At 37.6% G+C, this 272886-nt stretch overlaps 4 protein-coding genes across 11 annotated transcripts; 2 read left to right on the top strand and 2 right to left on the bottom strand.

Moving 5' to 3' along the window:
• Positions 1-30318: 30318 nt before the first annotated feature.
• nampt2 (nicotinamide phosphoribosyltransferase 2) lies at positions 30319-70157 on the bottom strand. The gene is made up of 11 exons (XM_088917671.1): positions 69921-70157; positions 56468-56603; positions 54873-54976; positions 54384-54512; positions 53072-53230; positions 42039-42169; positions 37133-37358; positions 35586-35705; positions 35307-35447; positions 34018-34143; positions 30319-33415 (listed from the first exon to the last, which is right to left on the bottom strand). Exons 1-11 carry the CDS (start codon positions 69966-69968, stop codon positions 33242-33244), a joined length of 1494 nt encoding a protein of 497 aa, XP_088773797.1. The 5' UTR covers positions 69969-70157; the 3' UTR covers positions 30319-33241.
• A 17985-nt stretch (positions 70158-88142) lies between these two features.
• Positions 88143-233308, top strand: cadpsa (calcium dependent secretion activator a). Of its 8 annotated transcripts, XM_088915248.1 has the most exons (32): positions 88143-88983; positions 109942-110055; positions 113964-114296; positions 145969-146049; positions 147856-148092; positions 149161-149282; positions 161440-161551; positions 163202-163341; positions 166492-166558; positions 169309-169417; positions 171516-171728; positions 177755-177891; positions 178269-178456; positions 182489-182590; positions 183466-183529; positions 184098-184221; positions 186242-186310; positions 187119-187136; positions 191540-191641; positions 192405-192511; positions 193610-193642; positions 196254-196410; positions 198929-199070; positions 201016-201150; positions 203606-203761; positions 204111-204258; positions 205166-205240; positions 205564-205647; positions 206035-206067; positions 207450-207557; positions 230205-230309; positions 232093-233308. In XM_088915248.1, exons 1-32 carry the CDS (start codon positions 88648-88650, stop codon positions 232270-232272), a joined length of 4131 nt encoding a protein of 1376 aa, XP_088771374.1. In that variant the 5' UTR covers positions 88143-88647; the 3' UTR covers positions 232273-233308. The 8 variants fall into 8 exon arrangements, with proteins under 8 accessions (XP_088771374.1, XP_088771367.1, XP_088771368.1 ...); XM_088915241.1 differs by lacking the exons at positions 186242-186310; positions 191540-191641; XM_088915242.1 differs by lacking the exons at positions 186242-186310; positions 187119-187136; positions 191540-191641.
• On the bottom strand, positions 213679-272159 carry cep15 (centrosomal protein 15). The gene is made up of 7 exons (XM_088915249.1): positions 272094-272159; positions 271919-271990; positions 271320-271418; positions 270962-271085; positions 269960-270028; positions 269272-269390; positions 213679-213913 (listed from the first exon to the last, which is right to left on the bottom strand). The coding sequence occupies exons 3-7, from the start codon at positions 271376-271378 to the stop codon at positions 213679-213681; spliced, it is 606 nt and encodes a 201-aa protein (XP_088771375.1). The 5' UTR covers positions 271379-271418; positions 271919-271990; positions 272094-272159.
• fezf2 (FEZ family zinc finger 2) lies at positions 248309-250738 on the top strand. Its single transcript, XM_088915250.1, has 4 exons — positions 248309-249155; positions 249418-249552; positions 249643-249775; positions 250479-250738. Exons 1-4 carry the CDS (start codon positions 248367-248369, stop codon positions 250736-250738), a joined length of 1317 nt encoding a protein of 438 aa, XP_088771376.1. The 5' UTR covers positions 248309-248366.
• Positions 272160-272886: the final 727 nt, after the last annotated feature.

Raw genomic sequence — 272886 nt, 5'->3', positions numbered from 1 at the left:
CCACACAGACGTGCTACACCTGCATGGAAAGAGTCTGACAAGCCAAGCTCTGTCTGTTTGTTCTGCTCAGGAGCCAGACTCAGAGCTGGAGGTACAGCCCGGGATGTTTACAAAAGTGCGTACTTGTGACAGGAGATCCCAACTCAAAGTTATCCAGAAGGAGGAGCTGGGCATAAGTGGAACTAGCAAAGAGAACCATGTGCACTTTCTCTATTGGGAAGACCTCAAGTGCTCTACTGTTTACCCACTTTATTGTTCCTTGTTTTTAAATACTGATGTGAAAATGTGTTCTGGACGTTCCATATTAAACAGTGACTTGCACAAGTGACTTTTTTGCTTGCTGTTTTGTTTGCACACGAATAACTCCAGCTGGGACTCAGCCTGCAACACTGCCTCTTTTTTTCTTTTCTTCTTAGAATGACTACAGTCTTTTCCGATATTCAAGAGAGACTTAATACCTAGACACCATTAGATTTTATGATTTACTATTTTATTAACTGTGTTTTTATTTTTAATCTGTTGCATTGAAGTAAATATAATCTGCATGGTTCACAGATGTTTACACAACCCATTTCTTGTAAGGTCTGTTTCATTGTTAATTATTTTTCAAGGGGAGAAGCTGGGGTTAGTAATGTACAGGTACAGTAAGAGGCACCCAGACTGTGCTGGGAACCCCAGTGGTCTGTTTGGGCTGGCTGACTCGGCAGCCTCCAGGGCATGAAAACATAAACACCCCTGACTCACTGAGAGTTGCTTGAGAGGCAATATCTTACGACTGGGAGCTGGGCCCTCAGGGGCAGAGAAGGAAGAGGAAGACTCCCCTGACTCGCTGAGAGTCGCTTTGAGAGGCACTGCCTCACGACTGGGCTGGGCCCTCAGGAAATAGAAAGGAGGAGATAGACCCCTTGACTCTCTGAGAGTTGTTTCAGTTGCTGCCTCACAACTGAGAACAAATCCCTTGAGAGGAAAAAGAAAAAAAAAACCTTGACTGGAGGAATCACTTTGAGAGGTGCTGCCCCAGGGGAGGAGAATGAAGAGAAAGCTGCTTGAGTAGGAAGTGAAACAAGTCCCCTGACTTGCTGAGAGTCAGTTTGGAGGTGTTTCCTTGCGACTGGGCTAGGCCCTCAGGGGACGGAGAGGAAGAGAATAAGCAGGTTACAGCTCTCACTCTGTGCGAGCCATCCTGAGGTCGGGTAAGTGAGCTTCACTGACCCCCCAGAGGGAACCTGGGTGCAAAGGCAACATGACAGAAAGAGGAGGGGGGAGGTGGAGGGAACCCAAAACTTTAGACGTGTGTGTTAGCGTGGTTAGGGTTTAAATAGAAAAGAGAAAACTGAATTATAGAGAAAGGGGATGAGTGCCCCCAGCTTCTCCCCCTGAACCTTCTCCTGTTAGTTTCCATTACAATTTGATACGAGCAGTATGAGCCAAGGGTTCTTTTGTGGGGCTGTTTGATGGTTCATTCCTTGCAACTATTGAATTAGTAGAATTATTTATCCTTCTAATAACACTAAAGTCATTGTTTTATTGAAACTGCCATATAATTATTTCTCTGTTGCCATACTTTTACCATTTGCTTATTTGTCACGGACGTCCAAAAGGACTAACCGTGGAGAGCAGAAAAAGACCCATATGCGTAGCAGCGAGACGGGAAAAAGGCCCGGGCTCGTTAGTGCAAAGAGTTCAGGAGTGCCATATAGAAACCTATGCCCTCAGGTAGCGGACGTGGGGCGACCTGGTGCTAGGCGGGTCTCAGGACATCCGAACGTCAATGCTGAGCGAGGGCAGAGTGCAAGACCCGGAAATATATAGCCCAAGGGAAAGAGAGGGACCGGAAGGACAGCAGGCAGGAAACTAAGGACAGGACAGAGAAGGAGCGCCCTCTGGCTGCAGAGGGCGTGACATACAGTATTAAGCTAGTAGAGTGGAAGCACAACCATGTTTGATTAACTGTGCAACACATTTTTGTGCACTGAGCTTAACTCCCTGCAATGCACAACCTTTAACCTCTAATAGGTTAACCTCTAATAGCCATTATATTACAAATCTAGACCACAAAGCTCAAATCCACTGGGATGGAGGAGCCATCCAGCCTATGAGGCAGAGCAGTTTACTTAAGATGCTTTGAGTCTCCATCATTTGAACCAAAGGAAAATTACATGTGCACACCAAGCCATACAGACATTTGAAGTGGCACAGGCTGAAAGTGTGTTATTTCAGCAGACATGTTTTAACTCAGCACTGATTGCATACCTACAGCATGCTCAGTATATGAAAGAATGCATCAAGGTCAAATGACCAATTCAGTAGCAATTCAGTATGGAATTTTTATATTGAGCTGGCATCAGATTGAAGCATCAGATGATCTCATGTTTCAACATTAGCCTTTAAAAAAATCTAAAAAATACTAAGTCTTCCCAGTGTCCCTGTGATTCTGTGTGGGTTACTAGAATAGAAAATAATTCTTCTATGTGTTTTAAATCAGTATTGTGCACAACTATGCTGCATATAGGTTTGTGAGATGCGATTTGTGTTTGTCGAGCTGAAAAGCAAGCAGCAAGAAAAACCAACATTTTGTATTATGTGTGACATAATACTACCAACCCTGCATGGTCTGTGCAATCTGTTTACACTGAGGGAAGACCTGACAGAGATAGCAAATGAGTCCTTTCAGATGTAATAGCTTCCTGTTCCAATGTATCTGGCTGCATTTTTTATCTTTGGCCTGAAGCATGGCCATTGGTCAGTGTAAGAGCCATATAAATTAATTTATTTGAAGTCTTCTTTCTGTGAGAAAGAAGAGAATATTTTTTCCTCAAGTCTTTCTTATGAAGATGTAATGATGTGCAGGGAACAATCATAGAAATAAACATTGTACTTTTTGTACTTCAGAGCCAATTATCAAGTTGTACAGATTGTGGATCGTTATTCATTTCAGACCACAGGTTTTTATCTGCATAACGTCCTGCAGACAAAATGAGAGAGAACTGATCTCCGGATTACTGACTCCTGGAAGGAACTTCCCATTGTGTCATTAGCATGGTGTCATGCAGAGATTTTTCAACAACTTTCTTAAAACTTGAAGACTCTAGATCGCAACATCCTGGATAATTTAACCCTGTGTCAAAAATAAAATGTCCTTTACTCTCTATATAATACATATCTATATTAACAAAACCTAAATCCAAATAATGGTTCCATTATATTTTCATTTTGGTATTGTGTACTGTGTATTTAAATACCTGTAGTCAAAACAAACGAGATTTCTTCTGCTTTCTTCCTGCTTAGAGCAACATGCTTACTTGTCGGTTTCTCTCCACCTGGTGGTGAATTCGTGTAACTCGGAAGAGAGAAATTGGGGTTCGTCAGTGTGGTGTAGCCTTTCACTGTGTTTTTGAAGCTATGTATGTTAACAAATAACGTGGAGCACAGCCTATTAATATAGCCTGTCATGATGCTCACTTAAAATCTTGTAAGTATCTGTCCTTTGTAATGACAGGTGCTGTCTGTTGAAATGGATGACATTACAGCAATAAGAGTACAGTCACAACATGGTCACACTGCGCTGATGAGCCCCTGCCACGTTAAAACTGGTCTGTTTGTGCTAAATATTTGATACCATGTTAATTAAGGTGCCAGAAAGATAATAACCTTTGGTGATACAATTTTGTAATACTACCTCAATAATTATTTATATACAGTATGCAGTACTCTATGCAGCTGATGATACACTGTATACTTTGTCTTAGTCCCTGTAAGTTTTTATCTAAAATCAAGCATGTCTTATTATGAAAAATGCATTAACAGAATGTTTGCGATTGTAAAAAAGCATGCGTATTTCCATGCAGAGTATAAAATTGTTCTAGGCAAAGTCACTAAAGATAACAGTCATTTCCTAATCCCCTGATGCAAATGTCTCAGCTGCAGAACACAACCCCCCCATCACTACCCCCATTTTGAGTGTTAAATGCAGGGAAAATCTGAACATGGCTTCTAACATCCCAGCTGTAAACAAATACAGTACTTAGCCATTAAAAAAATGTGAGTCAGTGAGCACATAATGTTATGTAATTTAAGGGCAAGCCATTCACAAACTCCTTTTCAGCATGCTTAATACCATCTACCTATACATTTTAAAGAAAGTTAAATTTATTAGCCATGTTATAGTGAGTTCAGGATTTAAAGGTGAAAAGGGGCTTTTTAATTTATCTTACAAAATGCAATGATCACTCTTTTAATTATTATGCTTCCTTGTTAGGCTATTGCCATTCCTAGCTATCCCAGTGGAATTTGAGCAATTTGTCATCTAATTAGCCAGATGAAGCACAACAAAGGGAGTTGGACTGTAAATTCTCTTCAGGCAAAGTAATTGCAAACGAGGAAAGCTCCTTGTGTCTGCTAAAGTGATGGCCATTGGAATACAAATAAGCAAAAGGCTGGGCTAAAAGCAGAGTAAATTTTCATCATTTGGCTCCACCCCACACCCCCCTCACATCCTAATTAATCCAGCTAATATATCTGCTGAACAAATCATCTCTTCCCGATGAAGACTTTGAAAATAAAAAAGAGCACAGTTAGCGTACTAGGCTGTGTTTTGTAAGGGCTGAATGTCTTTGACAAAATCTTAGGATAAGACTCCCAGCCAGGCGCCACATTGTTTAATTTGTCTTCGCTGCATTTTTCCTGTCTGTCCCAACACGTGCAGTGCAGCATGACCCAGTTCTGCTGCTGTGTGCGGATTTGGTTACACACAGTACAAAGAGAGAGGCAAGACATTCCAGTCAATGATTTTTTTCCCCACAATGAATAACTGGAACAAAGACCACAGGCCAGGTATACAGTACATTAATGAAGGAAACGTTGGTGCATCTACAGTATCAACACGGAGTGGTTGAAGGAGGGGTGGGAGAGATGTGATATATGCTTTTAACTTTTTAGAATGCTTTGGAAAATAAAATAATGATAATGAAGCAAGACTGATGGACAGCATATATCTTTGATTCTGACCCATGCTTGTAAAAAAAAAACCCTTCATGATTTTTTACAGATGAATGGCTGCCTCGTAAAATACATCTGAAACTTGAATGCCACAACATATTTGCGATATTCTGTTTTTACAGCATAACAATAAAATGTATTAATATTCTAAAAACAAGAGATGGCACTATAGACAAGTGATATCCTAAATAATTAGAAAATTAGCTGCTAGGATCCAAATGAGACAAAGGAGCTTAAATGACTTCCTCTCATTTGTAAACTTCTTTTTGTTTCTTGTAGGCAGTAAATCCAAAATATGTTTGGTTTGCTTGTAGATGTTACTAACTATATTGCATGCATATCATTGTATTGTTAGTCCAGAACCTTATCACATAGAGTTTTGTGCAAAACACAAAGTGCTTTACTCAGGGTATTTCCAAGTTGTCTTAGTTGTGCACACATGACACTGCTTCTTGAGGGTGAGGGACTCTGTAGGCAGTGCAGGCACACCAACATCTCTTAGGACTTATTTATTACAGGAGTTACTTAACTTATTGACAAGCAATATAAATGTAATAGTATTATGTCATATACTGTATATTCAAAGTCTTGTGTTTTGTTTCACTTCATGCATGTATAAACTGGAATTTGCATTATAACCCACACTATAAGTCATTTTGTGATTGCGCTATGTACAGTATTAGGTATTTAGAATATATGTTATATGGATCAACATATGGACATATGGTGGCCTCACAGTGCTGGTGCCATGGGTTTAATTCTGGACCTGGGGGTGCTATCAGTGAAGTTTGTATTCTCTCCCTGTGTTAGTGTGGGTTTCTTCTGGGTGCTTCAGTTTCCTCCTACAGTCCCAAAATATACTCTACTGGTATGTTACTGTAATTAGCTTTTGGGAAAATTGGCCTTAGGCATATTTGTGTTTGTGTCTGTCTGCTCTGTGATGGACTGGTGTTCTGTCTAGGGTGTGTCCCACTTTGTATCTGTTGCTTCAGCTCCAGCTCCCCTCAGACCTAGAATTGGAAGAAGCAGTTAGAAAATGGATTAATGTTATCAACATATAACATTTAATTCGCTGAGGACTCCTTTACACAGCTAGAATAATTTAGTTTCTACCATTTCTTTGGTACCACTTTAAAATAACTAGGTGTACTATTTATTTAACTCTAACAATTGAAATGTCTTAAATAATGAGATCTGTCATGAATATTATGCTGGGTGTTGGGTAACAGTTGAGGAATCAAACTAACCAAATTATATTTAATCAACTATATTTAAAGCCAGTCCAGACAGCAGAAGGCGAGAACTGTTTTATGAACCCCAGGCTTCGTAAATTCAAACTAAGTTGTATAAAACCACACACAGAAAATCAAGCAAAAAACATTAATGAACATCAGTCAGTTCTTGTTAGAGTTTAGGTGGTAGTTTTGAACAAAAGCTGTTCATTCAGAGCAACAATAGCTGCTGCAGAGCTGTTCCCTCCAGGACTTACTGTTCACATGAAGCAGGAGCAAGGTCAGCCCTCCCCTTGGTCTTCAAACAGACAATCACCTGCAGCCAAGCCCTCTGCTGTTCATCAGCACTCTTCCCCCTTCCAACCCCCATCTCCAGCTCTGGTGCTTCAAGTGCGCCAGCAAAATCCACAGTCAGAAATCAAATAAACTGCGAAACGATTCTTTGACCGGATCCATTTAAAAAAAACCTTCGACCAATCGATATTTTCTGGCATTTATGTTTCTGGCCTCCTGATTACATTGGCCATTTTTCAGTGAAAAAAAAAGCGTTCTTTTTTAAATTCTACAAAAATATGAAGCAAAAAAATAAACAAGATTCCAACAAAGAATGTAATGCATCCTGTTTATTTTGTTAATAAAAAAAATATTTCCTCTATTATATGCTTTGTAGATGCCCTTATGTAGGGTGACTTACTTACAGTATTTGTTTCATGAATTAATAATCATTGGTAATTATATATTTTTTACTTCTTTATTATTATTATTGATAGTAGTTGTCACGATCGCAAACCTCTCCTCTTAAGGGCGCTCCAGCCCTTCCTTGTTTGTTATTTATCTCCCGCACCTGGTCCCTGTTCCAGCCCCTTTTCAGTTCTCCCTTAAAAGCCAGACGCTGATGCTATTCCGGGCTCTGCATTGGTTCCCGCATCAAGAGAGCCCGGGACCTGGATGCGCCTGGCCCTGTTAAGCTTTTAGTTCCTGTTCCTGTTCTCCCTGCCGGTCCCGACCTGGTTCTGTTTTTTTTTAATCCTTTGTCTCGGATGGATCGCCTGGCCTTGGACTTTTGCTCTGTTTTGGATTTCCCTTTTGACTCATCCCTGGATTGTTTGCCTCGGCCACACCTCCCCCGACCACCAGCACTCCATGGACACGACCCCCCTGTTTTCATTCCCGTATCCTGCATGCCTTTTTCCCATTGTTTCCACACTCTACCCTGGATTGTGTCGTCTGCATAGGGTCCGGAAAGAACTCTCCTTGACAGTAGTGTCAATACAACAAGCTAACAAGTCCTACATAAGCTTAAAATCTGAGTGACAAATTCTGTTTGTTGATAGGTAGAACTAAACTTTCCAAATTTACCTTTACAGAAAAAAGTCCTGAAAACAAACCTGCTAATGGGACACCACCATGGGATAGCCTACAGAATCTTGGGGTGAACAACATAATTAAACAGTCACTTTGGTGATTGAGATATCGTTGAAAGCTTTTACTATAGCATACAGTAGCATGTTCTTCCAGATCTCACTGACTTGTCCCCATATAATCCATATATCCCAGAACCTTTTGTTTAGTATACCTCCCATGAATTAATATTATTGAAAACTCACAACTCATTTTAACAAAAAGAAATGCAGATTAAGAATTCATTTCTTGTTAGAAGTGAAAGAATGAAAGCATTGACCTTTCATATTTGACTGAGCAGAAACAGTAAGGACTGAGGCTTCTGTCTAGCCCACAGACCTGACACTGCATCTCCATCATTCTGCATATGTGTGTATATATATATGTTTCTTCTTAACTGAGGGGGATCTGAATTAAAATCACTACCACTCAATGCCCTCAGGAGATGGTTGTTCCATCTAAAATGCAGTAATTTCTTTTCAGGAGATCCCCAGTGTTGTTTATCAGCGCTACTTACTGACAGGTTTTCCTCCACTGTCAGTATCTTTCTGAGGTCACTGCAGAACTCAACTTCTCACTTGAATTATCACTAATTTTCTAAGAACCACGTAACTATCTCACTCTTAAACAGTTCCTGGGGTGAGTGACTAGAATGAGATCATTTTTTAGTTTAATATTCAATTCTTAAGGCATTTTGTAAAAATACGTGCAATTGCAGATTTGTGTTAAAGTCAGCTTTCTAGACATTTATGTAGGGTATTAAGAAGTTGTTCTTCTAGGATTGTTAATACTTGTGCATCTTCCCATAAAAAATATATTTAGATATTTTTGGTGGTACAATATACACAAAATTCATATAAAGCTTTGTCTCTAATTTGCTGACCAATGCAGTAAATATGGACAATACAAAATTTTAATGCTTCAAGACAATAAATTAACATAAAACCATAGGTCTGAGAATAACCTCTGACATAGATGTGTAGTATTTTGTACACATTGTACAGTGACACTTTAAAAAATATTTTAAAGAACTTTAAAAAAGAGGACTAAACATAATCTTTGAACTATGACATTTGAGAGGAGGTCATAATTTCATAGCATTAGAAAAGGTCTCTCCAGCTGGCACAATCACTGTGGCAACTTTGTATCACCCTGTAGAAAATGCATGTCAGCATTTAAAGAACCTTAAAGCCATATTAAAGAATATACAGTACATTATAATTTTCTAAAGTCAACGGGCACTATAAAGACTTGGCATTATTTGTAAAGGGAAATCTTTAAACAGCATACAGATTGTTCTAGGTTCCCAGAGAGATAGTAAATCACTGGTAACTAAATGTCAGCGTGAATTGTGTTCTGTTTTGTGATATTTGTTTCTTATTCATAATATGAGTCATCTGTAAACATGTCATTTTCTTTCTTTTCCTTCCCAATCTCTCTGTCGGTGACTATTTTGTAAAGACAAATTTCTACCAGTGTAGCTTTTCTAGTGACTGTGAATAATCTAGTGATTAGCAAGCGTTGCAGACATCAAGGTCCCAGAATTTTTCTGTTCTGGACCTGATTGCCTCTAAGTCAGGAGACAAGGTTTGCTGAGGCCAGTGGTTTCCTCCTTCCATTTCAGAAAGTGCTGCTGGGTATTGGCATACTATATCTGTCATGTCTAGTGGCAGGTGTCCAAATAGATCATTGTGAGAAATTTCAGATGTGCAGATAGTAAGGCAAACTAAAAACGCACCTGTGCTCAACAGAAGGAGTTGAAATTTAAAAAAAAGGGTGATTTACACTTGAGCAGTAAATGAAGAGAGGTGCGCTCCCCTCTGCTCCACTGGGAAATAATATACAGGAAGACAGGTGAATGGGGTTGTAATTGCTCATTATTCAGATATTTAAATAATAATTAACTAAGAACTCTCCAACTACATTGCTGTATAGAGAAACTATCTCACCTGATTCTCATTCTATTTAAAAAACAACAATCTTGTTTCTTGATAAATATGTACAGACTGTTTGTTATCATGATTCGCTGATGTTTGTAAAAATATTATATACTCCCTGGCCAAAATATTAGGAGCCCTCAATCACATGAAAGGACAGGCAATAATTGATTGGCTTGAGGGGCAAGAGACAAACATCTGAAACCTGGTGGAACCAGTATAATGTGCTGTTCATGCCCACAGGCCTTTTATAACTTCTGCTGTCTCACTTGAAAGCCATGGTGCTAAAATAATGAGATAGGTTCTGGCTGTTCCACATCCTTTTTGAGCTGTTGTTCATAAAGCCCCAAAAGTTATTTAGTGAAAATAAATAATATTGTAATGCTCTCGGGTTCACGTGGGTATGTGCCCTCGCCGCTGCCGCCTCAGGTTGGCCCCCCACCGTTGGGGACTCAAACCCGGGCCTGCGGCGTCACTCAACAGGGACCCAGCCAGTTGAGCTAAAGGGAAATCTCCTGTCAGCCCGCTGGCTGTGGTCCCTGCTATTCACAGGGAAGGGGTGTTGTCACCGCTCTGGTAAGCCGGCTCAAACAACCTGCAATGGCGGCCGTATGCGTTACAGTATTATAGGATCAGTATTATCAAAGAATATCCATCCATTTTCTAACTACTTCGTCCAATTCAGGGATGCAGGGGAGCAAGAAATGGTGCAAGGCAGGGTATTTTCTGGATGGGACACCAGTCCATCGCAGGGCAGACAGAAACAAACACAGACAAGCACAAACTAACACCAGGGCCAGTTTTCCCAGAAGCCAGTTAACCTACTGTACCAGTATGTTTTTGGACTGTGGGAGGAAACTGGAGCACCTAGAGGATATCCACACAAACAAAGGAAGAACATACAAACTCCACACTGATAGCACCCCAGAAACTGAACCCAGAGCCCTAGCACTACAAGCCAGCAAAACTAACCAATGCGCTAATGTGGCATTTGTATATGTGGTAATTGGTGGTGTATATGTGTTAACTGTATATATAATATTCTACATTACAGTGAATGTACTAACATGTTTAAAATGTATTAATAATGAGGTGTCACAATAGCAGCAACACCACACGTGAAGGAAACTGTGGTATAGTAAACATTTTCCCATCCATCCTATTGGGATTTAAGCAGGATGAATGTCAGCTAAGCCAATAAGGGTTAATTACACCGATATGAAGAATACAAATGAACAATAATACATTTGAAAAAATGATGCTCAAAATTGAATTTCCCTACCCTATGGCATAGAATAGAAATGCCTTGGAGAAGAAATCTGTTAGCTTTCCTGCTCTTTAGTATCTTTAGTATCAGTGTTGTAGATAACCTACTTCACAGCTAGAGTCACGCCACCTACATCTGACACAATGAGTGGTGCAGTGAGTGTGTTCAGCCATGAGTGCTGTAATAATGTAATCTGCCATGCACACATGAGTTTTCCTTGTGGATTTCTCTCATTTGGTGGGGAGTTTTAAAAGAATAATGATTATTGATTTATTCCTTCCCCTTGTACTTTTATTTTGTGGAGAAAATCTAGCAGCTTCCATTTTATGAAAAAAAAACCCTGTTACATTGTACCTAACCTTCCTGACAAATAAGCCAAAGATTGAATTCAACATCTAGTCTTCAGGTAATTCGTGAATGTGTCTCACAAATGAACAGCTTGGTGTCACACCATGTCACAAATGCTATTGAGGCATTTCCATTTCTTGTCAGCAGTTTTTCTGGGTCAATCTAACCCTGTTTTGAAAGAGCAACAAATTTGTTATATAAGAAAAATGAACCTATTACCTTAAATTCAGGATTCAGTGCTACGAAATTAGAATTACCTTCATAGTTTAAATCACTTGTACAGCAAAGTAATATTATAACCAGATAATATGAAATAAGTGCATGCATTTAAAAAGGAATACCTATGATTTAACTGAGCAAAGACCATATGTTATATTATTTTAGTAATATTCTTTTGTTTCCTCAAATTCAGACCCACCAGTTATTTTTTGTCCCACCCAAATTGGAATAATAAAGTTGTGTTTCTTCACATCTTAGCTCTTGGGTACTGTACAAACCCTGCACACAGAGGTGAATAAAGAAGTGTGAGCAGGCTCTTCCAGCCCACCCACATCGATCCCATGAGCTGGTCAGGCACCACAGTGACTGGAGGCCCAGTGCTGATTGTTACTGTCCCTCACTGAAACCATGAAATCATGCACCATAGGGGTCGCTGGGAGCTGTGAGAGCCCTAGTCAACTAGCCCTGCTGTAGTGTGGATGAAGCTCAGATAAGTGTGTGCTACTCCTTAGGGAATCCTGGTCGCACACAGCTATCAACATGGCCTGGGCTCAAACCCATGACCATAGAGCTCAACCTGCATTCTGCTGAGCACCTTTAACAGTTGAGCCATGTTAATTTTCAATGAACAGATGCTCTTTTGTATATGAAATGTACATAACTTGGGAAGATATTATGTGTATTTTTTCCAGTTGATACAATAAGCAGGTAATTATCAAAGAGGAAGGCTAAACTAAGTGACTTCATATTTATTTCAGTGTAAAACTCATAAAAACAGCAATTTCAGTCTCAGACGGCACAAATAATCTTGGGGTAATTTCGTTACACGGTACTTTAGGCTTTTGTTACCATAGTAACTGCATTTCCTGATTGAATTAGCTAATCTGCTAGGGCAAATAAGAGATGTTCTGCACTGAAACAGTCCGTACACTATAAATATGGTTTTGGAAAAAAAAGGAACAGGATAACTGTTGACAAATACCTCATTTCCACTTTCAGTGTCCTGTTATCAAAGCATACCATCCAGACTTTAAACAGATTATCTTCTGTTTGTTGAGCTTTTCCAAAATTTCCATTTGGAAATATATTCCACTGGCCTGCCTAATTGATTTTTGTCAAACCATTCAATATTCTTTGAGCTATCCTTAATTTTAGGAGCGAAGCAAAGAGTACAGATGTTGTAAAGACTTTGTGCTTGCAAATTCACTGCTGACATTAAGAATGTCAGGTCACATAAAGAATAATATCTGATAAACAGTGACTAACATACTAGAAGAATCTAAATCTAGATTTTGTTTGTCAGCTGTTTACCAGTAATGATGCTTAAACCTTCTCATTTTTAGTTAAAACCTCACCATCTTTCCATTTTAAAGAACTAGCATAGAACAACATTACCATGAACAATTCTATCCAATTGGTCATTTGCAGAAAAATGCATTCTGCAAAAGGCTTGGTAAACATTACATTTTATAAAAAAAATCATTTAATGTTACAAATTGCACTTCAGTTTCTGCTGTGTATTTTTAAACGATGCAAAGACTCTGTAATTATCAAAAGATAAAACAGTCTAGCTGTGCAGCCTGAACATTTTGGATAAGCAGCATTTTTAATAACAGTTGATGGCAGTGCTCTGCCATTTTTTCCACAGCTAACCTTAAGAGTGTTATATAAGACTTGTGTTCTTCCTGTTACAGCAATTTTATTATAAAAAAAGAATGAGACAATAACAATAATAATTGCACTGTCATGTAAAGTGATTCATAAAAGGTGCAGATGTGTGTTTACATATAAAGGAACATTCTGTGTCAATTCTTCTACTATATGCTTGTACACACTGGTTAAAAACCAGTTGTACTTGAAATGTCTGCCTTACAGGATAAATAAGAAATACGGTGATGTACAGTACAGTAGTACACCTTTTCTGATTAAAAAAACACGTCAACAGCCGTTCGTCATCTCAGCCACAAGGTGGAGCCCTGTTGTAAGACAGTGTTTCCATACTTTTTTGATAACGGGACATGTCGGCGGATTTCTTCGTACTTTTCAATACTTTTCGTCCAAGTTATTTCGCTTGTTGTTACGGAATATCTATGCTTACAGCTTTTTATGTACAAGGACTACATACATGAAATCAACGTGCGCACAGTAGGGTTCCAATGGAGAAGGTGAGATAGTACTTTTTTGTTACATTGTTTTGTATTGTTTTCCCCAACCAAAAAAAAGAAGTGATCATCATAGTATCAGCTCTCTACATGTGACAGATATTTTAACTAATCAAACAACCAAAACAGAGCTCTATCTACCAAACTGACTAGAGAAAATCAAAGCACTGGTAAACACATTTAAAATATTGTTTAGTTTTGTCTCCTTACCACAAAAATTATGCTATATACTTAAAAATAGTTCAAAGAAAAGCAAAGATTCCTGGTCTCAAGGGATTGCCATATACAGTATAGACACACAGAAAAAATTATTGCATTTATATGAGATAGTATTGTATTTAAACGCAATAGTTAATTTGTGAACAATATTGCCTACTATATTAATTACATATGAAATAATATTGTCCAAAGCAAAGTTGCATTGACTTTAAAACAAAAGGATATCGCCATACCTCTCTTTTTAGAAAAAAATAATAATCTAAAGGTGCTTTTGTATACATGAAGTACAACACTGTGTCACTGAGCATGTCGATAACATGGCCTTCCAACATACTGTATGTTATCTCTGATGTGAAACTGCATATCTATGCATTAAGTTCTGTACTTGAATGATTTGAAAACAATTTTCTCCTCAGATCAATGTCACTGATTGATAATTTGGAAAACAATTGAGAATAAAAATAGTCTCATTGTATACATTTCCACTATTCTACAATAACATCTGTAGAACAAATACTATTATAAGCTTTTGCATTTAGTCAGAATTGCAGAAAAACATATTGAAATGTATTGCTTATTTCCCAGACTAATGTCCAGTATACTGTAACAGAAGCTGTAAATACGCAACCACTGCAATTCCTTTTGAGAGGAGACATACTTCAGAAAGGTGGCTGTTTGTGTGTGCAAAATAAGAAAATATGATTGTTTTTGTGTTTGTCTTGTTATATTTTTAAGCCTTGAATGTTGGCCAGAGACTCTGAGCATTAATACGATTATAGGAAACTCTATAGCTTCCAGCCACCACTGGTTAACCCAGCACTGTGTTGCTGATTAAACCTGTTGAAGATAAGAACTAATGCTTTAATGTGTTTATATGCAAATCACATGAGCCAGATCATAATTCTCCACATCTGGTAGTGCATATATTTTGTAATTTTGTCTGTTTCATCTTTAAAATGACATTTTTACAACTCTTTACAGATGTGTTCAAATCAATATTTGTTCAAAGTTTAAACCTGATACATTATCTTGTCCCCTGTCCTACAGACAGATTGTAACAGTTTAAAACAACTGTTACACTGCGGCTGTACACAAAAGACAAGTGTGGTGGTGCTCAGGTCCGTTTCCAAACACTAGGGTGCAGGTAGTTTCAGAGGCTTCCAGAGTCGTCCCAATGTGGAGAGTAATAAGTTCACTGGAGCTGCCCAAAGGTGAGGGTCAGAGCTCGCTGGAGATACCTGGAGGCCGATGGGTCAGAGCTCACTGGAGATATTCGGGGGCCAAGGGGTCAGAGCTCGCTGGAAATACTCAGGGGCTGAGGCGTCAGAGCTCGCTGGAGATGGAAGGCTAAGGGGTTAGAGCTCGCTGGAGATGGAAGGCTAAGGGGTTAGAGCTCGCTGGAGATGGAAGGCTGAGGGGTCAGAGCTCACTGGTGATGGAAGGCTGAGGGGTCAGAGCTCGCTGGAGGTGGAAGGCTGAGGGGTCAGAGCTCGCTGGAGATGGAAGGTTGAGGGGTCAGAGCTAGCTGGAGATACTTGGATGCTGAGGGGTCAGAGCTAGCTGGAGATACTCGGAGGCTGAGGGGTCAGAGCTAGCTGGAGATACTTGGAGGCTGAGGGGTTGGAGCCGGCCCGAGACAGCTGAGGGTGTCTGGTGGAGTGGTTGACGAAGCCGCCGCAGAGGCTGGCAGTGGACAAGCAGTGACCTTGTCGAAGAACTCAAACTGGCTGAGCTAAAGCAGCCATAGCAGAGATGCTGACTTGGCGGAGCTGAAGAAGTCTCTGCAGGGCTGATGTGGGGACTGGCTGCTGGTGTGTTGCGGAGCACGTGGCTGCAGTGGTGACAGGCTGGAGTGGTAGTAGACATTGCAGCAGAGATTGTTTCTAATTGACTGAACTGTAGAAACCACTGTGGGTAACACGAGAACTGGCTGGGCTGGGGTGACAATAGAAGTTGCAGCGGACTTGACAACTCCTAGCAGACCAGTGAAGATGTAAAAGCCGAAGCAGGCCGAAGCAAGCTAGTCTGGGAATTGGCTACCAGGTCGAGATGGACCACACTGACCATAGCTGTCGCAGCTGAAGCAGACCACCAACTGAGGCAGTGGCTGAAGCAGTCAGTCCAGGGGTTTGGCTGCCAACTGTGGTTGAAGCTAGTGCAGTAGCAGCAATGGCTAGGGGCTGACTAGGGAAGATGGCACTGGACAAGTGCTTATTGTCTGGGGTGTAGACTGGTCCTGAGATCTGTGATACTTGAGGAATATTCTAGCACATCTAGTGGGGATTGTGCTAATAGTGGTACTGTCACTGGTAGCTCAGTTAGCTCAAAGACTATGCACGCCCATTCATTGGTGCTTCAGGATTAAATAGGAGATGAACTGATTGAGTGACTGGGTGCCTGAATAGTAGGGGGAAGGGCCACCTGAAAGTGACTTGACCGAGGCCTTAGAGTCATGGGATGACCATTGTGATTCCCATGGGTATATTCCAGTCTCCCAGGGCAACTGCGGGTTGCGTGCTGCCCATGACCAGGGGAGTAACAACAACAAAATACAGCCATAATAAGCAAAAAATTAATAAAACAACATAGTGTATAGGCCGAAACGTGTTTTCTTTCTTCTCTTTTCAGCACGGAACAAATCTATTAGTTGTTCCTTTGCAGCCTACACATGCTGACACAGCTATCCACCTGAACTGTTCTCCTTAATATACTTGTTTAGCCTCATGAATATAAAAGAGGCACCCTGCCTGCTAACATCCCCTCATGACACTTTCCACAGACACAGGGCTTGTATATAACACTTCAAACAAGTTTCTTGCTGTTTGTACAGTGGTATTCTCACTCTTCACTCTGCAGTCCTCACTTTTCTCAACAAATTTACATAAGATGATGGTCTAAAACACTTAACAGAGAGCCTTGCCAAAAAAAACACTCTTCCTACTGAGACTTCCTAAGTTCATCCTTACCAAACACCCAGTGATGGACTGCTGTCCGATACAGGGTGTATCCTGCCTTGCATCTGTTGCTTGACAGGATAGATTCCAGCTCTCCTGTGACCCTGTATTGGATAAAGCGTTTAGGAAATCGATGGATGAAGTGAATCATGTGCAAATCCTCCACCACTGTACCTCTTTATAATTTGTTAAAAAAATGTTTTTCATAATCTCCATGGCCACTGGAGCCCTTAGCAGCCCTCTTTCAGTTCTTCCTGAGCCAATGTGTCAGAGGTCTGAAGATTCACTTTGAAGAAGATCACAGGGGAGAATTATGATCACATTTTCTTTTTTAGTTAAAAGCAAACCAATTAAAAAGATAAGGGAAATGTTATGCTTCACATCTTTCAGCATGAGTCTGGCCTAAGGCTTTTGGTGCTTGAAGTGACAAAGGCACCAGACTGATCAATTATCACATGTCCACTAAGACCACCTCAGTAATGGAACTCTGTCATACAAGGGCTGGAATTTGCATTCAAAAGTCTGTTTCTGATCCTGAAGTCTCACAACCCCCTGCAGAATACTGTGAATCAAGATAAATGCTGTGTTCTCTTATATATATATACAAAATAATTAGAAAAATGATAAGGGAAAAACTAATTCAGAAGAACCCACTCCCTTAAAAGTAGTTCAGTGACTGCAATACATTTGTCATTACTGTACAACCCATGTTCCACGAGACTCTGTTTTAAGTGGTAAGAAAAGCAGTTCCCCTTGCCAAATTAGTACAAAGAGTGGAGTAAGACTGCAATAGTTATATACAGGATCAAATGATTCATCAAATCTGAAGCTTTTACACATTAAATCTAAATGTATATTTCTTATGTTTCTGGACAGGTACTAACATTTAAACATCACGTACAAAAAACATAAATGTTTTCTTGAAGTTAAGACAAGGTAACAGGTAGAAAGTGGTGAAATTCTTGTTTTTCTTGTTGACCCCACAAAACCCAACACTTTTGTTTGCATGATCGTAACAATAATTCCTTACACTTATATACTGTAGCACTTTTCAGGAAACTCCACTTAAAGAGCTTTTCAGGTACAGTAATGGTGACTCCCCTCCACCACTACCAATGTGCAGCATCCACTTGGATGATGTGACGGCAGCCATAGTGCCCCAGAATGCTCACCAGACACCAGCTTTCAGTGGGGAGGAGAACAGAGTGAATTCATAGATGAGGATTATTAGGAGGCTATGACTGGTAAAGACCAATGGGAAATTTGGCCAGGACACCAGGGTTACAACCCATCTCTTTTCATGAAACACCCTGGGATTTTTAATGACCACAGAGAGAGAGAGAGAGAGAGAGAGAGAGAGAGAGAGAGAGAGAGAGAGATAGATAGATACTTTATTGATCCCGTGAGGGAAATTGCAGTGCAACAGCAGCTTAACACACACAACACAGCCACAGTGTAACGAATTATATAATTATAGTACAATACATACAATATAATACAAGAGTTAGTCACAGTCCGGATGCACAAGAACAAACTAGAACAGAACAGTACACAGAAAATCGTATCACACTCATATCACACATATGAATATAAATATACATGTAACTATAGATATAAATATAAATGTATTGCACAGGTCCCTGGCATATATTGCACAAAAAGTGGTTGTAAACGGGAAAAAGAAAAAGAAAAAGAAAGAGAACAGATGTAGCAGTAGATGTGTAGATGCGTTTAGTCCAGAAACAGGTCACTGTCGATGTTGCCTCTGCCAAGACGCAAGGTGGATGCGTTGTACAGTCTTATGGCAGACGGCAAGAATGACCTCCTGTAGCGCTCCCTGTCGCACCGTGGATGAATCAGTCTATTGCTGAACGTGCTCTTCATTCCTGCAAGCCTGTCATAGAGGGGATGGGAGAAGTTGTCCATGATGGCCTCTAGTTTGGACATCATTCTCCTCTCAGCCACTACCTCCAAGGAGTCCAGGTCAAACCCAATGACAGAACTTGCTCTCCTGATGAGCTTGTTCAGCCTTTTGGAATCTACTGCTCTAATCCCAGAGCCCCAGCACACCACTGCGTAGAAAATGGCACTCGCTACCACCGACTGATAGAACATGTGTAGCATCTTACTACACACATTGAAGGACCTGAGCCTCCTCAAGAAGTAGAGTCGGCTCTGTCCCTTCTTATAGATGGCCTCGATGTTCTTAGACCATTCCAGTCTATCGTCGATGTGCACTCCCAGGTACTTGTACGAGTCCACCATCTCCACGCCACTCCCATGGATGTAGACAGGAGTAGGTTTGACCTTTTTCCTCCTGAAATCTACCACCAGTTCCTTTGTCTTTGTAACATTCAGTTCCAAGTGGTTCACCCCACACCACTCCACAAAGCTGCTGACCAGTCCTCTGTACTCCTCCTCCTGCTCACCCTTGATACATCCCACAATTGCAGAGTCATCTGAGAACTTCTGCAGGTGGCATGACTTTGAGTTGTACTTAAAGTCCGAAGTATAGAGGGTGAAGAGGAATGGAGAAAGAACTGTCCCTTGAGGTGCCCCTGTGTTACTCACTACCTGTTCAGACACACAGTTCTGAAGTCTCACAGACTGTGGTCTGCCTGTCAGGTAGTCAGTGATCCACGAGGTCGTGGAGGCATCGACTTGCATCTCCTCCAGCTTCCTCCTTAGAAGTAAGGGCTGGATGGTATTGAAGGCACTGGAGAAGTCGAAAAACATGATCCTTACAGTGTTGCCAGCCCTGTCCAGGTGTGAGTAGGCCCTTTGCAGCATGTAGATGATCGCATCCTCCACACCAACACTGGGCTGGTAGGCAAACTGTAGGGTGTCCAGTGATGAGCTGACCAGGGGTCTCAGGTGGGATAAGACCAGCCTCTCCAGTGTCTTCATGATGTGAGAAGTCAGTGCAACTGGTCTGTAGTCGTTGAGGACAGAGGGGCGCCCTTTCTTTGGTACCGGGACCAGGCATGATGTCTTCCAGAGCACCGGGACTCTTTCCAAGCGCAGGCTCAGGTTGAACAGTCGCTGGAGCACTCCGCTCAGCTGATCAGCACAGGCCCTCAGAACTCTGGGGCAGATGTTATCTGGTCCTGTGGCCTTACCCTCGTGCAGCCTCTTCAGCTCCTTCTTCACCTGGTCAGCTGTGATGGTCAGCCTGGCCTGGGGGATGGTGCTAATAGTGCTTTCAGTGCTGCAGGTGTTAATGGTGGAGGTGTTGGAGAGTGGCAGCTGTGGGGGATGGGTGGGTGAGTAGCCGTCGGGGGTTGTGGCTGTAGGCGGCCATGTTTGTGGGGGGATGGAGGAGGTATTGGGCAGTCGCAGCTGTGAAGGGTTAGGGAGCGTGTGGCTGTGGGGGGATGGGTGTTGCGCCACAGAGGACCCAGAATCAAACCTGTTAAAGAACTGGTTCAACTCGTTGGCCATCTCCAGGTTCCCTTCTGTTGCACCCCCAGCCTGTTTGAAGCCAGTGATCTCTCTCATGCTGCTCCATACATCTCTCACCCTATTCCTTTGCAGCTTGTCCTCTATCTTCTTCCTGTATGCGTCCTTGCTCTCTCTTAACTTCTGCTTTAGCTCCCTCTTTACACGCTTGACCTCTTCCTTATCTCCCCTCCTAAAGGCTCTCTTCTTGTCATTCAGAAGAGCCTTCAGGTCGCTGGTGATCCAGGGTTTGTTATTGGAAAAGCAGTGTACGTCTTTGGTGGGGATGGTGTTATCTACTGTACGCAGAAGTTAATATAGTCAGTGACACAGTCCACCATGCTGTCTATGTCGTCCCCATGTGGTTCGCACAGCACATCCCAGTCGGTGGCCTCCAAAGCACCACGTAGATCCTCCATAGCCTCCTGAGACCATCTCCTCACAGTCCTCATGGTCACAGGTTGGCGCTGGACAATAGGCGTGTACAGTGGTGTAAGCAAGACAAGGTTGTGATCTGATCTGCCAAGGGGGGGAAGGGCTGTGGAACTATATGCATCCTTAGCATTGGCATATAATAAGTCCAGTGTTTTGTTTTCTCTGGTCGGGCACTTAACAAACTGGTGGAAAGTAGGCAGAGTGGTGGAAATAGATACGTGGTTAAAGTCCCCTGAAATAGCTATAAAAGCGCTTGGGTGCTTTGTTTGTAGCCTGGCTGTGACTGTGTTTATGATGTCACACGCTACCTCTGCATTTGCCGTAGGTGGAATGTAAACAACAACAAAGATGGCGCATGTAAACTCCCGCGGCAGATAGTACGGACGCAGTCCTACGGCTACCAGTTCGATGTCCGGGTTGCAGAGAGTCAGGACCTCGGTTTTACATCTCATCTAAAGGACAGCGCCTTTTTACAGTATAGTGCCCCCTAATGCTGGGGCACTAGGACCCACATGGACCACAGGGTGAGCAGTCCAGGTTCTAACCAGGGTTACACCTGCTTAGCTTCAGTGTGATTTGCTGAGTGATATGGCTGCTGACATCTTTATTGAACTTATTCTTCTAAAGTGCTACTTTTTTTACAAAAAAATATTGATGTAAATATTTTGCTTTCATACTAAATACTAGCACAGTAATTATGTTTTCATCCTACAAGACTAGATGGATTAATAAAGAAGAGATCCTAGCCTTTAAAATGTAAGAATAATGTTTACAGATCCTTTTCTGCCCTTAAAAATCACTGGTTTTCCCGTGACAATTTTTTTAAGTGCAAGTAGTTATAAGTTTCTTAGCTGCAAACATTGATCAAACTATTCTTAGGTCATGATGCTCATACAGTACATAATGTACAGTTCTGTACCATGGAATATGTATTCTTCTGAATGTGTATATTTCACTGAAGTGAATGTTTGACACATGAAGCTGTGCTATATTTTGCTTAGATCCAAGTTTTCTATCTTACAACTGGTGAGTAAGCACTGCTTTTGACAAGTACTGCATGAAATGATTTCATTTTCACAGTAAAATGTCATGACCACATAAAGCACAGAAACTAACAGCAGCTCTGATAATATCAGACATAGCAGGACTTCATCTCACTGTTTCTTAGTAAAAGGAATCACCAGGACCTTGTGCAGACAATTAACTACAAATACATTAAATTAACATAACAAATATATTTAAAAATGCAGTGCTAAAGAGCTGCATTTTAAAAAAAATGCCTGAGAAGTGCTCAGCTGTGCATTTCTTCCCAGAAAAAAAAATCAGGATTAAAGTTATGATACAGTATTTGCCACAGTGTAATTTGTTGAGGCTCATTTGCCTCAAGTAAGAGCAAGTATGAAGCACGTTAGAAAAAAAGTGTCAACACAAAACTTTACACATGAACTACAAGAAACAGATGTTAATTGTAAGCGCTGAGTATCCACTGATCCCTGTTAATGAGGGGTTGATGTACCTATTAAGTTAAAAAAAAATAGTATGAAACATCTGTGAACCAGGAAATTTTCAAACTCTCAAGTTCACATGCAATTCTTTTAAAATTATTTAATTTCTGTGTTAAACCTTACAGCACACAAACCCTCACCTTGTTTTCAACAGTCAGCAGTTCATTTTTAAAGGCATCAAATAATGACTCCATGACAACTAGATTAGCCCGTGGGTTGCTAGGATACAAATCCTATCCACAGAGACCTGGCTACTGTGCTGTGAAAATGTGGGCCATTAACAGTCACTTTTTTTTTCTGGAATACATTTGTAAGAAAAAAATGTTTACTTATGTTTACAAATGTGAACTATAATGTTGTCACATAAAAAAAACATACAACTATATTAATATATATATATACTGCTTTGTATGAATGGTAGTGTAGCAGGAAGTGCACAAGGATGGCTTTGTGCTTCCTTGGGTGATAGACGATGGAAAGAGAGGGAAAGTCACACAACGTCACTTTGTGATAAACCATATCCCCACACAGGAAGAGATTTTAGCATTACAGTTAGGACATACTTGCCATGGCTTTCCCCCAGAATGTGTAAAAACAGGACATCAACAACAAAAATAAGTAAAACAAACAAATACCTTAACTTTGTACTTCAAAACAGAAGCAGTCATAATCACTGACTAGATTTGACTCATTCACAAGCAATGAATCTTCAGTCCTGCGAAAAAAGGGGGATTCTTCTAAATTTTTTCTACTATTTACAAAACAAAAGTCAGTTTCACACATAATTGAATTCTAACATGTATCTGGAAGAAAAACTCCATGAGATCTACAGTAGTCAAAGAATAAGGTACAGCAAAATCTCACTACCATAATGGAGACATACAGTAGATCAAACCTGTTTGTTTTGTGTTCAGCCACTTTCGATACTGTAGGTCTCCTCTCTGTGTATATAATGTTTCAGTGAATTCAGTGTTTAGTGAAATCAAACCACACATTACAGGAGATCTTGTTAGTAAGTTAAATTTACATACCTGAAGAAGTTCATCTGCAGGTCCCTATCAAGAACTCATTGGCCAAGACTTTCCTAAGATGCTCTGAAGGACAAATGATCTTATAATGAATTGCCTCACTGATGGACAAAACCCTTTTAGATTAATGGAGAGGTCACTAAGAGACTTGTGCTCCGACATCTCACAGTGAGAGCCAAACAAAAATAAACAGTACCATTTGACTTCTAGATCGTCACACCTGATCACCCTTGGTTATGTAAAAAAAGAAACTGTCAGAAAGTCAAACAGGAATATGCTATAGGTCAATATACTGATTTGGAGATCATCAAGGTGCAGCCAGATCAATTAATCCCAGAAGTATAAGAAATCAATATGCCAATATATCGTGAGAACACTATTAATTAGGTGAAACTAGAAAACCAATACAATGAATGATGTTTTGGGTTAGTGATTGTTATGCTGATTTAGGCATTACATTTTTGACATAATTCTGTTTTTCACTTAATATTATCTTTGAGCATGAGAAGTACAATATCACAAAACAAAATAGTTAATCAAGTGGAAGGACATTTTGAAACTGATAAGTGCAAGGGCTGTGCAATCTGTTATCATTTAGTCTTTGCAGTATTTTCTCCTAAATCCCAGGTGGTAAAACAAGCTCTTTTAATAGTTTAATCTGTTCATTATTAATTCAATTACATCATTAATTAGTAAGGTTGACTGGAAACATCAACCTGCACTCAAAACCCCAGACCTCAGGAAGATAAAGCTGTCTTAACCATTTTCCTTCTTTTTGTAATTAATTATAACAGTTCAACATCTACATTACAGTATACTGTATGCATACAGTACATGTGTTCTACAGGTTCATCTTGAAGCAGCTGATAAAAGATAAATGATGAAGGGCTTTATTGCTGGTTTAACTTATCCAATATAGAGGCAGTGCAGTCTGACAGAATGCTCAACAGATGGGCAATAAAATATAAAAATGGCATGTTCTGATATTTAAAGAGAAAGGAGTGTGAAGTCACGTAACCTTTGTGGTCTATCATAAACTTTATTTTCACTTGCTCACCTGTTGTCCTTATCTTTGGAACAAAGTCACTTTTATTGTACCTTTTCATGGTGTAAATGGTTGCAATAAGTTCATGAATGTAATGGTTGTTTTTATCTGCCTTGCCTGTTGTGGGTTGACAATCTTGTCCTTATCTGTTAGTTTCACCATGTTGTATCAGGGTTACAGTGTATGTCTCAACCCTGGGTTAAATAGAGGCACACAGTACATCAGGAGGAGCTGGGGGGCAGAGCTTACAGTATTTAACATTGCACTTAGCCAGTTAGTCTTTATCTACTCTGGCCTGTGAGTGATTGTGTTGTAACTACAGCCTAGCGTTTGCTACTACTACTTGAAACTGCAAGTAGGAACTTCCTTGAAAGACTACAATTTATTGTTTTTGAAAGTTTTTCTCCTTTTGTAAATATTTTTTTTCTACACAGAGCACTTAGTAAATAGGTTTTGAACAATTTGCTTTTTATCTGTTTTTAGGACTTCTGTGACCTCCCCTGAATCTTGTCTCAGGTGGATTCCTCACAGTAACCTTATGAATATCAAAAGATTTACTTATGACTGTTTACTTATGTCCTAGTCAACACTACACCAATAATTCAATAATAATTCAATGGAGTTTACCTCACTAGTTACTGTGGAAATGAAGCAAAACACAATGGGAACATTGACATAGCAATAATCTTCATTTCATATAGTGCCTTTAAGAGCAATCGTATCTTAGCCTAAGAACAGTAATATTACAGGCAATGCCTCAGAGAGGCCAAAATATATATTTTTGATAGTCTTGAAGGCATAAGCCTTATGCCCGTGAGACAGTGTGCAAAGGCACTTCTCAGAAAAACGACATTGGAGTGCCCTCTGCTGTATCATTTCATTCTAAAACTGCCACCTTCACTCCGCTTCAGAATCCTGATTCTCTATTAAAGCACTATTAAAGCACTCTCTGTGAAAGCATTCCTACAAAGGAATAGGGCTTTTAATCCCTGCCTCTTCAAAAACACTTTTTTTTTTAAAGAAAGAGCAATCATTATTGAAACCTGTAACTGTACCAATCAAACTTTAAAAAAGGAACAGGCAGTATGATCATTAATGCCTTGACAGGTAATCAGTTTTTTGATAGAGGTCATAGTTTAATAATGAATGGAAGACAGTGCTGGCAAAATTGAAAGTAAAATGAAGGTTTTAAGAGGATTAAACAGGGAGTACTAATCCTGTCCTCACATCCCAGGGCTTGTAGATAGGGTGAAAGGTCGACACACTGTGTCTTAGGAAGTTTGCTCACAGGTTTCACTTGCTGTGCTGCTAAATTGAGGAATTCCATTCACAAATAGGGGATGCTGTGTTTCTAGAGCAACCTTTAATAGGGTTCTTAAACTATCTTTGTTCAGAAGAAGCAGTTGTATGTAACTGCTTTAAAAATATGTATTTGTGTGTGCATGTCAGAATGCAGTTACCCTTGTAGGACCTGCTTTTTATGCTTTGCTTTAAAATATCCTCAGTAAATAACCTGGTAACGACAAAAGGCTGTGGGCAATGCAAGCAAAAGATTGAAGTGGAAAAGATCTGATCAGTACCACTATCGACTTGACCATATATTACCAGAGAGTGCCAACAGACTTCTCTTAACTCTTTAAAATTCAGTTTAGTTCTCCAGTGTGTGCAATGGTTAGCACTTTGCAGTAAAAGCAAATTTCATACAGACCCTGTATTCTGAGGATCTAGCAGCCCTTCATAACCATACTCACCTTTGCAAGCAGTGCTCTCTGTGCTGGGGATGCAATAATTTTACACCAACATGAAGGAAAGCACCTGGTATATGGGAATGACTTAAAAATGGAACGGGGCATGACCTAGCCTTCAAGTAAACTCTGAACATTGGTGTTCAATCTTGAGAAAAAAGATTGTTTTTTTTTCCCACAGATCAAATCACTGGTTTCCCTCTGCTATCTGTCTCTGCAGATGTCTTACACACAAGCTTTGCCAGGAACCTTGAAAAGTTCATTTCAATGTGGAATCTGAATACTACCCCAGTTTACAAAGACGACTGCAGACGACCATAAACGTGGCAAAAATGGGGAAATAATATTTTAATTTATATGGGTTGATACTCCACATAATTTAAAAATAAAAGCAGTAAAAAAAATCTCATAGCCTTTTTTGCTTCCTTTTGCTTTAAGTAAATGCTAAAACAACCATCAAGCTGAAATGCATTTCATGAATTATTTTCAAAATTAATTCCGGAATTTGTGCCAGAGAATGCAATGCGCTCTGAAGAACATATGGGGGCTCTCTGTCACAACATTACACAGTGACCTTCCGCAGCATTGTGACTCAGTAACGGGGGTCGGTGACTGGTGTTTATTCCCTGTATTAGCCGAGACGTGTGATGCATAGAACATAAGGCGTCCCATTACGAAAGTGTAACAGGACTGCCTTTTTTTAAACAGGAGTTCATTCAGTTTTGGTCCAGATGAATGCAATAGTTTGATTTATCACTGTGCTCTAACATTTTATGATACAAAGTAACTATTCTCCACAAAATGTTCGTGATCGAAAAGGTATTTGCTCAGCAGATGTAATTCAATGATTGACAGTACTCTAACAGCAGAAAGGCCAAAGATTTTTTCATCTGTTTTGGAGAGCCAGCGCATCACATGTACTGTATAAACGCAGTGTTTTAGATAATCCCCCAGTTGAGAATGAATGAGAATTCTTTCATTACAATTCATTACAATGAAACGTACAGCTAAGGTTAACTAAATAAGGCAGACAGTATTACCGTACAGGCCACACAATGCAAAACGTAAAATATCTGAGTCAGTGTGCTTAACAACCAAATAATGCTAGCCGGGAGTCATCGGAAATTATGTAAGTAAATTAACAGTAAAGTCATACATGGCTAACATTGTCCGAAGGCAAAGTCACTAAGGACAGCTTTATTAAAAAAGTTCTGCAAAAAATGAAGTAAAATGTTACTGGCACTTATATCTTATTTCAGTGAAATATTTTCTTCTCATATACTTTTGCTTCACTTTTGGACAATAAATGTGTTTAAGTAATAACAATCATGTACTGTAAGCAAAATTAAGTCTTTTTTCATTTTTAAAACCAGCATGTGATTATTAAAATATAAAATACCCACAGACATTCTTTGATCATCAGGTTTTGTTTATAATAACTGCACATGTGATGCTGTTTTTCATCCCCTTCACAAAAGCGATTGCGTTTGGGATAACGATTTTTTCCTTCCTGTCAGTAAAATGATTGGACTGGGGATCGCGAATGTTTCCTTACCTTCAAGAAAGCGGTTGCGCAGGGGATCAAATAGTCTCCCTGCACTATTTTATAAACGTAAACGAAACCAGGCGATACAAAGGAGAATACACTTCCTGGAAAAAAAAAGTGCAGAACATAACCTTGTGACTTCAATCGCAAATACAACCAATTACACAGCCGTTAAAGCAAATAAGCTGTCTGGATGTGCAAGTGAGAGTCGAGTTGTGCTTTGTACATATACAGTAGAACTAGACGGCCCGCTCAATGGACGATCAAGTCAAGATGACATCCTATGATCCAGTTTGGTCTTTCAGGATGAACAAGAGTAATTTGCCTCCGAATTGACGGGTTCGAGATTACGTTTCTAAATTGCATAAAATTGCCCATCAGAATCACATGTTTTGCTAAGTGATCGAATGGTATTCAATTACTTGGAAATGGCGACAACCAAGTAAATGCATTATATATTATTCGGAGAGGTGTATAAAGTAGAACAGGACACGACCTACTGTAATCTCTATGACAAAGATATGCTATACAGTACATTTCTCCCCCACAAATTCCAGACTACACACGTGTTTACAGAGACTGTACAAATCATACAGTATAGCTCTAGGCATTGTTTTATTTTTGCAGAGCTTTTGATGTTTTGTGGTTTCTTATGGTCATGAGAAAAAAGAAAAGAAGTGCATACTTCTTCAGGGTATGTTCTTCAGGCAAGAACAGCAGAATAAAGGGTTGACAAAGAGGACCTGCGATGGAAAGCATGACCCCCTTAATTCACTTCTCTGACCCACTAACACAAACATCGCAGAACAGCAGAAAACATTTGCTGCATTTACACTATTCTTCACTGAATTGTGATCCCTCAACCTCCCAAGTGTAGGGAATATAGCAAAATACACTGTTTTCAAAAGGAAAACACTAAAAATAAAATACTTTTTGTTCTCTCCTATTACAAGTCAAAATTAGGTTAAGATGGTTAAGATCGAGAAATAGAAAAGATTTAAATTTAGAATAGTTTTCTTGTGGAAATAAAACAGATTATAGAGTATTCTACAGAGACAGATTAGCAATCTGAATTTGAACTTTTACAGAGGTACGGTTTTCCAGATAACTTAAAAGTCCACTGTGGACTTCTATTAAATTGCATCACATTAGACCCATGACTTTAATCCTTTCCAGAATTTGATTATTTCTTCCTCTTTATTAAAAGGTGTACAGCCTTCCGATCAATGTTTTCATTGAAAGACAGCTATATGTGTATGATACATTTCTAGTTGCAATAAAAAAAAAGTTTATTTTCTGTATGGAGAGGAAAATAAAAAAGGACATTTTAAATTTCAGAACAGATCAACTTAAGAGAAGGAAAAACAAAATTCTGAACTGACAGTTATACTGTGTGTTTAGATTTAGGCTGTCCAATTATTTTTTTTTGCGTCAAGATATACAGAACAAGGAAAAACAAGGGAATGTGTTTTAAACGCTCATTTAAAAAATAATAAAAAAAGTAAAAACATGTCTGCCCCAGGCAAATCTCTCTTGGAAACAAGGCATTCTATCAAAAAGCACATTTTAAATCTCAGGTTTCAAGAATTGAAGCAGAACCTTCAAGTGTGACTAAACCAGCTTGCTGCCCAGCTGAAAGAACACCTGCTCACAGCTATGACAGTTATGTACCCTTGAAACAACCCAAAGGGCAATTTGCTATTTATACCAATTTAAGGCCTGAGGCTACACCTCAGGTTTATTTCCAGCCATGTTAAATGAGAATTGAAGTTTATTTATATTCATTTGCACATGGATCTTCGGGACTAAATTAAAAGCTTTTGATTTAGCGCAGTGTATTAGGTCTGATTTCATGGTCATTCTGTCTACGTCTAACATGTCACTGGGCTGTAAGCCTCTTAGTAAAATAAAATCTATTGGTTAGGTGCTGTTACAGCTACTACATACTGTACAATACATGCAGATACATCTTAGCCCAGACACTGCATGAACAACAGAAAAGGAGTAAAAATGACACTGCAGTTGAACTTCCAGGAGGTACTTATTCAACCAATTATGGGTCTGTTTTATTTTTTTTCTTGGACCCATTTGCCCTCTGACCTTTGAAAGTATGCACATTTTAGATACACAAATTACTCAAATCTCAAATAAAGTTTGCTTTTGTTATAAAACTCATACTTATGAGAAATTTAAATTTTGTTAAAAAGGTTAAACTTCCTTATGTTCTTACCCTTTCAACTTGTTCCCACCACCAGCAACAGCAATAGCTTTGTGTTAAACTGCATTATTTCAGGATATATTTTATATATGTGGCTTGTTATAATTTAAAAAGCAAGCAAAACAAACACCATTCAAAAGCTTTCAATATAATAATTTAAACATCTTATCTGAAAATAGTTTTTCTGGTGGAGATATGCGTTTCATGTGTGAGAAATATAAATAAATTTGACCTTTAAGCTGAACTTACAATTTTACCTCTACAATGATACAAGTAAGGTTCTGTGATACATCCATTAAAAACAAAATTCTGCTATGCAGACATTTCATCAAGAGTAATAAAGTTAAAGAAATAAGAATTCAACTTTATTTTGACATAAATTTTCTATTTTTTCCAATACACAAAAATACTGCCTTCAACAATGGCAGGCTAAAATATAATCATGCTATAGTTATAAAGAAATATTTACACGGTAGAATAGTAGATATCATTTTAGTACAATAATGTTTATATGTTAAATCTGCATAAATGATTATAAAGTACAAAAAGAGGTAGGGACAACTGCATTCTTGTAATATAGCTGTTCTCATTTTCTATGTCAAAATGAATTGAAATAAGATAGAAAAGGAATTAAACTTTTATTGACATAGATTAATTTAACTGAGGACAACTGTCCCCATAGACTCAGTCCTGCAGTCAAATACCATTTAATTGTAAAACAAATGATCTCAAGACTCAGTCGTTCTATTCAGAAGAAAGAAAAGGCTGATTTACATTTAAGAGAATACAATAAGTGAAAACCGAAGGCCCAAAACAGAAACGAGAGATGTATCGTTCTTATGCTAGTGATACCTGCCACAGAAAGGCTTCTCTCAGTCACTCCTACAATTGGAATCAATCACTCGTGCCCGAGACTAAAGCATAAAAAAAATCAAATTTACAACTACAGCTGAAAAAAGAACATCTTCATTCCTTGTGCAATTAAACGAGTTCAGTCCTCCATTTTCTCTAGGTCAGGGTGTTTTTACTAAAGCAGCATGTCATGGTATTCATAAGTAATTAATATGGGAAAAACACATCACTGGTATTACAGCTGTCTGGAGTCTTATGCAATCTGAGTGAAAGATGAACAGACTCACAAAGTGAACGTGCAGTGGCTAGGCCAGCCTGGTCCTCTGCCTTCAATTTCAATTGTCTGTCAATTTAAAACAAAGTAGAGGTGGACAAGGGATTTACTAAATGTTTTATTTTAACAAAACCTACCAAATCGTGAGTTGATTGCCATAAACTGAATAGAGAAAATAATATACTGTAAGGGCCTGGATGATTTGCTATTTGGAATGACTGAAGGGAAGTACTCCACTAATCAAATTTGCTCAGATTATTCTCCTGGATTACTATTGTGCCATCTTCTCCACACTCCTGTAATTACATTTTGCAGCAGGAGATTTTCCAAAGGTCAAATCTCAAAGATTTTAAAGCTCTGATGAATTTAAAACCAAACTTGCAACCTACACCCCAGAACACTTTTCTGTATGGGGCAAGACCATTTTAGTTTTACTTTAAAATGCCTTCCTTAATGCACTTTTATATTTATAGCTGTTTATATAATATTTTTTATTTTTTTTAATATAACCAAAGTGTTCTAACCCCCTCGTGAAACTTCATACTGTAGAGACTGTGGAGACTACAGTATGCTGTAGGGCATTATTTTCCAAAGGACAATATAAGATTTTAGGTTTATTCCATGCTGAAAAAAGAAGAAAAGAAACAACGTTTCGGCTGTGGAACCTTCTTCTGGTGTCACACCCGAAACTTTCTGTTTCTTTTCTTCTCTTTTTAGCATGAAATAAATCTTTACTTGTTTCTTTGCAGCCTACACATGCCGACAGCCACCTACTTGAACTACTTTAATATAAGATTTTTCCACATTCTCCCATTTCCATCCCCTGACATCAACCCCTTGCCTCCAGATCACAACAATTATTTTAGGAACTGAATTCAGAAGAGTAAAGTTTTGACTAACACTTTTTCTAGCAGTTCTCATATACAGTACAGCAAAAACCCTGTACCTGTTGCTCAGATTTCAGGGTATGCTGTACATTTATAGCATAGTGCTATACAACTACACCCCTGTAATTTAGGTGAGGATCATAATAGATTAAATTCTGCATTCAATTTGCAACTTAGCCTTTTTCAAATGTACAAAAATATGAACACTGAAAACTTCAAATCAAAATCGCTCTCTGCGACTTTGTAACCAACAGCAAAGCTACCATTTTTAGCATAATCTCATCAGATATAGGAAGCCAAGCAAGTCTGGGGAAAAGCTGGAAGACCTCTAAGAAAAGCCTGGTTTTCTGCTGTAAGAGCAGATGGTGCTTTTCCCCCTGGACCAGACCGAACACTGCCCCAATATGGTGATTGGGGTCACTGTACTGTTGACTGTGCCATCCCTTAGATGTGGACTTAAACCAGGATTCTGACTACTTGGTCATTAAAGAGCCAATGGCTGTTTGTAAAAGCACTGGCGCTAGCTACTTTATCCTGTTTAGATTTCACTCTCAGGAGTCTGGTCTACTAAAAACTGCTTCCTAATACAGTTTGTTACTTCTCAATCTCATCAGCTGTATAGTAGGTCTGTGAGGGTATAATGGTTGTCACATGTTATACAAGGTACTACACTTCAGTAGTTGTTGAAGTAGGTCCACTCCTGTACATAAAGCACTTTAGGTTCATTCAAGAAGGAAAGTGCTAAAGGAATGCAGTTATTAACTTATTATAAAACCGGTGCTAAATAAATTCATGAAATAAAATTAGAAAACCATTTAAAAATAGTTCAGAGCACCAATTAAAACACCCTCACTGTAATGTAACAACAGAATATCCAAGTTAAAAACATTCATTTAAACAAATTATGAAATAACATGAATATACAGCAAAGTTCTTCAAACTGATTTTTGATTTTTAAATGTAGCAGTCACCAACAGTTAAATACAGAAGATTAAATAAAAACATTCATAATAAACCAGATCTTTATAAAATGTCATGAAATGACATGTTGCCTTGAAACCAAAAGGGTAAATTCAATATAAAATGTTATCAAATGATGCTAAAAGAGTTACTTCAATGATAATGAAGTGCAGCTGACAAGCTAATGGTGTATTTATAAGAATGAATATACTTTTTTGTGAAACAGGACAGGCTGTGGATACACCACAGACCTTTGGAAAAACTCAGTGTTTTGAGAATAAACAACTTCAAACCTAACAGGAAAAAGCAGGAAGAAATGTTCAATTTTTCTCATGGATAAACTCTTAAATCTGAAAATTGCTTGGAAAATATTTCTTCTTTTTAGAAAAATCACAAACCTTTTTCTAAGAATTAGAATACATTGGTTACATGTAAAGTGTCTAGCTTCAACATTAAATTAAAAAAAAATAATATTTAAAGAAAACAATTAAATGCACCTAAAGTGTACGCTATAAAAAGGCAGATCCATTGGTCCATTATAAGGAACTGTGGCAGCTGCAGCACAAGTTGTTTAATGTACTCCATTCATGACATTTTTCTGATTCTGTTCGGTTTCTTGCAAGGCGTCGTCATTATGTTGCAATATGTCTAGGTTTTCCTCCCACAGCTGGGCGTGTTTTCTGATCTCTTCCAGCGTGTACTCTTTCACAATGGTCCCATTCTCAAAAACAGTGACTAGCATGTCCTTAATTGAAAGAGAAATAAAATGGCTTTTGTAAGAACGTAATATTTTCAAAAAAAGATAAATGTTTTGTTTTCTCAGTGGTGAACTGCTTTGTGTTTCATTGTAAGCAATCAGAGAAGAAAGAATGGGAGTGTGCTTTTCAAAAATACTGAATACTCTGAAAGACAGGAATGGAGCTCTAGCTTTCTCGTCTAGAATGTGACAGTTTATCCTAGAGCATGTACACAAACCCAGATGAAAAAGGGACAATTTACAGATTCCAGTTAACCTAGCCATCACGTCTTTGGAAGCTATGAGAAATCCAGACACATGATTGCAGAAAGAACATGCAAACTCCACACAGAAGAAATCCCATTCCAGAATCAAACTCAAGACGCAAGAGCTGCGAGAAAGAAGAGCTCGCAGCCATGACACCATATCACTTGATGAGGTGATTGAAATAATTCATTCTTTTTTTAAAAGGTCCAATTTAATTAATTTAATTAGAATTGTTCTGCTGAGCATCTTAGGTGTTTCATGATGCTTTGTACCTGACTTGACTATCAGGGACACTGACCCTTCTCAAAGAATCATACTGAAATTATTATATTTAGAGAGATTACCTCCTCAGGCTTCCCATTCCCTTCTTCTATGGTCTCTACCAATCCATCAGAGTTCCTTCTTAAAGACAGTCGACCTCTCTTTGACCCTTTGGATGGGTCTGTTACTGGCTGTTTATACACATCCATCTGAGGAAGAAACAAACAAACAAAAAGAACAATTCCGTTCACATGCAGCCAGTTGATCAAAAGCAAGTGAGGATCTTCCAGGCTTTACGGCAGATTACTAAATTCAGTCATACCCGATGGAGAGCACCATTAGTCCAGGGTTACATGTATTTATTTTCTCATCCTTCCACATTAAGGCAGGCATGAAAACAAAATGTAGATACTGGTAACTGGTTCACATAAACCCGCAAATTCTTGCATTATTACATCTGCTTTTCTCTTTTTAATACTATAGTTATTTCAGAAGCCAGAAAAGCCCTGTGCTATGCAAATGTGACTAGAACATGTTTAACATGAACATGAGCTGAACTAAGGAGCTGCTAGAATGGTGGTAGAGGGTGGGAGGCTGCTGGGTAGCAATTACAGGGGAGGAATGTCTGACTATTTATAGGGTTGAGAGGTAATCCACAGGACAGAACTGAACCAGGATCCTATAAACTTATCAGTTTAACTTTAGCTACTACTAACTTTAGCTAAACATAGGCATTTTAAGAGAAAGCCAACATGGGTTTAGAAAGGGAAGATCTGGTCTAACTTGCTCTGCCTTCTCACAACCCGATAAAACTAAAGAATATGACAAATTTAAATTTCCATAAAGCTTATCAGAACCCCTCAAATGCTTAAAAGATTCATTCTCAAATTAAAAGCCAAATCAATACAAGGTAATGAACGCACATGGTGCTACAGGCTCATTGCCCTTCCTGATTTAGAGCAATGATCTGGATTCCGGTAAAGTTAGAAAAGTACTCAAAATTGCTGACAGTAGTAATTGGGGGAGTGGCAAACAGGTAAAAGACAAAATCATGGATTGGGGTGACATTTTCCAGATAAAAGTAAACATTTTAAGTGCAAAGTGATCCAACAGGTATTAGGAACACACAAAATACATATCATATGGGTACTACCACTCTACAGGATGTTAAACATTGAAGGGATCTGATTCTAAGTCCTATAACATACCCCTTGAAAAAACGAAACGGAGAAAAAAAGATCTACAGAACTCTTAGTCAAAAGATCAAAATAATTCTATATAAAGTGTTTTGTATATTGTAGAATAAGGAATATGGCAACTGCTATAGAAGATTGGCAACATATGAAAAAATTAAATGACAATAAAAAATTACCCCTTTTCCATCTGTTTCAACGTAACTGCATTTAAAGGCACAGTTTAACGTGTCTCGGTTGATCTTCTGTAGAAGAGAACTGCCACAGCCAAAGAAAACGTTTTCTGCACTCCATCCTTCATCATCCAGCTTTTTCAGAATCTGCAGAGACAAATGTCTTTTACTACTAAACCTTTTCATGGGTGAAGGTACTCACAATGTGACAGTCATTCCTTAATCCTGGTGAAAGCTACTAACTACAGCTAATTCCCTCCAAAAGCCCTGAAAGGCATGGCCTACCTCTTCAATGGAGTTGATATCGATTCCATCTCCCTGGATGATCCGGATGTAGGGTGGAAGCAGTTTGTATCCCACTGAATTCAAAGTGCTTCCAAAACAATCTTCCAAAATCTTCAGAACCTTAGAGGGAAATATTTTCGTCATGTGACAGTAGACACACAGACAGAAACTGAGCTCTGCAAAACCCAATTAGTTTTCACAGATGGGTACACATACAGTAAAGTCACATAATGATGTGCACATAACTTTAAAATGCAACATTGCAACCTTCAGATTTTGTTCTGATCTGTATGATTCAGCTCAGAATTCTTAATTACAGGGAAGCACATTTAACTTCAATTATAATAATAACATCACTTTATTAACCCTTTACAATTTCTTGCATTAGGAATTTGTCTTTTCGCATACCCCAGCTTGCTCTCCATGAGACACACAGACACACAGACAGGGAGAGAGCCTGGGGTCAGAGCGCAGGGTCAGCCATTGTACAGCGTCCCTGGAGAAGTTGGGGTTAAGGGCCTTGCTCAGGGGCCCAACGAAGTAGGATTCCTCTGCCGGCTGCGGGATTTGAACCGGCAACCTTCCAGCCACAGGCGCAGATCCTTAGCCACAGAGCCACCGCTCCACCCCCAAATGAACCCCTATGAACCCCTCACTAGAAAAAAGACCATGACATGACGTCACAAACAGTTATGTACAATATCTAGTTAATTTTGTTAACAAAAAGTAGCTCAGAAATCCATCCACCAGAAAGATCAGAAAATCACTTGTTCCTGATAAAGGCTATGGCATTCCAGCATCTATCCTGCAGGCACACACGAAGAAGGACTAAGGGGCAAGAGATGCCAATCAACCTGACCAGCATGTTTTTGAAAGGTGGTAGGAATCCACACAACCTAGAGAAAACCTACTTAAACATGAAAGAACATGCACACTCCACACAGATGGTTCTCTAGGCCAAATGTGAACACAGGACCAAAAACAGTGAAGTAGCAGTTTCTAGGGCACAATTATTTAAATTATTGGACACAAGGCAACTTTTCAATTATTATTGATCAAATTAATGCAGGGCTACTCAACACATGGCACTTCCGTTCCAATCTATTACAAGACAGAACCTTAGTTGTTGTTAATCAAATAATTTCAGAGCTGGATGGAGAAACACAAGTTCAGCAGTACTGATCTAAAGAGATTTATTGTGTAATTAACAAATTGTTTTAAACATGCAGAATGCTGAGGAACAGTTAAGGAAGAGAAAGTGCTGATAAAATAGTCAAGTCTATTCTTCTCACTACTGCAAAAAGCTCAACTCTTTTTTAGACAAGATCAATTAGAAGTTTGCTTCGCTTGGAAGGAAAATACTGTTTCAGCAAAAAAAACAAGACAAGATAATAAATCCTTTCACATGAAGGACTGACATCAGACTGACTCACAGTAAGGGATCACATGCACATCTGCATCATCTCTTACTGTTCTGCTAAGAGACAGCTCCCCCCTGCAGCAGCCATAAAGGGAAAGGTAAAAAATATATTTTTTGCATTACATACTTCGATAATGGTCTCTGTTGGGTCCCCCGAGTCTGGTCGGATCACCAGTGTAGAGCCCTCGCCGCGCTCTATGACTCGATCTTTCAGCTTCTCCCCCCAGATGTGCCTGCAGGCCTTGAATATGTCATAGCTGTCGCTGACCACAGAGATGGGCCCTGAGGGGAACTGGTTGAGCAGGCTCTCGAACGCCTCCTCCTCCCGGTTTCTCCCCCATGAGATGATGGTACTGTAGCAACCAACAGATGGATCATAAACGCTGTTCTGAGCATCAAGTCCCACTGAGCGCTTCATTTCTCTCAGGAGGAAAACAAAGTATGTGAAGGAAAACTAAAACCTGTATTTGTCAATCAAATAAGGGAAAACTCAAATAGAGAACTTTTTAATGAATTTCTCTTTTCGTAGATACAGTACACTTTACCATAACAAATCCCTCCTGGTTGTGGCAGGCTCGTCTTGTAAGAGATGGCAATAGCAGTCGACCTGCCACTAGAGACTGTTAAAGGCCTTTATTACTGTATTTGTAAATAGACACAGCAGGTGGGAATTATTTGATGGATTAGATTATTGGATGACGGGTTGAGGATTGGGGACTGTGCATTGTGCACACTCACTAGGGTGTGATGAGTGGATCGTCTAGGTATATAAAGTATTCTCCCAGTGTTAATGGGGGTTGGTACAGTAGTTTGATAGCAGTGGGGGGAGGCTGATTTGGTGTCTTCTGGATATACACGCATGCAGAAACTCTGAAATAAAGCCTCTTAAACTGTTCAGTATTGCCAGTGTGGATATTTTTTTGTTCACATCCCTGGATCCACCTTGTTTAAGGCTGGGGTCTGTCACACTGGTATATTCATTTTCAAAGAAGACCATACAGCAAAATGTTTAGGAGGATATATAAAAAAGTGTAATATCCAGCCCCAAGCCTAGATTTATAGGAGGAGGGCTTGTCAGAAGCGTAACTTCTCACCACTTTAAAAAAAGCCCTTAACTACTGAATCGCTCACATAAACCAAATGCCATGACTTGCAGAAGATGGAGAACACGTAAAGGCAATTATGATGTTCACTGACGAAAGTCATATGGAAGTCATTCAGCTGATGTTCCAACCTCCTACGGCTAAAAACTATACATCCATCACCAACTGGAATGTATGCACTCTGAGCAACACAGGAAAATCATCCCAGGTAATAAGTGAAACAGACAATTTTGAATTAAACATCATAAGAGTATGATGTAATATGGAAAGAATAAAGATCATAACATCATTCGAAAAAACAATAACATATTATATATACAATATTGAGGTGGAGACACATGATATTTGAAGCATAGGGATCATTATGAGCAAAGCTGCCAAGATGTCAATGACTGAATTGCCAACCAGTTTCAGACAGAATACTTGTACCCAGATTCCAGCCTCGACGCACATAGTGTGCATTACACAAAGAAATTGATGTTGGCAAAATGACAATTTCTTTCAAGAAGGAAACCATCACCAAAGAAATATCAAACCACCATTTTGTCTTGGTCATGAGGGACTTCAACACTCAGATTGGAAAAGACAGCAGGGAATGGGAAAAATGGTATTGGCCCACATACAAAGTAAAAATTAACGGATAATAGCACAAGATGCATTGAATTATGTGCCGACAAGAATTTCAGCATATGCAACTCTTTCTTCCAGCACAGAAACATTCACAAGAAGAGTGTGCGGATGGGAGAGAACAAAATGATTAAATTTTTAATAGTCAGTGATGGAAAACATCAGCGGTAGACATTGTTTGGAGAAGCATATAAGTGGAGCAATCATCGTCAAGTATAAAAATAAAATTCAGAAAGCCAGAAAAGGGAGATGACAGGATCAAACCTTTTGATATCAGAAAGTTCCATGAAGCCAAGATACAAAACAACCAATAGATACAGTACAACTTATCAATAGCTTTAAGCTTCTGAAAAACCTTTAAGAAAATGAACCGGAGAATAACTGGGAAAACCACAAAACGGCTGTAATTTAAACAGCAGGAAAAAAAACAACTGTCAGTATGAAAGAGCAGGGGGATCAGAAAAGAAACAAACAAGGTTATTGACAAAAGAGGAAAAGACACACTAATGCTGCAGAATGGAAGAGAACAATCCAAACAAACTCACAGAAACCTTAACAAAGAAGTAAATACAGTATACAAATGCAAAAGTGACAAGCAAACTTCGATAAACTAAAAATCTGCATAATGTGAAAGGATAAAAGGGAGAAATGCTTTAAACAGTTCTGAGGCAATTAGCTGGTTATGGTTAAGTCCAGCACAATGCCAGTGAAAGAAAAAAGAAGAGATTCTGAAAACTCAGGAAGGACAAAAAAAACCATCTTAATGTAAGACTTCAAAAACACTTCAACTATATCCAATATCATCAACACTTGAAATCCATCTATTTTCTAGCCATTTTACCCAATAGAAGAACAGGGTGGAGCAAGTCCCAGCAAGGAGGATACACCTGCAGGATACAGGACAGGATCAAGGCAGGATACACCCTGGAGGAGACTCCAGTCCATTGCAGGGCACACACGGACACACAGCACTCACAGCCAGGACAATTCTCCCAGATGCCAATTAACCTACCAACATGTTTTTGGACAGTGGGAGGAAACTGGAGCGCCCAGAGGAAACCCATGCGGACACGAGGTGAGCATACAAACTCCACGCAGATAGCACCCCAGCTCCCCAGAGCTGCTAGGCAACAATGTTAACTGCTGCACCACTGTGCTGCCCGCACCTGAAATCACCAACAATAAAATACTAGATTTGAATACAGATGTGTCTGGATTAGATGTCGCTGAGGCACTGCGAAAGCATACAATTCACAAGGCGCAAGGCTTAAATGACACTTTTCCAGAAATCTTTCAGGATGGTGGTAAAGATATAGTATTTTGGCAAAAGGCAGAATACCTGAAGAATGGACCTCGGTGACATTCTCAAATAGCGTAAGAAAAGAAATGCAAGCAACTTCTCAAACTGAAGAGGGGTTCTATCTGTTCTTACATTTCTATCTGTTACCAGTAAAATATTAGTAGCCTTTGTTCAAATGAAATGAGGACAGCATGTTTCATGTACAACAATCGGGTTTCGAACAAGTGAGGACACACAGATGTGATTTTCACATTGAGACAAATGTGTACAATCGATTTTCAAGGAAGCCAAGAAACAAAGCTTAGTTACGTTTAAATGGCACTAGAAAGTGTGAATCGAGAGGAAATGTGGGACGTTGTCAAACAATATGGAATCCCAACTAAACTGATCAACATCTTGAAAGCTTTTTACAGCAACACAGGATGCCACATTACCCAAAATGAATAATGAATGTGCTCAAGCCATTTGAAATTAAGACAGGTGTGTGATAGGGGCAGTCATCAGTTATGAGCTCAAGCATTAGTGTGAAAACACAAAATACTGCCTGAAATCGGACTGAATCTAGACAAACTGACCTTGATTTCACTAATGATACTTTTAATAGAGTGTGCACAGATAAGACAGAGGAAGTAATGGTCAAGAAGAAAATTTAAGACTCAATGTAAGATCATGGCAGTCAGAGAAGGAGATCTTGATACTGATGATCAGAGGACAGAGACGTTTACATACCTTGGCAGTACAATCAGCTAAGATGGTTCCAGTGAGGTAAGAATAATTGGAAAGGCAAAAGCTGGTTTTAGAAAGCCTAAAAATATTTGGAGACGGAAAAACACCTCCCTTAAGTTGAAAGCGTTATGTTAACAAGGCAATCAGTGTTGCCATAGCTACAGAGGGCAATGTAAAAACGGCACAGTATGAAAAAAGATGCTCAGAAACAAGATGTGTTTCACCATAAATGCCTTAGATAAACATTGGAAATCACTTATAAGGATAGAGAGACTAACAATGAAGGTAGAAAAGACAGAACAAAATACACATCATTAACCTGGAAGAGAAGACTCCAGGGCTTGAGGCAGGCAGTGTGAATGGACCTCCTATTGAATCTGTTCTAACATTCAGTATTGTAGCCTGGTTTGGTAACCTAAATACATGCAATAAAAACAAACTAAACGGGGTGATGAAGGTAACCAGCAACATTATCGATGCACAATAGCAGTGGCCAGCAGACATCTACAGTGTGCTAAACAAATAGTGCAGAAGGCCAATATAATCACTGATATCATGACCACCCCTTGATTTAGGCTACCCAGGTTTAAGTGCAAGAAAACTAATTTGTCCTCCCCCCCCCCATGGCTATTAACCTTTCAATACAATTTTATTATATTTTTTCATAATGCATTTGTCTTATGTATCTATCTCACAATCCAATGACCCTTTTTATGTGTTTTTTTTTCTACATTGTGAAAGTGCTAGCCTTTTCTCATCTTATGCATGCAGGTTTGTTATTTTTATTGGGTTCATGTTGTGTTAAATATATTGTTTTAAGTGTTTTGCCTGCCTGCAAAGCAAATTTACTATCTGGGACAATAAAGGAGGCAAGTAAAAAAATTACTGATTAGGAATGTTTCAAATAGAGTGGAAAGACATGAAGACTGTGGAGAACAATGGACAATATGGTAAATACTGTCCTGCAGGCACAGGCAGGAAGGACTAAGGCTAAAGACCAGCTGGAATGAGAAGACTGACTCTAAAAATGTGTGTTTTGACATCTTATAAATATGATTATAAATATTTTAAAAAACACATATTTCGCAATTTTTTCTAAAAATCTTAAACCAATTGATTCAATTCATCTAAATCCACTGGCCACCACATTCTTAAAAAGATATGCCCATATAATAAGATAAAGTGTACTTATGCTACTATCAAAGGACACTTGATCCATTTCCCAGCATGTATCCTCTTGAGCAGAACAGGGACAGCAGCAAAGGTCAGGACCTCACCTGTGCTCTGCAGCTGGGATGGAGAACCCTGCCATGGGGCAGCTGTAGTACTGCTGAGTCATGAGAAGCCCAGGGACTGTGTCGGTGCTGCAGAAATTAACGAGGTGGGCGGCACCCCCCAGGGCAGCTGACTGGAAGAAAGAGACTCTGCATTAGTCTAGAGCACACAGTGAGGGGGGGGGGGGGTAACTTGACAACGAGCAGTTGCAGAGCAACACTTTCCCGAGAGCTTCAATATTAAAATGAATGATTGAAAAGGGGTGCTGCAATCAAGAACACTCCAAAACTCAAGTTTAGCAAGGCCTTCCATCTTTGAAAAATGCCCAAAATAGGAGAACAGCTTCTATGCACTAGACATGTCACATAGTTCATAAAGAAGCATCTAATTGCATCCCACATAAACTGCTGCAGAACAAGGTTTAGAGCACCAAGGATTAAGACTTAACTAAACACAAAATGCAAAGAATAGACATTACAAAATGGTATTCTCAGCCATTTGTTTAGTGTTCACTTTTGCTTAAATTAAAACAAGGTTCTATCAGTCCAGACTTTTGAAAAATGCTTTCTAACAACTCTTGGTTATATCTGGTAAAAGCAATGCTACATTACCACACATATATACATTAATATGTTAAGTACTGTATATACATTAGTATTACATAAACTGCAAAATGGGCAGGGTGAAGTGGTGGGTCTACACAAGACCCATCTCTGACTGTTTACCAGTGACTGTCAAGCAGCTCTCAAAGCTCAAAGTCTTTGAGGTGTGTAAACATATCTCCTTTATTGGCTACCTGCCACTTTGAATCCTGAAAATGTGAATGCTAGACACACATTAACTTTATAAAAACAGAAAACAACATGTAGCCATATCAGACAAATGGACTTTCCCCATGGCTAAATGCAAAGTGCTGGAATGTGCATTCAATTTTTTTTTGCATTATCAATGTACAGTATGTTCTATTGTTACAGTCAATATACAAGATTGCCTGCTGAGTTAAATTAAAGCTCGACTCAGTTTCATCATCTTAATAATACATTTGAAACAGAATATAGGTTTTTCAGTTTCATACATGAGGGGTAATTAGACATATAGAGAAGGTCCTAGTTCTAGAAGGTCTCAACTTTTGCCATACAATGAAAAAGCAGCTGATCTACAGTATTTGCATACTCATTGCATATTGTTCAGTACTGCTTAGACTATTTTTAAGAGGTTATTTTATGTTACAGAAAACCACAAGACTGTGCAGTCTTTTCAGCTGGAAAACAGATGATTTGTGCTGTACCTTTCCAAGCCTTTAACCTACTCGGGAATGGCTTCAAGTCAAAATGAGATTTTGTGTGTAAGATATCTTTAAAAATTAGAAGTCACTTACAGTCTCAGTAAGCAAAAGGAATGCAGTTATGATGGACATGAATATCTGAAGTGAAATTAAAGACACAAATCCCTAGAAACCTGCTGGCCATAATTTTGCACAACTTTGAGAAAAATGCATTACCAGTTTTATAAACTGAAAATCTGTTTCAGTCAGCAAAGGACAAATCTCTCAACCGTATGAACTTGAATGTAAGACTATTTTTAATTCAAATCTATTTTTTTCTAAATAGTGAGTACAAAACGTGTACTGAAACTGATCCATTGCACCCTTCTCCTTGAATAAAAGACAGACCCCATGCTTTACATAGCTTTGACATTTTGAGTCAAGAAAAAAGTAAAAGGATATGGCCTTGACTAGAAACATAGTTCATTCTTTCACAAGATAAAGAAGCTTTAGAAATCTATGACTAAGACATAAAATATCACATTCACACAAACCATCCTGTTAAAACCATTTAGCCAGCAAGCTTCAAGTGATGTATTTTAGTACAGCATAAAATATAAAACATCACACAACAGCACCTGACTGTAAATGGGACTCAGTTTCAGAAGAATACTGAAGTGGCTAATTACCCTTATTTTCTGGAAGCTGAACAAGAGTTATTACCTTACCCCCTGACTGTACAGTGCTGTACTCAACATGTTACAGGCTCGAACTGCCATGCAGAAAACTTTCAAGTTGTTTTGAGAAAGGTGTACATTTTAATTAAAAACAAAAATAAAATTACAATTGAAGTATATTAACAATTTTGGAACACTTTATGCTTCTGACATTCATAAAGAAAGTGCCACAAATACTGTTAAATGATCCTTCTTCTCAAGATTAATTTAGTAATTTAATATTTTTTTCTAAAATTCCATTACTGATGCAACAGACACCTTGAACCAGCTCTGGACTGAAGATGTTCATTTGCATTGAAGAAAAGAAAGTTGGAACTTCCACTGATATGATTTAGGGTTCTAGGATATCTTTCAATTAAAAAAGACATGGATTTGGTTTTATAAATAACATTGCCCATTCAGTATTAGTTACCTGCGTCTTTAAAGGAAAACACTTTCGCAATCAACGTGAAGTGTATAAAGTACATGTACAGTAAATATAATCACTGGTGAAAATTTATAAAGCCCTCATAAGTTTCCACCTCTCCAACATACAATACGATGTCCATTCCATGCACAACGATTATTACAAAAAAACCTCTTTGCATATTACCGTATACCCCTTGTTAATATAATCTTCTGTTCCAATCATCTCTAAATGTAACCAGACACAGACACTGATGAGTGTCATGGGATCTACAGAAGTTAGCAGACATTGTTTAATCAGATGACAGGTATGCTCCTTACAGCAGATATAAAATATCCTGGTGGGGCTGTGCGTTAATGAGTAAAATCACACAGGAACTACAGATTCTATTCTACTGCAGACAGTTTTTCCTATAAAACATCATTTTTAACCACCATCTATTGTGTGATAAAGGCAATTTCTACTTAAGAAATTATATGTATTTTTATCCTTTCACACCAGTTTCAGTTCAAAGGCTTTTATGCCTTTCATACTCAAATTTTCCAATTGATAAATTTATTAACTGAAATTAGCATTATATTTCTTTTGTTTGAAAGCTATTTGGGTGAATTTGAATAGACAATTTTACATTTTGGATAATTTGTGAATATAATTAAACCACCAAGGCTGTTTTTCAAGTTTAGTTTTTCCTCTGTAGACTTGTCAATTGCTGCATTTACGGTCTAAGTCAAATAAGAGAAATTACTCAGAAGCCACAGATGCAACCTCAGATTTGCAGAGTAATTATTCCTGATATTGTTCCAAGAACATAAAATGAAAAAAAACCAGCACTATCTCAAGATCTCATAAAAGAAACCAAAATGTAACAAAGAACAAACTGATGGTGCAGATAGCTTCTGCAGATTCCCTGTATACTGTAGTTCTACTTCAGGATTATGAAACCATGTTTACAGTTCATACACAGGCAAATACAAAACGATCATGGTTGCAGATATTTTTTTTTTTACATTGGGTCCAGTTTTGCTCTGCTGTTTCCTTGCTGGGCTATAGAACTAAGCTAATCAGATTATATGTGCACCATAGGAAGTATAGGTAAATTATTAATCAAAGACAACCTCTTTTCCCACTAGCAGAAGTACTTCAAAATGATTCAGTGCCAAGAGGGTTAAACATACACTTGGAGGAATATTGCCTATAAAGCTCCAGAAAGCAGTACTACCTGCTGAGAATTTGCTGGGCAAAGAGGAAGAGGAACATCTGGTGGACTGGGCAGCTCTGACTCGCTGTCAGCTTCAATGTCATCATCTTTATGATAGAACTTGGCATGGCGTTCAGTTTCTCAAAGTGCCCACAGCACTGCAACTGACAGCAAGATATTTTGATTAATCCCAGCCAGTACAGGGACCAATTAGATTACTATTAGGTTTCAGTCATTTGTTCTTCAAAAATGCCAGCTTCCAGCTTTCCTTTGAAAAACCCGTATTGCCTTAGACTACAAAACTCCACATCTTATTTACAGATTGGATTAATTCAAAAGACCCAGGATATGCAGAATCCTTGGTGTTCAGCTACATTCTTTCTTGTTTTTTCCTTTTACATTTTTTTACCTCAATATACTCTTTCTACATTAATCTCCTTAATTTTTTTAAGAGGCAATGACATTTATAATGTGGTTAATTGAAGTGGGATAAGAAAGAAAATAGATCTTTCTCAAATGCATTTTAAGTTATGATGGCATGCTGAATATACAGCTGTCCAAGTACAGGGGATCTAACAAGCTCCACAGGGTGTTTGTAACCACCTGTGACTAGTTAAATGGTACCCAGGACCATTTAACAAATCACAGGTAAATCACACTGCAGATCTGCAACCAGAGATTGTCTGTGGTCTTTCTAGGAAAACATTAATGCTTACTAGTCCTGGATATTTGCGATTTAAAAGTAGGTATTGATGGACAACAGTGTTCATACTAATCCTAGTGGTAACTTTAACCTACTGAATACAAATGGATGCCTTTTAAAAATGCAGAATGACCTCAATTTGTAGTAAATTGATGATGCCTCAGTCCCGGTGAGCACCAGTCCATTCAGTTTCTTATTATAGGTCATCTGTTGCAAAAGACTGGGAACACCTCTACATTATTGGTGAATTCAATTATCAATTCATTAATAAAATTGTTTACTTAAGAGAAAGTTTGTCATTGAGGGCTAAAGGCAGATATATGTACCAAATGATCTTGAAATTAATTTAATGAGTTGCCTGACTAACTGCACTTCAGATAAAAAACTTTAGATATTAGTGACTTACAGTATAAAATTCAAAAGACTGGTTCAAACTTTATTTCACTCAGACCAGCTATTTAATATTTTAAATTATTTCTATTTAATAGCAACATAAATTATCCTAAGGTTTATTTTGTAATAACCTTAGATAATTACAAACAGGAAATTACAATTAACTAAAAAAAACAAATTGCAAAGTAATCTTACAGGAAAGAAAAAAAAATATCCACAGATTGCAAGTATCAAAACTGAAAAAATAATTAAAAGATAATTAAAATGAACCAAATCCCTGGATCAGCACTACTGTTGCCTCTCCTTCACAAACTTCAGACTGAGCTCTGCATTACGCGACACAAAGGTAGCTGAGCCTTTCAGTGAGTCATTGATGGAAAGAAAGGTCATCTGTGCTCCAGTCTGCTGCATGTTGTATCTAAACCCATTGATCAAAGGAAGGACATCGGACGTCACATAAACAGCAACCAATGACTGCGGCAGCCAGAATCTCCCCCCGCATCACCAAGGACTCTGCAGAAATCAATTACTCAGACTACAAAAGGCTCAGGCAGGTGTGTACAGTCTTTTGCAGCCTCCTCATGTGCAGTGATAAAAATAGGATTGTTTTTCATCTGGGCATTTAAAGCATTCCTTGTTGATAAATCAATGTTTATCCAGAATTCTTCATTGTCTGACCAGTTGGTACGCACATTGAAAAAAACTAAAGTGAGGAACAGAAAGTATTCAAGTGGATGAACTGTGTTCAATAAAAATGCTAATTCCACTATATAATCAGATGCTATAAACTGCAACCCAACACCATATATGGTGTATCTTTCTCATAATACAAAAATAAGGCTCAACATGGCTTTAGTGTGTTACAGGATAAATTTACTACATTGCTGTTAAAAAAATATTAAATACACAATATTATTACTCAAAAAGTAGCTAAACTTTACAATTTTGGTACATTAATATTTTTAACAGCTCTAAACTTAAATATATTTAATACACATCATGTTTAATAACAGTAGTCTGCTAAAAATACATATCAATGTCCTTCATCCATTTGATTTTTATCCCTAATTGTTGCTTTTCATTGATTTCTCTTCTATCTATAAATCACTAAATGAGTGGCAAAATTTCTTCTGTTCTACCCATGCTAAAGCATCTCCTTTTCTACTAAGATCCAGTTAGTAAAGAGGTCAACTGACATGCAAAATGCTTCTTTTTCAGATCTTTTTCACATCACTTACAATTCATAATATAATTTACAGCTCACAGAATGCTTACAATTTCCAGTACTACTCGGACCAAGACGGCAAAGCGTTTTACAAATGTTCTTGATCATGATGCTTGATGCACAGGCTGATCACATCCAGTCTTGGTTTCTATTTAATATGGGCTGCCACTCTCCCTTAATTACTGCAGATGTACACACAGCCTTTGGGGAAAACCACTAATTATTACTGCATCACAAGGCTGCACTCTTGTGACACTCAGTTGATGCTGTCAAATCTTGGACATTTTTCTCATTTATTACATTTTTAAAAATAAGCAAAGAGTATTCTTAAATGGGTGTCCTGTTCACAAACGTTTACATTGTTCAGAAAAACATCAGAAAGATACATTTCCACTTTTTGACAGAGACAGTTTTTTAATCATTTAAATTTAAAGTTTAGGAGGTACACTTCATTCATTATGAAATAACTATAGTTATCATGCCTTTAGATCATCCAACCATTGCAAGAATGCTGCTTGTGCAAGAAAGGATTGTGACCTGTCCTGGAAGGTAACTGCTCTCTCACCTGGGGTAGGACACCAGTCAATTACAGTCCAAGATCATGACTGCTTTCATGCGGAGTAGGACACCAGTTAATTACAGGACCACTGAATATTGGACAGTTTAGAATAGCCGATCAAACCTAGCATGCATGTCTTCGAGAGAACACATAGAAGATATGGTGCACTATTAGGTATAACATATATAAAAAATCAGTTACATGTTGGATTACGCAATTCACAGATGAACACCGAAGAAACGGCAATAAATCAGAAACCAACAGAAATTAGACTGCCTTCTAAAAAGCACTAAACAGCCAAGTCAGTAAATTTTGAGCTAGCAGTATGACATTACATTAAATCTGTGGATTTAATATAAGACCTGCTCAGGACAGGAGTGTCACAGCTTGTCATGGCCTGCAAGCTGGTTGTTATGAATTGCGTTTGCACAGTTAGAGATTGTCAGTGCAGCCATTTGCTGGTCTAGTCAAAGCTAAAAAAGGCTTTAAAATACTGTTAGCTCAGCAGTGCCATGACCACAACAGAAAAAAAAAACTGACCTTTGAAGACATGTACGTACATGGCTATGCTGACATTACTGAATAAATAACAAGGATGATGCCACAAGTACAATCTGGTGTCGCTGGCAGTCAAAACCCTAAAGTAGGTTCTTTAAATCCTGACAAAGCCTTTGAAACTCTTGACCAGCTTTCATTACACAACTGACTTACATTATATCAGGCACAATGTTTAATAAATCATGATCAAATTTCTCTGTCTCTCTTGACAGGGATGGGTGTGCGGTAGGGGAATGGGAATATATTTCATAACTGATTGTGCCATGAACCCTGATAATGAGTAAAGACTGCTTTTCTTTAAGACAATAATGGTACAGTAAAGTATAAAACATGACAAAAAAATAAATCACATTTCTTCTTTTGAAAGTGCAAGACATCTCAGATCTACAGGTAAAATGATACAAAGGAAAACTGTTTTCTGAAGAGTGTACTATAGTAGCACATTGCTCTATTCATAATACTGAGGCAACAAGCACAACCTGATATTGCTTCAGTACATGCTTGAAGTGACTAAAATGGCTACTAAAATTCTCTTAAGTCTTTTCTTTTGAGGTGATGGTCAGATCAAATTAGGAAATCTGTCCATAACAGCTACACTGTTTATCAATATGCTGCATGAACTGCAGTTTCACAATCAATCTTTAAAATTTCAGTGACTGAAACATAAGGTTTTAAGAAAATTAGGATTTATGATGCTACCTAAACTTTCAGATATATCTATCAATGAAATGAACAAAAGAGGTTCTAGGTGAAAGAAACAAATGTTCTTGTCTTGGACTGAAAAGGCAGCCTGTATTTGTGGGGGAAAAAGTATTTAAAATCCTCAAGGACACTGACAATGTCAAACCACTAGACTTCTTCAGAATCAACAATGAAACATGAACCACAAGAGGAATCTAAGTGGAAGTGTATTTAGAACTGAGAATAGGAGGTACTTCTATCATAGCTAGAGGTACTACCAAGCCATGCTGTTGAAGCTGATACCTTTAAAAGGGAGTCCCAGTTTCTCAGACTGGTTATTAAATCTCAGTAACAAAATAAATTAATTGAAATGTATCACAAAATTTTACACATTTCAAATTCAGCACAAAAACGAAGTTTGTGAAAGTACTGTACTGTATATGCGCCAAGTTATACAAACCCCACAGACCCCTGATCTCGCCACGGGTGAGAGTGAGAGTTCCCGCAAACTGCAATGTGAAGCAGCCCTTCCTGTTCACTAGTCACTGTAATGACAAATGTAATCTATGAGCGAATAAATACGGGCTGTGCAGCAGACATTTCACCATAGAAATGTTCCAACGTGATCTCCATGCAGAGTTACCAAGGAATTTGTATTTGTCGGCAAAACCATCGCCAAGTCGAGCGCAATATTTCTACTGGGTTAAAAGAGATGTATTGACGAGCCCGTTTGTTTACAATGTAAATTGGGCCACTTCACATCACCAGTCATTTGGTTGCCTTGTTCTGAATCACAGAATATAGCTCTGCACATAACTAGACATGTAGTCTACTATGTGATGTAAATTGGAGGCTTTACAGGTTACTGTTTTCATTTTACTATTTTACCCATCAATGTGCCAGAGGGTGCCTGTCTGGCTGCTGGCACTCTGGCAGTGAGTGGTGCCCGGCCTGGCTCCACTACAGGGAAAGAGAAGAAACCTGGCAGTGGTGAGTATACTCCAGACTGGGAGATCGTATGCGTTGTGTTATCCAGAATCGGATGATAGGGTGGATGGTGTGTGCGAGTACAGTGGGGACAAGGCTGAAAAAGACACCCACCTGAAAGAGGAAGCTGCAGCTTTTGGACAGGAGAGCATGACCCCCCAACAATCTCACCCAGGGAGATGAGGCCTTGCTATATTCCCTTCTCTTACATTCTGATGTTCTTAAATGGTGCCTACAGTTCCATTTTAAAGTTCTGTTTCGCAGTTTTGTCTAACCATTCAGCTATCCATTGTCAGAAAGTACAGGGCGCAGGGTAGAACAAGAGACCAGACAGGACACCACACCACAGCGGCGTACACAAAAACACAAGGAAATTAGAGACACTAAATGACCTAGCCAGTTGAATGTGAGTGGAAACTACAGAACCCAAACAAACCTATGAAAACAGGGAGAACATGCACATGTCTGGAATCAAACCCAGGACCCAAGACCTGTGGAGCAGCAGCAATGTAAATGCCACTATGACACCCAGTCTTGTCTGGAATTCAAATTTACACCCATTTTAAAGGAAAAAACTCTCAAGCCATAAGTATACATAGCCTGAGAAAAAAAGTAACATCAGTTTGAAAGAACAAATTCACTCATGAGGTTTTACTAGGTACTGTATTTCGTGTAACAAAAAACTTGTGAAAACTAGCAGATGAAAGCCCTAAAAGAGCAGCAGCTATGACTGAGAGATGAAACCGGCTGACTTCTTCAGCTCATCTGAAACATCACCTAGCCTACAGACATCACCCATGTGAAGTACAATGGTGCTTACAGAATTTGCTCACATCAACCTGCAGCTAATTAAAATGACCAGAGTTACGGTACTGATGAAATGCAAGGATATTTATATGCTTTTAAAAAAGGTACTAATATTGCCTCATATTAATTAGTTGTCAATCAATAAAATGGGGCAGCAAAAGAACAGCCGAGATCTTATACTAATTCAGGGCTATCCCTACCCCACCAGTCCTTAATTCACCAGGCATTGTAGAAAAAGTAGATTTAAAAACCCCTCTTGAATACTCCTTCAAAAACACTTTCTAAATCAGGAACAAGGTTACAATCAAAACCATCAACAGAATTTAAAGCACAGCACATGACTCTAGAGGTCAAAAGCAAGGATACTTCAGTGCTAATGAAGCCATATGTTTAGTTACAGTTGCAAACTAAGGTACTACACTGGAGAATGACAAAACTGCACTCTAAGACACACTTGGCTGACATCCAGAGTAAGCAGTAAGCACAGCATGGCTTGATAATGTGGCCTTATTTCTCCCAGGGTGGTTCATATGATGTTTGAAAACTGAAAACACTTTAATTTCAATGACTGTAGAGAGCCTGTTAAAGTCACAGATAAACAAGAGTTTTCCATCACAGACTATTAAAACGTATTTAAAACAATGCTAATGTAAGTGATTTTGGTTTAAAATACTGCTGCAGTTGGTCTTTGGTTTTAAAATAATTCTTCCTATAATGAAAATGTTAATACATATTAAAAATAACCAGTTGTACTAGAGGAAGGTGTTAATTGCAAGGCTGTTCCTTATGGAAGGAAGATCAAATTACAATTTCAAAAATACATATCTGGAGAAGGCTGCTACACAATCACATACAGTATATTGATGTCTACTCAACTATGGCAAGTACAGCAGTCTTAACAAATGCATACTAAATTTAAAACATTTGAAAAAGAAAAAAAGCCAGGGATTAGGACCATCAAGCATACACAAAGTTAACTAAGAACCTTAAACCACTATCCATTTCATTTATGGCCAATTTGCACAAAAACTAAAATATTGATTAACCTTTAGCTTTGTCTATTATTAGAAAGTAATCAATACTTCATCTTATAAAATCCAGTCATGCAAAAAATGAATTATTCGTTTTACTCAAGCATGGATTAATAAATGTCAAAAATAGTTTTCTACAATATAAAGAAATATACTTAAATTGATTACTTTAAGATCTTCTAAAAGATCCACTGCTGTTTAACATATATCAAAAGTCCTAAACATCCAAAAGTCTTTATTACTTTATTACTGTAAATGCATGAAATATAACTTCCTCAATTAGAAAGGAAGAGAACTGAGAACAGGAGGCAATTCTTTACACAAAGGGTTGTGGGAGTGTGGAATAAGCTACCCGGCCATGATCTTGAACCTCATACCCTGGCTTCTTTTCTGGATGAGATTCTTAGAGCTATGTTTTGTTTGTAGACTCTTATGTTCTTAAAAAGGTACTTTTCGAAGCTAAAGAGAATCAAAGAGCATTCATACCTCTTGGGAAGACACTCCTCTGTAACCAAAATCATGCAGTTTAAATTCCAGCCCTTCAAGACTTCCAGATGTGGCTTTGAGGTACTTTGCCAATATCTTCTTAAACTCACGGGACATTGTGGCCACAGTGATAGGGTACCACATCTGAACCAGCATGGTCTATGGAAGAAAAGAAAAATGAGACATGCTAAACTACTGGTGTTAACACATATACATTCCAGCACAGTCAACTTTTGTCCTTAATATTTAAAAATGAATTGAATGCCTAAAATACTGAAAATCTATGACACTTTGTAGCTTTGCTATGATAGATACTCTTTCTAATTTAAGCAATTTTCCATCTATGCAGCCATATCACTCTGCAACTCACAATTGGAAACCCACTGTGAGCCTGGTCAGTACCTGGATGGGAGACCTGGGAGAAACTAAGGTTGCTGCTGGAAGAGGTGTTAGTGGGGCCAGCAGGGGACCCTGCGATCTGTGTGGGTCCTAATGCCCCAGTATAGTGACGGGGACACTATACTGTAAACAGGCGCCATCCTTCGGATGAGACGTAAAACCGAGGTCCTGACTTTCTATGGTCATTAAAAATCCCAGGGTGTTTCTTGAAAAGAGTAGGGGTTTAACCCCGGTGTCCTGGCCAAAATTCCCATTAATTGGCTTCATTACTCTGCTCTCCTCCCCAATGAAAGCTGATGTGTGGTGAGTGTTCTGGCGCACTATGGCTGCCGTCGCATCATCCAGGTGGATACTGCACATTGGTGGTGGTGGAGGGGAGTCCCCATTACCTGTAAAGTGCTTTGAGTGGAGTGTCCAGAAAAGCGCTACATAAGTGTAAGCAATTATAATTATAATTATTATAATCTCTTCTGTTACTGCACCATGGCATGCAAATTGATGCAACTTTAGTAGAAGAAACTGTCATCATCTTTATAATACAAATAAAGCAGACATGTTACTCATAATTATGATCATCATTCTATCTATAACATACATTTTTTTTACATCACACAAAAACACTTTTATTCTATGCATGCCACTTTCAAATTACATGAAGTGATCACACAAAACTTCTTAGTAGAAACATCAATTTTTTACTTCAATTATTTCCCTTAAAAATACCTTAAGTAATAACTTTTTTGCATGTGGATTAAGCCACGTTGAGCAAAGGGCACATTTCAAGTTGAAAATTAATTATTTGTAAGGTTGAAAGGTTGATTTTTTTAATTTAACTGATTCACTCAGATACCAAATTTCATTCAAATCCATTATATAAATGTGGTTCAGGGCATATCAATACAAAATGAGGAACCTCAATGTAGTTGGTGAGCCAGTAGAAGTCAGAGTCCGTGTTCTCCACTGTGAAGAGCACGTTGCCACGAGGTATAATCTTTCCTTCAGGGACAGCTTTGATACGGATGGGAAGACGACCATCGTATTTCTGACGCACAAGAAATGGTTCAGTTACTGTATGCAGTTCCAGAATACTTCAAACATATTAAAATAACCTTCTTGTAATACCCATACTCACTTTATTAGACAGACTAAGAACACAAGAATGTTGGTTTCTGTTCTTAAAGTATTTTTAAAAATGTATTTACAATATACAACATTAAAGGGTTAAGTAATGGCTGTTCATAAAGCCATTAATAACCCTCTGTGGAGTATTAACAATGGAAATGCATAATTCAATTCAGGAAAACTACCATTTACAGAACAGATCTTTCATTTCTAGTCATGAAATACTCAAAGTCTGTTTTCTCTTGCAAGGTGTACGAGTTTAAAAAAGCAACAAAATTACCTCTAAAATTTTTCTCCAGCCTTCCTCATCAAACACAGATTGTTTAAAATGCTGCTGGTACATCTGTTTTGCCTGCTGAATTTTTTCTTCAGTTACCACAGGACCTGAAAATGGAGGGGTTGGGGGGAGGGATGACAGAAATAATAAAAATCACTGGTTATTCGGGGGGGGCTGAACTGCATTCTGGGCTGCATCTGCAGCGCAACGCTGAGTAACTATGCACAGGTACAAGGGAAAGGACATCTGGGAATAGACACAAGAATAAGCCCCCGTCAGAGGCAAAGGTAATCTGAACAGAAGAAGGGCAATGAAGGCAAAAATCCAGGCATATAGGCATCTTCTCTACACTCCATCACAATACACAAAGGTATAATGTCACAGCAGGAAAATGCACTTATAAAAAGCCTCTTTCTTCTTTTATATAACACACATTAACCTTGTGGTTTATACTTTACGCAGGCTTGCTCAGTTTTGACCTGATGTCTTTTATGGACTGGAAAATCCATTATTATAAAACACTAAGCTTTTCAAAAAGTGTTAATCTTTTTGCTTAACCTGACCTTGACACTTGATTAGTGCATAGTCAGGCTGTCTAAAGTGTTTGAAGCTTGGGCAAGGACCTCATCTGTGACATGATAATGTAATAATTATATTTCTATAAAACGTGCATATAAAATAGCACATATAAAATGCAGCACTAGAATTAACATAAACCAGCTTTTACTTAGTCAAATTCAGAAAGAGAAGCACTTTTACAGTTTTTCTGATGCGGTCAATTACAGTATATCAGTTAAATGGATATTCTTGATTATTAAAACGACAAATAGCTGCTGGAGTCTTTATCCCTTGAGAATGTTTTGCAATATTAGGTTTAAGCAGGTAGAAAACAAATTGGAAATGTGTTAAGTAATCAGGTGAGGAAAATGTTGCAGATCCTAAGGAAAACACCTTAGAGTAAACAGTGCTATGTGATAGTAATTTCCGTTCAGCTAAAATGCAGACGCCAAAATAGATGGAGACAATTATGAGTTTCAGAAGGAATGGAGACCCAACAGCAGCCAGTATCCCTACAACAAGGGCAAAGGTCAACCGCTGAGGGAGGAACAATTTCAAATGTGGTGGAAGGGTGCAGGCAGGAAAAACTGCCTTTTCTGCAGTTGCTATTGTTCCACAATCTACAGTAGCAGTGCGCTAAAAAAAAGTTTTTCCTATATGGATAAACATCCCATTTGATTCCCTTCAGTGCCATGCATTTTTTTTAAATTACAAGTCAAAAACACCACTTTTTGGAATGCATAAACAGTGCACTCGCTCCAGTTTTCTTCCACAGTCATGTGGACATGTTGGTGGGTTAACTGGCCCTGGCGCGAGTGTGTGTGTCCTGCAATGGATATCCAGGGTGTATCTTGCCTTGCGCCCGGTGCGCGCCGGGTTAGGCTCTGGTGTCCCTTGTAACTCTGTATTGGATAAAGCAGTTTAGGAAATGGATAAATAGTGAAGTACCATCCCACAAAGTGGCATACTGACATACTCCTCAAGGCACTGTAACATACTGTACTTCTTTCATGAGGAGAGTGTAAACAGCACTCAAATACCTGAAAGATACTTCTTCAACAGGTACTGCAGGCCAAAGAACACAACCTCGTTAAAGCGGTCTCCTTTTTTTCGACGGCACTCAAAGTAGGAATACACCTTGCCGACGTCTGGGGGGTACTGCTTGTAATGAGTAATCTGAAAGCACACAAGCAGTGGTGACAATCTGAGTTATCGGAGCGAAAATCAGTAGTGTTGTACACTTTGACAGACAAATTACTCATAAGGCAACATTTGACCTTTTTACCTGTACTACTCCGGGCAGTTTCTTCATCTTCACAGAACACTATTAAGTAGTTTTTTTTATTTCAATAAGGTGATTTTGATTGTTAATGGTTAATTCATAAGGTACACCTTTGAAATCACCCTATAATAATAATAATAATAATAAAAAACTATTTTATATAGCGTCTTTAAAGGTGGCTTCTCAAAGCGCTTTACAGGATGACAACAACAATAAATAAAAAGAATACACAAGATAAAACACAATTATAATAAACAGAGGAGACATGGATGGTGGTACTAAGAAAAGTAGAGGGGTGAAGAATGGAACCAGTTAAGTAAAGGCTTTTCTGAAGAAGAGGGTTTTGAGTCTGGATTTGAAGGAGTTTAGAAAAGGTGACTCTGATATCCTTGGGAGAGAGTTCCAGAGCTTGGGAGCATAACAGGAGAAGGCCTTGTCACCCATACAGTGTAGACGGGCTTGGGGGACAGTAAGGAGACCAGAATTAGAAGAGTGAAGGTTGCGAGGTGGGGAGTAGGGCGATAATAGTTCAGACAGGTACTGAGGTGCCAAGCCATGCAGAGCCTTATAGGTGAGCATGAGGATTTTAAAGTCCACACAGAATTTGATCGGAAGCCAGTGCAAGGACTCCAGGATAGGAGTAATGTGAACACTTGCACTAGACCTGGTCAGGATTCTGGCTGCTGAATTTTGGACATACTGCAGTTTGTTCAGAGTAGATTCAGATACCCCGGCGAGTAGAGCATTACAGTAGTCAATTCGAGAGCACACAAATGTGTTGATCAGCTTTTCAGCCACAGTTAGTGATAGCATAGGGCGTAGTCTAGCGATATTTTTGAGGTGAAAAAAAGATGTTTTGACAGTATGCTGCACATGTGGGTCAAATGTTAAGCCAGAATCGAATATAACCCCAAGGTTTTTCAATTTCAATTTTCAATTTCACCCTAGTTGCTGGTAGCTGAAATAACTGTATATTTATGTTCTTGCCCTGATTTACATTTTATCAGTTGCAAATGGATTTATTGATTTACACATTGAACACTGTATTTATTTAATTATATTACTTTAATTTATACTGTATATAAATATTTATATAATAATGTGTTTATATTTATTTAAATATATCTTAAATATTATGCTGTATTTAATTACTGTATTTATTTGTTCGGGTCCCAGTAAAGTAGCCCACTATTATTTTTTCTTGTTCTGAAAATGTTCAATAACTTTGGTGTTGTTCATACAATGATTCAGGCAGAAAAAAGTAACAGCACTAGTAAATGTGCGGGAAAATATTCCAAATCACCACACTACACAGCTCTTGCGTGAGTTCTCATGCTAAATTCAATAAACCTCCAAATATGTTCCACTGGGAACATCATAAAATGCCAGTTGCAGAAGGCAGTAACATAAAAGTTTCTTTATTGTCCCCAAGATACAATTATAGTAAATTTAATACAGCATGGATTTGACCTTTTTTCTTAAAAACAGACACTAATAGGTTTTGCATGAAACGAACTGTACACAAATAGGTTTCTGCAGAGCACCGTTCCTCCCTCCACATCCTGGGTTCAGCACTGAATCAGCACATACTGCATTAATAAATACTTGTCTTTTGTAGGCACATAATTCATAGTTCATATAAGATTTTTTGGGTAGTTTATATCAGGGCTATGACTAGAGCCTTCTCTGTCTTTCCTGCCAAATTAGAGATCAAGATGGTCTTGCCTCCAATTCTGGATACTCTTGTAACACCAGGCCACCTAGAATATATCCTGTTTTGCTTTTACACCTCATCTCCTTCTTGTCCTCTTTGCTCATGTCTGCTGGTTACTTAGCAGTTGTCACTCTCCTGCCACTTGTTCTGCTCACTCCCCAGATACTTGGAGGCATCAGGACTTCTGCACCCCCACAACTCATAACTCTATCTATCTGCTGCAACTGTAGTGGTGTTTTGCTTAATGCATCCATCCTATTTCATAGTTCAGGTGGGTAGCTGCGTCAGCATGCGTAGGCTGCAAAGGAACAAGTAATAGGTTTATTCCATGCTGGAAAAAAAAGAAGAAAGAGAACAACGTTTCGGCCGTGGAGCCTTCTTCAGGTGTGAGAGAGACAAGGCAGTAGGCAAAGCGGGAGAACAAAGGCTGGGAGGGAGGAGGAGTGAGAGGTGGGAGCAGGGGACAGAAAGAGAGGCCAATCAAGAGGTGTGAAGTCAGACATTACTTGTTCCTTTGCATCCTATTTCATGCCACTTCATCCAATTCAGGGTCGCCGACCAGCTGGAGCCTATCTCAGTGAGCAACTGTCACAGAGCAGGGTACATTGTGGATGGGATGCCAGTCCATTGCAGGACACACGCAGACACAAACAATCACACACTAAGACCTGGGTCAGTTTCGCTAGAGGCCAATTAACCTATCAGGATGTCTTTGGTCTATGGGAGGAAACCCATACAAACACAGGGGGAACATACAAATTCCACACAGATAGCACCCCAGGAATTGAACCCAGGGCCCCAGCACTGAGAGGAAGAGACGCTAACCACTGGGACACCATGCCAGCCCTTAATACATTATGACAGAAAATTATACTTTTGTCATGGTTTATTTTTACAGTTCACTGTTAGTTTTGCACTGCAGGACTGCTTGAAAGAAGGTGTCAACTAATTAAACTGACATGAAAAAAAATATTCATCCCCTACCCTAGTCCTAGAAAAATAGGACAAAGTGTGATGTTGTCTTACAAAAAAAACACATCACCCGCTACCTCACAGTTACGACACAAGGCTGTAATTATATAAACAGATGCACGATGAGAGGAAACAGTCTGTGCCCTCAAGGTTTTGGACATTCTGCAATGTATATCCAGGTTTCTTCTGCTGATGTGCCAACAAAAAGGAAGAACAGAAGGTACAGGGTATGTCTAAAAAGACACAACACAACATCATTCCTTTCTTCACTGTCATACAACAACCTGATGGAGACAAATTGTGCTTCAGGGGTTAGTTTCTTTAACATTACATTGACTGTAATGAAAACCAAAACTACTCAAATGGAAAAAATGTAGCTCATCTGGCTTGTTTTCTAGCTAAGAGTTAATTAATCACAGGATCTCATCCAGACATTTCTTGAAAGACGCCAGGGTATCAACTTGAACAATATGGCTGGGTAGCTTGTTCCATACTCCCATATTGACAGTCATGCACTGAACAAAATAAAATTATTGAGCACACTTACACCTAAGACATGTCTGCGATTTGCAAGGTAAGCATATTACTCCAGGTTCACCTGGAGACGCTATGTCTGGGCAGGGTTTTAAGATTGCCCTTAAATTGGAGGATGATAATTTGTAAATTCAGCACTACGCCTCTGCTGTTTTGAAAATCAGCGTTTTAACACCTGTGCGCTGGAAACACATAATACTGATCATCTGTTCTCTGTAAAGCCAGATTTGAAATGATGCTTTTGAACACATCAGTAAGATTGTTCAGCTGTTCACAAGATTCGAGTGTTGGCAGGAATAGTGAACTGCTGATCAGTATTACACTTTTACTGCACAGAAGCATTCGTTTATATTAATCTCTGCAAAAAGAAGTCATGCTGAACTTAGAAATCAACTTCTTTCAGTTTAGAGCCACCTTAAACTCCTGTAGTGTCTCCAACAGTCCTGATTAGCAGCAAGTCATCTGGTCAACCTGGATTTAACCCCACCCCGGGAGAGAGACGTTTCACTGGAATCCTGCTTCCTGGAAGAGCAAGCACAAATGATGAAACCTGTATATGTTTCAAATCTGCAAATCCAAATCTCAACCTTTAATTTGAATTTCATGTATTTGTTTCCATTTCCTGTTAAAATTTAATATTGGAAGGGAAAGCTGCCCATTTGGATTCTTGAGCCGCTAGGAGGATCCTTTCCAGACACCTGTATTACAGTCTTTCACGTACAGTAGTTTACACCTGTATCCTCTGGACTCTGATGTTATGGCCTGCTGTAATATGGTTGCATGGACTGATCAATGCAGGGCTACAGAAGGGTAAGCCCCATCATAAATTACTTTCTCCAGGGCCGGAAAGCAGAAAAACAGATCCTACACTGGTAAAAAATGTATTTTATTTAGGGCAAGCACTTGGTGTCATTTTGGGTTAAAAAAGAAAGCACAACTCCCTGCATGCTATTCAGAGCATTGAGCTAACAGGAGTGTGGGTGAAATCTGGACCGCAGCCGCTGCTACCCAAATGGGCCCAAGACGGCATTAAAAGCCATAATGTCCTTTACCTGACAGTTCTAACTAATAGTTGAAGACTTACAGTAAGTCCTAGTGGAAGGGTACTTAAAGAAAGAAATAGGCAATTATGTCACATAAGACAAACCATTGGAAAACAAATATTACACACCCATCTTTCAATTTACAGAAACATAATTCTTTCCTCAAAAACTGCTGGTAAGGTAACAATTTGTAAACTGAAAACCATATTCCTATTACTTTACATGTTAAACATTCTGATTCTTTCCTGAAGTTTAGAAAATAATTAGAATCACTATTTTTACCCTACAAATGCATTGAATCATCAACGTAAAAACAATATTGTATATAATAATTTACTATCCTATATAGACCAATCCAGAAGGAAAAAAGTAAATATTCTAAGAATACAGACACAATTAGGACCTATGATGTGGGAGGTCACACTATGACGATGGCGTCTTCTGCTTAGCTACAAAAGACATACCTTCACTCTAATGCAAATATCTATTTTGTTACAGCGAAAATCTGGAAACCAGGTGTAAGTTAATCAAGGGACAGGTGAATAGGTTTTATTATATTATATATCTGACAGGTACAAGATAAGAAATTAATCAGATATATTAGCTCATATGGAACAGGAATTTTATGGCTTCACAGTTTGACATCAGTTCACATCTGATTAACGGATTCGAGAAATCCAAAGTATGCATTCCCTTAGCACCATGCCCTGACTTGACCTGTTCCCTTCAGTAGTTTAACACTGAAAAAGGCTAAAATAAAATGAAAATCTGCCTTAAGAGCTTAATGCAGTTCACGTCAAAATGCCCCTATTACAGTATGTTTCTTTGCAGAAGGCTTTACTAAATCAAAGCATAACCTGTAAACACAGGCCACAAATAAGTCCTTGCCTAGTCCACCTTATCTGCTTGTTATGTTCTCCCTGTTCTGTATCAAAAATTCCACGTACACTCCACGACAGGCAGCACATTCACAATGAGATTATGTGGCCCAACAATCACAAGGGCAATTTAAGATTGCGTAGAGGCTATTTGGTGTAGCGCTTAAACAGAAAGAAAATGATATGTACATGAAGTAATACGTCCTTTGTTAAACTGATGTACTGATAACTCTTTATGTGCAGTAAATACTGATCACACTATTCATGTCACTGATTCAGCTTAAGTGAACATCTTGGTCAGCATTACTGTTTGATCTGAGTGAGGCAGGGCAAATGAGATTTTACACAGTTAGTAACACACTGCAACACTGAAACACGGGTACCTGATAAAATATATATAAATCAAACAATTACAATCAAAATTAAATGACTGTTGCACAGAGAGAAAGAAGCAATCAACAAACAATAATCAATTTAGTAAACTTAACCTTACAAAATAACACACTAATACAGTTTTAAGAACAGCTTTGAATTTGTGTTAAGTAGTGTGCAGAGATGTAGGTGCCAGATGGTAGGACTCAAAGCTATATACTGTACAAACACCCAAAGTAACAGGCTAAGTGCCACACAATTTAAATCATCTTAATCTCTCACGAGATTATAATGTAATGTCAAGGAAATGGAAACTAAATCTATTTCTTCTTTGCGTCATAAAATCCAGATGGGCAGATCTGGTTTTACTTTCGTTTACACAAAACTAAAACTTATGCTTCAAGTCGGACTGAATGTTTTCTCTATAAGATCACTGAATGAAACCAAAAGCCACAACAGTTTGCAAGAATCAGAGATGTGATGAAGTTACACGATGTAAAACCTGTTTGATATTATTAACATAAGGCCAGAATAACAAAAAAAAGTTCTATACTGTGGCTCTGATAAATTGTGAAGTAATTTAATGCATAAAATAAGCCTTACAGTATGTTGCTTAATGGTACCACTTTAAAGTTAGAACTTCTGCTATAATTATCCCAGGCACAGCTACTTATCACAATTTGTGGGAATACGGTGATAGCAGTTCCAGTGAACATGACATATTAAAACAACTGTTTTTCATATGCTATTTCTAAAGACTTACTGTATAAACAATTTTGTCAAGACCCCCAAAAAAGGCAATTGTATTGCAGAGTCTTAATAAAATAAGCTTTTGAGTTTCTATTTGGGATACACAGTTACTTGAAAAGCCTGTATTACACAGTTTGCATAATTAAACTGTGAAAAGAGACTTTACGACAACAATGTGCTCTATTTCTGAACGACAAAGTTCAGAAAAATACTTTTCACAGTAACATTTAAATGAAAGTGTAAAGACATTGCAGCACAAACAGATAATTTAACACAAAATACATTTAAAAACATATTTAAAAGTCTCTTTTACATGGAGTTCCAAATACCTTAATCATATTACTGAGCTTGCTGTTTCATTACTGTCAATAACTTTATTCTCTCCAAAAAGGTTAGATGTATTTTGAAAGTAAAAAAGGGCAAAAGTCCACAGCAGATCCTCAGCGGCTCATTGGGTCAGCAGCAGGGACTCAAACCCACAAACTGTCACTTACGCTGTATGAGTCCACTATGCAGTGTTGCCCACAATTTTACATGTACTGTACAAATTGCAAAACTGTCTGCAATTGGCAGGCATACCAGAAGCCATCACTATCACCAAAACTCTTTAATGTTGTCAGGTTATCTCAGTGCCATCTGTCCCACCTCTGCAACTTTACAGTAACGTACACAACACTAATAAGGTTATAACACATACTGTATAATATATATACTGTATACTGTTAGTATATAAAGAATATTATAACCCACCATTTCATTGCAGCCCAAATCTGACACACAACAGTTCGAAACACAACAGAACAGGTGGAGCAGTGAGAAATGGTTTAATCAAATAAATAAAGAGGAAACTTGAGAGGCCATATAATAAGTCCAGAGTGGAGACTATCCAGAAACAGTACTATTTAAGTTAATATTATACAGAAACAGGGTTTTAACATCCCTACGTTGCATGGCAAAGCCTGTAAAAATGCATTTCACATCAACACACACCCTGACATAAACAAACATTGATTAATTTACGATTAAGAGGGCACTAGAGGTGAGAATGTAGCTTAACATACAATATGAACACAAAGAAATCAAGCTATTTCACAGCTTGATGCAAGAAGCATGTACTTAGCAAGAACCATGTCCATGACTTAATCTGCATTTTTTTTTTAATCCTGACATGAAGATATAGTGATGTGTTTTTGGCTTGAGTACCAAAACCCAAGTGTCTTTACAAGCTACTACATTATATATATGCAGGGACCAAGAGATCAAAAGCGGGATTGCAAACAATACGAAAAAAAGCATAATTACAAAGGGACAAGTAAAGGTTAATTTCACATTGAAAAATAGAAAGGAGAAACAACGTTTCAACCATACAGCCTTCTTCACGTTGTGACGCAGCTCCCCACTTGAACGTAATTAACTGTAGGTACAGAGAGGTTTTTTTTTCACTCAAAGTATCTCAAAGCTCTACATATAGAAGCAGGCTCACTTTATCCAGAAGTGCAGCCCCACCTGAGTGACACACACAGCCATTTTGCAGCAACAATCCCACTGCATTGGTGATCAGGCAGAGAACTGACAAACTCACAAATTCAATTAAGATGGGACTTTAGGGAGTCTGTATACAAGCCCACAGTGGAGATTATTAGGAGAAAGGGGTTAACACCATTAGCTGTTATGACACAGCATTTACAGGGTATAATAATATAGAACTGTTACAGCAGTCTAGATTTTAGATTTTGCAATAGCATATGAAAATCTCATTTAAGGTTAATAAATTATTCATATGTATCACACAAAAAAGCTGGTACACCAGTAATCCTAACCATAAACTGTAAAAGTAAAAGAGATAATATGAAAAAAATAAAATCAGCACCTTTGAAACATGAATGTGTTCAAATTAAATTTGGAAAAAATCATGAAAATATTACAATAGGATTTTTTGCAAAACATTTGTAAAGACAATTTGAAAAAGTAAAAAAAATACTGCATACTATATTTATATCATATTAAAATATGTACATTTCTTCATACTAGAAGTATTTATATAATATTCTATAAAATATATAATATAACACTCATAGTAAAAGAATATAAGATAAAAAAATAATGCATGATGCAAAAGTCTGGCCCATTAATTAATGTGGTAGTAGAAGTATTCTCATGTTGTCAAAACACTAAAGGTTGTTATGAGCTAGATACAACTAAAAGAAATTACCCTACAACTTTTAAACATCAATAAGGGAACATCAAGGAGAAGCTCTGTAGGACACTGATGAAGTAGGCTATTTATTAGTTGCACAATATAATATTCATCTAAGGAATCATAGAGTTCCAGAATTGGGCAACTATAACTTTCAACAAGGAACAACGGACATGCATATTTCTGATTTCTACACTGTAACTCACAGTTTCTGTGCATTACACCTCAACTTAATCATGTGTTTTAAATGTCATGTTATTCTAAATAGTGGATCATAAATATTCCCCAGAATAAGAGCCCAGATTGTGCTATTTACACTGCATGATACATCATTAGAAAATAATAAGAAAAACTCAAAATGACACTTTAGAGACACCTTTAAGGACCTTTCTGTTGCATTATTTAAGGATTAGGAAAACTTAACATCACTTTCTTAAAAACACCAATAGAAACCAATACATTTAAATTAAACAAGAAGCAACTTTTTAAGGAACTCATTGCTGGAGCACAGCATATTTCACAAAAATGCTTGTGAAACAAAGACCAGGCATTACATCTTTAGATACACCCAGCTAAGAATGTACTATTTAAGTTCATATTATACCAGACAGAATGCATGGGTGCACTGCTACTACACTGAAAGAGCACAGTTGCAAGGTGAGGGTGCATGTGCTTCAGGCTGTTTTCATTGTGATATACAGTATACTGCTGAAGTAAAGGAATAATTAACACCTGTTAGCAGTAAAGTGATGATCGAACTAAAAAATGATGAGAACATTTTTTCCACCGGGAACGCATTAAGAATTTTTCAAGATGACAAGTTCGCATGTGATAATAACAAGGCCACAGAACAGGCAAAACCCATTTGTAGGATTCAGAAGGTCTCAAAGAGACAAATAAGGAAGTATATTTTGCAGATCAAAAAACAGCTACTAAACAATACATCTCTATAGAAAAGGAAATGAGCCAATAAGAACAAAATGAGTGTGTTGTACAAGGTAAGAGACTGCAAGGTGACAAGATAAAGCAATAAAAAATTAAGACGACCAGAAAACATGCAGTTAAACAAATAGAAATAAATAAACTTGTGCGATACAAAATCTCATCCCATCACCTTCTGACCCAGCCCACATCTTCAACAATTCCACACATCCTAAAGACTGAAAAAAAGGTCTAGCAAAGTCAAAGAAGAAAATGATGCCTTGAGAAACAGAAAGGCCTCTGGAGATGCTTAAATAATCAACAATCCTCTTTAAGATTCCTTTATGAGCAACATAATAGCAGTAATATGACATAGAAGATCAACAAGAGAAATAGAAAACAGACCACATCATAAATCCAGAAAGAAGACATGAGTTTAAGTAATGTGATCCCCTATTGCTGTAGATACAGTTTTCCCTTGTCTATTTTAAGCAGGCTGGATTAAGAAGTGGTGCTTTAAATGCGTTATGCATCTAAATATACAATATATACTAAATACGCAACATTTTTATGCATTTTGAGAAACAGTTTATGGCCAGACACTTTATGAAAGATTTTACATGAATCATTTCTACACTGGATTATTTTAATATTATCGAAATTATGTATTCGTGTCTGTGTGTGCCCAGTAATGGACTGGTGTACCGTGCAGAGTATACTCCACCTTGCACCCACTGCTGGCCGGGATAGACTCCAGCTCCCCTGTGACTCTGGATTGGATTATGCAGTTAGAAAATGGATGGATGGATGAAATCATGTAGAAGAAATTTTAGCAAATGGCAGCTTGCAATATATTCACTGGCGGTTAAAATGAGGGTAAAAGAGACGCATCTTGTCATGCTTCCTGCGTTACAAGATGATGTAATGAATGATAAGTAGAACCACAGAAGTGCAGGGAAAAAGATGGGACCTGACTTCTGAAAGACATTAATTATGCAGATAATGCGTCTGATCACAGGACCATGCCAAGGCATTCATTAGATATGTGGGTGGCAGTAACATAAAATAAATCCATTCAAATTTAGGGTTAACACAGCCATCAATACAATGCTAGTTAATCTTTAAGAAAACATTCTAAATACAATGTAAAATGAAGATACTGAAGGAGTTGAGGAACGGAAGAACCAATCTTAATCCCAAGAAATGGCAAGGCAACTGTAAAAGATCCAACCAAAGGACGAAAGCTAATGAAAAGGAAGTGTAGAGCTCAAGTGACAGAGATTCAGAGAACATTTTCTGTGCGGCCATGCTCAGGAAATCTGGAAGCCAAGTAAATCAGGTCTGAAAGCAGAACTGCAGAGGATCTGCTGGCTGAACAGAACTGCCACGGATACAATCAGGAAGAGACCTCAATGAGAAGTGACAGCTCTGGAAGTCAGAACAAGAAGATGGAGGTGTGAGACTTCAGTGGAGACTCCTCACAGAAGCCCTGTGGCTCCTCAATCCAGGCAGTCAAGGTGAGGAGGGTCACCCTAGCGAAACGAGGAGAAGAACGACGGAAAGACAGATGAAGGTGTGCACTCTAATTTAGAGCACTGTCCAAGCCTTAAAACTGGGTGTCACCTCTGAGCAGTGTTCCTAAGGAGCCTACATTCTATTCTAGATCTAAACTTCCAGACAGAGTCAATTGTGTCATTATTACAGCAAGAGAACCGGTTACTTTTATATACTTCACAATAAAAAATAGTTGATTAAAACATCACAAATTATGAAGTTCATATGCTAAATTGATGGGCATTTGCTCATTGGCACACATGTTATAAAATCATGAGTCTGTTCTTCCACACTGACCTTTTGTACCATGCATACCCAGATCGCTCTGTGGAGAAAAGTCTGAATGTAGCTACTAAATTTACAGCTTGAAAGTAATCTACTCTACTGTGTTCATTAACTGAATTTACTGCAGACAGCACTTTGGGGTAATAAAATCTTCTAAATCAATGTCAGGCACACAGATGCACACTGATATTTTCAACAACAATAAATATTCTGTTTGTAGATTTGTATCTATAAAAAGTGCTTAAAAACGTTAATTGTAAAATTTAAAATGCTTTTAACTCCAAAGGATCCCAACACACTTTACACATAGGAGGGCATCTACTTCATCTACCACTGAAAAGCAACAACCACCCGGGTAAAATACTGCAGCTATTCTGGATCAGAAGACCCAGCAAATCAGATGGAGACAAGACAGATTGTCTCACCATTCTAATTCAGGGAGAAATTCAGGGAGACTAGATTGTGCTAATCCAAAGTGGAATTCTGTAGCCAGTACACCTGGATTAATACCCCTACACTTTTGAACAACTAGGATGTGATCTTTGATGACCAGGTAATTAAGACCTTAATTGAATATCTATTACAGCACATTGTCCCCTCGTCCCTATACTGGGACAAAGGTTTGGAAATTCTGGTTCAGAGGTAAGAGTGCTCCCTACCAGTCCACAAACACATTGCTGCTATAAGAGTTTCCTAGAGGCCTCAAAACCCCAGATCTGACCAGACCCAGCTTTGCTTAGCTGTTTGACTCAAATATCATTGCTGATCCTTCCTGCTAAGGCAAATCCTCATTAATCTATGATTTTCATTTGCAATACAGCTGTGGTGTTCTCCACTGAAGTATAACCCCTGGGTTTTATCTTTAAAAAAATACAACAAATTGCCTGAAATAAAGGGATTATAATTTATTTAACATTAAATTAAAAATAAATCCCTATTCTTTTTTGGGGACCTTCCAATAACCACGATTAAAAAAAAACTGTTAAAACTGACCTAGAGAGACCTTTCTGGAAGACAGAAAACGATATTTAGTTTTGATCCCTTCATCCCATTCAGATCACAAGCAGTTTAAGTAGGATGACTTAAAATAATCAAAACCAAAAAAAAAACAAGGATAACCGACAGTTTGATACTGATTCTACATCCGTCGTACAATTATTCATTACAAGCAAAAACAAAACGAACTGGTATACAAGCAGTTCACATACTGTAACAAGCTTCCACTTAAAATCTAAGTTAAAACTTTTTGGAAAAGTAAATACAATTCAAATATGTTTTACATACACTTACTCCTGTGGATGATTCTTTTCCAAGTCACGGCTGACATTAAGATTTTTAGGTTGAAAATCGTCTGATGATTGTAATTAAGGATCTTTGTGCAATATGTTGCGCGCAACACTAACCGGTTCATAGTATAGGATCACATCCACGCAGCTCTGTCGCGTTTGGTCTGAGTAGCACTAAAGAAAATGCGATGTTTACAGGATGTGTCAACGTGCGTTTAAATAAAGTTAAAGTACCATTGAAAGGATGACAGCAATTACAAACATTTTCTCTCTCGTGTCTAGCTGATTCGAGTTTTAAAAGAAAAAAAGTGACTTTTTTTGCTGTGTCAATCGATGGATAGGCTAAGCGATAAATATCGTGTCGAAAATAGTCACGTAAGTTTAGAACTACAGTACAGTATTCATGGCTACCCGTTCACCGCTCGCAACTGTAACAAAATCGATCCATTCGGTATCACATTGATCAAAGTCCCTCCCACTCAGAACTCTGACTTGTGAGGCAGCTGCACACCAGCACTTGATTCTGTGGCGACCTCCGAAGACCGACTGCAATTTTAAATACAACTTTGTTCTTACATTTGTAAAACACAGTGAAAAGGGCAGAATTTCTACCGTTTGGATTTTTATTGGATTTTAAACACATATAAACAGCTTGAATACAAACTAATAGAGTAGATTATATAATGAAATTATACTGTAACGTACCTTGTACGAGTCTGTCGCCAGCAAGATGTTAAACTCCTGTGCAGCCATTTATTGGGAACTGAAGTCAGGCAGGAATGTCCGCCTTTCTGGCTCTTACTTTCTTTCGTGTAAAAGCGTGACTTTTAAGGCGGAGAAATACTGCTACTCCCCGAATGTCAAGGTTTGAGTGTGGCAATGCAATGCTGTTACTACAGCGTCCGGGGTACAGAAGGGGAGGGCCTGAAGCCTCCGCCAGCCTGATTGCGTGCTGCGTGAGACCGATTTCTCGCAGACACTACCTACTGGAGTGACGTCACGGCCTGAGGGAAGGAGATCCTGAAACAAAGTTTCGATTTCTCCTAATCAGATGAGTGACGAGGTTCAGTTTCCTGGCACTAAGATCAGACTAAGTTTCGGTTTCTGTCATATTTTCTGCCAGAATAGCGGTGTTGTTTCTTAAATTATTCCTATATCCAGGGAACAATTATATATACATATATTATTAGATTCTTAGGGTTACAATACAGTAAAACCATTGGGCAGTTATCTTTCCCTTAAGTGCCTGGATAGTTTATACAGGTAATGTACAGTATTTGTTGTCTGTCAGTTGACTGCTACTGTAGTAGTGCGGCTGTACTAAATTCACATTGTTTTGCGTTTTTCATTCATTTTGAACATTCATATGTACATTTTCAAACCAGGCTGTCCGTTTTAATAACTTTCTTTGGTGTTGATCTCTTAAGAAGAACCTGGCCTTTTTTAACCTTTGTGGCAGAAAAACAAATGACAATTTAGTGACGTTAAAGTACAACTGGTGTCTTGACTGATGTCATGACGGAGATTTCTAGTGTTAAAGAAGGAACATCTAATTTAATAGGTATAATTATAATTACGTATAATTTAATACGTTTAGTTTATTTTGCGTTTCAATTCAAATGCCACAACACCTTTTTTAGTTAAACATTACTGTTCTTGAGTGTTCAAAGAACTCCGAGACGTAAATTAAGCAAGTCCCGCCGTTTCAAAATCTATAGTGACTATCCCCTAGGAGCATACTTTCATATTAACGACCGCCCAGCTCAGTTGTAATTATTGATTCTATAAACGTACGTGTAATAGAAGTAAGACACTGTTCTATAATTTTTAGGTTCAGGTTTGTTGACTTTATTACTCAAAATTAGAAATTTTCCAGTCACTGCTAATTAACCCTGTCTTGAATGGTTGTTGGAAGAGTTAAAATAGCATCCTGTTCCTGGATTGGAAGAATTGGTAGAATACCACCTGGTCTTAAATATGTATCTATGCTGAACTGTTCTGTGTGTAACAGTTCTGCATCTTTTGTACTAATTCTGTTGAATATGAAATTTTACTCAGCCTGAGGCATGCTGCTGATTTCTTAAATGAATATTTCATTCAGGTGCTCATCAAGAATGTGCGTAGTTAGGACCCTATGCAGACAGTAAAATGCGGAAGTAACTGGAGAAGGACAACAGGGAAAACAAGATGAGGATCAGGAGCAGATGACAGACAGGAGGGCATGACGACGGTGATCCGGTGCTTGGGAGGCATGGCACAAGTAAACAAGTCCAAACAGTCCAAGGGGGAAATCCGGGGAAATCTTACTTTTGAAAATTGTTGTAACAAGGCTGGGTTGCGATGAAAAAAAGGATCCGATGCAGATGCCGGATTCCTGGGGCGGTGAGTAGGCGGACAGAGCTATCCAGGAGCTGGGTCGTTATCTGAAGGCGAAAGGTAGGTCGAGATCCGTAAAAGGCACTGGTGGCGAACAATCCAGAACGAGAGACAGATTCGAGGTCGGAACAAGAGCAACAGGGTCGATACCAGGAAATAGTTACGGGTAGTAAACAATCCACGGGGCGAGACGAGAAGCAAAGTCCGAAGGCAAAACGAAGAGGTCAGAAAATCCAATAAAGCAAAGGGAAAGTAACGCTAGGTAGAGCCACAGGTGGAGAACTCAATACCGAGCAGTGTTATGCGGGTAAGGGCGGCTTAAATAATGCAGCGTGCCGCACGGTAAGACGTCTGAAGAGAATTAACACGTGCGGCGGCGTTTGTAATTATCCCCCAGCTGCTGGGACTGATTAGACCTCTTCGGAGTTGGTCTGGGCCAGTAAGTGGTCATGACAGTACCCCCCCCTTCACGGGCGGCTCCCGACGCCCGAGATGGTCGCTGGGGAAAATTGCGATGAAAGTTGGTGATGAGAGCTGGGTCGAGAACATCCCCCTCCGGAACCCAAGATCTGTCCTCCGGTCCATACCCTTCCCAATCCACAAGATACTGCATGGTATTACGGTGCCATCTTGAATCCAGGATCTTATTAACTGTATACGCCGGACGCCCCTGAATAGTACGAGGAGGTGGTGGACGAGCAGGAGGGGCCACCAGGGGTGAACGGTGAAATGGTTTCAACAGAGAGACGTGGAAGGCAGAATGGATTCTGAAAGTGGGGGGGAGCGCTAGTCGGTAGGTGACCGGTGTAATTCGAGAGAGGATCCGGAAAGGACCTATATACTTGGGACCTAGCTTCTTGGAGGATAGGCGCAAGGGTAAATTCTTGGTGGCCAGCCAGACGAACTGACCCTTCCTGAACCGAGGGGCAGGTCTACGACGTCTGTTGGCAAAAGCGGCCTGGCGCTGAGTTGACTTGAGAAGAGATGTTCTAGCCACCTTCCAGAGCCTCCTTAACTTCGAGAAGTACTGCCTCAGAGAAGGAATTGTCGTAACCAGAGGGGCGTCAGAGATGAGGGAAGGTTGGTAGCCTAAGGAGCAAAGGAAGGGAGAGAGGCCTGTGGAGGAGGATGTAAGGGAGTTATGAGCGTACTCTGCCCAAGGAAGTAAAGATGACCAATCATCTTGGGAAGATGAAGTGAAGGCTCTAAGGAAAGCCAGGAGCGTTTGATTAGTTCTCTCCACCTGCCCGTTGGCTTCAGGGTGATATCCCGACGTTAAGGACACATGAGTGCCCAGGGCTTGACAAAAAGCTTTCCAAAAGGCCGAGACAAACTGGGGACCTCTGTCAGAGACCACATCCTTGGGCAAACCATGTAGACGAAATATGTGCTGGACGAACAACATTGCCATCTCCTGGGCTGTGGGTAAGGCTGGAAGCGGAACAAAATGGGCTGATTTGGAAAATCGATCAGAGACCACCATGATAACCGTATTACCTTGACTGCTGGGGAGATCCGTGATGAAATCCACCCCTACGTGAGACCAAGGGCGGTAGGGGACCGGGAGGGGGTGCAAGAGACCCATCTTCCTGGCACGCGGGGTCTTGGTTCTGGCACAGGTAGGACATGCTCGAATATATTCTGCTACATCCGCCCTCATGGTAGGCCACCAGAAGTCCTTACTCAGGAGATCCAAAGTACGTTTGACCCCAGGGTGGCCTGCGAACCGTGAGTCATGACTCCACTGTAAAACCGCCGAACGTAAATTATCCACCACAAATAATTTGTCCACGGGGCAACGGAGAGGGATGGTAGTCTTGTCCAGGGCCCGCCTGACTTGATCCTCAATCGAGCAACGAACTGCTGCCACGACACGGTCAGTTGAAATTATTGGTTCGGGTGCATAATCCAGATCCGGGGGGTCGTGAAGCCGGGAAAGTGCATCCGCCCTACCATTCTTAGATCCAGGGGTATAGGTGATCATGAAGTTGAAGCGCGAGAAGAACAAAGACCAGCGAGCTTGACGAGAATTGAGGCGTTTAGCCGATTGAATGTAGGCCAAGTTCTTGTGGTCCGTGATTATAACGAAAGGATGCTGAGCCCCCTCCAGCCAGTGCCTCCATTCCTCAAGGGCCAGCTTGATTGCAAGGAGCTCGCGATTACCCACGTCATAATTCACTTCGGCAGGAGAGAGCTTCTTGGAGAAGAAGGCACATGGATGTAGAACCTGTCCTTCTTCCTGACGCTGGGAGAGGACTGCCCCAACCCCATAGGCAGAGGCATCCACTTCCACTACAAAGGGCCGGGAGGGATCCGGGTGACGGAGAAGAGGAGCAGTGCTGAAGAGGTGTTTTAAGCGTAGGAATGCCTTGTCCGCCTCTGGGTTCCACTTACCTCGGCCAGGTCGGTTGCAAGTTAGAGTAGAGATGGGTGCAACAACTGAACTAAAATTCCTAATGAACCGCCTATAAAAGTTAGCAAAACCCAGAAAACGCTGGATCTGCTTTAGATTGCGCGGGACTGGCCAGTCATTAATGGCTGCTACCTTAGATGAGTCCATTGCCACACGCAGAGGAGAGATACTGTAACCGAGGAAATGGATCTTGGAGACATGGAACACACATTTTTCCAGCTTAGCATAGAGCCTATTGTCAATCAATCTTGACAAGACCTCCTGTACATGGCGGACATGATCCTGAGGGTCGGCAGAAAAAATCAAAATGTCATCGAGATATACCAGGACAAAGCTACCAATAATGTCCCTAAAAATATCATTCATAAAAGACTGGAAGACAGCCGGAGCATTGACAAGGCCAAAGGGCATGACTTGGTATTCATAGTGCCCATGCGTAGTCATAAAGGCCGTCTTCCATTCATCCCCCTCCCGAATCCTGATAAGATTATAAGCCCCACGTAAATCCAGTTTTGAAAAGATGGTGGCTCCACGTAAGGACTCCAAAGCCGCTGGAATTAGAGGCAGAGGGTAGCGATGTTTAATTGTGATGGAGTTCAACCCTCTGTAGTCAATGCATGGGCGCAACGAACCATCCTTCTTTTCAATAAAAAAGAAACCAGCACAGGCAGGAGAAGAGGAGGGGCGAATAAAACCTGAGTCCAGGGCTTCCTTAATGTAGTCTTGTAAGGCCTGATTCTCCTTCTGGGTTAAAGGGTAAATGCGACCCTTGGGGGGGAGTGATCCTGGCAATAGATCGATGGCACAGTCGTAAGTTCGATGAGGGGGAAGCAAGAGAGCCTGTTGTTTATCGAATGCCTGTTTCAGGTGAACGTATTGAGGTGGAATGGAAGGTGGAGCATCCACAGGGAGGATAGCGGCGGAGACCTTAACAGGGAGACGACAACAATTGGCATGGCAAGCGTGACTCCAGGCAATGATCTCATTCTTGGCCCAGGAGATGTGAGGGTCGTGTTTCCTGAGCCAGGGAAGGCCCAGGATCAGCGGGTAGGCAGGCGAGTCCAGGAGAAGAAATGAAATATCTTCAGTATGAGTGGCCCCAACCCCGAGAGAGAGCGGGATGGTTTGCAGAGAAACCTGAGCAGGGGTGAGTGGAGAACCATCTAAGGCTAGAATGCTGACAGGGGGTGACACAGAGACCACGGGAATATTCCATCGGTGGACGAAGGAAGCGTCTATGAATGATCCTTCTGCACCTGAATCAACAAAAATCGACAGGGGAAGATGAGTATCAGACCAAGACAATTCCGCCGGAAACAGAGTGCCCGAAGAGGCAGGGGAAAAAACAGCACTGCTGACCTTAGCTGAAAGCTGCGGTAGAGCACGAGGTGCAGACGGTGGTCTTGACGGACAAGTGGCAAGCCGATGGTTAGGAGAAGCACAGTACAAACATCGTCCCTCTCGGCGGCGCCTTTCCTTTACTTGAAGGGAAAGAGGAGCATGTGGCAGAGCTGGCAAAGCAGGAAGCGATGCCTCGGGAGGGCCATGTCTGCTTCCAGTGGGTCTGTCTGCTTTCCGGATTCTGATGCGGGTGTCCAATTCCAGGACCTGGGAGATTGCTGCTTCCAGGGAATGAGAGTTGATTGGCATGAACACCAAGTGATCCTTCAACTCCTCTGACAAACCCTTACAGAAAAGGCAAACAAGCGCCTCTGGGTTCCAGGCGGACTCTGTGGCAAGAGACTGAAATTCCTCCACATAATCCTGTAGAGGTCTATCACCCTGTTGAATAGCCGAGAGCCGAAGGTGAACCAAGTCCAGACTGTTCTGCGAAAAACGTGCCTGAAGACGCTCCGCAAAGCCGTTGAAATCCATAGGTTGTGAATCGGCTCTGGTAAAAAAAACGGAAGCCCAGTCTAAAGCCTTGCCTGTCAACAGGGAGAACGCAAAACCAATCTGTTCATGTGATGTAGGAAAACGCTCCGGATGCAGATGAAAAGAGAGGTAACATTGAGTAATGAAGCCTCTGCAACCAGAAGGATTACCGTCATATTTTTCAGGAAGAACAAACGGTAAGGTTGGAGGGGGGGTGGGCGGGGCCGCGGCTTGTGCGGAAGAAACTGCAGGAGGAGCTGTTGAAGGTGCCGGGGGCACCGGGGGGGACGAAAGCCAGGCAACGTGATTGGTAAGAAGTTGAACAGACTGCTGTAACTGAGATAGAGCTTGGGAGTGCTGATGGAGGAGGGAGCGAAGAGCTTGCGCATCCGCGGGATCCATACTGCGGCTCGGTATTCTGTAACAAGGCTGGGTTGCGATGAAAAAAAGGATCCGATGCAGATGCCGGATTCCTGGGGCGGTGAGTAGGCGGACAGAGCTATCCAGGAGCTGGGTCGTTATCTGAAGGCGAAAGGTAGGTCGAGATCCGTAAAAGGCACTGGTGGCGAACAATCCAGAACGAGAGACAGATTCGAGGTCGGAACAAGAGCAACAGGGTCGATACCAGGAAATAGTTACGGGTAGTAAACAATCCACGGGGCGAGACGAGAAGCAAAGTCCGAAGGCAAAACGAAGAGGTCAGAAAATCCGATAATGCAAAGGGAAAGTAACGCTAGGTAGAGCCACAGGTGGAGAACTCAATACCGAGCAGTGTTATGCGGGTAAGGGCGGCTTAAATAATGCAGCGTGCCGCACGGTAAGACGTCTGAAGAGAATTAACACGTGCGGCGGCATTTGTAATTATCCCCCAGCTGCTGGGACTGATTAGACCTCTTCGGAGTTGGTCTGGGCCAGTTAGTGGTCATGACAATTGTGGCGCCCTCGCCTGGCGTTGCAGCCAAAGAGCTGAGATACGTGCCAAAGGGCAGGGTTGGAGGAGGAGCCATACGGGGGACTGAGGGCTACTGTCCAGCGCGGGTTCACCATCTAGTGCGGTTGTACTGTACATTGTTGTTGGCTGTTGGGCTGCCATGTAGTTATCCCCGGTTTATACCCTTTTATACCTGTACCCACTTAACCACACTATACCTATGTACCTGTACCCCAAGTGACGTGGGTGTGTTATAGCCTGCTGATGCTGTATTTGTATTATACTGGCAATAAAGAGCACTTTCCTCTCTAAAGAAGCTTGAATTCCTCTTGGGTGCTGGTGGCGGGGAGTCCCCATTACCTGTAAAGTGCTTTGAGTGGAGTGTATGGAAAAGTGCTATATAAGTGTAAGCAATTATTAATTTTTATCATAATATCTTTGAGTTTGAACGTTCAAAGTGTAATTTAAAGAAGCAGTAGAAGCCCAAGGGTTATTATGGATCACTGGCTCAAATCTGGGACTCTGAAATGCAAATATAGTGAGGATAGTGACAGCGCAAGTGTGAGTAAGATGCCGCATAGAAGTGAATATGCGAGTGAGGTCATTTGTGAACCATACCAGCAGTGCTGTAATTCTAATTCCAACAGCATGATACATGTGATGTGGAAGGAAGTAGAAGGTGTGCTCGATGGGATGTCTTCGCCTGCGTCTGGACATGAGTCTAAAGTTGTCCAGCTTGGATCCAGATATCACTTCTCTGATTGCCCAACAAATGTAGCTCCATTCTTCACATTAACTTTTTAAGTAATACAAACATTTGCAAAATATACAGCTTTGTTTGTAAAAATATTAGTACTTTCATAAAATTTAATTAAATATTAGTTATTTTTAGTACATTAATAGGTGATGATTTTTACCGGGTAAGAAGTACCGTAGGCATACAGTAGGTGGTTCACCGGATCTGTGACTTAGTGTAAGTGGTCCGCGGACCATAGAACTTTGAGAACCACTGATCTAGATGTTCCCCATTATTATTCTGGAGAGATTTTACTACATCCTCCACAATTCTGTTGCTGTCGTTATCCTGAAAACCTTTTATTTTCACTTTTGCTTCTATTTTAATATTCCTTTCTCTCACTAGGTCTTTTCATTATACTTTTTGCCTGTGCTTGCAATTCATTGAACTACTTTTCTTTAATTATATCCTGTTCTCAAATAATCATTTAAAGTACTTCCTTTATCCTTAGATTTTTCCTAATTGATTTATTAAACCTTTTGGGCCACTGCTTTCTATTTAATTTACTTTGGCTTGGGATATTTCCATTGTGTGTTTATCGCAGGATCTCATTAACTGGTTCCTTTCATTCTCTACTGATTCCACCTCTATCCCAACCCACTCTGCTTCCATTAGGTTTTGTCTCATTTCTTAATAGATTCTGAAACTGACAACTTTAATTTAAGATTCTACTTGTATTATTTCAAAATACACTTCAAAGCATGGATTGACATAGATGAGACAGTCTCATAGATGAGACATAGATGAGACAGATGGCAGTTGAGATACAATTACAGAATCGAAGAGATTCAGGTTCGTAAATTGCACACAATTATAAATATGGCAGTACATGTACAATAGGGATGATAGTGTGTAGTAAGACAACACTCACTAATTTTTACCGTAATACGATTGAGACTGTCCTGACCGGTGGTATTAGGATGTGGTATGGTGGAGCCATAGTACAGGACAGAAAAGCCATACAGAGGGTTGTGAGGTCCATGAAGAAAATCATTAGGACCAAGCTACCCTCCATCGACCAGATATATCTCAACTGCTGCCACAACCGGGCTCGAGCTATACTTCGGACCCAATTCACCCTGGCCACGATCTGTTTTCACCACTGGATTCTGGTAGGAGGTATCGCTGTATCAGAATACTGACAAATAGATTCAAAAACAGTTTCTTCCCCCAAGCATTCCGCATCTTAAACAGCTCAAATAAGCACCAGCACATAAAAGCACCTGCACTTTATGGTACTGCACTGTTTGTACTACAGTATGTCCTGTCTTGGCTGTATTATAACGTCTATTGTCTAAATTTATTGTCCATGTCTGTTTGTCATTTGTGCCCATTTTTTTCTCTAATGTTACTGGGTACAGCTGAACGAGTAAGCATTCCAATACACTTGTTGTATATGTCAAATAAAGAAATCTTGAATCTTGAATCTAGTGGGTAAGGCTTGGACTTATAACTAACAAATGTTTGAGTCGCCACTGCTGATACTGGTGTTGCATCTTGAGCAAGGTGCTTGACCCCAATTCCTCCATCCACTGGACTCTATACAGGAGGGGAGGGAGCATTGCTAGGTGGTTTTCCTTGTGATGGAGGTTTCTCATCCCTGAGGAGTTACAGTATGTATTCTCTAGTCCATCTAATGGGACAGAAACCAGGATGAGGTCTGGCCTGATGTCCTGGTGTGCCTCTAAAAGATGTATGGGCCATTTTGTACTTCATATGTTCATATGTACATCCTATGTTGATCACACTTTTCTAATGGTTTCCTCACCTCTGACTTCCTCACTATACAGTCATGTTCATTAAAAATGTTTATATCACTATAGGCATTCTGTCTTGTAGGTGCTATGACATAATGGGTAAGGAAGTGGACATTAGAAGTGTCATATGTCAGTATCTAGCCGTCTTTCCTTTTGGTTTTTCCCTAGTATTTGAGATGAAAGTTGAAATCAACATAATTTACATTTATAAAACAAATTACAACAGACAGAATAAAACATGTTTTAAAAAGTGTAGGCTTGAAACTAGTCATAAAATAGGAATGAGATGTCAAGTCTCGAAGTCTGTGATACACTGACATATACATTGTTCCCACTAGTAATTAAAAAAGAACTCTCAGATGTTACATTAACCTACAACCTTTTAAGGTATTCTATAAATCTATATGTATCTTTTAAGAAAGTAGGTTTTTTTTGCCTAAAATATATTTTTTAACCATAGTCATTTTAAAGATCATTAATGGATTTCGCTCTATAGTATTCCTCAACTGAACTTGAAGAGACAATGCTCTGTATAAGACTTTATGTTGATGCAGTCGAATTCAAATATCCACATTGGATTTAAGAAAGGTAACAGATAAGAGGAAATCATTTGATCCATCTAGCTTTTTTGTAGCCAAGTGATCTGAGTATCTCATGCAGGTGATTCTAACAACTAAAACTCCCACAGCAACAATATGAATAATAATAACAATTGCTTACACTTATATAGCACTTTTCTGGACACTCCACTCAAAGTAATGAAGTAATGAACTGTTCTCCAGTTCTCCAGAATTTCTCGCCTATGTCCAATGGGTTGCCTTTGCCCATGTTTGAGGATTTTGAATTGTTAAATCAGGTTCCTTCATAATTTTCTCTGTTCAAGACTAAAACGATTAAATTATTTCAGCCTGTCAGAGAATAGCTTTACTTTAATATCAGAAGAAGGCTTAACTGTAGTTATTCTTCTTTGAAATGAATGATTTGAAATGAGCAGAAACAAATGTAATTTGGGGAGCAGAGTATGCACAATTTTCTAAATCAGGGCCCACTTTTGGATTGTACAATTTAATCTTAATATTCCTGGATTTAGGGTGGCACAGTGGTTAGTGCTATCAATGTGGAGTTTTTAACTGTGTTCACCCACAGTTCAAAGATATACTGTGAATTGGCTTCTAGAAAAAATGGCCCCGGTATGAGTGTGTGTGGGTGTTTGTGTATTTGTGTGCCCTGTGATGGACTGGAATATTGTCCATGGTGTATCCTGACTCGTGCCCGTAGCTTGGTAGGATAGGCTCTGGTATCCCTGCAATCCTGTATTGGAATTAAGAGGGAAAAAAAATGGATGAATTCCTGTATTTAAATGTTACCCTTTTAATAACATTTCCCAATGTTCTGGTTGCCTTTATTGCTTCACCACCTAACATAGAAAATGAAAATGTGTCACAGGACACTTTGTTCTATTTTTTCAGTTACAAAGTGTAACCTGAAACCATTGCAATGCATGCACTGGGACTTATTTTGTCTCAGTTCCCCAATAACTGGGATTTTTATTAAAGTAATAATAATTAGTAATAATTGCTTACACTTATATAGCGCTTTTCTGGGCAATCCATCTTTACAGGTAATGGGGACTCCCCTCCACCACCACCAATGTGCAGTATCCACCTGGATGATGTGACGGAAGCCATAATGCGCCAGAACGCTCACCACACATCAGCTATCAGTGGGGAGGAGAGCAGAGTAATGAAGCCAATTCATAGATGGGGATGATTAAGGGGCCAGATTTGTAAGGGCCAATGGGAAATTTGGCCAGGACGCCGGGGTTATACCCCTACTCTTTTTGAGAAACGTCCTGGGATTTTTAATGACCACAGAGAGTCAGGACCTTGGTTTTACGTCTCATCCGAAGGACGGCGCCTGTTTACAGTATAGTGTCCCCGTCACTGGGACTGACCAGGCTCACACCTGCATAGCTTCAGTGGGTTGCCAGTTGTGAGTTGCAGAGTGATATGGCTGCTGGCTGGAATTAGGAAGTAAAGAGTCTTGCCGTATTCAAAGTGATCTGTCACGGACGTCCAAAGGGACTAACCGTGGGGAGCAGGAGAGCGGAAAAAGACCCATATGCGTGGCGGCGAGACGGGAAAAAGGCCCGGGCTCATAGTGCAAAGAGTTTAGGAATGCCATATAGAAACCTATGCCCTCAAGGAGCGGACGTGGGGCGCCCTGGTGCTAGGCGGGTCTCAGGACATCCGAACGTCAATGCTGAGCGAGGACAGAGTGCAAGACCCGGAAATATATAGCCCAAGGGAAAGAGAGGGACAGGAAGGACATCAGACCGGAAACTAGGGACAGGACAGAGAAGGAGCGCCCTCTGGCTGCAGAGGGCGTGACAGTACCCCCCCCTTCATGGGCGGCTCCCGACGCCCATACAAATAAATGAGCTGCCCAGCACTGAGGGGAGGAAAAACCTCATTTAACTGAAAGGAAACCTCCGGGAATCCACGGCTGAGAGCTACCCCTTCCTCCGGGATATAAACCTTTATTGGGTGGAGGAAGGGGGGGTAGAGAAGAGCTCCAGAGACTAAAACAAAAAAGTATACAAGCACAAACACAACAGACAAAAACCTGGGAAAGACCAGGGAGACAAACCACACAAAACAGATAGGACCCAAAAACAGGTAGGAACCAAAGTTCCGAGACACAGAGAGCAGGGGGGGAACAAAAAGGAGGGGAAACCAGGAAGAAAAAAATCAAAACAAAAGGCAAAAAACAAGAAAAAACAGCAAAAAACCCCGGGGAAAAATACCGCAGACTGGGCAATGGGCACGTTCACATTCTAATGCTGATATCGGAGAGGACAACCTGAGGAAAGCCAGACCGAGGTCCGCTCACAGACACAGATGCCCGGAGTGATATCCAGCGAAAAGAATGGAGGAACGGCAGAAAGCTTACCATTCTATCACTGATATCGGAGAGAGCAAGACCAGGAAGAGCCAGGCACGAAAACCCGCTCCAGACACAGAAGCTCGGAGTGATATCCAGTAATAAGAATAGGAAAGCCAGCTCAACATTCAATCACTGATATCGGAGTGATCAACCCGAGGAAAGCCAGGTGCAGGACCCGCTCACAGGCACGGAAGATCGGAGTGATATCCAGTGATTAGAATAGAGGAACTGAAAAAAAAAACAGCCCAGAGAACAAGAAAAAACTGCGGCAAGACAAAAAGCGCCGCACGCGGGGTCAGACAGTGGCTCAGCATTCTGTCACGGACGTCCAAAGGGACTAACCGTGGGGAGCAGGAGAGCGGAAAAAGACCCATATGCGTGACGGCGAGATGGGAAAAAGGCCCGGGCTCATAGTGCAAAGAGTTCAGGAATGCCGTATAGAAACCTATGCCCTCAAGGAGCGGACGTGGGGCGCCCTGGTGCTAGGCGGGTCTCAGGACATCCGAACGTCAATGCTGAGCGAGGACAGAGTGCAAGACCCGGAAATATATAGCCCAAGGGAAAGAGAGGGACAGGAAGGACATCAGACCGGAAACTAGGGACAGGACAGAGAAGGAGCGCCCTCTGGCTGCAGAGGGCGTGACATGATCTAAACGTAGCAGAATTCTCTGCACACAGCTTGCACCATCAGCATCTCTGTCACATCCTCCATGACACACCACAGTAAGCCACTAAATGCAAGTGTTTATATCAGTTCTCTTTGACACATAAGCATGGTCACATGTGACCCATATCTGGTGTTTCTATAGCTAATTAATCACAATGATCAACATTGTTGGGTAGCTGATTCCAGAATTCCACCTGACCCTTTTTATAAAATGCTTTCTCTTTATAATTTTAATTGCACTTCACATAGTTTATTATGCTCCCTGCTTAATTTTTTACTGTTGATTCTTAAGATGTTTATTGGGTTGATTTTAAGAACTTTGAGTACTTGAATCAGGTCTTCTGTTTTAAAGACCAAATATTTTCAATCATTTTAGCCTGTCAGTATAGGACATACCACTGAGCCCTGGAATGTGCAGTATCTGCTCTTCTCTAGACTGAATCACAAGCAGCAAGATCTTTTTTGTATCTTGATGTTGCAAATTGTCCACAATATATTACAATTGAGTGTATGAGGTCTACTAGTGCATTGAGCAATTTTAACATTACATTCCTTGTGCTTAGTGTTATGGTGCACAGTTCTTGCTTATTTGTTACATTTTAATCTACAAAACAAGAAAGTCAGTGGGGTCAGAGTGGAAAGTTTTCATTAGATTTAATTTAGTCCATGGCTGTCCAAAATTGGTCCTGTAATTTTAATTATTTTACTGTTTTATGTTCAAATTGCACGAGGTACTGTATATAAAAGGAAATACCTCATATTTTATCTCACATTTTTATAACTTGTAAAGCTGTAAGAGAATATCTGTACTTTAAGTATTACTTTATCATTTGAAAGTAATCATACCATACCTTTGTAAATGTGATACTGTAGGAAAATATCTGCAGTGTTGCATAGGACTGCAATACAGGTCTAATTTAAATATGTATTTTATCTGAAAAGGTTAAATATAAATATGCATTATATGTTAAAGAGTTTTATATGTGTGTTTTATTAATCAAATGTTAGTGACCATTCAATGGAAAACTATGTTTACTTTTCTTGCTTTTCAATTTAAGGTTATTGTAATTACTCTAAAATACAATTGAGAACAAAATTCTTACATTTCTTTCAAGTCATTAAGATCAACTGACTTGCACTAATTCAGTATTAATATAAGAAAAGTGTAGACCACTGTAGGTGATTTAGAATAACCTGACTAATCTACACATAATTCCTGTCTAATTGTTAAAAATAGATCAGACCCCTTAGATCATTGTATTGACAGAATATATACAATTGAATTTGATGTTTTTTGTAAGGCATATTTATTTATATTTAACTGACTGTATACAGTACACGTATAGAATCCACTGAATGTTTTACTGTATGTACTCTGCATTACACTGTTTTTATATTGTCTCAGTGAAAATTTCCACCATATGTGGACAATAAATTTGATTAGAAATAGAAATAGAAATTAGAATAAGATTTTGGTTCTGAAATAAAATACTTTGTCTAACGTGGAGACTTAAATAAGATATGTTGACTGGATGATTAAATTGCAGAAAAATGCAAAAATCAAGGCTCCAGTCATACTTTTCATTTACTGATATACAGTACATTGTTTTAAGCCATATGTTATTATATACAGGTGGTTACATGTTTCAGCTTCATGTACTGTAGTTCTTTGTATTTACAGTACAGTACCTGCTTGAAGACCATGGATTTCAAAATTACAACATAAACAAAACATACTGATTTTATGTGCATTTTTTCTTTCTGATACAGAAGCAAAACACAAAGGTTCCTAAATGATCAAATTACTTTTCCATATGGACAAATACTTCTATTTGAAGAAACTTGCTTCACCACTATTAAAATTCTTTAAAGTCAGTGATATCCTGGATTGGTATCATGGTAGCACAGTGGTTAGAATTGCTGCATCACAGCCCTGGGGCCTGAATTCAATTCCTGGGGTGGTATCTGTATGCATTATGTATATTCACTCCATGTTCACTTGAGTTTCCTCTGTGTGCTCTGTTTTCCTCCCACAGTCCAACAGGAAAATTGGCTCAGGTGTGAGTGTGTGTGTTTGAGTCTGTGTGTGCACTGAAATGGACTGGCATCTCATTTAGGATGTATCCTGCCTTGCACCTCTTGCTTACAGTACCTGGGAAGGCCCCAGCTCTTTTGTGACCCTGTATGGAATAAAGTGGTTAGAAATTGGAAGGATGAATGAATGGATATCCTGGATCCACATTCCACATGAGAGGAGCATGAATATCCAATTTCAGATAAAGACTCCAACAAAGGTAAAGGTTGAACAGCAATTCAATTCAGTTAATATTTTTCTCTAAACATCTGTAACATTATTTATGAATTCACTCTTCCAACTAATAAAAAGAATAGAGATTTGTAATCATCATTTTTTTAAGAACAACCCTTTCATGTGTTATCTATATTAATTCAATTATGGAAACAAAAAAGTTGAAAGCGCTGGAACAGCATTTAAAAATGTTTCCTTTATAAATTAATAAAATCCTCGGCATACTGTAGGTATGCTGTCATTAATATGCATATAAACCATGCTATATAGCTAAATTGCAGAAGTAGAAGAGCTTGTATCTTAAAGCACTTATTAAAATGCATCATCCCTATATTACAATAATTTGTATGATTGATAACCTATGTTGTTCCTGTCATATGCATAAGCATATAAGCATGAAATAATGTTGTGTTTCAGTGTAATTCCTTGATATTTTATCTATGTAAAGTCAGTTTAATAACCAACAACATAGATTTTCTGATTATTTTCAGATTAAAATACGTCACAAGAGTCTAGAAGGTTTCTGTGTGTACTGAAATATGTTATTTTTAGAGGAAATCATTTAACTGATTGCTTTTTTATAATATTATATATAATCAATGATGTTTGGTAGATGTGGAGGTACCTTACATGAGATATAAGTATGTATTTGATTATGTGAACAAATTTTAGGATTTATTCACAGATGATTATTAATTCTCAGTAAATCTGCAGGTCAGACATAATCCAGTAGTTGTGAAATGCATTCTGTTTTATTATTAAAATGTTTGGTGTTGCTAGTGACAAATTTAGAAGAGTTGTGTTCCCTGCAAATGTACTGTTTGTAAACTGAGGAACTAATCTCTGTAGATTTTCTTTTTCAGAATAAAGGAGATCCCAAAACTTTTTTGTTTCAATCAAAATATTAGGTTAACATGGTTTTGCTGAATGTTGTCTAGTTAAAGGAGATGACATCAAAGTATCTGTCGGAACCTCAGTGTGAATAATGGATGTAATATGGTAAATGAGATTCTCTCAGCTTTAGTTATGTCTCTGAACAACATGTTCCAATAATATTTAGATTAAATTAAAATAGCAAAGGTTTTGTTATAGTTACAGTATGAGACTGCCTTTCAAAAGAACATAAACCAAAAACATTTACATTGATGCATGATTTTTTATGATTTAGGGGCTAGATGGTGGTGCAGTGCTTAGCATTACTGCCTTGCTCAATTATGGACCTAGTGTGCAATCTGGTTGGAGTTTGCATGTTCTCTCAGTTTTCACATGGGTTTCCTCCAAGTGCTCTGGTTCCCTCCTTCAGTCCAAAATACAGTTAGGTTAATTGGCCCAAGGTGTCTGTGCTTGTGTCTGTCTGTCTGCTCCATGAAGGACTGGTGTCCTGCCCAGGGTGGTCCCTGTTGTTTGCCAGGATAGGCTTCAGCTCACAATACTGAACTGGAAGAAGTGGTTAGAAAATGTATGGATGTATACTGTATATAAATAATGGTTTTGGTTACATAAGTCACTGCTCCATCAAATAAAAGATGGATCAAATAATAGAGTGCAACTCAAAACAATTTAACAGATTGACTCTGTGAGAACGGTGCCTTGTTCATACTCTACTCATAATGACAAAAAGTTAACTACTGTAATGCAGATTTTTATCAAATGTTGTTTATGAACCGTTAGCTTTTGTTAAGCTACAGTACATCACCCTCTTAAATATTATAATATTCATTAAATATTCATAATGATGAAAAAGGTGCTGACATTAGATGTAAAAAGTATTGAAGATTACGGAATTAGGATCTTACAATAAGAAAGCAATTGAAGGGTATTATAAAGAAGGCAAATGGCATAAATCAGTATCAAAGTTTGTGGTTTACTAAAGGCTTACATTATTTCTTAAGTAATTACAAAATATAAAAGAGACTGTATAATACAATCCAAAATTTACATACAAAAGCAAGGCCAAGGCATACTACCTCTAAGGCCAGAAAGATTATTTCAGAAATCCAAAGTCCTAATGACAGCTGAGGACAGGAAGATAAAGCAGACTCTGGAATTAATATATGTGATAAAATACTGGGAAACTAATTGAAAATGAGCAGTCTATGTAACTGCAGACCTCACGAAATCTTTGCCTTAGAAAATGTAAAATAAATTAATAATTCTATCTGAATCATAATCCATTTTACTTATGTTCTGGTTGGTGTATTTTATTATATATTCTATGTGAAAAATGTTTACCATGTCTATATACAGTGTATATACATTATACATATTTATAGCGTGTGTTCATGTGCAGTGCATACAAATACGATTTCCTATAGCCTGATAGTATTGCTATCAAACAACCCGACACAAATAAAGCAGACTGTGACTCAGAATGTAGTCCAGTGCCTAACACAAAATTCCAGCCTACTGGAATAAACCACAAAATTTGGTCTGATTAATTGAAACGTATGGAAGAAGAAACGTGAACACTGCACGCATGATTTTCTGTTAAGGAGGTTGGGTACGGAGAAGAGCCTAGGTGTGGGACAAAAACTCGCATAAACTGTCTATGTGTCTTATGAAAATATCGGATGGGAATAAGGCAATCAAAAGCAAAACTTTGATCCAAGACGACATCGGACAGGTCAAGCCCAGGCTTAATATTGTACATACAATTGGGATGAGAGCGGCGAATCTTGCGGGTCTGCAACTTGAATAGGCAATTGTTTTAGTATTATTATGTGAGAGCCATATGCCACGCCAAGTCTGCTTACTGTCAATGCGAGTGACAGCACAAGCCTTCTGCAGCCTACAATACGGTCAACATTTCTATTCAGCACCCTGGACAGCTCCCTGTGCCCCTGCATTTCAGACACCGCATAGCAGGATGTGGCTATCGATCGGTTACCATTGACAGATTCCCGCAGGAAGCAGAGGCAGTCAATGGATGAGCCTCGATCCTGAAATTTTTCACTCTTTCTACATCCCTCCCCTTTTCCTTAATACCTTATCCCTTTCAGAGATCCCTGGCGGTGACTGGAGAGTTAAAATACAGAAAACACGTAAGCAGCAACAGCCGCGTTCGGTAGGGGGAGATTGCCTTGCCAATACAAACAGCTATACAGGGCGCTTTCAACGTCAGGCGTCCGACTACATCGCATCCTTGTATCTCTGTAACTAACAGGAGCAGGTTGGATTTCTTATTAATACCAGGATTTTTTATTTCCTTCCTATTAGCTTTTAAGCAAGGGTGCTGGACTTCATACAGTCTGTTCAACGCTGTCTTTTTCATCTGCATTTTCTTCCACTACATACCCTTCGGGTCCTGCATCTTTCATCTTAGCTAGGTAGCTACCACTGTAGAAAACAACTGCAAAACCGAAAATGTTGGATCCGTCGTCCAGCGAAGAGGAATCAGACGAGATAGTGGAAGAGGAGAGCAAAGAGGTAATGGCACCTCCGGCCGGAGCTCGGCTTTCCCCAAGCCGGACCAGCGAGAGCTCCGGCGGGCTACAGCCCAGCAGTCGGAGCAGTAGCGTCCGCCCATCCAGCCCGAGTCCTTCGGTGGTAAGCGAGAAGGAGAAGGAGGAGATGGAAAAAATGCAGAAGGAGGAGGAGGAAAGAAAGAAGAAGCTGCAGCTGTATGTCTTTGTGATGAGGTGCATTGCCTACCCGTTCAATGCAAAACAGCCAACAGACATGGCGAGACGACAGCAAAAGGTAAGTGTATAAAAAAGGAAACCCATCTCAGCAAGCAGAAGCGGGAGCGAAAAAAAGCTCTCCTTGGGGTGTATTTTGGTGGCTTCCAAACACTAAAAATAAAAATCCATTAATATCCGTAAACCCCTTGTCCTCTTAAACATATCACCTATAAATTCTGAAAACTCACTGTGTTTTTCATTTCTTTAAAATGCACCTAAGGTTGTAACATAGTCCACGGGTATCATAGCTACTGTACATAAAGCGCTATAGTGGACTATATAGTCGAAGAACTGGGACTGCAACACCATGCATATTTGAGAGATTGTAAACTGGATCTGCTCCGTGAAAAGGGCTTAGTGTTTCCTCTCACTTAAGGAACATACCACATAAATGCTCGGATGTCATGCAGTTACAAAACATAAAATACGTGTATTAATCTGTACAATATTATGTCTACAATGTTTTGGCGTGACTGAAAAATATTACATATCGGGTTCCTGTTAGGTTTAATCGACACGCTAAAAAATACCCCAATAAAGTCGTGTCATTGTCATAGACCTTACCTAAGTCATGTGATTTAAAGATCTGAAGTCTGGCGCTGTGCATTATAGCTATGCAAAAGCATGGAGACGGCATTTAGGACAACGTGAAGAGAAACAGTTTTCCCGAGCCGTTCTCCTTTGTCCTTTGAGTAGCCGTTAGTTATTTCACAAGGTGACTTCATAGCTCATATATTTATAAAACAAGAAACACTTATAAGGGGTTCAGATGATAAAGTTGCCGTCATTTATTTAAAAATAGATGTTTTGTTCGTTAAGATGAAAAAAAAATATTTCTAACGTCTTCACTTTAATGTTTTTGGTCGCTGGTGTTGATTGTGCCTAAATTAACTGCAAATTTTCTTAAGTTAATAATGCCGAAAACAAATTCTCCTGAATAAATGGTGTATCTCAAATATAGTGGGCCCTAGGCGCTTCCTTATTAATATCATGAAATCTCACGTACCTTCTTTATAATGTAAGTTAATTTATTTTACAACTATCTAGTGCCTTGGTCCCGTTAGGTGGCGCCTGTTAAAGTGAGGAGCGCATGGTAGAATTTTGTCCTTGCTGTGAAAAGCGCATGTCCTGCAAATGTATTAGAAATGGTATTAATATACTGTATGACATTCACCAACCTGAATAATTGAACGGCCCATTGTTGGATAAAAAATATTGTGTACCCATACCATGATATGTGTTGAGTTTCAAATATTGAACTATTCCTATATCCTAGTGCACAGGTCTCTGTATGTTGAGCTGAAGGCCGCTTGTTAATGGATCATTGCACTAGATGTTTCAAGACAGCAGACAGTGTTGACTACTGCAGCAGAGTAATAGCTAAAAATAAAGTTATCCTTTTTTAAATTTATAAAATAAATATAATAAAAGTTCACAATAGTTGGTCCATGTTATTTGTATTGTGCATGTACAATTGTAAAAAAAATCATAATCAGACTTGCACTGCAATATTTAAAATGTTGTCTGTGTATGTTCAGTGGTGCAATGCTCTGTGCAGAGGATGAGGGCTTCTGTGAATATACTGTGTTTTACATGCATTGAAAAGTCTCTTCGTTACTTCTTTAACGGTCAGTCTGGGAAATATCATTGTTTGGCTCAATAATAATAAAGCAATTATTCCTTTCAAGCCCAGTCTGTTCATGGTTAAGCTGTCCTGTTTTTTGTAACAGGACCTTGCAATCATATTGTGCTGCTGTTATTCTCCTTTAAAACCAACAAAACAGTCACAACCAACTCACAAATCCCCATGCTAATAAAAAGAACACAGTTATTGTCAGAATTGACCCCTTTATGTATAGCACATAATGTATTCATATAATATACTGTATTGGGCATTCATTATGTGGATGTGGATTCACTATTCATTCATGGACATGCATTAGACTTCATATACAGGAGCTAAGATTTTAAAAATACACAAGTCTGGAAATATTTTTTTTCTTTTACATTTAATGTGAAAGCTTTCCAATATCTTTTGATTTACAAATTGAGCTATTTAGGTTTTAGAGTAGTTATACTATACAGTAGGTCACCTTGATCACAGAGAATCTTTAATGGACAACACTTTTTAATGGGTGATTTTCAAACCATACTTTAAATTTGCTTAAACATACTGTACCATATGTGTTGCTAATATTCAAAGAAGTTGTGTGACTTCTTTGAAATGCTGTCTTGAAACAAAAAGGAAAGAAATAAGTAAACATTTCTAACCAAATTAACTGATGACATCCATCAAGATGACATCTGTAGCCCTGTGAACATATAGCTTTCCTCTGTGTTAATGTGAGCTGGATAATGGAATACCTTCCTCGGGAGGAATGGAGGCCATTTTAGGCACTAAATACTGAATCACTTCCCGACAGCCTCAATCACCTCTATTCTCAGCGACAGTCGTGCATACACTAGGTCTACTGTTAGAGTGGAAACGTAGATGTTTCATAATTGCTAGGGTATCTTTGGTACCATTTGGCCATTAAACATACACATTTATAATTTTATGAAATTACATTAAGATGGAATAGAGATTTGGAAGCTATCTACAACATTTTTGTGGATTTGCCTGCATGGCCACATATATTTTTGTACTTTGTTCCCTAACAGGCACAGATTCCATCTTAATATCATAGTCTCTCTAATTATACAACATACAATCTCATTGGTAAATAAATGCTTTGAGTACAACTGAACAGTAGTACTAAAAATTGATAGAATGGCTATTATAGTGATGCTTGAGTAGGACTACTATGGGCACACCAGATGGGTCTGAATCAATAAAGCATCAAGTCCTTGAGCCAAGCATCAAGTGATTCCTGACTGCTTCTGCAGTAATAGCTCATTTTTCCTCATGAACATTGATTCTTAGAATGTCAAGCTTTGAGCTGATAAATTCCATAGCAGATAGAGCATGTTTGGGATAGTACTACTGTATCTACAGTAACTATAGAAACCTTCCCACTTACAGTATGAATCTATTAATCTCAAGATTGATAGGATAGGATAATATTAACCTGGACATGTGCAGCCCTGTGTAACACAAACCCTTCCCTATTTGCAAAATTCCTCATTTTCTAACCATAACCATAACAGAACCCAAGAGCTGTTGAAAAAAAAACAGAAAAGGGACAGCGTATTCATTTTAACATTTCCCAAGTGTGTCAGAATAAAGTGACTACTAAACTATTGGACACAAATATAAAAACAGATGGCTCTTCTGATGCCAGATAATGACCTGTTAAGTGTGCAAGTATTTGAACTGCTGGCATACTGATATCAGAAAGAGAGCAGCTTTAACGTCTAATTGTTAAACTTCAGCTGCTGCTCCTTGAAGTGTAGTCCAGTGACCCTGAAAAGACAAATACAACAAAGCAATTACATACTGTATAAGCCATTGTTTATCCAGAAAATTCTATTTTATTCATTGCTTTTTGATTTTAGATTTTTTTTTTGCAGAGCAAATGTTGTGAATAAGTTTGCGAGTCTTATATTTTATCTGGATGTTACGTGATATTGTGAAACATTATTGATTATTTTTAGTTTATACCACAAAATGGATTTATTCTTTTAATTAATTAAAAATAAATTAACACTGGACTTCTAATTTCACACTTTTAAATCAGGTTATTACATAACATTGACTGTTTCTCTTGAGAACAACAACTATTACACAATCATCAAACTGTTATTATTCTTGAGATACTAATTTGGCCATGGGTGCAATACAAGAATTCAAATAAAATGTCTGAAACATATCCTAAAAATATTAAATATCATTTCCAGGAATGAGCGACCTCAAAGCAATTAAGATTCAATTAACTTATGACACTGTGACCACTGGAGAAATCAGATTGTATTTTGGTACTGTATGTTACAGTCATTTTTAACCATGCTTGCAAAATCTAAATTAATGGATAAATCCTCTTCTTGCTATCTTTTGGAAACTCACCTCTCTTCAGCAGAGGCCAAGGGAAAGAAAACATATAAAGGAAATTCTTAATCTTTAAAGAGAAAAATGGCAAATGCTTATACCATTATAAATATATTCATGCTATCTGGCTGCAGCTTCAGCAATGTTCTTCTGTCTCCAGAACAGATATGAATTTTCTTGAGATAGCTATATGATACTTCATACAGTACATCATAAATTTAATGGGGACTGGAAGAGCTCAATCTGTTGTGCTTTCAGTCTGATTGGTGCAAAAAGATTCAAACCAATGTGGCTGGAAATAGGTGAATATAACTTTAATGTAGTCCAAGCTGTGATGCTGAGAACAATTAGACAGCTCTTTCTAGTTCAATCTTTCATAAGATGATCATACTTTCTATCAGTCAATAACCTATTAGAGGCTCGACACAGGTGAATAATGAGGGTGGTGTACTTCACTCATGAGTTTATTGTCTTTTATATTCCACTGAGCCGGTGCATTGTGGAGAAGATGGGATCTCTCTTCACTTTTCTAGCAAAAGGAATCTGGTGGTGAAAAAGGAACTGAAATCCCTTCTCTCAGTTAAAATGAATAAAGTATGACAAGTAGGATGTGTTAAGCATTTTTTCTGAACGTAAATGAGGAAAGTACAGTATGTGTCCAACAGCAACAGCAACATGCTACACCTGCAACTTTGAAACATTTGAGACAAGTAAGAGTGAAGTGAGACAAATGTGAAGACTTGGAACACTCCTGGCAGATGGCATTTAATGTAGACAAGTGCTGAGCCTAGCAAAAACATAAATTCTAATTATAACAATATTATATATGTATTACAGCTAAACAGTGAATTTTCCAATATTGTATACAGTTTTGGTCACCACATGAAAAAGTCGATATTGCTGTTCTGGGATCAGTCCAGAAAAGAGGACAATTTCCTGGGTTTAAAGGAATGCCATATTCTGACAAGCTGAAAGACCTGAATCTTTCCAGTATTCAACAGAGAAATCTTCTAGGGTACCTGATTCTGTTATACTAAATCCATTGTACTTCTTCAGCACCAAAGGTGAAACCCATGTCAGAAGTCGAAGTGGTGACTAAAGAGAAATGTAATTAAAGATGAAAACATTAGGCACTTTTTTCAGAGAGTTGTGGGAGTAAGCTCCCTAGCAATGTTGTTTGTGATCCCTGGATCACTTAGCTACTAGCAATCAAAAAATGGTTACAAATGGTGTCCTCTCATGTTTAACCATTCTTGTGTTCTTATACTGTATTCTAATGAGCTCCCCAAAGCAGTCTTAAATTGGTTTTAGGCGTAACCACAATTTGTATTTGCCATATGACACCCAATCTGTGGGTGTTCAAAATATAAATCTCAAACACTTTCTATGCTTTATCTAATGTTATGATTTGATTATAGTACAACCCTGTATGACAGAGCATGAACTTTGTAGTCAAATATAAAATCTAAGTATGGACAGAGTAAACAAGATATGGTGTGTCAACATTATAATTATAATTTGTCACTGTGGGAGCTTTCTTCTAAAGTTAGACTATCAACATTACTAACAACTATGATTTGACTTTTAAAGTGTATACTGTATGTGCACTAAATATTTGGATACACCTTCACTACAGATAGACTGAGATATGCAGACAGATTCCCTGTACCTCCTGCATGGAGCTCAGCTTTCTGTCTCTTTGGTGACACACTGTGCTCTCGTAGCAGCTGCTGTCTTTTGTTCTAAAATGGCTAATTTGAGCTTGCATAATTCATGGAAACAAGGTGTTCACACTCCAAGATGGAGAGATCAGTGTGTAATTTATACAGTTTCACAGTGGGCAAGACGAGTGATGCAAGGTAGGCCTAGGTACAGATCAGAAAATCTTTACACACAGGAACCAAACACAGTGCTTGCTGCCCATTGGCCATTGTATACATTTGTAGTTCAATTATCACAGAAGCAGAAAAATACACCTGTGCACAAGAATAACATCTGGACCATCATCACATCTGCTTCGGTCAAGTAAGCAATGAGTTTACAGTGAAACAGAGGTTCGTAGCTTAATTGAGAATGAGTCCTCTTTATCCCTTTTGCAGGCTACACTATACTGTGGTTAACAGTGCTGCACAGTACAGTACATGTCTTCGCAGTATTAGCTTGTGGAACTTCTGAGATATCAGAATCCCATTTCTTAGCTCATTACTAAATCATTACCTTTGAAGTTTCTAGAAATTTAAGAAATAACACTTGTTTTCCATACTCTTTAGGGTAGCGTATTCAGGATATAAAACAGAAGCTCGGAAGGCTGTTAATTGGATAAGAAGAGTAAGTCATTATTATTGATAGAAATTGCTTGGTCTGCTGACATCTTGCTAAAGTAAACACGTTCTATTTTTGGAAAAGAAGAATGCTGCCATTGAAAAACAATGCCTGTGCCCACACTGTGCTTTGTCTTTATGCACGGGCAGAACAATGGATCTCTGGTGATGTAATTTGTAGCATTACCTCATACATTATAGGAGGATCATTATTGTAAACCCACGACAGTTGCACTGCTTCAGAGATAACACAGATACCACAGGGACCAGCAGGCAGAGCTTCCTCTTGCACCATGGGATTGTGAAGCAAGAAAATATACAGCAAGCACTCTTGTGAGGATGTCTGAGATTTCTTTGTGCAAGTTCTGGTAGCCTTGTGGCTATGTGGCATCGTTTGGTTAAATATTGTTTTTCCATTCCATATTACTTCCATTGGCTCAGTGTTTTATTGCTGCACATTCTCAAAACATTAGGTTTTGGACTAACAAGCAGCTATCCACACCTTTGGGTCCTACTTAGACTTCTACTACTTGTTCCCATTTAAGGAGTAAAATTAACTAACCTAAATTTAATTACTTTTTGCAAAAGCCAAAATTGTACCCTGTTTATGTATTCATAGAAATGTCAAATGGTGGGTCTAACCACTACCACCTTCATATTTTTATTGTATTTCGGCAGTTTAAATGTGTGTTAAATATGAGTTCAGCATTTTAAGATATTTAAGTGTAGAGCTCTGTCTTACCACGTCTAGATTTTCTTGCAGCACATTGTGAGGTGGCAGGTTTTAGCAAGAACCGCAAATGCCCTGTAATTTCGAAGAAGATATCATTCAGCATCACACCTTTTTACAACCTACTTCAGCCATCCCATATCTGGCTTCATCATTTATTTAGCACTGTAATCTTTCAGAGGAGCCATTTTAAAACAGATCTGTCATTTGGCTGTCCCCATTATGTAGATGAATAGTGTTTGTACATCACTCTAAAGCGGATTTGAGTGTCTATTTTCACAATGTAATATTTAACACCCTGCTTTCTAGCATTTTGAGCCAAAATATTTCATTTGATGATTATCAGTAGCCTTATCCACTGTCAGGTCTTAATAACATTTTAAATCAAACACACCATCTTGTATTATTATTATTAATATTAACCAAATCATTCATGTTAAAGAGAAAAATGTCATGTAAATATCTTTGTTATGTTAATGCAAAAATGGCCATTTTTAAGGTCACACACCTTCTGGCTTCCAGATGTAGTTACAAGCTGCTTATGAGGTATAGTGTAAATATTTTACTGCTTTTTTCATAGCTTCATCTGAATAAAGCAAATGGAGTCCTTGTATTTGCTTTGTGTTTCTGGCTCCAGTCTCTGCTTCAGCTTAGGGACAGCAAAACTCTCTAAAGGGTTAGACTTTGTTTTTCAGAGCCTAGATGAAAACAATATACTGGACAGAATTGACTGTGTGCCAAATACTACTAATACTGTACATGTGCATACATGGGCAAAAACATTTTAATGGATAGGGCAAAGACCTGATTTTTTCAAGTTTTAAAAACACACACACATACATCGCCCTATTTACAATCTTAATTGATGAACAAGGGCAGCTCTTTTTGCGAACTAGTTGCAAAGTATGGTCAGTTCCTGTCTTTTCCTTCGCTTTCAAAATCAGTCTCAATTTCCTCCAAGAATAAAATGGATTGGACAGCATAGTAATATGCACTGGCAATATAAACTCTCAAAAAGTTGATCTGACTGTTTTCAGTAGATAGCAAAAACCGCATCCCTTGGGTCATCATAGATACATATGATGAGAGGGTCAGACTTGTGTATCATGACAAAAAGGAATTTTAAAAGAAAATTCGGAAGAGTTCAGAGCTTTTGAAGAGTTCTTTTCAGATTATAACTTTTAAAATCCAAATTAATATTAATTCTAGGTATCCCAGTAATATATAGTATGAAATTTATTAGGATTTTTTAAGCTATTAACGTCTTTGCAAACCTATTCTTTGCCATGTTTCTAAAGTCAACAAAGATCAGGTGGCAGTATTGTCCTGATGTTTACTCCCCATTTGTGATGTTTGCTTTACCTTCAAAACCTGCACTAGCTTTTGTGTCAGTGGGGAAGACAGGGTTCTGCACGTACTGTAGAACAAGAACAACACTTGAATATTGAATTGACAGTTGTTTCTTTTTTTAAACTTGATTTTAGTTATTTAGTTTCTACTGTAGTTTAGTTGATGTCAATTAAAAGGGTTTGTCAGGGATCACCGTCAGGGATGAAGCGAATCGATTAATTCTGAATGAACAGTGCAATTAGACGGTGTAGTCCACATATTTAAAAGGACTGAGAGGAGCAATAGGCTATGTACTTCTTTCATCACAGACAGGCAGGGGCTCCACAAGGCAACCAGGATATTTGTTCTGAGCCTAAGTTCTCGGCCTGTACTAGTAGTAGTATTATTACTACTGAAAAACACTTATCCTGCTTCCAGATTTTACACAAGATACATGCATCTAAATAATACTGTAAGCACCTCAAGGGATGTGGTTGCAGTCTGTAAACAGGCAAACATCTTTCAAATATAAAGAGTTAGAATTCTGTCACACTAGCAACACAGACTGAATATAATGATTTCTGTTAGCCCATGAAACAGGTCAGACATTCAGGTAGAAGCTTTTTTTACATAAAGTGATAAGAAATTACAGCAGATCCCATTGCTATTATCATGCTTTCAGACTTCAAGAGTGCTGGATAATGGTGTGTTTTCTCCCATGGGTACACAACAGTCAGGGACTTTGTGCAACCACGTGTTGCTTATGTCTCAGACACTGAGCTTGATTCAAACTGAAGAAAAGTGCTTCCTCGGATTGAAATTACACTGGGGTTAAGCTTGATCAGGTAAAAGCCCTGGGTCAATAAAGAAATAAGCACCATGCTATGGTGTGCAAAAAAAATGATGAAACATAAAACAAAAAAAGAAACATTCAAGGATCTTTGCTTTTTTTTGCTAGCAAAAAACTACTGGCGCTAGACTGAAAATCAGAAAAGGCAGTTAAAAGAACAGCTGGATGGATCTCTAAACGGGCATATTCAGTGAGCCACATCGATATGAGCCTCTGTGTGTAGCAAGAACAAAAGGAAGCAGAATGTGAATCTAACACAATTGAAACGTGGCTTTGCTATGTTTTTGCACACCTGTCCTCATATGCCACAGACACTGTGCAACTCCACATACTGTATGGGAGCTGTGAAGAGAATATGAGCTGACTTTGGTTGGCACAGTAAGGGAGAAACAAATCTGTTTTCTGATTCCCTGTTTTTGGGAGCAGGCCATCAGGAATTATGTAAGTTGCTGGAAAAATGATATCATCTTTGTAATAATGCCACCCATAAGGATATGGAGGTGCAAAACATGATTTTAAAAGATGTGTTTATTCTATATAACCTTATTCTTTTAGAAACCAATGACTGTCATTGGAAAAGAAAACCTAAAAGACTGAAAATCCAAATGACATGCTTACAGTGTAGAGAACACACAGCATGTCTGTATGATAATGCCACTGAGGGAGAAAGCAACTATTTTCTTCTGACGCTTCTAATGAGCCTCTCAATGTATGTGGGTGTATGTGTGTTTGCAAGGGACAAGACCAGCCTGCAGTTACTGTGTAGTGTTGCCTGTGTTGTTACTGCCTCTAATCTCAGATTATGTATCCATTTGCTTTTATTCATCCGTTATGTAACATCTGGTGAAAGCTCTTCCATGAAGGGTAAGGCACTGAGGTAAAAGCTTAGATTAAGAGAAGTTGTTGACTCATTTGCCTTCCTTGTACGTAAACCTTTAGAGTCAATGCAGTCACAGTGGACTGACAGCACCCATATTCCTGACAAATGGAAACCCTAGAAAGGCACCCTCTTGTAAATGAAATGGTAATTGTTTTTCCCTTCCGAAATGAAATCTTCTTTGAGGCGATTACACAGATTAAAGCTCTCCACTGAAATGCACTGTTATAAATATAGCTGGCACTCCTCAAACACAATTACTTTGCAGCATGTCAAATGGCAACAAGTCTGAACTGGGGAACCCAAGAGCTGAAGACACCCTGAGTACTGATGCTGATACGCATGTATTTATGAATTTAAATTCAGCTCTACTCCCAGAAAAAACTCCACTGAAAAGTTACTGGAAGGTGATTTTCTGATATGAATCTTTAAAAAACTCACAAACATTATATTAGTTAGATATTCCTGAGTTATTCAGGTGGTCTGAGTATTATACAATACTGGTCTGAAAAACTAAGGCCAGATTTATCCAACTGCTTTCAGAGCATCTGACTTCGTCCATCTGTTTTGATCCAATGCATTAAGGCAAAAAAATATATTTGTTGGTTGCAAAATAAGTAAGATCATTGCCCTCTGACCCTTAAATGCTGAATACAAATGTTGCTTCTCTGACTTGATTATCTTCTGATTCAACTCTGCAAATTGCAGATGGCAGTCAGCAACTCTGCACCCCCATAGACCAGACAGAAGGTTGCACAACAGAGCTGAATATTCCACATATACACTCACATTGCATTAACCTCAAATTTAATTATGGATTTCAGCAAATACAGCTGCTGTTTAAAATTGTTTGCTGTTTTTTCAAGACTTACCAACCTATGAGTGAATCAGATTGCTGTGGGGTTTTGTTGTTGTTGTTGTTGTTGTTGTTTTTGAGGTCAGACAAAACTCTTTGATGAGGCAAGAATCCTCTATGTTGGCACTGTGTCTCCTGACAACATGAGTTCATCCCTCAGCAGAATGTCAATTACACAATAAATGAAATATTTCGCACCGGTACCAGTTCTCAGTGATGGGGAAGAAGACTGGAATACAGCAGGGTTCTTAAATGCTGAAAATGGAATAAAAAACAGGGTTAATGCATTTTAAAAGACAGTGCTGCACACAGAATTGGAGGTAATTCTTTAAAATAGGAGACACATGCTAGTGTTAGATATATACAGTATGGATGATAAACCAGCACTTGTGGACAATTTCTGAAGAATTATCATAACAGATAATAATTAATCTTTGTCTATACACAGAGAGTAAATTCTTTATAATCTCTGAAGACCTTGTGGTGAAATCCATGCTTTATACTGTATTTTATCAAATAAATAACCTTGTCCTGTTATTGGTCACAAATTATAGATGCTTGGCCTGAACAGTGTTTTAACTTAAAATGAGAAACGGGACTGTGGCAGTGTTACAGAAAGTGCTTGTCTGGCATGAACTAAAAACGTATTGAAAACACTCTTCCTTTTTCCCCATCAAACCCATTATCACCCTGACTAGGAACAGAAGCTTTGGCTTTAAGGATACATGTACATTTTAAGAATTTTAAATAGGTTTTCTTTATCAGACTCATAGAAAAATTTAAACATCCTTTCATCTTATTATGAATAGAAGGAACTTTTGAAAATACTGCAGTTTATGATTTTAGTTATAGCAATAATGTTAAATCATTCTCTATTGGCCTTGCTGATAACTATTTAAACTATTCAAATCACAAGCTCCTTTCTTTTGATTATTAATGTAAGATTACTATATATATGTGTCGTATACAATATACTGTATAGAGATATTAAAAGGTGCTGTCTTTCAGAAAACAATGTCCTTTTATGCAGAATGTCTGTTCTTGTATATGATATATTGTGTATACCTTACAATATATAAGGTGATGAATGACACAGTCTAGTTTGAGTGGGTCAACAAATCATGACATCACATTGCAATTTAGATAAAAGCATAAGAAGCAGAATTGATGGGGAACCTGGAACAGAAGCAACAGAATTGTTCTGCACCAAAATCTTGAAGTGGAATGAGTCAGCTGTTTAAGTCTGTTAAATGTGTAATCAGTTACTTAAACTTCTTTTTAACAGCAAATAGGAGAAATTTCAGAAATAGTATATTAGGATAGCATTTAGTGTTGGAATCAAAATGATATTTGTACATTGATAATGTTTCAGCATGTGAAAATGTCTTTATTGTAATACACTTTAGTATAAATAACAAAGAATAACTACATGTACAGTATATACAGTCCAATACATTGTACATTACAGGAGGAATTTCTGCTATCCTTTAGTGTAAAAATAAACAAACTACTTTAATATAATAGAAACCATTTGCTTGTTTTACATACTGTATGTTTTTACCTCGTTTTTCTAGTTCCAAATCAATGCATGTCAGATTACATCACAAGAAAAATGATAACATAAGCAAACAATACTATTAGCTTTGACCTTTCAGTACAATATTCTCTTCACAAAATCTATAAAACTGTTTTGCTATTTATTTTTTTAAAGTGTCATGAATAATTCTCCAGCTACAAGGAGCCTCAACAATCCTTCACCGACTATGCTTCTAAAACCTTTGGAAATCAAAAAAGACCAGATTGCAATTGGAAACACTAAAAAGTATTAGAATTTATTACAATTTAAAGATTGTAGATTTAAAACTGAGGTTGGATAATCTTTACTGGGGAAAAGTCTCTTTTACTTGTATACAGACACTACCATGAAAAGGAAAGAATAGCCTTTAAAAATATTTTTAACGTTTATATGTTATTGTAGTTTTAAACATACAGTACCTTAGTGCAGGTAGGAAGTCAGATTTAGAAAAGTTACAATGACATATATTTTTCACTTTTACTAGGATTGCTAATTTAGAATAATTCTTTCATAATCATTTCTGTATCATAAATTCTAAATTTAGCGTTTAGTGTGGGTGTACACTGTGTTTGACTTTTGTAAATGCCCAAGGTAAGCAATGGACATTTTCAAATTTCATAAAAATTAAAATGCCCAGGAAAAATGAAATTCTGAATTCTTGGAAATTAAATACTCAATGTTCCCATTAACTATGAAAAAGTGTTACCTAGCACAAATGCCTTATCCTATTATTCCTTCTGTTCCAGTATTTATGTGCATTTTCAGGTCATGGAATAAAAATAACTCATCCACTGCTTAGATTTCCTTGGAGAGTTATCAAAGTCTGCTTTTAAGTCTTCTGCTCTCCCAAGTGGCTACCAGCTAACTGCTTTACCTTGATTTCCCCGAACAGATCAGCTGATTACAGAGATTTAGCAGCTTGCTGTTACATACTGTACAGACACACCCAGGGCCTTGTAGGATTACAGTGCAGGATCGCTGTGGATGTGGATCAATCCCCTGCAATGATAATTCATCTGAAGAAGCCATTGAAACATAATGCTACAGAATTCTTTCTTTGCTACAGAAAGAGGAGCTCCTGCCATCTTGCTTGCCACTTGAGAGAACTGTTTACATGTGTCCATCTCGGGCTGCTATTGTTTAAGAATTATCCCTACAGGAAAATGGCTTGCCCAAAATATACTGTATACTGTATTTCTTCTGATTGATTTTCTAAGCCCGAGTGCTTGCCTCTTGGGAATATCTAGAGAAAGGAGTGAGTGAGTGCCCTTTAGAGGTCGTGTACAGTATTGAGTAAACTCCCCTAGAGTGGTCTGAATATCATAATGACAGGATATTGCAAATTTTGCATTTCCTCCCCAGTAAGAGACATTCAAGGGCACGTTGAGGCCACCACAAATTAGGATGACTTTTTCCATTTATCAGGTTTCCTCAGGTAATTTGAAAGAGAGAAGGAATTTCACAACAGATCACTGCTATGGAAAACAAAGGAAGACAAAGTCATTGAACAGTAAAGTATTGTAATATGAATGAGAGGTTTTTTAAACAATGCTTTTAATAAATCAGGACAGCTAACAGGGTGGCCATTTTGTTTTGATTCCAAAAAAACATTTAAAAGTCTTCTGATTTCAGCAGTTTTTTTTTTAAATCCTGGTTTGCCCTAGTTAATAAAGCAGTGCCTTTTATTTCTGTTTGCTTGTATTATTGTTCTGGTCACCAAAATAACTATGTACTGTAGATGGATGCAGTTATTAGTAAGCTGTCCTGGGTCATGAATATTTCTAAATGTTTTAAAAATCTAACACATACATGTAGAAAATAATTCATTGCTGTTACTTCAAGGAGGATGTAGCCCCTATACTATTGTATATGATGTTTGTTTATTTAAAACAGAGAGGTTCCATCTGGATACACAATAAATATTAAATGTATGAAGCATTACAAATTTAGAACTGGCAAAGAAACAATTGGGAGAATTAAGTTATTTGCATCAGAAAGACCAGTATTTATATTGCTTTCTATTCAGAGCAAAGAACTACATACTTTTCATGTGGTTCTGTTTTGCATATCATCTGTTAGAGTACAAAGAAATGCTAATTGAAGTCAATCTCATCGGTGGGTTTTTAAGAAAAAAACAGTTGGAGCTAGAAACACTTAAAGGCAAGAAGTGTTTAACAAGAAGGAAAACCGAGAGTGCGAAACCTTTGCCACAATGTCAAAAATATATTCATTACTCATACTACCTTGTATTTTCTAGAAGAGAAATTAAATGCAGTGTGCTTTATGAGTCAAGACAGGGATGATGGCCATGTGTTTCTCAGTCTTACAGCTTGTCATCTGTTCCATGCAACCTGAAACAGAAGCAGAAGGGACAGGAGGAAACAGATAAAGAAAACTGTGCATCACTGATAATTGCTTCATCAGCTTTTTTGTCCACAATTGTTCTTTGCGGCCTGCAGCTGAAAGGTCATTCCAATGCCAGGCCAATACCATTAGCTGCATATCCATTACGGAGTCTTGTTACTTGATGGTAGTGCTTGCAGTCTGAATGGGTGTTAAGTCCTTATTCAACAGTCTTGCATATTGCCTAGCTAAGCCAAATGTACTCTAATCATGATTAAAATTTTAAAGACTATTAAAAATTACCATTGAATGTGAACTGGCACAAAACTAATGCTGTATATCTTTTCACTGGATACAGCCTAGAATTAGTCTTTTTCTGAATATTAAGGATATTTTCCTTGTATGGTGTAAATAGGAGGAAACAGGCAATGGTAACAGGTATAATATCATTTGTGTGAAAAACTTTGTTCCCTTCTATAACTACTAAGCAGTTCGAAATGTGGAAATTAAATAAAGTCCAGAATTATGGTGATGTAGAAGTGATTAAAACCATTATTTAATACATAACAGCTCATAATCACGACACAGTAAATAATGTCTAAAAACCAGGAACATTAGGAAGACAGATGTTCAAAAATGTATTTGAAAATTTCGAAAGTTAAAGGCACAGCAGAAAAATGTTTAATTTTACTATAAATAATGCAATACTATATGAAATAAAATCACCAGGCAAGACTCAGCTGTGCCGCTTGATAAGGCCAGCTATTAGATAAATTGAAATGAAAAAGAGGAACCTTGTGGTCTTGCAGAAATTTTCAATAAAAAGCTCTGCTGAGGGAGGGGAGCCTGGAGAGTTGGAATGAATATCCAGATGGCTAGAGAGTCTCAAAGACAATGGGTTTCACAGTACTTTTCCCACTCTTTCTTCTGAGATCAAAGTCTTGTTTCAAATTAATAGACAAAGGTTGCGGTAAGCACAGAATCTCTTTGTTTTGCATTCAGCTTCAAAACGCCCCTTCTCGCCTATTGTGTATATTATCAATCTCAGTATAGACATGTTAGTCATTGGATTCCCTTTTTAAAGTAATTATGACTTGTTTTGACATTGTGTTAGTCTAGTTTAAAATTAAACGAGCACTCATGCTTAACACATGCTTGGTGTAAAATATGAAGAGTTCACGCATTAAAAAAACGTGAACAAACAATAACTTACCATACCTCCTGTAACTCGCATACTTCCCATACTTTGAATATACTGTATTTGGTTTTTAGTATTTTTACTTTTAGAGTAACTTCCCATCTGACTGGTCTCAGATTATATTTTTCTGATATCAGGTTTCAGGTGTTAGGAAGAGACTCTTCACTTGTTATGCTTTGAATGCATGAAATTAATATATAGGACCTCCACTGTCTTATAAGGCTCTGTCTTAATAGAGATGTTAGTAATTAAAATAAAGTTAATTGGGGAGAATTGTAAATAAAAGGCTAGTACTCTCTCTATATACAGTACAGTACTGTAACAGTATATTCTGTTTTCACTTCTTCACTGGATTACTCTGACCGGCAGGCAGTGCTAAGAAGCTTGTGGTGTTCAATCTTGTCCATTAAAAGAGAAGAGCACGAGAAGAAAAAAAGTGCACATTTTAAGTGTATTTGTGTATTTCAGTTCATTATTTACTATAAAGCTTCTTCAAAAGTAAAGTACTGTACAGGCAACAAAAGTCTATGTGGTTGTAGAAGTACAGTAGCAATAATAATAAAGACAAGGATGATACAGATGACTCATTGGTCACCAGAGTTTCATAAAAAAGACTTTCTAGGCAAGGTGACATCAGCAAATACTAGACAGCAGCAAAGGAAGCAGCAACCCATTATTCGGCTTTTCTCTCATAACACACTGAACTGTTATTCGAAGGCTCCTGTGCACAGTACTGTAAAGTGTATCATTGAGACACCGCTGGCAGGATATTGCCACACCTGTTCAGGAAGCTCCAGAGCAGTAAAAGCAAAGGACCTTTTTTAACAGCTCTTGGGCTGTGAGTAGCTCAGTCTGACTTCAGAAGAACTTAGGGAAATTAGCATGTTACAGTCAGAAAACAGAAAGAGCTCTTGCGTGGCATTTTCTCAGCTTGAGCTTCTCATTCTTAACAATTCCCAGTATCTGCATCAGAGGTGTTTGCTGCTTCTGAATATCCTTGTAACACATTAGAAAGGTTACAAATGCGAAGAGACCATAAGGCTTTTGTGACTTGTTTGATGGCATAGTGGCTAAATGATCCAAGGATCTTTTAAAAATGGTTAGATTGCCAGATAACAAACCTACAAGAGCATCTCCACTTCTTAAACTTGCTCTTATGTAAAGAGTAAAGGGGTTTCACTGAAGTTCACTTCTGGACAAAGAGGTGAATTATGAAGGGAAAGAACAGTATTTAGCCCACCACGTTTATGAAGCATGTTTGAAGTCTAATTCTTACATTTTTTCATCATGCTGTAATGACTCATTTTAATGAAATTCACCCGTTAGGCAATGTTCACCAATAGTTCCAAAGTGACCAAGGAATTAGACTAATTACTGTACAAACATTGCAAAAAGTTACAAACCCAGGACCTGGTGGCAGATTTCCACTGAGGAAGTAAGAAGCCTGTGCCTGGCTTTCTAGCTGAGGGAATGTTACTGTACTTTCAAGCATTGTACCAGTTTTGTAATGTGTGCAAGGCAGGCGGGTTGACACTTTGAGATAATCCTGGATTATTTGTTATTTTAACCATATTGTGTCACCTGGGAAACACCTCTCACAGGCATTCTATTATTTAACATTTCACACAGTGCAGCCTTTGACGAAAACAGAGATTGTCTTCTTGTCTGTGGATGAGGTGCATGGCTTTCTTTTAGCAGCTCTGTGAGTGAAAAAGCCTTTTGCACAGTTGTTGCACTCAGAAATAAGGGTTAATTTTTAAATCAATTGCTGAGTCAAACCTGAGGGTCTGTAGCTTTTTTGAGCCAGTGTAGGAGCACTAGAGGGAACATGGAATTTTAGATTCACTTTATACAGACAGTGAAAACAAAGCAGTGTTTCTATCATTTATGGCATCATGAATAGTTACAGTATAATGCTTTTTTTCTTCACTTTACAATGTGTCTTTACCACTGAGCTTAATGCATTGTACCAAATTGAGTCATTTTATTTAATCTGTGTTTCTAGTACTACAATGTCTGTTTTAAATGCTAGGAACATGCATTTTCATATCCTTTTTCATTACCTAATTTCCAGCTGAATTTTAATGAAAGGCTATGACAATGGTTTGGCTTTGTTTGAGCTTTTACAATATTTTCATGTTTATCAACGGGTTCTTTGCGAAAACAATAAATAATGTTTGTTTTGATCTCTCTCCCTACCCTTTTCACTTCAATTTGCAGTAGATATTGGAAATCAGTGTACCACAAATGTGAATAATTAAACAAAAGTCAATTGCACTTCCCTCAGCATTTTTTTCTTCTCACTAATTAGATTTAATTGAATAATGTTACAATATCTGTAAAGTGCCTGAATCATCTCTAGGAGCAGTTTCTATAAAATAAATTTGAAAACACAATTTGCATAAATACAACAAACACAGTTTGCACACCTGTAATACACAATATACAGTAGCTCAACATACATTAGCTTATAATTGTCTAAAAAAAGAAAAAATAGTGTATATATACTTTGGCAATAAAGGATTTTAAGACTAAAAATACTATCGGCAAAAAGCATAAAGCAATTAGTTCCTATGCTATATATTTTTCACATGTATTAATTAAAGATTATCTTATGTTGTTTTATAGCATAAATCTTAACGGATTTTTATAAATCTAAAATCTCAAAACTCACATAATCGCCATATGACACCCATCTTATGTTGCAAATAAAAAAAAAACTTGTCTACAGTTAAGTTACTAATATCCTCTACAAATGAATGCCAAAATGCTGCTTTAGGCACAGTATGAAAACATAGACAGAGGTATGGCAGCTCATGTGTTAACAGGCATAAGTTCAGGGACCACTTCATAGTATATTGTGTAACTGCTGAATTCATGCAACAGCGTACCTTCAAAAGGACATCTTTTCACTAGCACTATGCTGGTGTGATTCAGATCTATCTCATTGTACAGTACATGGTTCCAACTAAAAACAACAGATACTGCAAAACACAAAAGAATTCAGATATTATTTAGCACGGAAAGCTGAGCATTTTGTTAAATACACAATATTGCATTCATAAGGATATCTGTAAGGATGTAAATCTATTCATCTGTGAATGTCCACAATAATGTGTGGCACTGCAATAACGTATACTAATTAAGAACCTGATTGTTGTAATAAAGTCATTCAGAGCTCAGTTAGAAGACACCCAGGATCCAACATCCTGTTTGCAGACCCCTGAACCAGACCGAGAGCTAGAGTCCAAACCAAAGTTAGGTTTAACTTTTGTGATACTGTAGCAATTGTTGCAGGACAACATAGATTTTGTGTTTAGAGCCCTGCTTGGGGATTAATAAAGACCTGCAGCATGTCTGATTGTCAGTATTGAATCTTTATCATGAAACAAAACATGACTTTCCTCCTGTAGCAGTCAAGTCTATATTTTTTTCTAAAATTTGGGTTAGTTTTAAGCAACTGATAGCTGTTTGGTATTTATGGAAGCTTATTAGCACCACAGAGAAAAAAATATGTTTTGCAGTGGCCCTAATAAGCTTCTGTAGTAATGGTCTTCTTCTGATGTTAAAGCCAATGCTTCTTTACATGGGACAATATTATTTTGTATAAAATGCATAAAAAATATATATTAATACGGTAGACAATATTGTTCACAAATTAACTATCGTGTTTAACATAATGTTATCTCACATAAAGGCAAAACGTTTATTTTTTAAACGCAATACTTTCTCATATAAATGCTACAAGTTTCTTGTTTAAACAATATTATCACATATCAATGCAATACTATCTCGTATAAACACAATAAGTTTTTAATTAAAATGCAATACTATCTTGTATAAATGCAATACGTTTCTCATTTAAACGCACCACTATCTCATTAAAATGCAAAAAAAAATACTTAGTAAGTTTCCAGTGGTGTATTATTTAATACTAAGCAAAAGTCTCTGATATTATAGACCAAGAATACAAAGCCTATTTTAAAGCTGGCAAAAACTCAAGATCATGAGCTGAAATAGTCTAATGTTAATTTACATCATTAAAAGAGCTGGCAAAATAGTATTGTATAACATGTAATTAACAATTCCTAAATCAAATATGAACATTATACTTGTGAAATGTTAATTATTTGCGTAGTAGCAAAGTCAAAGGAAAAGAATGGGTTCTAGGGAAATTTTTTTTTTTTACTTTACAAAGGGTTTTAAGCACTGAGTCCAACCCCAAAATGTTTTAAAAATGTATGAGATAGTGTTAATGTACTCTGGACATTTGGGGGAACATTATTCATTTTGAAGGGCACTGGCTGTGCTTTAAGAACAAAGGGTTTTCATTTTTCACCCAAAGAACCATTTCAACTGTGACATTTATTTCTTACATTAAATATTCATTTTTTTATTAACTCCATTAAGGAGAATATGGAAAAAGTCTGATATTTATTGACTTAAAATCAAATGTCCTGCCTTTATTTTTTATGTCGTAACTGAACAGTGGTGGGTGATAGCTGAGTCAACAATGCAAATGAAAAAACTCCAATAACCGGCAAGAAGGCTGTTCTAGGAAACAAACACATATTAGTGGCTAATATACAGTAATAGTTTGGATCATTTTTCAGCAATGTTTTTCTTGTATAATTGCAGACTAACTTTTGCCTCAAAGAAAAATCCAAGTCTTGTATCATCAGAGAGTCACCTCTTTACATCACATTTGGGCTCATGGAAATATATGTTTTTTAGCATTCCTGTTTCTCATACTAACAGACTCAGTCAAGGTAGTGTCTGAATGCATGCAAAATAGAAATGACTGTAAAACAATGAAGACTTCTGAAAAAAAATGCTGTAACAGATCTATCCTAAAGAGGTGCACACACAGCATTAATGTAGTTTTGTCTCCTGTGTTCTTTCCTTTTTCCAGATAAGCAAACAACAGCTTCAGACAGTGAAAGATCGATTCCAGGCATTTCTAAATGGAGAGACTCAGATTGTGGCAGACGAAGCTTTCATCAATGCTGTCCAGAGCTATTATGAGGTAAATGTTTAATTTCACAGTTAACATGACCCCTCAACCTCTATGTTTTGTGTGCTTTTTCAAAGGTTGTGGCAAACAACGTTTGTGGCAAAAACTGACATTTTCAAAAAAGGGGCAAAGTTTTAAAACACATTCAATTTGTATCCTAAATAGTTTAAATCAAGTTCAAGTTTATTTCAAGTTCAGGTTTATTGTCATTATACTCATACACAGGTATATGGTATAACGAAATGCTATTTAGCTACTGTACCTCTCAGACCGTAAGTAGTATAAAAAACTACAATACAATTGTACAAGAAAAGAAAGACAGAGACAACAGGCAATGTGCAAAACAACATTAGTTGTGCAAAATCATATGTCAACAGAATTAAATAAAGGATACAAAATTATGGGGACATGTGACATGTGAGGCAGAGGTTGATTTCAATGTGTGTATGAGTTTTGATAAAGAGAGAAGGCTCTGTAAGGGTTCAAATCATAGGTGAGAGAGACTGGGTTCAATAGTTTGATAGTGCCAAGGTAAACACTGTCTCCGAGTCTGGTAGTCTGGGCCCGAATGCTCCGGTACCGTTTTCCAGAATGTAGAGGGTCAAATGGTCGGTAGCTAGGGTGTGTGGGGTCTTTGATAATGCTTAGAGCTTTCCTCTAGCTCCGTCTGTAATAAATGTCCTGGATGGATGGGAGAGCATCCTATTGATGGACTGGGCAGTTTTCACCACCCGCTGTAGGGCTTTGCGTTTATCAAACAAAGCTGCTTGATTATGACTTTTTAATATACCATATTTGTTGTTTTACTTAACAAATGTGATTTCCATCTGCAGTACATAGATGCTAAAAAACACATACAGAACATTTGTTATAATTACAGTACCATTTGCTAGCTTAGTAGGTCTAGTATGCATAACTATATTAGCACTCACAACACACAAGCGCAGTAATGATGAACTCTTTGCTGTAAACCGGAATAAATATTAAATCTACTCCTTTTACAAGACTGTTTTCCCCAGTTAATATTAAACATTCAGTTCTCTCTGGGTTCATTTTGGGTTATGAGAATTATACGTGCATCATGTAAAATCTAGGAGAACAGGATGAAATGACCGAGTGTTTATCTCGGGCTTAATATTCTCTACAGTGAGAGGCTTTAGAGACTTTAATATGAATTGGACATAAAAAGGAAACTATTAAACAAATTATACAGAAATTTAAATGAACTTGGCACCCTTACTTACTATGATTTTCCTTCCCTTCTTACCTTTTGATGTATTGATATATTGTGAATTAGGCTCTACCAGTTCCATCTCCATTCAAGTGGTCTTTTCACTATGTACCAGTATTGATACATGAGATGTACACAGAAGTGACATTTCAAGAAAATTAGCCCCAGATATAAAATAAGACTAACGCCCCTTTTCTATATTTAGATATTGTGGAGATTTAAGTCCTTAGATTGGTGACTTCAAAGTATTATTAAACGTAAAACTGTGAGTCTCCTGCCATCCAGCTGAAAGTCATCCACTAAACTGAGTTCTTTTTGCACTTATTCCTTATTTGCTCACCCTTTCAGTGGGGATTCTGATTTAGAGGCATTGAGTCATAATCCCACAGATGGCAGCTTTGCACCATTGGCTCCTCTGCACCATTGGCTCCTCAGCCAAGCACAGACACCCACTGTCTGAACCTGCAGTTCCTCTTATACTGAGCAGGATTAGTACAACACATCACCAGTAGGGTAAAAACAACTGTCTCACAATCGTCTAATCCCTTACAGTCCAATTAACCAATCAAACATCAGTCAGAATGTGCACAACAATGTAGGCATCAAGAACTGCCCTGTAGATGGAAAGAAACCAGAAGGAGGACAGAAGTGTGATTCACTGAAACAAAAATGAATTCACTAAACTAATGTTGCTGAAGTAAATCTTTTAGTAACCTTAAAAGCTGGCAGAATATGAACAATATAGTCATCCACTATATTCAGTAATATCTTCATTCTTCTCCTGTCAAATAAAACCAAAACCTTCAGTTCCAGTTTCCCACGGTAGTTTGTGTTTATACATGAATTTAATTGACATAGATTGTTTTCTTTAGCTATATGTGTCACTGCAAAGAAAAGGAGGTTTCTGAGGCAAAGTTGCCAAAATCTGAAACAGTCAGCGATCCAGAGCTCCATCACTCAACAGAAATAAAACCGTTTGAAAGGAGACTTTTTACAAAAAGAAAGTGTAGGTGAATGGAAATGAAATCGTTACATAACAAGACTGTGTTGTGGTGATGTAGGAAATTGCTCTGAGGAAGAAAAGAAGCTATAGAGTTTCACAGTCAATATTTTATGTTCTCCATTGTCGTTTTGTTTGAAAAATGCTTAATGCTGTTGGCAAGCTTCACAATTTTAGCTGGACTTGTCCATTTGTCCATCTTAGTTCTCATGTAAGTAAAAGGTGTCAGTCTTTTTTGTGTGCTGAATCATTAGATAAGCCACTAGAAAACACATTTGTCTTTCATAGATAAAAGAAATTAAAAAAACATCTATTTTTTTAAATGTTTGTTAGCCATTTGAAAGAAGTATTGTAGTATGACCATCTTCTAGACTGATTTCTTTCAGTCTTCAGCTAAGCAAGGTTGGGCTTGGTCAAGTTGCCACTGTAAGTGGTTTTGTGGACCAGTAGGTGGCAGTATTCCCTCTGGGACAGGAATTTCCAAAGCTAATGACCCAGTATGCTGACCAAGGACACTGTACTGTCCTTGGTCTGTCCTGATATATATCTCCTTGTATATATAAAGCACTTTGAAATTCTTAAATTAAAAGTGCTTTAAAAATGTCTTTATTAATACAAGCAGTCAGGTGAAAGGATTCTACCTCACATGTTTCTGTGTAGAAACACATTAAGATTGTTAATTTTATGCAGATAAAAATATTCAAGCACTGTTGAAATTAAAACAATTTAAAATATTTCTTGGTGACTGTGAAATCAAAGGTCTCACTACATTAGAACTGTTTAAATTTCCAAGTGGTTAGAATCAACAGCTTTCATAGGGAGTGTTTCCTTGTTTGCCTCTTCTACTGTAAGAAGAACATTGTGAGCTGGTGTTCCTCATTGTTTTATTTAATTCAGAACATTATAAACATCCACTATCTAGGCTGTACAGTTGAAATAAAAAAAGTGTCTTCAGGATCACAAACATCACTATTTGGAATGTGTTTTTATGTTTTAAGAGAGAATGTAGGAAGTTATATATAGACCAAAAGGATGGTAAAGAAGATGCTGAACTCATCCAGCTGGACACTAAAAATTCATGCTAACATTATTTTCATAGAATTGACCATGATTCAGGTTGCAGGTTTACTAGGTGGAGTTTGAGAATGTCATTAACTAATTGTTAGAGGGATTCACCAAATGGTAATATACAGCAGGCCAAATGCTGCAGGGATGGGCAGAATTTAAGACAGCTAGAGCAGGAGCTGGTGTCTGCAGATTGGGAAGATCTCATTATCTTCCCAATCCCAGTTTAATTCATTTTGCTACATTTAAAGCTCTAGCTCCTGAAGGTTTTGTAAAAGCTGTAATGAAGCTGTGTTTGCTTATACATCAGTCCCTTGTTTCAGTTTGTTGAGAATAAAGTGGTATTAACTATACCGAAAAAGTTGTAACAACAATCACGGGTAATTACAAGGCACAGAGATGGTCTGGTCTAATCAATTGAGTAATGAACTTGATAAGATCATGAAGAGCTCAACTTGAATGAACACCTACAAATCTCCTGGTTCTCTGGGGCCACACTCGCCTGCAAACTTGCTATTCAGAAAATCTGAGAAGATTAAGGACTGGTAATTCCAAAAGGGCAGACATCACAAAATACCAACTGGCCGTTCCCAATTTAAAAAGTCTCCTTTTTTTAAAATACAGGTGTTTCTCAAGAGTGACCGGGTGGCTCGGATGGTCCAAAGTGGAGGCTTTTCTGCCAACGACTCGAGGGAAGTTTTCAAGAAGCACATTGAGAAGAGGGTGCGCAGCTTGCCCGAGATCGACGGCCTCAGTAAGGAGACTGTGCTGAGCTCCTGGATGGCCAAGTTTGATGCCATCTACCGGGGTGAGGAAGACCCTCGCAAGCAGCAGGCCAGGATGACAGCAAGCGCTGCCTCCGAGCTCATCCTCAGCAAAGAGCAGCTGTACGAGATGTTTCAGCAGATCCTAGGAATAAAGAAATTTGAACACCAGTTGCTGTACAATGCCTGTCAGGTAAGGACCTTGTATGTCCTTTTCACCTGCTGCAGCTCTGTGGTTTTGAATTCTTAGCAAATGGCATTACAAACAGTGATGAACATCACGCTTTCTAGCCAGTAAGCCATTGCTGAAAGTTGTCTTGGTGTCCTTTACCCAGAAGCCTTAAGAGACTTACACATACATCTCTTAGAGTTGCAATATTGGGCAAAAAAAATCAAGCAGAAGAAGTTATATTTATGAGAGGATAATGCAGTGGAATATGACATTTAATGCTGTCACAGGGCATCTGTCAGATTCATTCTTCTTAAATTTCATTGTAACATTTTTAGATTACAGATTTTTAGTCCTTTGCAGCTCTCAGTGAATGCAAAGCATTCTATTAATATGTTCTTTGAGGACCTTGCTGATGCTTAATATTCTGAGCACAAGAGGAGACAGGGCCAAAAGACATTACATTTTCCCATCATTTAGTACATTAATAAAATGAGGTTCTGCTTGCATGTGAATTTCCTGTGCCTGCCCTTGGTATCCCTAGAGTTGTTCAAAAATGACTTAATTTCTCTGGAAATATTAAGCACTTGTATGAGCTTAATTCTATCTAACTGGGTATTAAGTAGCAACATTAACTGCTACATCATAACCAAAGCAACCACAGAAAATTCTGCTCAGTCATACACATAAGATGCTAATAAATAAGAATTGCAAAAGAAGTATTTAAAAAAAATACATCCAAAACAATTACACCAGTTAAAGTGTATTTTATAATACATTATAAAATTCTTTATGTCCATACTATGTATGTTATAGCACTTCTAAAATTCATAGCTCAAAATTAAGTACTATTTTTTATGATGTAATTTTCAAACATAAAAGTACTGTATAGCCATTGTTCAAAGCAGTAATAATGCACTTGACGTGCTTTTGCCCCCACACACAATTGCCCCACAACTGGATAGTAAATGAAAAATCTGGATTTGTGTGAGTGTTTCATGGCCTACTTTGAAAGCAACAATTGTCCTAAGAGACACAGAATCCCATCTGAATTGTCTGTTTCCAAATTCAGTGTCTGTTCCTATTTGCTGTGAGGTTAGATCACCCATTTTTAGCTATCAGCACAGAAAGCAGGGGTATGGAAAACTGCATGTTGAAGGCCTGCACAAAATATTTCTAAATATAATTTAAAGCATATTGTAGCTGTTGCTAAGGAACATATATTTCTTCTTAAAGATAAGAGCATTGTCTTTTTGGAGTGCGTATGTATAGTACATCAATCCCTTGTTTCAGTTTATTGAGAATAAATGTAGGGAGAGGTAGTTATTCACTGTACCTGAAAAGCTCAAACAACCAATCTCAGTTTCCAAAAATGGGGAAATAAAAAAGATGATTTTGCTACTGAATTATACTTATCCTTAATTACAATGTGCATTATTGCTTAGAATTGAAACACCTAATCAAATCTAACTCAATCATCAAAATAATCCTTCTCTATTTGGTAAATTCCTCATTGTTTACATTAATTTTGAATAAAGGTTTTTATAATTCTGTAGGTGATTTTCACATTTGTGTTTAAATATTTTGTATGTAAATCAAACTCCAGTAAGGAAGAAAAAACTTGGAAAGCTAACACTTTCTATATTTGCTTTAGCAAGTGACAAAGATTTTACTTCCAATACTAAAGATGACTGCAATGGTCTTTTATGATCAGCACTGAAGACGTGTTATAAGTGCAATTATTATTAATAATAAAAACAGTTTTAAACACAGATGTTATATTGTAGCTGTTGGTAATAAAAAGTCTGGAATGCTGCTTAAAATTTAAATACAAATCAAAAATATGAAATAACCTGTTTTGTACAAATCACATTGTTTCTAGGTTTTGCACTGACAGGATTACTCTAAAATTGATCTACTTCCCATTACTATTGCTGTAACATCACTTACTTTTTGTTACAGTATGAAATTACTAATTTCTTGAAAATGCTGGTGGGAGGGGAAAAGATATGCAAAGCTCTACTTTTCACTTGAGAGTTATTGACCAAAATAAATATTTTCTGATCAATGCAAGGACCCTAGTGCAGAATTCTGGCAGAGGACTGTTTTCTTGTGAGTGGATACCCCAAAAGTGCATTCTGCTATTCAGGACACTATGGCACCTACTGTTGATTTCTTGTTTCTGTTCAATAAGTTTAATTACTGGGCTCAAAGAAACATGCTTTGGGAATATTGGTAAATTGAAAAGAGAAGCTTTAAGACTTGGCATTCTGGAATATTCTTAGTAATAGCTAAATGACTAATGAATTAATTTTGTTTCTTAAGAAATACAAAACAGTATTTGACAAGGCCCGGTATTTTGTATTAGAACCCTTCTTATTCTCTCTTCTGTACAACTGCTGTGATTTGAGGCTGTTGACATTACATCCCAATGTGGACATCTATCCATCCATTTTCTAACTGTTTCATCCAATTCAGGGTCAAGGGGAAGCCAGAGCTCTGCCTATGCAGAGTCCAACCTGGACTGGCCCCCAGTCTGGGGCACACACACAGAGAAACACACACCTATGGTGCCACCATGCCACCAGCAGTCAAAGGCCATGACAATGTACCACAGAAACTTTTAGAATATGAACTTAGAACCTATTATTAGTACCTGAGACCATTCCAGGTGAAAGTGCAGATAGCAAAAAGAAAAGACCAATCCCATTAAGGTCTTATAGTGATAGAAGGTATTAAGAGGTAAATAACGCTGTCTAGACTTTTGTAATTGGTGGAGTCTCTGTGACATCAGGGCTGGTCAAACAAGGCAAACCATGCATTGATTTATTACCTTGTTAGCTCAGCTGTATGATGGAACAGCACTGTTTTCCTTTTCTTGCTTTGTTCTTTCTAAGAGAACTGGCTTGTGTAATAAAATTGCTCAGCCTTCACTCTGCCAGACCCTGGGTTGCCTCCTGACAGGTGTTGTGCATTGTGAGTGTGAAGCAAGTAACTGTACAATGGAGTACACATTTTTCACTGTGTAAAAATAATCAGTCTAAACACAACCAATGCAAGTGATTCTACTACTTTTTTTATTATTTATATTCATTGGGTGCAAATTAGATTATATTACTGAAGTATATATTTATATGTACAGTATTTATTTGTATAAAACAACAATTTTGGCTGGTGAAAACTAAAAGCACCTTTTGTTATTTTCATATGTTTCTCATTCCATATTCTCATTTGTTCTGTGTGAACAATAGTGCACTTACAGTAGAGACAAAAAGTGCATTATACTGTACATACCTAGGCAATTTCCATGCCATATCGGTTCATCAGGCCAGAGCTTATCCTGGCATCTGTTGTGTTAAGCAGGACAGTCCATTAGAGGGATTACCTTCAACAATGCTCATCCACATTTACACAGCTGGGTGGACTAGAGTAATTGGGGTAAGTCAGGGTACAACAGGTTCACAGTTCTCAGTCATGAGACCAGAGAATTACCCACAACACTTTTAGGGGGATTTTCTTTTTTTTTATAGTGGATTCTGACTTAGAGACGCTCAGTCCTGAACCCACGGCTGATAGCTTTGCCCCATTATACATCTTTACAATATAATAAATCCGAGTACATTCATGCTGTTTTAGTGCCCCACCTGATCCATGTGGTGTTTTTTGGTACTAGCTCTAGGCTGGTGTCACTGTTAGGGAGGAAGGTTCCTACAGCACCCAGCCTCTCAGAATGCTGTACCCTGGCATTTCGTCAGTCTAAACTCTATCATTGCAGTGTCTTTAAGTGCTGTGTTGATAATGTAAATGAAAGACACTTTGAAATGATACAGATAGCACAAATAACAAGTCTTGGATTAATTTTTTAGAGGAAGTTTGTGTATGTGGTAGATGGTTGCGCCATTTCTCAAAACTATCCACCGAATACATACAGTACCAATCCACAGACGTTCTCAAAAGGCATTTAGAATTCATAGCCACTCCTGTCTTGTGATTTCACTGCTAAATATACTCTGCTGTTTTCACTTGCTTTCGACACCCAAAGGTGAGCTTGTTCCTGAAGGCTGTTTCATGTTTGCCAGAAAAATCAGCCATTTATCTGCTCTTCCTTTATGTCGGCTTTGTAAACAATTTCAGTATTTCCCAGCATCAGCTGTTTTCTCTCTGAATACATTACGTGTAGGTATTGTAATCAGTATTTACGGAATTAAATTTAAAGTATATCTGCTACTCCAGTGTGGAAAATAAATTAAATTTAGTACAATAATGTATCCACTAGTGAAAGCTTATCAATATTTCTTGTGAAAATTTGACACCTACTGCTGAGTGCTTTGATACATCTGAGGAGCGGGCACATGAGATTGTTAATGGGTTACATATTTTATCGTGCTTTTTTTCTTAAGCAAGCAATCAAAACGCATTTCACACCATGACCTCTATTTCCGTAGAAGGAGGTGGTGATCATTTGTTAAACTTGACCAAGGAAGGAAAATAGCTTTGGGTACTACTGGCTGGCAGGACCAATGTTTATTACAACAATTTAATCTGAGTAACCTTACGGAAACTCAAAGCACATACTGCATCATCCATGTAGTAAATAAAAAGAAGCAGAGCAAATTGACCCAGAAAATCTAAAGAGCAAATTATATGTTGAAAGTGGGGAAGAAAAAATCTAGATCTATAAATGAATCTTAAAAATGCCAACGGTTTCTGTCTCTATGACATGTGGGCAGTGAGTTCTACACATAAGACTACTTAAGAGCCTGGTCTTCTGCAGAAGGAAAAGATTCTATTGCCCACTGTGTAGAGCCCGGTCTTCAGCAGAATAGAAAGCCCTTAATCACACGATCCCAGATAAAGAGTTGAACAATACTCAAGTATTACATACATAAGAGCACTGTAGAGTCCTGGTCAGGGCAGTGGACTCAAATGGAAGGTTATGGACCAAAATTCTGTGGGGGACTTTCACTTAAAAAAAAAAAAGCGAATTACAGCTATGCATTTTACCGGAGCAAGCTGATTAATGAGGACAAATGTTTTTTCAAATAAAAGTATCAGCTAAATAAGATAATGCAAACCTATAATCTTAAATGTGATTATAATTACACTGGAGAACCTTAAATTCCACTACTAATCTCACAGGAGGTCAGTGCTTACTGGTACAGTATGTACATCACAAAAACATCCAAGAAGCACTTTGATTACATTAATTTAAAAAGCCTGTCTTTCCTGGAAGTCTTACTTTCACTCATCATGATCCAAAAAAAATGCATAGATGAAAAATGAGAAAGTACAAGTGTTGCTATTAAAAGTCGGTGTTTCTGGAAGCACAGAGTAAATTCCAAACCCTGTGCAGGTCTCCAGGCAAAGTCCGGTAGCTGAGATATCCAAGGCAGGTGACGAGACAAAGAGGTCAGTTATTCCAGGCAGGGTCAAGTCCAGGTAATAGGCAAGAAGAGAGGCAAACAAATCATATATAGGGAAGGCGAGGCAAGAGTAGAGAAATCCAAAACCAAAGAGTTGACATTGAGGGAGTCCAGACAAGGTAAAAAGGTACTTAGAAGAAAGAGTCAAGGTGGGCTCAGGAGGCAGAAGAGATCCTAATACCAAGCAATGTTACAGGGTGAACTGAGGGTTTAAATAGTGAAGGAAGGGGTGTGTAAGGGAAATTGAATAATGTTAATTGAGACCAGCTGCAGCCATAACAGTCACAGCTTTAAGTTGGCATAGACAGTACAGTCAAAGGACTGGAGGACGTTTGATTTCAGGTCTCCCTCACTTCATTGGAATGAAAACCAGAAGGCTCTAGTGTTTTCATACTGCAATATACAGTATAAGCAATATCATGGAGCCTGAAGCATTTTCTGACATACAGTAGCATATAAACACAAGGACAACAGTTTGTCAAAGGAATCTTTTGATTTGATGTTAAGTACCTTAACAACACCCAAGGTGTTGCTGCTGGCAGTCATAAATATTTACCATCACAGACATTTTCTTTTTAAGAGGAATTATCTATGACTGTAAAGTAGTAGATTATTATATTACGTTCTCCAACATCTGAGGCCTCCTAAGTATTGACAAAAATAAACTTCTCATGCTGACAGAGAGGCTGAATTAATTAATGTGGAGTACTTTGCACTATGCATGCTCACGTTCATGTAGGGTGTGGCCTGCAGTTCAAGAAAATGACTGTTTGTCAGTTACGATTAGCTAGTGAATTAAGTTAACTCATGTACTACTGCTATAAAAATATCATCTAGGGATTTATACATTTATACAAGACTTAAGAAAAGAGATAGATTTCTGTTTTCTTGCATCTCGCATTTTCAGCACATTTTATAGAAACAATGCCCACTGCCTTTGACTGAAAAAATACAGGCTTGTTCAATTTTATCTTGATTTTATGATACATATTGCATATCTAGAGTGCTCTCCAATTTATATTGAATACCTTGATTCCCCCTAAAAAAGTGTGCTGTAAAACTGTGACTTTATTCAAACAAGTGGATCCTACATTTTGGAATTCTGTGAAATCCAGTGAGGAATAAAATACTATGTGATAGAATGGTGTGTGCTTTGTCAAGGTAAGATCCTTGCATTTCATGACACGGCACACAGCACAGTCTCCCCAGGACTTGTGGACTGCAGTTGCCAGATGGCTGCCCTGTGCTGCTGAATGAAGCCTCCTGGGCTGCAGGAGGCTGAGTCTGGGCCCATCAGATAGAGTGCACTAGCTGACTAAAAATAGAACAGAAGCAGCCTGCCATTCAGCTTCTAGCTTTGCTGAAAATCCTGCTCTGCTACATAGTCCTGCAAAATTCCTATCAATTTCATGGTGCAATTCCATCAGATCATTTTACAGTACCTGGTGCGAAGCTGTGACACATGGATGTGTTGTTTCTTTTAATAAAAATGTCATGTACTGACTTCCTGTTATCTTAACAGCATTACGAATATGTTAGAATTTTCACCTTTTCAGTTACAGTGGTTTGCTGAAGGTCTGTATCTTCTGCTGCAATAAACCATAAGGGATAGTCATTATACAGCATTTTGGGTTTAAATATGAAAAATAGAAAGTTGTAAGGTGACATTCTCAAAGACTAACATTGCGTACTGTACCTAACATTAACCGTAATATTCCATTTACTGCTTTAGTAGCATCTTTAGTGCAAGAGTTTCAGGCAGAATTCACCAATCAACCCTGTTCAGCAATGCTTTGAAAATAGTATTTTCTGCTTGTTAATAAAAAGCAGGTCACATTCATCACAGCCTTTGTCACCACCTATGTTACAGGAATTTGTTAAGGGAAAACATGAGCCAGTAAACACCCCTTTTCATGTTTCACTCAGCTTAGCTGGACCACTGTGTTGAATAAATTCAGCATCGTTAGAAATAGGTAATAAACACTCATTATATTAATCTATATGCATTTAGGATGAATATGCTTGCAAATACATCAACAAAAATACATGTGAATTGTCTGTTACATTCTGTTAAGAGTCCTGTAAGCTTTTTTAAGGGGGGTCTTCTTCCTCAGGGCCTTCCACACCAGTGCCAATCGACCCCTCCAGAAATCTTCAATCTATTGTTACATGGTGTAGGATACAACATGCCTCAGAAACCCTAGCCACCTTATGAGACTTGTATTGGCACACAAGTGTGCCTTGATTTTTCTAGATAGTGAAGCCTCTTTGTCAGAACTAAGTTCCCTCACATACTGTACATCCTTAATAGATCTGTGTGGCATATTATAAAACCCTTATTCTCTCCATGTGTGGACTACATTGTGTTATTAGCTGATAATCTACAACCCCCTGTAAAAAGACAATTACTGTTGTTATTAATAATTCATTTGTGAACATTATCTAAAATGGCTTTCAATGGTTTACAAGCACACAAAAGCAGAAAAAACAGGACCATTAATTTGGGTATACTTTTGATAAGGTGAAGTTCTCTTACGTTTAATCAAATATTTGTAAAGATGTTAATAACTAGAATGCTCTTTTCAAAACTAAGATTTTATATATATTATATATACTGTATATAGTACAAATTTTATGTAAAATCTACAAGATGCCCAAATGTAAGTTTTCACTGGTGAGATAATGGTATGGTAATGCATTGTAGTAAGAATGAAATACATATGTAATTATTCTTTGAAACTACAAAACAAGTGAGAAAGTTTCACCGCTTTTCAAGAACAAGTGTTGAATTTTTTTAGTGTAGGAGATCCCCATTTGGATGACTGTTTAAAGACTTTCACAAATAAACACACTCCTTAATCTCTGGCAATATATTTGCAGTTTTAATTTAATAAAATATTTAAATCAAGCTGTAGAGTACTGCTTTGGGACTGATAATAGACCTCTTTCTTAGTTAAAACGACTTTTTTCTAGGGCATATTAACCCCCTGAAAATAGTGAAAATTAACAGTGAGCTTTTTTAGAAATGCAAACATGCCAAGTAATCAAACTTGACCCCAGTTCCTTAACAGATTTTTCAATCAGGATGAATTCATATATCAGATTGGTGCAATTTCTTAATAACACAGTATGCACAAACACCCCCTGGAAATGCCCAAATCAATGATAGTGTCCCTCTGCTCCCCCTCCCCAGTTCATTGTTCTGCAGCGAAAGAAATATGAAAGTAGAATTATAATTCTTGCAGAGACACCTTACCAAATAGAAAAAAAATAAAATTCAGAAATATGTATTTCAATATTTTGTAAAGCAAAGAAGCAAAATTACACAGCAACTGCTCTGTTGAAGCAGTGTGCATTGATGTGGTGATCTGAATAGACGGCAGCGATCTTCATCACGCTTCCACTGACATCTTGAAGTCTCTACAGCTTCTGCTCTGAACTTCAGCCTAAGCACTCACCTTCTTGAAGAGAGGAAGGTACAGGAGGACCTGATTCAAGTATTAAAAATCCTCAAAGGCACTGACAAAGTCAGCCCAGTGAACAGAATCAACAGTGTAACACTAATTAGAGGATACATGGGAAGTACATTTTAAACTAGAGTCTGGAATAAGCCGCTCAGCCATGTTGTTGAAGTCTATATCCCTGGCTTCTTTCAAGAAATGACCGCATGAAATTCTCATATAATTTAACAACTAGAAGCCAAATGACACAGATGGGCAAAATGGTAACTTTTAGGTGGGTAGCTGCGTCAGCATGCGTAGGCTGCAAAGGAACAAGTGATAGGTTTATTCCATGCTGAAAAAAAGAAGAAAGAGAACACAACGTTTCGGCCGTGGAGCCTTCTTCAGGTGAACACCTGAAGGCTCCACGGCCGAAACGTTGTGTTCTCTTTCTTCTTTTTTTCAGCATGAAATAAACCTATTACTTCTTCCTTTAAAATGGTATCTTGCTTGCTGCTGTTCTTATGTTCTGCTTGGCTGCTTCTGTTCGTAGTTGTGCACCTACCGCTTTTATTTCTTTTATTTTTGGCTTGTGTGACCCATATTTAATGTATTAAAAAGTATGTTTCTGTTTGAATGCTTTTTTCTTTGGCTTTTACCATACCCAGCCTGTCTGTCTTAACCAAATTCATTATGTCTCATTGACTCAGCTGCATATTTCAATTCTAGCTGAATGAGTCAGTCATTTAAGATTGTTAGTGATGTGAAGTACTTCTGACCTCTCCAGGTCCCATTTAAAGAACTTCATTTGCATCACTGCTAGGAAGGTTCTTGGCATTCTACCACCTACAGCTGATGTATTCTTTATGGAATGTGATGTGCTTCAGTGAAATAAAATGCATGGTTTGCATGAGCTGTTTAAACTCTGCTTGCTTTTATTTTTAAAACATTAGAGAATAATACTTGCACTCATTGAGAACTGAATATGACATAAATCATAAGAAAGACGTTGTAAATAACCTGTAATAATATTTGATGGTTTCTATTACAACATATTGGTTCTGCTTTTACTATTTTCTATCATTGTTATTCAATGGATCAGAATGGAGAAATTCAATTAGTTCAATTTCAATTATTATTGAAAATATTTCCAGTCCGAATACCACCACTGAACTATACTGAAGCACAAAAGTTCAACATATCAAGTCTAATGGATTTTAGTCATATATTGTGAACCTTAATTTAGCCAGGTAAGTCAACGACGAACACATTTTAATTTATAATGATGACCATGTGAGTACCCCGTTTGCATAACAGGGCATTTTACTAGAGTAATGCATATAAAGGACCTTGCTCAAGGACACAACAGCAGTGTCACTTCTGGGATTTGACCTTCCAACCCTTGCAGCTCAGCTCTAGAGCCTTAATCATTATTCTCCAACTGCTCTCTTTGCAACATAAATATCAAACAAAATCACAGAACATTTGAACAAATACATAGCATTTTGATACATTTTCAACATTAGAAAGGACATGCTGGGAGAATGGACAGATTTCAAAGTAAGTAATGGATGTAACTTCCTTTAGTATTAACATAGTTCTTCCAGAGTTGCTGCCTACTTCTGATGAGCCTTTGGAATGACAGCTTTGGAATATTATGCATTTCTTCCTGTGAAACCTCTGACAGCTGGTGAAGGGTGTCTGATTGTGTGTTGTCTCTTAAGTCTACTGCTTTTGGCATTCGTGAGTGGATTCTAGGGATGTTCTACAAAAGCTGGCCAAGACAAGACCTTTCTATTGTTTTCAGAACTCCATGCCATTGCAACCCAAGCACTGCATGGTCTTGTTTTAACCTACTGGAAAATGAACACATCTGGAGGGGCTTGCAGGAATGGAAAATCATCAGTTTACCCTCGAAGGGTAAATTTGCCCTCAATCTGCACCAAAGTCATGTCTTGTTTTCTTGTATTTAAGAAGATCCTACTTACATGACCAAACTTTCACTGCCCCGTCTCTTGGTTTGAGCAACACTCACCATGATGCCCCAGACACATTCTTTTCCATCAGGTCCATCGAGGTCAAAACAGTATTTTTTGGTGAGTAAAATACCCCACCTCTCTCTCTGCCACTATAGCAGATCTTCTGCCCCTACAGAGGGTAGCAATTTAATTCCTTAGTAGTGAATGTTCATCCCTTGATAAACAATGGCCTGAATGGGAAAGTCATTTTGCTAATATGCAGGCTGTTGCTTGGTGGAATCTCATGTGCTAAAGGCTGCAGTCTGAAAATCATTATACAGATAGACATGCTGGTCCTGTTCCAATATGATGATCCTTTTCTTTCCAGGATGTGGCCCGTGCCTCTCAGGGCCTGTTTCTTGGCTTTTCGGGGCTAATCTGTGTATTGACATCTTGTTCCCTAGGCAGTTTCTGTCTCAGACAGGCATCCCTTAATCATGCTGATAGCAACTACTGTATACTCTTTCTTATTGAAGCGGGGCATGGTCGTATCTTTTGCTATTCTTCTGTTAATTGAAATAATGTTTTCATTTTTAATCAGCTTGTTTTGGCAGTTTTAACTCAACTCAAGTACCAAATGATAATACAACAGTATATTTATGATATCACATGACTAGAGCCCAGCATTTTGTTATTCAAAAGAATACTTTCAATTGTGTCTTGAAAAAAAGCTATCATGTGAAATAACGTAATTTCCCAAATATGATATCAGTTTCTGTAAGTGAGAAAGTAAAAGATTTTCTCTGTAAAAAGCATTCATTGAGCTAATGATGTTTTACAGTTTCATTTTGCTTCAGTATTGATAATATACTGTATTTACTCATTCAATTTAGTCCATAAGCACTTTTTTGATCTGATTAGTTAGGGATTGACAAAGTGGTACTGTAAATAGCTTAAGGAAAGCACAATAATTGTAATTTTATATCTATATTTTGTTATTTATTTTTATTGTTCTTTACACATAAGATTAACAAGACAGAAACTAAAATTAAAAAATAGCAAAAATGTAGGTTAAGATACTACTTTTGGCATTTAATTTGCAGCCTACTAGGAAATACAGAAAGAACATGAATGTTGTACCTGCTTCTGTTGAACTACATTGGGTCAACATTAAAATGGATCCTGGGAGAGGGGCAGTCGGTCCATTGAATCCTTCAGCTCTGTAGTGAGAGACAAGGACACAGATGGGAACAGAGGTCAGATTGAAAGGTTTCTTGTGTGTCAGGTTATTGACAGCTTAATGTGAATTCCAGCTTCACTGACACAGCTGTGAGATATGAACTGGATTTATTCTGGAATAGATATTGCTGCTAAGATTCTGTGATGGGACTATATTTTTCAACAAAAATGTTGTTTTTTTTATTTAAACCTCAGATGTAACACTCATTCTCATGTTCATACTACATGTGTGTAATCCCATGACTTCATTTAAAAAGAACAGGTATATAATAACACACTGAGATATGCTTTCAAATTCAAAGGCAAAGTAATTTCATGTTGCATTGGGGTTTGGTTTTAAGCAATGTAGTGTTTCTTGAATTACAGTACTTCAATGTACTAAATTGATTTGGTCCTATTCGTGTAACTCATTGAGTGGAATAAACCAAATAGATATATTGCTGTAAGGATACAGTACAGTAATATAAATCCCATAATTCACCCTCAGTTCAATTACAGTACATTTCCATTAAACAATCTCTTGCAGCTGGTAGAAACAGATATGCTTTATTTGCCAAAGCAGTACTGTCCACTTTCTTATATTCTTATGATCAGTAGGCTGACTCCCGCTTATAATGTCCCAGTCCAGAAAAACAGCTGTCAAGTTTCCCAGTGCTTCCCATACAATAATGATTATAGGCTGTTTACAGTTATCACTACAAGCCACTAATTAGAACAATTTGAACCCAGGCAACAAGATGAACTAAAAATGTTCTACAACAGCAAACTTATATAGAATGGATATGGATAAAAAATGATAATAAGGAAATTAATTCCAGTGTTTTCAATTGTGTCTTGAAAAAAAAGCTATCATGTGAAAGAATGTTAAATCCCAAACACAACAGCAGTTTCTGTATGTACAGGTAACAATGTAAAAGGTAAAGATATCCTCTGCAAGTACTGTTGCTTTTATCATAATGGAAATTATTATTTCTGGTTCTACCAATTTGTATTAAAAAATGAGTAAGAAGTTTTGATTGGTGTTCATATATAGCAGAATTCTTTACCAATTAAGTGATTTTAAGCTCTTTTATTTCCCCTGTCCTATGAAAGGAAGAATACTCTCATTACTGTGTGTTAAAAGTTTTAAACAAAGTATTGAAGAAAAGCTCCAAGGAATATACAGTAAATCTAGCTGATTTCCCGGGCCTTGTACTGTCTCTTAGAGGTTAAAGAGCCTATATGGTGGTGAAGTGGGTATACCTTTGGTTTTGTAACAAGAAGCTTATGGGTTCAAAACCTTTGTGTTTCTGAATGACATTCATCAATCAGATTTCTTTTGTAAAATACTTCATAAATAGTGTCCAATCTTCTAACACCTCTTTGGGATCTCTTCTTTACTTTTTAAACCCTCCTCTTGCCTCTCGCTCAGATGATTTTCCTTCCTTCTTCTTGCTCACAATAGCTGTCATCCACAAGTTATTCACTGATTTCACCCCATTTTCACCCCCTACCCTCCTGGGTCTTCTCTTTCCTACCTTTTGTCTCAACATTCAAACCCCCCTCTCTCTACAGTGGACATCTCCTCTTTGCCCTGGGCCTATGAACCAAACACCTGCATTCAGGACCCTCTATCCACACACCTTTTCCAGGCTGCTGTAACGAACAGTTCTTTCCGGACCCTATGCGGACGACACAGTCCGACGGAGTGGGGGAACACTAGGGAAACGTCATGCAGGAATACGGGGCTGAAGACAGGGGGGCGTGTCCAAGGTGCGCTGGTGCACGGGGAAGGTGTGGCCGAGGCGAACAATCCGAGAGAGTAGTCCTTAGGGATAATCCAAAACGCAAGGGTAAGTCCAAAACCAGGAGATCCATCAGAACAAGATAAAAACCACGAAGGCCGGGTCGGAACCGGCGGACGGGGAACAGGAACGGGAACAGAGGTAAAACCTTAACGGGACCAGGCGCTTCCAGGTCCCGGACTCGCATGATATGGAAATCAGATGCAGAGCCCGGATGAGCGTCAGCGCCTGGCTTTTAAGGTGGGCTGGGAATAGGGAACAGGTGCAGAGAATAAAGTCTAGTGAAAGGGCTGGAGCACCCTTAAGGAGGGGGAACTATAATCGTGACAGCTGCTGCCCCAGATCTCTTTCCTTATATCTTCTTCCTCAATGCCATTCTTCTCTCTGGCTGTTTTCCCTCTCCATTTTTTATTATAAAAATTCCCTCCTCGACCCCCCTTCTCTTGAGAGCTATGTCTCTCGTTTCTACTTCCTCTCTAAAACCTAAAATCTAAAAACTCTCTGCACCTCACTCTCTACTGCTGTCTCCCAAGGGTTCTGTGCTGGATCCCTTGATGTTTTTTCTCTATACCCACATCTTGGACCTCTGTTCTCCTCTCATGGCATTTCATAACAAGCTTCCATGCAGCTAATTCTTATATCTTTCCATTTCCTTATACCCTCGTCTTCTCTCATGTTAATGCATATCAGCTATTTTGACCTGGATACCATTATCCCAAAGTGAATCTCTCTAGGTCTGACCTCCATTTCATCTCTTCCTCTTCTACTGACTGCTCCTTCTCTATTCCTTTTGGCTCCATTACCCTCTCCCCCTCCTCCTCTTCCCATAATCTTTTTGTTATTCTTGGCTCTTCACTCTCCTATTCCCATTACACTTCTAATTTGTACCTCTCATGTTGCTTCTCCCTCAGCAATATCCACACAACCCTCCCCTTTCTCACTAACCGCTCTCTACAACTTCTAGTTCAGGTCCTGGTGCTCTTCTTCCTGGAATATGGTAACCCCCTCCCAACACTTTTTTCCCCTTTTCCAGCTTATTCAGGATTCTGCCTCTTACCTGCTCTTTTCTCTACTCCATTTCCCTCTTTCCATTCTGTTACTTCAGCCCCTCAATTGACTCCCCATAGCTGCATGTACCTATTTTAAAACAGTTGTTCTTGCCTATTTCTTTCTGAACCACCCTGCCCCAGTCTTACGCCAGTATATCCCAATACCTCCTCTTCCATCACCGGTAGTGCCTGTTCATCCTCATCCTTGTCTCCACTGTGCTCACTCATTGACATCTTTCCGTTGTCTAAGTAGATGAAACTAACACTTCTATTAAATTTTACCACCACATGATACTGCAGTGTGCTCAGTGGCATGCCTTCTTTACTGTAATCATTAATTCCTTACCTGCACAATGTTAACCATTTAATGGATATTGTTTTGTCTCTGCACTGTTCAGGCGTCACACTAACACATGCCTGCCTCAATGTCTTTCTGTTCATTTACATTTTACATATGTTTTTCTTTGTAAAACAGTATTTTAATGTTTGCCTTTTTGTACTCACTTTCTGTGTAATTTGATATTTTCTAGGCTTCCCTAAGCCAGTTTTGATAAAGGTGTCAACAAAAACATTAATAATAATGCATTGTCATCTTCTCACATAGCTACTGTAAGTGAAAAAATACTGTGTGATCAACATGTAAAAAATATGTTATAGGTAGTTTTCATGGTGAGAAAGGACATTCATCAGTTATACTGTACTGCTATTTGTATCCCATGGGAATGCTTGCTGCTACTAGGCTGAAGGAAATGGAAGGAGAAGCTGTTGTGTTCCACCTCACAGTGCATCTCTAAACCCTTTCTTTTGCTTTCTCTGTCCTTCCTGTGGCCACGTGTCTATGATGGCCTCTCCTGCAGAGAGTTTTGTTCCCTGCTCTGATTTGTGAGGTTTAATCTCTGATTTTAAAACATGCTGCCTGAATTGTCCATTCCCACATAGAAATACCTAAGGCTTGCAAATGTCTTTTTTCTTTTTTTTTTTGCTATCTAGCTGCAGCCTGTGAATCTGTGAACTATGAAATAGGATTTCAATTATTAACGAAAGAACCATCAGCCTGACAAAGCCTTCCAATTCCCCAGTGCCGCCTTAAATAGCTCAGCATGCTTCGTTTAGACAGTTTCTTTGCTGTGAGCTGAGTTCATTTGATATTTAGGGGGCTTGCTGGTGTGGTAGGTGGAATCAATATAGCATATCTACTAAACTAAGAGCAATTTTCATTGGAGGCAGTAATGACTATAATGTATGTAATGGAAACAGCCGTTTTGCCATAAGAAGAGAGATTTCTTAGATCATTAAAGTAAAAGTAAAAAAAAACAGGACTAGTAATTTTGTATACAGTATAATTATGGTACTTCAGCTGCCCATTTTCTTGGGAAATTGCATCATTTATTTTACTAATTGTCCTTTTTTATTCATATGTTATAGACAATATGATGGCACATTTGCAAGATGAAAGGGCTTAAATATTTAAATATTTTCTAAATGATAACATAAGATAGAAAGTAATTTTTTTCTCAAATTTCTTTGTTTCAGTCCCATAAGGATGTACTGAGGCACTGTTGCATCTTAATTTACAGTACATGCAAGCATCTTAGGGTGGTTACTGTCAAGGAATAAATCAATACAGAGGTCCTGTATTTGGGTTTCTAGCCTTCAGCTCCTTCATTGTGTCAGCTACTATAAATTGCTTGCATGTGCTGAATTTGATATTAATTATTAATATGAGAACACTGGTGAATTTTTCAGTATTTTATTACTCTATGCCTGAATATAGGCTAACAGCTGTCAGGAAATGCAGAGCACTTCTTCTGATACTCAGATGTAAGCCATCAGTATGAAATTTTCACTTTAATATGTATCTACTAACTGTTACCTATTCATTAGCTTTTCAATGATCTCCAAACTAAATGTAAAACACAAAGGGTGCTTATTCACATGGGCATTATATCTGTGGCTATATTGTAGAGAAACGTTTTTCATTCTAATGTTGATTTTTTAATAAAGCAAACACTAACAATGTGCTGCTCAAGAGTAGTACAGCCTGTGGTTTCCCATCAAAGACATGACTATTCCTAGCCTGAAGCTAAAAGGATAATATTAGAAAAAGCCCCGCATGATACCCACACTGTATTTTTACAAGGTTTGACAAATGTTGTTTTCAGTCACGTAATCTGTTAACATTAGATCTCATTGATCTGCATACAAGGCATCTGTGAGGCCCAGTACACCTAGAGGGCGCTCTGTTTCTCTCCTGTTCCTAGTTCCCTGTGATTATTCATGTCTTTCTGGTGTGTCTTGTGTAGCCTATTTACTTCGTGCTTTTGCTCTGCTCCTCGCTCAGCATTGAGGTTGGGATGTCCTGAAACTTGCCCAGCACCAGGTCGCCCCACGTCCGCTACCTGAGGGCATAGATTTCTATACGGCATTTCCTGAACAGCTGAGCCCGGGCTAACCCCCGTCTTGCTGCTAAGCATAGGGTCTTTTTCGCTCTCCTGCCATTCCACGGTTTGTCCCTTCAGACATCCGTGATAGCATCAAAGAAAACTATTTACAGGGATCAGACTTTATGTATGAAAGTAATACTTACAGAGAAAGCATTAGTATTATTGTATTAAGTTGTATATTGATATATTAAGTATTGTTATATATTAAATTTTAACTCCATACAAAATATCTTTTGTCCTAAAGTTGAAATTTTGTCATACAGTATACCAGACATATGTGGGATGTGAGCTTACAAACAGATAAATACAAATGATCAAGGGGAATTTTCTGGTTTTCTGTAATTAAAATCTTGATTAGTATTTTTTTAGGACAGGAACACAAGATAAAAAGACAAAGGAGAGAAAAGTAGGAAAACAGAGAAACAGAGTAAGACAAAGAGGAAAAAAAAGAAAGACTATCACCATTCTCTTGCTCAAAGCTTGTGCCATGAGAGAGGACCTCATTTTAATCTTGTTCAATCTGGATACAGTTTCTAGATACAGCAGGTAACTTGAACCTCATTATAAAGAGATTGCTGGTTTATACCGTAGATTTTAGGAAATTTTGATTTCCTCTATTGTGGAATCTTCAAGCTAAAGACTTCTTTAAGATGGTGATTTTTTAGAGTAAGGAGATAGATTCCTATTTATTTTGGGCATCCATGTTGTACAAAGAGAGATTTACACTTGGATTGTATTCTTTAATTTAGGATACAGGGTATTTCCTGGACTAGTATTCTGTGGGTCTGTAGAATTTAGGCCTCTGGAATGCATTGTTTTGTGTATACAGTAGTTTTGTGTTGTCTAGATCATTTAGTTGTGTTATTGTTAATAAGAACTGCAACACTGATTTATTACTCTTTATGTGCCAGAGAATAAAGACCTCATGTGCCTCAGACTATACTTACCACTGTTTTTTTAACTTATTTTAAATTATGTACATACTTTTGTTTCCCTATCTCTATTTTACTGATCCTGTATTTTGCAAAAATATCAAAATAATTTTAGATAAAGTTTTATTTTTTAATTATTCTGTACTGGATTGCTGCAGTAGCTCTCTTTAGTCCTCACACAATAATTTAAAAGTCATGGGGACAGACTTTGATTGATAGTCCTAAAGCTAGGGCAGATGTCTTAGATTGTAATAATTAAGATAAAAGTGTTATTTGCACTGCAATATGATTTTGGAATCGTACTTTGTGAGGGTGTTAAGCACTGGCTCAGAGCTCATTGACATTTCCATGTAAAATGCTTTTTAAAATTGCACAGCCTGCTTTAGAGAAGCATTTTCTCATTACAATCCCCAGGGTAAAAATACTCAAATTCTCTTGAGTATTTATTTATATAATAAAAAAACTACAGAGAAAATTGTTAATTGTAATTGTTAAGTGGCATAACCTTTGAGAACATATTTGGTTGGTCCCATCTGGACTAATCTTTTTTTACTACAGTGACCAAAATAGTTAATCAGTTACAATTTATACAATGTCTGATCTGAAGAAAACAGATTGGAAAATTTTTGGTTACATACATTGTTGGTGTCCATATAGCTTTGATGAGACTTTTATATTGTTACAATGGAAGGGTGTAAACAAATTGAATAGATGTAGCTAAAATTTAAATAGCTACCCTACATCAAGAACTTGCAAGCACGTTCTATGTTATCAATCACACACCCCTTCTGTAAGGATACACTGAGCAGTAACATGTGTAGACATATTACATTCACCACAGTAAGGTAGAGTAGCAGAGTAAAGAAATTGACAAAAACTTAAAAAGACAAATATATTTATTTATATTTTTTACAAAATGGCACATACCTGGGCCTATCCTTGCATGGAACCAATAAACAAATCTAAATTCTGCACATCAGGCAGGTATTCCATGAAGAAAAGAACCAATTACTTTTTTAAATTAAAATCCCATTTCAGGACAGCACACTTCATTAAACAGACACTAAATAATTGGAATCTTACTCCCAATCCCAAATTGAACATCAGTATACAAAATAGAGAATACTTGTATCTAAAAAAGAACTACACATCCCCACAACTATAGGACTGCTGTCTCTTTCTTCAGTTCTAGGGTCTGTATCCTTCAGTGCTCATATTACCTGGTATATTACTATTAAGCTAAGGGATGTTCAAGAAGGTGGCATCCTTACCTCTAAAAGGTGGAAACTCCCTCACAGTGCTGTTTCTTTTTTGGTTGGAAGCTCTTGGACAGGATTACTTTGAATTATGGGTGGTGTTTCGCAAAGCACTTTAGTCCTCACACAATAATTTAAAAGTCACTGGGATAGACTTTGATTGTTAGTCCCAAAGCTAGGGCAGATGTCGTAGATTGCAATAATTAAGATAAACTGTTATTGGCACTGCAATATTATTTTGGAATCATACTTTGTGCGGGTGTTAAGAACTGGCTCAGAGCTCAGAGCTATAATAATTGGGCCAAATTTAGTCCAATTAACAATTTAGGAGTAACATTATTTGCAAAAGTGCAAAGTAATCCTGTCCACATTTTTTTGCTGGTTACCCCCAAGTTAAGTCCAATTAACAATTTGGGAGTAACATTATTTTTGCAGAAACTTGTTAGGTCTAAATGTGAAGCAAGCTTGGTTGTGGATGAATCCTGACAAGTTTCATTTCAATTGAGACAGCACCTTAAAGGTTTAGAATACATCAACAGTTATTCGGTCAAGATTCCATCTTATCTTTACGCAGGAAGGGCAACATAGCAAATGAAATGGTGCTGGGTTTTTTGGTCTGTATAGAAATCCTATTTTGACAATTGCATCATGTTAGTAATGGTATAATCCTATCTCCCTTGTATTTTTTAGTTAATTAGCTAAACAGTTAAAGAGCTGGGGCAGTTGATAAGCTGGGGGGAGGGATATAAAAATATTTGTCAAGGTCAAATCTAAAGCAAGTTTTAGTCGGTACAGAAGTTCTCAAAAAGTGCTTTTTTTAAAAGGAGGTTTGAAAACATGGGTCAGGCTGCCACCTTGGTTGGTAGAGGCCCTCATTTTTGTGCACAAATTATGTGATTTATCTGTTTCACTCTGCATACAAATATTATGTGACCTACTGTATATGTGTTTTTTTCACATTTGCCTCTCTAAAACACATGTGAGCAAAAACAATCCCTTCAAATGTATTTAAAATATTTACCCTTGAAGTTTCTGAGTAAGTGACAGTGCCTGCACAGCAGCATTGCTGTAGGATTAAGAAGACACTTTAGTACTGGAAATCACTTCCTTCCCTAATTTTGAAAGTCCAATTGCTGTAGTACATGGGCTTACTTTGCACTTCGTGCTACATTAGATACAAATCACTGTCTTTGCATGAGACACTTTTTCCAGTGCTAGGACACTTTGCTTGCTGCCTTTTTCGAAGTACAGATGTAATCAAAATCTGGCCCAATGTGGGTGTCCCCTATTTATAGTCTGTTCCTCAGGATTGCTCTGAGAAAAAGTCTCACTATTTTCTTAAAAAGAAAATGCAAGACACTAATGTACTTTGCATCATGATCACAATGACTTCACAATTATTTTGCCTATGTCTCAACTGTTATGCTAACCTACAGTATGCAACTAGTGGTAGTGGCAGAACACTGCACAAAGAATGGCTTCAAACTCGCATTCCAGCTCAAATATGACTTTGTTCTGACTTTGAGCTTGATAATTAATAAGACATTGAAATATTTTCAAGTTATTAATGCTTTGCATGGTGTTTATAATCTGGTCCTATGTGTTAATTTTAAAATTAGCCAGGCTTCACTAATTTAAAGAAGGTGTTAATGTGTCATTAACAGGAGGCATGTCTTCTGCCTATTCGAACATGGATAACTGATCCATCATTTTACATCTCTTTGTAGAATGATTTTAACATTCCATCTTATTTTATTTTGTGTTTTAAGTGTCATGTGACTAAAAAATATTAAAAATTGACACAAAATGCTTTTAAAGTCACTTTGATGCAAACTAAACATTTAATTTGTTTATCATTTCTTACCTTTATAGGTTGAGAATAACCTATAATTTTTATATATACTGTACCTTTTGAACCACCAATTGTTTTATCAATTTATTTTTAAAGGGCAGTCCTGGTATCAGGGGAGGGATAAAGGGCACCCAACTCCAAAGCATATGGGACTCCTAACCCTATGGGACTCACCCCTTCCCACAAAAATGGGAATCATGGCTGCATAATAAACACATTGGGGCCTTATAAGTGGAGGTGTTTGTTCTATAAGACTTGGTTTGGTTAGGTCACTCATTAGTCCCTATTTTCTTAGTTTCTCTGAAGGAATTTGCTTCACAAATGTTTCACAAATTCTTCTCCCAGCTGACAATTTTTTTTAAATATACAGTAACTGAGGAGTAGAGATGGCACTCAGTGGCCAATATTAAATCAAATCTTCAACTCATCTGCTAATTGCAGAAACCACTGGCAGTTTTCCAAATGCATAAAAACCTTGCCATCAATTTCTGGATTTATATTTTGCAAGAGTAAGTGGGCTGAAGCTTTCAATTGTTCGGGGAGAGAACATGTCACTTTTGCTGCAAAGAGAAACATTAAAAAGCTAAAGTAAAACAACTCTATTTTGAATGTATTTAATCTTTTTTAAATCAATGATACATGACATCCATCCACTGCACCAAAAAAGAAAAACCCTAGTCTTTGCACACAAGAATCTATAAAGTATTAAACACACTGATGAAACCCAGTGTAACGAACAGTTCTCTCCGGGCCCTATGCAGACGACACAATCCGGAATAGTGAGGAAACACTAGGAAAAAGTCATGCAGGAGATGGGACTAGAGACAGGGGACATGTCCATGGTGCGCAGGTGTATGGGGAAGGTGTGGCCGAAGTAAACAATCCAAAGAATAAATCCATACGGGGAATCCAAGAAACAGGCAAAAGTCCATGGCCAGGTGATCCATCCACGACGAAGGATTAAAACCAGGAACCAGGTCGGAACTGGCAGGGGGAACAGAGACTTAAAAACATAACGGAGCCAGGCGCAATCAGGTCCAGGGCTCGCACAATATGGAAATCAGATGCAGAACCTCAATTGGTGACTGCGTCTGGCTTTTAAAGGGGGACAGGAAGGCGACTGGACCAAGGGACAGGTGTGGGGAATAAGGCAAACGAGGAAGAGCTGGAGCGCCCTTAAGAGGAGGTGGAGCAATCGTGACACCCAGGGATGAATGTCTGCAGCTGGTCTTTGGAATACAATAAGAAAAAAATAGTCTCACACAAAGAACACACAACAGAGGACTGTCACATTATTGTTGATAGTTCGTTTGGAAACAAAGGCAGGCAAGTTCTATCCAAATATTTTCAAGTGAATTCATGTGGAACTTCCAGGTCACACCCTTTCAGAAATGCTCAGTGCTGAATGTAATGTGGCATGGATATAACTCATTTGTGACAAATCACAGCACTCTGCAGTATTGTTAGGTATTTGAGACATTTAATAGTGAACCTTGGGTTGTCTTGTTTAATTGGAGACAGAAAAAACAGAACCAAATGACCTAATTGGCACATGTGTTACGTAAGTGAAATCTGATTGCAATTGATAATGTCTTCATGGCCCATCACATGTTCTTCTAAATGTCCTTTTAAAAAAGAACACAGTAAAGGTTTTTCTTTTCTGTTGTGCTTCTTGGTAGATAGCTAAGAGAGGTGGGGGTTTTTGTGTTAACATTATGATACATTGTTGCCCTTAGTATGTTCATTAAGTTTTCTCAGGGACTATTTTAAGTATTAATGTAGAGCTCAATCAAAAATTAAATTTGTTATAATGGCTTTTTGTGCAATACAGTAGTTTGGTGAATCCCTAATTGAGAGGAAGAAAGGCGGAAATCAAATAGTGAGCTTTGTTGGGTAACTCACCTGGCTGAGGAGAACGGAAACCCTGTCTATAAGGATGAGGCTATTGGAACCCCTGCCCTTTAATAAAGGATATGTCAGGGAGCCCCTGCAAGGGTGAATATGGGGTGAAGGGAGTGAAAATGAAAAATGCAAGCGAGTCAGGATGAAGCCTGATCTTTACACTTCCCAGATTTTTGTTTTAAACTTCAGTATCCACAAGAAATGGTTTCTGTATCAATGCAAAAGAATATCTGTACCAATGCAAAATCTCTTTTTTTGGCACCAAGTAGTGACCACAATGTTGTTGAAGATATTCATACATAAAAAAAACTAAGATGTGCTCCTCACTAAAAATATCTAACCTTTCATTTCTGGTGTGTGGTGAGCGTTCTGGCGCACTATGGCTGCCGTTGCATCATCCAGGTGGATGCTGCACCTTGGTGGTGGTGGAGGGGAGTCCCCATTACCTGTAAAGCGCTTTGAGTGAAGTGTCCAGAAAAGCGCTATATAAGTGTAAGCAATTATTATTATCATTATTATTATCAAGTTCAAGTTCAAGTTTATTGTCATTATACTCATATACAGGTATATGGTATAACGAAATGCTATTTAGCTAGCTCTCGGACGATAAGTAGTACAAAAAAAACAACAATACAATTGTATAACAAAAGAAAGACAGAGACAACAGGCAGTGTGCAAAAACAACAACAGGCAATGTGCAAAACAACAAAAAGGTAACAGGTAATGTGCAAAAACAACATCTGATGTGCAAAAACATGCATCAGCAGAATGAAATAAAGGCATAGAAATTATGGGGAGTGAGCTTTTTGACATGTAAGGTAGAGGTAGATTCCAATGTGTATTTGAGTTTTTGGTAAGAAAGAAGGCACTGTGAGGTTCAGATCATAGGTGAGAAGTGAGGTGAGAGTGAGAGAGGCTGGGAGTTTAATAGTTTGATAGTGCGGGGGTAAAAACTGTCTCCGAGTCTGGTAGTCCGGGCCCGAATGCTCCGGTACCGTTTTCCAGATATACAGTCTGTAGCTGGGGTGTGTGGGGTCTTTGATGATGCTTAGAGCTTTCCTCAAGCACCGTCTGTCATAAATGTCCTATATAGATGGGAGGGCAACCCCAGTGATGGACTGAGCAGTTTTCACCATCTGCTGTAGGGCTTTGCGGTCAGCAGTACTGCAGTTGCCATACCACACTGTAATGCAGCCTGTCAGTGTGCTTTCTGTAGTGCATCTGTAAAAGTTAGTGAGGATCTGGGGACATATCTTAGCCTTCTTCAACCGTCTTAGGAAGTACAGGCGCTGTTGCACTTTCTTGATCAGACAGGTGGCGTTGAGAGACCATGTGAGGTCCTCGGTGATATGGACGCCAAGGAATTTAAAGTTACTGACCCTTTCCACTTCAGTCCCGTTGATGTGGATAGGGGCATGTCCGGTTTGCAGTTTCCTGAAATCAACGATCAGCTCCTTGGTTTTGCTGACGTTGAGGGTGAGGTTGTTGTAAGGAGATTGACCTCCTCCCTGTACACCCTCTCATCATTGTCTGTGATCAGACCTACAACTGTGGTGTCATCGGCAAACTTGATGATGGGGTTGGTGTTGTGTTTGACCTTACAGTCGTGGGTGTAGAGGGAGTAGAGTAATGGACTAAGCACACACCCCTGGGGGACCCTAGTGTTCAGAGTTAGTGTGCTGGAGGTGTGGTTTCCAAGCCTGACAGCCTGAGGTCTGCCTGTCAGAAAGTCCAGAATCCAGTTGCAGAGGGTGGTGTTGAGACCCAGTGCACTGAGTTTCTTGACTAGTTTCTCTGGAATGATAGTGTTAAAAGCTGAGCTGAAGTCGATGAATAGTAGTCTTGCGTATGTGTTCTTTTTGTCCAGATGGGATAGGGCAGTGTGTATGGCAATGGAGATTGCATCATCTGTGGATCTGTTGGGCCGGTAGGCAAACTGGTATGGGTCCAGTGTGTTTGGAATGGTGTCCTTAATGTGCTTCATGACCAGCCTCTCGAAGCACTTCATGATGACAGGTGTTAGTGCCACTGGTCGGTAGTCATTAAGACATGTCACTGTGGTTTTCTTTGGTATTGGGATGATGGTGGTTGTCTTGAAGCAGGTGGGGACTATGGCTTGGGCCAGAGACATATTGAAAATGTCTGTGAATACACCCTCCAGTCGATTGGCGCAGGCTCTGAGGATGCGACTGGGTAAGCCGTCGGGTCCTGCAGCCTTGCGTGTGTTCACTTTTAGCCTCACCTCATCTGCAGACAGTGAGAGCAGCTGGTCAGCTGCGGAGGGTGCAGCTCTGTTGACTGGTTCTGTGTTGTTGGCTTCAAACCGAGCATAGAAAGTGTTGAGCTCGTTAGTCAGAGAGGCATCATGGGCAGGTGCATAGATGTTCTTCCTCTTGTAGTCTGTGAAGGCCTGTATACCTTGCCACATACGCCTTGGGTCATTAGTGGTGAAGTGTTCCTCTAATTCCTGTTTGAGCGTGTTTTTTGCATGTTTGATACCATTGTTTAGATTGATCCTGGCTGACCTTAGTTCTGATTTATTGCCCTATTTGAATGCCGCATCCCTTGCTTTGATTAGGATGCGAACCTCACTGTTCATCCATGGTTTCTGGTTAGGAAAGGTTCTTTTTTCTTTTGTGAGTGTGACATCGTCAGCACATTTCCTGATGTAGCTAGTGACTGACGATGCATATTCCTGTATGTCGGTGTATGATCCCTGTGTGGCAGCCTCTTTAAACACACCCCAGTCAGGGCATTCAAAACAGTCCTGCAGGACTGATTCAACTCCTTCAGGCCACACTTTCATTGTTCTGACCACTGGTTTCACTCACCTGTGTGAGTGAGAATAATAAATTATTATTTCTGATGTTGATTTTCCAATGGGGACAAGAAGGACACTTCATGAACTGACAGGCCACCTTCATACACCAGGTGTCTAATTTGTGGTTTACACACGGATTCAGTCTAGGCCCATATCTACAGTACATTTTGGAACTTGGGGATCCTTAAGATCAGTTTATAACAGGAAACTGTGATCAGTTCCTAGAGAACCTAGTGTCTTCTGGCATTTGTTCCAACTAAGGCAGTCAATTAAATAATTAGATTATTTTCTTAAACACATATAGGATTTTTCTTAATGTTTTTTAACAGTTGATTACTCACCATATTCACTTCATGAATGAAACAGTTTCCTATGAAACACCTGAGATCCAGGTAACAAGTATTCCATTATGAAGTTAATTTCATAATTAGGCCTATTTTATGTAACTGAAACCTTGGAACAAAAACATAACACTAGGCCCTCCAGGAATCTAGTCTGAGTTTGAGAACTCTGGTTCAGAATGAGCAAAAAACATTAGTTTGGATGAGGACCTTTGCTTCTTAAATTATAAAACAGCAGGTTAAGAAGTTGTTCTAAACACAAGCATCCATCTTTTTTATAGTCACTCATACAAAATTTAGGATGTTTTTGTACCAAATGATAGATGGGCTATCTTTGAGGCCTAGCATTTTTTTCGAAGAAGGCTGCAGGAAAAAGATACTAATGAGCAATATTACTTTGCAGATCATTGAAATACAGCATGCAACACGGGGTGCCCATTTTCCCTACTAGGTTTAGTGGTGTAATTAAATGATTAGCAACTTCAGGACGTTAAATGACTTCATGTAAGTAATTAATTAGTTCAACTAAGTAATTTAGCTTTTATGCATAACAAGATCCATGAGGTTCTTCAACCTGACAGCTGGAGTGATCTTGGTCTGTTTTGTTCTGATAGCACCTTTGAGAGCTGTGTTTCTGAAGACTAAAGATTTGGTGTATGAAGAAATAGTGGTTAACAGCCGTGTTAAAAGTTTTTAAGAAAAAGTTCTGTAGAAGTTGCTCTTTTGTGAATGTGAGGGAATAAATGGTTGTAATATCATGATATTTATCTGCATGCAGATATCAAGAAATGCAGGGAGGCTGGAATCATGAATTTTCAATGTCAGTACTAAGCCTTTTTGGAGAGGTTCCAGGTGCGTATGAGTAAGCAGGGCTAGAAGAGAACTAAGAATATATAAAGCTAGTTTGTTTGCTTTGTGTCTTTTATCATTCTCTTGTATTGTAATTTCATTGCCCTAACAGGAATAATAATAAATCCTTTAAAATCACTGAAAATGCAGCTCACAGTTTTCTTTTAATCAGGACAGAACATGTTGACAAAAGTCCAGTGGATGATTAAGGTTTTATAGATTAGAGGGAGGTTTTCCTCTAGACTGAATGATACAATAAAATATGTATTTAATTAGCTGTTAAGGTATTTAAGACTTTCTGCTGGTTTGGAATGCTTTACATTTCCTGGTTTTGAGAAAAGGTAGCCAGAGTTTTTCATTTAGTGCTAATGTAAATTTCAATCTGGTACTATATTCTTATTTATATGACTTTATTATATGTCCTTTCATTTCAGCATTACAATTACTCTCAGAGGTTTCAGACAGCCATATGATTCAACTCATTATTGACACACATTGTAGAGACAAGCCATGGACTGTTTTTCACACTTTTTAAAAAATATATGTTTTTTCTGTATCCACTATTAGACTGTATTTATTTTGTAATATTTACTCTATTATTAGAAACAGGCTGCCTTGTTGCTTTAAATCTGCTTATGACCCTCTCAATTAGCCTTCTGTTGCAATTGCTCTGAGGGTTTACAATACCTCCCCCATGCCCTTGATATTCAGGAGGGTTTCCAGGGTGAGGCCACCTCAGACCTCAAGGTGGGGGAGGGAATGAACATGCAATGCCTTCTACTAGTCCAGATGGTCAACTAGCTATTTCATTGGCAAGCTCTTTTAATTGTTAGCTCACAAAACAGAAGTGCATTAATATTACTTTCTGGCTGTATGTGAAATCTACTTCTCTATGAGTGCATGTTTTTTAAGAAAAATAAAGTATATGGATGTCTAGATATTAATAAATTTTTGGCACCTGTAGCAGATCTTCCTAGCCAGATAGCCTGGTGTGGAGGATTTACTCACATAAACTCCCTACTCAGGAATGTGGAAGTGAATGTTTTTAACCTTCCCTACCCTATTCTAGTCGGTATCCTACTCACATTTCCATTACCCCTTATAATCCGTAACTTCACCTGTTTTTACCGGCTTGTCCTGTTTGGGCATGGAACGATTAACAAAAAAACAATGTAAACGCCCCTGCCACGGCGGCAGCTGTCGGTTTGTCCTTGTGATTACCAGCACCTCACCACCTAAACTGTAGGTTGAACCAATAGGTTTCAGTACTGTTTCACCATGAAATTGTACCTAGTCTATGCTAACCTGAACAGACAAACCCTGTTGTGGGTTAAGAGCTCTAATAAAGAGAAATCAGTTTGCAGACTACTGAAACCGATTTCTCTAAAAACCTTGTGAAAATGCAGAAACACTGGCTCTCCATTTCTGGAGTGTCCCTACGCCGCCCTCTAGCTGCCTAACCTAATATTAACACTCCAGATCCAGCTGCTCCGTTAAAGCATCGTTGTGATTAATTCACTCGTCTGACATTGACAGCTGCATAAGCTTTGCATCACCTCATTAGTGAGAGAGTTGATTGGGGACAGCTGATGAGGTGATTTAACCTGTTGAATGTAAAATCTGATGAAAATGAAGAAAGAAAACAGCAGAAACGAACCAAGATCGACCATATACTGAAAACAAGGCCTTTGCACCTTTGGTATGTTGGAGGTTGGACTAAGATAGCAAAGGAGAATTCACAGCCAGCAGTTTCAAATCTGGCCGAATGATACAGTCATACACAGTCCTTCAATGACCAGACACAATCTGGGAAATGTCATGACACCTTGCGTGGGTTGATGGAGAGGTCCATGTGTGAGGGTATAGCCAGCGATGTCACCTCACTACAGAACTCCAGTTGTAGCGATTGATTGTGACCTGACTGCATAGAGCTGTATTCATCCTCACATACTACCCTTCCTGCAAACTCATGTGCCAACATTCCAGCAGGACAGTGCACGTCCTCATGCTGCTCCTGTAACAATGGCTTTCTGGTCATGCATATCCTATTGACCAGCCATCAAACATCTATGGGACAAGCTGGGCAAACGTGTAGTTTCTAAGGCTGTGACACCTGTAAGCAAGCACATGCCTGTCCAGACTCTACAAGGAATGGAACATACTGTAATCCCACACAATTCACATAAGATGCAAAGGATGTGTTGCAGATGTACTGTAACTTTGTACCAAATGTAATTTTGTACAGATGTAGATGCATCTTTGTACCAAAGGCGACCACACAAGCAACCAATCTGTGACTTTCATGCCGAATCATGGTAAGCAGGCAGCACAGGGGAGCAGAGGTTAGCATTGCTGGAGCCCCTGTGTTCAAATCCAGACCTGGAGTTTTTTATGTTCTCCAAAGACATACTGATAGGTGCATTGGCTTCTGGGAAATTAGGTCCTGGAGTGAGTGTTTTTCTGTGTGTACCCTGCAATGGACTAGCATCTTGATCAGGGTGTACCTTGCCTTGCGCCTGTTGCTTTCCTGGGATAGGTACTGGCTCCCCCTGGAACCCTGAATGGGATGAAGTGGTTAGAAAAGAGATGGGTGGATGTTTCATCAATAAAATTTCACTGCACCTGCTACAGAATTTAGTATATAAAAATGATAACTGTGTAATTGTTATGTAGAAAGTATTTATTTAAATTTAGTCTCTTTTATTACTTATTTCTCCAGCTTTTTCTTTTTGTTCACCTTCACGCCTGTATTATGCTTTGAAATTCATTTGGTGGAAAAAACATTTAGGAATGAAATGTGATTAATTGGACAGGTTATTACATTGCCCTGCAGCAACAGGACTTCAGAGACCACACTCACCCAGTAACTGGTTTCCATTATAATGCTGCTTCCATTTTGACTTTCCAAAGGTCCTTGAGCTGTAAAATGAGTTATTAGGTTAGGCAGGTGTTTTATATAGTAACGATTTTGTTGTACAGACAGTTCCTGGGGAATAACAGTAGGTTTCTGCACATACTGTACTTATTTTTTTACTCAAAGTGTTAAGTGCTGTAGACGTCAAAAGTGTTTATTCTTGCATGTAAAAAGAACATGCGTTAGCTGTTTGGTTGGCACAATATACACTGTGTACTGTACAGTAATTTGAACTTACTGTGTTTATTCTTCTTCTCATAGTTGGGCAAACCTCAGATTTTCTTTCATTAACTTCCACATGTGAGACAGGGATGACTGTGGTGCATTGACCTAAAAAGCATTCTACATCTCTCAGAATCAGAATGAGTCTATGAGTCAAGGAGTCAAGACACTAACACACATGTTTATGTACCATGGTTTGATTAGAATTCCTAATGGCACCGATAATGAACTCAATGTGAAATGATGGAATATGCTTGATATGAAGCTGTGTTACTCTTTGTAAAGTTGAGTGTGATTGAGTGAAGCAAAACAAGAGAACAGGCTGTAACTAATTGTGCCTGAATTATCTGGGAAAAATAAGACCGCCCTCTTTTCAGTAGAAGCAGCACCCCTTATTAAAATACAACCCTGTATTTCGTAGAGCATATAGTTGTTACAGGATCTATCTTCAAACCTTCCTTGTGAAAAGTTCCCCTACAAATCCATTCTTTCACCAGTCTAAAAATATGTTGCACTGATGAATTGTGCTGCTGTAATTTAATGTGGAAGTGACTGTTTGTACATGACTCTGGGGTGAAAACAAAAGGCCCATGAGGGACCCTGATTTTATCAATGTGAACAATCAAAGTACAAAAAAACAAGCAAAACAAATCTTTTATCAGACAAAACACCCTTCTATACTTAGGATTTTCAGAGCAGCTACAATCAGATTTCTGCTACACTTGATCTACTAACCTGGCTCTGCTGAACATGCTGTGAATCAAACACACCTTATATATAGTACTGTACATATTGTATGCACATTACATTGGAATTTAACCCCATGAGAAAACCCCAACTTTCCACTCATTCAAATCTCCAATTACAGGTGAATTATTTACAGATATGGACTATTCTTATCAATCTTGGTGAATATCTCTTTGCTGGCCACTGAGGGTGCCCTCTCTGTTATTGTCCTCTGCCAGAGGGCTATCCACCACATAGTACTCCAAATTAGAGCTTGTGTTGGATAATTGGAAGGTGAGCCACATTTCAACCATTTTCACTTGATTGGGGCCATTCATCTCAAAGAGACCCCATACTTAATCTGGGTTTCAAGAAAGTTAAAAGCTGTTGAACCTTTATTTGTGTGGCAAACAACTTTGCAGTAGGGGTATTAAGATGGTTTGCTTAACAAAAACACCAGGACACCAAGGTTAAGAAATACAAAGCTATTTTTTCTAATTACTAGAAAGATCTGGGTTGACTTTTTGTTTTGATATTTTTTCAGCTGGATAACCCAGATGAGCAGGCAGCTCAAATTAGAAGGGAGCTTGATGGACGCCTCCAGATGGCAGATCAGATTGCAAGAGTGAGTAAATACGATGCCGTTATATGCTGATGTAATTGCCATGCTGTTTTCGTTAATGTTTTATTTTTCTTCTCGATTGATCCGAGTTACCTCGATACATGCAATGTCTGAATAGTGAGCAACTGACTTGGCTCAGTCAAGGCCAGGCCTCCAGGTCCATAATCCAACAGAGTTTGTACAGTAGATCTCTGAGAATTGTCTGAACCTTAAGCCCCAAGAGAAAAAGTGAAGTCTGGTGTTGTTCACTCTTAATGGGTTGGTCCATTTAGAACTCCCCCCTTCAAAGGTCTTAAGCTGCTGAGGCTATAAACTGAAATAGACCTCAAAGGTATGCAAGGCTTGCAGAGTGCGATCGTGCATAACACTCAAAGTTCTTGGGTCCTGGGTTCAAATTTGAACTGTAGGATCAGGTGGTCCAGTTTTCTCCCACCTTCAAAAAACATGCTCTGTTAATTTGTATGTTTAAAGTGTGTGTCCTGCAGTGGACTGGCATCCCATCCAAGCTATAGCCCTGCCTTGAGCCCTGTACATCCATGATAGGCCCTGGGTTGCTGTGATCCTCCCCAGAAATACGCAGCTTTCTGATAATGAATAATGAATGGATCAAGAGCAAGCATGTTGGATTACAGACACCCTTGTGATAAAGTGACTGGAATGTGTTACCCAAGAAAGCTTCAATCCAGTCCTTCACAGGCAAGTCTAAGTTTCCAGGTACTGACACCTTGAAGAGATGTTACCTGGTCCAGTAAAAAAATTGCTTCACTTTTTTGGAGCCTCCTCAGAAGCTGGTTTCAGCTGTTGAGATGTTTTATTTGGTTAAAGATTGATCTTCCTTTTGTAGGGGGGGGGGGGATGGAATCTCCTGTTTTGTTCTTAGATATATTTTAGATATTGCATTAGAAATAAAAAATATAAAATATTTCAAGTTAGTTGTTTCATTAGTATTAACCCATTAATTGTAGTCAAATTTGGTTCTCCTTTTTCCTCGTAGTTTTAAATGCTGTAGTTGGTTAATTTAGTTTTTGTTTTATGTTTGGCCAATAAAATCATCATATATTGATCATGTTGATAATTTCATATATTTGAAGGATGTCAGAAATACCCATAAAACACAAATGTACTAAATGGGATACAGTACAACAGGGTTCTCAAACTTTGGTCATGTGGAAATAAATCTAGCATGTTCTGTAGATCACCACTAAAACACCAAATATTTAGAACAATTTCACTGTGATCAATTAAACAGGTTATTTGTTAAATTAAAAGTAATGTAGAGATCATTTAGTACCAAATTTTAAGTACTCTTCTTCAGCCCTCAGGGACAAGAGTTCTCCTAGTTGAACAGATTACTTCCTTATTTCATCGATGACACCTTCACAGGTGTAGCCAATCTTTAGAACCCAGGGACCTACTGTATGTTACAAGATTGTAGTTCTCCAGAACCAGGGATGGAAATTGCTGAAGCAGAAGCTTCAGTGTTTACTTTACCTAATGAAGCTTTTTATTATAATTTGTATGCTGTTGTTTACATCAAAATAATATTAAAATTATATCACTTTTGTTATATTCAAAAAGTGGCAAAATCTGTTCAGATTAAACCACAAAATGTTTATGACTGGTGTCTGTATCAGGGTTTCCTTGCAGTAAACCTTTAATCAGGTGTTAGACTAGTGTCATTTAGTATTGCAACATTAATAAAGTATTGTTACTTTTTTTTTAAATGTATATAATAATACTTTGTAAAATAATTGTGAAGATGATGATGATGTTTGCTCATTAAGAACTTCTCTGCTTTTTTCTTCAAAGGAGCGCAAATTTCCAAAGTTTGTGTCAAAGGAGATGGAGAACATGTACATTGAGGAGCTGAAGTCCTCTGTGAATTTGCTCATGGCTAACCTAGAGAGCATGCCTGTGTCCAAAGGAGGTTCTGAGTTCAAGCTACAGAAGCTGAAACGCAGTCACAACACATCCATCATTGACATGGGCGAAGAGAATGAAAACCAGCTTTCTAAATCTGATGTTGTCCTGTCTTTCACTCTTGAGGTACCAGTGATCTGAATTATAGCAGATCATGTTATTTCGGACTTGTAACACACAGCAACGGTTTGGAATTTCCTTTCAGAAACTGCAATTAACAGTATTTAAAATAGCAGCTGTTTTAAAGCTACTGTATGTGAGAGTGTTTTGTTTTGTGGAAAGAGCTCCCTTTAGACATGAGTATAAATTAAGTATGTTAAGTACTTAACGTTAAGTGAGATGAGCAAACATACTGCACAAATTTTTTTTCTCCAGCCTGGACATTGTGAAAAAAGATACAAAATGAGCCTTATACTGTATATTTGATTTGAAAAATGAATGAATATGATAAAGGGGCACAGTCATGCTTTATTCTTAGATGCTGGATTTGAAAAGAAGTACAAGAGCCTATATTGTAGAAAAGTACAATTATATTAAATTAATTTGATATATCCTTGTCAAATGTCTCCTTATTCAACGTACCACCTACAGTAGGTACACCTGCTGTGGTCACGTGTACAACAGCAGTCACTTATAATACTACTGGTTTATTTAACATTATTTTATCAGCAACTTTAAATGACTAACACACATTCTAATAATAAACTGTTCTAATACCATTAGTAACCTGCATACAGGTACTGTATATCCACCCATGACTTTAATATGAAAAATTGCATCTAGAGAGTACTCAAATATAATGCCGAAAAACAATTTAACTTTATGATAAATTAACTTTGTGAACATATCCTTCAGAACTGTTTTCCCTGGCTGGTTTTAAAGCATAATTATCCCATCAGTAGTTCAATACTTCCGCGACTGCCTGGTTTCATATCATATATTACATTTGCAATGATTATTGTGGTTCTGAGGAAATGGTTTATAGATGGCACCCATACAAAGAGGTTGATTTGTGGAGAACCTCCCCAACAGCAATTAATTCTGTTAATGTGTAACAGGCTTTAGTGCATTGAGCACATTGAGAAGAGAAGTCACTGCCTTGAAATCTAGACAACGCAGAATTCAGCTCTGACCAAATCAAGTACGGTAAACGTAGGACTATTTTCATTATATTTCCTTTGTTGTCTCTTGTAGGTTGTGATCATGGAGGTCCAGGGTTTGAAGTCCTTGGCTCCTAACCGTATAGTTTACTGCACGATGGAAGTTGAAGGTGGAGAAAAATTACAAACTGATCAGGCAGAAGCATCCAAGCCAACGTAAGTGTGCCAATGTGCCACCTCGAGCTGAGATACCGTACTAGCCCTGCCGCAGAAAATAAGATCATCTCTGAGCATCAATGTGTGATCAAAATGGGCATCATTAGAAAATATTTGAGCTCTATGCTGCTGCCAAAACATCTAGGAAAATACAAGCATAGGGGGCTTAATTGAAAGTTAAATTTAAATGGAGTTTATAACAAAAGTTCGGGAGGGATGACAACAACCAAACTCAATATCAGACTCAGCTGTCAGTAATTAGCAATCGCTCCTGACAATCCATTCCTCTCCCAAATGCTAGAAATACGTACGAGATCCCTAACTCTCTCTCTTGCAAGTCTCTTGCATCCCACCTCCACCCCATCTCCACCTCTGCAGCTACCCCCTGGTCACCCTGCATGGGGGTCCTGGTCTCCTTGTCCTGTGGCTGGGAGGTCAGCCCTTAGCCAAGCGGGTTAAAGCCACAATTTCGCTCCTTGACACTTTCATCTTGGGTGTTGTCATTCCTCGTGAAATGAAAGTACACGGGGAGCCCCAGTTTTCAATCAAGAAATCTGATAACCATTTTCTAAAAACCTCTCATTTCCAGCCCATTTAAAAATTAAATTACCCATTTTTAAGAAAGCAGAAAACATTCTAATTCTGCAGTACAAGACCATTTGAAATATTTCATAGTTTTAGAAGCAGGAGCATACATTCATGAGATTGCCGTTACAAACACAACTGAACAGTTTTAATCAGCAATGTCTATTACTGATGACACAGGCATTTGTTTGTGACTATGTAACTTAATGAGTTCCATATGGTTATTTAATTCTCTGAGTAAATTCACTGTTTTCCCTCACTGCAAATGTGGATATTACTCAATGTCCAGTATTGAGCAGGATCCAAAGGCATAAGAGCTTGCAACATTGATTTCTCCCATTACTTTAATTAAAGCATACAAAAAACTCCATCTGTATGAATTAAACAATACCTTCAGTATACTTCTTCATTTTATAGATGACATCATTGCACCTTTGGGGCACACAGGAAAGTTCTACTTTAGTCACAAAATACAGTACCATGACCATTTGTAATATTCTGTAAAAAACTTAATAACAAAAGAGTATAGAAACATGTTCTCAAAAACTCAATTATTACCCACATCAGTCATTAAATCTATATAATGCAGAAAGCATAGTTCCTTTTACTGTATATCACAAAAATTACAGAACATGCAGAAAGCATTGTTTCTTTCATATCTGAAAAACTACAGAACATTTTGGAAGCATTGTTGTAGAACTGTTCCTTATCCATGGCGCTACTGTGATCACTGTCTTGTGTGCTTCGTTATGTTTTCATGACAGCACTATGAAGAAAAACGTCCTTAATGTAACATCTGTGTTCCTCATTCAAAAATGCTTAATGCAGAGACTTTCTTTCATGAACCTGAACTTTCTGCAAACCTTTTCTCCATTTTTGGTGTGAGGGTTCTTGGCTGTAAATTATGTGCTTTCTCCTGCCCACCAAAACATTCTTTTGGACTACTGGTACAGTATATAATGTAGTGACATTTGTAGGTGGCATTTAAATCAGTGTCTGAGGTTGTAACTGTTATAGATGCAGTATTACATTTTTTTTTAAATGTCTCCTCCTTTTCAAATGGATAATTAAGTGAACCAAATCAAATGGAGGACAGACTACAGAAATGCATTAAAATGTAGAATGTAAACCCCCAAGCATTCTTGGAAATTGCTTTAATCTGCTGTACAATTTTACCTAATCTGTTATGCATAGTATCTTAAAACAGCAGCATGACCCTTTCTTTCCTGGTACCATGTGAATGAGCACTAAAGACATACTGTATCCCCAGCGTCTTATTGTGAGCACGATTATTGTAGACATTTGGAAATTAGTGAGACTGCATTTTTTTGTTTGTATGTTTGTGGGGTAATTTACAATCATATACAAAAAATGACCAGCATAGCTTTTAATAGTAATATTAACAAGATTTAAAATAAAATAATGGTGGATTTTTAATACACTTAATTGGTTTGTTCTACAGTTTTGGTATTTTTAAACTATAATCACCAAAACTATTGTACTGTAGGGGACAATTGAAATAGATTATAATACACTGAACTCAGATGGAGGTTCAATTTAAGTTATTGGGTGCGAAGATCTGTATTTAAAAAAGTAAGTTGGCTGATACCTACAGTACTTGGCCAATACAACTCTTCATTGACTCATTGACAAGACATCAGCTTTTTAGTTTTGAACTACAGTAGATTATAAAGGGAAGTACAGGTTATATGAAATCTGATCCATTAGGAATACAAAGTGCTGTACGTGATCTGCTTTTAACTGGATGTAGATACTAATATTCTGTTTATTCTTAGTAAGCTTTTTATCATTTTAAACATTACAAAGATATACAGTAATGTTATGTAATATAACCTGTTTTCTTCTTCAATGCTAGGGTTGCTAGGAATGTGAAAAATATTACACCATTATAAAAACACCATTATTGCTTATTTTAATTACTATTGACTTCCTATACAGCAAAATGAGTTTAATACATAATTACACATAATGTAACTAACAGAATGTAAATTTTAAAAAGGGTTATAAATATTGTACAGAAGTTATATACAGGACTAATAACTAATAACATTGGTTCAATTGCATTTTTGCAAATGACTCTCAGTATATTTTAATATAATAATTTAGTATTATAAATGGTAACATCACAAAACCAAACTATGCAGATTAATTCTTTGAAGACAAATGTTTTTAACATTATTTAATGACATTTCTAAAGATTATATTTGAATGTATGCTCCAAAGCACTGTTATTACTGAACATAAAGTTTATAACTTATTTTATGAGTCATTCAAATCTTGTGAATTCCTGGACTGCCATCTACAGGTACAATGTAGAATTGTTCCTAAATTGCAAAACAATTAGAAATGAAAAACTGGTGCAAATAATTGAAATACATCTGTACAAAACAGCTCAATGTGATCATTGTTTGTTCAAAGACTTCAAAATAACAGTGCAGTAGTTCCCAAACTGAACCAAAGAGCAACCCTGTATCACAAATGAAACAGTTCTCACCCCCTGTGCTGTATAGAGTAATCAATCTCACACAGTGGCTTTGTGCTGAAAGCACTTACTATAGGAATGTTTACCTGCTCTTCTGCATTCTTTATTTAGTTTTAATAAATAATTCAATATTTAATCAGTATTTGTGCAATCCATTGTTTATTATACTGGTTAATATGAATTGAATGTGATATAACTACATTGTTCCAATGTAAAAACAAGTGTTTTGAAGAGTTCAGTGAAACAGTATGAAATTACTTCAATGAAACTTCTCTTAAATTTCTGTCCCAGCTGTGGACTCAGAACACTGCACCCCACCCTCTGAGTGAGAGGGTGTAATATGTCTCACACACTGCAAGACCTAAGTTACATAAAATTATATAATCAATAACTACTTTCTATATTTGAGTTATAAAGTTAAATTACTAAATGGTCATTCTTAGCAGTCTATTGTTGGAGAACCAGTATAGCTTATTGTTAGTTTAGGCAATTGTCTGATCTCCCAAAGCCCTTTAATGAAAGATTTCAAACTGTTACAGTGTCAAGTGTCTGCGATCTTTATCAATAACATGTCTTTTCAAAAGAAAAAAGTATGTTTCTTGACTAAATTAACTGTGCTTTTAACTAAAAAAGGGAGTTTTAAGGACAAAATGATTTTTAAAATGTGATGTAAAATTTTTAAAAAACTAAAATTACTGCTGGTTTTCAACTGCTTTTACAAACTTCTCACTATGAGGTTATACAACCCAGGTTCTAGATATTTAGAAATATCTTCATCTGTCTAGCATATTCCAATAACAATTTCACGTCTTGAAATAATCGGATGTTGCAAAGATATTTAAAATAATTAGAATTACAATCTACTGTGTCTAGTTATGTCATAACACTTAATGGAAGCATAGTAATGCAATGTGATTATAAAATGTCATAATAATCCAGTCTTCTCTATCAAGAGACTTTTCATCATACTTCCCTGAAAGAGGTAGTCTCTATTATACTGTACAACAACGGTGATATTCAGTAGCTGCAACAACTGAATTTGGTTTTCAGCATCCACATTGAAATTTCCATTGTCTAGGCGGTGGATTCCCAAAACTGAAAAATTATTTTAAAAAATATTGTTAAAGGTTTGTAAAAGCTCAAAGGAATTAACTCAGCTCCGCCCGCATTGCTCAATTTGAAAATGGCTTCCAACAGTCCGCGCAACACAGCCTGGGAATCTATGAAAAATATTTTTACAGGAAATTCTCCAAAATACGACAGCTTGCCTTCGACACAGGGGTAATTTCTTAAATGCCTACGAAGAGCGGGTTCAGAATCGTTCTCGATAAAAGCCAAAGATTGGACAATTTATCTCTTTCCTAATGCAGTGGAAAAAAACAGACTCCGTGACTGATGGGAGAAAAAAGATGCAGCGGTCACCGTCCCGTTCCGTCCTTCCCATGCTTTACGGAAGCTGAGGCTGAACGTGCTAATTATTGTACGCCTTCTTCCGCACACGGTTTTTTTTTGCAAATTATGCACGAGCATCTAGTCTACCCTTCCGATTTACAATGCAAACGGGCGTTAGTTGGCTCTAGCTAAACGCATTTGTTGAAAGTGATGCAAAAAGGTGACCTTATGATGGTACAAGTACAGTACTTGTACCATCATAAGATTTTCAGTCCTTAAGACAGTCAGCAGTCATCTAAGCAAACTAATCCTAAAGGTCAGCAGTCTAACCTGTTATGTAAAATAATTATATTATATTTCTGACGAGCGAGGTACGACAAAAATCAGGTGCTCACCAAGACAAGACGGCTTGCTCTTTCAAACAGGACTTTACTGTATATTTATCCAACACCGAAGAATTATATTTTACATCCTGTGGAGAGGTAATTTAGCCGGTCCGATGCCGCAATTTTCATTTCATTTTCATCAATGTATATTAAATTAAACAGATGAGATGGAAAATATTAAATGCTGATATCACCCCGCATGGTTGAAGAGCTACTGTAAGTGGAGCATAATCAAAATGTACAAGAGATATATAATTTGTACAGCAGGGCGTGAACAGTCTTAAAACCAACGCTACAGTACTGTATATCCGTCTGTCTCCAAACTTTAAGATGTGAGTAGTGTGTTGCTCCTTTTTTAGTTATGCAGTGAAATTTAGTTAATATTACATAGTCTGAATGAAACAGGAAAGTTTCCAAACATCAAAAACATACGAATATATACTATACAGTACATAAATGAATAATATGTACAGTATGTATCATTTATTATGATGGGCTTTAGGACGTTTTGAAAAACAAGCAGAAGATGCTATGAGTTATAAGAATGAATCACTCTTACACCTTCGCGTATATTAAGGCAAAGTACGTAGCTACGGACTTTGGCGTAAATGTGATATACAGTACACTACTAGTGCTCATGCGACTAGTAAGAAAAACTCAGTGCCCCCCAGCCAAGATCTACAGGGAAGTCAAAAGCAGAGTAAAAAGTAGATATTTTTACGTGACAACGTTTACGATACATCACCTCAAGGCGCTTTATTACAAAGAGATGGCTATACACAAATACAGTATATTAAACAGAACTAACGTTAAGAGTATAAAAGTGAGCTCCCCGTCCAAAAAAATTATTGTTGTTTCTACATTGAGGAATTCAAAATGAAATACTATATTTCAAGTATTGTTAACTTGCGCATTCATGCAATGTGATTGGGGGAGTTAAAATACTCAATGTCTTAAAATACCTCTCATAAAAGCAGTATTTTAAAATTCATTCTATCTTCAGATTGCATCAAGAGAGTGTGGCAGGAACAGCCTGGAAACTGTAGCCTCATACATGGTGAAAAGTCTTACAACAGCACTTCTAAACCAAGAATCACAGAAGGCCAGTGATATCATCATATTCTATACAAAGGGCATATTTTCTTTACCGGTTATTATGGGAATACAGTCTGCACAATACTTAATACGAGAATATGACGGGGTTGTATATGTCTCACAGACCGGTGTTAATGACCCAGCTGAAAACATAGCCGGCTGGCCAGTGCACTAGATTGGAGAACGCACTTCTTTAACTCATTAATTACACAATAGGACTATGGTGATTCAAAAGAGGCATTGGTGCAGTATAAAAAATATAAAACTGTTGTTTCTTTTGTTGTACCTAAATCAATGTGCCCATATCAGCCCATAAATTGACGTTTTATATTGATGTTCAAGAGGAATAACAACAACCGACAATCAGATGCTTTATAAATGTTTATTGAGTATTTTCTAATACTCATCTAATCTAAGGTTTTAATACTAGTAAGGTTTTACTTAACCCGCAAGGATAAGAGGCAGCCCCCCGGCTGTAGGACGAAGAGGCTTGGACCTCAGGTCAGAGGGAGGAGTTATCCAAGGGGTAGGTGCAAAGGTGGAGTTGGCCTAGGGGAGGTATGCATGAAATAGAACGCAAAAAACAAGATGCTTGTATTATATATACAGTAATTAACATAGGAATGACATGATAAAGAACAGGTGGGTGAATTTTGCTTGTTTGTTGTCATCCCTGTTGAACTTTTCATTTTGACACGAAGCCCATAGCTGACAGAGCGTCGTAGCACCAGAGATAGATGCTGAAAACGCAATGTGAGCACCTCTGAGGGGGAGTACAGGAAGCGGAGAAAGGATAAGAGGTTAACAGGCAACAATGTATAAACATGCCTTGTCAAAAAAAGTATGTGTCTCACTTTCCCAAAATGCAGGCTGAAAGGGAATAGTGTAATGAAATTTAAAAGGTTACTGGACCTCCTCTGATTTTGAACAAAGAGAAAATCGGGACACTTTGTTTTGTGGATTAATTAATAATGCAGAATAAAACAAACTTTCACTTGGTTTAGCAAGGAACACAAAGAGATTAACGTGACAGTGAGAGTAAATAGATATACTGTAGATAAACTACAGTAAACAAACTGCAGTTTAGTCCCTAGCAAATTATAGCTGAAACAGGTTCAGTGTCAACTGACCGATCTGCATCACTCATCAACTACTTGTTCGAACCTCAAATGCAGCAGCAATGTATAGTTTGACCAAAGTCTGAAGTACGGGTAAACTGGCTTCAATGGTAACATATTGCACACAAAAAATGTTCCCATTAAACAGAGAGCTGCTGTGTTTTTTAACAGTTACCCTGAATAAGAAAAATGTTGTGGATTTCCTGGGGAGTGTTGTACAAAACTGTTCAAACAATACCATATTATTAATACAGGTTGTGGATGTAATTTCACCCTGTTTATGGATTTTACTATACTGTATGTCTGTAGTCAGTACTTTAATATGTCTGAGATGGGTTCTGGGAATTTAGCTGCAATGTGTCTTGTAAAGAACTATAAAGTAAAGTGAGAACATTCTACTGGACACAAACTGGTAAAACAAAAAACCTAACAACGCAGCAGCCGCACTGACTTCCAGATGACCTTGGGTGATAAAATTAGCTCTCGGGACTAGCAAAGGGACACATGTCCTTGTAGGTAATGAAGACGTGATGATCATACTGTTAAGATGGAAAAGTGAATAATGAAGAGAAACAATTTACCCATGACACCCCTGATTTCCAATTTCTCAAGCCTGCCAAGGGGTACCCCCATATTTCTAACACCCTCTGTGTGGTATGCAGCCTAATTAGTGGCTCACTTATAGAGTGAAACTGCAGTTTGTGTCCAGGTTCTAAATTTGTGCAGTGAAACGTCCTTGTCTCAGTATTGTCCTAGCTCTGCCCATGCAAGTCATGCAGCCCCAATTATCTCCCGAAGAAGATTGTTTGTAGGACAATCTTATAATGATTTGGATTTGATAATGGATAATGGATAATGAGGTCCAGATCCAACACTATACACCTCATGCTTCATTTTCTACATTTCCCATTCCCTAATAACAAAATGTAGATACAGTACCACACCTTAAATCTCCAACTAGTGGGTTTGAGTGACGAGCTCAGGGTTGCTTGGTTCTTTGTAAATAATATTAAGAGAATAACAATTATCAGCCTCTGAAACAATGGCTGCTAAAGGGGCATACTGTACAGCTGCCAATGATTCTGTGTCTAGGAAATGAAACAGAAAGGAGTGAAAATATTTTATTTACCTGCCATCATGAAGAAAAGTCTCATTTTTTTGGTGAACTATGAAATCTTACCTTAACTACCCAGTAGATCTTTTTTTCTCTCTCACTAATGGCAAAATGTCAAATGAAGGTTTCATCAGTTGCCATATATAATTAATGGTGTTTTGTAGCAGGGCGTAGTGTTTCTAGACTGTCTTTAGAATTCGCAGTGCGCAGGCTGCACATGGTGCGGTATCAGCGTCATTTCACGGTCAGTGCTCAAAGCTGTCAAAATACTTGAGGAGAGCAAACCAATGAGATTAACTTATAGCAGACTGTCAAGAAATTCCTCGGTATTCTGGAAATACAAAACCAAACCAGTGCAGAGTGGTTATTTCCAAGGGACTTTATAGAGAGACATCTCACATCAAATAAGCCAATGCACTGCAAACTCATGTTTTTATTATTTATTTAATAATCCAAGTAGGTCACCAACATCATTAAAAAAATCTACATAAGGCACGACTTATTTTATTACTGTCACAGTGGTTCAGTGAAGCAAATTAAGGGCCCATTTGATATTACTTGTTGTACTGTGTTATATCACATCTGTGTAGTCGTTGCTGTTCACATTTGCCTCCCTTATAACTCAGTCCTACTTATTGTTTGTTCCATTAATCATCCAAGACTTCGTGGCACATGCAGGGAGCCTTGAAATATTAAAAAACAAACCTCAGAATCATTATTGCACAAATCACTCTCCCAGCAACATTGCACACAGTTTCCATCTCACATGCTTCACTTATTTTTTGTGGGGGTTGAGATGTTTCTCAGAATAGATCATTTCAATTTAAAGTGGGTTACGCTCTTTGACTCTACTCTTATACCTTGGAAGCTGATTGAAAATAGCTGCTCAGCTTTTTTAAAAAATATGTTTGCATCTTTATAGAAGTGTTCTGTAAATTTGGTTTTCTAAATATATTTCTTATGAACAGTCTTGATACTGTAGCATTCCATCTCTGCATGGAGCTTTCCTTTACAGATATTTTTAAAGATGAGGATGCACCTCGATAAATGTTTTCTGTCTTACTATTAGGTTGTTTTTTTCCAGGGAAACTGCTGGTTTTGCTTTCATCCTTGAATGAAGTAGCAATGTCCCCTGTACAGGAATGCTGATGCAGAGACAGAATATGGATGATAGGAAAAGCGCTTTGGGACAGTTAACTGAGTTTTCCTGGGGTCGTTATTCACTTTTCCATTTTAACAGTACAATCATCACGTCTTCATTACCTACAATGACATGTGTCCCTTTTCTAGTCCCAAGAGCTAATTTTATCAACCAAGTTCATCTGGAATTCAGTCCACATAAACTGTACACTCCTTATGAATACAAATCATTTCACTGTGACTTGAATCATGGCCAGGCACTGGCTGTTACCATAGCAGCTAATGACATCATGCCAGATTCCATTTCTTTGTAACCCCAGTGCCTCCAATACCTTTTATGCGAGTGACATGAAAGATGACTTTAAGTGATATTTCTGTATTTTTCTCAATGTATTTGCTCAGATGGATTGCCATGTTTACATTAGGTCTTTAATTTATTTTTGGGTGTCTTTTAAAATTATTTTTCTCTGAATGTTGTCATTATTTCGCTTATTTAGGATGGAGAGGCTCAAACTGAAATAAGAAAAAAAATCTGGACATGCATTAATAAATGGCATTTTGTGATGGCATATGTTAGCAATCACCTTTTACAGTTCAGAGTAGCTTTGAATGTAGGTGTTCTGCTTATAGATAAGATAATCCAAAGCTTGTTTTCTCTGAGGCATACAGTAGATCCAAAAGAAACAGCTAGTTTTTCATGCAATACATACAGATTCTTTGACATGATCTAGTTTTAGAAATTCTAAATGCCATGTCATAAACATTTATAGGTTCCACAGTAAAATGCCTGTAGCTTCCTATTTGCAGTTTAAGTGCACAGTTCACTGATTAAAATATTATAGCCTCCAAGTCAATTGAATATAGATTCTTGTGGTTGTGGTTGTGGTTGTTCTGAAGAGGAGGAGACAATTTCTAGATCTCAGTCTTACCAAAACCCAGTGGAACTGGTAGAACAACACACCAGTATCCTCATCACAGGCAATCCTGACATGGGAAGAAATTATACTTGAAATGTTTTAGAATCTTGCGGCACATCCTATAAAAAGCACATTTGCATCGGTTTCCACAACTGCCATTACAAATGGGTCAGTTACCGTTCTTATTCTTTTTGGCTGTAGCAAAAGGCATTTAGCACCTTGCAGGCATTGGAACCTCTGTAATAATAAATCTCAACTTAAACATGGGGTTATATTATCACAGTTTGGAAATAGGAGCACTGATATTGTGGCAAAAACTACTGTTTCAAGAAACTGTAGTTTTGTATGTAAGACCTGTAATTTTTTTAACCAAAACATTATATTCATTTTCTGTTTCATTTTTGTTTTCATTTCATTGCCTCTCTTCCCTCTATCCTATGGCAGGATCTTGCTTATAATAACTTGCTTGATTTGAGATCTGGGCAGTATTACAAGCTACAGGCGTATACTTAATTTGTAACCTACAGGAAGTGCATGCAATATGAGGCTGCATGACTGATTACTTCGCTGTTATGCCAAGATGATAAATTGTAAGACTTAAGTAGTGTGTGGAGCGCATTTATATCAGGTTGGCTTCACTTTGATAGGAGAACCCTAACACTGATGCACACAGATGCATCCTCTGCTATCGTAAAGCCTATCACACTAAATCATTTATTCTCGACATTTGTAATACCTGCTTTTTCACTACAAAATTTCTATTTGGACTGCTATGTTTTAGGTCAAATAGGGAGGATTTGGTAGCATTAAAGAGAATCTCAGCAAAGAAAAGTAATTAATTTAGTTTGCTGTTTCAGTTTAAGGGTTTATACAGCAGCATGCAGATCTCTAACTGTTCTTATGTCCAAAACACAGATTCTACCTGGATGGCATTTTGTTTCTTTTGTTTTTTTGCATGCAGTGTGGTGACACCCCTTAAAATGTTATGGTTGACATCAACAAAGTTTCTGATTTTATAGGCAGGTGGAAACTGCTTCCAATTAAGACTTGGTGATGACTAGATGAAGGTCAGATAATAATAATAACTCCTTACACTTATGTAGCACTTTTCTGGACACTCCACTCAAAGCACTTTACAGGTAATGGGGATTCTCCTCAACCACCACCAATGTGCAGCATCTACCTGGATGACGCGACGGCAGCCATAGTGCGCCAGTACACTCACCACACATCAGCTATCACTGGGGAGGAGAACAGAGTAATGAAGCCAGTTCATAGATGAGGATTATTAGGAGGCCATGATTGGTAAGGCCCAATGGGAAATTTGGCCAGGACACCAGGGTTACACCCCTACTCTTTACAAGATACGCCCTGGGAATTTTACCAACCGCAGAGAATCTAGACCTTGGTTTAACATCTCATCTAAAGGACCTTTTTACAGTATAGTGTCCCCGTCACTATACTGGGGCATTAGGACCCACATAGACTGCAGGGTGAGCACCTCCTACTGGCTCACCAACACCTCTTCTAGGAGCAACCTTAGTTTTTCCCAGGAGGTTTCCTATTCAGGTACTGACCAGGCTCACACCTGCTTAGCTTCAGTAGTTGTGAGCTGCGGGGTGATATGGCTGCTGACGTATGTCTAAATATGTTAAACCTTAATAAAATCTTAAGTGGGTGTACTCACTGTATTCTTACAGTACCCTACTGATAGTGGGGGATCTGTCTATTAACTCTATCCCAATGCACTTGTGGTTATCTTTTGTGATAGTCCACAAGTTTAGTATTAAGCTTGATGGGGGCTGGGGGCTAGAATGTCTACAGTGTACTTGGCTCTTTATTGAGTGCTTATTTGGATTTTATGCTGTGTTTGATTCAGCTGAAGGCAGCCTGTTTCTCTTTTGCAGCTGGGGAACTCAAGGTGACTTTACCACGACACATCCTCTGCCTGCTGTGAAGGTGAAACTATTCACAGAGAGCACTGGAGTGCTGGCTCTGGAAGACAAGGAACTGGGAAGGGTAGGGAAAGCTTTTGTCCTTCAGTGAGATTAGGCTTTTACAAAAGGCGCTCAGCTGTCCCGTAGGACAACCCCCAACTTCTTCCTCCTAAAGCTGAAGGAGGCTAAACTGATCCTGTGATCTCTGTAGTAGGGAAAAGAGAAACTGAGTGTCATTGCAAAGCAGTGAGATAATCACATTCTTTTCAGGTAACATTGCCAATATATAAAAATATAGTCAGGGTGTCATCATTCACAGGTGTACTGAGCCTCAAAGTTCTCTGATGATTGAATATAAAGATTTAAATTTTTAATAATGGAAATACAGTGTATATATATTAAATGTCATTGTCTCTTCTTCTATTTCTCCTGTACTATCCCTTAGCTCCTCACAGGACTAGCTTGCTTTCTTGTTACAAAATCAGGTTCAGCCTGTTCATTTCCTTGTCACTGCATGTTGTCATTGCCCTTGTTTCCTCTTGCTGCCTCTTGGCACCAGGGGGAGGATGAGTTTAACATTGAAGAGCTGAGTGTGTCGCTAGCTATTAATAGTGACAGTTGTCCTTCTCAGGAACTGCTTTTTTCTTGTACAAGAGCTATCAGGTCATTGCCTAGAGTTGCCCAAAGTGCTCCACAGGTTCATTAGAAAAGATCATTAACACACAGCCTGCATGAGAAGAAAAGGCAATAATTGTTAAGACAAATGGATCAAGCTTTTACATAGAGATGTTATGTACAAATGCTTAATATATCTAAGTAAGCAGCGTAAGAAAGACCATTAATGACTACTTCACCAACCCTCTCTCTTTCTAATAATATTGCAGTAACTAATTAATCTGGGTGAAGTGTTTTCTGATGTAGAGGAGGGATCTTCATAGACCCAATTATAGCCAAGCACCCAACCTTGAGTTGTTTAATTGAAAAGTAACCTAACCCTAGCTTCACAGTTAATTACCAAATTTATAAACTGCAGAATTTACTTTGCCTTTTTCTTTTGCTTTTTAAAAGTGAGATATTTATAGTTATTTTTTATATCGAAATCCTTTAAATGATGTCTCATCCATCCGACCTTAGCTTTTTGCAAGGCAGTTTAATCTCAAACTGCAGCAGAAGCAGCCTCTGTCAAAGCTCTTACTCTTCTAAAGGCTCATTTTCAGAACCGCTCAAAGCAGATTAGATGGACCTTCTCGAGAAGCAATTCTCAGCAGTTTTTTTCTCTTTCCATCTGTAAAATACAGCTTTTCAAAGGGCTTTTTAAAAGAAGCTCACTGTTTTAGGAATGCTTTGGGAAAAAAGGCAGGAGACCTTAATGTTGGAGAAATATATAAAAGAAAAGGCAAACACTTTCTTCTATTATACTGTCCTGTTAAAAATGAAATAAAGGAAGTAGTAGCTTTCTGTCATCTGAGGCCCCTTACCTCCTTGCAGCCTAGCACTTGTTAGTCAAAACTGAACTTTTTGCAGAACGCTTAGTGAGTGAAGTTTAAAATACACGCCTAAAAACAGCCTGAACATCTAGAAACAGGATTTTTATATAATATACCTCAGAAATATTTAAAAACTTAATTTAAGATAAGATCGTAGTAAATAATATTTAAGAATATTGTACATTTCTGCTGCTTTATAAACTGATATTATGTTGTGATTTTTGTCTTTGCTCTTTTTATTTCAGGTTGTTTTGCATCCGACACCAAACAGCCCCAAACAATCTGAATTACACAAAATGACAGTTTCCAAAAATTGCCCTGATCAAGATTTGAAAATTAAACTTGCCATTCGAATGGATAAACCGCAGAATATGAAACATTGTGGGTGAGTGTCTCCTTTCAGTGAAAACAACAATCTGTCATATACTGTAGATGTTCCATGAAACAGGAAGGAAACAATTGAAGATCATCATCAATTACCGGAGTACCATTTACATCTGCAAATATCTCACAATTTAGCTCACAATTTAGCCAAACACTACGGGGCTCGATGTACTTTGTCGATCATTTAAGAAAACGTGCTGCCATCTAGTGTTATTGTAAGTTTAGTGCAATCTACGAGTCGATGGGGTAATAAGAAATACTGTATGTGATGCCTTTGATGCCACTGATGAAACTAGATTTTTAATGAAAAAGGGTGATTGATTCAGAAAAAAACATATTTTTGCATCCCAGTTTTTTCTTCCTGTGAGTGAAATAAAAGATAGTGCACCTGACAATAAATTGCAAATTTAAAGAAGGACATTAAGTAAACAGCTTTTTTAATCATCCAGCTTTGCCTAACTTCTGAAAATATTAAAGAATTTAGTAAAAACTTAACATGAATTACAAACAGTGTGATTGCAACAGTTCTTTAGAAAATTAATTTGTGGTGAAGCTGGTTCCTGTCGTGACTTCTTTTAGACTTTCCTAAAACTTTCCCACACACAGACCCACTAATCTGGGTTTATACCCAGTTCAATGCTAATTTAAATACAGTTTTTCAAAACTAATGTGAGATTTTACACTGGAGTAAGGTACTAATACAGTCATATTTTTTTCTTTGTTTAATATTATAACAGAAGTATTATAACAGGATTTCTCAAGGGCTTAAAGATTCTATTCCTGATGAAAAAACAGTTTACATGTACTGTATAACAAGCGCTTTTTATATCATATAAGTATAACATATCTGTTATACTTTTGTCATGTTTTAATGAGACAAAGATACTTTTAATTTTTAAACCACCTCAATATGAATAATAATGCAAAGGGTATTCCAATTCAAAAGCTGAAATTTTCACCCCACATTCTAACTTCAATTCCCTGTACAGCTGCTCTGTCTCCTGCTCTTTGTGTGTTTAGTGTTTGAGCGCTCAGGGCACAGGGTGGGGGGAATGACTGTGCAGTCTAATTTTTCCTGTGATGGCACAGGGGCTGGAACAGCCAGTCTCACCTGGGTACTCCTGTTGTGCTGGTACCTTTCTTATTCATCATGTCAAACCTGTGTCCAGAGACCTGACCACAAGGTACTGGGCCCTTTGTAAATAGGACTTTCTTATGGTTCCTGAATTTTTTTCAAACTAGAAGATGGCATGCTTCTAGTGAAGTGCTTCCTTTCAATAGTGCTAAATCATTAGGTTCATTACAAGGAGAACACTGGTGCAGCTCAGGGGCATGGTTGTTTGTGCTGCTGTCTCACAGCTCTTGGGTCCCACAATGTTTGGACCCTGGGTTCGATTCTGTACTGAAATGACTGTGTGGATTTTGTCATCTGGGTAATTCAGTCTCCTCTCCCCTCCATAGACATTATAGCTAAGTCTCATTGCGCTGCTGAAAGTTGACCATTTCCCAGTAACCCCAATACCTGGTGTCCTTTCCAGGGCTAGAGCAGCCTTGTGTTCTCAGGATGATGTCTGGCTGGCAACAACAAGCACCTTTCTGATAATGAGTGCATTGGAAAGTTCCAGAATTTAGGAAAATAATACATATTTGTGTCTTACATTTAGATTTTTAAGAGGCAGAATTCCATGCAGCTGTGGAATTGCATTCATATTCTTTAATGTTATCTTTTTATTAAAATCCTATTGCAGTGGCTTAGAATTTGGACCACTTATTTTTATTTGTTTTAATCCTTAATATCCTTTTTAGCATTCTGCAGTTTTCCATCATTCAGGTTTCACCTGCTTGAGGAAAAATGACATCAGTTATCTGGATTCTGTGCTTAAAGTAGGAACACTGACAGGGCTCTCAAAGCTGATGTGAACAGATGACTTTGAATTTGAGCGCCTTATACCTTTTTAACCAATGGAGTTTGTAATTAGACCAGGAGGGGGCAGCAAAGATTTGTTTCAGGATAATGTATTGAGTTCACAACGTGCTGTCCTCAAAGGTGATAGATAGATAATACTTTATAAATCCCGTAGGGAAATTGATGTGTTACAGCAGTCCAGCCCAAGACAAGCAAAAACAGACATCAGAATAGTTATAAAACAAAAGACAACAAAATAAATAAAAATAAATAAATAAAAAATGAATACATACTGTAGGTGTGTGCAAAATGTGATGATCATAGTCACTGTAAAAACAATAAAATATGTGCAAAATGTGCATAGGTTTATACAGACTGATTGTCCAAAAAGTACAATGGAGCAAACATGCTGTCCATAGACGAGCAAATGAAGGGCTTACAGTCCTAGCCTAGGGCAGCGTTATACACCCTGACAGCCGCCAGGAGGAAAGACCTGCGGAAACGTTCCCTTGAACACCGAAGCTGGAGCTGTCTGTTGCTAAAAGTGCTCCGCTGCCCAGTAACAGTCCCATGAAGCGGATGAGAGGTGTTGTTCATGATGGCTGTGAGCTTGGTCAGCATTCTCCTCTATTATGATAATAATAATAATTTTATTTATAACACACCTTTCCAAACACAAAGATGCTGTACATGCCGATAAAAAAGAAAAAGTGTAAAATGCAAAAGGAAGTAACTAAAATTAAACAAGAACATACAGAATAAACTGTAAATAAGTAAAGCAATCAGACATAGGCCCTAGTAAAAAGATGAGTGTTAAGTTGTTAAAAGAGAGCAAAGAGTTGCAGTATTGACATTATAAATTCATGAATCAGGCATTGATAGAAATTGCCTAATGCAGGCAATACTTCCAAGGTGAAATAATATATATATAAGGATTAATATAAATATATTATAAATATTAAACATTAACCCATTCTAAATAAATGCTGCAGTCTTTAGATTACTATGAACAGAACTGTGATACAGTAGTATGTTAAAGTATTATTTTGAATTATTTATTAAATATTTCACTATAGTAAATTAGGAGGACATACTGTAAGTATAAAGCTTTCTTTCTATAAGTCTGCCAGAAACCATGTCAACCAATGTCAGGGGTGTGTGGAGGTATTCAATTAGGATCATGATCTTATTCTGAGTAGGAGCCTGATTTCCCTTCATACATTAATAAAAATAATGCATTTTCAGGTACCTATGGGCAATTGGAAAAAATGTGTGGAAGAGATGGAAGAAAAGATTCTTTGTCCTGGTGCAGGTAAATAATAAAATCATTCTGGTCCTGTAATAGGTATATTAATTTGCTGGCCAGTATGTAAGGAGTTTACAATGACTAAACAAGTGTATGACAATTTCAAATTGCTTGGACTTTTTTGCTGCATATAATTACCACTGTATATTTTTAAGCTCATACTATACATATCATTTTGTTGCAGTTTTTGTTAGAACAGGCACATACTACTTTTTTATTTATTAATTTTAGGTTGGGACTAATTAGAGTGCATGTATTGTATATAAGACATCTGTTCAAAAACAACCCATCATTCATGGTAGGTTTTTTGTTTTGTTTTGCTACCCCTAGCAACTGCCCCTATGTTTTAGCTAGGCTAAATTACAGGTTGTCCAGAATCAAAAAGTTGTCCAGGGCAATGGCAATCTAGGGCATAACTCAGCATTCCCAGCTTAAGAATTCCAGAGGATTCTCTCCATCTCTCCTTTCAGCACAATACTGCTAGTGATAAATGCCAATTAGGGGCAGTCACTTTGTTTTTCACATTTTCTGTTTATTTTTCTTTTTTCTGCCTCTTTATATCATGTAAAGTCACGTGTAAGTATTTGATATTTTGTTTTGTTTTTTTAAACTGCAAAAAAAGCCTTTCAGTGTTTCTAGCTTTAGAATGGTACAGGAAATGCAGAGCTCTTGTGGGATCAAAAGTGCTTGGTCAGTTTGATTAAAACAGAGGATGGAATACAAGCCAAATGGATTCATTTAACTTGCAACCCAGAAGAAAACAAGCTGACCAAATGAATTTGAACTGAATGTTTTTAACACTGCAGGACCCTGCCCCCCTTGTATTTCAGACACTTGGAAAAGGAAAAGGAAATATAAAAGCTTAGATTTACTCTTCCCCCCGTAATGTCTCTCTATACTGTGTGGAAAATGGAGAATGCAAAGCACTAGAGCCGAGGACAAAGTGGCAGCAAGTGTGCCCTGATATCTTCACAGAGGCTGTAAAATAATGTATTTCAGGAACATTCTTTATAAAAGAAACAATAATTACAGTTAAATAAGACAAATATGTTGAAACCAAGCTAATTCAGAAAGGAAGAATTGCAGTAAAAGTGCAAAGTAGTCCTTATTTCTGAAAGACCTTGTTGTGGTAGTTGGGTACACACTTTTGTCCTGCATGTAACAATTCTAGAGTATATGTGTAATCATATACAGGGTATATGAAGCAAACCTAGCTGTCAGTTCTATGCTCTTAAACAAGCTGGTTTTCTGAATGTCAGATACTGTGCATAGATTAATTCACACACAATACTGTGAGCTACTGTATAACATTTTGTCAGCTTTATCTTTGGGATTTCAATCATTCTACAGTGGTAGAGACCAAATGAATAGACAGCTTTGTTTAAAAACATATACCTTAGATATATAGTTTTGTTGTCCAAAATTCCTTTTGCTTCCATGAAAATGAATGTTGCAATGTTCGGTAAGTTTTATGCGTTCGTGTTGGTAGCTCCTCTAAAGGTTATGAGTTATTAAAAGAAAGTCATTTTAATGTTTATTCTACTATTTGTAACCTGAATCAATTTATAATCAAAGAGACAAAAATATTTTCTGCTTCTTTTTCTGTGTTGTCTAATTAGAGGCTTGGAGGTTTCATGATAAAGTGAAAATACATCAAGGAAAAAGTCAGTGTCTCAACTTGAGCTGTTGCCCGCAGTTCTAAATTCTGACCACTATATGTCACTAGAGTCCTGATCAATTAGGAACGATGACACGCTTATGGCACAAAAGGAAGACAAATTCTTCAAATGACCGAGGGACAGCCACAGCTAAAGCCTGAAGACACAATTATTGTTTCATTTTTTGCATTTAATTTGTTAGCTTTAAAAATGAGGTCTTTACTTATTTACAAAGATAAATATTTGCTGATGGTTGTGCATTATATAAAATACCAAGGAGCTATGCTGATTGGAGCTGAAAATGAAGCATGCAGTTTTAGAATACTGATAATAACAAGGTTATTTAAAAGAGCATAGCATGTGATACCATCAAGAGCAAAGTCATTTAAAATCCTTTAACTGTCAGTTTGACAGTGGGTCACTAGCCTGTGGGATACAGAATGCTCCGCGTTACTATAGCAGCTTTTTAGTCCTTGACAATCCCAAACTTTAGCGGAATACAGTTCGGGGCCTTGATGTGGCCTGATGGCGTCCCGAAGGCGTTTCAGAGCTGGCGAGCCCGGCTCTCGCCCTGCAGCTGGGAATGCTTGCATCAAGAACATGACATTGAATTTCTCATGTCATACAGAAGCAAACTCTGTGGACTGAGAGCTGCCACTTGCAGCAGAGGTGACAATTGCATTGATCGCTGGGATTTCAAGATTGCCTTAATATGACTGGCACCTAGCAATCCGTCTCACATTGTTTGTGACAGAGTGTCACTCCTGGACTCGTCTGGGCTGAATGACAAAGCTTCCACCACATCAGAACAGGCTTTTGCTCTGACAGTTATGGTTGCCATGCACCAGTTGGAGCCGACCGCTGTTTCCTTGTGCTTGTCTGTGATTAGAGTAGAGTATTTCACGAGCAGATGGATTAATAAATAGATAATGCACACAGATAGACCTCATGGTGTACAAATGCTTGTGCACTGAGGAATGTGTGCTCTCTTCTTTATGTAATGTCTGCCACACTTCCAGCATATTTTCCAGTGTCTTTCCTTTGTCAGATTTGATTAAAACTGATTGATAACTTGGTGTCTCTTCTGTTCTGTTTTAGGTTAGTCAGTATACCTTTGCTATGTGCAGTTACAGGGAGAAGAAAGCTGAGCCACAGGAGCTGCTGCAGCTCGATGGATACACTGTGGACTACACTGATCCACAGCCAGGTAACTGCACTTTCACAGTGTCACACTCACAATCCCAGGTCAGCTGTGTTGATTACCTGCATGATAATGTGATTTTATTTATTTTTTTGCTGGTGCCTTTGAAACAGTAACACACATCATCAAGCTACTTTCCCTGTTCATCTATCTCTACTGCTGTTGAAAAAAGCTGACATATTTCTGTTGTATAGTTAGATAAAACAAAAGCCTGGATTCCTATGTGCTAAACAGGTAGCTACAAAAAGACAAAAATGGTGAGACTTACAGTAGGCAACTGAATAAGTAGCACAGTTACCTTGGTTTACTCCAACATTAAATTACAGTACATGCTGTAATCTTTTTCTGTGCATCATCATAACCAGTATTGAGTGTTTTTAGTATTTTAAGAAATGACATTGTCTCCAAAGGTGAGAAAAGATGTAAAGAACAACAGAAAAAGAAGAATGTTCATACTTCAGGTTCAATTTATGATGTTAGTTTAATTGGAATTCTAAACAATAGTTGGTAAGGTGACCAATATTTACATTTGGTTTATGGATGTTTAACAGTTTTAATCTAGACACAGACAGTCAATAAATCTATGGAGGTAAAAATCCAATCAAGCTGAGAAGAGAATAAATATATTTTGGGTTTGCTGTTAATTTTTCAAGATATACTGTATACCTGCCTGACGTTTGTACTAAGCAAAGTCCCCGTGATTAGAATATTAGAATAAAAACAGTGTACTGTTGTTCCACTGTTTCAGAAATCACTATAGTCTTGGCTCCGGAATTTACATTGCATACTTGAGTCAAGCAGCTCATTGTACCATTTATGAAGCACAATTTACATTTTTTAATGTGAAGATTATACTCATACAGCATGTATTTCCATTGACTGAGCTTTTTATAATAAATGAAAATATAGCAATTATCCTTTTAAAACAATTACTTCAGACAATACTAAAAGGAAGATCTGCTTAGTCCATGAAGACAGATGAATAGGGTTTGAAAATCAGTTACCAAACTTGACCACTGGGTGGCATCAGTTTTTCTGTAACAGCCAGGGCCACCTTCATTTGAAAGTTTTATATCCCATGAAATATCATGGAAGTTATTAGATGGATTTTGGAAGGGCCAAAATCAATCAATCAATCCATGAAGCCATCAGACCGAAATTGATTTCCACCATTGTGGAAAACATGCTAAACAGCATTCTTGTGTATTTCATTTTGTGGTTTGGTGAGAGTTTTAATTTATTCACGAAAAAGCCTGCAAGTAAACTAATCACATTGTGTGCCTCAATCTGGTTTCAGGTAGGGTATTGTTTGTTGAGCACGCCACAGAAAAATGTTTGTTGCTGACTTAATTTTTTATAGTGGTTTGCAAAGTTATACAGACCTACATTTATTACTGACGAATATTATCTTAGATCATAAGACTGTCACAGGAACAGCTGAAAAGTAAAAACTGATAGTCACAGATCATAACTGTGTAACGTTATAAATCTGTTTGCCTTTTCATGATTATGGCACAATTGATTATTGATGCATTATTGATGCTACATTTATATTTATCTAAAGGGAGATCTATACAGTATATACAGTTTGGCAATAAACTGTTTTGTACTGGCAAATTACTCTGTGATGATTACAACAAAGCTGGATGAAAAATTCTACTAGAAATAATATGGCTATCATGTGCTACCTAATAGGGTTGCATTTATGAAAGCTTTAATCTAATGAGTTTTTTATGGGCTACACACAATCAAATCTACTAAAAACTTAAGAAAGTTTGGGTATTGACCTTCTTTAGAGATAGTCCAACAGTAGTATAGTTTGGCGTAAGCGATGAAGTCTAGTGTTTCAAAGATTAATATGTAAAATATATTTAGGATCCCACACAGTAAGGAAGAGAAAACAACTATGCTGACAGTTAGAGACACACATGCTTGAACTTTGTTCAAAAGTGTCCTTTTGTAAGGACCAGATATAAATACATGACAACACGATGGTACAGAAGCTGGAAATGTGACAGGAACTTCACAGTAGAATCAAGAGAGGTCATTTCACTGCACAGTGATGTCTCCTCTTTCCCTCGTGACTCTCATGTGTGCTTCGCAGGTTTGGAAGGTGGTAGAGCTTTCTTCAATGCTGTAAAGGAAGGAGACACAGTGATTTTCGCCAGCGATGATGAGCAGGACCGTATTCTGTGGGTGCAGGCTATGTATCGTGCCACAGGCCAGTCGCACAAACCCGTGCCACCCACCCAGGTTCAGAAACTCAATGCCAAGGGAGGAAATGCACCCCAGCTGGATGCCCCCATTTCACAGTTTTGTAAGTAACACAATATTGATTAAGCTTTTATATTTCATACTGCTGCGTGCCATTCACTCGCAACATTTATCATTTAAAACCTGACACTGTGTCTTATTACATGCTGGCCCTTTCAAAACCAGCTGTCAAGCGCCAAAATGAGCTTTTGACATTTCACGGGCTCCCTGACTTACTTTTATAACAACTTGCTTTAGTTCTCTGTTTTCAAAATGACGTGTGTTTAAAGGTGCAAAAAACCTTTTTCTTTCCTCTTTTTTTCACATTTAAAAAGACATGAAATAGGGGTGAATTTTCCTGCTGTGCGGTTTCAAACCCCTTGAACTGATGGCTCAAATAATTTGTCCACAAATCTGAAAATGAACAGGCATAGCTTAGTTTCCCTTTAAAAGGGACACAGGACAAAATGTGAATGTTTCACCATATGTTGCTTTGAAATATTGCACCTTTAAGCAGCCTACTGAGCTGATATTCAAATGAAGGTAAGATTGTTTGAAGCAATGCAACACCTGTTCTTCATATTTTTTGTCTTTTTTTAAATCCTATGTTGTGTTTACTACTTTTCACTTTACTTAAAATATCAGTTTTTTACATAGGATGTAATACCTTGACTTATCTTTGTTACCAGTAAATAAATTTCATATGGCATCAGAAATTATTTTAGGGAACCATAGTAATACCATTGTGTCTAATATTAAGAGTACCATAATAGATCCTGCTATTCATAACAAAATAAATGTATTTCAGTGTGCATCCTATCATCTTTGGAGTTACTATTAATTGAATGTAATGTGCTACTTATCTAACATCTAAACCTTTTGTTTAGAATAAATGGGTTATAGAGAAAATTTATTTCCACAAAATTATTACTTTTCTTGAAATGATGAAACAATCATTGTGAAAGACAAAGTCACATCTCAGATTGGCTACAAACACAATACTGTGCGGTATCAATTTTAGAACACACAAAGATGCAGACTAAAGAAAGTAAAGATGTTTGAAAAACAACAATAACGATTGTTAAATACACAAAGTAGGATATTTTAGCTACATTTGAAGTATAATCCTACATAGAATCTATAACACAAAATCTATGTTGTTTGTTCATTTATTTCTTTGTCTAGTATATGAACATTTGAGATTTTGTAATAAGTTTATTCCCTGGTCCATCTAATGTCATTCAAAGGATACTAATTAACTGAAACTCAGCATTCTTCTAATTAAGTGCTGTCATGTTTCCTTAATTTGATCATTTTGAGTGGCATTGGGTGAGAAAGGAGGAGACTCATTCAGAACTTTGCTGCAGAAGATTTGTTGAATAAAACCTCTTCAAGAATCAAGGTCCTAAAATAGAGAGCAAAATTCTGCTACACACCACACATGTGTTTTGTCATAAACTATTAAAATATTAATGTGACCAATAAAGTTTTCTATGTGGAAAGTTGTTACCTATAATTCAATTTGTTATATAATGTGTAGAGTTGTTTTAGTCTAAACCTAAGCCAAGATACTGCACGCTAATAGTATTACACAAATGTTTTCCAGCTGTATAGAACTCAAAACTTTTTCTTAATCTTGATGGTAAGTACACCTTCTTGATTAAAATCCATAATATATAATCTTACTGACAGTAGGAACAGTTTATACTCCCTTGATCAACTGTTAGCCATAGCCTTTTAAGAAAGCACAGGATTCACAGAACGCTGAGATTAAACAACTGCACACAGGGAGATGAAAATGATTTATTTGGGGGCATGAAACATAATAGATCAGTCAGTGTGGAATGATATTATTAGGCCACAGAGGTAAGTGCTCCTGCTAGCATCAATATTTTCTTTCATTTCCTATCTATGGGACAGCTGACTACATGTTAGGTTTTTAATATACAGCATATTGTAAATAATTTATTAAACCAGATCCTAGAACAAATCATCTGCAGCACAGTAGCCAACAGAAGAATGTTCAGTAATGTTGATCTCATGTTGGTAGAAGTTGTGTTTTGATTTATGTTTTATTTTTCATGCTTTGCTTGTACCCTAGTACTTTAGCTGCTAGGTTAGGGCTCCTGTCTGCTGTCCTGAGCCTTGTTGCTAGTCTTTATGTTATTCTGGTTTGTTCCTTCTTACCCTGCTAACTTCTAGCTGGACTCAAGGGTAAGTGCTTCCCTGTAGCTGGCACAGCTCAGATAATCACACCAGATTATCTGACATATGCAATGTGCTTTTTATTTTCTCTTCTCAAATCTCTTTCATGTTTCGAACTTGTAGACAATTCTTTCTGTTAATTTTCTCAGTTCAGGTTTGAAATATAAAAGCTTCCATTCTTGCCAGTTAGGCTGCATGTGGTTTTCGTTTTTATTATTGTTTTATTATTTTGCATAATTGCCTTCTCTCCATAAATCTTATTGGTGTTAAAGGCTCCTCTTCGTAAAGCTCGTAGCTGGATACCTATTTTCATTTTTTTTGTAAATGTGAAATACATATTAGTTAACAGCATGTAACTGCATCACTAGAATGTTGTCCTCATGGGACATATATAAAACGTCTTTTACCCAGATCCTTTATATGATAGCTTTGTGGTCACAGACTTGTTTTTTAAGGAGTAAAAAAAGTGTTTTACTGTATGTATCCATATTGTTGTAACCAAGCCCACAGCAGTGCTGTGGTGATCAGGAAATACACCAATATATACAGTTCTCCAAAAACATGCACATTATTAATATGATATAAAACATTACATGAATAATATGAATCAATTTTATTTCACAGCCAGAGTATCTAAATGTTATCCAACAAGAAAAATGTCTTACAACTAATAAGTCAAAAGCTGTGAAAACAAGCCCCCTTACATGAAACATACTGAACATTTTAAAAGAAAAAGGAAACTTCATACATGTTTTAGAGTAATCATCTGTAGCTGTGGAATACTGTGCCTGTCTTAATTTACAAAATTGAAGAGTTAGTGCATTTGCACACCTGCATTTAGATTTGAATTTCATAGAAGTGCATGGATTAGCTCGTGACAGGCTTCTCTAATGACTTATTAAGACTGCTTTACTTTAGAGGGCTCAATTTATTTTAATTTATTTTATTTTGTTTAGTTTTTTTATGAGAGTTGGCAAATATGTACTTGGAGTATTCTGAATGCCAATGAGAAGGAGCAGGTGATGTCATCCCTCCTTACCATAAAATACTCCAATTTTCTTATAGTGTACCTTTGGATAGCAGGTAGATCTATTTTGCCACCTGTAGGCAGGATATTTTTTTTTTGTTTTGGATGCCTGATTAGGAAACTACCAGTGTGATGTACTACATTAATTGGTGGAAATACAGGATTTTTCCCCATCTATTTAAGAATGAATCAATTCTGGTCTGATGGCTTCATGCTATTCCCATGTATTTGCACCAAAATGCATTGCTGTCCTAATAGAGTATTACAGTAGTGGTATGCTTCAAGTGCTGTAAACAAACCATAAATACACTGCAACATATTTAAGTATTGTCAACTTGCAAATGCTATATGGAATGCAGAACAATTTTAAACAATGATTCAACTAAAAAGAACAGTTTGCATGAAAGCACAGTGTAAATTACTCTAGCCTTTATTCTAAGAGAAAGCATGTGACTTGATAACAGAATTTATCATATAACTATTGATGGAGGACAGAGGAGTGGGAGTAAATCATTAAAATCATTTTGGTGACTGAGAAAAGCTTTCTGAGGAGGAAATCATTGACAGTGCCACTTAATATAATTTATTTCAGACGTATAACCAACCCTTTGCATGGAACAGGTGATATGTCTGTTCTTTAAAAGAGGAAATATTTCTGTAGTGTGTCTTTGTTTTTTTTTTTATTTCACTGAGGAGAAAAGGGAATGTTTAAAGACATTAGCAGACTTTTGACTAGTGCTCTCATTGTAGAAAAACAGGATTTGGTTTGCAACTGTAAAGAGGGTGTCTTCTTATAAGTTTTGCTTATATTTCAAAACCTTTTTGACGGATTTCACAGCAGCCTACAAAACCAATGTATTTTATTTCTCAGTGCTCCTGTTCAGAAGCACAGGGAAAATCCCCTGTTTCTGGCAAGGTGCATCTCGTATATTATATCAGAAAGGAAAGCCTGCATTGTGAACAGGGCCAGCCTGCAGCACATTGTGTTGAGCAGACCAAGTACCGCAGGCTGAGAACTCCTGATCTTTCAAGCCACTTTGATGGTAAAATCATAAAGGGTTGAAACAACCCTCAAAAAATAATTTACTAAATAGCCTCAATGTTGCACTCAAGACTCTTCTAGCAAGTATCTATAAATGAATAGCTCCCATCAATCATTGTCATTTCTTTTCTTCCTTTCTCTAGATGAGGTTGACTAGTGTCATTGTTTGTTACTGTCCAAGCCCCATCTTCATTCTTTTAATGTCAAGCAGATATGACAAGCACACATTTAACCAGATGAGAGGGACACAAAGTCACCTTTTTATTTGGGATTTCATTGTTTTTTCATATGCATCATATCATTGTAAATCGTTTGGTTTCTTTTAATCATACATCTTTGGGCAGCTGGGCAGTTGACGACAGGGTTTTAACCATGAGCAAATGAACTCAGCAGTTTAAAAAAATAAATTAAATTGCCTGTTTTATTTTTTTTAGTTTTGTCCACTTTTCTTTGTTTTGGTATCTTCAGTTCATTGTGTATCATACAAAGATTAACATGAAGGGATTTTTCAGAGATATTTTAAGGAGAGAGTGTACTTGTCTTTAAATTTAATCTGGAGCTAAGTTAAATCGAGGGGGGAAATCCCTTTAATTAAATTGCTTGTTAAGTGTTTACAAATATTTAATACATTGATAGTAAGTAATACAAGCTTCGAGGATGGTTAATAGTCAATTACAAAAAAAATGAAGTGCCTAGTGCCCAGTATTTATATAGGCTTAGCTCAAAAGGCTTTAAACTGATGTTGTAAGACTGGTCCCATCAGGATCTGCGTGTCCAGGGTGAAAACAAGGAATAAAAGAGGATGTGGTAGTCAGAGCAGGGATTAAAAACCTGTTTTATTTGTTCAGTATTTGTATGGACTTCATGTAATGGGAAGCCCACTAAATGTAAAGAAAAGCGAAAATTTGTCTTTTAATTTAGTTACCCCTTAATGAACAAAACCGCACAGCGGGTGGCGTCCACTCGACCACTCCCAGCTACTATTTTCCATTTGTTTCAGTGGTGGACTTAGTTGTATTTTAGCTACGCAGGTTGAGTTTAATTAGTTAGGTCCTAGGAGGCTGTGCCTACAGGCTTCCCTCTGAAAAGAGAAGTGTGAATGCACTCAGGCCATTAATTCATAATAAATGGCACACTGTAACCCTTTCTGTGTCAATTCTGTGTGTCTTTTGACATGATAAGCAGAACAGGCACGATGTCAAACTATTTTCTTAACCAACTCCAATTCTTTACAATCACAATCCATTTTGAATTTTTTGGACAATTTCTCTCGGCAAAATTCGGAATTTGTCTTGCTTAGCTGATACAGAATCCGTTTTTTCTTTTCTTCTTTTTTAGCACACAATTCATCATTTGTTAGGAAATGAATGAAATTCACCTATAGAGAATGGCAGAATCTATTGTATAAATGTTACAAAGAATTAATTGTACTTCATTTCTAAGAATCCTCAAATCTTTACAGAAATAATTAGGAGATACACACATCCCCTGGTCTTAAAAGTCAAGGAGTAATTTAACCCAATGATTCGTGCATGAGTGTAAGAATTACATGTCCATGTTGATTGTATTTCATTAAAGATTTGCCAAATTGTATTTCACTCCAGTTAAGTTTAATTTTCTTTGCTAAGATGCAAGTTGACAATGAATCTGTTGACATGATTTAATTTGCTATATGTAGATAAACCACTGCCAAAAAGTGAAGCACAGTTTTGAATGTTGTACTGTAGATAACCATTCATTTACCTAAAGCTTTTCAGCACACTGACCTTTTATTTTGTCTAAATCCTGTTGTTTTCTATGTACAATGACCTAATAGATGCAGACAGAGCTCAAAAGCATGGAATGGATGAATTTATCTCAGCTAACCCCTGTAACTTTGACCACAATTCACTGTTCGAGATGGTACAGCGACTCACATTGGACCATAGGCTGAATGATTCCTACTCTTGTCTGGTGAGTGGATATAAAAAATCAATACTCTCTCACTGCTCCCATCAAGCATTGCTTGCATTGCTGACTGTAGTATAATTGTATAGTTCTTTGTTACATGTTATATAGGATTTGTGGGTTACATTGTAGATAAGGAAAGATATATTTCTTTCCTGTTGAAACTTGTTTTTATATTTTCCCTCTCAGTTGATTAGTAATGTTTGTTATTTTGAAAAAAAATAAATACAAGGTTTTGTAAGTTTTCTTATTTTTAGCTCAACCTTTTTAGTTAAGTGGCACAAAAATAAATTGTGTTGCAGAAAAGTAAGAAACCCTCTGTACCATAGTGTGTACAGCTGGTGTTTCGGGAATCGTGAAGTCTTGTCTTTTTCTTTACTCAGGGCTGGTTTAGTCCAGGACAGGTGTTTGTCCTTGACGAATACTGTGCCCGCAATGGAGTAAGAGGCTGCCACAGACATCTCTGCTATCTCAATGACTTACTCGAAAGAGCAGAAAATGGAGCTATGATTGATCCAACTCTCCTGCATTACAGCTTCGCTTTTTGTGCTTCTCATGTTCATGGGAATAGGTAATCGACAGTCATTTCTTTCACCCTGTCGGGTCAAAACTGGACATTTTGTTTTGTTTTGCTTCAAATTGTGATGACATATTTTTTTCTGGAATATGTGGAAGTTATTTTTGTATGTTAATTCAGGAGTGAAAGTCTGCTTTTGGGTGTTAGGAATTTCATCTCGATATGTTTGAAGTAGCCGCAAAACAACAGAAGCTTCCAAACTGAGAATGTAGAAAACAGATTACACGGGCTCCCATGACTGTCTACACATCATGCTCTTCCATGACTTCGTTTTTACGTTTTTCAGTTCTCTGTTTAATTTATGTTTTGTTTTTCTTTGTTTAAAATCTTCCTTTGTTTCCTATTTCTTTTTCTTTTTTCCCATTTCTTACTTTTCTTTGTCTCTCTTTTTTTGCGTATCTCATAATGTCAATAACAATTACACCATGCGTAACCAAAAGTCAGAAAATGCCAGATTTACTTGGTGGCCTACATAATACAGAGGCTGAGGGGGACAAATCCCAGAGCCCCTCAGTCGTTGAGCCTGAGGGTAACTCAAAAAAGGATTTCAAAAAGGATTCTAAAAAAAAAAGGGATTCCAAAACTCAACAAGCCCCAGAGCCAAAAAGGTAAGAAAGAGTTTTCATCATCTCCCCTGATAAGTCAATTTTTGTGTTCTATTCCAAAGTTTAAAATATTGTAGCTGCAGTTTAAACAATTATTCTAACAGTTTGCAAACTATTTAGGTGGATCCACAGTAAAGGTCCAACCAATCCATCACCCTAATAAAGACAAAATTCTGAAATTCCACTTGGAGAAAGAAAATATCATAATGAAAAGCCCATGACTGGCATCAGTCTCCAAATTCCAGTGCGGTATCTTGTTTCAATGAGGTTCAGTGTTAGGCCTACTCTACATACTATAAGTGTTTTTTTCTTTTTTTCTCTAGCTCATTCTCACTGTTTTCATTTTTAACACTTTATTTCAGTCAACATTTTTGTTGCCAATTTGTTCTTATTCAGCTCATCTTTTTGTTAATGGACATATCAATAAATATTGGTGACTGTGTCTGGTTTAGTTTTGGCTTCAAAAAAGCTTTAGAAAGCCATAAAACATACCTGCATTTTAATGTCTTTTTCTTCAATGCGTTTGGATGCCAGGTTGAGATGAAGGGGGTGTTAAAATGAGACAGTTTTTAAAAAAATGAATGAAAGGAAGAAAACAACAGCTGAAATCTCTGTTCCTTACAGTATGTCTCTGGCATGTTAAAGGGCTTTCACTCCACATATGTGCTAGTTACACACTGGTCTATGCTCTAAGCTTGCAGAGCTGCTAAACATGGCCGGCTTTTGTTAGATAAACAAGTCACTTCTAGTATGATGAGGAAGGTCAATGAGAAACAGAGCACCATGTGGCTATCAATCTGCTGCTCCAGTGATAGACAGTGATGGAGTTGAGGTGGGTTGTCTATTTGTGTTGTGTTATTATCAGGTCAGACAGTGAGACATCAGTAGCTCGCAGTCAATGAGAGGGTGGAGGGAGAATGTGATTCAGATGGTACAGGACAGCCTGGAGGTCAGGACTGACAGAATGACAGTCCATCACGGAGAAGAAACTAACTAGCCGCTGTCCGAGGTCCTGCTACGCTGAGACAGGCTTGCTATCTAATCCGTGACTGAAACAAAAACTGGCGCTGTGAAAAATGCATCTTTAGCCATGTCCTAACCTCTCTGACATGTTAATTTATATGCAAAATGTTAGAAATCAGTTAATCAGCACCCTTTAAGTCAGGGCTTTTTGCTTTTTTCCCAACATTGTTTAAAGAAAACAATAAAAAACAGCTGCTCTTAGATGTAGAGTAGGTAGAAATGATCTTTGTGACTGGGTTGTTTTCTAATTTACAATAGCACAGTCACTGTCCCCTCTAAACACTTACTGGCTACAAAGTTGGCAAGTCCTCCTCATTAGAATGCTGCTATTAGTGTGTGTAATTAATAGCAGTGGTGAGAGAATGGCATTAAAACTGAATGGGAAGTGGATGGGCTTGCAAGAAATGGATTGCTTAATTTATTCAGTATCTTCATTGTGTTTTCAAGGCTGCTGTCTATTTGCTGTCTTGAAATAAACAAATTGAATCTCGACTTTATCTGACTTTTTTATTTTATTTGATAAGTCGCCTCCAAAACCAACAACACCAGAATGTCATTTATATGCACAATTTAACTAGAAGATCCCTAAATATTATTATTTGTGACATGGCTTAACATGGGTGATTGTGAGCAGAGTACATTTGACAGAACTGGTGCTAACCTCAGTGACAATAACTTGAAAAGCAACCGACGTGACATCTTTTTCATCGCGCTGCCGAAAATGTCATCTTTCTGAAGGACAGCGAGAAAATGGTTTGCCGAAAATCTGAAAGGTAGATTCAAAGGATGCTCATCATGTCAGATACAATATAGTCCACGGCTGTTTGAAAAAGAAAGTCCCAGATATTGTGATGTGTTTCAGCTGGCATGCCCTTCCAGTCATCCACCCTTCTCCAGAAATGGCTGCAGCTGACCTGTAGAATGCAGTCACACTCAAAAGAACTTTACTAGTCAATACATATACAGTACCACTCATTTACAGAAAGAGACAGCACAGCAGCCCACAGGAATATAGAAATATGGCCCCTACAAATTAACGGATCTAAAGAATTTCTTTACAGGATATAATACAAAAATTGAATTGGACAATACTCTTTTTCTATCCTTTATTTCACAATGATGTTGCTAATATCACCAAGTCTAGTTCAAGACCTACAGTACACAACATACTCAATGTGACAGATCTGGTCAGAAAGATAGGCAGAGAGCTACAGTATCTTGGCACTTCGAGTTCAGTTTTAATTGACAATAACCACTTTGTGTCATTTGAGTCTAAATTCTTTAAGCATTACTTACGTCAGGCAAAGCTCATCATTTTAAGACATTTCTTCTTAAAAAGGGCCACCAAAACACAACACAATTATTTGTCATTTTTTTTCTCACTGCCCTCAGGTGCTGAATTGGCTCCTGTAAATAAGCAAAAAAAAAATAGCCAATTAACCCCTGACTGGAGGTTTATTAGAGGTTTTGTAATCCTTTACTAGAGCTTTTGTGCTGCCTAACTATTCTAGTACTGGGGATTTGCACAGCTTAGGCTGTACTCTGAAGGAGGCCTGTTAGTAAGTGCTCAGTTTATTCAATTGAAAGAGGTCTTACAACACAGAAACAGACACTGGGAGGATAGAGACTGCACCAGCGAGCACAAATCCCTGTACTTTGCTTTTCAATGACAGAACTAGTAATGATGTTTGCCAGAACTGTTGGCTCCCGAATGGATTAAGTTTTCCTACCAACCCTCTTATTATGGACCTCAGGCTGGCGTAAATATGCAGGGGCTTCCTGTATTGTTCTTGTGATGCTGGGAAAGAATGGAGCCCAGGCATAGTGTGAAGCGGTTCTTTTTTTTTCTCCGTTTTCTTTTGTGCTGGTAGTTTACCTTCTGTTTCACAAAACACACTTTATTTTGAACTCAAGCCATATGGGGAATGGTTTCAGAAAGCCCCCAGGTTCTTTATGTGACTTGCACACTGTATGGTACTTACAAACCTAAACAAACCAAGGGGGGAAAAGATATGACAAGAGTAAGAATGCTTATGAAATCTTGAACATTAAATCAAAATTGATTTGTTTTACCCAAATATTTGTTATTCTGTACATGTTATTGATGCAATATATTTTTAAAAGGAAATGCAAAAACATGCACATTGTACTGTATATACTCTATATGTGTGTGTGTTTATTATTCAATTAATTTAACAGTGGCTAATGCAGTATTACTAGTACCATAACTCTAGTGTTCTGTCAAGTGTCAAGTGTGGGATGTTGAACAACACTTTCACATCTAGACCTTTCCCCATTTAACATGTACAATTGTTAAGATTGATTGAACATGCCACATTACCTCTGCAGTAGACATTTACATCATTATGTGATCTTAATTTGCTTCCTGCTCCCCCAGGCCTGATGGAATAGGAACAGTAACAGTGGAGGAGAAAGAGCGCTTTGAAGAGATCAAAGAACGCCTGCGTTTGCTTCTCGAAAACCAGATCACACATTTCAGGTATTGAAGGGGATGTGGTATGATGAACTTCCCTTCTATATGTCTTTTGGCCTATTGAAATATATGCTGTTCCCTGCTTATTAAAAAATATTTCAAAAACGTTTGCAAGAGGCATTTAAAGCAAGTGCCCTCTTTAAAGAACTGAGAACATAATTTACGGTATATGGGTGGCAAACAGCATGAAAAACAAAATTAATCTACTTTATAAGAAAATCCAGCTATTCTGACTTATCTTCTTTTAAGGCCTTTGAACCAACACATTTCTATTGATCACAGGTAAACTCTAAATTCTCCTAATTAGGCTCTGCTGAGTGTATTGACACCATAGTGCCTTAAAATTTATTTATTATTTATTAAAAATAAATTGTTGTCTTGTCTGTTCTCAGATGCATTTTGCATCTGCTTATTGCAATCTCCAGTAAAGCTGCACATTATAAATACAAAAGCAAAAGAGCATTGTGCTAAATTTTCAATTGGGGTTTAGAAAATATTAAAAAATATCCCTTGCTCCCAAGTCCTAAAGATATTCAGGTATTAAATTAAACAAGATGAAATTAATCTGACCAGTTAAAGGCTGACAAGCTATTTAAACTGAAAGCACTCTGCAGATTGCACACAGCAGAACCCAAGTTCATAATTTACGGGTGTCAGCTCATTCAATAGGAAAGTGTCAGTTCAGAGTAGGTCTTGAAGGAAAATTACTTGAAACAGCTGGACTTGGTACAACCCAACTGCATGACACAAAAATGTTCTCAGTGGTATCCCATAGGTGTTGTATAAAAAGCCAATTAAGATTGCTGTGCCATGTTTACTTTCATATCGCATTTCTCATTTAAAACTGACACTTTAAAATTTCTGTTTTTAAATTGTTTTAGGTATTGCTTCCCATTTGGCCGACCTGAAGGTGCATTAAAAGCTACGTTGTCTTTGTTAGAAAGGGTATGTGCTCTTTATTTAAATGTATACAGATCTAATTTGTTTTCTTGAAACTGGGATGGAATACTCCAAATTCAAAAATGTATTTAAAAATAAATCAACAGTGTTTTCTACACTTAGTACCAAACCCTTACAAGAAAAAAAATAATGGTTTTCTTCTTTATGGGATTTTAGGAAATTTGCAAGAAAGAATGCAAAGAAGTGTTTTAAAAAACATTAAGCATTATTAAAAATGTTAAATGTTAAGACCAAATTAGGTGTTGAGAAAGCAATTGAGCATTTCTTAACTGCAAAGAAACTGAAAAACAAAATTGTGTTCAATGACTGTACCACTGCCACAACCGTGGAATTCTTCTGTGGTCTCCTGGTTGTTTAGTAATGTAATTTCTCTTATTTGTGAAATACTTAATTTTATGAAGCAAGCTTCATGGGTATTTTGCTTAGTCCCTCTCTTAATTTATTTATACTTCAAAAATATTTATGCGAGACAGAAAAAAGTAAAGTATCATTGTAATGACTTTTGAATGCAAAGCAAAAAGTGGATTTTGAAATTCATGTTTTGCTGTTAAAGGTTCTTATGAAGGACATAGTAACTCCAGTTCCACCAGAGGAGGTGAAAGCTGTTATCCGCAAATGTCTTGAGCAAGCTGCGCTGGTCAACTATACCCGGCTGTCTGAGTATGCCAAAGTGGAAGGTAATTAGTTTTACATTTTCACCCCAACCAAAGATGGGACAGCAGAAATGTGTTTTAACCTTTAATGTTCACTTTAAACATCTGGATACTTAGTTACTATGGACAATAAGTGTGGATTGTTAACAGAACTACAAGGTATTACTGAATTTAACATTTTAGGATTTTTTAATTCTTTCATTCAATTTTAAATTTTTCATTCTTGTGACTGTGGTAAACAAACCAAGATGTATAAATATGGTGCACATGTAGTAGAGGATTTATTTTTATGGCTTTGCTGAATCTGTTCATTTTCCAGGTGGCAATATATTTTTACATCTAGGCTGTAGGTATCATCAAATGCAGTGTAAGAGCTAATGGAATATTGTTTTTTTCTATACACACGGGAAAGCTTCATGGCTTTGTTGCATCTAAGAAAGTTGACTAAGGAATCATTTTAAAAGACAGTTTTCTTGCTTCAGGGATGCAGACCTATTCCTTTTGAGAAATAATGCGTCTTCCGAGAAATTAAAGACAAGCAATAAAAATTCAGGAGGATGGCTCTGATCTCTGTTCCTCTAACTGCACACAAAATGTGGTGAATGTTGGTACTTTACAACAGCTCCACCTGCAGGAGTAACAATGCACACCGCTCAGATATTTGTTTTAAAAGGGAACTTACAGATGCAGGGATTGGCACTTTTGGCTCCTAAAGGGCCCAGAGAGTCAACTCTTTCTTCTGGCCACATCCCCTGTGCCAATAGTTGGAGTACAACAGTGATAAAGACATTCATAGAAGTGACTGTTGGGTACCAGTGATGTAGAAAGCAAGCTACAGTATCATGATTATCATTGAGCAAAGAGGAACATTTTAGCAATGAGAAGATTGTGAGCCTTACTGAGGAAAGCAGGTGACCTGGTCAGATACAGAAGTATATACAGTATATATGCACTCCATGTCCTTCTGCTTACAGATTTGATGTGGCTTTTGAGATTCATGGAAGAACATCTTGTATAATTGTCTCATTAAAGAATGTCAATTGATGGTTTTACTTCAGGTTTGTTCATATAACTGTGCCTTTTATTTCAGGTCAGTTTAATTGTGGTGTAGGCCACAAACACAATGTTAGAGATGTGTAAGTAAAAATGCATTCAATTCCAATATATAGATCTCATACTGTATCCTGATTCCTTTTGTGCCTCAATTCCTTCTGGTTTTTTGGCGATCTGACCTCTTTCACATGGGGAATTGTAGGTGTTGGAATACTTTGAAGCAACAAACGTTTTTTCCAGCTCCCAGTTCAGAGAAGTGCTTCATCCCTCTCCACTACCTGCTCTCTTCTGCTTTTCCTCTTTCCTTGTTTATTGGCTTTGTCACCTATTTATAGGCTTTTTTATAAAAAGGTGGCCACAAAGCCAATATACAAAGCATGCTGGGATTGCTTCCTCAGGCAACCCAACATCTTTCAGCTGCATGTGCAAGGTTTTCTTTGATAGGCATAGACTTATTTCAAAGGTCTTTACACTGTCAGATTCTTCAAAACAAATCTGAGGTATCCCAAAGGTAAAGTGTGCAGTATCATGCATTTTTGTTTATTTAAAAAAATCAAATTTTAGTCAATGTCTATAAAGAAACACCTGAAGGTGCTTAAGATACTAAAGGCAAACACATTCCCTTAGTATCTTGGCACCTAAACTACTAAATTCTGTTTTCCTTTTCTCATGATGTTTTTGCCATGATTAGAACTGTTCAAATCTGATAGAGATTTTTGGACGCCCCGTGGTCACAGTCTTGACACTTGGGCATGCTGAATGGTTAAATCGAATTGTCCAAAGAAGCTACACCCTGAAAATTTCTCAATTCACTCTTCTTGTTGATCTCAGCTCCTTCTCCCAACTCCCCAGCTCTCCTTTAAACCTTACTTTACCCCAGCAAAAACACCACAACTGTTCTCCTTCTGACCTAACATACAGTTTTCCTCTGACCTCTGACCTCTTTACCTCTGACCTAAGCCTCTTTGCATGCCCAAATCCTCTTTTATAGGGAAAAAGAGAGAAATGTATGAACATCCTGTCTTCTGCTTGGCCTCTCAAGTGATGGATTTAACCATTCGTGAGTACCTACCTCATGCTTTCCACCCTGCCTCTCACTCTTTCTGTTCCACATTTTTAGCCAACGAGCCCTTTACAGCCCCAAACCAATCTCACTTTCTTGCTTCAAGTCTTTTGCCTTCTGTCTGTTGCTTCTGTCTGTGAAACCAAGTGTGAGAAGTCCAATCAGTTACTGTCAACGACAATCAGGATTTACAACTGGTCCATCTGTTTGTTATAAACATGAAATATCTGTAAGCTTTTTGCGTTAATGTTCATGTCTGTGACTTGAATGCATTTTTACTTTGCTTCTGTGTATCCCTCAGTTTTTTCACTGGTACACAAAACAGGAAAAAGGCGATGATGTTTTTGTCTTACTGGGATTCAAAAGACTAGAAAACATGAGCTGGGGTTTTTTTCAAAGAAAACATTCTGTACGTTTGCATTTCTGACAACCTATACATATTTTAATTAAAATCATGAACATGTCTTGTCTTTTTTATAAAAGCTTTTTGTCTTCTTGTTTCTTATATTTTAACCTTTTTTTCTTTTTCTCAAGCTGCCTTTACAGCATTTGTTTTACTGTTTTACTGGGACTAAAAACTCTTTCCATTGCTTGGTTTTACATTGAAATTTATTATCTCTGTTGGGGACCATAAGTGATGTCAGCTGGTATACAGAATGTCAGGTTGGAAGGAGTGACTAGGCTGGACTAGAATTAAGATGTCACCTACTGTACTTTAGGAACAAAGACTCCTATTCATCCTTTCATTAATTGTGGATATCTGTTGTTTCTCTCTTCTCTCCTCCTTGCTTTCTCTTTCATGTAGAGAATCAAAAGGATCCAGGTGAAATATTATGTATAACTTGTAGCGTAGTTATGGGAAATACAGCTTTTTCTTCTCTTGCGGTTTTTTTTTTCCCCAGCTCCTTGAGTGCTGCTTTCCAGTTCTTGGAAATGCACATCTTCCTAAGGAGTTAGTTTGTGCTGTCAGCAACTGCTTGCACTACAATAGTGCTGTATTAATGGCAAACAATTCCATTGAATATAAAAGACTTGTAGGATAATTAATCAAATTATCTATTAAGACAGTCTGTTTGAACTGCGAGGAAGCAAACCTTTCTTATGTGTTAGGTTTTAACTTTTTGGAGGAAAAATAAAGACTAAACCATTCAGATTGATTTTATTTGAACATTTCCACCTTTTAAATATAAAATTGATACTGTCTCCAGAAACATACATTGTAACATCTCCAATGTGTTAAAATCTATTTTGCCAAAAGTTATTTTATCTTAAACTGCAGGCGTTAGACTAAGTTCGACATGTAATGTACATTCTACTAAACTTAATGTGCGTTACATTCTGTAAACTTACAGATAATGTAATGATATTTAGAAACATGGCTGGATTGAATATATTTAAGGACAATTTCATTATTATTTTCAATGTTTTCATTTCAAACAACAGTTTGATTGCAATATCCATTCTTTAAAGCAATACTTGTATTAATGTCAATAAAGTTCAGAAACATTTTTATTTTATTCCACTCCTGAATTTCATTTTGTATTTGCCTTCATATCTAGGGCTGTTTCTTTAATACATTTGAGATGTTGCATTAAGTATGTGAAATAATTTATTATTATAATTAATATTATTGTTGTTGTTTCAACCTGTTTGGCAGACTGAAACATGTTTGTTTATCACATTTATTTTGTAGTTAATATACGTTCTACAAGTGACATTTGCCTTCTTGCATCGTAGCGAGAATTATTCTGTGGTTTCTCTGTACTTTGTTTCTTTTTAAACCATTTTAAATGCAGAAAGTCAATGCATTCTAGGCAATGATTTGTAGCATTAAAGGAGAGCCACTGAATAAATGCTGTACATACCCATTAAATTCTGTACATAATGCAAGACTAACACATAAATAAGACACAGAATAGTGAAGTGTGCTTCAGTGTAACATTTTGGGTATGTAGAAAATCATCTGGGCCAAGAAAATGTACAAGCAATCTACTATTTGGAATACTCACAATTTTGCTTTAAGAACAGCGAAACACATGGGTTTGTGTCATTTTTCTTTAATATTTACTATTAGTACATGAATATCAGAAAACAAAGCTGTAAATGAAAACAACATGTAAAAATATATTAAAAATATAACTAAGTGTATATTAAATCCTATAATACCAGGACACTGAACTCAAGGAGAAGCCTTTCCTTGGAAAAGAGGGGGCCATGCCTCTGCCAGTAAGAGTGAGGGTGTTGACCCTGGTGTCTTTGTCAAAGTCCACTCTGGGTTTGTACAAAGTGATCACAAAATTTTCCCCTTAGTTCAAATGATAGAGCAGTATCTCACTTGATCTGCTTGAGCTGCTGTGCACTTGAGCTGCTGGCACAGAATGGCTGCAGGATACCACCCATGTGCATTATTATTATTATTATTATTATTATTATTATTATTATTATAAAAGTAGATATGTCTGTAAACAGAGATGATCCATGCTTTGTTTTCAGTCTTCATGCATTCTTTCATACAGAATCCTAAGTACTCACCTCTGCCTGGAAAAGTATCTAGAGCATTGTTTTCTTATTTTGAAATTGTGAAAATAGCCTTGCATTCCACAGAGTCGAGCTCAAAAATGTACTCAGTGAGAGAAATTCTGAAAGTGCTTTCTTAATCATTACCAATGCTGTGTAAATGTGAGACTGTGAAAATTCTGTGCCACTATGGAGAACGTATGGCTAAGTGAGATAAATAAGGTACATGCTAAAGAAGTCTTTAATACTATACACCTAGTAACATGAAGACAAATACTTTACTGTCTATAGTGGAGAAAAGTAGGAGATTCTGACAGCCAATTCAGTACTAAAAATCAAAGTACACATTTCTTTCTTTTCGCGAGCAATTGTTTTTATGACCTTTTCCAGGGTAAAACATACAACATAATTAATCAAAATGTAGATTGCCAAAAGAGGGCCTATACATTTTCCTCCGGGCTCAGATGGTTGTAAATGTTTATGTATAAAGCCAGAATATCTGGTTTTATAAAAGTATGTGTCGTAATATAAGAAATTTTGCAAAAGAAGTCTTAAACCAGGTATTTCATATTTAAATACTTACAGTAAATGAGATAGGACAAATAAAAATAATATTATCTGTGTTCAATAATCCAATGTTGTACAAAGTGGGGACATCTTATTAGGTATAGTGTTTTGAAAAAATATTAAGGTATAAGTTAATTGATTCTAAATCAGGTCTGACTGGTGCAATAATTAGATCATTTCCCCATGCTAATCCATTTCCTTAAAATAATAAAGAAGACATGGCTTATTCTAAGATTTCCTTTTGCAATGAGATACCTGATTTAGCACTTTGCATGTTCATGCTTTGTTCCAGATTATAACAGCAGAGAGCTTAGTTTTTCTATCATCGTGTGTCCAAAGAATCAATTTTAAAATCCCTTCCCGTATAGCTCAGTGTAATACCAAACTTGTAATTGAATGTAACCAAATGTGAAAATGCGGGTGTAGGTATCACCCCACTAACATGTTTATTAACTGGACGGGTACTTTTAGCTGTTTACAAAAACAAGGCAGCTGTAAAATGTAATACTCAGGCACAACAATATTATGCTTGGCTATACGTGACGGCAGAATGAAGTTTCAAACTCCTTGCACAATTTAACCCTTTGCTTTTTTCAAAAAAGAAGGTATTTCCTGTTCAGTTTGAATAACGATTACTTTTTTATTTTTAAATTTAACAACTATTTACCATCACCTACAAACTTGAGTGACATTAAAAGCTACTCATTTTGTGAAAAGGAAAGGGTTAAACAATTAAATAAAATACCTTTAACTGCTTGGTGTTGGTAGCCTGTTAATAACAGTGTTATAGAGATCTATTGGCTGAGAAGGTAGAGAAAGGACAACGACATAGGAAATTGATTTTTCTATAATCTGGTTATTTTTTCTTGAAAAACTGTGGATTTTTTATTTACACTTCTAATAGATATTTCTTTCAGTGCATAGAAAATCAGAATTCAGTTATTCCATGACATAGAATATTAATAGGTTTGGTAAAAACCTTAATATACTGTAGTTAACAAATATACACACAGATTATCAGGCACTGTTCACAGAAAAATGCTGCCCTTGAAATTTAGAGTTGATCAAAACCGACCTTTGTAACCACAACGCGAAGGGTGTTGGTTTTAACATAAAGACGAATAAGAATGGAGACAACATGTTGGGATTTTTTATTACAATTTTTGGTAGCACATCCGGTCTCCATTTTTCTAATGTAATTACACGTCAACCAGTACAGAATTTCCTGAGGCATTAATATGAATAGGAACAAGTAATAGGTTTATTCCATGCTGAAAAAGAAGAAAGAGAACACAACGTTTCGGCCGTGAGGAAGAAGAAGAAGCCTGAAGAAGGCCTCACGGCCGAAACGTTGTGTTCTCTTTCTTCTTTTTCAGCATGGAATAAACCTATTACTTGTGCCTTTGCAGCCTACGCATGCTGACACAGCTACTCACCTGAATTAATATGAATAGCACTTTAATTAAGATTTATGGTCCATTCATATTGTTTCAGGCAGGGTTATTAAAATAATGACTTTTTGACAGTTAACTATGGTTTAAATCAGTCATCGTTACACCTAAAGGACAACAGGTAGAACTCAGAAAAACACAATGTTATTCCCTTAACAGTAGTACATCCCGCTGGGAAACAAAACACGCAATACAGGTTCCGTCTACATTGCTCCACACGTTACTTCTCATCAATTAATGCGATTTATCATGAAGTGTGAAATTTGATCGTGAAATTAAGTCAGAGAATATAGATCAAGTTTCATACGAGATACCCTTGCACTTTAAACAAATTGATATGTGGGATTCTGCTCTAAAATATGGTTTGCTGTGTGAAGAAAACCTTACAAATTTCATGGTACATGTATTAAAGAACGTTTTTAAATAATCTATAAACCCTCTGAGCAAAAGCGTAGTCTCTTTAGTTCCGGACAATTTGGACGAGGTATTTTTAGAACTAATTTATATAAGAAATAATTTAATAAAAAGGGATTCTGGAAACCCCTTCTCAGTCAATACAGCAATAGTAGCAAATATTGTGTCCCCCTTATTTCTAGCATCATTGGTGTGTCTATTTTTTAAGTTGTCGCCTCATTGTTCATGAAATCAAAAGCGTTTCCTTTTTATTGTTTTTTCCATTTATGCATGGCAGCTCCAAGATCTAGGCCTAAACTTCCACAAGCTCCTCCGCCCATTCAGTCACATCTAGACATGATAAATCAGAGACTCAGAAGCATGCCTAGGCAAATACCAAGTACTGTAAAGCCCTTTTATTTTCTATTTTCTTTTAAATACTTTAATTTGCTTCTCATTTACAGTATATTGTTTTGTTGGTTTAAATTTATATGCTAATTATAATTGCTCTTACTATTTTACTTTAATAGCCTACTGTATGTTCCTAGAAGTTACAGATACGGTATTTAGATGAAGAAATGTGTTAAAAATTGTTTTGCATACTTCATGTTTAGCAATGTCTGTCATATATGCAACATTTTCAAGTCTGATTGTCAGCACAAAATAACATTAATGCTGCATAGCATTTTGCATGATAATTGTAACATGTTTGTGTTTTTTGTTATTCAATTTTATATTAACTACTGGGTGCTTTCACATTTTGTATTGGGAGTTAAACCTCATATTCAGTGCTCCAGCTTTCAAACAAAAATATAATCTGATACATGGTAAAGTTTAAAGAGTTAGACTTCTTATTACATAAAGGTTTGTATACTTGCTACAGTCTTGTGTTGTTCTTATGTCTTTACTGTATGATGAAATACTGTAGGTTCAAATTTACCCTGGCAAAAATGCTGTATGTGTGCTTTTGTTTGGCGCTGGAAAAAAAATATTAAGCTGGAGCACTCTGCTACAATATCAGACTAAGTCTTGTTTTAAAAACTGTTTTCTGCATGTGAAATAACAGTGCATACAGTCTGTTGCCATGTCCCAGTTAATACTGTAATGAAATGGACTTCTTTTCTTTTTGCTTGCCTTTATTAACAATGCTTCTTCTGCTTCAGAAAATGTAGGCCGCTTAGTCACACCAGCCAAAAAGCTAGAAGATACTATTCGTCTTGCCGAATTGGTTATTGAGGTTCTGCAGCAAAATGAGGAGCACCATGCTGAGGTGAGTGGCAGAACTTGGCTGAAGTGTCCTCACAGGTGACTGTGTGAATGAGAGGCAGACCATGGTATTGTCCATTTCAATGCTTCTCGATGTACACCAATCACACAGGGCCTGCAACATGGAATTTTCCATAGGCTAATTTAATTTCTTATATTTTAAAGGACAGTCTTTTTATTTTTAACAAAAGATGGGGATTAATGATGTCACTGTTTGTCTTTTGTGTATAAAAAAAGCCTTTTGTCTTTATATCTTTATGCAAAGATTAATAACCTCTGACTTAATGATGAGTTTGATCGACAAATACAAAGTCGCTCAAGTTCCCACACTATTTTCTTGCTCTGTGGTGTACCAATTAATACCAATTAAGTTTTTAGTCCTAAGTCATACTCACTCCAATTTAGCAATATTCACACTAAAAAGGGGTTTGGATTACACTTTTACCACAGTCATTCGCAGTTTGACATTTTCTAAAGAGTTTTAAAACTACATAAGAACTCTACAAAACTGAAACATTGTAAAGAAAGGACTTTCATGTATATGTAAAGGTTTTTCATGTATATAGTTTATTATTTTTTGTATAAATGTTATGTTTCTTTTTATGTAGGGTGTTACAGTACTGCTGAATGCATTACTGTATCTATCAACAGAGTGTTTTCAGATTTATAGATATTTTCTATCCTAGAGTGTCATGTAAAACAAAATGTTTCAGATGTTTAAATGACAACCTCATCCGCCAAAACATAAAATAAAAGGTTCACTGCTTTTCATCAATATCAAACTTGCTTTGAAAAACATTACGGTAAAAGCACCATATATCATACACCATTAAGGGCTGCTTTGCTTTTATTATTTCCTTTTACATTAATAATAGCTATACATATAGCACTTTTATTGGCCAATTTTTATATCGTCAATATTTTACAAAGGCACATTTTTAGATGCATTCTTCAAGTATCTATTATTTTCATTAAGCATGAAAACCACATAAACTTATGCATGACCGTAATACGGTTCTTTAGATGCATATTTCTGACTTAAAATTTAATTAACATTAATGAATATGAAGATTTATTTTATGTTTCTGGATCTGCCCAACAGGCAGCAGTCACAAGTACGGGAGATCAAACAGGGGTACAGTATATATATTTCTTTCTATTATTGAAGTCACATCACATAAGATATAAAGCGCATGCAAGGAAATTTAAGGAGCTCTGTCATCAACAGTTCAGGGAATGGAACAGTGTCTTTCTCAAGCACTGGTAGGGACACAGATTGGAATGACTGAAACATAGGCAAAGCACGGATCACTCTTCCCTTATTTCCACGTTATAAAGCACAGCATTGTTGATTTTCAATATTTTGTGACTAAGAGATGAGCACTTTGAACAAAATACAAACATGCTATTCTTTGAGATAAACAAAACAATCCCACGTAAAGAGACATGTAAAGTACCCAATTGTGTTTTTAATTCAAAGTCCTTGTTAACAAGGATTATAATAACATGTGTTCTCTAGAATGTGCCCTGTGGTAGCAAAAGATACGAATAATATCTCAGCATTAAAAATAAATGCAATGAATGGGGTCTTCTGGAAAACCAGACAAGCTGCCTGTGGAGGGTGGAAATGAAATGGGTCATGAAGTGGCAGTTGTATTTCTTGTTGGGATTCACCTCTGGGTGGAGCTGAGGAATTCTGCACTCTATTGTAGTACACCTAACCACTGCAGTAGTGCTATAGTTGGGACTGTCTTCCGTTGTGGCAAGGTAATGGTGTGAAATTCACAGAGGTGCCCACTTCTCTGCTGAAAGCCAGGTTCACACAACAATCTCTTTCCTCTTTTTGTTGACTGAAAGCATAATTTGTATTTGCATTAGCAGAAAACAGTCATGTTGCGCCTTACTGTTTATTTTATAGCCGTCATTTGAATGTTTTTTGTGTGTGCAGTGCTACTGTTTTAATTTTGGCATCATTGCCCATTTTTCTGCTTCACAGTAACAAAACTCCTAGCTCCCAACTAATGCCTGATTTGCATATTTAAATCTCCTCCCTGTTTTCTTACTGTTCATTCAATCTTGGATGGTCCTGGCAGGGAAAAGAGGTATGTGACTTCACTGAATGAAATGAGTCACCTCCCTTCATAGTTTGTGCATGTCCTACAGATAACCATGTTTTTTTTCCTACTGGGATTTTACCTGGGTTTCCCTTGCTTTGTGACCTTTCCACAGTTTATTGGTGCCCAAGAGGCAAGTGCTTGTGCAGCTGTCAGTTATACCACTGGTGTGCTTAGTTTGCTAGACAGCCAGTGCATGAAGGTGACGCTGCATCAGCAAGCACTTCAAGCAGTGACCCCAGTATTTCCACCCTCTTCCCCTCTTGGAATCTTACCCGAATCCACTCCGTGTGTGTCCAGTCTATGCATTTCTTGAGAAGACTTGCGCCAGTATAGTTTCGGTTGTTGTTGTTTTCAAAGAAATACATACTGCCAATGCAAGTTCTGTGATGTCCCCCACATTGTTGTAAGGGTTAATTGATTCAAAGTACTGTGTGATCTGGAACAGGTAAGTTGAGCTGAGGTAAGAAATAGCAGGAATCAATCAAATTTATCTTGTGCCCCACATGGCAGACATTCTCAGAATGTATTCCGTTCTTTATATGAAAAGCATGCAGTTCGTCGATTCAGTTATGCTTCTCCTGTTTATTCAACTCCCACTTGCATTTCTTAACTGTAGTTTTGTCAATTTTCCATGGCAAGTAAGCCAGCGACTGCAAGCAGTTGAGCATTGCTAGCAGCAGGCATATCTCAGTTTCTGCATGAGACGCTGTAGCTTTTCAAGTAAAATTTGCAAATGAATAGGAAATTCATTCTTTTACAGAGTGATACTGTTTTAAGAAAATAAAAATTATTAAGCACAAAATCAGAAATACTAACTTTCTCTTTACTTGAGATCCTGTTGCTAGTGCCACAAATGCTGCATGCTATCAGTCGGCACTAAATAAAAGACACCAAAATGCATGAACACATGACACATTCACATCTGAAACTTGTATGATGTGAATGACAGAAAAAGAAAAACTGCACAAAACATATTCAAGGGAGAGAAGCATGTAAGGAGTCCACTTGCATGATACAAGGGCACCCTTTTCAGTCACTCCACTGACTTCTATAGATTTCAGATGAAAAGCACAGCTTACAGAATTTTTTCATGCAAACTCTTGTTGTTTCTTGTAGGCAAACATTACCACACACGTTTTATTAATAAATCAAGGAAGGCTAATTGCCAATTTCAAATTCACGCATATAGAAGAGCAAAATGTTTGGTTTTAGATTTTTTGGTTTTAGAATTTTACAGTCACACAAAGGGAATGAATAAACAGATTCATACAGTAAATGAATTCAAAGGAAGCTTTATTTATAGAATTGAGTGGAGTTACCTTTCTATATCTGGTGCCACAAGTAGACAATAAAAGAATAAGAATACAGCTTCACAGTAAACTGGTAAAAATGTGGCTTCATCTTGTGATGGTCCTAGAAGTACTTCTGTACCTTTTTAAGCATTGTTATTTAATATTGACAGTGATGGTCTCGATATGTTTAAGCCACATTTCATGAAAGCTATGTTTTTAATTTAAAACACACTACCAGTTTACTACACTGCTGTCTTGACAGCTCTCGGCTTTTTCTTGACCATCATTTCCTATTTTCTCTTTCCTTGTGTTTTTCTCTTTCTGTTAAACTCCTCAGGCCTTTGCGTGGTGGTCAGATCTCATGGTAGAGCATGCTGAGACCTTCTTGTCTCTCTTTGCTGTGGACATGGATGCGGCATTAGAAGTTCAGCCACCAGACACTTGGGACAGCTTCCCACTATTCCAGCTGTTGAATGACTTCCTTAGAACTGACTGTAAGTACTGTTACTAGTAATTTATAATGATGAAGTTTTAATACATTATACAGCACAAACCCCAGCAACAACCCAGTCAGTCAACCCACTGACTGGAAGAAGAGATTAAAACTGATCATAGTGCTTAGCACTTGTTAGAGTTTTTGTACATTTTTCACTTACATCTACTCCTTCATTCAGAAGAACGTAGGACTTGTTGCAGAGTTTTCAGGAATTTGACAGAAAGTTGCAATACTTTCCTTTTAAAAGCTATCCATAATACTTATGATTCATCAATACAAACACATTTTAACAATAAAAACGGCCTCACCATTAAGCTAACAGTGGACTAAAATTGGCCATGATTTGAAATTGGATGCAGTCATACAGTTACAATGGGTCACTACTTTTGGCAGTCCACTGTTAATGTCAATCTATTGTAAAGAGCTGAGTAGTCTTTTATGTAATTCCTACTGAATCATCTCACCAAATCTGGCAAATTGAACAAACCTTAACAGATGCAGTACTTTTCCATTCAGTTCAGGTAAAAATAATGAAATTACAGTATTTACAAAAATCTCCTGCAAGGCGAAAACAGGTATATTGTATGTCAGGGAATGAAAAAAAAAAGCATTTGCTGACACCGTGTACTAGGGATAACAACACTTTGTCGTACGCCAAGGCTTGTAAATTCAACTTACTTCATCCCTTTATCAATTTGCCTCGTCCTCATTTGATGAACCTATTGTGTCCATTAGCTAAGATCTTTTAAGCCTTGAATGTTCCCAAAAATAATACGAGCCAGAGACAGAATGATAATCCTGTCTTTGTAGGATGACATGAACCCGCCGAGCTGCCGTGACAAACGAGATGTTTAGTCCTGTTTTTACTTTCCAGCTGTGTTGTCTAATACAGTGAAGAACAAATACTCCCAGATCATCACAACTTGCATACAGGGCGAGTTGTGTACATAATTGCCACAAGCTGTGAAGATCAAGTGACCTTCATGCCTTAAATGCATACAGCAGCACTGTTCTTGTTAGCAGCAATACCTAGTTTACTGCTTCATGAGAGAACTAATTAGCCGAGTGCCCCCTGAAACTGTCAGAGCGATTGTAGATAATGAACCTTATTCTGGAAGTCGCAGATAAGCAGAGGATGCCTACACTGTAGTTTTCACATTCTCTTTATTTTGTACATGTAATATGTGTGTTTTAAATACTATGTGCTTAACATTCAAGTTGCATCGCATTTTATGTGTTGCTTTTTATGTGTTTATGTGCGTTTTCTTTGTGTGTTCCTGTCATTTGTGATGACTGTTGTCTTTTGACATTTTTAACAGACCTCAGTGATGTAAGATAAAAGGAAACTGAATAAAAAATGTTTCTTAATCATTCATTGTCATTTAAAACATTAAAGAAAATAGCCTTTAGCAACAGATCGGTGCTGACTTCAATGCTTTGCATACAGTACGTGTTAAATAATTACAATTAAAAGATTCCTTGAGAATTCAGTAATTGCGTAAAAAAATGCATGCCGGTAACCCTACAGTATAGAAAAGTTCCTGAACTTTGCCTTAACTTATAGAAATTGTTATTTTTATCTCAGATCTGCTATATATGCTCTTTATATGTTCTGAATATAGATGTTCAAATATATTTAACTTGTGCATGAATTGGTAGACTGTTTTCTGGAGATAAGCTCAATTTTAAGAGGAGTTCTGGTGCACCTTATCTCAATCTGGAGGACATGTCTAGGATTTATTGAGAACATTTCAAGCCCTTCACTTGTAGAGAACTGTGTTAAATTTAATCTCTGATCAGGAATACAAGTTCTCAGTGCTTGAGGTTGAGGTTGATGAGTGTCTGAAAACACACAAACAAACCTCTATGTGAGAAATTCTTCAAAAGACAAAATGGGTAGGTCAAGAAATGTTTTGTTTGCTTAAATATAGAGAACATTAAACCTTGTAGTGCCAAATTAAATTATGGTTTTCAAAATAGAATAAACATTTAAGGGAAAAAAAACTTGCACAATACTTTCCTCTTTAAAGACTCTGAATATATTTTTCAATAAATTTTCCCTTTAACACATTCAAAGTAGATATCACTTGAAACAGAAAGCACCCTGTTAAAAACTTGTTAATTGCAAAAAGATATTTCCTGTCTTCCTACCTTGTACCGTGCATTTATTTCCATTTGTTAAGTACCACCAACAAAGGTGCTGTGCATGTTACAGAGCACAGTGCATGATGCCAGGTGAGAATGTATATATTTTCTGTCACTGTCCTTATTTTTCTTTTTCTGTTCATATGTGCTACTTTGGATTTGATTTGGTCTGTTCTTTAGCATCATGATTTCTTTCTCTGAACTATTGAGAGCAGCATTGTTTTTCTATAACAGTGTCTTATCATAACACCCCTCCCCCACATACACTCCTTATGATTTTGTAGTAACAGCACTCTAAGCAGTTTCTGGGGAAAAATAAAGAAATGATAATCTGAGAAACATTCTTACAGGCCCATTGTTGTCTATTTCAGATAATCTGTGTAATGGAAAATTCCACAAACACCTTCAAGATCTGTTTGCTCCCCTTGTGGTTAGATATGTCGACCTGATGGAGTCATCAATTGCACAATCAATTCATAGGGGCTTTGAACGGGAGTCGTGGGAGCCTGTAAAGTAAGGGAACCTTCTTTTGATTAACTTTGAGTTAGGACGGTTGGAGAGTCATGGCTTGAGTATAGAAACAGAACTGGAACACTGTAACTGAATCATTTTTTCCTTTTCTCCGGTGAAGATTAAAAACAATATGCTTTAACTCTTAAAGATAAAAATGACATGTTATAAGCATCTTCACCTGGATTTGTGAAAGTTAAAAAAGCTGACATTCCAGCATTCACAGTGAGTATAACACTGTCCACAGGAATAAATGGTCATTTTCACTTTATGTGTGCTGCTTATTCAATTTTTGCAGTTGCATGTCAGCAAAGGGTGAAGCTAAGAGTCTAGAAATTCTGTTCACAGGATAAATGTGGGTCATGGTTGCAGAACACTGAAAGCTTTCAGTAAAACAAATCTGCATCTGCTTTAGTTCCAATGGTTTTTATTTTCATTTGTCTCATTATTATGTCCAGTTTGCAAACTCTGTCCTGTTCTTGCACAAAATTCATCCTGTACATGTACAGGATAATGGATAATTACTTTTACTTACGCTTTATAGGCTGATGACAAAAAAGTCCAACTTTAAGCAATCTTTGTTTAGCCTAGAGGAGGAATATAAGCCAATTAGATTTTTATTGAATAGATTTTTTTATGAAACATTATCACCATATTCAGACAAAACTGGCAGACATACTGTCCTCTCCAAAATTCAAACTTTTTTATGAAGGAGAAAAACATGAAAACATTTATTAACTCTGACTAATGTCTATTAAAAATCTGATTTTCATTTTATTAACTTAAGTACTTTTATTCTCCTTTGCAAAATTAGTAAGTTGTACAAAGAACACATTGTTATGGGAAAGTTTGTAATTTCCTGCCAGTCGTTATTTCAAATTCAAATGAAAACACTGTGCATTGCTTTTCACCCAAATACCTTTCATTTTATTTTTTTATGATGTAAGATTTAGACAGCCTATGTATATACTGTAGGTCTTAACATCGTAATATGTAGTCCTTCCCATGTATACAGTTTCCTGTGAATTACAAAGTTTACATTTAATGTAATACTGCAACATATGTACACCCACAGAAAATTATAACAGAGAAAGGCTATCTAGTAAGAAGGTAAATTAAATAAACATTGTGTTCTTCTGATCTCTACGGTCCTAAGGGAAGGTAAGGTAACTTGTCAATATAGCTTTTGTTAAGGTTATTTCAATTTGTGTATTTTCTACTTAATTATTAACCCAATATATGTGTGTAATTGTTAATGCCTTTTTTGCTTTATGCTTTTTCAGTGTTTGTGTTTGAAAATTACTTAGTTGCATCACAATATGCACAAATTATATCAGCTCCTTATATTGTGTATGCTCTGAGTGTTCTATTTTGAAAAAGTCAATAATATGTATTTTAAAAGTATGAAGATAGTGTGGCTTGACTGTACTGAAATATTTTGAACATATTTTGTTGTGCCAGTATGTGTCAACATGACTGATTTTAAATTCATATCTCAGGGCCTTTTAAAAAATGTGTAATGTGGGATTTTTATTACGTTTCATCCTTTTATTATTTTGGACTAATACCCATTGTTCTGTGCTATGAAATGTCATCAGAAACTGTAAGTGATACCAGTTCTTTTGTGTGGACCTGAAATGCTTTGCTTTTGTTTTTGTTTTTGAAGATTGGTGTGTTGTTGTTTTCTTCCCTTCAGTTCCTTTTCTAAAATTAATTTTCCATTTTCCGCTTTGTTGCATCTCCTCTGAACCACTACAGATTGCCTTTGTTGTCATTCCCCCCTCCCGCTTTTTTGGGGAACTGTATCACTTTTTTTGAGCTTCTGGTCTTGCGTTGTTGTGCTTTTTTATTTTCCTTTTAAACTTATTTAGTTAAGTGTCACATTTGCTTCTCCAACATCTGCATTATCACTGTTATGGTATTTTCTTTCTGTCTGTTTCTTCTACAGGAGTTTAACAAGTAATCTTCCCAATGTGAATCTACCAAATGTGAATCTCCCTAAAGTACCAAATCTACCAGTTAACCTCCCACAAATGCCTAGCTTTTCTACTCCGTCTTGGATGGCTGCTATATATGACTCTGAGTGTGTATTGAGTTCACATTAGATCTGATTTATTGACAACAGTCACCTTGGCATGAATATGTCTTTTTCCTATTTTTAATGAGTGAATTATTGTTGGTTTTAGCAAATATTACTAAAGTAGCACCCAAAAATCGTCCCTTCAAATTCAGTGTTCACATTTGCCTAATAAAGAATGTTACATCTAATTTTGCATGCCACATACAGTACATATACTACACTACTACTGCTGTCTAACCTATCTTAAGATTTCCAGGTGTGCATTCCAATCCTATAAAAATATTCTTACACTCACTGTGCTCATATATTGTATACAGTTGGGGTAAGATAATCTGTAGTACTGTAATACAACACACTAAGAAATTTTAATAATTTTAATATTGTTTCATTTTTCCCAGCTGTAAAAAACCACCAAATTGTGCATTTGTTTGCTTTATCTGATTTGCTATCAGCATTTGGCACTCAATTGGGAGTTTGCAAATGAATATGAATGAAGCTAAGGTAATTACAAACTATGTTTAGACACAGTTACAACAACTAATTAAAAGCTTCTCCCACCACACTTCTCCATACTGTGACACATTATCTATTCTGCCTTTCCAAATGAAAGTGAAACATTTTCAGCTTTACAGGGGAAAAAAAGGTCTCAAATTGAGTGAGATGCTGTCATTGCAAATTGCAGATGAAGAGTCCAAGGTTCACCATGTTTTATAAAACCTGACAGCCAGCTGAATTTCACAGTCTTTAACTGTTGGCCTTAAACTATAGCAGAGCATTAGAATCAAAATCGTTGTGCTAAATTGCCCTAGTGTGGCACAATTAGATTCCCAAATTTGACATACTGTGTATCTACTTCAGGAATATTGCATTGAGGATTAGGCATAATGCACAAATACATTATTATTTACCTGAACATATTTTTCCTGTTGAAGTCATTTTCATGCCAAGCTTTCTGTATTAAAGGCTAGATTAGGCAGCATTTTAAAATGGAGAACCTGATGGCTTTTCATTTTCCTCTCCTTGCATGCTGTTTTACTTTAGGGTGGAAAGATACAAATAGAGATCTGATCTGTGTTTTTAACTACTATCCTGAGTTAAAAACAGATTCACTAACCCATAGAAATGCGTAAACCTTCCTCTTTCAGTCAGGATCAATATGTCTTTGTGACTGTACAGTGCATGACCCTACTTCATACGCCAAATAATCTGTCTTGTATAACATAGCCTAATTGTCTGGCTTGAAGAAGGAAAAGTAAAACTTTTTGTTTATTGTATGTTAAACATGTTATCTAAATTTGTACAAATTATCTTTGCACATGATTCATACTGTGAAATATACAGATTTTATTTTAATGAAGCAAGTAAATGGCTTTATTGAGTAAATTCCAAATGATTTTGTATCTTTCCAACATCTTCTAACTTCCTCAAATATTCATTCATAGTATAAAAGACAGATCTCTATTGTTTCATGTAGTTTTGTATATTGACTGTATTAAGAGAACCTGCAGGAACTGCATACTTGGCCAGTCCAGGATCTCCTGCTGGTGGGCCACCTTTGGCATGTCAGGATTATGGTTTTCAACATGCAGTAGCTGTCTGTGCTTTAGCTATTGCTCTGAAGCAGCCAGTACTTCAGTGCAGCTGGCATCCGTCATGATAGAAACACACAACATCACACGTTTCTACTGAGGATGTCAGTACCCTCTGGTAATGCATGGTGTGTTTAACATCCCTAGAAACGACTGTGCTGGCATAAGTGGTGTGCGAGAGCCTGCTCTATCTAATACTGCTGGGCAGAAGGACACGTGACAGGAAAGACGTCTTACTCTTCTACAAAAATGTGCTTTTCAAAACTTTTGGAATTTGCACTCACAATGTACAAACAGTTTAGCAAAATCGTTCACAGTTGTAGAAATATCAGAACCACCGCATTGCCCTGTACAGTATCTCTCTAAACAGAAAAGGCAAAAGTAAAATGTAACCATCATTGCACCTGGCCATTGCAATGACGGGTTCATACCTGGCCTCACTCACCACTTAATACCACAGCCCTCCTAAGATGTTTATCCTGGAAAGATTCAAGACATGTAATTGAACAGTATACAGTATGCATGACCCCCAGTTTAAAATAACCACACAGTTCTGTGTGGCTATTACTTTGTGGTAGACATACATTTCTTTATTTTTACCATATACTGATTCCAGTAAAAAAAAAGATGATACTTTATATAGCTTAGAAATTTCAGGTGTTATATGCTGGAAACAATCACTTTATGGTAAAAATAAATACATATGTATATAAAATGTATATTAGCCTAAATTCTGGAGGTGGAGACTAACAGCATCCCCTTGTGCATCAGTATGCTCTGTACCTTAACTTAGTTTGCCGTCTCCATTTGTGATAAACTGTTTCAAGAGACAGGTGCTCGCTTTGACCCCTTCTGTCCTGTTCTCTCAGCAACGGATCAGGTACCTCTGAAGATCTGTTCTGGAAGCTTGATGCTCTACAGACCTTCATCCGAGATCTCCACTGGCCTGAAGAGGAGTTTGCAAAACACCTGGAGAGCCGATTAAAGCTCATGTCCAGTGACATGATTGAGTCATGTGTAAAGAGGTAACTTGTTTTTGGTGAGAAAGACTATCAATGGAAAATGTCAGTACTAAGTATAAAGTATATCGTTCACTCGTTCAGGCATAAAATCATAACTTGTGTTCATTTAAGTGTCTTTTTATGAGTACAGGTGACTTGACTTTAGCTACAGGATTGTCTGTCTTGGCAGTCCTGGTATTTACAAACCTTTAAAAAAAGCCAGAAATCTAGATTTGTAAGTTGCTCACAGGAAGCATTTGAAAAGAATCTGTTTTCAATGTCGTCGTCCAGTATTTTCACTGTGGGCTAGAAAAGCAAGAATCTGAATGAACTACTTTAGGATCCATTTTTGGTGCTTATTTCTCGGTTACAGAACAAGGGTTGCTTTTGAAGCAAAGCTGCAAAAAACCAGCCGGACGACAGATTTCCGTGTCCCACAGTCAATATGCACAATGTTTAATGTGATGGTAGATGCCAAGGCTCAATCTGCAAAACTCTGTAGCATGGAAATGGGCCAAGAGGTAACCCAAAGCCTTTTTCAGTCTTCTGTGTTCTCACGTTTAAAGTAAATATGATTTGTTTGCTGTTAGAGGCTTGTTATCAAATTTTCTAAAAATATTTCCATTCAGAATCACTGGTTTCACAAAATTCCATTTTCATTCAATAAGCACTTGAGAATTTGTGTTACCATTTTCATCAAAGACGAAAAAACGAAGTATAAGTTTTCAATGTTTTTATGGAATTAAGCACAGATTTACGTACCGCATAATATAACATTTTTATTATTAAGCTGGTTTATTTTTCCATTATTTTATAGTTTATTTTGGCATTTGTGCATTTGTCTATAGGTCTGCTCTGGTGTTTTATTTGCAGATCTCTTGAAATTATGCTTTCACATTACATTATGTAAATCTCTTTTTTACTTTGATTTGGCATTGGTGTTGTTACCATGTTTCCTCTATCTTTCTTTTTATTTCTTTTTCTCTATCTTGTGAAAGTTTGTAAAAGAGTGGGTAAGTGCGGCTAACAATTCAATCGAAATTTCACTCCCATTTCCCAGATGCATAATTAGCATTCATAGCAGTTTTCCCCTTTCTGTCAGCACTTTAATTGTTTCAATTTCATTAACATGTGTAATAGATGTGATTGAATATATGTAGAGAATAATTGTGAACGTTATCATATTTGTGGTGTCTACTTCCAAGTGACAGTTATCTCAGGAAATACTAATAACTGTGAAATTTTCCTTTAGTATGTAGCCAGAGAAACATAGGACAAAGGTATTTGAAAACAAATCATTATTTTATCAGTGATAATATCAATTATATATCAATTAGAATCATATAATTGAATGGACCATTCCTCACTAGCAAAAGCAAATGACATCATGAACATTTTGGCTGATTTGGTGGTCATGTTTTTTTTCAGAGACAGTACCACTCCCAAATAGACAATCTAATTGAAGAAACTGTCAAAGAAATGATTACCCTCTTGGTTGCAAAGGTATGTTTTGCAAAATAATGGAAAATTATTAAGAAAAAAATTAGAAAAAAAAAGAATTAAAAGCAGTACAAGTCCTGTAAAAATGTTTTCTTTACAGTGTGCATCAAAGTGGCACTCCATTTATTTGCATCTATTTGTTCCTTTAAAATATGTCTTTAAAATCTTATCAATAATTTAGAATTTTTTCCTATAATTTTTCTCCAAAGAAGCTTGATTTTATTACAATATTTTGATATTGGATAGAAATGTATAGTTATCTTTAGTATTTTAAGAATGCATACTATTGTGAATGTCAGGAGCTAAACAATGTGTCTTTCTGCCAGTTTGTTACCATATTGGAGAGTGTCTTGGCTAAATTGTCCAGATATGATGAGGGGACTCTGTTTTCATCATTCCTGTCTTTCACAGTAAGAACAGATTGTACTTTTATCTCGCTTCAATTCCTTTAAACCCTGCTTAGACTGAAAGGTTGTTAATTAAGAATTGTTTCATGTTCTTAGTAACTACATTTGTTCTACTTATGCTTGCCATAAGTAGATAAGGAAAGTATTCTTCAGTTACATGAAGAAAGGCAAGCATTACTGTCTAAGGCCTTCCTTTCAATCTCTCTGTCACTGGTCCATTTAAAAATGTGTGGTATGATAAGTCTAGGCATAGTATGTGCCCGAATTCACATTGTATTATTTCATATATTAAAAGAAATCATCAGGTACTGTAATGTCTATGATGTTAAGCAGGTTTTGAACTCAGTGGTCACAATTCTTACCCTTTTTCTCTGATTTATTTTATCCAAGGTGAAAGCAGCCTCAAAGTATGTGGATGTACCTGTAAGTGAAAATAAACTCAATATTTATCCATTTCTTTATGGTGTTTGTAGCTCTTATGGTGTTTGTAGCTTTTATCTTGCAGTCTCATTTAAGGATTGGGCAGCTTGTCTGAGTGAAAAAAATGGAGTAGACAAATGAAAATACACAATTCCTTGTGGGCGATTTTCTTTGGTTTGCTGGAATGGAACGTCTTTTTGTTTTGCAATTCATGTGTAAAGTATCAGACAGTACCATTCAGAAGTAGATTTTGTTGAAGGAGACCTGTTTCATTAACAAATATTTGTCAAGGATTACATTAAAAATGGGCACTTGAGAGACTTGTGGCAGAATTCTCTTTTCACAAATATACATTAATATGGCTAATAAAAAAAAGACAATTTGTCACTGTGCCTAACAGAAAGCACTTCTTTTGTTGCGCAAATATAAAATACATTTTATGAGTCTGTCATTTTGTTTGAAAATTGCTTCAAAGGGTATCACTTAAGTGCTAACACACTCTCAGAATGCATTGATTTTAAATTAATGCCTTGTCATTAAAATGGTGAGTGTAAAGTAATGTATTTTATGTCCTAAGGGCCAAAAACCTATCCTTCACTCTGTAATTGTTTGCTTAATGCACAAAATAAAATTACATCCTAAAACTTGCTCATTTGCACCCATGAAACTATTCAAATGTGTTAACTAAGTTCAATTTACAGTGACTGACAATTATGTTTCCTGATGAATGGTTTTGTGGTGGTCTAAGGTACATTTAATTTAAAAAGAGAAAAGGAAATCAAATTACTTATTAACAAGCACATTGTCTTGACTGGATACTTTAGACATTTAAATGGCAACACATTTAACAACCTCTGTTACAGCCTGTTAATGAGTTTCTGACAAATGTGGATGTTTGCGTATGAGCTTTCTGAGTGCACCATAAATGAAAATTGTCAACATACTGTACAGATAAAGGACTCTTTTCATGTCAGGATAGAAAAATATCATTATGATAATAATATTATTAGGGGGTTGAAAATGAAACACCCCTTTGAAATTCAAGTTGTTGAATGCCTTACACACAGAACTGAGTTTATGATTACTTGTATTAGCTTGTGAAATCTGAAAGGAATCAAATTGACTCCCATTCACCTTCCCCATTTTACAAGCTTTAATTATAGGAAAGTGCAAACCATTAATAAAACAGGACTCAGAAAACATGATATCAGTGTTTTTTAAAGTTTCCATAACCTAGAATGTTCACAAAAAGAACAGATCCATTGTGTTTTATTTACAGTTGTCTGGTAAAGGTCTTGATTTATTTTGTGGTAACAACTGCTATTGTATTTGTACTCCCCCTCCCCAATATTCTGCTTTTCCTACTTTGTTGTCTTTTTTTCCAGAAACCTGGGATGGATGTAGCAGATGCCTACGTGACCTTTGTGCGCCATTCACAGGATATCCTTCGTGAAAAGGTCAATGAGGAGATGTATATAGAAAGGTTATTTGATGTAAGTAAATGCCTTCTCCTCCTACCCAAGGAGGAGACATTCCAAAATGTGACAAAACAATGGGCAGAGGGATAAGTCACATTTTGAAACCAGCTATAACTGTAAAAAGCTTTCCTTGCTAAGGCTTATTTTTCTTTTTCTCTCTTTCTAAGCCTTTACTCTAATCTACTGTTGCTATGGTCTTTGTATATCATAATACATTGGACCTCTGTTTCTCTTGCACTTCTTTGTTTCAAGCAAAGTGTCCAACCACACCAAAGAGGATTATCTTAAGCAGTGTTCTCTATAGACATATTAATACATTACACAGATGCAACTTCCATCCATCCACCCATTATCAGAAATTATTTCTGGTGAGGTTTGTGGCAATCTGGATCTTATTCTTGATACACAGGGCACAAAGCTTAGATAGCACATGCTTGGAGGTTTGGAGGAAACTAGGACACAGAGAGAGCATACAAACTCCTCACAAATCGCGTCTTAGTCCCTAACTGTACCAAGGAACAGGATCTGTCAGGTAGCAGTTGTAACTGCCATACCACTTTGATGCCCCAGAGATAACTTAATACAAACATATTCTATAAAATATTACAGTTCAAAGTCCATGTTATTACATTTTATTTAAATTTACATTACTCATGTAATGCATCTTTGTATTACTTTATTATAATAGCCTGGTGGTCATGTAGTATTTACAGTCAGCTGGTACACATTTTCAGTAAGAACCCAAACCTTGCAGATTTACAACTGACAGAATAGTGAGGTAATCAAATCTGTTACTGAGTTTTTAGTGTTTTCTGTTTCTTAATGGTCCATGACTTGACTAGATTACCACATTAAATAATTATTTAAAGATTCCTTAAAGCAATTTCTTTGCTAAAGAAACACAAATAATGAGGAAACAGGTTGTGGGGATTACTGAAACGAGGCTTTAAGTAAAAGAGAACACTGCCTTAAGTAACAGCAAAGACGTCAGCTTGGTTATAATCCTTTGTGATGCATGTCAACTAATTTGTCTTCCATTCTGTTGGATATACTGTAGCACTGTCTTTGTTTGCTTGTGTCTTTACAGCCAACTTTGGTTGTCCCTTTCTTGTTAAGTGCTTTCAAACAAGCCTATATTTTAGATATTTGTTCTTCTATTGCTTTTAACCCAGTATTGTTGCTTTCTGACTGTTCCAGGGTGTTTTCCTGAGTAATAACCGTTTCTATCTAAATTGTGTACAACTCACTCCTGTTTTCCTTCTTCTTACAGTGGTGTCTCTTGTTAAGGATTCTTGGCTTTGGGAATTTGTCTCCTCTCTCTGCTTAACAAAGCGTGTGCTTCCCCTCTGGTCCTTTGCTCATTGGCTTCCTCTTTCACAATGTCTGCAAACCCTGATTTGCATTTGTCCATTTCCCTTTGTGCTTCTCCTGTTCTTTCTTTCTCTCTTTCATTTCAGCCTTACTGATTTTCTGATATCTTGTTCGAATTGCCTCACTCTTGTCTCCTTTCACCAAGAGATTAAAATGGAACTTATCTCTCATATCTAAATGTTTTATCACATTATATCGAGTGGCATGATTTAGAGTCAAATAATCTTCCTGTGTACATCTACTAGCATGACCCATATCCTCTGAGACTGCCTCATACATACAGCACTCCAACCCCTCTTCAAAACTCTGTCAGTGCATGCCTGGCAGCAAGTGTGAAGTGTGTAGGCAGAAAAATCAAAAAAATAAAAACAAACAAAAAATCCTTTACAAAGGGAAAAACTATCTATAAAATACCAGTCTGCCTCTTGAGATGCCTAGTCACTCCACATGATGAATTCTGATGAATCGCTAATGCTTTTTTTTCCTTAATTTGAGAGATATCACATTTCCTTAGGTATCATACCATGTGCTGTTATCTTTAAACTGCAGTGATCTCTAACACATCAATAACATGTTTACAAATGTCTAAACAAAATGGCTGATTTCTATTATTTTAGAATGCATTCAAATGAAATTTCAATGTGTTTTAGAAAAAAGCTCTACATGTTCATGAAAATCTGAGTTTAAGAAAACAGCACAAAAATGTTCCTCGCCTGCTTAACCCATTTTCTCCCTTCTTCTTATTTTAACATTGAGTCTTAACTCTTCATTACTTTTATAACGACATGCACTATAAAGAACATGAATTAATTATATCCATTTAATTCAGTAATTTTTTACTATTTAAGACTGTTCATAACCAGATTAGCGTAAGTATTAGACCAATTATTAATTATGGATTGTGTGTGTGCTGAAATACACTGGGCCTTATATTCAAAACATTTAGGCACTTAAGTCTTCATAGTGAGAAAGAGGCATTTATACAGCTAATCATTTTGAAAATAGGGCTCAGTGTGTTCATACAGTATGTATTAATTCTAAGACAGCAATGTTCTTGTTTTTTTTCTAGGACATATTAAGAATTTGTTTGTTTGTTTGTATGTTGATTTGTGTTCGTCAGTGGAGTTTGGTAATTACAAACAATGCATTTGCTTCTGCATTGTAGTTTTTATAAATATTAGTAGGGGGTGGGTAAAGTGACTGTGTACACAATATCATATCAACGTTAAACACACAGCTACACAGTTCTGCAAGTTTAAAAGGTACCTCAGCTTGTAGATCAGTTTATATTATTTGAAATGCCTTTATTTTTCATTTTAGGCTCCTTCTGTATAGCTTCCTTCAGAATTTTCTTTTATTTAACTGCTCTATTTTTTGCTTCAGAGGATGGATGGTGTCAGTTCTGTCCCATGGCTGATAATTTTAAAGTAGTTTTGTCTTTGATCAAGGACAATACACTCACCATCCATTCTCCCATTGCTCCATTGACTTGCAGTGTTCTCAGGTTCCACTCTGTACTGATATACCCCTAGTGTACAGTACAAGTGTGGAATAATTGTTTGACCATACATACAGTAGATGTTATTGCTCTTGGAAGATTATCTAGCTTCTAATATTTCAAATTTTCTGCATTTTAATCTGGCTGATGAAATGAAGTATGGCCATTGTTCTCATCAGAATACAGCAGGTCATAATATCACAGATCAGTTTAGACCACAGAAGTGGCCAGTGTCAGGAAACAAAAAAACAATTAAGAGCGCGTAAGTGCCTCATTTTCATAGAGGCCAAGTATTTGTCATCTCTTGAACAGATAGACAGCAAATCAGTTTTGGCCACAAATAAGAAGATTAAATTTGTATGGGTCACTTATTTTAAATATGTCTGTGGTCTGCATTTTTAACAGCATGCTGAAATAATTGAGACGTCACATATGGGCATGCTTAATCATAATATTCTGTCATAGAAAAGTGGGTGTCCTTAATGAGAATCATTACAAATAATAATCTTTTTCATACATGTCTGGGATTGGACAGGGACATTTTGAAACAAATAATCTATGAACTGAATCCATTTAAGGATTTATCCACTTATGCTTGTTATTTATACTAGTCTCATGCATATGCAAATTAACATCTAATTTTGTTGCTCATATTAATTGGCAAGAAGCTGGAATACAGCACTGTTTTCAGGTTTCCAAATGACTGATTTTTTTGACAGCACGTCCTGTAAAAAACAAAGCTAAAACATATATGAGTTTGCCTTATATATAGTATGTCTCATCATTTATCATTGAAGGGACATTATAGTTAAAATTCCTTTTGCAGTATAGAAACTGAAAACTCTACCTTTCCTGGGGGGATTTATCATTTTGCATGGTGTCTTTTTTGTACGTCTATATGTTATGTTATATGGGTTTAAGTACTTGGCTGATGAATTAAGGGGTTAGTGTTATTGTCATTATTAATGTTGCAAAAATGCCCCCAAATGTACAGATGGCTTTGGCAATGTAGGTTTAAACTGAAGACCAATTTAAAATGTGGAATCTGCCTAAGATGTATCCAGTCATTTATTAGAAGAGATGAAATCTCGCTGAGAGACGGCTAAGGTTGTTAAGTTCAGAGCAAAAAATTAATTTCTTTTTTTTTCTCCTTGTAGTCCTTGAAAGAACAGCAGATGAGATAAGGATTAAAACAGCTGTGCTTAACGTTAGGCTCATCTGCTTAATTCCAGCAGCCCAGAGATCAATGATTAAAAAAGCCATCTCTTTAGCTCTGCTCAAATCTGCTGGCCTAGTGATACACAGGTTTTCTAGTTAGATTTCTTAGAGACACTGTGGCAGTATAAACTGTAGGGAGGAAAATTTTGACCAAGGATATGTGGATTAGACGGGTCAATTATACAGTTAATCTGCCTTCTGGGGATTAAATGTTCAGTGATTGATTTTGAGTATTTCCTTTGACCTTGGCAGTTATCAGATCAGTGAGATTGCATTTACTATAAAGTAAGCACTTAATCGTGTACTGATAGGGGCTGGATCCCAGTGAACTGGTAACTGTGATCAATGATCTTTCACTGGTGAGCTGGACTTGGAATACCATTTAACGGTCAAGGACACTTAACCATTTTACAGGCCTATACTTGCCATGTGTGTTGAAGTGAACAATTTAATTAATTTAAACTCTTGCATAAAGCAAACACATTGGACCATTATACACTTAGCGGAATCATGAGCAGAATACCTTTGACTTATTTTAGGTAATAATATTGAAACCCAGCACGGCATGAAGAGTAAATAAGAAGAAATATGTTTGAGAAAAAGAACATTTGTCAGAGTTCACATTTACTCTGCAGTACAATACTGGTTGACATCTACGATTCCCACATTATTTTAAATCGGAAACTTCACAGGCTTTGAAATACGGTGAAAATATGTTTTGCAATCTATGGGTATTTATTCTCACAGACTTGCTTCTTTCTTAACGGCAAAGATGCACACCTCAATAGAAGAAGTAAAGCTATTGTATCTTAATACAGTGTTTCCCCTCAACTCCAGTCTATAGTCCTCTGTAGGTGTACTGTGTAAGTGCTATGTACCTTTTGGATTCCAGTGAATAAGAGTATCGATTCTCTCTTTTTGTCCCCAGAGCTGATTGTTCATTTAAATCTTAAACCCCTGACTGATTGCTCTGCTACTCTACTTCAGTACAATTTTGCAAGCCTTATTTTTCTAGAATGCGTAGACCAGTAAATTGATTTTTTCCCCTCTGTAAAGCAGATTGCTTGCTGGGCTATAAGCTTTGACATAATGTACTGAGTGCTAGGTAGAATTTTTGATGGACTGAAACAAGGGAAGCTTGTTTGTTTTCTTGTTTTTTGGTCTTGTTGTTAAAGTAAATGGTTCTCAGGTCGTATATTGTACAGAAAATTCATAAACTTGCATCTGGCTTTTAATGCAAAAGTAAAATCCAGGTCAAAACCAGGACATATGACTTTTTGTTTAAGTAAATCTTAAATGTTTGACTCTGGGGAAAGAGATATAAGTGGATCAAAGCTAGAATCTCCCTTCTACAGCTGTAGTGTGTACATGGCATGCAGTGATTTTCTGTTTTGAAAGAAACTTTGTGCAGAACAAATGTATTTGCTATAAAGAGTGTAAGGAAGGCTAACCCTAGCATGCTTAAGATTTTAGCAACACATCAAATAAATAACTTGCATTAAAAAGTGGCAAATGCTTAATGCAAATGTGCATTAGAGGGCCCTAACAAGTAACATTTTGGGGAAACAGACAAAAACCTGTTACTCAGTGTTTCAAATGGGCTTTATAAAAAGTAATAATTCCATAAAATAATTTTTTTGAAAACCCAAATCCTTTATTATATTATTACAGTACAGTAGCTGGATTCCCTCTTTTTTTACTTTTTATAATCTAAGTTAAAATTATCTAACAGAAAGAAACCTATTGAAAAAGCTGGATGAGACCAGGTCAGAAAAAAAAGACTAAGAAACAGCACATACTGTATACTCTTCTTTTAGAACATATTAAAATGTTTCCTTCCAGTGCAGCTTTAGAAGTGTAAGCCGCTTATATCATTTCTGAAGAACCATTTATAAAGTAAATCATTTTTAAGTAACACCTCGCCACTTTGTGAATCTAGATTATTTTATGAAGCCTCTTATCAAGCTTACTTTTACGTGGATATTGATTTTTTCTCAAGAAAGTCCAGCACTTCATTTAAAACGGAACCAGGTACTTCACAGATAAACATCACTTGTTTGTTGGCGCAAAATAATTATAGTTTGAGGCATTAGGTACCAGAGTGCAGGGCTTGTGAGTTTGTGAAATGAAGTTTTGATGCTCAGCGTGCCGCCCAGTAATGTGGCTTTTTCCCAATGGAAAGTGGGGTATGGTGGCATTTGTTTGATTAACTTGCTTGACAAAAGTGACAGCTGCTGCGGTTGCATGTAGATGAGCTGCACAGTGCGGTTCCGCCTTTGTACATCTGTCAGCAAAAAGGGAGAAATAAAGAGCGAAAAGAGACAAATTGGTCCCAAAAGGCAAGCCATTCAACTTAGGAGGTTTCCTCTATTCACATGCACAGTGTGAATCTCAAGTACTTGGTGGCTTATTTAATTTTGTTCACTCTATAGAGTGATCCCACAAGTGTTTTATTTCTTATTCTGTCCATGTTTGAATTTGGTGCAAGCATTTACTGTGAGAATAATGGATCATTTCAGTCAGCGTTAACTCATTTTTATTAGGCTGTTTTGTCATTGTGTGTTTACTCAATTACATGGCACTAGCAGCCACAATTCCTCATAAGACTCGTTTTCTTCTTTTAATGTTGCATACGTTTCTGGACATTAGGCCGACCAGACGTGCACACACAAAAATGTGTTCCTATTATATGTGTTCCTGTATTTGTTGAGTCTACTGTATATCCAATATTATATATTGTAAGTAGTCCTCAGCAGGTTAACACAGAGCACAGACAGAATATTTTAAGATCTTATTAACATTCTTTTTGTTTACATTCACTTTGGATTTCTGATTTGCAGTCCCTTAGTTTAAACAGTAACTTCTGTTAAGCCATGAAATGCATATTGTCCTACTGTAGATTAATCTTGCCAAAATCCTGCAATTTGCAAATTGTACATATTGTTTACTTAATTGTTATTTAAAGGTTATTTAAATGCAATGAAATGAGTTCTGCTAGTGACACTAAAAGCTTTCTATTATTTTTTCAAATGCTGTTTCTCTCAAAAAATGAAGTCTCGGCTGTTGCCTATTTTGTGCCAATAGTACAATTATAGCAGTTTGAAATCCAGAGGATTTTTATGCACCTTAAATTTGTCTTTTCTTCCATGCAGTACTTTCACTTACTTTTAAAAAGTAAGTGCTGTTTCTGAGGGAGTAAAAGGTAACATACACTGTGAATGTACAAGCGCACAGTTGGTCATGTGTCTCAATAGACTTCAACTGCATAGACGGCCCCTACACTGAAACAAGGGGTCACTGGTGTGAGTTACTATGGTAATTGAGTTGTATCATCAATAGTTTTCCTCTCATGAGCAATAAAGCACATAATAATAGGCAAACAGCAGCAGTAAAAAGCAAGCAGGTAGGATTACTATGTCCTTTTGTCATAAGTATATAATGTCTTGTAGTCACATTTAAAGACTTCTCAACCCCCAAATCCACCCAGCAGACACCTGCTGTGCCATTCTGTAGGACTAATCTGCAGTCCTTCACTGCAGACCTTCTGCTAATTTGAGGCAAAGGGCCAGTTTCGGTGCTAAATAGTGCAGCAAATGCTCTGACCTAGAGAAAGAAAAAAGAGCTTTCTCAACAAAAAAATCTAGACTCCCTTGCAGACGTAGTCAAGAGCAAATCACATCTAGATTCATAGTGTTTGAGAATGGAGATAAAATAAAATTCAGAACTGAATCCCTGCCATGACAGGCTTCCTTATAGAACTTGTCACTTCGAATTGCCATCAGCCACTACAACAATAATCATTTCATGCCTCCTGCTAATTGCAGGCACAGCTGGGTCCCAGCGGGGAGCTCTTGCACAGTCCCAGGCCTTTATAACCAGCCCCAATCTGTTGTGTAGCACTTACTCACACACACAAACTACCAGCAAAGGCAGAAAGAGGCAGAGTCACAGGTTGCTTGTAATCCCTCCGCTTCCCCACCAAGGGACCGGCCCCCTTTCTTTGCATTCCTGGTTTTGTTTTAGCTTCACAAAAGGCTTTGCGGTGACCTTCAGCCAGCAGAATGCCCAGATCCTGAAAGAGAATCGCAGCTCCTTCAGGTGCATTAAGCCGCGGAGCTGCATCTGGTTATGCCGAATTCTGTTTGTTTCACCCCTGTGGTGTGCTGCGGCTTCCTGTAACATGTCAGATATGAGTGCGAACTCCAGGTTCGAGGCAGGGAGCAGGAGGTCACACAGCCATTCAGCTCCTGCTATAGAAAAGGGGCTTGCAGATGTTCATGTGTGTGCGTGTAATGACACCACATCCCTCCCCCAAGCAATGGAACCCCGCATGGCTTTTTCTTCACAAATAGATGCCATAACCAGTATGATTCGTGCAGATTTATTCATGTCAGCTTATTGCTTTATGTATTCAGAGACAATTCTGTCATTTGGCTGACAGACACTGTATGCCATTTGTGCTTGAGTGCATTACCACCCTAAAAACTACAGAATGGGAAACATTACAGAGCTTTAAGTTTGAAACTGAAAATAGTACACAGGTTACTTTATTGTTCATTTTTACACGCTACACCCTGGTGTCTTGTTTAATCATTCCCCCTAGCAGAAAACAAAATGAGTTCCTTCTGCTGCCGCTGTTCTAATGTGTTTTCTTACACACTCTCCCTCTTAGCTGTATTAAAAACACTAAATTAAAATATAATTTATAGTAGCAGCTTATAAACAGATTCCTTTATGGTTCTAATTTAAAAGCCACTTAAACACCGTATTCTTATAAGAATAACTAAAATTAAAATAAAAATACTTAGGAAATGTGGTTTATTTTTTCAGCCTGCATTCCCTGCCTGTAATCTTTGCTCTTAATTAGTGAATCTCATTCTGAGATTTCAGGAGCTACTAAATGAACTCTGGCCAGCAGCAGATTGCCCCGCTAGTTATTTAGTAAATGTTTTTAATGTTAACAACTTTTTGTCTATGTGCTTGTTAATTAAGTAGAACATCTGACGACATTTATTATAGGTGTGTAGAAGGTTTCTCCTTTCACAAAAAGCACCAATACTCATACACATACTTTAATACGCTCACCTTATTGCTTAAACAACCTGCTCTTGTCAGGACATAATGAAAGTCACATCTGCAAAGCAGAAAGTGTTTTGTGAATGTTGCGGTTTTTCCTAGGTGGTTAGATAAAACAGATGTTTTTTTTTTTTAAACTTAAAAAAACAATAAGGCGTGAAGGTTTCAAATTAGTACTACGGCAACTCATTACAAGTTACAATATATGATTTTTCTTAAAATATATGAGCATGTGTTACAAGGTGCAAAGGCCTCAGGGACTTCCTGCACTACAGGGGTAGGAGCCTGTTACAACACTGCTGCAAGCATTTTCACAGGCACACAGCTAAAGCTAAGTACCCAAAGGCAGAGTGTGCTCACAGTCAGTCCAAATGACTGAAGTTTATATAAGGACTCATCAATAAATTGCCAGTAAAGCGTGTACAATATATTATTTCCTTTGTGAATAATATTCCTTTGCAAAACCCAATAGTTGCTGTGTATTCCTTTCCTTTCCTGGAATGGTTTCAGCAATATTTGTAGGTATTCCCAAAATTTAGTGTGTTTATATATATATATGTACATTCTTAGCTGTTAAATTACAGCCAATATAAGCAGATTATACAATGACAGTATAGATAAGTATTTTAATCCTTTTTTAGCAATAATGGTAGGGGGTAATCTACTATTCAGTGAACTTTAACAATTCATTCCCATGCTGTACTGATTGTCAGAAAAAAATAATAATAGTAAAACTATTTGCTATGATTTGAAGACCAGCATTTTCAATGCCAGTGTAGTGAAATGAAACTGCATTATTCTCTAATCATATAAATGATAATGTTTACAAAGCAGGTGTTATAAAATATATGCAAATCAGTTCAGTCTGGAGCTGTGTCTGGCAGTCTGTACTCAGAATTTTTTTATACATCAGACACTGTGGATGTGATTTCAATCAGGCAGAAACTCTCTTTTGTGTTTTCTATTTTATATTTGTTAAAGGAAAAAAAAACTTATTTCAAGCAAAATATCTACAGTTTTATCCAGTAATTGTGGAATACTGTGTTGCAGCAGTTGAAAACATTTCACTAGATAAAAATAGACATTTTATGTATTTAATATTGGCATTAGAAATATTTTGCAGGTGTGGCCAACCTCTGACCCAATATCTAATAATCACGAAATAAGAATGTGTTTGAAGCACAGACAGGGTGCATTCAGCTTGCAAAGGACATGATGTGCTCTGTTCGCAAGTGACATTACTCTCAGGACACTAAACACTGCAACCTCCTTCCCAGAAACACAGTTACTCTCTCTCACTAAACAAAGTAAGGACTGCTTGATCCACCTCTTAGGTCAATGTAAGAGGGCAACTGGATCTGGAGTGTCAGTTAAGGGATTAAGCCACCAGAAGGAGCTGGTGAGACACTTTAGATACACGCAGGAATGACTCAAGTGCGCATACACACGAGATTATGAGAGAGTAGGCCTCACCAGTGTGACTCATGATGTAAAGTCAAGGGAGCAATCAGTCCTGGTCGACTCAGGGAAGTCGGACCCTTGCTGGTAGGTGTGTCAGCGAGTAGCAGATCTCACAGGGAACAAGACCCTCACAGTGAGAGACTGAGTTTCATGGTGAGACAGCGGTTGGTTAAGTAGAGTCTCACAGTGTGGCTCCTGAGGCCAGCTCACAGGGAGCTCGAACATTGCTGTCATGGGGACAGTGAGAAATTGGGTCTCATGGCAAGACACTGGGATACCATCAAACCCCGGAAGGGGAAGATTTCAGCACAATCCCAGAGTAGAGTGAGCTATGCTGCATACAGCCCGGTCTAAGAAGAGAGGTCTGAGCAAAAAACAGACGCCTCATTGTCAGACATCTGACAGTGTCCTCTCAGGTGAGCGAGACATGGGGTGCAGCTTCAGGGGAAGCTCAGTCTCTTAGTAAGACGATGGAATTGGAAGGTTACAGTTCTTGAGGTTAATAGGGTGCTCCTAGACATTGACGATTAGGGTTACCGACAGCAGGAGGAGTTCTCACCAAAGTAACAGTCTTAATTGCTTTCCATGTCAAGACGCTAATAAAAAGGAAGACAGTTAAAGAGCATCCCCGGCCAAACAGAATCAACGGGATGAGAAATTCTACTCTATCTCCCGGTTATAGTAAGGCATGCATCTTAATGTTTAAAATACTGTTACAAACATTAGGCCTGGTCCTGCCTATTGAGGGTACAACAGGGGGTTCATTTGGCAGATTTCCCCATGCTAGGCTACCATACAGGGAGTTCTGTTAAACTTAATTAATCATCATAATAGTAGTAAAATGAATTGCAAAAAAATCTCAAGGTTCTTGAGAGTTGAATCACAGTTGATATACTGTATATGGTATTCAGTAAGGTGGAGACGAGGGAGTTGATATTTGCTACTTTTTAGTCAGAAATGAAGGTCAGCTGATATTGAACCAGAAGGGATAATAACTACATTCCTTTTCTGGGAAGTAGAACCGTGAAGAAGAATGGAATGCTGTCATCCCCATTTGGACTCGCTTTTGCCAAACAATCGACTTGTAGCACCTAGAATACTGAAGTTAAGAACATAGCAAACATAAGGCATAATCCCACATGGTCAGCTAATGGTGCCAATCCACTAGAAGTGCAGAAGTGGATTATGCCCTGGTGAAATGTGTATGGATGTGTCAAGGAGGCAGGAGGTCAGTGCTTTCATATGCCAATTGGATGGTGTCTATGAGTGTCAAGCCTCACAACAAACAAAAAGCCCAACAGTCTTTCATCTGGCAATACAGGAAACCAGTGCTTATACTGTGTATAATGAATGAAGCAGGAGGTTTGTGTCAAACCAGTAAGACAGAAGCTGGAAGGCTGACAACTGTCCATTGGAGATTTGGAGATGGAGGGTCAAGGCAGTCTTTGACAAGAAGGCTGCATTGGGTGGTAGTCAGGCCCAGGACTGGTCAGGAACAGTGCAAGGTGTGGAGACCCCCACTGACAGCGCTACAAGCTCACTCACCCTGCAAATTTCGGTGATAGCCAACAGTAAGGGTGTCTTGAGTGCTAAGAAGTTAGAAGGGGGCATGTACTAAGGCCCACAAGATTGAGGGAAGGTCTCAAGAGGACTCCAAGCTCCTAACAAAAACTGAGTGACACAACCAATAGTCTCAAGCAATCAGCAGACTTTAAGTGTAAAGGGGGGAGCCTTCCCATTAACCAAGCAGGATTCCAGAAATGTAACCACTATGGAGTTTGAGAAAGAGATGTTCCTTGTTTTGAGTTTTGAGTACACAGGAACACAAAAGTGTTCCAATTTAAAAATTACTGGCAACAAGTGGAAACTGTGCACTAACGCAGTGTGTGGCTTGTTGCCGATGACTGGCCTGAAAACAGGAGAAGGAATTTTGGTTCTTTGAGGCTGAAATCAGGCAAACAAGAGAACAATGGCTTTGTTTATTGCTGCACTGGAATCATTCTAGAGAAGAACAACCAGGTACTTTCCCAATTTCAAAGAAGTGTCTTATTTTTACAAACTTAAAGAACTGAAATGTCTTTGTCTTGAACAGATAAAACAAAGGGGAGACCTGATTCAAGGAGGCATTTCTTTACACAAAGTGTTTCAGAGTATAAAATAATATACCCAGTCTTGTTGAAGTTGAGACCCTGGTTTCTTTTATGAAATGGCAGAATGAGAAAATTGTTGGTAAACATTCCTATGTTCACAGAAGGCACTACAGAAGTACAGGTATTGACAAGAAGGCACAAGTAGCTTCCCAGACCAAGGGTGTACAGCACATTGATGACTAATGGAATTCCTGGTGTGGGAGACAGAATTATGCCAAGCATTTTTGACTCCCTGAAGGCAAACAGATCAATGTCTGCATTACCAAGTGTTTTCAAACTTGGGTTACAGAAAGGAAAAAAAAAAGAAAAATAGACTTTTAGAGTTTTAGCTTTTAGACTGAGCTGCCACTTGACCCCTGATCAACTGCAGTGTTGGTGAGACCTGGGAGGTGTACTGCTCTCAGATGGTGGCCCTGAGCCCATAACAGGAACCCAAGCCTGAGTGAAAAGAGGGGAGTGGCTACACCACCCCAAGATTTATATACTCAACCATGGTAGTGCTGTTCATCCAAATAAATATGTGTCTAGTGTTATATGGGTGCTATGGGTGCTAAAGCACCGGAAAATTGCCCACAGCTCCAAAACCTTTATGTGAGCAGCATCTACAGTGAAGACCGATTCCTTTAAGCTCCTTGCATATACCATACAGCACCACATCTATCTATCTTCATCAGTTTGTTGGAGTCATCATCTGGGAGTCAAAAGGCAGGAGTTTAACACCATCAGAAGTCATATGTCATCCTCCAGTGGATCCAGCTGTCACAAAAGAAACCACTGTGTAGAAGCCCCAGTGGCACCACCAGCAATGTGACCCGCATCAGCCCCAAAAGATGTTGGAAGGTATATAATTTCAATGCTGCTCCTAGAGAAAAAAGATGCCACAAAAGAGCAGACATTAGAGTGTGATATTGCTCTTCTGAAAGCATCACCAGGTGGAGTCAACATGCACCCCAAAAACACAGCAATTTTAATGAGGTCAGTACTCTCTTCCCCAACATGCAGGTGTACAAAAACTGTGACTGTATATGGGAAAAAGTGACTGTATATGGGAAATGAGCTCATCCTGAGAGTGACAGACTGTCATTTAAAAAGTACACATACATATCTTATACCCAGAGAGAGATCAGGGTGAAGTCCATACCGTTCATAAAGGTCTTCTGTGCCAAAAAGAGACAAAACAGACAACAAAACTCTCCAGACTGAATCTAAGAAAGCTCCTGTGCTGTTACATTTAGGAAGTGAAAATAATCCCTTTAGCTCAACAGACAGCAACAATCATTAGGCTGAACAATCTGGAAACCTCATTCAATGGACCACAACTGGAATGTGAGTGACTGCAGGAACATATTCTTGGACCGTGCCAGAGAGCTGTTTTTATTTGGGAAAAGTGCTTATAACAAAATCCCTTTTTTCAATGATAGGCTGGCAGTAGACAGGTAGAACAATTGTGCAGAAGGAATGTGGCAAATGAAGTGGACCTCCTAGTGGGATAATGTGGTTAGCAGAGAAGTAAGGCAAACCACTTCTGAACTGGAGTTGGTACCCTCCCAATATGACCAGACCCACTGGCTAAAAATGACAGTTCTGCATTATGGCAGCTGATCTGAGGAATTGTGGTTCAGGATCTTTGGCATTAGTGAGTTAGGGATGGTCAACGGTGGAAGACAACAAGGGTTTGAGTTTTTGAGATAGACAGCATGGGGGTGCTTATTTAACTTGTTCTAAGACCCAGTGGACTATGGGAATGGGCCAGAGATCTGCTAGATTCTGACGACATGACCAATAGTTGTTGCAAGAAGCTCAGAAAACATTGCCAAATGTATGATTCGGTTTGATGGCACATCAGTGATCCTTTGTCAACACTCAATATTCAACTATTTTCAATTTTCAACTATGTCAGCCAATGTTAACAGCATTCTACCACAAGCACCATCAAATTGCAACTGACAGCTTGCTCCTTATAAGGATCAGCTGCAGCCACCTAACAATGGACTTTGTAAGCAGTGTACCTTTCCTAAGGTATTCCTGCAAAGGTTCCAAAAGCATTGCTGTAGTATCTTGTCAGTATGAAACACCTTATGCTGCAGACTCTATGCGCCACTTCCTTGAGCATACTAGACCCTTTGGAAAGGACCAACATGGTAGGGTTCTGCAACCATAAAACAACTGAGACCAAGGCCCTTGTTCTCTGCACCATATACAACACAGAAGCATTTGACAAAAGACAGGTGTAGAGGCTAGAAGAAACCAAGAGGTGCAGGCTTTACCCAGAAAATGTGGATGGAGAAGGGGCAGTCTGGGGCAAAGTGCAAAGCACTGCCAGGCCAGGAAAAAAAGACTTCAGCCTGTGGGAGCCTCAGATCAAGGGGAGTTGAATAGCATCAGCCACATGCTCCAGTAACTGAAAAAAAAACATCAGAAAGTTGGGTTGGAAACTAGCATCTAGAGAAACTAGCAGTACCACCCTCAAAGGAAGAATAGTATGTCAAATTCTGGACAGCAAGTCTTCCTCCTTAAAGAATATGGTGGACGGGTTCAATGGAGGGAGCAATAGCATTGTCGGCAAGATGAGGATTTTAACCAACCAACAACAGCCGTCCAGAAAGACATGAGTGGGGGGCCAGTAGGCATCTTACTTAGCAACGGAGAACATTATACTTGCTGGAGTGCTGACATAAAGCATCCCCACCAGGAAACAAGGTATAAACAGACCTCCCCTGGAGCAGGCTAGACTGGGAGATTTGAGAATGATCCACTCCCACTAAGGCAGACCCAACAACCCACAGTGACAATGGAACCTCGCTTGCAGCAGCCCACTTTTCTGTCCATGCAGTCCAATTTTAAAAGTGAAGCCCTGCAAACCGCATACTGTAGGAATAACTACTGTCCAACACTATCAGGACATCCCCTGGAATTTCAGGGACCTGCTGTGGTTGTCACTGGCAGAGAGGCTGTGAAAACTATGCACACACTGTGGTGTCGCTGGGAAAAAACAAGTGTAAAAGAGATGTAACTCACACCACACTGATCTTCTTTTGTCCTTCGTCCGTATGTTTTCCAAATCCGTTCCGTAATCCATTGCCAGTATCCTTAAACGATCCAATTATCCGAGCCCGTATGTCCACAATAATCCGCACCGTATCCAAGTCGAAGTCCGTAAATCTTTGTCATATACCGTATCCAACAGTTCGTTATTCTTTAGTTCCTTCCAGCACACTCCTAAATCTCTCCTTCCACCAAAACGCTTTCACCTTATCGGCTTCCGCCCCGGCTCACTGCTTCTGGGGCATTTATATTCTGTTTCCTGACGCAGCTCACCTGTGTCTCATTGTTTCGCCACATAGATCTTTTCCAACAGCGGGTCAGCTGGTTATCCTTGGCGGCCATCTTGCCGAGGTCTATATCTAGTATATCCAGTGTTTCGTTACGGAAATACCGGTTATAAATGACCCTTCCCCTGGTGCTCTTACATTCCCTCCCCCTGAGATCAGCCCCGTCCTTGGGTGGTCTAGAAAAAAATAAACAGTGCATTCGGGAGAGAGCGTCTACATTTCCTTGTTTCCTTCTGGGTCTATATACCGTTTGGAATTGAAACCTTTGAAGTCCCCATCGTGTAATCCTATCATTTTTATCCATATTTTGTAACATCCAGGTTAATGGCGCATGATCTGTGTACAATATAAACCGTCTTCCTAATAAATAATACCTCAAATAGTCCAGGCCCCATTTTATGGCTAGACATTCTTTCTCTATGGTAGAATAGTGTTTTTCAGTAGGATTTAACTTGCGACTAATATATAGAATAGGATGCTCCAGTCCATCAATTTCTTGCGAGAGTATGGCTCCAATTCCAGTGTCAGAAGCATCAGTTTGTACCATGAAAGGTTTATTGAAGTCCGGTACCTGTAAGACGGGTTGAGAAGAGAGATATGCTTTTAAGTCTTGAAAGGCCCTCTCTTCCAAGTCGGTCCATTTTATTTTTTTCCGGAGAACTCGTCTTTGTTAAATCGTGCAAAGGTGCGGCAATGGAGGCAAACCCTGGAATGAAACGTCAATAATAACTCGCAAGTCCCAAAAATGTTTGGATTTGCTTCTTTGTAGCAGGTTTGGACCAGTTTTTAATTAACTGCACCTTCTGCTCTTGGGGCATGACCAATCCTCTCCCAATCGTATAACCAAGATAATTGGCTTCCCGAGCCCCCAAACAACATTTATTTGGGTTGGCTGTTAATCCTGCTGCTCGCAAAGCTCCAGCCACTGCTTCCAGGTGTTGTAGATGTTGTTCCCATGTCGTGCTATGGATCACAATGTCATCCAAGTAGGCAGCTGCAAAATCACGATATGGTCTCAGTATTCAGTCCATTAATCTTTGGAATGTTGCGGGAGCGCCATGCAAACCGAAGGGTAGGACCCTATACTGATATAGCCCCTCAGGTGTGGCAAAAGAGGTCTTGGGTTTGTCTTCTTCGGCCAGCGGCACTTGCCAATATCCCTTCGTAAGATCAAGGGTGCTGATGTATCGGGCGTTACCTAATCGCTCGATTAGTTCATCAATACGGGGCATGGGGTATACATCGAACAACGAGATCTTATTTAACCGTTTGAAATTGTTACAAAATCGAATAGTTCCATCCGGCTTGGGGATCAGAACTATCGGGCTCGCCCACTCGCTATGGGATTCTTCTATTATTCCCATTTCTAGCATCTTTTCCACCTCTTCTTTAATCAATTTCCTTTTAGCTTCAGGTACTCGATACGGGGGTAGTCTTACCTTCTTCCCTGGTTCCGTGGTAATCTTATGTCGTATAAGATGGGTTTGACCAGGTGTCCGGGAAAAAACATCTTTGTTTTGGGACAGGAATTCTTGTAGTTCCTGTTTCTGAGGCGGAGCCAGGTCTCCCATGGCTACAGCTCCCGTTTCTTCTTCCAAAGGGTCAGGGGAGAAGTGGGTGAGCAGAACTTCGGTCTCATGCCATTTCTTCAATAGATTGATGTGGTAGATTTGATGCTGCCGTCTTCGGTCATGCTGCTTGACCTTATAGTTGACCGGTCCCACCTTTTCCACCACCTCATAAGGACCCTGCCAGGAGGCCAAGAATTTACATTCGGGGGTCGGAACTAATACCAGTACTTTATCACCCCGTTGAAATTCTCTCGCAATAGCTCCCCTATTAAAAACTTGTTTTTGTTGAGCCTGTGCTTTTTCCAGGTTTTCTTTCACAATGGGAACAATAACATTTATTCTTTCTCTCATTTGTTCCACATGTTCGATGATGGTCTGTAAAGGTGAGGGTTGGTGTTCCCAAGATTCCTTGACCACGTCTAATAGGCCCCGTGGTTTTCGAGAGTATAGCAATTCAAATGGGGAAAAACTGGTCGAGGCCTGTGGCACTTCACGTACTGCGAACATGAGATACGGGAGCAGCTGATCCCAATTTTTCCCATCCTTTTGCATAGCCTTCCTCAGCATGCTTTTCAGGGTCTTATTAAAACGTTCGACTAGCCCGACGGTTTGAGGGTGATAGACCGAGGTTCGGATCTGGTGTATTCCCAGTAGCTTACATTAGTCTCGCATGACTTTAGACATGAAAGGAGTTGGAGTGAAAGGAGAAAGGAGTGATCAGTTAAGATCTCTTTAGGAATTCTGACCCGAGCAAACAGTTGTACTAGCTCCCTAGCTATATTTTTGGCGGTGGCAGCTCTCAGCGGAATGGCTTCGGGGTACCTTGTAGCATAGTCCACTATCACTAAAATATACTGGTGACCTTTGGTGGTTCGGATCAGGGGCCCCACCAAATCCATCCCAATCCGTTCAAAGGGGGTTTCAATAATTGGGAGGGGAATCAAAGGGTTTCTATAATAAGGTTGTGGAGCAGTTTTCTGACACTCCAGGCATTCCCGACAGTACTTCTCAATGGCCTTATAGATCCCTGGCCAAAAGAACCTAGAGAGTAGTCTCTCGGACGTCTTCTTCACCCCTAGGTGTCCACCCAGGAGGTGGCTATGAGCCAAGTTAAGGAGCTTCATCTGGTAGGCCTGGGGAATCAGGAGTTGTTCCACTTCTTCCTGTCCCTTCTGCTGCACCTGATAGAAGAGATTATTTTTTATCATGAAATAGGGGTAACTCAATGTACTAGGATCAGTACACCACTTCCCATCAATTTTCCTGACATGTCCCCACGCATGCTTCAAATTTCCATCTTCTAATTGGGCCGTCCCAAACGTACCACAATGTTCAGGTGGCTCCAAGTCCATTAAATCCATATTTACGAATTCATCTCCAAGTCCAGTTCCTCCTTCTTGTGGGTCCGTCTCATCTGGGACATCGTTAGGGGCGTCACCTTGGCCTTCTGGACAGGGAACTGGTCTTCGCCTAGCTGTTTGGACAGTGTTCCAAATTTGGAGGAAGTGGGGACAGTCTCGTCCCAGTACCACAGGGTAAGGCAACTGCTCAACCACTCCGACAGTTGAACGGTAGGTCCCCTGTTCCGTAGAGATGCTTATTTCTACCGTCGGATAGACCTTGGTATCCCCATGAATGCAAGTAATGGGTATCGCCTTTGTTCCCCGGATCTCCAGTTCTCCAGGAAGTATTGTAGGGGTCACCAGGGTCACAGTACTGCCGGAGTCCAACAAGGCCTCGACGGGTTCTCCCCCTATCTCGATTTTCGTAAGATGGGGATCCTCGCAGGTTGGGACCCGTGCTGTAAAGTAGTTACACTTGGCTTCATCTCTGGGGTCTACCTGCATGGGTTCGGACAGGCCAGGGCAATGGCTGGCTAAATGCCCTTCTTCATGACAATTAAAACATCGTCGGGTTTCTTTCCATGGTCAGGGCCTTGAGTCTGATCTTTCCCGAAGGAGTTTCTTAAACTGTATAGGTCCTCGATAATCATTGTACTTTATCGGCCGATACTTCATTTCAGTTTCCAGACTTGGGGCTTCTTCTCTCCTCTTTTCGAAAGTCCCCCTTTTCCTCCCTAATCAAGGCCTCTTTGGCATGGTGTCTGTCCACTAAATCCACTGCCTGATCTAGTGTCTGGGGATCCCCATCACTCACTTTCCTTTTCAGATGAACAGGCAGACTCCTCACGAAGTGATCCAACACCACCCTTTCTACCACCTGTCCTGGGTTTAATTCTACTGGCTGGAGCCATTTCTTTGCCAGATGTACCAGGTCAAACATCTGAGACCTCGTAGGCTTGTCCATTTGGTATCTCCAATTGTGAAACCGGACCGCTCGTATTGCCAAAATCTCCTTTTTCAGAGTCTCATAATTGTAACAGAGTCTCTGCATCTTCTTCTTTTAAATCATAATAGGCCTTTTGGGCTTCTCCAATTAAATAAGGCGCTACTCTCCTGGCCCATTGCTCCTTGGGCCATGCATTTCGAGATGCAGTTCTTTCAGATGTGGTTAAATAAGCCTCCACATCATCAAGTTCTGTCATCTTTTGTAGCCCAATTTGTTCAGCCTGAACGGTGTCTCTCCCTGTTACTGGGGTCTGCCTGAATTCTTCCCCTAATCTTTGCAATTCTTCCCATACTAATTTCTGCCCCTCTATAATTCGTTTGTTAGTTTCGGTTTGAATTTGATTTGCCTCCCGTTGCGCTTGGATAGCTTCTTGCTGTCCTTTTAAAGCCTGAAACTGGACGAGGGTGGCCTGGGACAATTGCTGTATTAGCTGTTCCATTGTTTTTCTCCACACACGCAAGCGAAACCCACACACACACAAAAAAAAACTTACTTTCTTTGATTCTCAAACCCGAGCAGCGAGTGCCCGCACCCTCCACCAATTGTGGTTTCGCCGGGGGAAAACAAGTGTAAAAGAGATGTAACTCACACCACACTGATCTTCTTTTGTCCTTCATCCGTATGTTTTCCAAATCCGTTCCGTAATCCATTGCCAGTATCCTTAAACGATCCAAATATCCGAGCCCGTATGTCCACAATAATCTGCACCGTATCCAAGTCAAAGTCCGTAAATCTTTGTCATATACCATATCCAATAGTTCGTTATTCTTTAGTTCCTTCCAGCACACTCCTAAATCTCTCCTTCCACCAAAATGCTTTCACCTTATCGGCTTCCGCCCCGGCTCACTCCTTCTGGGGCATTTGTATTCTGTTTCCTGACGCAGCTCACCTGTGTCTCATTGTTTCGCCGCATAGATCTTTTCCAACAGCGGGTCAGTTGGTTATTCTTGGCGGCCATCTTGCCTAGGTCTATATCTAGTATATCCAGTGTTTCGTTACGGAAATACCGGTTATAAATGACCCTTTCCCTGGTCCTCTTACAGCACTCATGGAAAGATCTGTTAGAGAAGCTATGATGGGCCCCTCCCTTTGAGCGTGATGCTAATATCAAACCGTAACAGTTGTTAGCATACTACAAGTAAAGCTTTTAAGGGCTTTGAAATCCAAATGAAGGCCAAATGAAGCCACTCAAAACCCATGAGCCACTGAGGACAAGCCAAGCTTGAGAGCTTGAAAGGTCACAAGCAGCAGTCAGCGCCATCAAGGTTAAGATCAAGATCAAGGGTATCCAGGACTAATAAGAGTTGTAAAAGCCAGTTGATGTCTTTTGAACCCAGAAGTTAAGAGAAGTCTTCTCTCGTGTGGAAGGAAAGAATAAATGACAACCCAGTGAAGGGAAATGATCAGAGATATGGAGCTTCCCCATTGATTATGACTGTATTGCATCCATGAAAGGGAACAAATTGATAGTCACATTTCTATAATAACAACTAGTTCGTTCTAAAAACAATACAAAATACAATGAAGTAGTAATTATGTTCATATATCGATTTATACTAGGAATGGTGAAAATGAAAAAAAGAGTAAGAAAAGTATTAACTTAAAAAAGCCAAAAAAACTGCATTCATACTAGAATGGGGGGTTTTATAGGAACAAGTAATAGGTTTATTCCATGCTGAAAAAAAAGAAGAAAGAGAACACAACGTTTTGGCCGTGGAGCCTTCTTCAGGGGGGTTTTATGTTTATTGAATCCTAATTTAGTTCATCTAATCATTTTGTAGAGTGTTTTCCCAAGTACACATTTTCACTCAGTGTGAAAAAGTACTTGAAATGGAGAGACTTGCATTTATGGATGCTACAGTTAATAGCTGACTGAAATAAAGGCAAGGTCACCTGTTTGGGCTTTTTCGTGATAGGGAGAAGCAGTCTGCTTCTTTAATCAGTTCTTCACTTCTTGCTGAATGATTAAATTTTCCAGGGTCATGGGTGATGTTTCTGAAGGTTTTCAAGATGGGGGGCATGAATTAAACCAGGCACCTGGATGTAAAGTGATGGTTTAGGTTGAAAAATGTAAAGTGGCAAAACAAATCAGTGAACCCGATCACACCATGTTCCATCCTTTAAAGTCCCTCATTACTAAGTTGTATATTGATCTTAACAAGGTAATTTTTGAGAGGACCTTCTACAGATTGCTAGACAAAAACTGACAATAGGACTTACCAAGAGCAATTTGACTAGGCCAAAAGCAGAGGCCTTGGTACAACTTTGAAAATACCGGCTCATACGTTTCATCAACAGTGCTCCCAACTTGGAAGTACTATGCATGTTGAAGATCTCTCTAACCCATTTTCAGTGTTTTCTGTGGAAGAGGAAATTGCTGTTCTTTTGAGGGTAGGAAACGATCTCATTATATGGTTTCCATGTACAGCTCAGAATTATTTGTACACCATGTGGACAATGTTGCTGATGTATAGATTCAAAACTAGGGCATAAAGGTTCCAAGGGAAGACTATTGTTATACCCCAAAGGTGGAAATTAAAACATGATGTTAATGTGTTTTATTATTATTTCTGTTTTCTTTTGATTACTCTGTTTTTGTTTGTTTTGCTGGAGAATGCTATTTGTCTGTTTTTCAGCAATGGTACACCAGTACAATGAATCTCGTTGGCACCTGGTTGACGGACCGAATGGACCTACAACTTCATGTTTATCAACTGAAAATTCTTATTAGGATTGTAAAGGTAATGCTGATATAAAAATATGTATCTGCTGCAGAGCACAAACTACCCATAATAAATGCTGGATATTTAATAATATATAACAGTTCAGTAGATCACATTTATATATTTCCAGAATTATGCACAAATTGTTTTGCTAGTTTTAATAAACCATATCCAGCTATAGAGCTCATGGGTAATATTGTGGGTTACTGTGCGTAGCCTTCATCTCAGGAGGTTTGAATTCCTGTGCCTTCCATCTAATTATCTAATGCTCTTTAATCAAATCTAGGAAAATATTTTTTATGTGTGTATCCAAATATTAATACAACTGTTTATTATTTTGAAACAAAGAAAACATAGTCACTCGGTGTTTCAAGATTGAAAGCTTGACAGGATTTCCTGGCAGGGGGGAGTATTTGTAATGAATTAGTAAATAATAATCACACATATGAGATCTGGTGAGCATTACTCTCCACAGTATATCACTAAAATATTGATGCATATCTTACATAAACACATCTAAGCTTCCAGCTTGAAACTGTAAATTGAAATACTGTACAGTAGATCAAGCATGGAATAGTTTAATTATGTTCACTGTTTTCTGTGGAATGGGAATTTGTTGTAGTCTAGAAGGTAGGGAGGTATCTCATTATATGGCTTCCATGTGCTTAATTAAAATTATAAGAATATAAAAGTATCACATCTAATTTCTGCAGTTTTTTTACATTGATCTGTACATATAATTATATTAACTCGTTTTTTTAATATACAAGATAATAATCTAAAAAACATTTAGCTTAGATACAATAAAACTGCTGTTTCCAAATCCCTTAAATACACTGCATCTATACAAATAATATTACTATACTTTCTTGCTAAAAGAGCATGCTGCCTGCCAGCTGCCTGTATGGTGTGTGTCTCACAGATCATTTACAGGATGCAAATCAAATTATTCTTGGAATTAATTGAAACAGCTCTGCATACAATAGGTAAATCAGATTATCTAGAAGGGGTCATGAAGGTGGCATAACATGCCCTGAAAGTGCAGTTTCGTACTTTGTTGCATGATAAATATTTCAGTGTGATTCCATAGTGGTGTTGGTGGAAATGAGCCCTGGAAGTATTGCATCATACACTTTTTTTGTTCATTTGATTGAGTAGGAGGATCCACACTTCAGTGCTGCAGTCAGGAACAATACTATACCATTTTCCCGATGGGAACAAAAAACATTAAATATCTGCTACAGATCGTGTAGTTACAGGACACTTCGATCTGTGATCCAATCTTATTCATTCCGTTTTCCATGTACAATAGATGTACACAATATCATTTAAATTGTGAATAATGTGTCTTAACGGGTTTATTTATTTTAAATTACACTTCTAAAATCAGTAAAGGCGACTGTGGATAGTTGAACTCAGAGGACAAATGTATTGGGATAACTGCATTTTGTGGCTCTTCATCTTTGTATTGTTCTCTTTGTCATCACTTGCCTAAGTATTGCATGTTAAATATTTGTCATCTTATTAAATGATGTGAATTTTTTTAACCTTGACATTTCATGGTAGCTTGTCGTGAAATAATAATAACACCCATAAGAGTTTTCAGTAGGGTTTGCTCCTCTTACAGGAAATCAATCATGACTGGAGTTGAAAAACTGTTCAGTGAAATGATTAATTAAATTATGATAGCTTTGATTTTGATTTTGGAAGTGTCTGGACTCCATTAGTTTTAAAGAGACCCCTTATAATTGTCACTCGAGTGACACGAAAAGATAAATGCAAATATTTTTTGTGTTTGTAGAAAAAATATAGGGATTTTCGACTGCAGGGTGTGCTGGACTCCACTTTAAACAGCAAGATGTATGAGACTGTTCGGAACCGACTGACCCTGGAAGAGGCCACAGCATCAGTGAGAGAAGGTGGTGGCATGCAGGGAATAACGATGAAGGACAGCGATGAGGAAGATGAAGAAGATGACTAGATCTTCATAAATAGTGCCCCCACTTTTGATTTAGCCTGGTAACAAATGCATGTACCAACTCTGTTATTCAGTTAGCCACTCTAGGAATTTTTCTGTCAGCTCTTTAATGCCCATGATGAAACTATAACAGTAACAAAAAATAAAAACAAGATTGACATTTTAGCCGTGTTATAACAAAGTTAGCACCAATCTTTGACTCATTGATTTCTAAATTCATTTCTATGTGTTCCTAAGCAATATGGAGTACCATTTGTTTGACAATGTTAAGTGAGATAATTAGGAATACTGCTAGGTGTGTCCCTGTTTAAAGCAAACCTGTGTGGCGCTTCTTCTACGTCCTGTACATACATTGATGGTACATTGTTGTGAAGATGAGTGTATAGATCCTTTTTATTTGTTTCATTCGTTTTTACGTGGATGCCAACTGCTTAAAATAACATGACTATCTGTATTTAAGTATTTCATAAACTGGACATTTTCAGTCAGCGTGTGTTTTAAGTTCCTGTCCTCCATTCTGGTTGAAATGTCTCATCACCTTTTTACCAACAAGATGTTGTTAAGCCACAATTTTCAATGAAATGAGCTAGTATTTTAGAAATGCTCATTTTTCTTTTGTGATATCTTGTTGGAGAATAATACAGATCATTTTTTATGTTTTAAGTAACTGGTGAATTTTAAATTCTTATATTTTAGTTATGTAGCACTTTTACATAATAATCTTTTTGAAGACGAAAAAAAGTTTTCCCTTACCTATCTTACTTTAACCACTCCTGGAACTGGAAGTGTGTTTATAATTTTTTTTTGTATTTCAATAGTACAAAATGCCCAACATTATTTTAGTTCCAGTGTTGTTTTGTATATATAAAACGCTGTACATTGCATTTTAAGCAGTAGCTGCATGTCCCAGGATCATTCCTCAACAAAAGCTTTTGTTTCTGTGTGAAGTAACTGGTGGATCCATCTTGCTTTTGCCTTACACAAGCCAACAGTTGTAATATGCAAGAACTGTGGCCTCTCAATAAAATAACTGTACAAATATACTGCTTATTTCACCTCTTTTTTAATGGTTTTATTAAAAAACACCATCAATGAAATATTTCATTTTGAAACAAAAACGCAGGGGTGTTTCCACTTTCTATTATTCTATTCTTGGTTCCTGTGCTTTTGCATTAACACTGCTATATAAATAGTCAGGTTGACAGTATCATGTACAGGGCCAATGGCTAAGGTTGATACATGGCAATGCCTCACGCAAACTGCACAAGTCAGGTGCAAAGATAGGAAGACCACAAAGCAAACGGACAGAAGATATGCACTGATTTGTTAACAAGAATTTTCTAATTCAGGGTTGCAGGGAAACCCGAGCCTATCCCAGCAAGCAATGGGCGCAGGGCAAGATACACCCTGGACAGAACGCCAGGCCTTTGCAGTTCATACACAGACACACACACCCACTCGCACCAGGGCCAATTTTCCCATGAATCAATTAACCTTCCAGTTTGTCTTAGGACTGTAGGAGGAAACCCGAGCATCTGGCAAAAACAAAAACCATGAAGACGATGAGAACATACAAACTCCTTGCAGATTGCACCCCAGGTCCAGAACTGAACGCAGGGCCCAAGGATTGTGAGATAACAATGATAACCACTGTGCTAAGGAGCCACCTGCATTTACTTTGTAAGCTTCATAATTCAGGGGCAATAAGGGAGCCATGAATAGAATGGTTTGGATTTGATGATAAGGACAGCATAAGCTCTTGGGTAAAATAGCATCCTAGAGAATTCTTCATTGCAAGACCATGCATACTCATAGTGAACTGAGAAGGGTGAGTTTCTGTACAAGAGATAATGCTGATGTAATGGCATGAGCTTAAAATAAAAATTACTGGCATTTCAGACTTTCTGTCTCATTGAAACATTCTTATACACACTATTGTTCTTCATACTGTCAGCTATGCAACACCTGCCTGATATGTAGCTGATTTGACCCCTTGATCAGTTCTGCAGCAGCGCACACTTGTCCTTCTGTAAAGAGCATTCTTTGTCAAGCAAGTCTCACTTTACCATTTTCAGTGCCTCTCTGAGCCTATGTGGTTTGCAGATGGAGGACTATAAATAAGATAGTAAATAACCAGTGTGTAACAGACAAAAGGTTTTCTAGACAATTTTGTTTTCCTCAACGTTCAGAAGCAGTGTGTTTGTGCATACGTTTTCCAAGTGCTCTGTTAGTACAGTATGTCTTTTTAAGATACTGTTTTTTACATTTGTTTTACATTTTACATTTAGCTACAAATATATTAGCATTGGAAATGAATAGTCAGATCTTTTCTTAAAATACAACTGAAGTATACCATTTATGCTCTATTTTAGTTGAAGTAAAATATGTAATAGTGCATCGTTACATTACTTCATAGTTTGAGAAAGCTTACTGTCTTTTGTGAAGGAGAAAAACTTAAAAAAAAAAACTTAAAAAAAACTTTAATGCTGAAGGGTCACTGCCTGTTTTCCGCTTCAAGAGATGCTTCAAAAACAGACAAACATGAGTCTTTGGGGCTTTTGCCTCATTTCCTTAGCAGGTATTAAGGAAACAAATCATATCCAACAACAAACACAATCATGTGAAGGTGTATCGGGTTTCGAGTTATTTGTGTCTTTAGAATTTAATCTTCATCTTGCACTTTTACCAAGCACATACATATTGTAACTCTCATTCTACCAATGAAAATATTTGTTAGGCTACACTGAAATGCATACTTGATGCCTGGAGCACTTTATCATCTTGTACCTTAACCATTTTTCTTAAGAGCTTTGGATTAAAGATTCAAATTAAAAAACAGCTCATCTTCAGAGTTTCCATTACATGACAATAGGTTACGGGGACAGTGGCAGATCACATACAATTCTCAATCAGATTTTCTCAACCCGATTAAACATTATTCAAAGATCGTGTCAGAAGATATGAGACCAAGGCAACAGTCATCACAGAGATCAAAGGATTAAGTTTAATGCATGTTACAAATTAAAACAAGAGAGATACTTAGATTATAGCAAGAATGAATATGGAAAAATAAATGTGTCTGCATCTTTGCAAACACCTGAAAGTAAACCTCAGTTATCCTACAAAAAGTACCATTCTGTGGTCAGAGCATGTATGTTTTTAGAGTAATAAGCCTCAAGAATATGTACTACTTCTTAATACTCACTATAGAGTGATCATAATACAGTATAAACTGTGCACATATGAACAGAACTCTTTGGATGACTCAGAAAGCTGGGCAATCCCTGTATGTGTATGTGCTCTTCCAGCCACCATTTATCTCCCATCATGTCACGCTTGCTAAATAAATCTCTACAATGTCTCTGCATCATAGTCTGTGCTTTATATATGTATTGTACAGAAACTCAAAATCAATAAAATTACCAAAGTATGTTTCTGTGTGAAAAATCTTAAAATGTAAAATAATTAAATAAATTAAAATTAAAAAATGAAAATAAATTAAAAGGATTTGTAAATAAAACATTATTTAAGTTACTTTAAAAAGTATGAAAAAAATGTCAACATCACCCTTCAAGAAATAAATGATTTTTTTCAAATAAATGATTCAACAAAACACTCTACAATTAATAATCAGCTTAAAACCACAATATGGAAAAAATCAAGGTGGTGAATATTTTCTAAGACACTGTATGAAGCTGTTTATATACATATTCTTATGGGAAATTATTTTTTATTAGATTAATTTATGCATCTTTGAATTGCCCTGCATTTTTGGCATCTTATCTTATGCATAAGTTGAGATATACCTAAATATCCTACTATATATACATAATTCTAAATTTACTGTCAACATATGTTACTTTTGGATATCCTCTACTGCTGCACAGATAATGAAGTAATTAATAATTTTATGACACACAAGTACCAACTTCAATGTCCCAATTTGAAAACAACATTTGAGATGTTAATGTAGAGTATCAGACATTTCAATTCCCAGGTCACTAGTCAACACTGACTGGGACTTCGCATAGTTGCAGTGCCCAGTTGGCAAAGAATTCTTATGGTGTAATTTGAGTTTGGTTACCCAGAGCTCCTTCCACTTTTCAGATAAAAGCAGTTTCTGGTACATCTTGGGCATTATGGTTCACAGTGATCTCAGCAAGAGATGCACAATTCTCTAGTCAGCACTAACTCTCCAAAATGTATGCAGTGTTTTCCTCAGGTGCGTATTTTTTTAAAGCCTGTGACAATTAGTGCACATAGAAAAATATCAGATCCACTCTATGCTTTCAGCACAGTTCATTAAAGAGGTTAGGCCCCTAAAGAAAGAAAAGGAGTCCATCTCCATGGGCCTGTGGCAGGGCTCTGCACAGGTGGTGGGGAGTTTAAACTGGGTCAGGAATGTGGTGAAACCATCCAGACAACCTGAGGATAATCTGTAATGCTGTCATTAGCTTTTCTTTCCAACACTTCTAGCAAAGAGCTGATGAGCAAGTTCCATTATAAGATGCCACAGACAGCATTTGGAAAAGACCACACAACATACACACACTTGTTCATCACCACAAGTTATTTCACCTTCAGCACACTTTTTAGGGGAAGGGCAATTGTTTTAATAATAACATTCAAAAGCCACCTCTTTCCAGATCCATAGGTTTTCAACAATTCCAAAGTATGCTAAAAATTCAGAACAGCTGCACTGACATAAGGGTAAGAGAATGGCAAACACCTATTAACCACCAGGTTTTAGAAGACAAACAGGCTGAATTTCACCTAGGAAAAATAAAGCAGAACAGAAATAAAGTATTTCTCTCTCAGACATTAAAGTGAAGTCAGAAAAGCAATTTACTTCTCTTCCTGGGGACACAGGGCAGAGAAAGACAAATGAGAAAGTCTAGAGTAGAAATATGTTATTTAGGACTACAATAGTGACCTAATTGTTTGAACGTAAGGTTTACAGCAGCAGTATTTTTCCTGATTTATGTATAATCAAAAATCCCAGTACCTCTACATCCAATCTGACATGTGAAGCACAGATATTATATATTTAATTTCCTTATAAATCCAGCCTGAATGGAACAATTTTGAAAGGGAGAGGGCATCACAGCAGATTAATGAAAGAAGAGATTTATTCCAGCACGCTCTGAGCTGCTTTGGTTTTTAAGCTTCAATCAGGTTAGGAAATAGGAAAGATAACAGTATCCAAATAAAAGATTCAGCAATTGACCATCACAGCAAGACCTGTTCCCAGCCTAACACTTTTGTTTATGAAATATGGATTTAAAACAAGGATGTCTGCTCTATTGATATTAAAAGCAGCATGCTACTTTATTAGACATGCTGAAATTAACTACTGCTGGAAAGTAAACAAAACCTAGAGCAAGAACTAATGTGCTGTAATGAATGTTTTAATTGTTTTCAAGTAGAGGTAACCAAAACTCCCCAAATGTCAACTTAAAAAATGCATGGTGAAAGAACAGACTTACTTTACAGAATATTTTACCACAGGAAAGACACACAAAACACCTTGTTTTTAAAAGTTTAGGCTTGAATTGGTTTATGGCTCTGTGGTTCAAGACAGTTCAAATACCTCTTATTTAACCACTAACAAGGTCCCGTTCAAATTTATTTAATAAAAAAGCCAAATCCTCTTACGTTTTTATCTTATTTTGCTCAGACCTTCTTATCTTATCCTTAAGAACAAAACAAACCCAGGCTGATTACTTCAAGACATTTTCCATGAATTGAATAGCTTACAGGGTGGCATACTGGCACAGTAGTTAGCGTTGTTGCCTTACAGTGCTGGGGCCCTGGGTTCAATTCTGGACCTGGCATACTAACTAACTGGAGTTTGTATGTTCTCCCTGTGTTCGTGTGGGTTTCCTCCTGGTGCTCCGGTTTCCTACCTTAACGGTAGGTTAATTGGCTTCTGGGAAAACTGGCCCTGGTGTGAGTGTGTGCATGTCTGTGTCTATGTGTGTCCTGTGATAGACTGCCAACCTGTCCAGGGTGGATCCTGCCTTGTGCCTTGGCTCCAGCTCCCTTGCAAACCTGTACTGCATGAAGTGGTTTGAAAATGAATGGATTAGTGACTTACAGATTGTTTCACCACATAAACATCCATTGGACAACCGTGGTGGCAACCATTATCAGATTAATGACTGACTAAGCTTTATAAAACAAATGCACATATAATGTTATGGAACAGTAAGAGATTTTCAAAATAATTAATATTATTCAATATAATTAATATTAAATTCACAGTGAGTAGTGAAACTGTTGTGTGTAGTTGTTAACTTGGACTTAAATGGTGTAAATATAGTGTACACAAAAGGTAGAAAAATATAAAGAATGAAAATACAGAGTAACGTAATCAGTAAGGATGCCCATTCAAGCCACAATCTGGGCCTAAGGTCCAACTATCGTTAGTTCCAGACAGTGTCAACACATTATGAAATCAGCCAGGATTCTCCAACAGTGTTTAGTTGGCTTCTGCACTAATGGGGAAGGTTGAATTACTAATACATTTTTTGGACTGCTGTGCAACACTAGCCCCAGGATTATAAAAGGAGCTTTATCTGTCATTTTCAATATCCCTCTAGCTTTAGTTATTCTGCTAATACAATAGCATTGAGCATGCAGAAGGCACTACATACAAGTACTGTAGGTGAAATCAACCCCTCTGAAACCTACACAGTCTGAATTTCTTCCATGGTGAAGGACCCGGTATTCTGGAGTGGCACTGTGTGTGCACAGTCTGTGAGCAACAGGGATCAAGTCCCAGCAGGGGCAGGGGTGATCGGGAGCTTGAGGTGTGAATAAGAAGCGGACAGTCTGACAGCACATGTCTACATGTGGGAGGTGTGGCAGCTCTGTGGCTAAGGATGTACGCCTGTGGCTGGAAGGTTGCTGGTTCGTGTCCCGCAGCTGGCAGAGGAACCCTCTTCATTGGGCCCCTGAGCAAGGCCCTTAACCCCAACTGCTCCAGGGGTGCTGTATAAATGGCTGACCCTGTGCTCTGACCCCAAGCTTCTCTCCCTGTCTGTGTGTCTCATGGAGAGCAAGTTGGGGTAAGCGAAAAGACAAAGTCTTAATACAAGAAATTGTATACAGCCAACAAAGCAATCTGATCTGATATGTGTTCTTCATCTTCCCAGTGTTGATACAAGGGTTTCAGCAGTGAGTGAAGTAGGCTGTGAATTGGAGATTCCAAATTGTGGAGGAGGCACAAAGAATGTGTCAAGATTTGCATTAAGATTAGATAAAACATTAGGCCGTGAAAAACTTTAGTTTGATAAAGCTTTCTCCTACTATGTATTTTCATGGCACAGTTACCCTTTAGTAAATATACACCACTTACATTAGTGTATTTTCCTTTCAACATATGCAACCTGGAAACCTATGGACACCAGTAAAAACAGGATTTAAAGTGTAGAAAAATGAATATATTTAGGACAGAAAATCACATTTTAGAATAAAATTTAGAATTGCCAAACAGACAGATAAAAGTAATAGGAGTATTTTATCTACAAGGGTTATTTAGAATTGATTTATTTTATTTATTTAAAATATTTAGAAGGGATATCTGTTCTATTTATCATCTCAACAAATATGTAGAGATGAGTTGTGGAAATATTTAGTGAAACATTTGATTAAATTAAAAATTAACAACTATATTTGCATTTGCAACAATGTTAGATGAGTGACTGATGCCATACAGTATACTGTACATATGTATGAACAATCTAATAGAATTCTACAAAACTCAGGTCAGGAGTCCTAACCTTTTGTGATGTATAATGTATAATCTTCCTACCCTCAGGACTTTGACTCAGCTGTTCTAATAGCAGAAAATAAACTAACAGTGCAATTATACCCAATTCTGGAAGTAACAGTTCTGAAGTTTATTGTTCTTGTAGTATTATGAAGTAAGGTTGCAGGCACTATTTCACTATTCGAACTTTGGCTATTGGCAAAAATAATATATGTGCATAATAAAGGCTTCAAGACATTCGATCTAGCGCATCTTTCTTACAGCATTTTTCTAGATTATCTAGTAGTTGGTCTGTTTCCATATATTCTCATTATTCACCATGCTTAGGCATTTTTTTAGATGCAGGCCTTAAGATATAAGAAAGCTGAGGATTATTTTGCACTTAGGTGCAGATCAGAAAAATATGCTGAGGTTGACGAGGTCCTAGAAAACAGTTCAGACAAGTGAACTGTTGAAACATTCCTAACACTGACACTTCAGTTCAATTTGGGGAAAAAATGACTTCTAAGGGGATTTGCTATTTAAATAAAACCACAAGCTGCAATCTTATGTCCACTTTGCATTTTTACATTTCACTGCAGGAAATTGGAAGGATACTTAATGTAAGGCAATGATAAAATTCTGTTAATACAAATAATTAAAATATTTTTTCCATGTCAATGAAATGGACTATAAAGAAGAATTGTGATAACTTCTGGTTTTGTATTTTGCTACAATTTAAATACAAATACAATTTTTCAAAACAAAGTGATTTGTAAAAGTGAACTAGATTTTAAAGAACATGGTTATACTGATGGGTTTTTCATGCTGTTTGACTAATAAGAATTGTACAGCATTGAAAATAAATTAGTCATTTTTAATGTTAATTTATCTGTTACACTGATTGAACATTTTTTAAATTGTAACCCATATAATAATGTAAAGAGTGTCAAGAAAAACATTGTCTGATACTGATTTATTGCCTTATTGTAGGTCTTCTAATTGAAAACCCTGGCTCTTTTTACTAAAGCATTAATCTAATGAAAGAAATTTGTAGAATGCTGTGTTTGACATATCTTGCCTTTTTGGGCAGAATGTAACAAGAGGAAAACAGAAAAGTGAAGGGACACTCCAACAATGAGCTTGACACAGAAGAGGATTATTCAATTGCATAAAACACACACACGAGTCCTGAATTATGACAGATGTGAAGTAAAAGAAAGAGACTGGCCAAATGAAAAGCACTAGTCAAAAGTCAAGCAGGTAAAAACCCGGAGATTTGACAGCTGGCAGTAAATCAAAAAAAAGCTTTCGGTTGACAAAAAGGCTCACTAAAGAAAAAAACTACATTCTAGACCACAATATTGCACTACATTGACATTAAAGTATTTTCTCTTTCCCAAGCAACTTTAAACAAATGAATGTCCATCTCCTATAGCTATGCTACATTAAAGAAAGTAATTGCTAGTTCAACATGGAGTACTGAAGTCATGTTTTATGTCCATATGTGTGTTCACTTGGTTGTGTGTTTAGGGCAAAGAGGCACCACAGCAACTCTTGTGGGGCCAGAGAATTGAGGTACAGAGTCCTGCACCCCTCCTCATGAGACCAGATGGGCACTGAACCCTGGATCCCAGTGTTAAAAACACTAAAACCATCTAAGTTCCCCTTAATGTGTTTACACTATATAAGCACAATCATTACATTAAAGTTTGAACTTTTTGCTTACCAAAATATTAATTTTAGATATATTATCTGAATAGTATATTTTTTGCAACAACAAACCATGACATTAAAAGTTCATAGAACCTACAAGTTACTCCAGTATTATTTAATGCTTTCTGAAGATAATAAGCATTCTACATTACTACGTACTACATTATTTCACAAGCATACTACATTTAAGTGTTTAATAAATCAGTGTCAGTGTCAGTGTTTTTTTTAATTATTACTGATAAAAAAGGGGAAGGGTATAAGCACTTTTAAGCCTGCAGCTAAGGATGTGCAAATGACATTTCCTTAAAGTGCAAATTTTCTCATCGTTTTCGTATATAGGTTTTTTGTTGTCATTGTTGTTATAAAATTCTGCATATTGAACACTTAATGGTAGACTAGCACTAAGCTATTTTTGCACTGTGTTAAGAGACTCAGAGATCCTGCCGTTCTGAGATAATCAACCTCGCATTTGTAAATGTTAAAAACACTTTGACTCATATTAGCTGGCACGTTATAGCTTAGAAGCGAAGCACAAGACTTTGTGACAAGATTGGATCACGAGTGTTTCCCAGCGGTCTCACTTTCTCACTTATCTCCACAGAGACTGTGATACGACTTGTCATTCACTGTGTCACTACTAATTTAATGCACCGGGACTAATATTAGTCTCACAGTATATTGGCGAACATCCCATTATTGACAAATTGAATTATTGTACTGTATATACAGTAGAAGAGGCTTCCATTCTAGTCATTGCCAAGCTCATGCCAAGCATTAGAAAGGTGTTTGTTGTACATATTTTGCCACTTTATCTTTATTTTGACAGACTGTTGTCACCTCTGCCGCAAAGATAATTACTTTGTACAGTAACAGTGCAAATAAAAGGTTTTGTACTCACTGTCCTCTTAGGAAACATAAACCTGTTATTAAAATAATGACTAAATAATAGTTAGTGTTACAGCAAATCTTGCTCTTTAGCATTTACACATGGACTGCAGCTTCTATTTAGGTTATTAGCAATGTGGCTGGTTGATTGGTTGTAAAGCTTAGCAACAGGCTGGCAGGCAGAGTGCTTGATATTCTTTATTGAACCAATATGAATATTTGTTGCTCAATGACAAGAATGGCCCTTATATTAATTTCATTGGTCATTGTGATGTCTTACTCAAGGCAACACAGACACACACACTCACATCTAGGGCCAATTATCCAACCAGTATGTTTTTGGACTGTGGAAGGAAAGCGGAGCACCAAGAGGATACCCACGCAAACATGGGGAGAACATACAATCTCCATGGAGATAGCACCCAGATCAGGAATAGAACCAAAGGCCCCCACAGTAATGCTAACCATTACTGCCTCTATAATGAATATATTCTATATAACTTCAGACGGAAGGAGAAGAGAGCTGCCCCTCCTGAAGGCACAGCTGCTGTATCCTTGCTCAATTTACTTTCCAGCACTTGCCCCAATGTACACAGGTGTATTATAATAATAATAATAATAATAATAATAATAATTGCTTACACTTATATAGCGCTTTTCTGGACACTCCACTCAAAGAACTTTACAGGTAATGGGGACTCCCCTCCACCACCACCAATGTGCAGCATCCACCTGGATGAACCAACTCTAGGGTGTAGTGAGGGATTTACAGTTCACTTAACACCACAGAAACTGAGATAAGATCTAGTCTGTAAAGTCACTATGTTAAATTAGGGATGTTACCCACTTTTGCTAATGAGACATTTTTAGTTGAGAGTGATATGAAATTGATTTTAACCACCCTCCATCCTGAAGCTTCCAATAATCTAAAAAAAGTTTGAATGTGCCACATGACAAATAATTATCCTTTGATGTCCTCGCTGCTTATTGCAATTCAAGCAGAGGTGTATATATATAAGACTATAGCAGATTTAAACATTTCAGGGTTGAATACCCTTTGAATTGTTGTTCATGGACAATATAGAGTATATAAAATTTAAATTTTTCATCTACTGTATGCTGACCACAAAATAGTCCTTAGTTGATTTTGTAATTAAAATTAAATGGATAATCTTATCTCTATCTAAGCAGGAAAAAGTCAATGTTATAGTCTCATCAAACAATGTGATTGTGTGAATAAGGAAAAGCCCATGACAAAAAGCCCCATTTTGTGGGCTATGAAAGAATGCTGCTATGGCATCTGTTAGCATGACATTTGAGTCAGGATGCCAGTCTTATAGCATTCTATGTAAACCTAGCTGCACCCTTATTGAGAAAGCAAAGGAAATTCTAATTTGAAAAGTACTCAAAACTATTGTGTATGAAATCAAGCAATGACTGCAGGATTTAAGTGAAAAAAGCTTCTTTTTATTCCTTTTTTCTGCTTGCTGATGTGGCATTTCATCTTAAGACAGGAGATTTCCCTTAACAGCATTTCAAGCTTATGTAGTGTACAGTACTCTTAACTCACATCATGCACTGTCAAGTCAGAATCATAAAATGACATTCAAACACTGTAATCATTTCTGTCATCAGCACTATCATCACATCCTACTCCAAATGGTCTTATCTGTTTCACATACCGTTGTGATCACTGCCTATTTCTGACTTGTGCTTTGGTCTGTCGTTGAGTTTCATAGAAAAAAATAAATACAGATATGTAAATATCGATAATTCAGAGTAAATTTGAGTGCCTTCTGCATATTGTAGTTAATTTTTTTTAGATTCACCCATCCAGTGCAACATCCTCTTTTATACATACAGAAAAAATATGAATACAAAATAATAGTCAAAGCTTAAAAATATTACATTGGCAAAGAAAAAGGGCACTTTGGATAAAGTTAGAATCCAAGTTTTTTTTTATCAAATAAACACCAGCTAACACTTATTTTGACTGGACAGAAAGTAATCAAAAACAAATCCACCTGTGTGATTTATATGAGCAATATTAAACAGTGTATGTGAAAATCTTAAAGGTTTAGTATGTATAACCATCAATTTGTAGGGAACTGTATGGAATCTATTTAAAACTCATAAATAATAAATTATAAAAACAAACACTATTTTTTAGCAATTAAAATGTCCATTTATTTTTGGATTTTGAATATGAACATATATAAAACCGTTATTATTATTATTATTATTATTATTATTATTATAAGAATGTCAATAAGAATAATAATTAAACACTGAATGAAAGCAGTATGTTTTAACACTTTGGGTAATGTACAGTAAGGTGCACGTCTCACTTGATTACAGTGATTGTGCTAAGCATTCACGTCTGAAAGAGGCATGCAGGGGTGTGAGGATTTTTTTTTCTTTTGCTAAATTAAAAAGGTGCGCCTAAAAGTGATAATTAATAAAAAAGAGTCTACCGGAGTTAACTTTATGTGTGGATATTTCAAATAATAAAAATAATTTGTTAGCATTGAAAATTAAATTACTCATCACGTTCAAACTGCACTGAAAAATACTTCAGAAACCGCAGAATTTATGTGTAACTATACCTGTCTAAATTTTATTTGAAAAGGAAGAGGTCTACTCCCTCAGACAGGAGTTATGTTTGGAGTAATATTCAACCGTTTGCGACAGTAATTATTTCTTAAAGTGCGAAATCGTGAATTCTTGAAGCTCGGTGTTTTCCCTTCTCTTAGTTACGGACGCCGGTTTAATAAACACAATTACTGTCCCATTCTGAGAACCCTACAAGCTTTCTTGTCATCTGCGTTTAGTTTACCAATTAGGTTCCACCGTTAGTCACGTCATTCATACAATTCTAACAATGTAAAAAAATGTTACCAACCAGACTGCTATTTATTATTTTTATTCCGATAACCAGATTGGAACTCGCTGTTTTATTGTTACATTCAGTGTTTCTCAAAATCAATCAATAAGACCGTCCTCACAGACTAATAGCCCTTCCAGTATACAGGTATGTGCCAGTTTAATAACAGTTTTAAGGTGCTGTCTAAAACAAATCTTGGTAAATAAACGAATGTGCCATTCACGTTCAACACCGTCATCTGCGTGTTCGCAAGTTTGTCATCTTTCTATCCCCTCTTTTGAAGAGCGAGAAGAGCATGTCTCTGTACAAGTCGATACTAGAGTTAATTACTGAACGTGTTAATGCCTAGCTCTGTTTTGAGGTTTATAGCAATAGGATCAATGTTTATTGTGTGGGTGAGCCGGGTAATTACGCCTGATTAAACTCAAATTAGAGTTACATAATTAACATATGAGTGGAATTAGCGGAACACGTTTAAATCCGTATCGTTACAGTTTGCAGGTGTATAGCTCACGTTTTAAACACAATTCCACTTTTTCCTCAAAGTCTTTATTTAGCCCACTCAATTTCACTAAAACTAACCTATCAAGCAAAGAACACTAATATCTTCTGACCTTATCTGTCGTCTATAATAAGACAAAACAAGATTGTTTCTTGTTAGTGAGATTTGCTTTTCATTGTCGTGTTTCTGCTTACTTTGTTCTCTGATGGATTAACATATCCACTTCTGTAAACAAACCCGCCCATAATTAGTAACATGCGGGGTAAGGATCGGGAAAGAAAGTAACTTCGATTAATTTTCTTTTAACCACTTTTAATATTGCACAACCCTTTTAGTTAATCCCCTGTATGTGGTGAATTTAGACTGTGTACAAATAGGTTTGAACTGCAGATACAAAAGAACAATTTACAATATTCACTTTGTTCAACGATAAGCATACAAACCTGTTTCACATCTTTAACGCACCTCGAACTCATGTTTATTCACTTCTGAGAAATCTTTAATTGCATGCATTCCAGAGGAAACATTTGTACCTCTCACGCAATACAGCATCGGTTTAGAAGAGATCTTTTAAGACATACTTGTATAAAGCGTCTTAGAATCACTAGCGCGCCAAAGTTTCCATCATTTTTGCAGAAGTGTACCGAGCATAATTAAATAGGTCTTTTAGAAGATTTTGAAGTAATAATTTGTTGTGATTCTCAGGTGAAATCGTCTGCAAACAAATGAATTCAAACTGCCCTAAAAGAACAAAGAAGAGAGGGCAACTGGTCATTGTAGCAAACGCACAAAACTCTGGATTCCAGCAAACTTTTCTGTCGCGTTAAAAGGGGCTCTTTTCATTGCTTGGTTTACCTCTGGTCAGGCTAAGTCTTTTCTTTCCCTTTTTAATCCGTCTCTTTATTTAAGAAAAACACAAAACCAGGTTCCACGCAGTGCTTTAGTGGCTAAAAGTGAAAGAGCTGCTTTTTTCAGAGCTCAGCTCCATGAATCGCTCTGGAAAATTGGTTCTCCTGAATAGGTGGAGGAGGAAAAACGTTTAATAGGATCCGAGGGAGGCTCTGCTCTTGCAATCTGCTCCTTAAACAGGTGGAAATTGGACCTTCTCAATTATACAAATAGTAAGTATAAACCAGGATGGAAAAGCTATTTTCATCCCCAGGGATTAGGGGCTCGCAATGAAAATTGGAACCAGTCAAACTAAGGAGGATCCAAAATCCTTATTGTTAGCAAGGTTTAAAAATCTCTGAATACTGCACGACGTTTTATTTCATAAATCCAACTTAGATGTCTCTCAGCCATTCAGAAATATCCTGATTTAGTTAAAACGATACATTTTATTTAGCTTTCAAGGAATATTATTTTTATATACTTCATTTACATAAACGATCTGCTGTTTTAAACTTGAAACTGTCAAATTATGTCCTATATACAGTATGATGAATTGTCTCTCATATTAAGAAATTATTTTCTTATTCCAATTAAAAATCTTTTTTTTTTGCCCTTGAATAATGGACAAAAGGATATTCGACCACAAAAAAATAAAACATTATCATCATCATCATCATCACAATCTAAGCCTGCACTTAAGTACAGTTTAATACAGTATTAAAGAAAAAGCAGCGCCTTTCATCTAATTTGTGTTCAGGTAAGGGCTTTGGATCAATAGAGTAAAAGTTAAAAATATTAGAAATGTCAGTTCTCGATATTAAAATGATAAATATCGCGATCCGGTTTAGGGAAAATCGTTGGGGAACACAGAGCTGATGAAAAGGAAAGAGACTTGTAGGGCATAATATAAATAATAATCTGTAATAAGTGATGTACACCACCCCCGTGGGTATGTATAAATGGGTGGTGGGAGTTGAAATAAGGCTGGTGGTGGCGTTCCCTTGTCACCCTGATAGAAGTGACTACGTATGATGTCAGCTAAATGCAGGAGACAGTGATCTCTCGCTGACGAGGATGTGTGGTATCAAAATGTGACAGTATAGCCACGCAGCAATACTTGAATCCATCTGTCTTCGCTTTAGAAAAGGTAAACTACTAAACATCGATTCTTCTACAAGTTTTGAGATCAGATTTTCGATTCAAAAGTAGCGAATACCAATGAACTTGAGTGTTTTTTTTCTAACAAGCTCTATAATGTCTTGTTAATTTTTGTGTGTACTAGTTAATGAGCATTAATCTGGTACCCCTCGGTGCCATTGTTCGGGGGATGTCCATTTGAATGTGAATGGGTGACACTGTAAGAACCAAGGTGCTTATTAAACTGATGTGTGTCCTGGCTTTTCTGGAATGCAGGAGGGGAGGACAGAGCGGGTAGTCGGCGGCTGCTCACACCAAGTTCTTCAAGAATGGCGAGTTCTCTTCCTTTAGAAACAGTGATGTCCTGCCCAAGACACGAGACCAGGAATGGAGCCTCCGTCGCCCCAAAGGCGCTGGCCTTCTCTATTGAAAGAATTATGTCAAAGACTTCGGAACCAAAAAGCTCCTTAGACGAACAGCATGGAGCTGATCTCTCAGAAGGCAGAAAGATGGTCAGTTTGTGCTCACCTATACCTTGCATGATCCCTATTCAGCCTTTAAGCTACGACCTGCAAGCCAAGGCGTTAATGAACTATTCCGAATTTTGGAAAGCTAACTTCAGAGGGACAATCTGCACTTCGGCCGCCATGTGCAAATCTAACTGTGGTATGTGCTGCAAAACAGACTCGGGTTTTATGCATTCCTTATTGCCAAGCGCCAGGGTGATCAAGCCTCAAGTAATTCATCAAACAGTGGCAATGCCAGCCAACGGGTCTCTCTATTATTTTAACTATTTGGATTCTTCGTATCACCCGTCGGATCTCCTAAGCGGACATTTTTTCTCTTCCAGCATAGTAAATTCGCCGTCACAAACTTCGCTCACCGCGCATCAGAAATTAATTCTGCTGGAAAACGCCAAACTTGCGAGCTCGGCGGCGGAGAAGTTTCCCACACCGCAATACCCACACAAAGAACACCTCCCTGGACAACTGGACCAAATAGTGAAGGAAAATCACGGCCTGTCTTCGGAAAAAAACGGAGTAAAAGCGCACAGTAAACTCAGCAACAATTCCTCAGATGGGAAACCTAAAAATTTCACTTGCGAAGTCTGCGGCAAGGTAAATAAAAAAAACATTTATTCGTTAAAGACAATCACTGCACTAGTTAAAAACTTGAGCGCACATTAGCAACTAACATGAAAGTTTAGTGGGGAAATTGAAAAGCAAATCTAATAAAACTGCATAAAACATTAAAAAAAAGATTTTGCTAAATTCGTTTGAAATGAAATCATACCGTAAGCATTATTATTTAACTAATATGAAAAGCTTAAATGAAAAGAAACAAAATTAACATATTCAAAATGCCAATCCTCTTTTGCAGGTGTTCAATGCGCATTATAATTTAACCCGTCACATGCCGGTGCACACGGGAGCCAGGCCCTTCGTGTGTAAAGTCTGTGGGAAGGGTTTTCGTCAAGCCAGCACGTTGTGTCGACACAAAATCATACACACACAGGTAAGGGCCGTCTTTTCAGAACGTATGTAAAACAACTGTTATTACAACAGTGACTTGATTAAAAACTACTGTGTCTGTTGTTGTTACTAGGAAAAACCTCACAAATGTAATCAGTGCGGAAAAGCCTTTAACCGAAGTTCTACGTTAAATACCCACATACGGATACATGCTGGATATAAACCTTTCGTTTGCGAATTTTGTGGGAAAGGTTTTCATCAGAAAGGTAAGGGCTGTACTCACGTTTTTTCCCCAATCATAAAATACTTTGCATATTTTAAAATTTGAAATATTAAATTTAATATTGCATTTATAATTAACATGTTAAATCTCTAAATACATTGATCATCTTTTTTTCTGCTGCCATAAAATTGATAATTATTAAAATTATAAATATCTCACATTCATTTATTGTATGTCATTATACTTTATATCCACATTTTACGTTTACTGGCTTATCAAAGATGGAAAGATAGAAATCACGTTACTAGAGAAAATGTTTTGGTTATCAATGTTTCTTTCATTAAAAAGAAATCTAGAATACGCAATATAATAAATCCACTATAATTCTTAACAAATGTACAAAGAATTCAATCCATATTCTGACAGCCAACATCAACTCCCTCGAAATAGGATATGTCATTTTACACTAACTAACTTTTCCTACAAGATTCTAAATTCGCTATGGGTCACAAAACAGACCTCTTCCTAATTTATAACCTGACAAGTTCAGGCTGTTGTATTTGATTTTGACAAAGTTTGACAACTTCTTGACTCCCACATGCAAAATGTTGGTTAATGAAGGCTCAGGGATGAAACCCCTTTGTCTAAAGTGACTTAATTGTGAAACGTTGGCCTGGGGAATTCCTGTTTCACTGCCTTAACTGAAGTTATATTTTACTCTTACAGTGTTTTATTTTTTTTTCCAGGAAACTACAAGAACCACAAACTTACTCACAGTGGAGAAAAACAATACAAGTGTACAATTTGCAACAAAGCCTTTCACCAGATTTACAATCTGACTTTCCACATGCACACTCACAACGATAAGAAACCGTTCACTTGTGCAACTTGCGGGAAAGGCTTCTGTAGGAACTTTGATCTGAAGAAACATATGAGAAAACTTCACGACAACAACGGCACTTCTATAGCTGCATCGAACGAGCACTCAAGAGGGGTTCAAGGCTGAACGTATCTCTTCTCCTCTGAGGCGGACTGTCCCAATAGCAGTATCTGTTGTACATATAAGTTTATTGGGTAAATATTATGAGAAAATACTTGAAATGCCACATTATCGTTAACACTTTGCATTTATGGCACAATATTGTAGACGGTTTGACAATGTAAAAACCGAAAGTTATTTAAACTCTGATTTACCACGAAAACATTTCTATGTTTTGTAATGTAGTACTTGTTCTCAACAAGTATTGTAAAGTGACCTGTTAAGTATTTGTAGGCTTTCTTTTTATATAAATTAAAGTTACATGTACAATTTAATGTGTTTGAAAATCGGCAATGTTGCCATTTATAAATGCATTTCAGAAACTATTACACAAAATATCTTAAACCCTTAATAAAATACTAAGTTTATTTACAGCTTCACAGAGCATTTGTTGTAAAATGTTTTTTTTAATTATTATCCGTTAATACTAACATTAAAGACATTCATACTACATGGTCGATCCAAAGTAAAGTCGCTTTCATAACTATTTTTAAATTTTCTTTTATCACGTCTTTATCATATAATAATTAAAAGGCTATAGGTTACATTAGAAAAACGAACTTGCTTGTTGCGTTTTCCGCGTCTTCTTTTTACTAACCGTCACGTTTTTTCAGATTCCTATGATTATTTGAGCAAGTGTTTAAACGTATTTCAAGCCTCAAAAAACAGAACAAACGTTAAACAAGATTTCGGATGATCTAGACTAAATGAAATAATTATTTCTATAAATGCATTTTTAGAGTTTTATTTTTCTTTTTATTAATGAGAACAAAATGTCTATGTGTCTCGGTGAATTGAATTGTTGGGTCCGCAATGATATTCCAGGCAGTTCATAAACATTCTGGGGCATAATTACAGTAGATCTCAGTAACCTTAAGATAAAACAAAATTAAAATCTATAATAATAATTCAGGAAAATGTCCATATAAAATTATTTTTGTTTTACGTGTTTTGTAATCGGAAAGATCTGATTTGCATAAATTCGGTAGCCTTCACCTGACTCAGGGAATAACAGTTAAAATTATCAGAAAAATTAAACATTTTTCTTTGCATCACGGCGTTCCCCCAGTCACCTTATGAAAAGTGCTACAAGATACTCTATTGTACCCTTTAATTGCATTTTCTGTGTTTATAATACAGTACAGCGAATTAAATCATCTACAATCATGTACCTATTTTTAGCTTCTGTGCTTTACGTTGTCTTCGAGATCGCAGTAAATTGTCGTTTAAGTTGTAGATATCACGAATAAGGCAATGTTATTGTATTTTCTAAACACACGCTCAATTAATCAAAACTAAAATACTCAAAATACCAGTTGTAGAATAGATCTTTAACTTTACGTCAGTAATTAGTATTCTAAACCCCAAACGATCATAATTGTGTAATTACATTTTTGGTTATATGCACCGATTGAAAACTGTCACTCAGATTTTATTGAGCGCAGAATATGAACACTGTACGGCCATTAATCATTCTATCAATACAATTCCCATTGAATCATTAGAGTATACCATACATCTAATATTACATTGACTTGTAGTGTATTAAGGTATATTTAAACAATTTTGTGAAATACCAGATTCTGGTGATGCGATTTTACACTTGACTCCAGAATAATGACACAAATTACCAGATAAAACATGGACTCTTCAAAGCCCATTACATTAATCAGCTAAACACTCTCAGGAGGACGCTTTCCCATATCAGCCTGTTTTGATCGGAATATAGATAATCAAGTACTTGGGCTACATCAACTATACCCTGCACTGCTTCACCAACTTTAATATGGAATAATTTATTCTCCACACGTCTCCTGGAACAATATTATTCTAGTGCACTAACAGAAATTCTGATCAGAGAGAAATGCGTGCTGCTCAATCCTAGTTTTCCAATTACAATGCAATTAACACTCACAAGTCTTGCCCAGGGAATGATTAAAAGGCTAATAATATAAGTTGAATGGTCTGCTCACCTTTTTCCAGTTAAAGGATAAATACTGTGGGAGAAAAAAAAAGACCCGAACCAGAAGGTTCAGGATAATTTTATTAATGAGCCTGTACCCCGAATCCCCCCCCCCCCCAAAAAAAAAAATATCTGAAAACATAAATATTGGTGCTGTTAAAAGACAGCACAACTACCCCACATATAAATGGTCAAAATAATACAAAAATTGATGTTAATATTTAAGAACTGTATCTGATTGAAGGCAAAGGGGCAAACACATTTGAAATGTGCCGATGAATACTACTGTTTAGTAATTTACACATTAAAATAATTTGAAACCGAAGGCAAAAATGGGAAAATCAAATATATATATTTAAAAATTTAATTGGACTACACTGAATACAGAAGCATTTAAAGACTTTGAGTCTGTTTTCTTTTAATCCGACTTGGAATTGTCGATAGAGTAAATATTACCAAGCTTGACTTTACTGGAAGTATTCACTTTATTTTTCCTTGTTTATTACAATTGCACACGTTACAAACCACGAAAAGCTGAACTAAGTTGCAGACTGGGCGGGGCAGAGGGGGAGAGTTTGAGAATTAGCATGTATTTTAGCCTGTGATTCACGCTTTGATCGAGCTTATTATATCGGTGTCCCGTTCCCATAACCGCTGTAAGTACTGTATTATGGAATTCCACACCCTCGGGTACGAAAGTAATTAGTTAATTAATTCTCCGAACATTTCAGTTACATGTCAAGGAGAAGGGTGTAGTTTTGCTCATCTTATAATGCCTGTAAAACCGACTTTTAAAGATACAAATATAAAAGAGCCATTTCTATATATATATATGAGCCCCAGAGAAGGTTACTAAAACTGCGAAACTAAATAAACGTATTAGTAGAAGCCATTAACATTACTTTCTTCAACAAGTGGTCACATATTGATTGGGAAAACAATGACAAATATTATGACGAATTTAAGAATACCCTACTGTCTTACATCTAATTTTATTTGCTTTAAGAACGTACTTTGCAATCAAAATACCCATTCCTGGCGATATCTCTGAAGACACTAATGCTTGTGATACTTTTCAGCTACAGCGTACTCTGTGAACATAGATATAATCGTGATCAGTAGTTAACTAAATGCTCTGATTTTTTAACTTAATAAGGGTACACGTTTAAACACATCTTCAGTTAAATAACCATTATTATCATATAGTTACTGTGCCCTATATGTATAGATGTTTTTTTAATATGACAAAAACAACACCAATCTCGGTCCATTAAATTACCCATTTCGGCGTTACCAAATGGCCAAAGTTCAGTATTTTATTTTATTGCGTATACGTGCGTGTTTATGTTTCAGAAACCTGTAATACGGCTTTAAAGTCTCGTCCTGGAAAAGCAAATGTTTCTTAAAATATCCCTATTTTTTCATTAATCTATTACAATCTCAAACAGAAAAATATTGAATTTTATTAAAGCATTTAAAGACAATATAAAGCCAAAACCATTTTGTTTTTTCAAGAAAGATTACGTTTACTTCAAAAGGTCATAACCATACGCACGCCAAAGCAAGCACATCAGATATGATAGGCTACTTGTACGATTTCTATGCCTCATTAAACAATTACTACGCGATTACAATAAAGTTATCCGATAGTCACAAGACCTAGGATGTCACAGTCGTGAGGTTCAGTGTGTTGCATTGTATGTGGTAGTACAGTATATACATGTTTTAACGTAAATTAAGCCTTCTTTTCATTTCCCAATAAACGATTAACATTTTTAAATATTTTAAATATTGTTGCTTAACATTATTTTTGTGTACAAATATCATCACCCGATATTTATGTAGGGTTTTAAAAACACTGCTTTCATGTTTGCTTTTGTTTTAATTCGTTTTAATTTAGTTTCTAGGAGAGGTACAAGTATATAGGAGTTTACAAGGGTGAACTGGTTTCGCGCTGTAGTACGCAGAGGTGCTAGTCTTGTCCAACACTGAATACGAACGCTGGGAAGTAAACAACCTAAAGGCAGCCGCGTTGCCCTTTTCTCTGCACTTACCTCTTAAACATCTGAGCAACCAGCTTTGCTCCTAGAAACATGTTAATTGACAACGGAGCTCATTATGGCTTGCACATGTAAAACGCAGCGAGAAAGATTTCATGGACAAAAGCGCAGTAATGAACTGTCAACAATCGAGTATATCTACACGACCAGGATCACTCAAGAACAGGGCATTTAAAGGCAACAAAGGATTGTCTGAGACAGGAAGAAAGGAAGACCTAGACTTTTGTTTAGTCAACTCAATTGATTATAAATGAAAGATTAACAAGGGTAGCTTCAGATTTTTTTAAGGGGTGAAGAAAAAAAGCCCAATTAAGTCCACCAAATGTTAACTACATCGCTTTTCCCCTGTTTAGTCCAAATGAAATTCTAATTAAACCGTCCCTCACGATCATTTTGGAAAGCAATTTATCTCCCTGCTGGAGTAGAGAAAGCGAGTTGTATTACTTGTTAGAAGAAGCGTTAGTTCTTGGCACAAAGAACTCACAAGGCGCATTGTAAAATGCCGAGGGGAAGTTAATGAGCATCAGGCGAACTCCTTGGATCTATTCCTGGAGAATAGCGTTGAAAAGATGGAATCAGCCAACATACTGTATAGTGTTCTGTACACTGTCCTTTATATCCAACATTAAAAGGGCAATCTACAATAATATTGTTCCAGTCTTTTGGAATATGCAGTGAATATCTGGTGGAGCACACACAACATAGGGAAATAAAAAGCTGCTTCTTTTTTAATTAATTACAATCTAAACAGTTCTTTTTGTATTCTGTCAGATCGTGGGTTCTTCTGCTGAATATGGATTTAAGATGGTGAAAAATAAATCATCAAAGTATCAAATCTCAGATGATAATGCTGGCAATTATGACACGGTTGTAAAGGATATTGCTTTCTTTTATCTGTTTCTTGGATGACTGCTTCTAAAATGCTGCTCAGTGAAATATTGCCAGAAAAAAATAATCTAAAAAACATTCTAGACAGTACATACTGTATAAAGTGACCAACTGTATTCAGTCCTACTGCAGGATGAATGTCTGCTAAATAACAGGGGTGGCTATGACAATGTTTTTGGTCAGTGTGAATTGAATCTCATACCAATCAATCTATAACAAAAATTTCTTTCTGCCAGTGACACTGAATTGCTTACTTTTCTGATAGATGTAACAGTTTGCCTTTTATTTGGTTGATCTGATATAACATACCATTTTCTCTTTGATTAAAACATTAAAGGTAATGTTTAAATATCTGACTGAAAGCTGCTTTATACAATAATGTTCAGCAAAGCTTGAGGCGTGCAGCCTGTTTTTTTATTTATATACAAAGAGGAAAAAAACTGTCTGATTGCATATAACATATTGTTAGATTGTTAGTTACATCCCCAAATGTAAAAAAAAAAGTTTAGTATTTTAAAGGTTTTATGGTACTTTTATTGGACTTAGTCTATCCAGTGGACACTAATTTGTTTTTAAAATTACTTCATTCAGGGATCACAGCCATAGACTAAAGGAAGGACAGTGGGATTAAGTCAGATTGAAATTCAAATGTCTTTTAACTTAAAGTAGAATACTTGCCAAATTCCTTATTAGTACCTCATAAAAATGATATGCTGTACTAGAAGACTTACTCACTGATAAAAGGTATAATTTTAAGAGGCCATGAAAATACTAAGTCAAAGTAGAGGAAATACTCTATCAGAAAAATGGAACTCACTTGAGTGACATTAGAATTCCTAGACACATGGTAGAAAGAATTAAAATTAGTATTAGCATCAATAGTAGTCTGTATCAGACAGTGAGGACAACCACAAGCATCCTTCTGTGGTCCTCTTGTTGTTCTAGCTTTGTATCATGTCGGTTCTCCAAAGCAGGTTCAGAAAAACGTGTTGTCTATACAGTATGCACTCGAATTGTCAAGGATTCCAAGAATTCACAGTCTGAAGCATCCTCAAGGGCATTGGCTGAGAAGGTGGCTTGTGGCTTTAAGGTTTGTCACTTGTTTCTTGAGGGAGATGGCTGGTCTGCCCCCTTGGGATTTCATCAAGGTCAGTCAACATGATGATCTCCATTCAGAGCAAGTCTCCAAAGCTAAGGGACATAAAGCCAATGGGACCAACATTACAGAAAAATGAAATTCAACTTTTCATACAGCAATTATTTCAAATTTCAAGTTCCACATGTCATCTATACAACTGATACCTTGTGGCAGTACCTCATCTTTTGAATTGGTCTCCCAAATCACGTACAAGTATAAAAAATTCTATTATGCAGGTTGGTTAAATTAGCACTGAGATAGTTAAATGAGTATTGAGATCAAGTCAATTAATCAACATCAGGTTCAAAAGTACTGTACTGTATGTGGGGCTGCTGCCTCTGTAGGCAGTGTTTGGTTGTTGGGGTTGTCTTGTATTTGGTTTTCATTCTGTGTTCCAAGTTTCAACAGATCTTTTTACAATGACATGAGAAGCACAGTAATACAAATGTGAAAATGTTTCTGTGAATACTTTCTGTGTTAAGAGGTTTAGTGTTTAAAAAACAAAAAGTAATCTGTGATACCAATATAAAGACCACTCCTAAAAGACTGTACATTTTGGACTGAAGAGTCAATGAAAGTAATTGTTAGTTTTAAAAGACATCCACTGTCAAACCCATGCTCAGATGGAACTATTGTATATAATGTTATATAAAATGGAACTATTGTATATAATTGGATTATGCCTGGCTTTTTAGAAATCTTATTTCTAGTAATGATTCTGGCAAACCAGAGCCTATTCTGGAAGCATAAGGCCAGAGTTATGCAGCAGTGCAATCCAGGTGTCCATAATGTATTATTAAAATGTAATATTAACTAAGCAAATTGATTAATACAAACAGGTATGATACCACTCACCCATTAAAGTCCATTAGATTGAAAACGTACAGAAATTAAATAAATGAACACCCTTGTTTTAAACATAAAAACGTGACACAATATGTTCAGCAAAAGTTTTTATCTGATCAACCCTTCTCTCAAAAGTAGAGTTCATTTGTATCTGATGCAATAAATTTTTCAAACCAGTCAACAGTCACAGCACAGAAGCAATCAATTTCTGACCATTACCCAAATTATATTTACCAGTTCCAGTGTACAATGACTAGATAATGGGTATCGCCTTTCAGACTATTTTTCATCAGAAAATTATCTTTTTGAGGGATGGTAAGGGACTACTGGAAAATTCAGAGCATGGAGAAATCATATGATGCCTCTATCCAAACTAAGAGAAACAACTGAGAGAAAAAGCAAAAATAATTAAAAAAACATTTTGTCTATTCTAGGTTTTTGAAATTAATGATTATCTGTGCTTCATTATTACTAAACAATTTAGATTTAAGTGACAATTATAGTACTATATTAGATTTAGAAGACTGACTATCAAACTTAATGTTCAAAAGGAACTATTGAATTTCAGAAGTCTCTACAATAAGGAAAACTGATTATATCTACCTTTTTATGGCTTTCTTAAGTAAAGGATTTCTGAAATGACATTGAATTAATATAATATCTCCAAACAGGTATTTATGATTTTGCATAGAACACTGTCAGTTTTGTAATATTTAGTTATTTATTACTGTATTGTATTATAAATATAAGTGTACAGTACTTCTGCAAATTCCATTGCGACTGTGGATATTTTACTTTCCATCAGTTCCAAGGTACTCCGGCAATAAAGTCACAGGGATTCAAACCTAGAAAACTCAGCAGTGAAAGTCTAAGAACAAGCTAAGTTTACAGTTTGTTGTATAGGCAGCAATCCTGAAAACTCTCCACAGACAATTAATATGGACAAGCTGGAAAAACACCCAGGATTTCCAGTACTGTTGCAATGAAACTAACTCCATGTTTTTCACAGGAGCTCTGTGACTACAAGCAATTAAACAGAATAATCAGCTACTTATTCAATACCTTTTAAAACCAAACTCAAAGCCTAAGTTTTTTTCAAAGCTATTGTTTCTAAGAAACCAAATTCTTCACACTGATTTTGATTTAATGCAATGGCTGATCCATTGCTAAAACTATGATGTGGGTGGGTTAAACAAAATGCTGGCCCTGAGTCTCCAGGTGTTTGGGTTAAGGCTCTGGAGCTGCAGCACTGACAACCACACATGTGACTGTTACATGTACATTTTGGAAAAGCTCAATATATTTATGAAATCAGGCAACATACCAGCACATATTTTTATTTACAAATATCCCAATTTTTGCCTCGCAAACAAAGCAAATGTTTACTCTAGACATCGAGGTCAATTAATGAAATTTACAGCTGACAATTCTTCACAATTAAGTTTGAACTGAAATAACGGTGAGGAAAAAGCATCAAGTTGAGTTTTGAAATAATGAAAAGTGGAACGGTGCAGAATCTCCTACGTATTGGAGAAGGGTTAGGTGCAGTATTCCCTGCAACATTAAATCAACCAAATCGACTATAGACATTAGCAGAAGCCCTTGGACTTTTTCACATTGTAGTGTACTATAATATGAACTCTTAATGTATTTAATTGAGCTTTCTTCCCATTGATTAACACTTCTTCATCTTTGCATTTTCCCACTTATGTGGGGTCTGCTTGTTTGCACTGATTTTTCCACTTCATACGGTCTGTGGCGTCTTAGCAGGTGACTTTTGCGAGGCGCATGCCGTCTTTCAGCCGATCCAGCCAGCGCGTAAATGGTCGTCCACGGGGTCGGCGGCCTTCCACATTCAATTCGAGGGCGGTCTTTGCCATTGATGTGTCACTGCTGCGGAGCACGTGTCCATACCATCGCAGGCGCGATTCCCTCATTTTCTCAGTGATTGGGGCGACTTTGAGTGTTTTTCACACCTCTTCATTCATGACATGGTCTAGTCTCGTCAAGCCGAGGGTCCATCGCAGCATCTTCATTTCCATCGTATGGAGTGCCTGTTCATGTTTCTTTGTCATTGGCCAGCATTCAGTTCCGTATAGGGCCACTGGTCTGACCACTGAGCAGTAGACTTTGGATTTTAGGCACAAAGGGATCTTCTTGTCGCACATTGATTAACACTATGTCAAATAAAAAGCAACAATCTCTTTACAAATCATCCTAAAATAATTATAAATATAAATCAGAAACTAAATGATGGGATAAGTATTTACCCCCTTTTTTATGACACACCTAAATAGGCTCTGGTGCAACCAACTGTCTTTAGAAGTCACCTAATTAGTTGAATGTAGTTCACCAGTGTGCAATTATGGTGTTTCTCATGAGTTCAGGTTAAATACATCTATCTCAGGGATAGATGTCCCACGGTTGGTTAGTACAACTAAAACCAACTATAGCATAAAGACAAAGGAGAGGTTTGGGTTATTGAAAAGCACCAATAAGGGGAAGAGTATAATAACATTTTCAAGACTTTGAATATCCTCCAAAGCACAGTTACATTCAATATTAAGAAATGGAGAAACTATGGCATAACTGAGAATCTGGGTAGAACAGGTCATCCTCAAAGGTGAGAACTAGTCAGGGAGGCCACCAAGAGACCTGTGACAACTCTAAAGGAATTAGTCATTCATGGCTTAGATGGGAGAAGCTGTGCATATGACAACAATTGCCTAGGTGCTTTACAAATCTGGGATAGACTGAAGAGTGGTATAATTAAAGCCATTGTTGAAAAAAACTGACATCAAATCTCAACTACAGTTTGCCAGAAGGCATATGGTTGACTTCAAGACCGTGTGGAAGAAGATTTTATGGTCTGATGAGACCAAAATGGACCTTTCTGGCCTCAAAGCTAAACAGTATGTTAATGCACAAGTGGAACACTGCACATGATCCAGAGAACACCATCCCTACCGTGTAGCATGATGGTGGCAGCACCATGCTACAGGGGATGCTTCGCTGCGTCAGGGCCTGGAAGACTTGTGAAGATAGAAGGCAAAATGGATTCAGTAAAGTACAGAGAAATCATGAAAAACCTGCTGCAGTCTGCAGGAGAGATGGGACTTGCGAGAAGATTCATCTTCCTGCAGGACAATGACTCAAAACATAAAGCTAAAACCACACTGGAGTGATTTAAAAACAAAAAAGTTACTGTTCATGGATTGACCTTGTTAAAGTCCAGACCTCAATACAATTCAAATCCCCATCCAAGATGAGGGAGCTTGAGTAATTTTGCAAAGAAGAATGGGCACAAAATTGCAATGTCCAGATGTGCAAACCTAGTAGAGACTTATCCATTAAGACTCATGGCTATAATATCTGACAAAAGTGCCTCTACCAAGTATTGACAGGAGGGGTGACATCTTATGAAATCTGTTATTTTTTGTTTCATATTCATAATTGGTTGATTAAGAATGACTTGAAGAATTATATCTTAATTTGACATGATCCAGCGTTTTGTGTTGATCAATGCTAAACAACACTAGTTAAATACATAATGATTTCATATTGTAACACAATAAAATGTGAAAAGGTCCAAGACAGGTGAATACTTTTGACAGCCACTATATTTGAAAAGCATATAATTGAGTAACTTAATTGTCTTGTTAGCATGAAAGGCTTGTCTTTGTGCAACTGTATATTTGTTAATAAGTGTTTGTTAGTTTAAGGGTGGTAGACCCAAGATGGTGGTAGCCACTGCATTTGTCAGGTGCTGTAGTATCTTCATCTAAAACCCTTTATCTTCGTTTTTTTATATATGTTTGTTTACTCTTAAATAAAGCCATTAGTCCACCCTGGACTTGAGTCATATTTTTACACTAAATTTAGTTTTTTAATGTTGAAAAGACCCAAACAACCAGCCTAAAGTGGGTGATCTTCCACAATGACATCAATGAACCAGTTTGTTTTTCTGATGAGCCCAATGCAGCCGACATAAAGAAAGTTAAGAAATAGTTTGCATATGAGTCTAATATGGGAACATGCAGTATAACTGAAGTAATATAGAAATAATTTTTATTTGTAAGACTCATTTTACATTAGTCACTTAAGAGACTTAACTCTAGGGCATTCTACAGTACATTTGGACACACTCCAATCATATTTACATGAGCATGAGGATCCCAATTACCCCTAAGAAGAAGCACAATATTTAAGCATCTCTTGTACATGCAAACATGGGGATCACAAAAACCTAATTTCCAGACTGCCCATATGCCAAACTTAAACTCACTTCAGAGGCACTTTATGGATTTGAAACTTGAAGAAAATCATCTGGTTTAGCATTTTTCCAAACCCATCTTCTCTGTGCATTTTCTCTCAATCAGGATGAGGTTAAAAACATTTCATTCTTTGCTGCTTGTTTTCTTGCAAATACCCATCCTGCCAAGCTTCTTAGCCCACTATGTTTTCATAAACTTTCAACATCTTCAGTGGACAGCTTTAACAGGAGAGTAAATTCGTTGTAAGTGCCCAGGAAAACCATACTTTGACTTCTTTGGCAACCCTCCTTTTCAACGAATAATCCTTGTTAAGACCAGGTGTTTGGAAGATAATGAACATCATGAAGAACTCATCATTCCTGGCACCAATAACATGATTCAGTCCCAGTCACCAGCACAATGTATCTGTGGTATCTCTGGCAAATGCACTCCAGGGCATTCTGTATTAGAATACATAATGTAAAGCTAGTCATTTGGAAGGACTCCAGACCTTGCTCTTCAAAACCCTTTAGATAATTCATCACAGCCTCTTGACTAGTACATGACCTTCAGGGTATAAGCTGGCCCAGCTGAGTAACACAGGCAGCTGCCAAGCATTCAGTCTTGAACCTCAATTGTCCGGATGATACCATTTGTCAAACCTCCAAGTCATGGAAAATAATGCACTATGATAGTTGCAATTAGAATATCAAGGATGGTATGTCTCATGTTGACAAGAAGGTATAAATAATGTTATTGTATGACTGGCAGAAGCAGTGAAAGTGCTCAGTGGTAACTTGTTTCCTTTGTTTAATCTGCCATATAGAATTACACATACAGTATGTCCCTAAATTAACAGTGAACTCAAAGAAATGTGACTATTCTGAAAGATTTTGCAACCTGCGCACTGAAGCAGCTCCCCACTCAAACCTGTTCTGAAAGATGCCCACTTAAATCATTTTAGCATTTTTGATTAAAAGCAACATCATGCAATGCCTCAAAAACCTTTTTGATATTGAATAAATCAATTAAATAATTATGCTTATTAATTTAATGTCTGACTGCAAAGAAAACACAGCTAACTTCATGTAATACAAAATTCCAAGCTCTTCTGCAACATACTTGAACAGCAGTCGTTCTGTGCTTTCTGAGAAAAGGGAAAACCAAACTTCTAATGTTAAAAACAAAAAGGAACATGTCAGTGGTCTGCACTGATAATTAACAGAGACTTATTATTAAGGACTATAATGCATCTAGAACTTTACAGTTTTACTGTGCTGTTTATAACTGCTGTTTTCTGAATGGGGCACTCAGTACATTAGTGGGGACCATGTAGCTTTAAGGTATTTCAGTAAAGATATGCAAAGTGGTCTCTAGGTTAGTCAAAAAGACAAACACTGCATGATGACTGATTTTAAGGTAATAAAGTTAGGTCATACAAGACAGAATATTAATTATATTTTCATTCTTCTTAGTTCAAGGGCATAAATTGTCTACAATGCTTCATGTCTAGCATTAAGAAAGCTGTTGGGTGTAATGATGGCAACCAGATTCCTTCAGCTGCCGATGAGGTGGTAAAGACTCTGCATTTGGGTATCTTAGACTCCAAAAGAAATGAAAATATCTTGAAAAGAAAACTATATGGAATGTAATCATATAAAAGCTATTGCCTTTCTCCCTTTTGTAAATATGGGAAAATCAATTCACTTATGGCTTTGCCCAAATAAGTAAATTAAAATAAATATTTAAAGCATCTGCTATTAAAAATACTGCTTTTCTTCATACAGAATTAATAAGTAGCTGCGGATTTCAGATCAAATCTGAATAGTTTCAACAATTAGAAACACAAATTATGAAAACAAAACAGTCTTCAGTAGAGAACGACAGCTACTTCAGGAAAGCTTCTTAGGCAAGTAAGAATTAAGCTACTACTGCCCTCTTGTGGTCAAATCTTCCCAGCACTCATCTTTCAAAGCAAATGGGATCCGATCGTTGTTTAAAGTGTATCAAATAAGAAATAACTTTAAAGCATCCTATTGAATTCTGCTATACGTTCGAGGCTCCTTAATGTAGGTTTCCTTTGTGAATTATAAAATCAGTTTAATAGTCTTACTTCTGTACACTGATATTAAATAAAGGGGTGTTCAATTCAATTATGGCCATCTTTTTTTAAAAGGCTATAAACCTCCTTACTAAAGGGCACAAACAAGCCATTTGAGCCATTTAAATCATTGGGTTGCTTAGTAGCTTAGTAATACAAGGCATTCAATTAAGCCATTCTTTAAAGGAAGCCTTGATCATCAACTTTAACAACACTTACTATAGCTCGTTGTTCTAAACTCCTACAACGCTTTGTGTAAGAAACCGCCCCCTCTTCTCAGTCTTCAGTTTGCTTCCCCATAATTACCACTTGTGTTCTCATTTGTGTTTTGCTGTTGATCCTGAAGAAACATGATCAGAAGCTACTTTCATTAAAACTAAAAGATCTATTTTTTAATTATGTACTAATTCAGATATAATCAACACATTGCAGATTATTCACAACTCTGCAGTTCCAAGTCCCTTGATGCTTTTGGCATGTCCTGCAAGCCAAGACATAGCATCAGAAAGCACTGATTGCAATATGAGTGCAGCACTCCCAGCATAGCAATAGTTTTTTTAAAACAAATATCTATGTTTCAGACTCTACACTTAAGGTAATGTAAACATTACAAAAGAAAGCAGATATAATACAAGAAATGTAGCGCATATATTAAAAATGAAAGATTGACAACATGCAAAGAAAAGGGAGGAAAAATTAAACTGTTATTTCTAAACTAAATGCAACATTAAAAAACAATTCCACAGAAAAAATGTCATAAATATGGCTGGGAGAAGCAATAATATTTTTCACATTCTGGCACATTTCAGACAAACATACACATTTGAAGAATACATTCCACTTGTCCATATTAAATTACAATTTCTTGCTAAGCAACAACGTAAACAAAGAGGAAACATACAACAATCATTTTCTTTAGAATTTCTTCCTGAATTCCCCTTTAATATGACTAATGCTTTCATGAACTGACAACTTGAATTATGACAAGGCAGCAAAGTCCTCATGTGTGAGAAAGGCTCAGCCTCATCCAGCCAAATGTGCCTAAGGATTTCTGTTGAGCCATGCAATGGCAAGCACAAGACAGGATAAACCAACATAAGCCAAAACCCACGTTCATTCAAAAGTTCTTTCTATTGCAAAAATAAACAGCTTGTTAAAATAAATTTGGAATCTGTGGGACTATATTTGCTGGTTTGAAGCTATGATGTCTCACAAGCTGCAGATGACTGTAGGACTGATGTCCTCCCTGGTAACACTTAATAGTTGGCTGAGTAGAGCAAGCACCTGTGTACCCCAGACACAAACAGTCCCCAGGATCCTTGAGCAGAACACTGAGGGCTTCACTCCCACAAAGAAGGAAGTATTTGTACACACCGCCAATGTGCTTGTGTTCCTGATTTAAGAACTTCATGAATATGACTTATTCAGGAGAGAAATTACCCCTGGCTTCAAATTTTAGGCTTCAAAAGGTATTTACAGGAAGCCATTAACTATCCTACACAGGCCTGTGCAGTGAGAGCCATGTTCCCACCTGATAAAGATATACAATGACTAGGACTACAGCTACTCCACAACAAAATGGGAAATACTCATAACAGGGCATCACAACTAGACCTGACCTAACTTGATGACATCTGACAGCCAGCAAACTTGCATTGAAGCCACTGGAATATTTCCAACCCATCTGGCCTGGTCGAAATGGCAACACTTCTCCCATTCCCACCACAGACCAGTCCTCTTCAAAAGCCATCCCAATTTTTGCCTCAACTCTATTGATTGCAGCTAAACAGTGGAACCTTCCACAAAGCACCAACACTCTGGGTAACAAGACAACAAGAAACAGTAAAAAGAATTAATTTCACCTTCTCAAGCAGGAAAGACAGGAAGACAATCAGCTGCCTCACAGGGAAGCTGGTAAAGCACGAGCTCAATTTTGTTTTGTCTGGGATTTCAAATTAACTAATCAATATTGGAAAATATACTATATATACCTTAGCAGAGCCTTATCATGCCTGTTCAATGCCAAACCTAAGGAGGCAAGAACTCACTGTCTGCTGACTTTGGCCTATCACGGAAGACTGAAAACAATGTTTTATACAGTACTGGACAGCAGCCATACCCCCAACAATATAACCACTGAGCAATTCATACATGTATATATTCTACTCCGAACCTGGTTGAGGAACTTCATCTTACACTGCCTAAACATCCCTTGCCCATAGAGGACAGCTAATGCTGTCACTATACTGAAATCACACAATTCAAATAAAGACCCCAAAGAGTTACCATTCCCATCTCACTCCTACTGGTTCCCCTCAAACTCACAGAACGGCTAATACAGAACAGAGCCACAGATTGAGCTGGCAGTACCCAAAGCACGCGCTAGCTTTAGAAAGAAGAAGAACAAAAAAAAAAAGAGGTAATGGCGGCCAGACTACATCAAAGAAAATAAGATCAAATTAAAGTGTATTCATGTTCATTGACCTTTCCTCGATCTAGTACCTGAAGTGTTGCTCTCGAACAACAACAGTACAGTTTAGATTGCTCCTAAATTCGCGTAACCACTTTCAAGCACATGACAAGAGAAATCATCAGTTAATAAAAAAAAAGTTAGCACAACTTAATCTCTTTTCTCTAAGTAATTACTGTTCTCCTGTGCATTATTGTTATGTAAATCAGTAGACCTTTTCAATTGTATGCATATACAGTACACTGTACATACACTACGGGACAATGGAGATACATTCTTTGGAAGATAAAGGGATTTTTCTTTTGTGCTGAAATACTTTCTATAACTGGAAAAAACAGACTATATCTTTCTTTTGAACTGCTTTTATAGTATGGTTAACTGCTACTAAAATAGTACAGAAATCCCAGTTCTGCAATTTACTGAATTATGGCTGTAAGTAACACATATGGCAAGCTTCTGTGTAAAACTAAGCGAACTATTTTCAAATGTCAATTTAAAAATTGTAATCTACTTGCCCAAAACTACAAATACATCCAACGATGATATTCTTGCCATAAGGCGGATGCTCCTGTCTGCCACTATAGGAAACAATTTACACTACAATTGCTGATGCCCAGTATTCAGAAAGACTGTTACACATGCATTCAATTCAAAGAAGTCAAACAGTCCTAGGAAAACATAAAGCATGGTCTTACAAATGGTCTTGATAAACTGATATAATAAAGCCAAAAATCTGTGGCTTATAGAAGCTATTGTGGCACAACTAGAAATATTGCAGGAAATGATTTATCTTGCCAAATGAGAACTGTCTCAGCATGTGAATATTTTAACTCACATTATGGGGAAGTAAATCTCTAGTGTACATTAAAGCAGACAAAGAAAGTTTCTAACAGTGGGTGGTCTAGTGAAAGGCGTTTAAAGACAGGGAGGCAAAAAAGCTGTATTTAGCTTTTTTTTCCATCTCTTTAAACTCTTATGTTTCCAATGACATCGTTCCAGCATGTGTTATATAAACAGATGGTTTACACTAAACTTTTTCAGAAACAGTTTTAGGAACACTATTTTTTTTCCTTTTGAAGCAATTAATCCGGATGTGCATTCTTGCTTACCAGTGTGTTTGTATATGCAGTATGTATAGTAATCACATGCACACACTCCTTATGGCATAGTTTGGTGAAAAGTTCAACATTTCATTGGCCACCATCTTAAAAATTCTTTATTTGTGTATATTTACTTTTTAGCAAAAAATTAATCCACACATTCTGTATTGATGAGGATCTTTTTCAATTGACAGAAATCAAGCAATCTATAATCCACAAGCATTACATTATACTCTTCCCTTTGGAACCTGGTCATACCATGGAAGTCACACAGATACAGTATGAAAAACACTTTCAGATCCTTATTGATTTATGTCAAAATGAATTATATCAGGAAATGCATGAAACTAAAAAATGAATTATGTACCAGGTTTTCAAATTGTAATTTATAAATCTTTTCTGTCTTGTTAACCTTAAAAATTGTAGATATTCTGGCTGCAGATAATCATGTTGACATTGGAAATCCAAATAAGGAGATACAGTGAAATCACAGTGTTCTCTTAACAAAATGGCTCTTCTGCAAGACGAGTATTTTTAACTTCTTGTAGTCAGAATTGTGTAACTTTACCACCTGAGAGATCTTAGCTGGAATTGTACGTACTGTGTGAGTAGCCAGGTAGGAAAGCTGAAATGGTGGGGTTGATGATCATTGGCTTGGTAGAGTTTTACTCAGGAGCCATGAAGGTCTCAGACAAAGATATGTGTTTCTCTTTTTCACCATGAAAATGAATGGTGGATTTCCGCTATTTCTTTTAAAAGACATCTTTGCATATGTTTCTTGAGCTTTGTGTTGTCCCGTATACATACATGGGGAGTGGGTTCAGTTCTGTCCTCTACTAGAGGGTCAGCCTGTATAGACTCAAGCTATTTTCTCATTTCTAAGCAGCTGCTTTATTCTATGTTCAGACACACAGTCCACAAGTGAGGAATAAAGGATTAACTTGAGGACCTAAGTAAATGTGAGCAAAGAGCATGACTGACAGATTTAAGATTGATTTGCTAATAATCAACTTTAAACACCTCCTTTAAAGAGGAAAGACAAAAGCTGCCAATAATATTGAACAGAAATGAAGCACACATAAGCAGTTCTTACAAACCAAAAACAAAACAGATGCACTTTATGTGTCCTATCCATTCAGCAAAACATCACTTTAAAAAAGGTTTCAATGCAGCTATTAATAAATGGCATCTTAAATAACGCACAATTTTCAACCAATCTGTAAAACTACTCATGCTTAATCTCCATGATGTTCAATGCATATGTTAAAAAATTTCATCTTTGCAATGTCTAGAAATTGTAACATTCACATAGCATTCTATATATACACTGTACGTATTCTATATATTTATATAGCATTCAGGCCACTACTGAGTGAAGTTAGTTTCTGTTATACAGTGGGGCCCACCTGTTGGAATAGGCTTAATAACACATTAGTCATGCAAATAAAATGATTAACTGAACATAACGTATGCACCAAATGAAACACCTACACACATTATGGTTTTCATATTTATGAACAGTACTAATAAAGAAAATATGGCAATCTGGCGATACTGTAATGCTTAAAATGCTTGTGTTTTGCTGTTCTGTCGTCTAGGTTGAGAGGTGCACACAATCCGGATGCACATACAGAATTAGATTAATGGCTCAAAATGTTTTCTCAATCCTCATTAAATGTACCTTTCCACTTTTGTTTTCCCAACAGCATGAATCCGAGCACTTGGATAAGAATACACTTTCCCTAAAAGAAACTGCTCCCATTCTGGAATCTTCTCTTCCACCGATGTCCAATATTGTGTCTGTCCCAAGACAAAACAATACAGGATTTAGTATGTTAATCAACTAAACTTGTTTTGTCCTTTAATAACTATATAGATTTTAAAATATATTTTCCAGTGAAATGGGTCTAAATTTCTAAAGCTTAGTTCCCCATATATTCATGCAGAATGCCATGTATCTTTACTACATATAGCACAGAGATTATTGATGTCAATAATGAATTTTAATATGTGAATACATAAAACCCATGTGTAGAAGACTTTAATGGGATTTGTACTGTGTAACAGATGCTTCATGTTGTTAATTGGCACACCTATGATCTCAATGTGAGAGATCAGAAACAACTTCCTGTGTTTTCTGCAGTAACCTTCAACCTGTAGCTCGTGCTAGCTTTAACCATTTCAAAGACAAATGTACTTATCAGAAATTAAATCTCAAGTGCATCTCAAATTCAGACCTATAAACTTTAATTATTTCAAACAAACCAATAAATAACAGCATTAAATAATTTTCTGTTACTGTAAACATCTACACTTTGCATATATTATAATAGATATATAATATACTACTATCGTCAGCAAAAGATTACCTCCAGGTTTACAATGTCAGGGTGTGGGAGTGGTCTTGCACTTAATCTGTCTTCCAATGCCTGCAAATCCTTAAAAAGTACATTTTATATATTTAGAGTTAAGCAAGACTGGTTGAAAGATAAGATTTTTTTCCAGCTAATTCACAATAAACGAATGGAGTAAATAATATCCCTTAAATGTGACTAATTACATTAATGCAAGAACTATATAAAACAAACTACTAAAAGTAAAAGATAAAACTGCTTAGTTATTGTAATGGGCATAATGGGCATTTTAATACAATTTATTTTTTTTAAATAAATTGTAATTTAACAAGATAAGACATCAAATATAAAACAGAACACAAGGAATGAGAGCTCACATGAGAACAAGAGAACAAAGAGGGGCAAATTAAAAAAAGAGATTTCAAGCAGGGAGGACCATCCAGTTAATCAAGCTCTCTATCCTATACAAGAATGGTTTGATGAATATTTATCAAAGGAAAATCCACAGCAAAGGAAAACAGAACTAATGTCCACATCTCATCAACAACTCACAAAAAAACTTTCCATCCACTTTATCAAAGGCCTTGCTTCCATACAATATATATATATATATTTTAGTAACCTCTTAAAGAACATTAAAGCTGGAAGAGAGACATCAGGGCACTCTAGAGAATAAAGACGCTGAAGATCAAATGGTGCTCAGTTGCAGAAACAAACAACCACTATTTTTCAGTCTAATTTCTGTAATAAATGATTAATAAAATTTCTGTTTAACCTTCACAACTTTGCTTAAGCGTTCTAGGATTATCTGTCATCATTAAAGATTTGAAGCACATTTATGAAATTTTTAATGTACATTCATTGCTCATTGTCTTTATCTGACCCTAACTGGACAAACTGCAGGAGCTATGCTTCTCTCTGGCCCAGTGCACTCTAATGAAGGCAAGCCTTTGTGATTTCTCTTTTGCTTCTGAGTATACTTATTGAATTGTAAACTGCACTGGAGGACAAAATTACCTTGAGAATTTTAGCATTTCTCTCACGGGCACCATCTGACAACACTGCATAGGCTTGCTTCTTCCTCTTTTGCTTCTCATATCGATCTTCCATCTGCTGAAGCAGAGCTGCCCTCCTGCTCAAACTGGCACATCCAAACACATCACAGTCATAACATGAGCAACATCTGTTGTTCTTTTACTGTGTTTTTGCTGCAGCTCTGTAACTGAGGATCCATTGCACACATTATGGGTGATAACATTCAAGTACAAAGTTATTGTTTTAAACAATAATTAGAGAAAACTAATCAAAACATATATAGACACCAAAAATGAAACTATAATAACAGGAAGTATGATTAACTTCATCATGTACATACATCTCCTCATGCCTTCTACTCAACTCAATTTCTTGAGTCAAGTAAAGTGCCATAATCATGCAGAAAAGATGGTCTCCCAGCTAGATTGAGGGTTGATAACTAAAAATAAAAAGAAAATGAAAACACATGTTGAGAAAGTTGTTTTAAAAACAATTTATTTAAGGAGCTATTTATTTTATAACTATGTTGGCTAGAGAGTAGTTTTTCGGAACAGTTAGCCCACTGTTCAGCAGGTGGCGCCCGTTCATCATGAGACAAATTTCAGATCTGGAGTCTGAAAACGAGACGTTTAGAAAAGCAACATGCCAGATTATCTCCGAAAACTTTTATTAAGAAATTGTACATTCAGCAGTAGAGATTTAACGCCTTATTGGGATAAAATAAATTCAAAGACTGAACAAAAAAGTAGAGGATATTGAGTATATTTCATTAAGACTTGTACTTTTTCGTAACTGTTAACTGCTAAAGAGTAATCGTGCTTGTACAAGTCAAGAATAATGTGTACATTCGTAAAAATACCCTTTGTTTGGTAATGATCAAGGCTTCTTAAATAAAATGTTAAAAGATTTTTAAAATGGCTCCGAAACGTTCAACATTACCTGAAACGCTATGTTTCCATTAGCTGCTTAATATTTGCGGGGGAAAAAGTTTTCAGGCTGAAAAACAATGTTCTAAAATGGTCAAGAGGCAGAAGGCATTACTTATTAGTACCACTATAAGACTAACGTAATTCTTAATAATACGATATTTTGAAAATCGTTTCATCAAACTCACCCCCGCTGTTCTCGTTTTGTAGCTATGGGGACAGGAAGGAAATTTCCAGACCGACTCAACCAATGAAATTTCCATTCGACGCCATCTTGGTTAAGTATACACAAGGAGATCAGCTGGGGTTCGGGATTTAAACAAGTTTGTTCATGACGTGTTAATACAATAAAAATGACGATTTTCCCCGATGAGACAGCAATTTGTCATCTCTCACTTATTTTTAAAATGAGTCTTCTTATTGCACTACGTCAAAATTATGTCCATCAGACGAATATAAGATAAGCAGTTGGGTTTGCTCCAATATTGACAGGCTGTAAAAGGAATTTGGTGGTGGACATAGTCCCATACAGTCTCAGGTTTCTTTTTCAATATACACTAGCTTTCTGATAAAAAATAAACATTTTTACAAGACCTTTATTGATCATACTTTAGTCTAAGAAACATTAGGTTTTCAGAGACACCACTGTACTCCTCAAGGGAGCTGCTGCTCCTATTTCATTGGTATTCATTTGGGGGTAATTTCACTTTTTTTAGGTGTTGTCATACAGTAAAAAAACAGCATGTTTCAACCCCTTAAAAAATAAAAGGGTGTGGATTAATCCGGCCTTTTCTGATTTCTGAGAGACTGATTTGAAAAGGAGTCAGGCCATAGATAAAAAGCGTCTGGGCTCGATGGAAGATAAAAACGTAACAATTATGGGAATATTATATGCTTTCATCTTTTCTGTTTTAAAATGCAAAACTCTAAGGAAAAGTTGATTAGCATTGCTTATTGTTTGTTACTCTCTGTTCTCATATT

This window comes from Atractosteus spatula, chromosome 5, assembly GCF_055471065.1.
Source record: "Atractosteus spatula isolate fAtrSpa1 chromosome 5, fAtrSpa1.hap1, whole genome shotgun sequence".
In the NCBI taxonomy this organism is placed as follows: Eukaryota; Metazoa; Chordata; class Actinopteri; order Semionotiformes; family Lepisosteidae; genus Atractosteus; species Atractosteus spatula.
This window is presented reverse-complemented; position numbering and strand designations above follow the sequence as displayed.

Coding starts and splice junctions, on each gene's coding strand:
- fezf2 (XM_088915250.1), top strand. CDS start 248,367: ATGGCGAGTTCTCTTCCTTTAGAAACAGTGATGTCCTGCCCAAGACAC. Junction 249,156..249,417: donor CTTGCGAAGTCTGCGGCAAG/GTAAATAAAAAA, acceptor CCTCTTTTGCAG/GTGTTCAATGCGCATTATAA. Junction 249,553..249,642: donor ACAAAATCATACACACACAG/GTAAGGGCCGTC, acceptor TGTTGTTACTAG/GAAAAACCTCACAAATGTAA.
- nampt2 (XM_088917671.1), bottom strand. CDS start 69,968: ATGGCTGCACAGGAGTTTAACATCTTGCTGGCGACAGACTCGTACAAG. Junction 54,977..56,467: donor GTTGAAGAAGTATCTTTCAG/GTATTTGAGTGC, acceptor CTCCATTTTCAG/GTCCTGTGGTAACTGAAGAA. Junction 35,706..37,132: donor CAACAGAGACCATTATCGAA/GTATGTAATGCA, acceptor TTTCCCTCTAAG/GTTCTGAAGATTTTGGAAGA.
- cep15 (XM_088915249.1), bottom strand. CDS start 271,378: ATGATTATGGCACTTTACTTGACTCAAGAAATTGAGTTGAGTAGAAGG. Junction 270,029..270,961: donor GAAATGCTAAAATTCTCAAG/GTAATTTTGTCC, acceptor GTACTTTTTAAG/GATTTGCAGGCATTGGAAGA. Junction 213,914..269,271: donor GGGAAAACAAAAGTGGAAAG/GTACATTTAATG, acceptor TTTTGCTGACAG/ATGTACAAAGGCGGAACCGC.
- cadpsa (XM_088915248.1), top strand. CDS start 88,648: ATGTTGGATCCGTCGTCCAGCGAAGAGGAATCAGACGAGATAGTGGAA. Junction 88,984..109,941: donor TGGCGAGACGACAGCAAAAG/GTAAGTGTATAA, acceptor TCCTTTTTCCAG/ATAAGCAAACAACAGCTTCA. Junction 205,648..206,034: donor CATCATTCCTGTCTTTCACA/GTAAGAACAGAT, acceptor ATTTTATCCAAG/GTGAAAGCAGCCTCAAAGTA.